Source organism: Oreochromis niloticus, linkage group LG12, assembly GCF_001858045.2.
Source record: "Oreochromis niloticus isolate F11D_XX linkage group LG12, O_niloticus_UMD_NMBU, whole genome shotgun sequence".
Classification (NCBI taxonomy): domain Eukaryota; kingdom Metazoa; phylum Chordata; class Actinopteri; order Cichliformes; family Cichlidae; genus Oreochromis; species Oreochromis niloticus.
In genome coordinates this window covers 10,505,214-10,764,551 of record NC_031977.2, presented here as the reverse complement: position 1 = coordinate 10,764,551, position 259,338 = coordinate 10,505,214, and the positions used below count along the sequence as shown (strand labels likewise).

At 41.2% G+C, this 259,338-nt stretch overlaps 7 protein-coding genes and 4 long non-coding RNA genes across 32 annotated transcripts in view; 7 read left to right on the top strand and 4 right to left on the bottom strand.

Annotated features, from left to right (window-relative positions):
- Positions 1-3,118, top strand: part of fzd10 (frizzled class receptor 10) — a 3,380-nt gene extending 262 nt beyond the window's left edge. The window contains exon 1 of the mRNA XM_003445635.5: positions 1-3,118. This exon is cut by the window's left edge and continues 262 nt beyond it. Within this exon, the coding sequence (XP_003445683.1) occupies positions 537-2,288 (1,752 nt within the window). The 5' untranslated portion in view covers positions 1-536 and the 3' untranslated portion in view covers positions 2,289-3,118.
- A 19,134-nt stretch (positions 3,119-22,252) lies between these two features.
- On the bottom strand, positions 22,253-23,093 carry LOC109204584 (uncharacterized). The gene is made up of 3 exons (XR_003213160.1): positions 22,891-23,093; positions 22,696-22,767; positions 22,253-22,495 (listed from the first exon to the last, which is right to left on the bottom strand). It is a non-coding gene; the product is annotated as an uncharacterized LOC109204584 (long non-coding RNA).
- Positions 23,094-23,258: 165 nt separating this feature from the next.
- piwil1 (piwi-like RNA-mediated gene silencing 1) lies at positions 23,259-33,302 on the top strand. Of its 2 annotated transcripts, none has more exons than XM_013271587.2 (21): positions 23,259-23,399; positions 23,838-23,949; positions 25,073-25,178; positions 25,478-25,606; positions 25,709-25,923; positions 26,245-26,366; positions 26,595-26,675; positions 27,208-27,405; positions 27,530-27,638; positions 27,892-28,018; positions 28,292-28,409; positions 28,758-28,872; positions 28,952-29,139; positions 29,295-29,367; positions 29,588-29,788; positions 30,149-30,252; positions 30,401-30,471; positions 30,558-30,711; positions 31,015-31,140; positions 31,273-31,420; positions 32,839-33,302. In XM_013271587.2, exons 2-21 carry the CDS (start codon positions 23,881-23,883, stop codon positions 32,953-32,955), a joined length of 2,571 nt encoding a protein of 856 aa, XP_013127041.1. In that variant the 5' UTR covers positions 23,259-23,399; positions 23,838-23,880; the 3' UTR covers positions 32,956-33,302. The 2 variants fall into 2 exon arrangements, with proteins under 2 accessions (XP_013127041.1, XP_003445594.1); XM_003445546.4 differs by having other exon boundaries at positions 23,267-23,399; positions 23,856-23,949.
- Positions 33,303-33,334: 32 nt separating this feature from the next.
- Positions 33,335-130,944, bottom strand: rimbp2b (RIMS binding protein 2b). 8 transcript variants are annotated; one of them, XM_025896882.1, is made up of 30 exons: positions 130,806-130,944; positions 129,564-129,653; positions 129,350-129,481; positions 110,895-111,014; positions 75,797-75,880; positions 69,478-69,567; positions 67,055-67,177; positions 65,602-65,706; positions 63,848-63,898; positions 63,421-63,441; positions 60,005-60,209; positions 58,010-58,158; positions 57,198-57,277; positions 56,517-56,626; positions 55,565-56,431; positions 53,036-53,187; positions 51,864-52,517; positions 51,481-51,630; positions 51,009-51,170; positions 48,813-49,589; positions 47,601-47,709; positions 46,923-47,048; positions 45,411-45,592; positions 43,898-44,066; positions 43,653-43,715; positions 43,217-43,320; positions 41,803-41,829; positions 41,196-41,267; positions 37,994-38,128; positions 33,335-35,666 (listed from the first exon to the last, which is right to left on the bottom strand). In XM_025896882.1, exons 2-30 carry the CDS (start codon positions 129,564-129,566, stop codon positions 35,469-35,471), a joined length of 5,220 nt encoding a protein of 1,739 aa, XP_025752667.1. In that variant the 5' UTR covers positions 129,567-129,653; positions 130,806-130,944; the 3' UTR covers positions 33,335-35,468. The 8 variants fall into 8 exon arrangements, with proteins under 8 accessions (XP_025752667.1, XP_025752671.1, XP_025752672.1 ...); XM_025896886.1 differs by lacking the exons at positions 129,350-129,481; positions 129,564-129,653; positions 130,806-130,944 and adding an exon at positions 123,961-123,984 and having other exon boundaries at positions 55,550-56,431; XM_025896887.1 differs by lacking the exons at positions 75,797-75,880; positions 129,350-129,481; positions 129,564-129,653; positions 130,806-130,944 and adding an exon at positions 123,961-123,984 and having other exon boundaries at positions 55,550-56,431.
- On the top strand, positions 130,873-140,351 carry LOC102077538 (uncharacterized). Of its 2 annotated transcripts, XR_003213158.1 has the most exons (4): positions 130,873-130,936; positions 132,572-132,662; positions 133,030-133,077; positions 140,198-140,351. It is a non-coding gene; the product is annotated as an uncharacterized LOC102077538 (long non-coding RNA). The 2 variants fall into 2 exon arrangements; XR_003213159.1 differs by lacking the exon at positions 133,030-133,077.
- stx2b (syntaxin 2b) lies at positions 133,836-141,436 on the bottom strand. 2 transcript variants are annotated; one of them, XM_005473087.4, is made up of 11 exons: positions 141,054-141,436; positions 140,880-140,954; positions 140,682-140,781; positions 140,027-140,101; positions 139,875-139,948; positions 139,165-139,273; positions 137,805-137,878; positions 137,515-137,652; positions 136,875-136,985; positions 136,619-136,727; positions 133,836-136,449 (listed from the first exon to the last, which is right to left on the bottom strand). In XM_005473087.4, exons 1-10 carry the CDS (start codon positions 141,081-141,083, stop codon positions 136,632-136,634), a joined length of 882 nt encoding a protein of 293 aa, XP_005473144.1. In that variant the 5' UTR covers positions 141,084-141,436; the 3' UTR covers positions 133,836-136,449; positions 136,619-136,631. The 2 variants fall into 2 exon arrangements, with proteins under 2 accessions (XP_005473144.1, XP_005473145.1); XM_005473088.4 differs by lacking the exon at positions 136,619-136,727 and having other exon boundaries at positions 141,054-141,435.
- A 1,121-nt stretch (positions 141,437-142,557) lies between these two features.
- adgrd1 (adhesion G protein-coupled receptor D1) lies at positions 142,558-174,841 on the top strand. 3 transcript variants are annotated; one of them, XM_025897125.1, is made up of 26 exons: positions 142,558-143,009; positions 143,127-143,163; positions 143,519-143,611; positions 144,100-144,198; positions 144,582-144,704; positions 144,808-144,984; positions 147,016-147,276; positions 148,666-148,733; positions 150,053-150,193; positions 150,316-150,366; positions 150,922-151,048; positions 151,355-151,462; positions 153,543-153,618; positions 155,230-155,371; positions 166,183-166,256; positions 166,882-167,005; positions 168,710-168,813; positions 169,007-169,118; positions 169,335-169,488; positions 170,742-170,808; positions 171,830-171,896; positions 172,001-172,092; positions 172,206-172,332; positions 172,415-172,456; positions 172,661-172,753; positions 172,841-174,841. In XM_025897125.1, the coding sequence occupies exons 1-26, from the start codon at positions 142,956-142,958 to the stop codon at positions 172,934-172,936; spliced, it is 2,709 nt and encodes a 902-aa protein (XP_025752910.1). In that variant the 5' UTR covers positions 142,558-142,955; the 3' UTR covers positions 172,937-174,841. The 3 variants fall into 3 exon arrangements, with proteins under 3 accessions (XP_025752910.1, XP_005473142.1, XP_013126994.1); XM_005473085.4 differs by lacking the exon at positions 144,100-144,198; XM_013271540.3 differs by lacking the exon at positions 144,100-144,198 and having other exon boundaries at positions 143,519-143,635.
- A 1,027-nt stretch (positions 174,842-175,868) lies between these two features.
- ulk1a (unc-51 like autophagy activating kinase 1a) lies at positions 175,869-189,406 on the top strand. Of its 3 annotated transcripts, none has more exons than XM_013271628.3 (27): positions 175,869-176,386; positions 176,493-176,585; positions 176,679-176,720; positions 178,017-178,049; positions 178,168-178,204; positions 179,351-179,524; positions 179,632-179,705; positions 179,800-179,901; positions 181,115-181,173; positions 182,463-182,545; positions 182,633-182,683; positions 182,779-182,867; positions 182,976-183,132; positions 183,243-183,303; positions 183,389-183,466; positions 183,691-183,804; positions 183,904-184,034; positions 184,544-184,638; positions 184,904-185,022; positions 185,267-185,382; positions 185,675-185,800; positions 186,174-186,313; positions 186,434-186,609; positions 186,714-186,832; positions 187,833-187,990; positions 188,114-188,249; positions 188,366-189,406. In XM_013271628.3, exons 1-27 carry the CDS (start codon positions 176,291-176,293, stop codon positions 188,419-188,421), a joined length of 2,715 nt encoding a protein of 904 aa, XP_013127082.1. In that variant the 5' UTR covers positions 175,869-176,290; the 3' UTR covers positions 188,422-189,406. The 3 variants fall into 3 exon arrangements, with proteins under 3 accessions (XP_013127082.1, XP_013127081.1, XP_005473140.1); XM_013271627.3 differs by having other exon boundaries at positions 184,901-185,022; XM_005473083.3 differs by having other exon boundaries at positions 175,870-176,386; positions 182,976-183,075; positions 184,901-185,022.
- A 6,542-nt stretch (positions 189,407-195,948) lies between these two features.
- Positions 195,949-201,396, bottom strand: LOC112848297 (uncharacterized). Its single transcript, XR_003222343.1, has 2 exons — positions 198,032-201,396; positions 195,949-196,719 (listed from the first exon to the last, which is right to left on the bottom strand). It is a non-coding gene; the product is annotated as an uncharacterized LOC112848297 (long non-coding RNA).
- A 1,491-nt stretch (positions 201,397-202,887) lies between these two features.
- Positions 202,888-203,492, top strand: LOC112841864 (uncharacterized). Its single transcript, XR_003213281.1, has 2 exons — positions 202,888-202,966; positions 203,145-203,492. It is a non-coding gene; the product is annotated as an uncharacterized LOC112841864 (long non-coding RNA).
- Positions 203,493-215,721: 12,229 nt separating this feature from the next.
- On the top strand, positions 215,722-242,232 carry ep400 (E1A binding protein p400). Of its 8 annotated transcripts, none has more exons than XM_025896841.1 (54): positions 215,722-215,918; positions 217,069-218,417; positions 218,519-218,626; positions 218,741-218,825; positions 219,076-219,195; positions 220,849-221,243; positions 221,337-221,636; positions 221,867-222,076; positions 222,197-222,337; positions 222,425-222,497; positions 222,658-222,695; positions 222,789-222,846; positions 222,932-223,021; positions 223,878-223,991; positions 224,117-224,304; positions 224,405-224,582; positions 224,684-224,820; positions 224,958-225,127; positions 225,327-225,501; positions 225,595-225,731; positions 226,052-226,238; positions 226,406-226,575; positions 226,702-226,889; positions 228,275-228,574; positions 230,581-230,754; positions 231,236-231,388; positions 231,580-231,650; positions 231,783-232,072; positions 232,283-232,482; positions 233,392-233,561; positions 233,964-234,160; positions 234,308-234,419; positions 234,547-234,840; positions 234,963-235,037; positions 235,134-235,268; positions 235,366-235,410; positions 235,572-235,725; positions 235,859-236,094; positions 236,198-236,371; positions 236,470-236,517; positions 236,609-236,745; positions 236,862-236,918; positions 237,010-237,088; positions 237,502-237,666; positions 237,758-237,803; positions 237,886-237,992; positions 238,154-238,337; positions 238,437-238,528; positions 238,773-238,952; positions 239,177-239,348; positions 239,524-239,660; positions 239,788-239,949; positions 240,050-240,124; positions 241,131-242,232. In XM_025896841.1, the coding sequence occupies exons 2-54, from the start codon at positions 217,101-217,103 to the stop codon at positions 241,449-241,451; spliced, it is 9,321 nt and encodes a 3,106-aa protein (XP_025752626.1). In that variant the 5' UTR covers positions 215,722-215,918; positions 217,069-217,100; the 3' UTR covers positions 241,452-242,232. The 8 variants fall into 8 exon arrangements, with proteins under 8 accessions (XP_025752626.1, XP_025752629.1, XP_025752627.1 ...); XM_025896844.1 differs by having other exon boundaries at positions 215,723-215,918; positions 221,891-222,076; positions 240,047-240,124; XM_025896842.1 differs by having other exon boundaries at positions 215,723-215,918; positions 222,938-223,021; positions 240,047-240,124.
- The last annotated feature ends 17,106 nt before the right edge of the window (positions 242,233-259,338 follow it).

Below are 259,338 nucleotides of genomic sequence, written 5' to 3'. Positions count from 1 at the left end.
TTGAGCGAGCAGCCATGACCGTCGGATAAAGAGCTGGAGGGGGATTGTTTGTTTTTGTTTTTTAAAGTTGTCACACAATGACTGAAATCTGCCACACAGAGAGAGACTCTCGGAAAGTGCCATGGAGCGTAAAGGCGAGCCGGTGAGACTTTTGGAAACAAGAGGGGAGCACATCGGGGCACAAAGCAATTCTCTTTTACGCACAGCAGACTGATATTTACAGCGCAGGAGACGGAACAAGTAGCTGCTGCACCGAAGCCGCAAACTGAAAGCATGGACCAGACGGCACACTTCCAGCGAGGAACCATGTTCGGACCGTCGCGGGATTTATCTTTTATCTTTTAAATCTGCAGTTTTTAAAGTGAGGAAGAGATGGTCCTGCTACGGAGAGCTGAGTAAGTTTCTCCACATTGATCCAATAACCGCCATCGCCAGCCTGGATTCATCGCTCACTTTTTTAATGAAAGAAACTTGTGTGTCTGAGGTTTTGGTGAACATTTAGCTGTTTTTTTTTTTGCCTCTATTAAAACAACACAATGTGTTCAGCTGTTAAAGTGAGCCTTATCTATGCGCTGGTGCTGCTGCTGTTGAGCAGTAGAGGCTCAGCCATAAGCTCAATAGATCCTGACTGGTCAGGAGAGGGGAGATGTCAGCACATCACCATCCCTCAGTGTAAAGACATTGGCTACAACATGACTCGCATGCCAAATCTGATGGGCCACGATGACCAAAAAGAGGCAGCGATAAAGCTGCAGGAGTTTGCCACCCTCATACAGTTTGGATGTCACAGCCACCTCAGATTTTTCCTCTGCTCACTCTATGCTCCCATGTGCACGGAGCAGGTGTCAAACCCCATTCCAGCGTGTAGAGTTATGTGTGAGCAGGTCAAGCTGAAATGTTCTCCCATCCTGGAACATTTTAACTTCCCCTGGCCGGAGTCTCTGGACTGCTCACGTCTGCCTACCAAAAATGACCCAAACAACCTCTGCATGGAGGCGCCCAACAATGGCTCGGACGAACCTCCCAAAGTCTCCCACACCCAGCCTCCGGATTTCAGGCTGCAGCGGCCTCTGAGTGGGCAGGACCTTCACCCTAAAGACAGTGGCAGCAAGCACATGTGCAGCAACCCAGGCAAGTTCCACTTTGTGGAGAAGAGTGAGTCCTGTGCCCCCAAATGCTACCCAAAAGTGGATGTGTACTGGAGTCAGGGAGACAAGCAGTTCTCTCTGGTGTGGATGGCCATCTGGTCCATCCTGTGCTTTGTCTCAAGCGCCTTCACAGTGCTCACTTTCCTCATTGACCCACAGCGTTTCAAATACCCCGAAAGACCAATCATCTTCCTCTCCATGTCCTACTGTGTTTACTCTGTGGGCTACCTCATTCGGCTCTTTGTGGGAGCTGACAGAATAGCCTGCGACAGAGACAACGGGGTCCAATATATTATCCAGGAGGGTCTGGAGAGCACAGGCTGCACTATTGTGTTCCTCATTCTGTATTATTTTGGCATGGCCAGCTCCCTCTGGTGGGTTATCCTGACCCTCACGTGGTTCTTGGCTGCTGGGAAGAAATGGGGTCACGAGGCCATCGAAGCAAACAGCAGCTACTTCCATCTGGCAGCGTGGGCCATCCCTGCCATAAAGACAATCATGATACTGGTGATGAGGAAGGTGGCCGGAGACGAGCTGACGGGCGTCTGCTACGTGGGCAGCATGGATGTCAAAGCTCTCACGGGTTTTGTGCTCATTCCTCTCTCCTGCTATCTCATTATCGGCACTTCATTTCTGCTGTCCGGCTTTGTCGCACTCTTCCACATCCGCAAGATTATGAAAACCGAGGGAGAGAACACAGACAAGCTTGAGAAGCTGATGGTTCGCATCGGCGTCTTCTCTGTCCTCTACACTGTCCCGGCCACCTGCGTCATCGCCTGCTATTTCTACGAGAGGCTCAACATGGACTACTGGCGCATCCTCGCAGGGGAGCAGAAATGCAGCAGCAGCGGGCTAGAGTCCGACGACTGCATCATGAAGGCTTCTATCCCCGCTGTCGAGATCTTCATGGTGAAGATCTTCATGCTGCTGGTGGTGGGCATCACCAGCGGCATGTGGATCTGGACCTCAAAGACACTGCAGTCATGGCAGAACGTGTTCAGCAGGAAGATAAAGAAGAGGACGAGGCGGAAGGCTGCCAGTGTGTTCACCAGCAGCAGGCCTTACATTAAACCTCACCCATCTCTCAAAGGCCACAACACTAAATACGAGCCCACGCGCCCCCCTCCAACATGTGTATGAGCTGACTCTCTTTGTGCGAACCCCCAAAATACGTTTAAAGCCCTAAACAAGACTTCTAATGATCAGTGCCATCAAATGAATCAAGCTTCATGTTTTATTTATGCAATATGCATCGAAGGTAATACAACATGGGGTTTTTGTTCAGTCTTGAGCCATGTCACACAACAAGAGCTGCCTTTGTTTGAGAAAAATCTGCTACTCCTGGATTCACTTATCCTAGAGGGAAAAAAAGTTATTGTTCCAGAGACAAAAAGAGTGGAATAAACCATTTGGATGTGCAGTGGGGTTACTTGAATAATGTGCAATAGATGTTTTTCATTACAGCCAAAACAACACTTGTACTGTTGTTGACAGATTACAGACAATGCATGATGAACCCCATAGACATTAATGGCAAATAGTCATAGAGATGACTGGTGTGTTTGGAGGCTTTTTTTTGTTAATGGAAATCAATGCAGTGCCATATATGTTTAAACTGGACTGAGAGCAGCTGCTGAAAGGCGCTCGAGACCTTCCGAACTGCCCCATTGTGAGGCAAATCCATGCCATAAATTAATCAAGCACTCAGTACTGAGAAAAGTTATTTGTACACGCTGTTTTTTTTCTTTGCTGTTTTATAGCACAAGGGAACATTTGTATATATTTCTGAAAAGTTGAGATTTTATAGAAAAGTAATAAAACGTTCTAGTTTTAAATGTTTGTAAAGCTGGAATTTTGTGTTGCTGCTGTGCTGTTTTTCCCTCTGTTGACGTGAGATGTGAGATTTGTTTTTTGTTTTTTTTACCCCCACTATCACATCACATACAGGGAGTAATTTTAATGCGTACTAAAAATTTAAATCATTAACCTTAATTTATATATGTGCTTAAGAGCTAGGTTTTGACTATTCTATCTGGAATGTTTATAAGAATATAAAATTAAGCAAAAATATATATCTATGGTTCTTTATTAGCAGGTTAGTAGCTTATGGGAGGTCCACATTAATTCATAAATCGTGCACATGCATTCGATCTTGCTTATGGAAAATATATATTTACACATCTAAAAAAAAGGTAAATTAATAAGTGTGGGAACAGGAGAAGTGGTGCACAAGTCGAGTGGAAATGAGTCGCTGTGTCCCGATTCTTGCTTTTAAACGTTCTTGAGGAAACAGTTGAAATGTGTTTGCTTCACTGTGGCTAAAGATGACTAACAGCAGAAAAAACCCCACAGTCAGTGTCATAAAAACATTACAGTTAGGCAGCACTGTCACTGATGGGCATATTTATTCAGTGTTTTCAATATTTTTGTCCCAGAGATATCATTAATATTGTGTCCTCAGAACTGATGTGGTGGCTTTAGATGTTGTCATTGGGATTGAAATTGTGTTTACATTTGTAACTGTTAGTGGGCATTATAGCTTTCTTTAAAGATGAAAAGTGAAAGCGGGTGCAGTCAAGCGGTTTAACCTCCGTGTTTATTGGACCAAATATCAGAGGTTTGTATCAGAGCTTTGATTGCAGTGTTAATGATTTTCTACACTCCTCACTGTCTTTATGCCGCGTGCTTACGTAAGCCCAGTTCTTCAGCCACAGCTGAAGTGAATATAGAACTTTATTTTAGTCTTCCTTCTTCATCTCTCTCTCTCTGTCTCACTTTCTCGCTGCGTGCATGTGTCGGTGCGCATCAATGAAAGGGTTATACAATAATCCAGCTCTCATTCAGGACAGGATTAGACTGTTTGAAGGGTTTGACTTTGAAAAGAGGACCGCTGCAAACCAAAATACAGAATATCTGTCATCTCTTCTCTTCTTATCAGCAGGGCACGGTGACGTTTCTAAAGACACATCTGGTCGGGATTTGAAGTAGTTACATATTGACTGAGGCGATTTTTTTTCTTTAAAGCGTGAGCAAACTGAATACATTGTCGTATACTGAGATGTTTAGTGTCCTTCCATTGTCAAAATATTAAGGTGCATGCACAAGTCTAGTCTTGAATCTCAGATTCATGTTTTCCCATTGCTACCACAGCAATGGGAAAACATGAATCTGAGAGATGATGGCAACAAATAAGGGTAAAGCTATAGTTATGAGTATAAAACCATTTCCACTTTTTTCAGTCCCACTTTCAACCCTTTTTTTTAGATTTTTTTTTTTTGTGTGACTGTACCATAGAAGAAAAAAATAGTTTAAAACCTATGGTAGAGGGCCCTCTCTGGTCTAATAAAGTTTTAGAAGTGTATTAATGCTTTATCCCTCAGGGCATTCAAGTTCCAGCGTCAACCCAACCCGTTTTAACAGTCAAAAGCACATGACTCACAAAGTCTATGTGGCTGAATCAAAGTCAGCCGGTGTCTATTGATACTCTGAGTTGCGAAAAAGGTGTGAGTGCTTCTGAGAGCTTCAACAGAGGCCACCTGGATAACAGCCCCGGAGGTGTCTGGGAAGGCTGTAAATAAAAATGACAGTTACCACCCCCCTCCGGGGCTTCTTCAGCCAAGCAGGCTTCGCTTCTCTTCTTTTGCTCTCTTCAAAGGGGAAAAAAAATCCTGCTCAGAGCAAGGGCATAGTAATGCTGGCAAGAAATTTCTTGAAATCACACTCAACTGTATTAATGTTTTTAAAAGTCTCATTCCATCACATCACAGGCAGTCTCTTGCCAAAGTGAAACAACTGATGTCTCATGGTGTGCTTTAGTGAATGCTTGCTTCTTGCAAGGATGCATTTTATTTGACCAAGCGGGGAATCCCGCCACAGCCACATGACTAAAGCTGATGAATCTCAGACCCGCGTATCTTAAAATTCCACCAGGATGAATCCCGTCACCCACAAACTCCATCCGTTTCCTGTTCCGTATTCTCTCTGCTGTGCTGTGCAGGCGATAGCAGCAGGCATGCGTTTATGATGTGTTGACAAAAAAAGGGGGGGAAAGGGGGGCTTTTGCTTGTGATCAGTGTTGTTGAAATGGCATCAAACCTTTGATAATTATTTGATTTAATTTAATCTGACTGGTTTGCCAGCAAGCCAGGATTTTCAGCTTTTCACACTCTGTAATTGAGCTGATGTTAGGTGTCTTTGCGGAACAGAGCGGTATTACGGAAATAAAGTCGAAATGACAGGACAATTAAGCGTCCTCTGCGTGTCAACGGCAGATTCAGCTTCAGAGGGAAAGTGGTAAGGAAACATCGCCAGTCAAAACCTGAAGCCTATGCTTTTGTTTCAATAAGTGGTGACGCCTTCTACTCTGTGCTGTAGCTGTATGAAAGGCCACAGAGGAACCTATGCGCTATTATCCGCTGTTTTTTCAAGCACTCATAAAGTACTCTGACACAGTGGCATAAATCAAGTTGCTGGGATGACTGGCGGCTCAGGCAACTTCTCTTTGATCAAGGCTTCATGGAGACGCCCCATGTCTTCATCCTCAGCTGCTCCGGCAGCACCTGTTTACTAGTTCAGGCCTGTCTATTTGGAAAGCAATGTTTAGCCTCTCAGTGTCCTAGACGCATACATGACGCACACGCGTGCAACATACACACAAAGGAATTCGGCTGCTTCTGAGAGGAGAATGGGTTTCCACCATCACGTCTGCTCCCAGTGCCCCAAACCCACGCTGACTCAAGGCCCTTGTTTCTCTTATTAGAAAGCCACTTTAGATGCAAATCTGTCTCTTTTTGGAGGGTTCTGACTCCTTTGGCTATACCAGAATATTTTTGAAAAAAGCTGACAAATGAAACAGCTTTGTTTCTTCTTGAAGAAGAAACTCAGAGGGTTACTGAATTAAACAAAACAAAAGGAAAAATGCACAGAGAAAGACAGACAGAGCTGCAAGTTTCAAAGACCAAAGCATTATCATAGCATGCAATGAAAGCTCTCTATCATCCCTCAAGTTCTTGTAGTACAAAAATCCAGAGTTCTAAGGGCTTTGGTTTGGAGGAAGTGTGGGTGAGCTTCATGTTCTGAGTTGATCTATACAGCAAAGAAACTAGGGCAATGTAGAGTACAGCATATAAGGCCAATCTGCAACAAAGAGCAGCACTAATAGCGCTCTCACACACACACATACATCCCAGTCTTATTTCCAGGCCGCGACTGAAGGTGAGAGTAATTACATAAAAACCTGGCAACAATGTGTTCTCTCCTTGTAAGGCGGGGGCAGGGCCCTTTTTCTTCAAATGCATAATGAACTGCCTCAAAAGCCCTCTGCTGATCAAACAAGTGCTTGATAACAGCTTTGGTTTGAAAGAGGACTGAATATGTTTATTTGCATGTGGAGAAGTGAGTGACTTTGAGGTGGAGATCAGGCAGATTAGTGTTAACTGACAGAGACCTGTGCAAACAGACACTCCCCCCACATGCAAGCAGGGCAGTGGCGAACTTCCTCTGAGGACCAGAGTGTGGCAACTCGGGGCTCTTTTTCAATTGTGCTGCTTTGTATGCCAGCTTCCTCCCTTAAGTTTGAGTCTATTTTTTTTTCCAGAGACTTTGGCTTGTTTGCTTGTTGCATGTGAAAGCATGCACAATGATATCTGGCAAACAATATAAGGGATGGGAAATCCAATAACTTGCAGCTATTCATCAAAAATTCCCTCAGAACCGCATTCACAGCGAGACTCACTTTTGTTTCACGAGAGCGAAAGCATTCATCTGGAACTATTATATACTAAAAGCAGTGTGAAAAATATGGAAATTGGATAACAGTTGCATAGGGATTTTTGATCGATATTGGCGGTGGCAATCGCCTCATTGAACTCTCAGCTAGAATTTGAAAAAGCCTAATGCGCAAATTGCTTTAACCGAGAAGTGACCAGTCATATCTTTGTGTTTTGGCAAGTTGAATAGATGCACTTGTTCTCTGCTATGGCAACAACGGATATGCAACATTCGACACAAAACAATCAGATGAAAGCGAGCTGCTTCACGAGTGCGGTGACACCCATGGGCTTGCAACGTGACTGAGAAGGCAAGAGTCTGGTGTCAGCTGGAAGCAAAGTTTTTGCCACGGTGTCTTAGCAGCAGACTCTAATCTGCCACCTTCGTAATCCACGCTGCTACCAGCTCAGATAACTCTTAAAACACAGCAAAACACCAGAACTGGGGCCGGCTCTCCTTCGTACGAGGTCACTGCTATATTTCTTTGCAACTATGTATATATAACCATGTGTGCATTCATCACATGTAGGGGCATTTTTCAGAGATGTTATGATGGCAGTGACAGGATTGATGGAGGAGTAGAGAGAGCAGGCACAACGGGAGGCTGCCGACATGTGTTTGTATTTACGTGCGCGCGAGTTTACAGACAGTATAGGAGCTATAGAGGGAGAGGCAGAGGGAGAGGGATGATGATGGATCTGGCAGGGCTCATGAACACCGCTGAGAGAAAATGCCTGTGGTTCAAAGACACTCTCAGCAAACTTAACAAAGAAAGATGGCACAGAGGGGGAGAACATGAAAGCAAACCACACAATCAACTGTCACATAAACTGGGAAATAATATCCCGGTCCTGTTGGCGGAATATTCTTCAGGCAGGCATGTGACTATTTTAACATTAACTCCATGCAAAAGATGGCAACAGGGCGAGATGTAGTTTGGTGTTTAATGCAGATCAAACAGCAGAGTAGCAATAGTTTGATTTGGCTTACTGATAAAGTTAAAGGCCATACTGCAAATTCCACAAGTACCTCAATATTATTGTACCCCGACCACTTGACAATAAGGGCTGCCTGTTTTAGCTGATGACTGAAAATGAATTATATGCTGTTTTTCACATTCATCTGTGTAAATCTCAGTGCCCTTAAATCATGTAAATGTCAACTGACATGCGGATTTGATCCATGTAGAAGTAGATGTTTTACTGGGGTAAAAGTAGTCTAAAAACACTATTGTAGAGCTACGATGGCAATCTTAAAGATAGAAATGTATACCAGAAAAATGTGTCAAAAAGCAGTTTATATGAGTGGTGCTGTTTATTGGGTTGTTGCTTTATTAAACATCCTTTTTGACGCTCTTCAAATATATTTCTATTAGCATAGCCTGACTAAATACATCAGAATTACACTGAACTGCATCAGTAATGCTACGCTAACTTAGTTACATTCCACCAGACAAGAAGCTGCTCTGGACTTCATAATCTATGAATGCATAACAACAACAGGAAGACATAAACAAAACATTTTTCATGGAATTTTGCACCCACTGATTTGCAATTCAAAGTATTAAACAGAACGCGGCTGTGCTGTTTGTTAGCTTGCTTGTGTTTTGTTTTTTGTTTTTTTCTGTTCAGGTTTTTGCCCAAGTTTTCTTTGCTCTGACCAAAAATCCCTTTTTCTTCTTGGGGCATCAAGTTAATATGAATGGGCATGCACAACGCATAACATGTGTTGGTCTACGGCTTTCCAAAGCAACGTCCCATTTTGCTCCCAGCTTGCTTTACGCAGTGACAGGACTGGAAGCAATTTGGGATAAGTACCGAGGAACAGTTGAGGAGATGATAAATGACCTTATTGTTGGTTATTGCAACTGTATCTGATACCGGTACATGCGTTCCTTTGAGCAATCAAGCCGTAGCATGGCAAAAGAATCTCGGGTTTCCTGGACACTGGTTGCGGGCCAGATTGTCTGGTCCTGATAATAGTAATGAGAGTGATGGCTGCAGCAGCTAATGTACCCAGAGAAGAGGTCAGGACCCACTTATCAGGCCTAAGTTGAAAATAATGACCCTCTTAAGAGGCTAATCTGTATGTTGCAACTTGTTTAAAACACTGCTGACCCCCTGCTGTCTTTGTTGATATCGTGACTTTATGACTTAAGATTTTTTTCATACCTAAAATGTATTTTCTGACCTTTTAAAGTTAGACTTGAGGATGCTCAAGCTTTGTTTATATCAATAAACTTGTCAACACTTGAATAAAATGTGCTTGTATTTTTAGGTACACTGGGATAGAAGGATTTCCAAAAAGGATCCATTCTTCATGTCAGAGTGTTTAAGAGCAGATGTGAGCAAAGCCAACATTTCCATGGCCAAATAAAAAACTGACTCTAGCCCATAAAACAGCTGTCAGGAGACAGGCTCCAGCCCAAACCATCTCACGCTGTGGTAAACTGGTTTGACAAATGCATGGAAACTATGTGTCTGCATATTTACTGCACGACACCTGCCCGGCCTGTTTACTATCGTTCACAACGCAGTGCACAAAGAAATGAAGAACTAAATTCAGTTCTCTGTTTGATCATTGCCTCACGTCACAAACGACATGGCTAGTACAAAAGACAAGCTTCTGTTCTTCTGTCCTTCAAGACAGAAAAGGGAGCAGTGTGGAAGACAACAATGTGTTCTGTTAAACAGAAAATGCACAACTAGCTGTAGATTGACACTATGGGTGCGGCTGCTGTAGTAACCCTGCTTTGAATTTGCCCATGTACTCTGAAAACTGCTTTTGTTTGCATAAGCTGTCCGCTGACAAAATGATTTCCTCTGGCTCTGCTGTGTCCGATGACTTCTGTCTGATCCGCCCACTCAATTCTATCCGATGAGCTCAAGCACCCGTATCCTATCCATCATGTCTTTTTTAATAATAACTGAACATGGATGTTAATGAATACAAGATAGAACCACATATTATGTATGTGTGTGTATATTTATGTTGGGGGATGGGGAGTGGTATGTGTGTGATCCTCAACCTCGGGTCCTATGCCAGTGCCCGGGGGCGGGGGTGGGGGCGGGTGGGGGGGCTTGAGGGTTCTGCACAGTATCTTAGCTGTTTCTGGGAATACACTCTTCTGGACAACGACCTCCAATGTTGTGTCTGGAATCTGCTGGAGTTACTCTTCCAGTTTGGCTTTTATAGCTCCTAATGCTCCTGTAACCACTGGGACCATTTTGGACTTTATCTTCCACATCTGTTCCAGTTGTTCCTTCAGCCCCTGGTACTTCTCATGCTCCTTGTTCCTGGTGTTGCTGTCTGCTGGGATTGCCACATCTATCACAGCTGCACTCTTCTGCTCCTTGTCAACCTCCATCATGTCTGGTTGGCTGGCCAACGGCTGCTTATCTGTCTGAAGCTCAAAGACCCACCGGATCTTTGCCCTGTTGTTCTCAACCACCTTTGGTCATGTTTCCCATTGGGACTTGATGACTTCTCGTCCATATGTGGCACAGATGTTCCTGTACACTGTCCCAACCACTTGGTTAGGGCTCTCAGTTAACACGGTTCCAGCTTGCATCTTACATATTGCTACTATGTGCTGGATCGTCTCTGGGGCACCTTTGCACAGTCTGCAACTTGGGTCCTGCCTGCTATGGTAGACTCCTGCCTCTATGGATCTGGTGCTTGGAGCTTGTTCTTGTGCTGCCATCTATAGAGCCTCTGTGCTGTCCTTTAAGCCAGCCTTTACTGTTGTGTAGGGCGCAATGATAAGCTTGGTGTCCAGCTTTTTAGCGACATAAGAGCCCCAGTTTCTCATGTGGCCATTTAGGAAAATTAATTTCCCACTCTTTTGTTTACGACTTCTAGATAGATTTTACACTATAGTTTTCATTTCAACCAAAATTCAGTTTTTCCTTACTTTTTTGGGCTTTTTCCGCTTTATTTGATAGACACGGTGAAGATAAGACAGGAAAGCAAGGGCAGAGAGAGAAGGAGGAAGACATGCAGCAAAGGGCCGCAGTTCAAACTCGAACGCAGGCTGGCCGTTCTCAGCCATATGGCACGTGTTCGCCTACTCAACGCACTGAGCTAACATTTTAAACCTACAGTACATAATTTTAGTCTTTTTCTTAAACTAATAGTAATCATACGCACACTTTTAATGGTGAGGTTTCTTTTGTTTTTCTTGGATGTTTGGCTTTTTCTGCCATAGTTTCATAGTTTAGCCGCTTCTATGGTTTTGGTTGTTAACCCCTAGCTCAGGTAACCCAGTCATTACTGGTTGATATGAAACATTGCCATCATGTCACTGACAATAACTTCACATAGATGGAACTTTAATGCTTTTTTATTGCAAAAACACAAAGTGATTTAGAGCCTAGCTGGTGCCTACAGAGTTCATCGACAACCTGACAACACCTTAGGCAACAAAGTAACAGATGTTCATAGATGTTCCTGTACGGTCATGTAGCAAAAGAAAAGCTTTCACAGAATCACATGCAGTCCTGTGAAAAACTAAGTACACTCCATGATTTAGTAGCTTATCGAACCACTTTCAGCATCAATCACTTTAATTAATCATTTTCTGTTTGTTTTTATCAGTGTGTCACATCTCAGTGATTCGGTTCACTCAGGTTTGCAGTCATTTGTTTATCCACAGCTCTTTTAAGTTTCTTTCACAGCATTTCAGTCTGGTTAAAGTCTGAACTTTGACTCGGGTGTGGCTGCTGTAAAACAAGCCTGAATCATCACCCCGCTACCACCATGCTTGGGTTTTTTCCAGTTTCTTTGATCACCTTGACGCTGGTGTGACTTTGCTGGCACGTTTACACCTGGGAAGATTAGCAGCTGTCTTGAATGTTTTTCCACTTTCTCACTGTAGAATGATGAACTTCAGGTTGTTTGGAAATTGTCTTATTTAACACTTCCCAGATTGATGGGTGGCAACAATTGCTTCTCTAAGGCTACGTCCACACTAGCCCTCATAAATTTGAAAACGGCGTATACGTCTGAAAACGCTCCGCGCTCACACTATCGTTTTCAGTCGTTTTCACGGAGTTGTGTGTCATCATTGAAAAGGCCGAAAACGCTTACGTTCCTGTACTGCGCATGCGTGAAACGCAAGAAGATTCGACCTGCCTCATTTCTGTCTGCTGTTTATTTACTTTCCGGCTCTTTGAAATGTTGCGGCAACATGTTGAGGAAAAGCACCGAGTTTTTTAAATGGACTAACAATGAGGTGGAGTTGTTGCTGCGAGTAACACAAAAGTAGAAAGTTGCAAAAGCCAGTGAGAATGAAAGAGTTTAGAAGATATCTGGAGCATGTACAAACTGATATTAACCTTTGATAGGGCTGTCAAAATTGAGCGCAAACAAAACAACTGCTGTGTAATGCCCTCCGCTACTTGAGTTTAATTGGTCATATGACTGCATCACATGACTAAAATGTGTCATCGTTTTCGAAAAAAGGCTGTCCACACTGCGACACAAAAACGGCGTTTTCAAATTTATCCACTTTGGAGAGCGTTTTCAAAATGCTGTGTTTTCAATGACTGAAAATGCCGTCTCAGTGTGGACGGGAGGCCAAAACGGAGACAAAAAGATGCATTTTCAAACGAAAACGTATCAGTGTGGATGTAGCCAAAGATCATTGCTGAATAATTCTGGTTGCTTTTAGTGAACCATTCGAACATTTCTTCACACTTACAATCTTCTACTGTGTAATCAGTGTTTATAAGCCAGAGTTAATTAATATAAATATAGTTTTAAATAAATATATTCACTGTTAATGCTGAAATTAGTTATTTTAGCACATATTTTCTATATAGCATTAAGCTACAGAGGTAATTTCATTGCCAGTTACTGGTTGGGAATCATTACTCTAGCAGACAAGAAATAAACTGGAAGCAGCAATGCACGTGTGTGTTGATTAAGTGTTGTTTAACCCTGTGGTGTAAGTGTGAATGCAGCAAGAGGCTGGAAGCAGGTCAGGAGAGGTCAGAGAGGACAGCGAGAGCTTCTTATGTGAACTGGACAGTTTTGAGGACCACTACAAGGGGCACGGAGTCAGTTCATTGATATTCAAGCATTTGACCCGCTGACAACAGGGATGTCACCGGGGTTAAGACAGCCGTGCCTCTCCGTATTGTACTGGCCCGAAAAGCCAGGGGTCCCCCGGCCCTCCGCCTCCACTCTGCATGGTTGTCATGGTGAGCAAATGAGTCCAGCAGCACTATGTCACACTCATGTGGGCACTTTCTCGCCTTCTTCCTCGCTTTCCTTTCTTTTCCTTGACTTTCTGTGCTGTTTCACCGAGGGGGCTGCCAAAGAGGGCTTTCTGTACGCTGACAACGCCCGGCATGTCATAGACATCCGCATACATATACAGTGCAAAGAAGAGCAGGCAGCGAAAATTCACGGGCGTCTTTTCCCATAACTCAACAGAAACAGCACATTTCCCTTTTGTGTGGGATCCAGTTCAGAGTTTTAGATGCAGTTTATCAGCTGCTGGAGTAAAGGATTGTAGTTCCACGACAAGCTAGATGATGCTATGTGCTTTATTTCCTCTATTATTGTATCTTTTGTTTAATTAACATCAATGGATCAATGAGAAGAGCAAAAACCAGTAACTAATCTGGCTTGCTGAATATGCTTTCTCTACATTCTGTCAGTGATTCGAGCCCACTTATGTTTGGCAGGAGGTCTGTGCAGTGTCTTGTTGTCACACAAATATGTTTCTAGAGCCAGCGTCAGGGAGATTAGGTTGAAGGGAAAATTGCAGCTGCAGAACTAGCAAGTTGCTGCTCTCAGGTGATGGGGCATGTCTGTGCCTCACCCCACCCGAACCTGACGGCTGCTGCGGTTTGCACTGTAATTAGACATAAATCACCGAGCAAGAGGTGGGGTGGGGGTGGGGTGGGGGGGGGGGGGGTTGGGAAGAGTGGGGTGAAGAGAAAGTGAAGAGAGAGATTGCTGGCCTCAGGGCCGGTGAAGGCCCTGACACTCAGAAGCACACTGTTCCCTCCTAAATGCTCCCCGCAGTCTCCTCTTTCTCTTTCTTTTATTTTTTTTTTCTTCCGGTGAAAAACACAAACACGCTGTTGCAGTTTGTCACTAAAGCTTCTCCTCCTAGCTGTGGTTGTGGTAGCTGGACTATACTGGGTGCTTTACTGGTCCTCTGGGTACACTTTAAAAGCAGTAAGCAACATACTTCCAGAAACAATGGTTGTTTCCACTGCTGATGTGGGCAGATGTCATTACTCTTGTTTCCATTTTCCTCAGAATTTAAGATTCTCTTCAAAATGTGCCACAACTATCATCACAGCACTATTAACAAGCCACTGTGTATGCTGCGGACTACTGTGGTGTTGTAAGTGGTCTCGAAGAGTAGTCGGCACATTTGTTTTATTGGTCAGATAATTTTATATAACTTAAAACTGCCACTTATGCCAATAGTCGTTATATCTAAATGCCTCATTACAATTCCCATTTCAGAAAAGTAGTCTGTGAGTCATTTTACCTTCATTTTGAATGTGGATAGCTGAAAGATGACAGGGAATGTATAACAAAGGGGGGGGGGTCTTGTGCATTAAAGAGCTCAGCAAGAGTCAAGTGGAACAGGGAGGATTGCAGTGTATAGTATCAAAGCATCAGTTCTCACCGTGATTCATCACTGTTATTATTTATGACACTTCATTAATTCAACTTAATTAAACAGTCTAACGCTCAGTTAAATTATTACAGTAGGATTATTAATCTTTACTAATTGGTTAATAATTGAAGTTTATCAGATTATTGTAGCAAGCTGAAACTGGTGTTTAAAAAACTCTGTAAAAGGTTAAGATGCATTTGGATGGCTGTCATAAAAATGAGTCTAATGTTTATAATACTTGCTTAAAAAAGTGTGCAAGTAAAAAAAAAAGTGGGCTAAAACGAACACAGTTTCTCAATGTTTAGGTTTTGGGTTATGCCATTACTACCCTAATCCTGCACATGGACAAATTATGTTATGAGTAGCCCGTGTGCTAAAATGTGACACCAGGGTCCTGTCCAAGCACCCATGTGTGAGGAGCAGGAGGAAAGGGTCTCTCTATCACTGCACTAATTTAACACCCTTAGAAAGAGCAGCAATTCAACTTTTATTATTAAATCGCTGCCACATTTAATCATCATTAACAAATACATAAAATAGCATTATATCTATCAGAAACTAATATCAAAATCAATAATCAATCAATGAACATAAAGATTGGTTTCAATTCTCTGTTTCTTGTTTAATAATGATGATTCTTTTAAATTGTTACTTTTTTAATCTAGTTGGAAAGTTTCAAATGACTGGTCAACATCACAGGCTCAGCAGCAGGTATGTCTTTTTAGTCCCTGTCCAAAAATCAAAATGCAAGCTCGTTCCTTCATTTTCCACAGTTTCCCATGGTGATCAGTCACTGAGGCCCTTCGTCGGGGTTTAGGTAACATCCCTTTAGGGCCACAAAAGACATTAGAGAACAGCTTTGAGTTCTTCTGCTCATGCAGCACGTGCAACGAGGTTAAAAAGAACCGACGTGTCAGCAGGAAGTGCCAAACAAACAGCACCACACTGCTTCTTCTTTTGCTCCCTGCAGAGAAAAATTACAATTTCTATGCCTGAGAGAAGGTTTTTGTGTCTTAAACATAAGCATATGTTATTCAGAGGCATTTACTGAAACAACTGATAAGCACCTCTTTCCTGGAATTCACAGTGAACGATGAAAAAATATTAGCTGCTGAGGGGAAAAATACAATGTATACATGTTTATATGTAGCAAGCGTAGCAGGCATGTGATTGTAAAGGGAAAGAGAAGAAGAGAATCCCATTAATGTAGCAAAAATTTTAAAAACAAATCTCACAAACTGCAAATATCACTGATTCTTGAATGTCACAAGTCCTGAACCATTTAAGTGACTACCTAAATGAGTAGTAACTGCAGCCTAATGTACAGTTTTGTTCAGAAGTTTAAACGCACTCATCACAAGCAGGAATGTCATGGTAATTTGAGGCTTTTAATGATTTCTTTGAACTGTTCATTTTGCAGGGCAGACTCATTGTATAGCATCTGTAATGACTTTCAAAAGCAAGAACTGGGTGCACAAGTTTGAATTCATTTAAGATTTTCTCTAATCTACACACACACACACACATATATATACATGCACGCACACTTATATTTGGTTAAATGTCCTTTAGCTGGTTGCACCTCAACCTGACACTTCTGGTAGCTTTTAGCATAATTCTCATAGCATAGTTCCTTGGACTTTCCCATAGTTCTGATTGTTCTGCCCATGATGAGTGAATGTAAACTTCTGACCACAGCCATAAATATTCAGCCTGAGTCACTGTCCTTTCTGCACCGAGGCTCGGTCCTTACCACAGCAGCTATGGTTTGATTCCACTCTAGGTTCCCTGCTGCACGTCCTCCCCCCTATCTCTCTGCCCTTCCTGTCTTTCTTCAGCTGTCCCCAAAATAAATCTATACAAACAAAATAAACAATATAGAGTAAAAAGTTAGCTGCCGAATAACAGAAAGTCCGCCAAGATTTCGGAGCAGTCAGCTGTGCACTTCCCCTAAATAATCAAATCATGCACCACCCGTCTGTTTAGCGAGACATGTGTTATGCGGGAAAATCTAAAGACTGTCACTGCAAAATCCACTGCATCTGAATAATTTCCTCCTTTGAACTGTGAAATAGAGTGAAATGTGGAGACTCCAGCAGCTGAATTAGGACATATGGAAATGAACACATCTTAGCTGATATGTGCTCCATCCATATCAGGCAAAGATGTAGGCACAGCACTCAAGGTCAGTGGGGGGGTTTTTTTCCATGTAAAGACAGTGTTACTAAAAAGACAATCAACACTTCTTATTGTGTTTTGAGCCAAAGACCATAATATGACTTCCACTGATCCATAAACTCATTACCAAGAAGCTTTTAACAGGTTCCAAGGACCACGGCTTACTTTTTAAATAAAATATAAACAAGGGAAAATATCAAACCCATTAATCTTTCATTAAGCTCGCCGGATAAAAAAGAATCGCTTAAAGTATCATTCGTTACCATCACTGCGAGTGCAAAAGCCCCCTGCTAACATCAAAGGCTTCTCAAAGAAACAGAGCGGGAGAGAGTCAGTTAGCTGAATTTGGCTGAGAACCAGCTTCTGGTTGGGTTTTAATTTTGACTGACTCATAATGGCGCTGAAGAGAAAATAGGGACCTGATCTATAATGGTTCTTGTGGCATGAAGGCCTTTTTTTTCTGCGCAAACACTCACATAAACAATGCACTGCGGTTAGTGAAAAAAGCAACGCATTCAGGGTGGATGTTGACAAAGGTTGGGAGCTCATCCTCCTCTTGCACAAGTCTTTGTGCCAGTAAAAGATCAGAGGCTTCCCATGGCCAAAGAATGGGGTGACTCCATTTCAAATACATACACTACACACATGCATGCATGCATACTTGTGCAGCAGAAGGAGGAGTGGCTGTCATGTTTGTGAGGGCTGTGTGACAGCACTCTGTAAGAACAGACTGGCCTGGCTTTATGTGTTTGGGTGGGGCTTCCTGCAAATATTTAGCAGCTCTTCAGAGGATCAGAGAATATATTCCAAACCTCATCTACAGCAATTTGAAATATCTTTGATAAACTACTCTGTGGTTAAAAACCCAAGGCAGTGTACACTATGTGTTTTGAGAACTGGCCACTGACAGACAGGCACTGCTTAGCTCAAAGAAACAATGCTTTTATTTACATCCCTGTCTCATCCGTTAGCTCTGTTGCATTTATCCTAATGCACTCAAACATCCTGGCAGTGATGCCAAGTAGGTTAATAATATGCAGTGGATTACGGTTTTAGCACAGCTCCGCATTGCTGCTATGCTATAGAACTGATTTAGCAGGGTATAAAATAAACCTATCGCGACATATTTCCTTGACTCGCAAGCCTGCGCTGTGCTGTGCTGAGGTACATTCATTTCTGTCTCCGGCACACAAAGCAAGTGAAGCAGCCTGCGATTGACTTCAGAGGCCCAGTATATTACATGAGTTAGTCATGGCTCATACTGAATTAAACATGGGAAGAAGAGTTTCTTTTTATCTACAGCCAAAGTGCTAAATCTGACCACTGCAACCGATACTCGCCCACTTCAAATCCTCCCTTTGATAGTGAAAGGGTAGGAGTTTCAAATGTATCAGTTTCTCCTCATTTTTTTTTTTTGATGTTTCCGTCGCAAACACTGGTTGATGTTTGCAGCTGAAAATAAAATCATACAAAAACAGAAAAAAACAAAACGGATTTTTTCGTTCCCCTGCAGAGGGAATGCATCACGCTACACTTTGGTTTCTCTTTCATATGTGCGTTTAGTTTTTGTTTGCTGCACAGGTAGATTTAATCAGCCAACAGCAGGGTGACAGTTTCCTGCCAAATTATCTCTGATTGGTGCACTAATAATTACGGTGGACATGAATAGACCGGCTTCTGTGATCTCCCGCAGTTCCTTTGGAGTTGGATGATAGTCAGATAATGCTCTGTTCAGCTCCGAGGATTTACGGACGTGTGTTTTGGTTTGTGGGACTCATCATTGCTGGTGCGGAGTTGTGATATTTATGGACAAGTAGGGATGAAAGCCTGGGGTCCTGTGGCTAATGAGATGCCGAGGCAGTGGGAATGATGGTTTTAATTACTGCCCAGGACTGGTCTAAAGGGGGCAATTGCTGAAGAGCATGCTGAGTGTCCTAGGTTGGGAGTTCAGACTGATGCCAGTCATGCTGTGCCTGGCTGCCTTTGATGCTCACTCCCCTCTGCTTTATTCCCACATTGTGCTTATTAGATTCTTTGCTGCTGATGCTTCACTGCACCTTTGTTCAAACCAATGCTCCGGACTACGGAGAAGCATAACCACTGAGATTTTAACTTGAAATCCTCAGAAAGTTTCAGTGATGCTGAAGGCGACTTAATCTTAGCTCGAAATTAAATCCACCGTGTGTCCATTGTGCAGTGGCTTTTGCCGCACACGGGGAGTTTGCTTGGAAAAGACGACGTGATGGAGTCCAGCATGCATGGAAACTAAAATGGGCGCTAAAACTGAATTGGGGAAGATTCCACCCTGCTGTCTGCTCACATTTCACGGAGGAAGAATACAGTAGATTCCCATGCAGGCCCCGAGTCCTCCCTTTGCTCGGCTGCTCTCAGTAGGAGGGTGTTGCTACGTGTCTGCTCTCTGTTCTCCTGCGGCCCAGCTGTGGACCAACCCTTGTTGACTTTTCAGAGATCACATGGGATCCTCACTGAGGCCAGCACCAAGGGAGGGGGGTTCAGCCTCTGCAGGAGTCTGCTATGGTCAGCAAAGGCCTCCTCCTGCCAACCCCCTGCCTCTCCCAAAAAAAAGGGAGAAAAAAGGTTGGGCTGGGTAGGGTTTGAACATGTCAGGTATATTCATAAACACAGTATTAAAAACAAGCTCACAGCTATCACTTCCTCATAGCAAACTCACAAAAAAGATTGACAGTTTTTCACCTTTACAGTATTCAGTGGATACATCAGGGCCTATTTCTTTTTCTCTACCCAGATGTCCCGTATCTATGTACACAAATAATCTCTAACAAGTCAAGGCCGCCACAAGCCAGAGGCTTTTTTTTTTTAATCAAATGAACAGGAAACAGTATTTGCCAAGTACTAAAGGAAAAAAAAGCTTGAATAGGGTATGTCCTTGGAGCTCATGCTTGCAGGAAGTGTGGATAAGGAGAAGGATCACTTATGAAAAAAGGGTTTTGTATATTCACGACAAGTAAATGTTTTGGTTTAAACAGTTCGACAATTCAGCCGTGCTTTGCGGTTTTTAAAGTATTATTTATATAGTTGTCGGCTTTGCTCGAAAGTGTGGCGCGGACAATGATTGTAAGTCAGATGTAAAATCCTCGACATCCGAAGCGCACACAATAAAATTAAGCCACTGTTAAGGCTCGCTTTGTCCAGTAAGATCCTGTCTCTCTCCCCCAGAGAAACAACTTCAACATTAAAAAAACAGGGAAGCTCAATTCAGTTCAGTTTTGTTTATATAGCGCCATATGACAATAACAGTCTCCTCAAGGCGCTTAATGTTATAAGACTCTGCAGTAATATGGAAAAACCCAACAATCGAGCGACCCCTGATGAGCAGGCACTTGACGACAGTGGGAAGGAAAAACCTCCCTTTTAACTGAGGGAAACGTTAGGCAGAAGGAGGCTCAGTGAGCGCAAGCAAGCAAGTACAATAAGCTACTTTAAAGTAATGTTAAGTTTCACAGTACATAGACAATTCATCCAGTCATCAACCAGTGTCTGGGTCTATTCACACAGCCAGTAACTTCACATGAGATGCAGGCACTGTAGGAACATGCACACTCCTGGTAACTACACCAGGGCTTCAAACTGCATGAATATCAACTACTAGACTCTGATTATGATAATTTAAACATTCCATTATCCAAGTTAAGGTTAAGGAGTACTGAGTGCATCTCAGCTGACATTGGGAAAAATGTGGTTTACACCCTGAACAGATCACTCTTCCCTCACAGAGCTAACGCAGAGCAGCACATTGAGTTTTCTCAGCCGTCTTCATTCTTCATTTCACTGTTAATACCAGTGTGTATTCAAAATATTCAACGTTATTCAGTTAAAACATCAAATAGGAGAATCTTGTGACTTAAATATTCGATACTGCTTGTTTATCTCAGTGTGCAGATCCGCACGGTTGGATATGAAACTGATAAAGGATGGCAGCGTTTTCACAGATTGCATGCTGGAATATGTGCAAAGCTATTACTCTGGTTTAATGTCTTTTCCAATAAGTGGATGTGCTTTATAATATTTTCTCCTCTTCTTTTTTTTCATATTGTGTTTAAGTTTGATAGAGTACAATTTATAGCTTATTAATGATTTAAGGTGGTACAGCGTAATCTAGAAATGTAGCAAAAGCTCAAATGTATTGATGAAGAAAAGCGTTCTCCCTTGGCATTTTTCGACTGCTTGGAAATTATCTTCTCCTTGTTCCGGAGGACTGCTTGTTGGTATTGAACCTCAGCGATTCTGACAACACCAGCTGTGCGGCATCACTAACAAAGCCGGAAACTGTTTTCCGTCTTCATTATAAATAGACCAACACAGTTTGTTTTAGATTTTACAAACTATATGTCTGCTTTGACTGCTTCTTCTGCATGGGCTTTGGATACCCGTGGTGAAAAATAACTCTTTTTTTTTACCACTGTGATGCAGTGCATGGCTGCATCATTTTAAGCAGCCATGCATCATGAAATGCAAAGTCGTTTTACTGCATCCCCCCCCGACCCCAATCTTTTTCTGTTTTGTTTCATGCCGTGAAGTACATCTCTATCCCCGACCTCAACCCCTAAGGCCACAAAAAAGCTTAAAATGCGTAGACATGACATGCAAAATATGCCTGTAGTGTCGTGCCGCTTGTATGAAATCTCATGATTGTTTTAAAGGGGAACACGCTGATGCGGAGCAGATTAGGTTCCATGGCAGGGAAGAGAATAATCTAATTTTCCTAACCCGCTTACTGACATTGTGGCACGGTAGATCCTTAATATGCAGAATCCCCTCTTGTTCTGGTTTGTGCAATCAGGGGTTCGAGCTTAATGGAGCCACTGCGATTTATGTTGAAGGAAAGCTTTGATGCTGTTTGGCTTTTTTTTTAAATGACAAAAGCAGGAAATTAGGTTGAAAACTATGAATATCAATATGAAGACACGTTGTTGACGGCGATGACGATGTTCTCGGCTGTGTTGATGATACATGGAGGAGTGTGTGTTTGTGACTGTGCAGCCAGTTTTGATAGCCTAACTGTGTTGCGTGTTTCCTTTCATCAGCTTCGGGGCCGTAGCATCTCGCAGAGCATGATTAGCGTAAGCGTGGAATCCGCACCGCTGGGGGCTGCAGGGCGAGCTTGAAGCCTGAAGCGCATTCATCAACGTCCCTGGCAGGGTGCACCTTTCTCAGCCTCACACCACTCAGCTTGCAGTCCTCTCTCTGGCCCCGTTTTCTTCTTTTTCTTTCATTTTTTCCACCGGTTTTTCTTTTTTCAGTGGCCTTTGTTGTTTTTTTAAGAGATAGGGTGGTTTTTGAAGATTTTTTTCTCCTCCTTTATCAAAGCTTTTACAGTACTGGAACGTTTTTGGAAGGTGCATGTTGTTTGGAAACCTAATATTGATGTGTGAGTAATGCTGAATTGCATCTGTTAATGAGCTTACAGAGACATACATCATAGTGGAGGTTTGCTTTTTGGGGGGGGGGGTTTAGATTGTTACATCCTTTCCTGTTTTTTACCAAACAATTTGACTTGATGACACTGATGTCTCTGCCTTTAGCTCCCTTCAGTCTCCTTCCAGCAGGTAAACAGGGACTAAAGCAGGTCCTCGCAGATTCATCCCTCAGGTCTGAATATGTAATCACTCTTAGATCTCAGACATGAAAGACTTGCGTATATCTTCCTAAAAAATGCCCTCTGAGGTGCCAAGTTGTGTTTTAAATGGTGGGATGTCGAGAAGAGAGGCAAAGTCTGTGAGGAAATAATGGCTCATGATTAGGTAGGTCTTGAAAGAAACTGCTGACTTTGTGTAAGCCATTTAACACATTTCTGGATTAACATTTCTGTCATCATGGTGATAAGTTTACATTTGCACAGAAACTGAATGACACAAAGCCTTCATTGCCTTGGAAAAATGCCTTTATCTATATAGTCATGAAAAGATCACTCACCGTTATCACTTGACTTTCATTCAGTGAGGTGTACAGCCCTCTTTTGTTCACCTTCATTCGGTTTAATATTAGCTAAAAGAACTGATAGGTTATTTTTAAGAAGATAGTCTTTTATAGATTATGTTATATAGTGTACACACTGCAAGTCATCCGTGTCAAGGTGAAATTTTAGGAAACATTCTTGCTCTTACTGACCTGTCGGGTGAAATCTCAGGCCAACAACCAGCAACCATATGTTTAAGGCCCGCATCTGAGGCTGGATGAACTGTGTTAGCCGCCATCCTGAGTCTGTAAATTTTATTCTACAGCTTTGCTGACATCTAGTGGCCAAAATTGAAATCACACTGTTTAAAAAAAAAAATGCACACACAACCACCGTATCAGGTTAAATCACTCCGCTTAAAAACATAGTTCTGGGGGGGGGGTTGTGCATTTTGTAATTCCAGGTATCCTGTCATGGTCGTGTCCATTTTGCCCGGATATAATTATAATATACTTATAATATATGGATGATATGTGGATTAAATACATCATTTAATCTCAAGACGTTTGTTGAGAAAGTCGATGGAACTCAGTAGCGTATTAATTTTTTCAGTGATGCGGCCTATAAGTAAATTGTGCACATTTCATTTTCCTCTTTGATCGGCACACCTGCTGTAAGGGAAAGTTAGGACGGTTCATAATAAGAAAAAAAATAATACAAAGTGAGTATTCTTAGTTAATATCATACAACATGTGTTGAAAACGACAGTAAATTTTGAGAGTGACTCTTAAAGTTGATATTGAAATCGATTAACGATAGCCTTACCATACCGTACATCAGCCCATTGGCTGATGTTAATTAACTAACGCTTTGGTCTGTATTTATTTGACAAAAAACGCTACAACTTAAAGTCAAAATCTTGGATAACGCATGTAATTAACGTGCTAACAAGAATGCCACGTTTTATTCTGTAAAACAAACGCACACTAAAATCAGATTTTTCGTTAGCATGTGGTCATTAGCTAGCATCAGGTTTAACGATGCTACTTGATCACAAAATGGCGGCGGGGTAAAAGTAGAGAGCTTTGATGTTTTTGCGAGGGTATATTTTGGTTGGCAAAAAATAAGTAGTTTTTTTTTTTTATCGCTGAAAATTTAGAGTGTCGCTTTTCATCAGCCGCAAAAATTGAGAGGAGGCTAAAATGACTGGCAGAGCACGAGCAAGATCGAGAGGAAGAGCGCGTGGGCAGGAGACTGCAGCACCTGGAGCGGTAAGGACACCTTTGAATTTACAGTTAAATAATCCTTTAAAAAGAATCATATTACCATTACATGCTGGATAACTACTTTGATTCAGCAGGGGTAGAAAGACAACAGGCTGAATTTTACTGTGCCAAACCTTATATTACCCAATGGTCTGTATCTGTAATGTCAACAAGTTATTATGGGCTTTTTGTTGTTGTTTTTTTTGTTTGTTTGTTTTTTTGTACCCCTCACCCGGAAAAGGCTGATAGGATGGCCTCGCACCGCTGGGCAGGCGTCCTGGACCAAGTTTGTGAATTCAATAACTCGAGAAGGAAATCATCTAAGCTTTTCAAATTGATACCATATGAGTATCTATTAAAAGGTTGAGGGATGGCAGTGCCGACTGCCAGTATTTTTCCCTCTATACTGAAATTTGCCTCAAACACTCAGCAGCAGGGTCGCTCCATTTGTTTTTGTGCTTGTATTATCAAGATCTACCTTACTATATAAAATGCCTTGAAATAATTTGTTGTTAACCCATGCTGTATACATAAAATAGAAGTGAATGTTATGAAATTAAGAAAAATTATGTGTCAGGAGTGCATTTCTGCATATGTTTGTCACAGTTCGAATTTGCAAATGTCTCCTCTCTATTATCCACAGGACTCACTGTTGTCATTGCCCATACTCCTTTGAAAAAGAAATGTACTGCATAGAACATGCTCAGCATTTCATTTACAGAACGTAATTGTTCTCCTCACCTGTTAAAAGTGAAATGGTACACATTGGCAGTCATTTCCACATTTCTAAAGTTGGACTTCTGAAAATATGAATTTTTCCAGATTAAAATGATTTTACATAATTTTGTCTCACTCTGTTGCATAAAATACAGAAACAAGCCAAGGTGTGGAAAACTTTCTTTTCCAAGCTTAATTCTTTATTTATTACAGGAAATACTGAGAACTTAGGGCATTAATATGCTGTGGAAAATGTAAAGGGAAAACATTCTCTCTGGTATATTTATCTCATTCTTGGATGCGCACATTAAAAGTAATTGTCAAAAATGTGTCTGCAAAGTTAAGTTCCTTCTTGTGAAAAGAATGAACATGCTTAAAGCTACTTCTCCAACTTTTTTTTTCTTTCTTCAAGAGTCAGGCCCAAGAGCCGGCACCAGCAGCTGCCCCTCCCCCAGAGGCAGGGGACCTGGGTGGTAGAGGGAGGCAGAAAGGTGCTCCAGGACCCTTCAGTGCAGAAGGTGCAGTCAAACAAAAAGTCAAGCTACATTTCTTTTGTTAAATATCTTTATTTTTCCTTTCTTTACTCCATTTATGAGTAAAGTTTAAAATGTAAACTGACGAGCACTGCACTGCAGAGGAAACAATCTCTTCTAATTGTGGAAAGAAATAAGGCACGCTGATTCGATAACACTTTCTGTGCATTGCTAGAAATGTAAAATGCAGATTATATATTTGTAGACCGACACTATTGCCTCCTTGTTTTTACATTCATGTTAGTGCATGTGGACTGCTAACAGTCTTCATTTGTTTTCATTAGCTCTTCTACAGATCTCAGCTGGATTTCAGCAGGTGAAGCTTGGAGAAAGAGGTGGACGCCGCCGGGATTTTCATGATGCAGGCGTTAACACGAGGCAGGCAATGGAGCATGTGAAGGAATCCAAATGCGGTCAGTAGTTTTAAATCGAAACGATGCCAAATGTAAATTTCTGTAATCTGTGTCGAGGTTTGAAAGTTACTACTAAAATTCTTTGTGTGTTCACTTCCACAGGAGTAACTGGTAATCCCATTCAGCTGACTGCAAACTTCTTTCGCATCCTGTCCCGCCCTCAGTGGGTTCTGTATCAGTACCATGTGGACTTCAAACCACAAATGGAGTCGCGACGCCTGAGATCTGCGCTCCTCTTCCAGCATGAGGAAACACTTGGCTCAGCACGGAGCTTCGATGGAGCTCTGCTTTTTCTGCCGAACAGATTGCACAGCAAGGTACTGTGATGCTCCAAACGTCGCGTGTTATGAAGAACGTGTTTGTGCACGCAGATGGAATTGCCTGTTCGTTATCATTGTAAAAAGTTGGTTTCCATAAAATCAGTCAGCCTGTATGATCAGTTAGTGTTAAACTCTTGAGAGACTGGAGTTATTATTTGATTGCAAAACACTGAATTCCTGTAATTCTGTCAAATTAGCAATTGTTAAATTATAAATGGCACAGGAGTTGACAAAGGTGTTGCTTGGTGGCTTGGAAAGTTGTGGTCCTTTGACAAACCGGGATTTTCCTCTTATCGAGTGTCTAACCCTCGTGTTTAGGAGACAGTGGTCCATAGCGAGACCAGAAATGGCGAGAAGGTTCAGATAACAATCACCCTGACGAATGAACTGCCACCCTCTTCACCAGTGTGCATTCAGTTTTACAATATCATATTCCGAAGGTAAGCTTTCCACCTTTCAGAGCTTCTTTTTAAAAAGTGATTTGCAGCAATATTTTTTTAATGCATCTGCCAATTTAATGAAGTGATTTGCAACTGATTCGTAGTTTATGATTGTTGATCGTTACAGTAAACAGTTGCATTTAATTGCAAACATTTTGACATCGGTACAACTCACCACAGTATTTTTGATGACTGGACGCTTTAATGTCTTGTGTTTAATTTCTACAGGATTTTGAGAATTCTCAACATGCAGCAGATTGGACGCAACTACTACAGCCCCAGTGATCCCCTTAACATCCCACAGCACAAGTATAGTTCTTTTGTTTTTTTCTTATACTAAAATTTAAGGCCTATCATGTATCAACATGAATGAACTTATAATTTTTCTCAGTACACAGTAACGTGGACCGTGTGCAGGCAAAGTCCACACAGTTTTTGCCCACTCATACATGATTGTGCCTGGCGTAGTAACCAGATGGAGGGGGCGGGGGTTGGTTTTATTTGCTTATCAGCAGGCATTTAGAAAAGACATTAGGAGCTAAAACTAACTACAATTTCCTCTAAAATCTGATGGTGTCAGTTAGGTTTTGAAATCTTTCAACTCCTCCTAAATTTCAAAAGTTTTAGAAATTATGTAATAAAAAAAAAATATATACCATTACACATTCTCAAGAAGTTCAAATTTTGCTGTTTTGTAGATATATTAAACTGAAATATCTTCTCTAGTGGTTTTTGATAAAATCAAAATTGGTTATTCACAAATTGGTTTCACATATGCAGCACACGTTTGGGGGGGGGGCATACTAATTATTATTTTTATTTATTTAAAATTTTATGCTAGGTTGACCATCTGGCCAGGGTACACCACCAACATCTTGCAATACGAGTCATCTATCATGATGTGCACTGACGTGAGCCACAAGGTGCTGCGCAGTGAGACAGTCCTCGACTTTATGGTCAGCTTGAGGCAGCAATGTGCAAGTCAACGCTTCACTGAGATCTGTGAGAAGGAGCTTATCGGGCTCATAGTCCTCACCAAGTAAGATTTGCATTTAGCGTCTTATTTTTGTATTTGTGATGTGTATCACTCTAATGCATTTGTTTCACGGTACTTATGTGTAATCATACGTGACTTAATACTTGTGCTTATTTCCAATGTTTAGGTACAACAACAAAACCTACAGGATTGATGGTATTGCTTGGGATCACACTCCCAGCAACACATTCAAGAGGGGAGATGCTGACATTTCCTTTAAGAACTACTACAAGAGTGTGAGTACTGCACACTCAACATTAAAGAAAACCCCTCAGGTTCTCATTACATGGACAACGACTGGCAAAAGCAAATATAAGAAATGCAGCATATTATAAGGGGCTAAAATTCAGATTGCGCAAAATTTAAGAAAGAATTTGCATTTAGTGTGACTGGTGCAAAGTTTTTTTTTAAAGTGCTACAAGTAGTAACTTCATGGTAAATTGCCTCACCTTCAGTCCACACTCAAATATTTATACTTCCTGTTCTTAGCAATATGGCCTGGACATCACTGATGAAAACCAGGTGCTGCTGATCAGCTATGTGAAGAAGATGGGTCCTGCTGGAGCGCCACCTCCTGGTCCAGCCATGCTTATCCCAGAACTGTGCTACCTAACAGGTTTAACCTTATTCTGTGCCTTTTGGCCCTTTTCGGATAAACATGCCTCTCTGTTCATCAGTTTTATTATAATTATAACTTTTTATAGGAATTGGATATTTTACATTTTGACTGCCACAGTCATCTGGTCACAAGACTATAGTCAAGAGTGTGGAATATGTATACAGGCTCTGAAATACTTAAGTGGCTATTGATAGCGAGGAGTTTTTAATCTGTTTGTTCAGAAAACATCTGTGGTAAGTCATTATTAATGTAACTGGTTGTGTTTAACAGGGTTGACTGATAAGATGCGGGCTGATTTCAGCATCATGAAGGACTTGAGTACCCACACCAGACTGACCCCAGAGCAGAGGGAGGGACGCCTCAACAGATTTATCACTAATATACAAAGGTAGGTGACAGTCACTAATGAAATAGAAATAAACAGATTGTTTTGCGTTATTGCCTAGGTGGTCTTTAATAGCAGGCAATAATATATAAAACATGAATGTAGTGTTAACACTGGACTTGTCACATCTATAGTCTGCTTACTTAAAAGGAGAGGTGATTTTTGAGGTATATATTTTCAATTGATCTTGACGATTAAAGCTCTGAATTTTTTTCCCTAGAAGTTGTCTTCATCTCAGACACACTTTGGGTGTTCTGATAATATACACACAAGTTGACTGCAAATTTTTTTGTCATTATGTTCTGTCTGTAAGATTCCTGGCTTTGATTTACAGCTTAAATTATTTCACAGGAACGCTGACGCACAGGCCGAGTTGGATAAGTGGGGACTCAGCTTTGATAAGCAACTTCTAAATCTGGCTGGCAGAGTCCTCCCTGTGGAGAGGATTTACCAGGGGTCAAGATCGGTATAATTTCTTCTTCTCAGTTAATTAAACAGATACATTTAAAGGCTCATTTAATATGTTTAATATAATTATCACATAGTATGACTACAACCCCTGGGCCGCTGACTGGGCCAAAGAGATGCGTGGATTAGCTGTGATCAGCGCTCCTCCGTTGAGCAACTGGCTCTTTTTTCACACCCGTCGTAACAGCAATGAAGCCAGTTCTCTTCTACAGACCCTCAGCAGAGTCTCAGGCCCACTGGGAATCCCCATGGGAAAACCTGTCATGTGAGTTTAGCATTTTTAAGTATTTCTGCAACACATTGTTTTATCACAATGCACTGTCATTTATGTAAAGTGAATTTTTGACTGTAACACTTCTTGTCTTTTTTTCTTGTCTTTTTAATTCACAAACGCTATCGTGCTTCCTCGTTTTTCTGTAGGATACAGTATGAAGATCATCAGGAGTCTCTCCTCGCAGCCCTGCGGCACAATGTTGGACCCCAGATAGAGATGGTTGGTGATGTGTGAAGTGCACATTTCAGTTTTCAGGTCTAAAATGGTTTTTATGAACCACATTTGCACTTAAATGCTCGAATTGTAGAAATTTTTGTAACTGACAGTAATTGCAGGTCAGTGTATTGTAGTTATGTCACAATGCATTTTTGTCATCAGGGATCTTAATTTTGACATTTACCAAAGTGGTATCAGACCTCAGGGTGTTTCTGTTTTTTAGGTGGTGGTAGTCCTCCCCAACAACAGGAAGGATAAGTATGACAGCATTAAGAAGTTCCTTTGTGTGGACTGCCCCACTCCCAGCCAGTGTGTGTTGGCCCGTACCCTCAGCCGACCTCAGGCACTCATGACTGTAGCTACCAAGATTGCGCTGCAGATGGCTTGCAAGATGGGAGGAGAACTCTGGAGTGTGGAAATCCCTGTAAGTCCCACATGAACTAAATAGTTTAAATGTCAGAGAATAAAATTTAAGGTGTTTTGGAAAGCAAAGAGTAGTAGCTTTAGTAGCTTTTGAATTGATTAAACTTTCTGGTGCTTTAGATAAGAATTTTTTTTTTTTTTTCTCCTTTGATCCAAAACTGGTTTGATTGGGTTCACAAGGCCTCTGACTGTCCCTGGGATGACTTCTTAAAAATAGATCCCCAGTTTGATCTCTGGAGGTGACATGGATCCATTTATGGTTCTGTGGCTGTCCAACATTAAGAAAAAGAAAATCTGCTAAGTCATACATCTGGAGCTACCTGCTGTGGCAGCCCCTTGTGATATTGTCATGTTTGTACAGCTCAAACAGCTGATGATCGTGGGCATCGACTGCTACCATGACACCGCTGCTGGGAAAAGGTCTATTGGTGCTCTAGTGGCCAGTCTCAACCAAAGCATGAGCAGGTGGGAATTCACACTGTGAGCAGTGCAATGCTCTCGGTTATGTTCAACATGTGCAAAACTGGACCTCACTTGGCTTTTTTTGTGTGTGTCTGTGGTTTCCCAGCCTTTGAATGCAATAGTACAGTTAATGATTCAAATGTTTTTCAAGGTGGTTCTCAAAGTGTGTGCTGCAGCACAAAGGTCAGGAGATCATGGACGGGCTGAAGAAGACTTTGACTGGCAAGTTTCTTTTGTCATTTCAAAAACTTTTATTTTGAAATACACAGAGCATCTCAGAGAAACTGTCTTAACACTTTGTTTTCCAGCTGCCCTGAAAGAGTATTTGAGGTTCAACGGCTGTCTGCCTTCACGCGTCATCGTTTACCGAGATGGAGTGGGGGATGGGCAGTTGCACAGTGTGGTGAACTATGAGGTTCAGCAGATCATGGACTCCATCACGTCAATGGGGCAAGACTACAAGTGAGTTTTTCCATCTCCAACGGTTATGTTTTTTGTTTTTTTTGTTTTTTTAAATCTCTCTAAAAACCGTTGCCCTCAGAGGCAGTTAAATTTGCACTGTGGGGTTATTGATAACACAAATGGTCATACATGATTCCTTCCTTTGATTTGAGAATTGTAAGGACAGTAAAGTGAAATGACTGTTTGGAACATGGACCTTTTTGTAGTGCTGTTAGCTTTTGTTCCTGAGCATCAAAAGAACAAAGTTGACACTATTCAGTAGAAGTGTCAGGCTTTCCCAGAGCCTCTGTCCTTTTGTTGTAGCCCAAAGCTGAGTGTGGTGGTGGTGAAGAAGCGCATAAGCAGCAGGTTTTTCGCCCACATAAATGGAAAGGTGTCCAATCCTCCTCCTGGCACCATCGTTGACTCAGAGGTCACCCGGCCAGAGTGGTACGTTTTGTTTTGGGTTCTTTTTTTTCTTTTTCTTTTTCACCTTTTCTTGGTTTTAGTTGTTAACTGTCTTTTGATATTTACATAGTAGCAGTTGTATTGTGACAGTACTGTTGCACCTTTGTTTTCTAGGTATGACTTCTATATTGTGAGCCAGGCTGTTCGCAGCGGGAGTGTCTCACCAACCCACTACAATGTCGTGTATGACACCAGTGGACTCAAGCCAGATCACATGCAGCGGCTCACCTACAAGCTGTGCCACATGTACTACAACTGGCAGGTAGGCTGGCATCAGAGTGACCTTTTTAAGTAGAAATTTTTTTTAAATTTTTGTACACTGAAAATGTTGTCTTCATCTAACCTGGTCATAACCCGGCTTCTTTCTCCTCAATGTTTTTAAGGAGTTTTTATTAAATTATGACATTTTTGAATAATCGACTCCAATTTAAAAATGTACAAAGCAATACAATTTCATTTTAATGGAGAGAGAATATAAGTCAAAAATCAATGAGTGATATAATTGATCCCCTACAACCCAGCCAGAATTCTGAATCAAATTGGCAGATTACAATCAATGAGTTCAAGAGTGTCTAATTATGTGTATAAAGCACACCTGTCTACAGAATCAATTTCTTCAATACCAACCTCTCCACCACCATAATTGAAAAAGAGCTGTCAAAGGACAACAGGGACAAGGCTGGAAAGGGATGTAAGAAGGTGTCAATTATTGGTGCAATTGTTTGGAAATACAAAATGGCCATCAGTTGCCCTCGGTTTGGAGCTCCACATACGATCTTGCCTCATGGGGTGCACAAGAAAAGTGGTCATCAGCACAAAACTACACGCCAGGAGCTTGTTAGAGATCTGAAGGCAGCTGGGACCACTGACACCAAGAAGGCACATGGCACACCCATCTTAAGTTTGCCAGTGAACAACTAAATGATTTAGAGAAGGCTTTGAAAGTGCTGTGGTCAGATGAAACCAAAATTGAGCTCTTTGGCAGCTCGACCCGCTGTGTTTGTAGGACAAGAAATGCAGAGTATGACCCAAAGAACATGATCTCTGCAGTCAAACATGAAGGTGGAAACTTTGTACTTTGGAGGTGTTTTTCTGATAAGAGCACAGAATACTGAAGGCGGGTCCGAATCAGTCTTCTAGCATGATGATGACCTAAAACATACCGGCCAGGCAACAGATAAGTGGCTAAAGAAGTTGTACATTAAGGTCATTGAGTGACCTAATCAGTTTCCAGACCTCAATTTTATAGAAAACCCTGTGGAGGGAGCTTAAGCTTTGAGTTCCCAAGTGGCAACTGAGAAACCTAAAGTATTTAGTTTCTGTAAAAAGGACAAAGCCCAAATCACTCCAGAGATGTGTGCAAACCTGGTGACAGACTATACGGCTGTACTTGCCAAGAGATCCTTCACCAAGTACTAACTTGTGTTTTACTTGTGTATTATATTATTTCACTCAGTGACATGTGAATCCATTCATAACTCTGTTATGTTTGTGTTTGTTTTTGTTTTTTTTCTGTATTCGTTAAAATGAAACTGCCATTAAAAATTACTGTTCATTTCTGTGTAAGTGAGCAAACGTATAAATTCAGCAGGGGATCAAATATTTTTCCCCGACTGTGTGAATGTCACTGACCTTTGACATTATGTTGGTCATGTCTGATTGTTTTTCTTTGTGCTTTAGGGGATCATCAGAGTGCCCGCTCCCTGCCAGTACGCCCACAAGTTGGCTTTCCTTGTGGGTCAGAGCATCCACAGAGAGCCCAGTATGAAACTGGATGACCAGCTTTTCTACCTTTAAGGATAAAAAGGCTTTGAAGTTTGCATAGAAAAGAATCTTATTTACTCATTTTTGTTGTTTGAGCTTAATTGTTTCGGATCAAATTGAATCCGATAGTTCAGTGTTAACCCTGTTTCACAGCAAACGGTTTGATCTGTTATAGTTTGAGGATCTGTTTGGGTCTAAGTGATGGCAAAAGTCTGTATTTGTTGGCAGATGAGAATCTATAATCTTTGGTTTTGTTATATTTGAGCCTTTTATTGATTTGTGAGTAAATCAATGCAGAAAGTTAAAGCAAATGAGACCGCATCTAGGTCTAAGTCTTGTTGTTGTGCTGCAAATGATGAAAATAAATCTTAAGTTTGTAATTCCTGGCATTTCAAAGCAAGTCAGTCCAATATTACATTACAAAATATCAAATTTATTTAATTTTTTTATATAAAAGATTGCACATGCACACCCACACAATAATTTGTAACCATCAATATAGGCTGATAATTCTTATCATAAAGCTAGCACACAGTTGCAGACTTTTAAACAATATGGTCTTCAAGACACCATGGGGAAAGCTTAAACTGTTTGATTATAAATTTAAATGTACAAAAAAGGCAGTCTGAAAATCAAGTATAAACATTTAAAAACAATTTTACAAATGGACAAAGTACAAAAAGAGCAACAGTCACTCAAAATGAAGAGAAGCAATGTCTGAGGAAGTGGTCCGTAAATAGGAAAACGGTGTTCATCAGTTTACTGTAGGTGAAGATGGCTGTTTGGCCGAGAATTGTACAGAAAGCATCAGAATGTTTTGCATACATTCTTGGGTTTTGTTTTTTTTTTTTCCTTTGTTTTTGGCAGTTTCAGTTCAACTCTTGTGTATAGAAAATAGTCTAGATTTAAACGGCGTGGGAGGATGAAATGGGGAAACTGAACGATAGGAGGTGGTGGACTGTTCAATTTCACACACGAGGATGGACATCTGCACAATCCCTTTGGGCAGCTTTGAAAATACATTGGCCTTCAATTCATTGTACATTCACTACTCTACATTAAGGTGTAGATATATATAGATATATATCGATATACAGTACTTGTATCCTGCACCAACATAAAGTGGGACACTGAACAGGCATCACTGACGGGTTGGCTTGAAGAAAAGTATTTCAGATCGAATATATTTTGGGTTAGGAGGACAGAAGGGGCAGCATAGAGGTAGCCTTGTGTCTCACTGTTTACTACTGTGAAGTCGTCAAACCTATAGCATTTAGTGAAGCTCAGAAGTGTTGCATGTTAGAAATGCACCGCAGTACGATGGCTGATTTGATCTGCTGATGCCATATCACACAGTAACAACTATTTCTTTAATGCAACAGTGAAGTCTGTTTCTACTGTAAAGTCATGTTTTAATTTGGGAGTATAGTGTGAACTTTAAAAAAAAAATCTCCATACATATAAATTTCGTATAAGGGGAGAATTTTCAAAAGTTTTTCTAGGATTACAAAAATGTTTATTTTTGAGAGGTTTAACGATGAGTGGACGACATCAACACTGGACACTTGAATAGTTCTACGTAAGCTCTGTCTGGTTGTATGGAAACACAACAGACACACAATACCCTGCATGTCAGAAGTTGGGATCGACATTTGCGAACAGCTTTTATGAAGTAACATAAATGAATAGTAGGCATGAAACTGCATGCTCTACTGGACAAAGTACTACCCATTGTGCAATTATAAGGCAAATACATGGAGGTTGGATATACTAGGCATTGTCATTTAGGCTGATTTGACTGCAAAGACCCTGTAGTAAATACAGTATGTGCTTGTTGCTGACACGTCTCTGGGGAGGGAAATATGCCTATATCACAGCTGTTGAAGTAGGGCAGAAGAGAAGGAGTTAATTCTGCTGATTTGTCAATGTTTACTGCACAGTATGTCAGCTATGCTGCATTAAAGTACTGCATGCGCTAGGTTCCACACTGACCCCGTTGCATTGTATGCGATCTGAAGGGGCCAGGAGGGAATGTGCTGAAGTAAAGCATGCAAACCTTGTGTACGGTTTATGACTGGCTGTTGGACTAGCTCAAGTAAAGACACTCAAATCCATCTTCACATCAAATTCAAACTGGACTCCAAGGTTTAAGTGAGCCCTCAGTATTTGAATGACATTCTGGGTTCTGTGTACAACACACTTGACTCATGATGTCTCTTAAGTGTCGCACTTGACCAAGTGGAAAATGGAAATTGCTGCAGGCCCCGTCTTTCCTTTCTACAGCAAAATCTCATCAGCCAGAGAGTTGGAGGTAAGATCACTACATCGTCCGACATTATGAGGTCTTGGGACCGTAATATGAAATGTGTTTTTGAAAATATGTAGTGGATACTGTTCGACAAAGTACAAATATTCTAGTGTACAACAGATGTAAAAGAATAAAGCATTTGCTAAGCTCACAAATGCCACCTGTCCACTGTATTTGGATTTTTTTTTTTTTAAACACTACAAGGATATGGCTGACACTCTCCAAGTATGTCAAGAAATTATTTTACAGCGCCAAGTCTTTGCAATAGTTTCTTCCCTTTGGAGAGCAGTCCCTTTTTCTTTTTGGAGGAGTACATGTCCATTGGGGCCCTGATGGGACTGCCGGGCCCCACGGTGGCGGGGCCAGAGCCAGGGATGTGTGGACGCACTGTGGAAGAGGCTGCTCTTCTGGGCGGACCCGATTTTTCCAATGGAACCTAATGGGAGACCCGTAAGGGACAGTTGAGGGTGTTAAAAAGCCAACCGTCTCTAACACCTCTGTCACTACTCCCCTCCTTCTCTTAAGTCCTTTCTGTCTCAGCTGGGCCAGCATAGCTCTGAAGTCTACTGCCCTCCCTGGATGTTGACCCCACCCCACCCACTCTGTCAGGTAGAAACAGTGTCTGTACATATAGCTTTTTTTTTTTAATGAAGCTGATATGAATAAACTACAGGAACATGGAATTTTAGACTTGACATTGACTAACTTCCACATCAGTTTAAGGTGACAACATTTCCCAACACTGACTGTCAAAGGCGGGGCAGTTCCTCTCACATAAAAAGATACATTTGCATTTTGGGACAGATCTACATCACATTCACCTTCCTCCCTCTTACATACACATATTTACTGATACAACTGGGTTACAGAGAAACTACCAGCCACTATTCCTTTTCTGTAATCATGAGCTAAAAGGCTCCTTTAAATTGCACTTTGGGAAGACACAGGACAAAAGATCACATTTGTACGAAGTTGCATTTATATATAGATGTGTCAACACGCAGTAATTTACACATGGGTAAAAATGAAGTGTGATTTTGAAAGCTAGACTACGTGACCTTTGAGAGAAAACTGTTTGTCCAATTACAAGTCAAAGCACAAAATAAAATGCACCACTGCGCATTTTAGCTAAAGGATAATGCAGCTGTTTTGCACGGCACCTTCAGTGCCGGTTGCAGTGGTCGTTGTGCAGCAAAAGTTGCATAGTCTCGCTTGAATTAAGAACCAGTTGTTGGTCGTCAACTAGCTAATCTTGGTTCACGGGATTAGGTTTGATTTGAAAACCAGATCACAAACAAGAAAGAAGAAAATAAAATAAAAAAACATCCTAAATTTAGCTACAGGAAGAAGAAAAAATGTGACAATTTGAAGTGTAAAACCAAACAAGCTTGTTTAAAATGTTCATTTTTTGTGAGTGTGGTTTTGCATAGAATTGCTTGATTTTCTGCTTTTCCTTTATTTTACTGTATATCTAATTTGAACTGTTATTTTCCAGATTTGAGGGTCGCTGTGCAACAATGGCCTTTTAGCTTACCATGACTTACAGCAGGAGACTTGCTTCAGGAGACGGACATTGTCATGTACAACACTCAGAGAAACAACTGAAGATACCACACCTTTTTTTTGTCTAATGCATTGGCTAGGGTTTCTATGTCCTACCAACAAACAGCATCAAGTTTTTTTGGTAACACAGAGAAGTTTCCTAAAACAACCTACAGGAATGTCATACAAAGTATACATGTTGCATACCAGAAACTAAGGGTACCCATGACATCTGCATTAGACGAGGGGAGCGTAATCTTGGTATCCTCAGTTGCTCACTTACGTGACGGAAACAGAGCCTTTAAGGTGTGAAATGAACACTCTTCTTCTGTTTTGCCAAGCAGGTGAGGAAAAGAAATAAAACAAAAAAATATGGTGATGGCATTTCAATAGTTTGCACTATGACAATGGCAAATTAGAACACGAGGAAGGAAATATCTAATGACACCTATTAATATATTCTTTTTTAACAATTGCATTATTTGTTAAAACACAAAAATAACATCACATATTTACATTTAGTAAAGAGTTACTTCTGAAATGATTCTCTGATGGCAACATAGGCTAAGTGACCTTTGCGTGCTACTTTACAAGAAAGCAATTTACAAAACAAGGTGTTCAGGAGCAGATACAAAAAGTTGAACTACACTAGACTCATCTTTATATAAAATGATCAAGAGTTCATGCATCTGGACTATATACCATGCTGAGCTACACACTACATAGTTCATCTTTCAGTACAACAAAACTATTTACTCTATTAGAAATGACTTAAGATCAAACACAGAATATATTCATAAAGCATCTGTCAGAATGCTAAATACACATGTGCAAAAAAAGGTGTTAACGGATCTTTTCCCAGACATGACATGACAAGTAAAAAGTCACAGGAGCTTCTTGCCCTTTAATTTTACTCTCATTGAGAATGCTTTATGAATACAATATATCCATGTATTATACAATGCACAACTCCCACTCCCACCCACAGCAGTGAACATGAAAAATAAAATACCTCTGTCAAGTATTAGTCTTAAAATTTCATTTTTTTTTCTTTTCATCGATTTCTTAGACATCTATTTATTTACAGTGTAATGCTATAAAGTCAGAAATCCCTTTTTGCTCAATGAGACACACACGCACAGACACAAAACTAAAGGAGATAGAGGGAACTGAAAACAGTAAATGGATGACAGAGGGCTAGTACTGCGAAGGAGCATGTACCCTTTTGGTCTTTATCCGTGCTGGAGTGTCCTGGGGGTACCGAGATGGTGAGTCAGTGAGAAAAACCTCTACATCATCAGGCACTTCTTCTAGAAAGTTGGAAGGAACAAGTCCCTTGTGTCCATTGAGCTCACCCTGTGGAGTACATGAGGACAGCGAGACTCACTGTGGTGTATTTAACTTTCAATTTTTACCTCATGCTTTAAACCTTTCTCCGCGACGGAGGGATGGAGAATTTCAGCGGCAGTAAAACTGAGAAACTTGAGGAACACTCGCCAGCCACTTTATTAGTTACACCTGTTCAGCTGCTCATCAGCAGCTGAAACAAATATCTAATATCCAATCATTTGACAGCAGCTCAATGCATTTAGGCATGTAGATGGGGTCAAGACGAGCTTCGGAGGTTGAGGACAAAAAGACATTTAAGTGATTTTGAACGTGCCATGGTTGTTGATACCAGAGGGGCTGGTCTGAGGATTTCAAACAATTGCTGATCTACTAGGATTTCTCCAACAACCATCTCTAGGGTTTAAAGAGAACGATCTGAAAAGGAGAAAATATCCAGTGGGCAGCAGTTCTCTGGGGGAAAATGCCCGTTGATGCCAGGAGTCAGAGGAAAATCACCAGACTGCTTTCGGCTGATGAGGAAAGCAACAGCTGGTTATGACCAGCAAATGCAGAAGAGCATCTCTGGATGCACAACATGTCCATCCTTGAACCAGATGGGCTTCAAAAACCCAAGACCACACTGGCTGCCAGGAAACTGAGACTATAATTCACACAGCCTCACCAAAATTGACCAACAGAAGATTATAAATATGTTGTCTGGTCTGATGAGTCTCAATGTCTGCTGCAACATTTGATGGTAGAGTTGGAATTTGGCAGAAACAACATGAAAGCATGGATCAAACCTGCCTTGTATCAACGCTTCAAATTGGTGGTGGTGTAATGGTGTCGCTTAGCATCAGGTCACCATCATTTAAACACCACAGTCTACCTGAGTAGTGTTGCAGACCATCCTAATCCCCTTATGAACACAGTGTACCCATCTTCTGATGGCTGCTTCCAGTGACATAATGCATCGTGTCAGAAAGCTCAAATCATCTCAAACTGGTTTCTTGAACACGACAATGAGTTCACTGAACCCAAATGACCTCCAGAGTCAGCAGACATCAATCCATCACAGCACCTTTGGGATGTGGTGCACGACATGGATGTACTGTAGCTCAGGGGGTAGAGCAGGTCACCTACTGATCGGAAGGTTGGTGGTTCGATCCCTGGCTCCTCCAGTCTGCATGTCAAGTATCCTTGGGCAAGATACTAACCCCAACTTGCTCTCCGATGCGTCCATCGGAGTATGAATGTGTGCGAATGTACTTAGTAAGCACTACGTATAGATAAAGTGCTTGTGAGAATGGGTGTGATTGGGTGAATGAGGCATGTTGTATACAGCGCTTTGAGTACTCCGTGAGAGTAGAAAAGCGCTATATAAGAATCAGTCCATTTACCATTTACCATTTACAGCCAACACATCTGCAGCAACTGTGCGATGCTGTCATGTCAATATGGACCAAAATCTCTAAGGAACATTTCCAGAATCGTCTTGAATCTGTGCCACAAAGAACTAAAGCAGTCCTAGAGGAAAAAGAGGGTCCAACATGATACAGGAAGGTGTACCTAATAAAGTGGTTGATGGTTGTTTTCCTCACTATTAATTTCCTTCTCTGCCAAGCCTGTTCTTGTGTTGCAGTTTTAGGCCAGTTAATCCTTCATTATATTTCTTCATTCTCACATAACCATCTTTAGATACGTATTATCATTTTCCTTTGACAGCAGGAGAACCGTCCTGTGTTTGGATCTTGGTATCATATGTTCTTTCACAAGACAACAATGTTATGATTGATTGATTTGATCATTTGCATAACTGTATCAGGGAGAAATCTGATCACTGACACCTAAAGAAGCATCTTCAGCTGTGAGAAATCTGGCCAAGATCTCAATGCCTGGCTTCAGTCTGGTTTACATGAAGACAGAACCTAAATCCGCCATGAAAAACTGTAATTGCAAATTGGTTCCTGTAGACAAAAGGTAGTCTGCTACAGTAAAGTATATTCTATACAGTATTTTTCAGACTATAAGGCGCACTTAAAATCCTTTAATTTTCTCAAAAATCGACAGCGCGCCTTATGTATGAATTTTGGTTGTGCTTACTGACCTCGAACCGATTTTATGTGGTGCATGGCGCTGTCAAAAAATGTTTTAGTACGACTTTGGTAAGCTACGAAGCCGCACCGCTTGATGGATTGTCGGAGCATTACAGCTACCGTAGTCAGGAGCCTCGCTGAGTAATCTGGGTCCAAAACTCCGTCCGCTTCAGGTCCCAAAGTCAAACGAACACTGCAGCATCACTGAGAGTGAAAAACTGTCTAAATTCTTTCATCTTTAATAAAATGATCAGAGTTGCTGCTTTACCAGGTGTAACAATTAAGTAACAATTAAATAACATCCAGGCATCCATGAAAACAGGATTTATTAAATTTAACGGAGTTAGAAGTTAGCAGGAAGTTAGCTCGCTAGTTTCCACCTAAACATGATATAGCATGTTCTGACTGAGAGACTTCTGAAACATTCAAACGTACAGCTCTGCTATCACTTCCAACATAAATGAAGACAGAAAACTAAACAGCAGTGACGTTTGTGGGGTTACTGAAGTTGGACTAGCTGGTATATAATGATGTGCTACGTGATCGCTAGCGACACAGCTATGTTAGCATAACATAAACAGTGAAGCTGGAAGATGAACGCTAACTTTTTTCCACTCGATAAAAGTCGCATAGCAGGATGCTGTAAACAGACCAAACTTCAGTCAGGAGAACAACTGACATAATTCATCCACAATACCAAGTTAGTCATTAATATACTGCAACAACATGGGAATAGAGCAGCTGCAAGAGAATTCAACATTAAGGAGTTAATGGTACGGAAGTGGAGGAAGCAAGAAGAATGAGTTGAGTAAAGTTTGACTTATCTGACTGTTTTGATTCGCTTAATGCGCCCTATAATCCAGTGCGCCTTATGGTCCGAAAAATACGGTAAATGAATTTATAAAGTGCCCCAAAACCTTTAGCTGAATCGCTTTTTTGTCCATAAACCTTGTATCGCTTTGTCCTCTGGTCAGCTCATGTGAATTCTGTGTACTTACATAGTAAAATCCATCTTCATCTATTTCACCAAAAACTGTGATGACATCACCGGCACAGAATGTCAGTTCAGTCTGTCAAAGAAGAAGAAGAAAACAAAACAGCATTACGACATGTTTAGCCCGTCTCTGTCCGTCACAGCAAGCGAGCACTCTCCAAAACATCCAGTTCTAGGGCAGTGTCATGAGTTTGAAATGCTTTTGCTTCCTTCTCCAAATCACTGTGATGCATCTTAAACACTAGTGTCAATTCAGTCTCAGCACTCAGGACTGTTGCAACTGTTAATGCATCAAATGTTGTAACTTTGAAGACAGGATTGCAGCACACTGGGCACATCTCTTTTATGGGATTCTGGAGAACACATAAACCAAACAGCGCATGTGCACAATATGTAGGAGAGCGGTCGACACAAAAGACCAAACCAAGGAGGGGAGATGCTGGCTCAGGCAATGCATGTGAGGGGCTTTAATTCATGATCATCGAGGAGAGGACAGAGGGCCGTGGCCTGGCATCCGAAGCCCACCTCCTCTTTTGCACTCCAACAAACGGGTGGGGGGGAAGAAACACACACAGAGCAGACAATACCGTACCCTCCTAACCCTCACTCACCTCCTCATTCAGTCTGTTGCCTTCATACTGTGTCGGTGGCAGTGCCAATAGAAAGGTGAGAGTAAGTGAAATGGGGGGAGGGGCCGAAAAAAAAAAAAGACAGCACAAGCTAACACAGCGCTAACCGTAACTCCTCAGTTAACCTCACCTGTGCACATATTATCCATGATCCAATGTAAAGGAATAATTCCACTTTGTCTTAAAGAGTTTAACAAGAAGATTAATACAACTTCATCTGTCTGTTAAATAAGACCAGGGCGCCAGGTGAGCAGTGGTCTCCAGGGCTGAAATATGAAGCCAATCCACAAATAGGTAGTTTCACATTTTTTAACGGAAGAACAGTGGTTGAAGACCACAGGATGAGCAAAATTATGGCGACTGAACACGATGAACTTGCAAACTTGTTTCCATTTAAATGGCTGCTTCGAATACAGGCACCAGGTTTCACTTGCAGTCAGCTGACATCTTGAAAAGCAACTCAGGCGCATCAATAAGGCAATAAAATGGCAATGAGACCGAGTCAGTCTGCTGTCAATTTCCCCCTGAATAGGGTGAAGCTGGCTAATGCATCCAATCTGTTTGTAATAATACGGTAATTAACTGTGATCTGCACCCAAAGAAACTCAATTAAACTGAAATACACATAAACTAGGCAGCTGCTTTACGACTGAAAGGGGTTGTTGTTGGTGGGCGACCAGTTGGTTGCCACCAACTACTTGTGATCGGTTTCCAGCAGCAAACAAATTAAATGCAATAACTAAACATATTAAGGGTTACAGTTCTGCATGATTAAGGGCTTATCTGCATCGACTGAACGCAGCCGTCTGTCAGGGATTACCTAAGCTAACTGAAGCCGAAGAAATGGACCTTTCATGCCTTTAACGCAATTATCTGACAAATAACAGCCTGCTACACAGTGAACTGGACATCCAAGGAATCTCTTCTTCATTTTTTTAGGAACCTGTTGAAAAGTTACCTCCGAAATTTAGCACCTCGCCCTCTCATTCAAGTGTGGTTGTGAAGCTCCTAAAAGCCAAGATGGTGGTAAACCTAAACTCATGAGCATACTTAACGTTACCTAACATAACGTAATAAAGGTCGACACGGATTTGTTTTTTAAACCAGAAATATTTGGATCCCTCCCTGCAGCCTCATGTCTGTTCATTTTTAACAGACAGACATGACGGTGGAATCAATCTTCTCATGCAACTCTTCAACACAGTGAGCGTCTCTCAAACGATCAAAATATTTCTTTAAATGCTAACCTTGGAAAAAAATACTAGCATTAATAGTAGAATATAATCTCTCATTGCCTGCACGACTCAAAATATTTGGTGCTTTTTCTGCTTTTACGCCTCTGTGACAAACAATGATTGAGACAAAGGGGAAAGCTGGAGCTGCGGGGGGACGGTACCTCGACGTCAACGTTAGGGGAGCTCTCTCGGGGGTCGTAGTCATACAGAGCCACCATTCTTCGCGTGGACATCGGATGCTGACGCCCGCTTCGCCTGTTTCTTTCTAAGAAGGAGAAAAGCAGAATACAGATAGAGAGACGAGAATAATCATTGGTAAGAATGTAAAAACGGAACTGGGTGTGATGACCAATGACCATACATAATGCTCGTGTAAGACCATGTGCTTTCAGTCTAAAGTGTGTCCATGTTAGAATGACAGAAAATATAATACATGTATTCAAAATCATTATCTCTGGAAAACCCCTTGAGACATACCATCTCATTTTCAAGAGGGGTACAAAAATTTAGCCCACAGATGAATAAAGATGGTGAGGAGTGAAAAACAAGCAGTAAAGATGAAGCGGAGAGCTTAAGAGCATCTCGCTGCACACAGACCTCTTTTGGACTTTCTGGACCTGCGATTTATTGAGCGGCCATCTTTGAAACGGTCACAGTTCACTTCACAGGAAAGCAGAAAAACATAATTAAGCGGGGAGAGTAGAGGAAAGGAGAAGCGAGTCAGTAAAAGACAGTCCAGTGTATCATTAAGTTGGCTAGATAGACACAAAGGTTATCAGGGCAAAAGGAAGAAGAAAAAAAGTCAGATGGTTGTTTAGGAGGAAAAGAAAAACATGTCTCACCTAACTTCTCCACAGGAGTGTTAAGTGGGAGGAAGCCCTGTTTAAGGAGCTGGTCCATCATTTCATCGTCTTCTGTTTGGATCTCGGAGACCATGTTACAGGGGATCAGACCCACTCGGTCTCGGATCTCTGCCCTGTAGAAACCATCCGTGTCTTTGTTCCCAAACACCTAAAAGAACAAGTATCAGAGTCAAAGGGCAGACACCATGAAACTGACAGAGTACGAGCGGACAGCTTATCCGGTCTTTAAGTCTGACGTCATTTGCCGTGTCTGGGCCCAAAACTCCGCTGCCGGTCCTTAAGTGAAACGATTACTGCGGCACCACAGAGTTAAAAACTGTCTAAATTCTTTCATCTCTAATAAAATGATCAGTGTTGCTGCTCTACCACGTGTAACAATTAAGTTTAATATCCAGGCATCCATGAAAACCGAAGTTATTAAATTTAACAGTTAGAAGTTAGCAGGAAGTTAGCTCGCTAGTTTCCAACTAAATACAATATAATATGTTAAGACTGAGAGATTTCTGAAACAAATTCAAACATACAGCTCTGCTATCACTTTCGACATAAATGAAGACAGAAAACTAAACAGCAGTGACTTTTGTAAGGTTACTGAAGTTGGACTAGCTGGTATATAATGATGTCCTACGTAATCGCTAGCAAAACAGCTACGTTAGCATTACATTAGCACAGTGAAGCTGAAAGATGAACGCTAACTTTTTTCCACTCGATAAAAGTTAATGTGAGGGTTCCCGATGGTTAGCGACAAAATGCAATTGCATGGCAGGATGCTATAAACGGACCAAACTTTAGTCAGGAGAACAAATGAGATAATCCATCCACAACACGAGGTTAGTCATTAATATACTGCTGCATTGCCTGGGCTGTAGTTACATCGTAAGGTTTTAAAAACTTAGCTTTAAATTCAATAGCAGTAATAAAAACCAAGAGAGGCCGACAGTGATCACTGACTGTTTTTAGGAGATTAAATAGAACAAGATACAAAGCCTTAAAATATGTTAAAAACACATCAGCCTTATTAAACGCAGAGTAGTTTGGACCCGGAAGCAGGATTAATCACATCATCACTTAAAGCCCGGATTACTATTTGAAGGCAACAACATTTAAAGATGGGTGAATTTAATAAGAAAAAATTGGGGGGTATGAAGCTAAAGGATGACCGATATAGGATTTTTTAAAGACGCATACCAATATTTGGTGATTTTAAAATCCAATATACTGATAGATGCTGATCCTTTTTTCTTTCAGACAGCCTTCCTTGGTTGTTGTGTTGCCAAAGGGGAGTGCCCTCTGGTGGAGAAACTATGCAACTTCATCACTCAACACATGGCTGAAGGGTGTTTCTCCCATTTCTTCATTGATTTTTTAATTTTCATTCATTAGCTGTTATAAATGCTGATATTGATAGATTAGCCATTAACTAATATCGGCCAATAATACTGCCCCACCATGTCTGTATGGTATGCAAGTATTTAAAGAGACAGTCTACCACCTTGATGATCTGGCCTTCCTTGAACGGCAGCTCCTCATCAGCAGCGTCGGGGTTAGGAGACATGGACAGGGGGTCATAGTCAAAGAGAGCCACAAACACACGGGTCATCTCCTCCGGCTCGGACTCCTCGTAGTAATCCGGGGAGCGCCGTCCCCGCCCGTGCCTGCGCCCACCAAAGCCGTCTGAAACATAGAGGAGGCCTCTGCTGCTACTACCAGCCTTATACAGCCACGTTGGCTGTAGAGGCAATGAGAGCAGAAGATGTCTCTTTGTTAGAGCTGACAGGGGAGCGGGCGATGAGATGCATGTGTGAAAAAGGAGCCAGGGGTTTAATGCGATAAATACAATTTTACCTCGGTTATAATATTAACTAGGAAAACAATCAGGCCCTTTTTTTTAACGAAACGATCGTAACACACCGGGGTTCTTTGTTCACACATCTCTGCTTGCTGGCGTGTCAGTTACCAAACGTCACACAACAACACAACACAGGCAGGAAACGCGTGTCAGGCAGTTTTGGGAGGGTGCAAGGGAAGCTGAACGACTGTACACACCAGGAGGACACAAGTAACACTGCACTGTTGCTCATTGCTGTTTCACTGCCTTATCTCGCAGAGGCTGATTAGCATGCATGCTTTCACGGGTTCACACACAATGAGGAGGGCGTTCCCACAACAACACAGGTTAGGTAATGTCATGCTCTGAGGCCAGATCTGGAAACAATGCGCAGAGGAAAAGGGCAAAGGAGGCACGTTCACATGGGTGATAACACATCAAATGCCCCAGCAGCTCCTGGCAGCATAGATATCAGGGACAGTGAGGGGGAAAGGATGAACCTGATATCAGTTCCTCATGCTTCTCATGGATCACCATGTTAAATGTTACAATGGCAGATTGTAAGTCTTTATAATGGCTTGGAGATATTGCAGCAACTTCCCCGCTAAGCAACTGAAATATGCCATTTGGGAGGTGTAAAATGTGCTTCAACAGTCGGAAGTAATGAATGTGCACCTGAGTGATACCGACAAAGCAGGAATGCATTAATTCATCCAGTAGTGTGTCTGTCTTTCTCACTGTACTGTAAACAGCTCATGCAAAAACGAACAAAAGGGGCTACAGTCTCATAAAGGCAGGGAGAGGGAAAAGAGGAGGTCGAGGAAAGAATAAGGTGGGAGGGGAAGGAAAAGAGGAAGGCAGCAGGTTGGAGAGTGGGCTGGACATGGAAGGTAGATGGGAAGACAGGGTAGGTGGGTTGGGGTTTCTTGGGGTTTAAGGCATTAGGAGTACATACAGGGAAGGGATTTTCATTCTCCAGCAACAGGAAAAAGTGGCCAGTCTTGTCTTCCCCCGTCAGCTTTTTTCAGCTAAGCTAAACTAAACCAAACAAAGCGGCTGTCCAGCACAGAACAAAGACCACCGTGACATCATTGCATGTGTTCAAACAACAGCGCTTGGGCTTTTCTTGCATGGTCAAGGTGAATTGTCATCTTGGAGAGAAGCTGCACCACATACCATATTGATCCTCTGAGGACATAGATCGCCATATCCTGCGCCGAGCTACACTGCCATAGTAAACATCCTCCTTGACGGGTGAGAGGTTCCCCTCACTCCCCTCACTGTTACTGTCCATGGTGATCTCTACAGAAGACACCAATCACAACGGTCAGAGATCCCCCCTCACACACACTCTGCTCTACCCCATGGCCCATTCACTCATGCTGAGACACTAGGATGATGAGGTTACCCTGAGGTGGGGGTGGGTGGGTGGGTGGGGTTAGGGGTGCACAAAGCAACAGGTTTTCACTCTGGAGTCACTGGATGTAAAACAGCAATGCTTGCACTGTTTGCGAGGAGGTCGGATTGGCTCAGTTATGGAAACATGTTAACCCACAGTAAACACAGGGACAGTGGGGGCGTGTCTGAGGTGAACTTTCCTGCAAAACTGCATGTGAACATTTGGCAAATCCAGCTCATGAGGATGGACAGCTACAGGGTGTGCAAACACCACCACCCCCCTCAAAAAAAACAAAAAAAAACAACAACAAAAAAACACGGGGGGTCTACATGGTTGTTTAAGCTCTATGGGAGAGATGTACAGCTCGGCTCATATGGGTAAGACATGGTATAAATCACAAGCACAAACATCAGTGGCCCTGCAGGTGGAGATCCTCATGTGGTGACCTCACTAACCAATGGATGGGATAGGTCGTCGCTGAGGGGGGGTGCCGATGTGAACCGGCCTCCTCCCTGAATGGTCCAGACGATCGGCGCTTCCATGTGACGGCGAGTTCCCAATGATCTTAGGAGTGAAAAACAACAGAGAAGAAGTTAGCCCTGCAAATCCACCTACAATCTGCAGGCAAGTAAACATTTAAAATAATATTTCAAAAAGAAATCCCACAATCCTGTTAAAAAAACTAAAAACAAAAACATAAGAGCAAATGATGTGGTTTCCATTTGTCCTTAGGAAGGCAAAATAATAGGAAAAATAATAAAAATGGTAAAGAAACCGAACGAACCATCAAAAGAAAAGTAAATCAAATCAACCCCCAACACAACAACATGGACAGGGGTTCAGGAAAGGTCAGATGTTAAGCTAAAGACCATTTGTTTGTTTTGTTTTGTTCTGTGCATGTCAGCACCTTGATGAGAAAAGGAAGCAAATGATGGCACAAAGAGACAGAAATCATGGTGAAAGAACAGAGAGAGCAAGAGTGGGAAGAGAACGAGTATGAGTTTGGAAAGCTGTGGTCAAATGAGCAAAAGATACTAACGCCTTTAGCCTGTGGCTTCGGATCACATCAGCTGAAACATTTAACGACGTGGAAAGTCGTGATGAAGAAGAATTTTAAGACAGAGATGAAGGCTTAAATGAATCCCAACAGGCTAAAAGTCTTGAATTGGCCTCCTTTTTTGTATGTGAAGTGATGGAAAGCAGGAGATGGTTGGAGCTCTAGAGGGTGAGACATGGAGAGCAACGTATGAAGTCTGCAGCTGGCAGAGAGAAGAAGGCACAGGCGGGGGGAGAGCAGAGGAGCAGCATGTCCCCATGCACTGCACAGAGACTTTCCTTTACATGGAGCCTTTCCCCTCAAAGACATGAGAAGTCAAAACTTTGTTAAATGGCCTTTAGGTAATTTGAAAGCTTTACTTTATAAAATCCACCTAACACTCGAAATACAAGCAAAGTAATTCACACAAAATAAAACATCAAATGAGACCAACCATGACCATGTGATAAACTGTCAAGAATGGAGGAAAACAGAAAGTCAAACGAAAGAAAGGGGGTTCTCTTAAAAAGAAAACAAAAAAAAAATCAAAAAAACAAACACACAACATTAAGAAAACAGAATGGCTGCAGCTTGCTGATGGAAAGTACATCAGAAAGTCTGAATCACACACCAGCGCCTGGTCCCGGTTGAGCCTGGACAAAGACTGGGCCCTAGCCTCCCTGTGGGGGCTGTAATAGACCCTGTCCAGCTCGTTCAGCCTGCCCTCGCTTAGGGCCCCTTCCCTGGAGTAGTTTCGCGGCCCAGCATCCCGACCGGGCCCAAAGTGCTCCCTGTTCCTAAAATCACCCGTGTGTACCGACTTGGCCGCGGTCACTGGGACATCGGAGAACTCCTCCTCCACGCTGCACTGCCGTGTGAGAGTCCTTTTACGGCCCATGGCCAGCGCCCGCCTCTCTACGGGGCCTTCACAGTGAATGATGCGCACAGGTCCTCGCATGGGGCTCCCGTGAGCGTAGTACCCTCGATGGCCTCGCCCTAGAGAGCCTTCTTCTTCGCTGCCGCAATCTAAACCGCTGTCAGGGCTCTTGGTGTTCTGGCGGTTGGGTCGTCCCAAGCTGCGGTCGTCGGCGCTGTAGCAGTACCGACTGTCGGTGAAGCGAGGGGAAGAGCGTTGGCGTTGAAGGCGGGTGCTCTTGCTGGGGGTGAGATGGTTGCGCACGTGAGAGTCTTGGGGGTACATCCTCCGCTGAGTGTGTGGCGTTCCCGGTCGCCCCCCGTCTTCGAAGGACAGACGCTGACCCATGCTGTCCACGCTGTCCGACTCTTCCTCGGCCACCTCGGGGATGCTGTGGAGACGCTTGCTGCGGAGCGACTTCTGCTTCACCACCTCCCTCTGGAGGTCCCAGCAGTCTCTTTCCTCAGCTAAGTCCTGACGCTTGTAATATGCCTTCAGTCACGACCGAGGTTGGGGGTAGGGGGGGTTCAACGTCCCACAATTTCAGTTCAGTTCGAGTCAGTTCAAGCAAACGGTTCAGTTTATATTTTTGCGAGGGAGGGGGGGTTTGTAAAGTTTTTCGAAGGTTTTAGAACAGGCAGGAAACAACACAGTGTGTGAATAGAACAAATGGGGGGGAAAGACAAAATAAAGACAGAATTAGTTATTTGTGGCTATGTGGTAAGACATGCAGTCTCATTCCGTGAGGAGGAAATGGCATGCTCTGAACAGGAATCTGTCAGCTTTAAGATGGAGCGGTAAATCGTAAAAAGTGGACACAGAGTTCAAACATGGAAAACATTTAAACGAAAGAAAGTATTGGACGCTGTGAGTGTTACAGGTGAGGGCGGTGGGAACATTTATGAGGATGAAATGAGTAGATGAAGTTTTTAAAAAGCCAAAAAAAAGAAGAAAACAAAAGAACAATGCCGAGCTGAGTGGACGCACTCCTCCTGCGTATTCACAGTCGCTTTACAACATCTAAACATTTAAAGAGAATGAAAAATGTGCAGCAGAGATTTACACATAGATGTGATGACAGAAAGGAGATGAAGAACTGGTGTACAGACACCAGTATATACCCCTCATTAACACCCCATTGATGTACGGGTTTTACTGGACAAAATCAGCGGTATGCTAACCAAAGATCAGCCAATACAGTACAGGTAGCTCTCGCTCTTATAATAATGCTTTTCTTTCATGATATCAAGTTCTCTTCCACACATCCCCACTGACAGACCAAATGAAGACGGGATCATGTGCCAACAATAACAATAACATTCAAATTAAACATTAGGACATGACAGACATAAACAAAAGTGGATATTTCCATTTAAGTACTCACTTAAATGAGATTCCCATGTGCACTTGATATGCCATGACCCTTTGATACAGTACAGTATATTAATAGTTGCATTTCAAGTTCACAGTCTTAACATTTTGACTTTCAATACTTGTAAAACTAGTCTGGTGCAGTAAATCGAGCATCCATATGCAATGCAAACCGTAAAAGAAAACACTGTTTTTTGGTGTTTTTTAAGTTTACACCCTTCCCTTCTCACATGCAACTTGTACAGGTTATGTATACACAGCCGTTCCCATATGATCAGCCTGGGAAGAATAAAGCAGAGCTGGAGGGGCAGGGGTGGAGGAGCAGGTTAGGGTGGGGAGGCTGATTCAGCTAACGCAGCTAACAGGCACGGGAGATTAGCCAGGCAAAGCCACGACGGGCCTGGTTGTAGAGCTTGTGAAAGATAGTGGGTATCTCCAGAGGTGGCAGAGCCCTTCTTCACTATATCTTTATTTCTCCCCACCTTCCTCTGTCCTCCCTCCAGGCCACTGTAGAGTGAAGGCGTGCAGGTAAATATGTACCTTGAGAGTGTTGTGAGAGTTGATGCTGCGTCTGCGGCCTTCCTCCAGCTGCATCTCAGAGTAAAGATCCTCCTCGTCCTCCTCCAGGATGTCAGACAGGTCAGATCCTCGGCTGCTCTCTGTGTAGTACTCCTCACTGTGGCTGTAGTGGTGATGATGGTGCTGAGGAAAATGAATGAGAGAAAGCAAGCTGATTGTTTGGTAAGTAATAAAAGCTCTGAATTCAGGTCTTTTATTTTCAGCAACTGTGTGAGGCTGTCAGCCTGAAACCTGCTGAATCTGTCCCTTTAGGAGTTAAGGAAGTTCTGAATGCAAGATGTATCTTATAAAGTGTCCAGATTATAAGCCTACAGTACAGATTATAATACACACATTAAGATGGGACTCAGTTTGATTTCAGACTGATTTGATTTGATCCAGCAAACCGATTCTCCTGACAGGCTGAGCACAGCTTGTGTTTTCTGTAAAGTACCTGTCTGCCTAACTCGGAGCCTCTAAGGAATTCATCCACCGAGGCGCCTCTCCTCCTGGCGTGAGGCGAGTCGTAGCCATCCTCCTCCTCATCAGAGTTGACAGGATGCAAAGCATTACCTCGCTCACTGAAGATATTCCTTTTCTCGACCTGACAGGGGAAAAGTCAAACTTTTAGATGGAAAAAGGAGAGAAGAATAACCGAGAGGATGAGAAAGACAAACAAGTTGCTTACTATCTTAGTATATTTTCACAAATCTAATGATTCCCTCCAAAGCACTGCTTGTTTACAAAGCAGCCTAAAAGATATTACCATTAGCTTTTTGGCTGAGAGCTCTCTCATCACATGCTGTGAAACGATTTAAGAGTGAAATCCTCACACACCCGGTTACCCTCAGCAAACACTCTCTGGGCAGCTTCCCTGGCCATGGCCTTGGCGATGGTGTTGGGGATGGGGACTCCCTGAGGCTGCGGCAGGATCCTCTGAGGAGAGGGAGATCGCTGTGGCTGGAAGGGCGGTGGCTCCAGGTTGGGACCTCGCATGGGAGGCAGCGGAGATGGGGAACGTTCCCAGGGCTGGGCTGGCCGCAGGCCCACCTCATGCTCTTTGGTTTCTGGCTCTCTGGCACTTACTAATGGTTTGGATTTGGGCATGGAGTTGCGGTGAAAATGAGGCTGCGGATAGGGAGGAGGGGGGCGGATGGGCTGCGAGTGAGGCTGTGCGTGGGGCAGCGTGTGGGGCTGGGGTCGAGGCAGAGGCTGCACCTGGGGCTGAGGGTGGTTCGGGGGGTACGTCGATGGGTAAGGAGGGTGGGTTTGTGAGTGAACCGGGTGGGGCGTGGGATGGGAAGGTGCGGTGGTTCTGTGGGAAAGGCGTGGAGAGCCCAAGAGATTGTGCGGTATGATGGCCACAGGCGAGTCCTGGGACTCTCCTTGTGTTGATAACGTCCTTACAATGACTTCCCTCGCCTCCAGACCCTGAATCCTGGTTAAGTCCACAGTCACATAGTCTGCTGTGGGGTACAAGACCTCTGCTATCTGCATTCACAAAGAAACCAGAGTCTTTACCAAAGGGCAAGTCAGAATGTCCTTATACACAAACATACACGTATCAACATGCATTTGTAGCTTTTACATCTTGGTTGTCGTAAAATATCAGTTCTACGAGACAGTTACCATAATTTAAAAACTCACTACAGGCAGATTTGAAGCCTTACAGCCACAGCACCATTTTTAAACTTCACACTCACTTCACACCTCTCAGGGAACAGTCAAATACTTAATAAATAAAGCATATATCTGGCATTTAGTTCAAAATAAGATAACGTAGTTATTGGATATATACGTGTGCATAACAAAAATAGCCTGTGGAAAAAGGGACCCAGAGCAAACCTGTTTATTTCTCATGCCTCAGGGCTGCATATGAACATTAAAGACTTCCTCCAGCAGATGGCAACAGAGTGCTACTGACAAGATACAACTCAGGAAGGCAGAGGCTACCCATTTTAAGATCTGCAGTGTAAGACTCAAAAAAAAAAAGATTTGTTGTTTGTTACCTTTTGTCCCTTTGTGCACACGGCGTAGCCTATCACACTGGCTCCGTTGGAGGTTCCTGAAGGCGTCAGGGGCGGCGGCTTCCATCTCACTTGCAGGACCCCGGGTGTTTGACCACACTGGACCTGCACCTCCTGGGGAGGGAGAGGGGGGCCTGCGGAGAACAGTGCACATTTATCAGACAAGGAGAGAGGAAATAAAGACAGACTGCCTGTTCCTGCCATCCCTGCCTGTTTGATCAAAAATGAATGAGCTGACCTTTGTACTGTGGACCGCTGGCGTTCAATATCCACTTCACTGTGGGATGGAATAAGTATGTTCTCGATCTGGAGGATTTGTAGCACACGTCTTGCATTTAAACCCTATTTCACTTAGATGAATAGCTGGTATATCGTGTGATAACATCAGTCGGGGACGGCTGAATAGCAATATGTACTCGTAGGATGATTTTTCTTTCTATCTATAAACAGGTTTATGTCGGGGCACTGGTTGAAAAATCCAAGTCTGCCAACATTGGCTATATGTATAGCAATATCATGCTCTTGCTGACAATATTCTTTAGAGCATCAAAAAAACCAAGTTTGCTATTTTCTCAATCTGTCCATCCTGCATGCATACTAAACAACATGCCCATCTGTGCACCGCCGCCGTTCACCTGCAGCCACACAGCGAGCAAGAAGGAGTCACAGTCAGTCAGCAGAATCTCCGAGCCGTGACGTGCAGCTGCGCGAGCGTCCGGGAATCTACATCAGAGCAATCTTAATCACATTTCTAAGACTGACTGTTGGGAGAAAACGCAGTCTCCGAATAGCAGCAGTAGCTGTTTGGAGATTTCATTTCCTCTTGTCATTTTTAAACGGCCCCCGTCACAAACAACGCGCTCTCCTCTGAGAGCCGAAACGAGTGTTTAAATGAATATCTCAGTGGAGCCACTTTCATTAGTAGTGGACACAAACAGCAGACGCTGATTTCCAGGGAGCGAACTGCTAGCCGCTCTGTGCGACTAATATTAAAAATGCATCACTAAGCACTAATGAAGCAACTTGTTTGAAGAACACACGCTGAGTGCAGAAGCCTAATATAGCACTTCCAGATACTGCCGTCGTCACTGACAGCGGCTGTCTGCCACCACTATTCAGACAATTTTAGACGCCTCTAATTAACATATTCAATAGATGGATCGTTTAATGAACTCTCAGCATGCGGGCTCGTCAGCTGCCAACACAAAATGTCAATTCAAACTTCAGCCTCAATCTCCGTCTTTCCCCCCTTTCCCTCTCTTTTTTTACTTCTTGACGTCATAACTCTCTGTCATCTCCCATTTGGCTCCACTCCTCTCAGTGACTGCCATAATAATTGGAAGTGTCTCCTTCCATGGTAAATGGAAGGTGTCACACATTAAACATCCCTCCGAGTGCATATAAAAAGCAATAATATGAACCATATTCAATCTATAGGCAACAACGGGCTGACTAGTTTTACCTGTCCTTGGCTTTTCTCGCTTGACAGCAGGGCCGTGAGACCCAAGTTAACACTGGCAACAGTCAAGCAACAAAGAGCCTCCTGGGAGAAGAAATCCCAAAGATGCATGCTTAATATTTACACCCTTGTTTTCAGAATACTTCTTAAGCGGTTTTTCACGTTACAGCTTTATCAGAACGTCTTTTTTCTTGTTTGTTCGTGTTTCTACCCTATACGTCTTATCACAAAAGCACACTCACAGATCCTCGAGGGCAGTATAGAGGTAGCTGGGGAGAAATCAAAATGACTAAAATGTTTGTAAGTGTAATGACCTTGATGTGTGTGCCTGATTAAACACGATGACTGGTACTTCAGATGGAAAATTTTCAGGCTTTTATTTATTGTGAAATCAAAGCTTTTTATGCAGAACAAAGTCTATAAGAGCACCGTTCAGACTGGGATAAAAAGAAGGCCGTGTTAGCCTTTTATCCAAAGCATTTTGTACCTGCCTTGGTGCATTTGCAAACAACAAGACTTTGCTTCACACCGAGTGTCTGATCAACCTTATTTTCGCATGCAGCAGGCAGCTGTTTGCAGTTTGTATCGGCACCAAACAGCAGATAAGGTTAAGGACTAAGTGAGATATAGGAAGGGAAGCATGTTGCTACATATTTTTCTCAGACGTTGCTGTGTCTGTTGGATGTGTAAACATTCAACATTCACCTCAACAACTTTATACTGCCCCCAAGTGGGCAAAAGAAAAAACAGATAGACAAGCCAAGGCAACATGTATTTTAAGCACAACACAAACCTTCAGCAGTAGTAACAGTATGATGTGTCTAAAGCCACACCACCAAGGCTTTTGTGAAGCTTTACTTCAGTAAGATGGACCGATCAACCAACCAACCAAGAGACTGACATTGATATCTCTTGTCATGCTAGCATGGCATCCCAGCATTTCTAGCCACGGCCATGCAACCATGCACCATGCAGAGGAAAATTCCTCCACTGCTGTGATTCACAAAACCAATTATTTCTGCACTGGGGTGACTTACGTTTTAAGGACTGACCTGCAGGCTGAGTGCAGAACTCCACAGAGATTTCCCTCTTTTCCCTTTGATCCACTGGAAGCTGCCAAGGCACCTGATGTGGCTGCGCGACAACCTTCACCTTGTAAACTGTCATCGGCTTCAAGTTGAAAAACTTGTACTTATAGCCCCCGGCCTTGACCATGTCATACTCTGCACCGTTGAGGAAGATGGTGTGACTGTAGTTGCTGTTGCTGGGCATCCAAGACAGCTCAGCAGAGACCTGCGTGATGCTGTCCACCCGCAGGTAGTAAGGTGCCACCACCACGTCCTTACCCACGAGAAGAGTGCACCGAAGTTCGTCTGACAGGCCCCTGTCAGTGATGCTCTGCACTGAGATGCGGTAGGTGTTTGTGGCCAGATTGAGCTTTTCAATAAGAGACTTTGTCCTGCCCCCGTAGGGGACACTCATACGAACCTCCTTATCCACCAAGACATTGTAGCCACTAATGGAGCCCCAGCCCGGTGGGAACACCGGAGGATCCCAGCCAATAATCACACTTTTGGCCAGTTGCTTAATCAGGTTGATGCGGCGGGGATAAGGCACAATGTCTTCACCGACCTCGTCAATGCTGACATCCAAGGTTCCCGTGCCATTGGTGGAGGAGCCCAGGAGGTCCATGCCCAAGCTGCTGGTGCTTAGACAGTCTAATTTACTGTCAGACAGCAGGCTGCTTATGCCTGTTCCTGTGCCGACCCCAGGTCTTTGAGGCCTCAGGCTACTGTGGTTGAGGTAGCCAGGTTCTTTAGTTAATATGTCCCTGTGCTGGACAGAGGGCGCCTCCTCATCTTGGACAAAATCTACAAAATTGGATGGGACGAGTCCTCTCTGTCCATCCAGCAGCTCTCCTGAGGAGACAAAAAGGATGCAGCTGGTACTTTGGTGACGTGGTAAAGTGCAAGATGTGATAATTTTTTAAAAAAAAGGTCTGACCTTCATAAAAGCCATCCTCGTCCATTGTTCCGTAAATGTAAAGGTACTTCCCAGCCACCAGGGGGAGCTCTGCCTCAGGATGCTCATTGGGTCCATCATAAGGATTGTAACTACAGTAAATTGAAAACAAATTAATTAGCTTCCAAAGTGCACACTTTTTTGTTGCAATTGTTCTCCATCCGGGTTTGTTTTATATCAAACACCACAAACATAATATGTACGTCAAGGAAAAACGATTTGCTGATCGCTGCTTTGAAAATACAAAGTTTGTTTTCTGTTCTATTATATTTGGCTGTTTGCAAATATGAGAGGGTTGAAGAGAGTGTGGGTTGAAAGCTTTGGCCCTGTTTCACAAATCTGTGTGCTTGAGGATTCCAATTATTTTCTGTGCTGACAGGTTATTTTCTTTAGCAACCGAAACACTGAGTCACATTTAAGACCACAGCGCTGCGAGAGAAAGCAAATAACAGAATAAGAGTTGTGCGAGAGATTTTCCACCGCCTCCGTTTTAAATGATCACAATGATTTCACTTTGGTTTAGGGGTAGTGGTGTAACGTAAGCACAAAGGCCTGTAGGTTTGAAATGATAACCTCATGAGGATCAAACTTTTTTTTTTCCATTTATTTATTTTACAAATACAGCAGTGGGTGAAATGGTAATTGTGTGTTTTGTGTGCGTACCTGTAGCGAGCAACACACAGACGGACCTTCCCTGTGAACCGTGGTTTGGATCTGGTGGTGGAGCTGAGATCTTTGTCCATCTGGAGAAGGAAGCATTCACAGATTTTCACAGTTTCAACACCGAATGCTTGTTAATGTTTGCACTTTTCGCCTGTACACAGTGGCAGGGCCTGCTCAGATGTTTTAATACAGTAAAGAGGGAGAAGCTCAGAGGTTTTCAAAGACAGCGAAAAAGAAAAATTCTGCTCCTCCTTTCGCAGCTCTTTCTTGAATTTTGAACATTTTTAAAGCTCATAAACATGTATGACATTCCCTTTGGTTCAATGTTTTAGCTTGTGTCAACTAAATATATTTGATCAATCCCAAATAATCTGCATGAGTAACACAGAGAAGCCTCCTGGATTCCCGCTGTGTGGATTTTCTCGTGTTCAGCCCAAAGACATTATTTAGATTAAAATGAATCAGCATTTTCCCAAATGTGCCGTCTACGTAAGGGATCACAGAGGTATGAGTGAGGGAATGGATCTAATACTGGTGAGTTCAGCTTAAAAAAATGATAATAAAAAGCTTTTTCACAGAAACTATTAGAGCTCCACTGACCTGAGTGACAACAGAAATGCTTTTGGGTCAAATATGTGGAGCAAACGATTGAAATTATTGGGAATTCTCCCACGCTGTATCTCAACGGTGTCGTTTGGGATTTTTAGACCGTCTTTCCGCAGTTTATTAGATTCCATTTGTTTGAGATGTATCGAATCGATCTGATTTCGGACGGGTAAAAAGATAGAGTACAAATGGACGCTATAATTTACCTCAGAGAGTAAAGCCCGCGCTGGACTGCTGGCTCGACCGCGAGTGAGGAATGTTGGCTTGACAGAGAGGAGCTCAGGCTTGTCTCCACTGACTTGGAGTGGTCGAATGAACTCCGATATCAAGGATCTGCTTGTTGGGGCCTCATTGCCTGTGGAACAAAAGCAACATAGCTCCACACATCACAATATCTAAATGAACTATCTAAAAACTAATATCAAAGTGCAAACCGTCATTTTAAAAAGACTCTCCAGAATTTTCATCTTGTATTTGATTGCATGCTGTCCTTTAAAAAGGTTGCGACTTAATTCAGTTTGATTTCATGATTTTTTTGTTAAGCAGGATGATTCATGTGGCTCTATCAGAGTACTTTTTTGCTTTGGTTTTATTTGTCCATCACTTCTTTGGTGAATCTCTTTCACCTTTTTTCATCATTTACTGAATTAGCTCTGTCTGTATTTATAGTCCTGTGCTTCTTGTTGTCTGTGTGATCATCTGCGTGTACTCTGTGTTCCCCGGCTGTTCCATCCTGGCTCTTAATTTTTTTGGATCATTTCATATCATTAATCTGTGGACTGTGTGCTTTTTTCTGCCTGAACTCTGCTGTTGCTGTCTTCTTCCTTTTGGTTTGATTTGACTTATTCTTAGTTCTTCAACCTAACAGCATCCATGTGCTCTGTGATCTCTGTGTGGGTAACCTGAATTTAGTACAAACTGAATAAAAGTGGCCCAATGGATACTGATCTTTAGGGGTGACGAAGGAAAGTGGCATCCAGAATGAGATTCAGTCAGCGCTGACATCATGCATCTCCACTGCTCGGCTCACTGTTACATCACAGGCACTGTTGCACAGTGTCCCTGCCAGTGTCTGTCCTTATCCTGGGTGAGGTCAAGCCAGGTCCTGAATCAACTGCTCCTGTTTCTCAGCCTGCTCCTGAGAGTGGGGTTGCTCCTTGAGTCACTCGCTAAAGTTTTGATTGTTTCTGTGTCAGGCAACTGTTCCTGAGTCTGAGTCAGCTGACACATAACCAATTACTAAGACTGTCTCAGAGTCGGCTGCAGTTTTCCAGCCAAAGTCGGCTAAAGTCTTAATGGCCAGTACAGAGACTTGATTGATACTCAGACAGTAACTTAAACTCCTGGCTCGACTAAAGTAAAAAGATATTTTTACTCCACCTCCGACTCCTGAGTCGACCTACGTCACACCTGCCCAAAAGCCTAAACAGCCCTCTCTCTGATGACCTACAACCAGTTCCTGAGTCATTCTACTTGCTGGCTCCCAGTGGCTACAGTGGGAGGATAGATGATATCTATTAACTCCCACCCTGAGGAAAACTCGTCTGCTGATACCCAGCTGGAGTACCAACATTCAGCCTCCCGCATCATTCCCTGAACTTATTCAGTTTCCCCACCTTTCATGGTGGCATCCTCCACCAGAGAGGGATTCTGTCCTCAACACTGTCCTTTCCCACAAATAGATCCCGCCTTCACCGGGACACTCCTTCCTGTCTGCTCAGCACCTGTGCTGCCCTCCTTAGTAACACAGCCACTTTGCTATTCCACCTGTTCTTCAGCCACCACGCGTTACCTTACTTTTGTCTTTGGATCCTTTAAAATTAATTTTTAAAACAGCACATAACTATAGTTTGTAAATGTGCAAAATTACATAGCAACAACAACCTAAACTACACGTTTTGCTGTAATTAGTGATTAATTTATGCATTGATTTAAAAAGTTTAACATACTAGAGGCCATTTAAACAGTTTACAGGTGACACAGCTCTCTTTGACTTAATATTTCTAAACGTTTAGTTAATTTTACTTCTTATGAGGGAAGTCCTGATAAATGGTCACGATGGGATTTACTAGTAATAGCTCCTGTAAGACTGGAATGATACATCTTAATTAACTTTACACTTGAATACAGGTGATCTACAGTAGCAGCGTAACATTTATCTGCTGAAAGCATGAGCTTTAATGCTAACAAATGGCCTTTACCTTTCTCTGTGGGGGCAGCCAGTCCATTAAGGAGCTGTGACAGGGATTTGTTCGGAGACCCAGGAGATTCACACACAGTTAAGGGTTCAGTGCTGAGGATATCAAACTTCCCAGCCTGGAGCCGAAACTTCTCCAGCTCTTTAGACAGGAGGTTGAACTGCTCACTCTGAGTCCGACATTTCTCCTCCAGCTCGCGGACTTTGGCCTGATGGCGGGGAGGGAGGAGACGCATTGAGACAGAAGCGAGCGACAGAGGAGGAGAGAAAAAAAAAAACCAGATAAGGATGGGAAAGGGAGAGAGACGGAATGGAGACAAAGAAGAAAAATAATGATAAAGACACACAAAGAGTTCACGCGTCTAAAACAGGTGACGCTTTGTTGAACTGTCTACACGTCAACAAGAAAACAGACATTTACTGTAGGACTAATAACACTGATCAGTCATTACAAAGAAAAGAAACCTTGAAATGACTTCTTGACCACTACTGACGGTACAATAAACAAATCGCATGCACAACCATCCTACAGTTCATAATAACACTACTCCAAATAAAAACATATAAAACTTATTTCAAAGCATACCCAAACCATCTTAAAGGATGAGGACGGTGATATTATATATTTTTGTTATTGTTGTCTAAGACCTTAAAAAGACCAAAAACAGGAAGCTTTAAGAGAATTAAGGCAAACAGTGTTGAAAGCAGACTGCAGCAGAGGGTAACGTGTTTCTGAAACTGTGATGAGCATGAGTAGTGCAGTTTATTTTAAGTCTATCCCACACACTGCACACCATCCATGGAGTATGCACTGGTGCTCCACTAACTGGGTCTGTATTTATCCGAAGCTGAGAATAGTCACCATAAAACGCACTATTTACTTCAGTTTGCGTAATCTCTGCTGGAAATGCAGAATAGCCCTTTTTTAAATTTGTCACACTTACATTTTTTCAGATCATCAAACAGATTTTAATATTAAATTAAATAATAAATATGACCCCAGTAAATACAAAATGCAGTTTTTAAATAATGATTTTGATTTATCAAGGGGAAAAAAGCTATCCAAACCTACCTGGCCCTGTGTGAACAAAGTAATTTCCCCTCTTGTTAAATCATGAATAAACTTTGATTAACCAAATTTATTTGGAACGCTGATTTTAGCTTAGTTCTGATTACTGCCAGACCTGTTGAATCAAGAAATCAGTTAAATAGAGCTTGTCTGAAAAAGTGAAGTAGGCTAAAAGAGCTCAAAACGTCAATCTGAAAAAACAGCCGAGAAACAAAGTCGTTGACATCTATCGGTCTGGAAATGGTTACAAAGACAGTGAACCACAGTGAGAGCTGTTATCTCCAAATGGAGCAGATGTGGCTGGAATAGTGGTGAATTTAACAAAATGACTCCAGAAGCGCATCGATGGCGGTCACAAAAAACCCAGAAGAACATCTAAAAGACTGCAAGCCTCACAGTTAAGGTCAGAGTTCATGAGTCAACAATAAGAAAGAGAGTGGGCAAAAATGGCATCAATTAGAGAGTCCAAGGAAAAATCCACTGCTGACACAAAGGCTCGCCTCACATTTGCTGAAAGACGTTTTTATGATCGCTTTTGGGAAATATTCTGTGGACTGATGACACAAAAAACACAAAAGCTGAACTTTTTGGAAGGTTTTTTTCTTTTTTTCCTGGTGTGAAAGTAACACAGCATTTCCACAAAAAGAGGATTGCACCAGCAGTCAAACATGGTGGTGGCAGAGTGATCGTCTGTGGCTGCTTTTAGAGAAAATCCTGAAGGAGAACGTCCATTCATGACCTGAAGCTCAAGAACATTTGGATTGTGCAACAGGACAGCGGTCCAAAAAGATCAGCAAGTCCAACTCTGAATGACTCAAAAAAACAAAACAAAAAGCAAAATGAGCCGAGTTAAGGTCCAGATTCAGATTGACTTGCTTTGGCGTGACCTTAAACACGCTGATTATGCTTCAAAACCCTCCAGTGTGTCTGAATTAAAACAATTATGAGAAGAAGAGTGGGTCAAAATTCCTCCACAGTGAAAGATTCACTGCCAGTTATCACAAAAACCTTGATTGCAGTTCACAACCAGTTATTAGATTTAGGGCACAATTACTTTTTTCACACAGGGGCCACTAAGTTTGGATAACTTTTTTCCCTTAATAAATTAAATCATAATTGAATCATCATGTATTTTGTGTTTACTGGGATTATCTTTGTGCTGGACATTTCAGATGAGAGCCACACACAAGGTATGGAGGTCTGCTTGCTGTTGGTACCGGTCTTTCTGTAAGATTTCAACAATAACAAAAATTTTGCATAACATCATCCGTACACGTTGAGAGCAGGAAACATTATCGCACAGACTAACACTGACAAACTGAACATGACCGCTTGGGCAGGTTCAATAGAAAATTCCAGGTGCTGCAGCATGGTTTCCCATGTAAAATGATGCAATGCATTAGCAATCACTTCTCGGTCCGAAACCGAGCGCAGTCCGAGAGGCTGTGGAAGATACTGAAGCGACCGTGGAATTATATAGCGCCGCCCAAAATCACAGCAATGCCCGCCGCATCAGTATTTCTGTTAAAACAGCGTTTCATGCAGGCAGGTTGCTGCTGGATATAACATGCTGCTGGCAGACTGACGACAAATATATTCCTGCATTTATGAAACAGAATTAGTAAATTAGGAGACACTAGTTTGAGCAGCATCATACAGTTAGTTGTATGGCAAGTAGACGGTTTTTAAAACACATGCTGCATAAACACACATGCAACGCTACAAAGGAAAAAGGATCACATTCATCACCGTCTGGTACTGTATCCTATACTAGAAATGCAGTTTGTTCTTTTTAAGCTGCTACATATTATAATGAAGAGAGAATATTATACTTTGGAAAAACTTAATTATTTTATCCTGAGAGTTTTGTTTGCTCACATGTAAATATACTTTTAACATATCTGATGCGAATACATGTCGATACAAGTGATTTATATTGAATTAAAGTGTATTTTGTTACTTGGTTTTCTGATTCTTTTCATCAATGTTTCTTTATGATCAGGCCAGAAAGACCTCCGTGTTATCTATTAGTCATGTTTCACCCTTTCAAAGAGTCCACTCCTGAGTCTTGCCTTGTGAAACGAGCTGAAAGGGCTGTATGAAGAGATCGATGTGAAAAATTGCTCTGAAAAGCCAAAAGGCATGACGGCACGTTAAATCAGCTCATAACTGCATTTTTTATGTTATCTCTTTAGCCAGATAAATGTTGATCTTAATTCACAATGTGGTGTTACTTGGCCCCATGGGACAAACTACATACCGGGCTGCTGTATATCCCGCTAATGGCAAAGGTGTAAAAATATATATACTTATATATATCAAGTAAATAAATAAAAGCAATTCTGAAATACCTGCATGCTGTCCAAGTGGTTCTGTATAAGCATAAACACACATCCATACAATGAAAAGAGATGTAGGAAAGAAATAAAGCACAATTACACACATGTGATCACTCATACACATCTCTAAAATCACAATCTTTTCAACACACACGCATACATATCGCTGTATTACAATGCCAATACAAAGACTAAATATAGATTTTTGCGTGCTTTATGATTCATTTACCTGAAAAGCAACTCTCTATACCAAAAGTCATTTTTAAAGATACTGTGGAAAAAAGCAGTATACTTTGACCAAGATTGTTTTAAAACAAGAAGACTTTAAAGAAACAAAAAAATTCAGGAAGTGAGGTCACGGAAAGCAGGAAACGGCTCGAGCAGCATACACAAAAACACACAGCAAAGCCCCCAAGACCCCCAGAGTCCAGACGCTCACCTCTAACAGATGGACAGCGCCCTCATGTTCCTTTTTAGCCTCAACCTGAGCCTGAGAAACACAAGGTGCAGTTCACTTACATTGCAGTTTATGCTGTGCTTTAGTTTCTGTTTAAAACACCGACGAGAGATCCTCACAAAGAGCATCTCTCAAAGGCATTCATTGGTGCGCGAGGTGAAAATGGTTGAAAAGACGGCACGCACTTCCGTCCGCATTCACGTTTGACAGCAGTCGCTTGATTCGATAAGATATCGTCGAATGCTTAAGGAATATCGCGTCTTTTCTCAAACCATTTTCGCCTCTCCTGTTTTATGTTTTGTTAAGCATGTTTGTCACTTATCATTCGGAGAGCTGTGCAACATGACAGCATTACGTGCATGCAAGAAACTGAATATAATCAAGCAACTGCAAGCTGAAGAACACCTGCACAAGAGTCTCCGACTACCAGCCCAGGGGTTAGATGCACACATGATTTTATTGCTTCTATTATGGTTTCCCTCAACACAGAAATCATAGTAAGGCTCCTCCTTCAGATATAACATCAGCTACAGAGGTGAAAGTGACATAAATGCTCACGCATTGTCAACAACACAGGAGCAAAGCAGAGTACACAGCTGTATATTTTTGCAACGCTAACAGGAACTGCTGATCGTGGTTGGAGCACAGCCATTTTTAAGAGAAGACGACTTCCTGCATCATCTATGGGCAAAAAACCTAAGTTTGAGCGTGCCCATGTGTCTATAGATAAAAAATACTGCAGCGTTTACTCTGGCTGTGGCTTTTTTTCTTTTCGTTACACGACATGTAAATGGCCGTTTCAGACAGTGAACATCTTGCCGGGGTGTTTGTTTAAATAGTTGTTTTTGGGCTACATCAAAAGGTGTAGATTTATGATCTGCTTTTTTACGCTAGCGCGCTCCAGAAAAATGGGGGTTTACATTCTAAAAGACTAGGAGTGTACGGAAACACGGCATCGTACGCGTCATTTTTCTTATGAAAACGAGAAACATCTGTTGAGAAAAAAAAAATAAAGCGTTCCACATAAATACGAGAGCATCTGCGAGGCTTTACGATTTCATAAATCTACTTTGCAGGCAATTAATTTAGAACACAGAGAGCAGTGAGTGTCTGCAGGAAGATAAGGCAGTAATGAGCTTCTGTTAATGAGAGAAAAAAGCTGAGAACGACTGCCTGTGAAGGGCTGACTGTGAAGTCAGAACACTGCAGCAACGGCAACACGAGGGCGCGCACAGTGTTGCCAGAGAAGGCATTGGTGACAATTCCTATCATGTTCACACTATCAGCAATCTCAGCCATTGCTTTCACATTACAGTCAGCTTCAGTGCACAGTGGAGGAAGGCCAACCATCAAATGGCCAGCGCGAGCCTCTTTTTTTTCCTTTATTAAAGCGTGCCTAAAAAGTGTCGTGTCTACTTTGGATTGTGAAAGTCTGATTTGCTCGCTTGTGACAAACAAGAGTGCTCCAGAAACGCTCTGGGTTTGATAAACAGCTGCAGGACGCGGATGCGACTGAGACGCTCGTGCGAAACTAGTGCCGGTGCTGAAAATGACGAGAAAAAGCATAGAGAAAATCAAGCACTCCTTAACTTCTGTTTCATTTCTGTTGACTTTCACCTTTGTTGCACTGTATGTTTCACACGGGTGTTCAACAAAAAGCTCTTTCACCCGTGACACAGGCCAAAAGCCGGGCAAACACAAAAGCCCATCCCCACTGGTGCTGGGAGTTCTCTTACCTTCTGGAGAATGTCAATCTCCTGCTGCTTTGCATTGAGTACAGCCAAGGCCTGCTCATGCTCCAACTCTAGCTGCTGCCTCCGCTCCGCAGCCTCTCGCATATGCTGTCCACAAGGGGTGTAGGGATGGAGAGCCGGAGGGGAAAATTGGGGATGGGGATGGGGTGGGGGGCATAGAGAGGGCTGCTGTTAGTGGTACTAATACCCAAAGGCACGGAGCCAACACAAAATGCATCTGCAGTCTTTAACTCCACATTCAGAAGTGTTACATGTGCACACATTACGCATACAGAGGCTGGTTAACAGTGTACTGACCTTTAAACCCTTAAAAAAAATGTGAAAAAAATCAAGAAAGACATAAACTATGCCACAGCACCACGTGAGGACATGTTTATGTCGAACGATCCGTGGGAAAGATCAGATCTCATCTTGCGCAAAGGTGCTTATGGATGAGGACTAGGGATGCTTTGGTGTGTGAACGAGAAACTTCCATCGATCGGCAGTGAGGTTTGCTGCCCCCTTTAGGTAACACGAGACCCGTTTCGTCTCGGTTACTTTGAAAAGCCGTCCTCTGATCTCGTCTTCGCGTGATCAATGCGAGGTTTCGTGTTACGTGAAAAGGGCGAGCAAACTCTCTGACGTGCTCACTCGTCTGTGGTCATCCATAACAACAAAACAAGCCATACAGTACGGGGGCGACTGAATGCTCGGCTCTTCCTAACACAGTGTGCCCGTGTCATCCAGTCACATCACTGCTCCCACTACATGTGAATATTTGCAGTGCTGTAAGGTGAAAGAAGCAAATGACATTTACATGCCAGTAAACATCTAAGATAGGTAATGTCATCGGACGTGTAGGTGACATTATCATCTAGTCTTCCTCCCCCTCCCGTCATCGTAAAGCCAAACTCTTTGTCCCGCCTCATGCATAAATCACATTAAGCAGTGCTGTGGTCGTATAGCCACGTGACCATTCGTATGTCTGGCAGCCCGCGGATAAAGGGAGGGATAAGCACAGCCACTGAGGTTGACAGAAAGCATTCAGAATGGGCTTCTCCCCAACAGATGGACATAGCAGTGATACCTTATAAATCTAGCAGGGGCAGAGGGGGCAGGGGGAAAGAAGGAAGGGACAGATCAAGTCGGGTAGGAAACGTGAAAAGGTGAAATAGGAAAGGGAAGAGGGCAGACTGTTCCGAGCTTCTACTCTTTCACAGCTCCTGGTCAGACCTCCCAACACGACACTGGAAGGCAACAGACATGTCGAGGCCATTAGACAGTATAGCGGAAAATAACCAGATGGAGGCAGTGTAGCACAGATAGGAGAAAGGGGTACTGGCAAAAGGGTTAGGCTCCATAAATGAAAAGGAATCCCAGGACAGATGAATTACTAGAAATGGAAATGCACACAGTATTGACACACGGCGTCTGTTCTAGGAGCCAGCTTCCTCACCTTGAGCACCTGCTCTAGGTTCTCCAGTTTGGCTTGGAGCTGGTTCCTCTCCCACAGGGCTAAGTCTCTCTCCTGTGTCACAGCACCAAGGGTCTCTTTGAGCTGGGCATACTCAGACTTCACCTGTGCACAAGGGAAAAGCAAGGTCCAGCGTTTTGATGAGTTGCATTACAGTATACAATCGTCACTCATTTTTAGCATTTTTGGAACACAAAAATTGATTCATGTCATTCTCATGTGATATGGGTGAATACCCTTTCAAGTTCCCTCACCTGCCCCTGTCCTCCTGCAGCCCTAAAGTTTAATGATGCAAACGATGGAGCATGATGGCTGTTTTAAAGTTGAAACTAGCGACCGAAAATTTGAATTGAGTTTGTACATGAGATAAGGAAGAGGATAACTTCCCATACACCTCTATATGGTGGCCTTAAGCCTGGACTTTTAGCACATCAGGCTTACGGCACTTGTCCAGTGGCTTCACTTTTCAGACGCAGAGGCTACATGAATCACAAGCCTGTGAGTCTATGAGAGAAAATATCTAACAATGAGTCAGCGACAGGGATGTTTTTGAACACTGCAACTCTTTCACAACTGATGCAACACAACGCTACATGTATTTGAATGATAACGGTACAAAGTGGCCTCTTCAGCAGCTGTGCTTAGCATTAAAAATGACTCTGGTTCCTTTATATAACAGACATGGTGCTGGTGCAGGGGTCTCCGGGTGCAGAAGAGCTTAAATAGTCCGTCACAGCCGTTTCCAAGAGTCTGCAGCATTAGTCCAAATTCTTTTTTTTTCTTTTTTGTGAAAGTGCACAGAAACTCTGTTCGGTAATCCAGTCCATTAAGACAGCAGCATCCCAACATCATTTGTATAAATACATATCAGTCAGTCAGTGACTGATACAACCCATATGGAAGAGATATATATAAATCTTATAAAGTTTGTATCTGTCTTGTGTGAAACTTGTATTAAAAGCATACAAGAGTGAAAACAGATATAAGATCCCTTGAAAAATAATATAAATGAAACTTGTATGTTTTGGATACTTACTAAAACAATACATGAAAGTAATAGGAAAGTGGCCACTTTCATGTGTAAATCATATAAGCCTTAAATGATTCACTATATGAAGTAGGCCACATCTTATGCAAGTCTTTTATAAGTTTTTACTATTTCTTTTCCATATGGGAATCTTTATGCAAGCTGAATATAACGTGCTACATGAAGGTTAGAGTTGCTGCTTTGGAATGAATGAAGCTGTACAGCTTTTGCCGTAGTATAAAATGTGATGCGGTTGAATGGCACGCAAAGCATATAAAACAGGCAGAAACTGGTCGGGTAAGAGAACTGCCTGGTTTCTCTGCTAAAACTATATAATTGTTATTAACACAAGAGTATAATTGACTCACTCCCATTGCTATGAACCACAATATAAATACATTATTCATGTTTCCTTGTTAGCCAAGCACCAAGCATCTGACTGAACCAAGCGTTGTGACTATTTCCAACACTACATATTCTTCATAATTTGTTTTCCACAGATCATTTGTATTGGTACTTAAGAGGCAGCTTTTTATAAAGGCTCCTAATTGAAAGTGAGATGACCGGCTCCTGTGGCTATAATGTGGCAAACTCCCTTCCTCAGGGCGACCGTGAATGACTAATGATTCCTCAAGGAGGGCGTTTCGAGCGACATCAGCAAAGCGAAACACACACCGAACCCAGCGAGTCTGTCTCCTCTGAACGGCCCACATCCACACATTACAAACTATCTGGAGGGGGGTGCCACGCCTAATGCAGACAAACTGAACAACTACACTGGATCCAGCAGAAGCAGGTCAATAGTCTATTAAGGGTAGAGGGAGGCTCTCTCAGTAGCCCCTCCTAGTTCATTCAGAGATAACAGGCATCAGAACACAGGGTTGCAAGCCAGGGCTAGTATCTGCGCTACCCTGCAGAGAGCTACTCTCATATCTGTCAGTCTGATAACAGCTGAGATCACTGCTGCAAGAGCCACCCATGTCCTGATAAGACACCAGTAACAAGCATCCCACCCTTCTTCAGCACCAACAGTAAATACCTGCCAGTCAGCTGCTTCACAAAATTGCTTTCCCATTCATAGAGAGGCCTGCGGCTCCTTGTTGGTCTACTTGGACGTTTTGTTATCAGCTCCAAATGCCTTTGAAGTCTTGGGACTAAAACTGAAGGGATAGTGTGTGTGTAGGATTGTAAGTCTTGTAGATTTCATTGATAATGGGCTCCACTGATCCAGTATAAAAGGACATATAATCTGTTTGTGTTATGGTTTGACCCAGAAACTCCTCAGATTGTGTCAAGATGGAGAGGCAGTGACAAGTTAGCAGCTATTAGTGTGTACTTATGTACAGCAGGCTTTCTACACGTAGCTTTCACCTCTTACCTCCTCATAGTCAGATGCCTTGTGGCTGTTGCTGAACAACTGTAGATTCAAGTGCTTGTTCTCGTGGAGAAAGTCTTGAAGCTCATTCTCCTAGGCAAAAGAGGCAGAAAGGAAACTGTTTAAAATCCACAAGTCACAAAGATTAGACCAGAGCACAGCACTCAAGCCCAGTATGTTGTTAGCAATAGCCCATGCATTATTCATCCGAGAAGACTGCTTGAGTTTCTCTTGTACGCTCTAGAAAGCATCGCTAAAAGAAGCTGCCACTTCAGCTGCTACAGCAGAACAATAAGAATGTCATAATAGCTTTCTGTGTTAGCATCTCAGATACAAAGCAATGAACAGAACAAGAAACTCAGAGAATGTTGTTTTTCACTGCTGCGAGCGTGTGGAAGCAAACATGTATTCAAATACCACACACACACACACACACACACACACACACACACACACACACACACAATGATCTTTCCTACCAAGTGCTTCAAGCTGGGAGTAAAAAAAATCCCTTCATTGCAGAGAAGGAAAACTTAATTACATTCAATCAACAGTCGCGTGCCGTGCCGTGAATGCAATTTGCAGTGCCAACTTGAGACTTCCCTGAGATGTGCAATTTATAGCAGCAGCAGCAGCATGTAGGCCAAGGGTTCTTCTTGTCTGGAGCTAAGACGCTAAATGGCTCATGCATGATGCATTTACTGTAAATACAGTGCATCCTAATGGCCTGTGATGGAGCGTCTGCTCCTTTATGTTTTACTTATGAAGGATGTTTCATAAAAATGACCCAAGAGGTAAACTTGGAAAACTAACATTAATGCACACTAATGCACAGCCTGCGTGACGTTTGTGTTACATGCACACCAAAACACAGAGAGACACATTTTCTTTCACGATCACATGGTTTTCTATTTATATCTTATATAGAAATGGCAAAAATAACAATAGCCAACACCAAAACTAATTTTTGTATTTGTTTATTCCCTTTTTTGTTATTAATGTCTTGACTTTGAGCCAAGGAAACAGGGAAGCTCTACAGTCTTTTAGCTTTTATGCTACAGCATAGTATTGCCATATTTTGTAGATTATATAATATCAATACAGGGAGAGCAAATATCTATATCTTACTATATAAAATAAAAACAAATGGAACTTTTTAGTGCTGGAATAATAAAATCAATTCTTTTTCAGTTCGCCACACAGTGTTGTTGATGTTTTTTTGTTTTAAATGACATCAGCATATTTGATATTTAGAGTGGAAGTTGTTAAAATTAAGATTAAGATATTGTAGAAAGTATCCAAAAAGCACAATGTGCATTTATATCAAACGTGTCTTGGATTTTTTTTCCGGAAGTATAGGACAAAGCAGACGGATATAGCACATGGGATTTGCAAGGATAGTCATCCATCCCTCTTCTTCAGGGTCATCTTAGCTGCCGCACAGACACCCTTTCACACTCACATTCACACCTATGGGCAATTTAGAATCACCAGTTAAGCTAATCCCACTAACCGCACCAACTGTGTTTGGAGTTTGGTGGGAGGAAGCCGGGGAGAACCTACGCAGACATGGGGAGAACATGCAAACTCCACACAGAAAGGCGCTTTCCAGATGATGAATTCAACCCAGGCCCGTCTCACGGTGAGGTAACCACCACGCCACCGTGCTGGCCCAATGAGTGCATATGAAAGTAAAATATTCTGGGACTACTACGAACATGAAGGCTCATCTCACGTGCCGCCATTCTGAAAACAGCGAATATTAAATCAGCTAAACTGAAAAAGCAGCCGACAGTGGGCGCATTTATCTTGACAAAGCTACCTCTCGATTCAAAGGGAGCTAAGAAAATGACACGATCCATCACCCAGTTTATTTACAAAGACCTGAATCCACATAGTTGTTGTAGAAAACAAGGGTTTGGAGTCCATGTGACAGCATTGTGATATCATAGGCGCCGCCATACCCAGGCTACAGAGAAGTTAAACATAAAGCTGGGGAAAGTTTGAGTACAGCAGAAAGGCGTGCATCAACTTGTGACACACTGAAAAAAGATACACCGCAATATATGCTACTGCAATACTCAGCATGTCACAAAATGTTTAAAAGTGCAAAAATATTGTATCATAGGTTAAGTATCACATCGTTGGACCCCTGCCTCTAACTGCTACTACTCTCTACACCTACTTATAACAATACTAGCGTGACATCTGATACACGGTATAAATTAAAATGAAATATCTAAGACCATAGCAGAGAAAACACTGTCAAGGACAAGCAGAGTAAACAACAGCCTGAAGACAGTACAAGAGTTGAGAGTGAGATTTGCTGCTTTTTCATTCATTTATGTCACAAAAGAAGAGAAAAAGATTCCACTTGCATCGATTGTGTCCAGTCAATTTTAATGCTTCCCGAACAAGCAGTAGATTGCATTGGCAATCCTATTCATATCCATTGATCCTTCAATTCGGTGCTAATATGGGCTGGCTGAGCCTCCAGGTGTTCCCGCTGAAGGACAAACAGCTACAGAAAAAAAAGCAAAAGCTGACATTTTGCCGTGCATACGCTGAAAGAACAATATACTGAAGTACTTGAGACATCCTGGTTTGTTGTTGATTTAAGCATTTCAATATGACTGCCATCCTCATTTAAAATCTTTTTTTTAGGATGGGGAATTTGGACGTGACAGCACACACGCATAACGATGCAAACCAAATTGTCTCAAACACAGAGAATCAGCTGTGACTTTGTCCTATATTGTTGACGTGTTAATGCTTTAAACAGATCAGCGCACGTCATAATCCCTTGGCAAGACACATTTTTACGGAGAGCCCATGAGCCAAGCCGTGGAAGCATTTCAATGCAGAAAACAGCGTGGCCTACACTGAGCCGTCCTCGGCGTTATTCAGCTGAAAACCTCAGATTTCTGCTGAGGTGAGATTTTCTTGCACACCAACACAGACACGCACACAAAGAACAGTAAGTTTAACTGAAAGGAGGTATTACAAAAAAACAGACAGAGAACAAAGAGACTGAATTATAGGAAAAGCGACTGCCACACCTGACCACAGCAATAAGAGGGGAAAAAATGAATGAATGCGTTCTACTTGATCTTGATAGGAGAGCTAGGACAGTTTCATGAATGATACGCAGTGGAAAAATATAATTAGGCCTTGGGGGCAGAGTACCCGGCTACTCCTACTCCAAATGTGCATTTGGTCCAGACATGCTCTGACTCAGCTTCGTGTGCCGCAGCAACGTGTTAAGTTTTGACAAGGCTGACAGATGAATCAACTCGGCCATTTAACTCGCAAGCAATGCAAACATTTCACCCGCTTACTCTGTATTCACCAGCCTCTGTTCAATGTGGATGAAAGCATCTTATTCCTCTTGTTCAGAATAGGTCATTGCCAGCTGTCTAGATGTGCAGGAAAAGGACAAAACATATACTGAAAACTGGTTCCTCATGACTTCTGTAATCTCTAATATTATTAGGAGGTGGCAGTAGGTATTGAGTTGTATACATAAACTCAATTATAGTGTCAGAAATGTGCCTAAAATATCATCTAACGGTGTAGAACTGTGAAGATGACCGACTTTAAACAGTTGGTCAGCTTCACAGTTAGACTTTTCCTTTTTTCCCCCCTTACACTTGAGTCTCTACAACACTTTAACACACCAGGATTCCACGGACACGACGCAAAAAGCAAAATGAGCCACTTTCTGCAATATATAAAAAAGAGAAGAAACATAGACCATCTTCAAATTCATTTTTGGCACCTAGAGTGCGCGCATGTGTCCAAGGCAACATGACATGCCAATCGCACCTTTAACAGAAGGTGTTTGTGTTTACAAACGGCTCCTTAATGATAACAAAGCCAACCACAAAGACGCCCTGGAGATAAATTTCGGCACTGCTATAAAGAGCCTGGACTTGTCGAGCCTTCCCGCCGTCTCCCTCAGTGCTGATCTTCGATGATCGCGGACGCATATTCGAGCAACGCTGATACAGCTAATGCTTGTCGCCATGGTAACAGGCTTTAAATGCTCGCGGAGGCACGCTCTGCTGATGGTCTGTAGCTGTACACCCGATACCCAGGAAAGTAGAGGTGCCAGATGGCTGTGACAGTGTTTACTGTCACTCACACACTCAGTCAGATGATGTGTTTATATACACGGCCGCTGAACTCACGATGAGGGGGGACATTAACGAAAATGTGCAATTTCAACACTGGGTCAAAAAAAAAAAAGAAAGAAGAAGAAGTATCAGTGTGTATTCCTATTGAGACTGTTAAAAATTCGCCAACAGCGCAGGTAATCCTGCACGTTTGCTCTTCTTTTTAACATGAGATGTAGAGGAAACAGAGGAGAGAGAGGGAGTTGGTTTAGACCAAACAGGAAGTGACATTACTGTCAACCCGCCATCCCCTCACAATAAAATTCCCTGGTCTTGTCTGTGTTTGCGTCGCTGTTCTCGAAGCTTGGTGGAGCAGGGGGAGACGAGAGCTGTACCGCCGTCTGTGGAGACCAGCCTGCCATTTCTGCTCGCCATTTGGGGACAGTTTGTCCTTTGGGTAGCTTCCCCTGGACTCAGCAGGCTAATAATGGGCGAGGAGGAAAGTGCTGCTGTGGGCAGGGACGGCAAGAGGAGGGCAGCAAAGAAAACTGTCCTAATGTAGGGTTTATTTAGGGCAGAAAGCCACACACAAAGACGGCTCGTCTAAAGAGGGGGGGCTCGGGGGTATGACGAAATGAATTCAAATGGTCCAGGACCAGACAGTGCCATTTAAATTACTGCAGAGTCCCTCGAGCTCCTACCTTTCATAGAGAAAAAAATTCAATTTCAGGCCATCTGCACTAGTCTTTTACTACTCTCTTTCAAACACGTATACTTTTATTGTGGTGCCAAACTTCAACTTTTTATAAAGAGACTTTGATGTCTACAGTTTTTTTTCCCCCAGCTCTCAAACTACAGAGCGGAAGAATAAGGCTTTATCTACTCTCACTATCACACATACTCTAAAATTCTTTAGCTGAGCGTTTTGCCTCAGAGTGCATGGGTAACCAGCTTTACCGAGCACCACTGGAACATCATAGCAGAAAAACTCAAACTCAACTTTAATGGACAGAAGCATCTCCAGCTTTGGCACACTGTGAAATAAACTGATTAGTCATTCTGGCTTGGAACCATCAACTCGTCTACACGTCCTTGCTGCGAGAAGCCGTGAGAACTCCTCCTGCCTCAGGTACAGAATGTTTCTCCAGTTAAATAAATAAAATATAGCAGGGTAATTATTGCCTTTGCTGGTCACTGGTTATTTTATCACATTTGGCATTTAGCCTCAATGGCAAATCCCACCACTCCCAACACACACCAACACACCATCAAACAGTAAAATTAAAAACGCTGTCTTGTGTGATCTGCCTCACCCTGCAACACTGCACACAGTCAGAGGAATTCGACTCACTTTTCTCAGACACAGTGGCTCTTAAGAGAAAAAAAAGAAAAATTTAACCTTCGAGACTTCATTTAAGACATCAGCACCACATTCGAATGCCAGCAAAGTAAAGGTACACTGTTTGTTTTAATAGAAAGCCTCTATATATAACTTCTACTAACCAACAAAGCTGACTTATTCTGTCATATCATGAGATTAAAATAAGATGAATCCAGTATAATAAGATTAAATGTGTGGCTTTTTCGTTTGTTTGGTTTTTTAATAATCAGCAGGGCCCTTCTGTTTCCCCTTTTCTTCTCTTTACCTTTTGTCCTGAGTCAAGGCCACTCCAGCGGGAAGCAGAGTGACATTTCTGGGGCATTATGAGAAAATGTCCTTAAAGAACCACCAAGTGAAAAAGAGTTGTGTAACATATCTCTGACCTTTCGCAGTTGTGACCACACACACACACAGCGCTGTGTACCTCTGTGCGTTTACATCACAGCTATGTTGTACCGAGCGACTGCGTGTACAAAAGAAGCCACAGCGTGAAGACACTACTGCACAAGTTGCGCAGCATTTCTTCGGTTTGTGCACGATCACTCACAACAAGTAATTACTACAGCAATGTGCATCGCTCATTCTCAAATGTGGTCCCCATGCCAACAAAACCCAACCCACAGATACTGCACCCTGCAATTAATTGTTCCAATTTTTTTTTCCTTTTTCATTTCAGTCACTGCCAGGGAACCATGCTATCACTGCCACTCGTTTTCTCAAGGGAGGCTTGTGTGTGATGATAGAAGGCAAAGCTCTCAGGGTACAAATCAATTTTAGCCTCCATCCTTTTCATTCAGAGGCCAAAGTATATTCTTGGGGCACTTACCAAAGTCTGACATGTTTGATTCTTTTTCTTCACCTCTGCATCAAGCGCTTCACACTCCTTCCTTCTGGTGCTGATCTCAGTCTCCTGGGGAGATGGGGAAAAAAAGCAGAGGACAGCTGCTTTGGTTTGTCAGGAACAGAAGCTTCCTGAGAGGACTCAGTGAAACTAAACAGGAAGAGACTGAGCTGAGGCTTTTCAGCATTTAGGTGTGCGAGTGCATGTGTCGGGGGTTTGTGTGTATATGAATTGTACATGGGTGAGATTTGCAGAGATTATCTGCTAGAGATTACAAATGTTTCAATGTCAGGGAAACGGGCTGAAATGCTTCGAAATGAGAGGTTCAAAAAATGTGGATAGAAGGAGTGTGGCCCCTAATGAATACTATCGTGAAAAAGATCAAACCAAAATCTGCTTAAAACTTCTGCAAATAAAAGCGGGGTTAGACCTTCCTACACCTATGAGAAGCTGCACACAGAGGTGCTTTAAACTAAATGTCAGCACAGTCTCAATGGCGATGCTTGGGTCGCCATTTGTATTTGATTTTACGTGTCATATTCAACACACATAAGTTAACGATCTGCGACGGGATTTTGTTCGCTAAATATGGAATGAAGATTTTGAAAACGTGTGGTGAAGTGTTTAATGTAAAGGCTTGAAGTGGTTTTATCTAATGGTGGAGTGAAATACCAAGAAAACAACTCCTAACAACTCCTATCAGCTTAAAAAGAAAGCGACTAAATTCACCGTCCATCCACGAGGCTTATTCAGGTCTAAAACATAAAGGTGAAGAGTCTGAGGTATTTTAACCCTATTGGGGGTTGTCCCTCAAACATGTGGTCATTGACCCACTGTGTTTATCGATATGCGCTTAAGTGTCAAAAGCCATCATTAATGGTACAGAAATGAGACCTGTCTTTGAGACAGGCAGGAGCTAAAGCAGACTGTGAATCTATAAGCCATTATATTTTTTCCTATTTTTTAAATATTGGTAATTGTTGAGTCTATTGACCAGCTTCACAGCAGAAGCTTCTGCGTACCACAGCAGAATCAGAACAGGTGTAACTAATAACTATAATGAGTGCTGTGTTGTGCTTCAGGGTCTCAGCGGACCCCTAAACACACCACAGCATGCACAGCACAGCCCGTCTGCAGAGCGGCGTTGCTGACCTTCCTTCGCAGGATAAACACAGGTGTAATTGGTAACATTACTTACGGCCATGTTCCGTTTAGACGGCCCTGCTATTGTGAGTGCTGGTTTAACTAAGACAAAACAGACGTGACAATATGTAGGAAATCCAGATTAACCTTTAAGGAGAGGGCAACCTTCTGTTCATGCAATATCCTTTTTTTCCCAATATGAATTTTATGACATACTCAGGTTTACTAAAGAAATAAGGAGACTTTGTTTGATCCGTTACTACAGCTTTTACACTGCTGAGACACGTCAAAGGGTTTGCTTGGGAAAAGGCACTGCTGTGATCTGGCACTGAGACTTGCACTGAAATTCAGCCCCAATTATTGTAATTAAACACTGTATACCTGTATGGTAGACTGCATCCCCTGTTTGATCGGGGAAATAAAAGGTTGAACATGTTTTCAACTAATGCCTAATATTTTCTCCAAATGACCCGAGTGCTTGTTGTGTTTCCATTAGGCTGAGAGCCGAACAGTGCATTAGCTAGAATTACAATGAAAAGAAATGCAACTTTCTTCACAATGTGCAATTTGAGCCAAAACATGACTAAAGTCTGGCGCAGTCAATTACTCAGACTAACAGTGTTGTTCAGAGAACTCCGCTCGCTTCTCAGTAGGGGCGCACAGAGAGAAACGGGATATCCCTAGCAAGGCTGCCGGTGTGTTTAGTCTCATTTGTGTGCCTTCATTCCAACACCATGGCGAGCTTAGCTGGGAAGCTTGGATGCCTTCTATAGTCACGAGAGTAACCACAGTATTTTTTAATGGATATCAGTGTAATGCATAGCTACTCTTACGGTCCAAAATGCACGCCAGCTTTACGTCTTTGAATGAGGAACGTCCCTGCTGTGGATGGATGTGTGCGACCACACCGAGGTCATTATTGTTAACTAAAATAAGGTAAACACCAAAATAAGAAAACATTTTAGTTACCTAAAAAATAAAAACTATACTTGTGAGAAAGAAAGAGAGAAAATAAAACAGCATCTGCTGTTTAAGTGGAAATTTTACCTTGAATAATGAGGCATTGGTGGGCGTGTTTGAGTCAACAGTTTTCAAAAAGTTCTGTGTTTTTATTGTAATACCTGTGCTTATTTTCCTAAATCTTGCCTCTCACATATCCTCGCCATAGATTAATAACCAGAAAGACCAAAGGTAACACCGAAACTAATGAAAAGTAAACTAAAACTAAACTGAATTAAAAACAAAAGGTCAGAATGAAATAAAATAAAAACTAATCAGAACATGCAAAATTATCATAGCTCTATATCACACACTCACGCATCACACGCCTCTGAGCGAGACTAAAATGTGAGAATGCACGAATGTTTGCTTCATCATAGCAAAGCTCACAGGCTGCTTTGAGCTTGAATATATCCATTGAAGGCATTTTTGTTACTGCTGCCCTCCTGACCTGCTGTCGTTTTGACTGTATTTAATAAGACAGTGAGCAACAGGGTCAGGGAACAAGATGAGGAGGAGGATGAACAAGCTCTGATCCTTTTGTAACCTATAACCTTGTGGCATTTCACCCCAGAAAAGCATCAGGTTACTGGTTAAATCTTAGACCACTTATCTGTGATGGTGGGTCCAATAGCTGAAGTCAGCAAGCAAGTGTGCACCCAGGATTTCAAACGATTCAGCAGTTGTGTGAATGGAAAGAAATGGAAGATGAACCCCATTTCAAGCATAGAGTTCATGATTAAGTCCTAAATAAGGAGAAGATAGGAGCTAAAATAAATGTATGGCTGTGGTTATGAGTCTGTTATCAGCTTGTTTTTAAGTTTGGCTAATGATTCGTGGCTGAGAATAAAAGGGGCAACAGTATGATTAGGTTGCCAACTCTTCACTAACAGCTACATTTTACTCAATCAAATGTGATGTGTATTGATTCCAGATAGGGGGAAATACTGCTGATCGTTAAAATAAAAACAACAGAAAGTAGTTTCATTCACTTGTTCAGGTGGGATTGATTATCTGGGACTTTAAGGCCCTAAAACTCCAGAGTTCTTCTACGCACTTCTTTTATACTCTAGAAATGATTCCCTGTGAGTGAATCACACACAGTTTCTACAGACAGCTCGCCATCTCCCATGTGGGCTGGTATCTAATGTGTACACTTTGCAGAACCAGACGGCTACGGCGTTGCGCAAACTTGCCCAATGAATATTTCACTCGCACGCATACAAACACACAGCTCGCAGGCTCGCTGAAGCCCATTTGTTTGGAGCACATTTGCCAGTGTTCAATTAAAAATCCCTCTGATAAAAGATTCAAATGGCTGCCACTGTGAGTAATGAGCTCCTGTATAAGTGAAGAGGCGTTTACTGCACAGCAGATGAAGATAGATGAGAAAGACCATTCCCTTAGGCTGTGTCTAGCATTTGTGCCTCAGTGGCACTAATGCAAATGCATGCACAAAAGAGGTGCATTCACTGCTCGACGTGTGTCGGATATACTACAATTCAAATTTTAAGCTTTTTGCATGCAAAATCAGGTAAATACAACCTCAGATGAATTATAAAACATGCAAAACAAACATTACGCCACAGTGCAGAAGCAGTGAGTAAAAAACTAAGTACACCCTTACTGCTTCCGTAGGAATTAAGAGGATAAGGAGCAGCCAGGTGCTGATAATCAAATACAGTTGAGTAACTGATGATCAGCAAGTGTGAGCACCTCTATAAAAGCATAAGTTTTGGCAGCTTGCTGGTCTGGAGCATTCAGGTGTGTGTAAACATAATGCCAAAGAGGAAAGAGGTCCACAAGTGTGGGAAGGATTATAAGGGAAAACGGTTTGAATGCCATCAGTCTACAGGAAGCAAGATTATTCACTGGTGTAAAACATTTAAGACACTTCCTGGTTTTCCTAGGAGCGGACATCCCCGCAAATTCACCCCAAGGTCAGATCGAGCAATCCCCAGAGGAACAGCAACAACCCAAGAGCTATATCTCTGACTCTACAGGCCTCAGTTAGCATGTTAAATGCCAAAGTTCATGACAGTACAATTAGATAAAGACTGACAATGTGTGGCTTGTTTGGAAAGGTTTCAGGAGAAAGCTTCTTCTCTCTAAAAACAACAACTTAGCTGTGCAAAGCTACAACTGAACAAACCAAAAGACCTCTGGAACAGCGTGTTTTGGATAGACAAGATCAAAGTGGAGACTTTTGGCACTACATTTGATATGTGCTAAGGTTGGGCGATATGTAATCAGTCCAATAATCAGCGATGGGCGATATATTCGCACACGCGTAGACTTTTGGATTGGCGGGGCAATGTAATCATGCACGGACTGATTTGCGTGTTTACAACACAGAAGTCCAAACATGGACGAACTAATTTCCCCCAAAATTAGGGCTTTCAGCGTTAACACGTTAATGCGGCGTTAACGTGGTTATCACGATTAACGCAATTAAAATTTTTAACACGCTCAACCCATCTGGAGCAGAGAATGAACAAACTTTGGACAAACTCCCGAAATGTGTTGACAGAGACATTTCAGGGATCCAGATGGGTTCATTGTTAATCACGTTAGTCGTGATGACGGCGCGTTAACGCTGACATCACTAAAAAATATAAAGTCGCCAATTTGGGATTTATACAATACAATATACAATTTTATTTATAGAGCACATTTAAAAACCAACGGTATACCAAAGTGCTTCACATAAAAGACAGAAAATAAGACAAATATTATAAATAATATATTATAGGACCATAACAAAGTACCAAGTATTCTAACAGGTCAGTGTCACTAATACACAGGAATAGCATAAAATGCATATCAAGTAAAACATGTTAAAAGCACAAAGCCATAAAAGATATGTATAAAAGGTAAAATAGAGTAAGTCTAGGGATCAGATACAGGCATTAACGAGCAGGAAAGGCAAGGTTAAATAAATAGGTTTTTAACCATGATTTAAATGATTGGACAGAATCAGAGACGTGGATAGCAATGGGAAGGTTATTCCATAAATCAGGTGCAGCCAAGGCAAACGCACGATCGCCTCTAGACTTCAGCCGAGATCTTGGCTGCACCAGGAGTAACTGAGTAGACGATCTTAGTGCTCTAGCGGGAATGTACGATCTAAGGAGTTCGATAAGGTAGCTCGCGGCTGTGTTGTTGATAATTTTAAAAGTAAGCAGCAGTATTTTAAATTGGATGCGGTATTTAATGGGTAGCCAGTGCAGGTCAGCTAGAACAGGGCCTCCCAGTTCCAGTCAGAAGGCGTGCCGCCGCATTATGAACAGTTTGCAGTCTATGAAGAAGGGCAGAATGAAGACCGAAATAAAGGGAGTTGCAGTAATCCAGCTTAAAGGTCACAGAGGCGTGAACAAGCTTTTCAAGGTCCTTATGCGGAACATAATGCCTAGCCTTAGAAATGAGACGCAGTTGGTAGAAACTAGATCTGACTACAGCGGACACTTGTTTATCAAATTTAAAAGAGCGATCCAGCAACACGCCCAAATTGCTAACAGTGTCAGAGAGGGAGCTGGCAAGGGAACCAAAGACATCACGAAGTTGTTCGTGAGGAATATTACTATCAAATACAACGATTTCAGTTTTCTTATCATTTAAGATAAGAGAGTTTCCTAAGAGCCATTCTTTGACGTCACACATGCACTCTTGAAAGTATTGCAGAGACAGAGCAGGATCATTAGCTAGTTCAAAGTAGATCTGTATATCGTCAGCATAACAGTGAAAAGCGATATTGTATTTGTCAAAGATTGCATCTAGAGGGAGCATATAAGTTTGGCTTTAAACCAGATAAAAAGAGGTAAGCCTAAGGATGTAACCAAAGCAGTGTGCAGCTTGTGCAGCTTGTGCAGACATATAGTGCGGGCAAAGTACTCAAACACGACTAACTTGCATGAGCATGTACGTGTCCACCAGTGAGTATGCTAGGCTATCACCAGCTTCTGCAGCTCCGCCAACAAGCATTTGGGCGCACTCAGAGGAGGGTGCATTTGCTTGCAGATGAAAGAGGGTGCTGTTAAAACAGCGCTATTTTTTGTTTTGGTTTTTTCTGTTGTCTGCTTCTATTAGCTCCATCATTATTAGCAAACTTACTCATGGGCACATAAATAAATGAATCGCCCTTGTAAAAATGATTGATAGTCGATGTATTTGTCCAATCGGCCAACCCTAATATTTGCTGATATGCTGTGTGTTTAAAAATTACACAGCATATCATCTAAAGTTTGGTTTAAACTGGGTCATGCAACACAACAATGATCATGAGCACAGCAGCAAATCTACAACAGAATGGCTGAAAAAGAAAAGGATGAAAGTGCAGACCTCAACCTCAATGTAAGGCAGCTGTGTATAAAGTGAACTTAAGTGTGACTGATAAAGCAAATCAATAGAAAATTAATCAGCCACAACTGTCCAGCTTCTCAGATGTGATCATCTTTTATTTCAGACTCTCCCCACTGAGTTTGACAAAGTCACACCCTTCCACTGTAGGTATGTGCAGCTTGTGTGCATTTGTTGTTAACTTCAACCAATTTAAAGGGAAAAACAAAAACAAATCAGCGGCACAGTAACCAGGACTGAAGTTAATCATTACACGCATATCTTGATTATATGAAATTACATTAGATTTACTTCTATGATACACTGCATGGCTTTTAGACACGTTGTACTGGATGGTTTCTGATCCCCAGAGAAAGAACAATATTGATCTTCTGTTTTTTTCCTCTACTCTCACCAACTTTAAGGTTAATCCATACAATTTTCAAGCATATATTATGGATTATCACAGAAATTTGTACAGTATTCAATCTTCCCGGCCAGCGAAGCCTTAAGTCTTCTGCGATCACAAGGTCTCAGTAACATTAAATGGACTGTGATGAAATGTGAAAAAGACCTTCATGTTTCCTTCCTTCATTTAAATTAGGTCTACTGACTGTGAATGCATCACGGCAGCGCCTGTTTCTATTATATCAGATTATAACAACATTATAACAATAGTAACAAAACTGCTATATTAATGCTAATTAGCAAATAGGACAGTAAACATTAGAAATGTTTCATTGTTGATATTAGAAATGTATATTAAGAGCACCTTCACATGCTCTCATTAGCATTTAGTACAGTCTCTACTGCCAGCCCTGAATACAGCAGTCTGTGCTCAGCACCATGAAGAGTTCCCCCCGGGCCGACACAACCGCAGCATGTGGCTTATATACTATAACTATTTCATTTCTTTTGCTGCTGACTCCACTCCACTGCACTGCACAGCAACATCTCCACAAAATAAGGCTCACATGCTACCGTATTATTCCTGAAATGACTAATTAACACAGGAGGCTTCCCCCATCCTGTTCTCTGTGTTTCGTCTTCTGATCTTCGGAGCTGGGAAAGCTCTGCGTATAATCTCTAGTGAGCAGAGGTAACCTCATTACTTTCTCTTTTTCCCTCTCTCGCTTTCCCTTTCATGCCTTGCCTTGTGTTGAATAACGATATGTAAAAGGGGTGAAAATCGACTTAAACTTATCCCTAACCGTGAGGTTTGCAGTGTACCCTTTGATTATGAAATGTCCTTGTTTGAGTACGCTCCAAAACACTTACTGTCAGAGGTCTGTCTGTGTGTACATTAACACGCTCCTGGGAACAGAAACCTTAGAGCACAAGCTCCACTTGCAGCATTTCGGTAGTGCACCTGGGAAATTGCATGCTTGAAGAGTTAGCCTTGAAATCTGAGCACAGTGTGCTGATTTAGTCAAATTTTATTAAGTAAATACAAGTCCCATGTGTCCCCAGGTCATGTATCTACCAAAGATTTTAGTGCACTCGCGTGAGGTGAAAAAAAGTGGAAAGATTTGGTTCCATCTTAGAAAATTCCCAGGGATGTCCCTGTGTCTGTGCAGCAACACATCTGCTTTGTATGTCCACATTGTGTCCACAGTCCATAGTCGGACACACAGACATCAAAAAACAACTTCCCGGTTTGAATCCAAGTCCACTGGTGCTCCCCAAGCTTGTTTCAGGAAGAGGCACGAGTGACAGAGGACGGCACAGCACATGCAGCTGACAGCTGGGCATCCAACATCCACAATGAGATAATCTTCTGCATGTAGTGATCACTTTAAATAAAGCTGAAATCACAGCAAAGCCATCATCTTTAACTTACGAGGTGGTGCACAGGCATTAAATCTCAGTCATCGTAGGTTCTTGTTATGACACGTTTTTTGTTTTTGTTTTTTCGCAGACAAACTGAGCTGCAGCCAAAAGTCAGGCCATCAAGGAAGCAGGAGGAATGCCGAGGTCTTTAAGAGAGGATTCCCCTCTGTTACCCGATACGCAAACACAACTTTTACTTAGCATCATTTAGTACACGACTATACTGCACTTACTCCTGGCCCAGAACACGGTAATCTAGTCCAGCACAGCAAGGACTTGTGATTTTAAATCATTTGAAATGACAGAGTAAGTTACATAACCCCTGCAGCTTAAGTCTGTGTGTGCAGGCACAGATGCTTGCATTCCACTAATACTGTACTCATCTGGCACCTGCAAGTGTGTATCGCTGTGTATGTTTGTTTGTGTGCAGTAAAATGCAGACAATGCTGAATCACAGATTTACAGGAAAAACAAGAGTAGCTCCCGGAGGTCAACAAGAACATGCCAACATGCACACACACTTGCAAAACACACACGTGGACGTGCACACATGCTCACAGGGCAAAAGAAATTGGACCCAGACCAGGGAGGTAGAGTGAAAAGTGAGATGAAAGGGAATCAGAATTCCTGCCTCACAGCGGTGAGTCTCTGCCATCAGGTCAAGTTTTAGTTTATGTCTGTCCAGACTTGACCTTTGGCCTTCTGGATATCATCATTTAATTCTTTATTGCTATTAGTCTGTGAAAGAAATGCTGCTGTTATTACCATATGAAAGTTAGTGAATGTCACATTAACAAAAACAAAAAAAAAGATGTACAGATGGACACGACTGTAAAGATTTAAGTGAAACATGGACATAAAATAGCAACACTCTAAACAACCACATGAATTTAGGTGGCAATGTGCAGAGTACAGGCAATGAGGCCTACATATAAATGTGAATGTGAGGGGAATATGGGCAAAATGAAAAATAGAATTGAGGCACCTCAGCTAGGCTACTGCTATCAGGCATATTAAACACCTATGCAGCAGCGTCGGGAGCAGTACGCTGGTCTAAATTCCACTTTCTTTCCTTCCCATTCTCTCTCTTTTTTCAACTCACCACCATGAAACACAAGCCTTGGGGTGCCGGAGAATCAGAAATGAAGCTGCCGCTTTCACCGGGGTCTGACCTCGCTGAGCCACCAATCGCTACCTCACCTGCCTGCTGATATCTAGCATGCAAACACAACGAGCAAAAAAACGGGGAAGACGGAGAGTTGAAGGTGAAATAACGCAAGCAAGGCAGGAGAATGAATCATAAGGAATGAAAAAAGCAAGAAGATGAATTGAGAGTGCAGATGAGAGCCGAGTGAGAGGAACAGAAAGGATAAACTAGGATCTGTTAAGGTGAGGTAACTGGCACACGAGGCTAATTTGACAAAAAACAGGCTCTGTGTGTATAAGAGGCTCCGAGAGAAGGCTGCAAAATCTGATAATCCCACAGCATGAACAAAAACATGTCAGATGAGACTTCTGTCTTAATGGAAACTAAACAATGACTCATGCATACACAACACACTCCTACGTAGATAATGGAGGGTCCTATCAGTTGCTCCGATATCTATTCATTTCCCATGTGACCATGCTGGATTTAATAATCCATTCTTTTTTTTTAAAACTACTGCATTATGGGAAAATAAACAGGTTTTATTTTTTAATGTTTTGGCAGCTGAGGCAGTCTCGATGACTTAAAGGCCACAGAGAACATCTGATGATCTGATGCGCACTGCTGCAACCAAACAAACGCTAGATGCCCATTGCTGTTGCCCACTCAGACACGGAGGCTTACTCATACCCAGCTGGATTTGCTGGACAATTTCTGCAGACTGTCATTCAGTTCACATGATAACCTTCATCACTCATGGCAGAGCTTTAAACTCCATATAACAAAAGACATTTATCTTAAATTGCATGGAGAAATTACACAGAGAAGACTGCGCTGACACATCATACAGAGTGATTTGTGAGCAGGAAGGTATTTTCTTTATATGGACTTGGGGACCCTGCACTACAAAGACAGAGCTGTGTGTTGTTATTCTATTCTCTTTTATTAGATTCCAGTAGACTTTGCAGAGATCCATGGGAATCAATGCAAATGCTTACAGCCGACTTAGTCACATAGATACACAGAGGCTAAATGCTCAAAAACAAGGACTCGACAAACAATGCTTGTATAGCTAGTTCTGGTTATTGCAAAGACTTACAAACATTTGCAGGTCAATATGTTGCTGCTAGAGGATGGAACAAAAAGTCATTGTGCAACTCCATAACTGTACCAACCCACTGCTCAAGATGAAGATGCAGGAAGATGCATAAATAAGCAAATGAACAACAGCGTCATGGCTGTCTCAGTCAAATTAGAGTAGCCAGTAACCGTGCAGGTAGATTTGCTGCTGTGATGATGGACTGTTGGCTGAGAGGTCCAGACAAGCATTAAAGCCTCGGGAGGCAGTGTCAACATCGAAAACTGAGCAGGGGAACAAACACAGGCTACAAATAAACCATGAATCAAGGCACACTAATACGTGCAACTGTGCACACGGGAACTCCAGGTATTATCGAGGCGCAGCTAACACATTATCCACAGCAGAGGGCTCTCTTCATTCATTTTAGCCATTATTATCTAAAACTAAAGAAAAAGGAAAAGGTCATTGGCTGCTGGAAAATCAAACAACAAAAAATACCTGTGTTCAAATAAAGTAGCAAACAAATTTCAACAGCTATAAAGTGGATCAAAAAGGCGAACGAGAGCAGCACCACCAAACATACCAAAAAACCTTATCTCTGTGTAAAAGAAAAAGAGGTAAAAAGAGGCTACTGCCCTTTCCTTCATGCTGTCATGACTATGTCAGAATCACTCACTCCCTTTCTAAGGGGAGCTGTGCTCTTACATCTGCGCCCCTCTCAGTCAGAAGCCGACAGAGAACGAGAATCTCGCAAAACCTGCCATGATCAAATTAATTCACATCGAACCAAGCTGCCTGTTTGTCTGCACACTTGGGCCCCGACCAGATAAGCTGATTATAACACAAAATATTACATGCTGTCCTATTTGTTCTGATCCACTGTTATCCTAGTGTCCCTGGTAATACAAAATCACTGACCTATGAAATGTCAAGGTACACTTAGATGGATAATTACAAGGTATGTGATCCTTCAGATCTAAAACCTGCGCACAAATAGGAGCGTTTATCATCAGTGGTGACAATTATGTCTAATAATTTTATGCGCTGAAATGACCGAGGAGTCACAGGGCCACAGGGCCTCCCTCTTCCACCCACTGGATTACGACATGTGCTCTGCGTTATCAGACTGCAGTAACACTGTGTGGATGCTGTTGTGATACTGTGAATCACAGCATTAGGGCAGCAGACTTTGAACAACACCCCGCGCTGACCAGCACGGGCTCGGATGGCGCATCCCCTTTTGTTTGGCTCAGTTTAAAGGTCACTTCAACAGAATGTAGTGATAAACTCTTAAATGATGCTTCTACACTGGTTTCCGCTAATTTAACTGTCTCCCTGCCCCGCAAAATTAGAGCTCACATAGTTATGGGCAAAAGGGCTGTCACCAGCTGAGGTGCCTTTGATCCTGTGCCAGAGACACAGACATATGCTGTTCCATCCTGCAGGGAGGAGCTGTACTGGATGCAGGGTACAGCTCTTCATTGCCTTTCCATTCATTAACCACATTTCAACAGCTGGCAACCAATTAGTTTGCTCTCCAAACTCCAAAACCAATATAATGAGTACAACTTCACTTTTGTATCCTTTGTTAAGGGGAAACAAACTTGTGTTTGTGTTGGCAAAATAAAGTTTATACAGTGCGCATGCATGCCTTCTAGTCATGAGAAGGCATGCATCCTCTAACACTTGTTTCCATTTGTCAGAGCGCTTTTTCTAACAGCAACAGGCTTTGACATATCTCATTCAGCTTACCGTCAAAGTTCATCAGTAGCTTGCGAACCCACAGTTGTTCATTAATGTGTCTTTAACGCTAAAAAAAAAAGAACAACATAGATTGAGAGGGACAAGGTCATCCAGGTTTGATGTAGAAAACCATCTCCTTTTGAACGCACGTATCAAAAAGAACTGACTTTCTGCTGAAGTGATTACTGTGAGGTGTCTGACTTGGCTTTTGGCCTCAGCATAACCGTGCTGACTCTCTGATGTGAGGAGTTTTTGCATTAGGTTGTGGCTGAGATCCTGTGTGCAGTAATAGGAGACAGGTGGTGCCCAGGAGGAGATAAAGAGTGAGGTTCTCACCCCACAGGATTCTGGCACAATCGCAGCAGAAACAGACGCTCTTGCCTCCCCATTTGGGGGACAATTTCTAACCATCACGCGCCAGAATACAGGGCACCCAATTACTCGTCAAACCTGAGTAGCAAACACGGGGACCTGCTGCCTACAGCGTTCAAGTGCCAAACACAGTGGTCAAATGCAGAAACTGGATAATGCATGCACTGGCCAGATACTATACTCAATTCAGTTCAGTTGCTAGTCGCTTTACTTTTGCAGACTAATTATGTAAGTTAAGCTTTAAGAAAGTGAGCAGGTGAGAAGTTAAAGAAAAAGACTAAAGAGATCAAGTAGATTAGTAAAAGTACTGTGTGTGTGTAAAAGCAACGTTAGCTGTGCTGTGAAGCTGTATCAACTTGTATCAAATATCGAATCAACTTTATTATCTGCGTGCGTTAGCACTCCTAACTGCTGCTTAGCACCAATTAGCAAGTACAAGTAAGGCTGGAAATGTCACTGAGAATGTGATTAGTGCTGTAGACGTGTGCTCTAAGAACTAAGATTTACATATATACATCATGGTCCTTTGATCTTTTGTTCTTTGTAATAAATGAATAAATCAAAACAGCAATAGTTAGCCAGCAATCTGAGTCATTTTTGAGAATACAAAAATTATCATGTCAGTGGTGCCTTTAATTAAGCAGCTCATTAAAAAAACAAAAAACAACCTCACGCTTGTATCCAGAGCACGAAGCAGACAAAATGTTACCCGCAGTAAGAAGATCGATAAATCAAGCTTTGTTCGCAGAGCGCAAGGAAAAATACTTCATCACAAATAAACAATGTGATAAATAAAAAAATGCAAGGCTCAACAAAAGTAAAGCGGGTTATCCAGCAGTGGCCTCTGAGGACACGCAGGGTTTTCTAAACCATTTCAGCTCGAGAACTGAGGTTAAAGATTTTGAGCGACTTATGATACACCAGCTTTTTACAGTGGATTATGGATAAAACTATCTAAACTACTGATAGACCTCAAAAGTTTGCAAAAACTACCTGAAGAGCAAAGTCACAGTGCTCAACGTCACTTGACCTCAATCCCTGTGAACATTAATCAGCATTTTTTTTATCTATGTATGTTTAGGCCTTTTTATTCTTGTTGATAGGAGAGTGTAGAGAAGACAGGAAAACTGGGAGAAAGACATGTAGTAAACCTTCTCAGGGCAGATTTGAACCCAGCCACTCTGCATTAGTCTTATGGCATAGAAGTGACCAGCTCTACTAAGTAAGCTATACTGGCACCGCCTCTGACATCACCAACAAATGAAAACAAACCATGATGTGTCAAATAGATATGCAAGTAATTTGTCAGTGTGGAGGGAAATTTGTTTTGCGTCATAGTAGCGTGACATTTTACCCACACTGCAGCCCTTTGATGATTACAATGGTCGTTCCTATTGCAATGGTGATCAAGCTAAGCTTTCATCAGAAACACAGGCTCCATATAGTAAGATGGAAGAGATTCTAAACTAATGCATAAAGGCTGGAAAAATAGCCTTCATCATTATATTGCTCTGCATTTTTTCCTTGGTATCGAAGTCAAAATCCATGTATCTGCATTTAATCTTCAGTTATTCATAATCTCTGGCTCTCTTCTACAGCTTATCTTTTGTCCCGTCTGTCTTCCTGATACTGGTTGGCTAATTCTGCAGCAGGTTTCTTCCTGTTAAAAGGAAGTTTTTCCTTCCCACTGTCTCCAATTGCTTGCTCAAAGGGTTTGATTATTGGGGTTTTCTTTGTATTGTTGTGGGATCTTTACCTTAAAATACAAAACCCCTTGAGGTGACGGTTATTGTGATTTGGCACTATATAAATAACATCAAATAGAAAATGCATTCACATACAGTACCAGTGTGATACACTTGAAAAATATATACATTTCTTTATCTTTAACTTTCTTGGTGCTTTTATTACAGGTACATCCCCACCTCCACCATCACCTCCCACCTTCCTGTTTTCAGCTCCATCTTTAACTTCACTCTTGTCCTCACATGTCCAAAACAACTCACCTCTCCTACTGTGTCCTATCTCGTCCATCCTCGTCACTTCCGATGCAGCTGTCAGTGTGTTTAAATCAGCTGCCTGCAGCTTCACTTCCTATATAGCAGAGCTCGTCTCACTACCATTCTGTAAAACCTTTGCTTTCACTGTTGCCCTTCTGTCGCATATCACTCCTGGCATCCTTTTTCACCCTGCCTGCACTCCCATCTACACCTCTCCGTCACACCTTTCTGTCATATTCACTACTAATTAAAACAGAGTATGGGTTTAGAGAACATGCATTAATAAAATCAGCGTAAGAAGGAATATTATTTTCATCAACACAAATTCAATATATTTCTTCCTCTTTACATATTACACAGTGATTTTTCTCTTAGATAAGGCATGTGTGTTAAATTAACCTTATATGGTAAATTATGTTTAATTTATTTATATGTGCACATTTTTGAAAATGCAAGAATTCTGAGGTGACATGTGTGTCCCTAACTTGTTTTCATTTTTACATTTTATAATGAGAAAAATCTTCTGGGATTTTTTTTTTTTTTTTTTAATGAACCAACAGAAACATGGGCGTATGTTAAAAAGAAGTAAACAACTTAATTCCTCCTACACTTGCAGACGCTGTGGTCACACAGTCATAGTAGCTTGGAACAAATGAGAAGGCGTCCCTGCTCAGGCTCAATTTAGGAAAAAATAGAAGAGAATAACTAAAGCAGGGAGCTCTGTAAATCCACCATTTATGGGGACTACACTTCCCAAACTAATTTTGTTGTTTGTTGTTGATGTCTTAGACAATAAAAAACAAACAAACAACGTCATCACAGTTGATGTTTCTGTCAAACTGAATAGTAGTGTAGAGTGATGTAAAGCCTGCTGTGCACAACCAACAGCTTAACAGAAAACAAGCCTCTTGTGTGAGTCCAGCATTAGCATATAAACAAGAGCCTGGAGTAGATGGCTGCTGCTGCTGCTGCACAAGGCTCAATTGTCAATATGTTCGCTGGGCCTCATCCAGGGATCAGAGGGGGGCTGTCAGGACTTTGATTCCTTCACACAGGGGACAGAATAAACAGCAGAAAAACAACACTCCAACCTGTCAATCACAAGACTCTCCATTTCTATCACAATAAACTCCAATTTGAGTATTCAGCTAAACAAAAAAGGCTCCAATGTAGGTATTTGTGTTGGGAAAGTTTTCTACACCGCTTAAGATGGTCCAAAATAGACAAGTGGGTAACGGCGCTAATCTAGTACCATTCTCCCTGAAAGGAGCTTCCCTTTTCTCCTTCACTCCATTGCAATGAAGTTTTAGTAGGAGTGAGGTTAATTCTGTCATCTATTACACACAGTTTAATAATGCTGCCAACATTAGTAAACATACATAACCTTCCATAACCTGCCATTGAGCTACATGAATGCCTTAAAAAGAAGCAGTTTTAACACATCTCTGTCTACATTTACTGCCTTAGAGTCAGCTAAAAGTCAAGGTTTTCACACGTTTGTACGATTGCTATGAATAGCTGGGAGCCCACAGTAACAATTAATACAGTGTGTGGTGTTTGATGGTTGCTTCCATCAAAGTGCAGTCCAGAACAATCAGTGAGTACACAAAATTACCCATACTGTATCCTTTGTATAACACAGGATATCTCTCCTCTGAGAACACTTGAGCAAATGTTAAACTGCTTTCAGCAGTTACCATGGCATTTGTGCTGCCAGGGCATTTTTTTTTGTTTGAAACTGGAGTGAAGCAGCTTTGCAAAAGCTGCTCACACATACAAGTTTATTCAGAACTTAGCTGTGTATCTTACTACTCCACAAATTTTCTGTGGAGTCTGAAATGGCACAGAAACGTCTCCATCTGATATTAAATTGAAGCAAGAGAAGGCGTATGAAAAGTGTGTGTGTGCCTGTGTGTGTATGAGGAGATAAAGGAGAGTCTGATAGGGTCAACAGTTCTCTGATATCTCTGTTCATTTAATTAATACTTTGAACTACTTCAAATATATTTCCAAGGCTCATTTACCACCTTAGTCTCAGCGAAATGTTGATATTTGAGGTTCAGAAGTCAAATCAGACACAGTCACTAACGCATTTTTAATTTGAGAAACACAACTTCTGTTCAAATCCCATGTTCTTACGATGTGCTCTAATTTTCAGGCAATTAAACAGAAAGTTTAGTTGGTATTTACTTACTGTTCTTACAACTTTAAGGGAAACTGGGACTGTTTGCAAATTAAGCTTACAATCTTTGCATTTGTGCTGAGGAAAAAATAGAGATACTCATGTCTGTTTATTAAATACAAAGTTGCAACCAGCAGCTTTGTATCTGTTTTTTTCATACCATTTTGATACACAAATATAAGCTAATGCTAATGCTAATGCATACTTGTCTGCACGCTAAATTTAAAGCTAGAACCATCTGCTGGTTAAGTATTTAGAAACTGTTGCTATAATGTTGAAATGGTAAAAGTTAAACCAATAACTTTACTTTGTGAACTAATGTAAATACATTTATGTAGCTAATTCAAACCCTGTCTCATTTAAAAGTAGCTTTGATTAGCACAAAAGTTGAAAACAGAGAAATACGGTTCTTTTTTTGTTTGGATTCAATGACAAAAATTAGCTTGAAGAGCTGCTAATACATTTGTAGTAGCAGTTTGTTTTTGCTCTTTTTTAAAAACAAATTTTGGACAAAACCAGTCGACTGTATATTTTCGGTTATTTTAACACTAGTCTTTTTGCTAAGCTAATCTCTCTTACACGCGTACAGGCTATATTTGAAGCAAGAAGTGTTAGCTGGCTAAGCATTTTAAAACTACAGGTGGACATGCGCCTTAACATTAATGAGGCCATAATTATTCTGGAAATACATAAAATTCTGAAATACAGACTCAATTACCTCCTTAGTTGAAGCTAAATGCGTATATCTGAGTAGCCCATTAGCTTTGATTAGCATAAACTAGGAGCTGCTGTAACTCCAGAAACTGTTACTGTTATGGTGTCTGTATGTATTAAATAAAAAATGTATAATTTGTGAGCTTTTAAGCTGCTGGTGTAGCAACAGCAGTAATGCTGTTTGGAGTTTTCTTTTCCCCATTGTGTCAGTCTTTGCAAAAGCTATTATCTGTCATTTTATATGAAAATAAACTATATTTTTAGTTAACTGCTGCTACGATGTTGCCAAGACTTTAATGTTACAATAATATATCTTTAGCAATAATATTCTTATCCACATACTCTTGATTTTTGCTTACTTACTTCTTTGACAACTGTGTTCGCCTTTGCAATATTCTTTTATATTGTATATGCAACACACCAATATTGCAATAGTAAACGTACAACATAGTTTTGTACTTAAAGAATCTTGTTTGTTTCACACAGGCATACCATGAAACAGGCCTTGTTAACAGTTAATTTCAAATTACAGTGCATCTTATATATGAACTAATTAATTACAGCCTTATACTACATACATTTTAGTAGACGGCATATTAAGAATTCAAGGCATATTCAAAGCTCTGTTAAACCTGCCAAGAGCACTGGGCAATATGGCATATTAAACAATAAGTGCAATGTTGCCAGCTGTCTCTATTCAGAAGTGGGATGCCTTTGTAAATACAGCCCTCTTGGAATGAAAATGAGGTAGAGCACACAGAAAACCCTCTGACAACAGAGGACAGATCATCCTTTCTTCTTCCGCTGGCCCTCGCTGACCTGCCCTCACCCTCCCGTAAACAAAGAGAGAGAGACAGAAAAAAAGCTGCACATTTACACCTTTAACCGACTCTTTAAAAGCTGCTCCGGTTTGGTATGCAGGAAGGCTGCTGCAATTTGGTGTGCAAACAAACCAGTGCACCATGCATTCTTGGAAATGCTTAGTGACTTGGAAAAGTCACTATCAATATGAATTAAGATTAAGAAAAAGGGGTCAAGGTAAAGGCAAAGAAAAGGGGAAAGGTAAGATGAGAGGGAGAGTGATTGGTAGCTGGCTGCCATTCTGGCCCGGAGGCCCTGCGGCTGATGCACGGGGTTGCGTAATGGTTCTGCATGCAATGTGAAACACAGTAAACAGGACTTCAGCGCATGAAGCTGAAGAGACCACTCAAGCCTTCTGGGGAAGGGAAGTTATTTCAGTGAACCCATACATACACAGGATGAGACAGCCATGTTTTGACACAGTGCACTAAAAATAGCACATTCTTAATAGAAAAAAACTGAGTGCCATGCAAATCTAGGCTCGCACATGAGGGGAGCGATAAAACGTTTCCTCCAAAGAGAGACCAACTAGGGGGCATGGTAAATAAGAGAAAGAGTGACCCGTTGCAGGGTAAACTACTCAGAATATAAAATCATTCATAACTCACCATGACAGTGATCCCACCTGACAACCACGCATCGCAGAACCACATTTACATACAATAAAAGAGCCGAAGCAATTAAGGATCAGAATGAGCAACTTTGCAGATCTGTTATGTAATTCCCAGCCTGTGGGACCATGTGTTAGAAAATGGCGGCAGGCAAGCATGTTTTGTGCTGCACATATATGGTTGTTAATCACGCTCGGTCTCTTTGCTCTCTTTCCATTTCCAGAGAAGTAGAAGCCTGGCGGCAGCCAACCTGCGGCGCCGCAGCACGTGCAGGCTGGACTTCAGCATCGCTGCGAATGTCACACAATGTTAACTTGCACACTGGAGGCCAGCCTACGGTTAGAGGATCACGAGGACAACCTATAAATGGCGCCTTTTCACGCAACTCTGGATGAAAAGTTTACAGCATTGATTGGATTTCATAGTTTTACATTTCATTTTATTTTTATAGATATCAAATGCATTGGGTGAATGTAAATGAAAGGTTGCAGATCAGAGAGTAAGCTGCTCAAATACATGTCAAATAGACTTAGAGGTGCAAAACGTGCAGGTCCTTTAGGAAACCAGTGGGAATACTGATGAGTACAGGTATTTTTCCGAGCACACAGACAGAGCAGGTAGCACACATGAAGAGATGAACAGGTACTCTGTTGGAGCCACATAAAGGAACACATCTCTCTCTTTTCTCTCTCTTGTTCTCTCTCTCTCGCTGTCGGTAGCATGAGAGAAGATTTCTGCAGGGCGTGTTGGAGTGTGAGTCATCATCATTGCAGAGAGAGAGAGAGAAAGAGGGGAGAGGCATTCTTTAAGTCGAAGACAGAGCTTATGGCAGCAATGCAGCATGGAAACACCAAACGCATCGGCCTTTATCAGGGTTAAAAACCTCTACACATACCAAACAACCGCATTTAAGTGAGTCCCACGACAGCATCCCAGCACAGGAAGGAAATGCCATCTTGTTGTTATACAACAACAGGCCAGAACTGAAGCTTCAGTGAAACCTACTGACTCACAACATAATCCAGTGAGTTAGTGTAAAAGCCTGAATAATTATGGCTATGTTCACACTGCAGGCGAAAGCGCATCAAATCCGATTTTTTTGACCCTATGCGGCCCATATCCGATCATGGTATGACAGTCTGAACGGCACAAATCCGATATTTTCAAATCCGATCTGGGTCACTTTCGTATGTGGTACTGAATCCGATACATATCCGATGTTTTAGAAAGCGACTGCTGTTTGAACGGTCATGTCGCATTAAATCCGTCTTTTACGTCACTGACACAAGACACACGCCAACTATCAGCGCCGGAGAAGACATCGCGAACGCTTCCTGGCCATCCAATGTAGATGTTAGTGAAACTGTTGGGAAGACAACGTGAACATTTTATTTGTACTGTATAATCTGCAGATTCTGACAGAAATCTGCAACTATCCTTTGAAGCACCGCTCCTCTAAAACAGCAATAAGGATCATTATTAGGTTATTTACATAATTATGTAAATAACAGAATAATTTAAAGCAAAAATTGGGAAACGTAAAGTCCGAAGTCTTTATATTAAGGAACATCAGTCAAACAATATTGTTTGCTCTGGGTCTAAACAGAACGCGTTGTGTGTGACATCTTCCTTTGCGCATGCGGGCCGCTTTGAGCGTTCACACTAGAGCGCGTTTGCTGTCACATTTTATTTGTAGTGTGAACAAGCAGACCAAAAAATCGGATTTGATCAAAAAATCGGAATTGAGCATTAAGACCTGCAGTGTGAACGTAGCCTATGAGTGAGTTTCCATTGTGGCCATGTTACTATAATAAACACAGACGTGGACACGCCACTGTAGTTCGATAAGCTGGAAATCAGAAAATCAGTCAAATAACTGCACAACAAGTATTTTAGGTTATTTAATAGAAAAAAAATAATGTACTCATATATATATATTGATTAGTGTTTAATTACTTCCAATAGATTGATGCAGGATGCTAAACTTAGAATTAATCCATTAAAAATACATAGGAGCAGGCACCGGTTTTTGGAAGCCACCATGTCGCCATCTTTAATACAGTGGCCATCGCCATTATGCCCAATCGTTTCATTCAATCTATGACCATTTTAACATTTTTAATCATCTCTTTCTCATCATGCCTTTCTCCTCTGCTCTGTCTCCTCCTTTATTTCCCCCTCATCCTTTTCTTCGTCACCTAAAGCTTCATTTTCTGAACTGAAGTCAACTAACACATGGAAATGTGCAAATGCATGTTTATTCATTCCCGATATTCAATATATTCACTCTACAATAACAAAAAAGAAAAAACCCCAACAATCAGATCACCTTATATGAGCAAGAACTTGGTGACAGTGGGAAGGAAAAAACTCAATTTTAACAGGAAGAAACCTCTGGCAGAACAAGATTTAGGGAGGGGCAGCCATCTGCCATGACCTGTTGGGGTTGGAGGGCACAATTACTCACAATTGTCACACTTAGTATTCTTAGCACATTAGACATGTGTCCTTCCTGTCCATGGACAGATGCCAACAAGCTAAAGAACAACAACAACAGTTGGCTATAAGCCAACACTGTGACAGCTAAGGTTAGACTCAAGTCCCCCAGAAATCACACTTTCCTTCAGATAAACAATAAGCTTACGTTCTCACATCACACAAGAGATTTTATTTGCTGTGAATCCAAGTCCAAGAATGTTAGATCCGAATCAAAGAAAGGTTCACTTACACCGGCTAACAGCAGCAAAAACAGCAGCAGTTGACTGCAATCTATCACTGGTGATATTATATGATATATAATGGTGATATTTTACATACTCTAGCTTTAAATTGTTATTTGCAGCCCAACAATCATTAGCAACAATTTTAATAAATCTTAAAGTTAAAACTCAAAATATTATCTGGTTGCAGCTTCTCCAATATAGGCATGTGTTTGTTTTCTTTATATTAAATAACTGGCAACAAGTTTATTAATAAATCTGACTGTTGCCAAATGAGGTATAATATAAAATAAAACACTTTAAATAGGAGTTAGTTATGGTTAATATTCATTGTACTTTAAAGACTAGATGATGACAATATTAAAAAGCCATTAGTAATAATTGCTATTACTTATAGCAATGGTTGTTTGGTTAAAATATAAAACATTTATGAAATATGATATAAGCCAGAAAGCGGTGTTATCTTATTCTGTGAAAGACAAACAAAATATTGCGAGTTTAGGAGAAAGCTGCCCGTCTGTGACATATTTTGTAACAAAGAGACGTTGACTATTTCTAGAAACTTCCAGCAATATTAGGAACCTTCCAGAAGGAGCTATCTGACACAGTGCAGGCAGAATTTCTCAAAAAGTTAAGACTGACAGTTAACACATGACTAGTTTCCCCATTAAATAGACAACTACATTACCCATAACCAAATCTGAAAAAAAAAGGACAATTAAGCACATGTTCCTGAAGTAAGTCAGACACATACAGGCTGATGCTCTCATTAAGACAGCATCAAAAAGAAAATTTCAATCATTGCCTGATATTTCCCTTGACCTCCCAGATATTCTCACCCACACTGTAATATTTCAATTCCCAAATCATGCTCTCTAGCCTGGCCTTACCTTCTCCCACACAGAGACAGTGCAAGCCTTGAAGACTAGTTCCCTCATATCCAGACTGCAATCAGGCAGGAACCTGTGGTACGTTTTCTTCTCCCCAAGTCTGCCTGGATTGTCATGAAGACGACGTGACAGACGGACCTCTAGTCACAGAACTCTAAAAGCTGCTGCATAAGTCTGCAACCTGATCCTGAAGTTCAGCTAAGTCCGTGCTGCTATTCAACCCGACAGATTAAATTACTGACTGTGGCCAGTGTTCCACCAGCCTGATATTACCCCGTCACAGACTCTAAATTAATATGAACCTAAGGCCACTGTATAAACTGCATCTGGTAAAAGACAGTGTGTTAACAGAGCAGCTGTAAAATTACAAATCCTTTAAAAAGTCAATAGTTGTTTAAATATAGTTATATATATTCTTGCAGGACTCGCTGGTATGCTTTCTAAATAAAAAATAAAAATATTAATCTATGCAACAACATGATGATGATGAAAGAAGTTGAAGCCTTAGCTTAGTTGGGCTCGATGAAATGCCCACTGTACCTGCAAGAAAACACTGAAATATGACTGAAATATTTCATAGCAGGCAGTATTATTTCTCAGCTAAAAAACAGCCTAAAAACAGGCTGCCTGACTTATTATTCCAACCAATCAATAAGCCAGCCGGGCATTATGTAGTTCAAATAAGTCACAGTTCAAAACCACTACATTACATGCAGTTATCTTTAAGCTCAAAAATATGCTCCTATTATTCTGTTGCTAATAACTAAGGACCTGGAAAAGTCAGTCTGGACTCCACCAATACACACTCAAACAGAGTGTGCACAAAAGATTGCCGTTTAAATTTGTTAACCTCCCCAAAAGAAGTCAAGCAACAAAAAAACAGTAATAATCTGCGAGGTCAAACAGGAACCCAGGGTAACGTTAGGTAACTAAAGGCCTCTCTCACTTTGTCCACAAACCAGGAGAACACTGAAGAACAATGAGCATGTGCACGGCATGGCTGCAAGGAGAAAGCAAACACTCTCTAAAAACAACAAAGCGGCCCATCTGCAGTTTGCTAAAGATCACAATGACAAGCCAGAAGCCCAGTTTGAGCAATATTAACTGTGTTATGTTTGGAGAAAGGGCAATACTGCATTCCAGCATAAGAAGATTATCCCATCAGTGGTGCCTGCAATGGTTTGGTCCTGTTTCACTACGTTACAGTCAGGATGGATTTCCATTTTTGATTAAACAATGAATTCTGAATTATCCTGGTAAAGTCTAAATGAAAATGTCAGGACATCTGTCCATGAACTGAATCTTAAGAAAAGGTTGGTCATGCAGGAAGACAATGCCCCTAAGCACACGAGACGCTCTACTGAAAGAAAGAAAATGGTAGAAGAAAAAGTTAATGTTGTGAAATGGCCAAGTCAAAGTCTTGACCTTAATCTAACAGAAATGTTGTGGAATGGCCTGAAGCAAATAGTTCATGTGAGGAAATCCACCAAGATTCCCACATAGGAAGCAGAGCAACGAGCTGAAATTCCTCCAAGCCAACATGCAGGATCGATTAACAGATAAACATTTAAAATGCGCCAGCATGGAATCATGTTTTTACTCAGTAAATAAATGACTTTTTATTCTTTTCTGTCTTTTCTACTTTTGCAGCTGATAATCTGTTGATATTTCAGCTTCATGTGTGGAAATACATAAAAGAAATTAGGATTCAGCCTAATCAAGTTCAACTGACATGTCCCTGTGATGCGTTGCTTTCTCTTCCAGTCCCAAAGAGTCCAAGTAAAACCATAAAAACAATGTTCAGCTTTAATTTTGAGAAATACGGTCACATGCAGCTTGTGGATTGCGGGATGCTGATAAAATACAAAACATAGTGAACATTTATTCACACCAATTCTGTCAAAGAACAACACTCGCAGGAGTTTCCTTAGCCGGCTCTTATTTCCCTGGCAAGCTGTGCGATACCCAAGACATCAACTGAAAAGGAGTAAAAGAGCAAGATGGAAAGGAAGAGAGGTGCAATCTAGGCAAATGACCCAGAAAAAAACCTTTTTCATGTGAACAAAAAGTCATGTCAGTAGTGTGAGTCACACCAAGTCAGCCTGTCAGTACCACTTGCTGCGTACACTTATCCCAAAGTACATAGCTACCAAGAACAAAACCTCAAAGAGGGCAGCATCTTAAATGCAGCAAGAGGCAGGAGTCTGAATGTAACAGATGATAACAAGGTCAGAGAAAAAAGCACCATAACAAGCATTCCCGTCTGAGGCAGACGAGCACTCGAGACACGGCTCATCGCAACTGTTCTGACACTGCGAGAGACCAGCTTATCAGTCAGCTCCACTATCTACACAAGAAATGCTGTTAACCATCACTGGCCTTTAGTTTTACCCGAGCACCAATTAAGAGGCAGTAGACTGAACACAAGCACCCATTTCTGATGTTGTACAACTGTAAATATGTAGTGAATAGGTAGTGAGAAACTTTTAAGAAGATTAAAGGGTAGGCAGCAAGTATCTGCCAAAATGTAAACTTCAGTGACAACTACAAATATCGACAGTATCAGTATCAGGTCAATACTAGCACAATAGGATCGATACTTGTGAAGTGAAAATTACAATATATACCTCACACATGCACTAGGTTTTGTTGTTTTAACTAATTATTTTGTATCATTAAAATGTGTTCAGAATTTGCAAATTGATGATGATTCATGTTATAAGTATTAGTATCGGTATTGGTATCTCAAGTAGTGGTGATTTACTTGGTATCAGATCGCAGTATAGCACAGCACTAATGATAACCTCCGCTTATGATTTCCAGTTACTGGTTATTTCTTATCTGAGTGAAGTTGAACTCTGTAAATACTGACAAAAGGTGCTTTTACAGTATAAGCTTCTTTAGTAGATGATACACTGGATCATCCTTTAGGAAAGGAGACTGCATAACTAAAAACTGCCGCCGATTGTTAAATGTTAATTATAAGTAAAATTTGTTGATATATTTTTAACAACTGGGTTTTGAAACTAGATCCTCCAAAATTCTCCTTCACACTTTTCCTTGACTGTCTTCTGTAATGTGCATAATAGTGTTTTTGTAGGACATTATGACGTCTCAGTAAAGCTGACCTTTGATCTTTCGATAGAAAATGTTATCCCTTGACTATTCTGTTCTAGCTGACACATCTTTTCCCACACAATTAGAGAGAAGGGGGGTGCATGGATTTGTGCAACCACACAAAAGGAAACTACCAGGAAGGATGGAAGCCAAAGAAGTTTTCTTAAATAAATCAATAAATGATACCATATTGAACAAGTGTATGTTGTGCTAATGCACTCACTCAAGTTGTGAAATATTCCTCAGTCGACTGTTAGTGGTATTGTAACAAAGTGATTGGGAACAATGGCAACTTGACCGCGCACCAGTGCACAAAGCAAGGTCCATAATGCCATGGACGAGTGGGTTTGGTGTGGGATAACTTGACTGGCCTGCACAGAGTCCTGACCTCAACCTGACAGACTTTCTCATCCAACATCAGTGTCTGAGCTCACAAATGCACCTCTGGAAGAATGCTCAAAAATTCCAATAAACTTATGTGTGAATACGTGTGAATGCAGACAAGAGAACAGTTTTGGCTAAATAGTATTGATACAGTATAGATACAGCACGTACCATCAAGCTACAATGGTTTGAATCTGGCAAAAAGAGTTTTCCACTGCAAACTTTTGTAATATAGGCAGGAAATAAACATAATTAGAATAAACAAATGAAAACACTTTGGAGAGAATACAGTATGCATTATTAGTAGTAGTTAGCACCCCACCCCCACTACCCTGATAAGGATAAATGGAAGAGAATGGATGGATGGAAGTAATAGAAGCAGCAGCAGCAGCAGCAGTAGTAGTAGTAGTATTGCTCTTATTAACTGCTGTAAGAAATTATTTTCCCAAATATCAGTTAAAATAATTTCTTATTCTTCATTTTATTTAATATAACCTTGCAGGTTAAAAAATTATACTTCTGAACTCCTGTTTTGAGGAATTGATTTGGCTCTTGGCCGTTGCCATGTTGGTATTTTAAGACTAAATACTGGGATGAATTCGACAGACAAACTGAGGAAACTGCACACTCAGAGAATGAACTTGCTAACACAAGGTGGCTATTCCACTTTCATCATGTAGTTTACTCAAAACAGGCCCATATTCAAACAAATGAAGATGATTCTGTATTATTGAAACAAGTGGTAAAGTGTTTTATTGAATTTACAAGTCTAAAAAGTGGCAGGCTCCTTTTCTCACTGACTGTTACATATGCTAAAAAAAACACAACAACGCAGGTTTAAAGTATTACCAAACTGAGTTTCACTTTTCAGAGATTACATGCATCCTTTATGTGCAGTCTCTGTGCTGGAGAATAAACCAGGGTGTTACCAAAGTCAGGAGTCAGGTTTCCTCCTCAGCAGGCTAACAACAGCTCGACCACGTCATCGGTGCCACTCACGTCCAACTGTGGTTGGAAAGTTACAAAAAACCAAAAAAACCAACATAGATCGACTAATCAACTGAAAAAAAACCAATCAACATAAATATGAATGAAGGGGTAAACACTATTTTGGGTTTATGAAGTGTCCCTTTAAACTGTTCTTTCACTTGACAGTGCAGCTTGGGGATTTCAGTAACAGGCATTGTAATTAGCCACCACATAATAGGAATGACCTTATTAAGCTGCTGCTGGGTCACGAGCAGATTTAGGTTATCAAAACACACACTCTACAAAGTATTCTTTTATTTAAAGTACTATCATTTTATTATTATTCTTTTTAAACCCAGCTGGCACTCGACTGCACAAACACACACAATGCCTGATCTTTCTTTAGGAGTATCAATATTTATGCAGTGGATGAGTCCATATATACCAGCGGTGAGTCCAAAAATCAATGCATGCCTGCTACATATTTTAATCTCCCTATGAAGGTCACATTATCCACCAATGCCTGAGAGGACAAACACACACACACAGAGAAAGCAGCTAGCAGTGTTTGCATTCACGCCACCCTGACCCTTTTACTAGTACAACTAATGTCACTGAAGCACACACAGTTTTAAAGACTAGAAAAAGAGACGGCGCTCATCAGCCCCAAAAAGATTTATGTAAACCATGACGTTGAAGGCGCTTCATCTGAAAAGGCTGCGTTTTCATGGTTTAGCTCTGTGTAACTCATGTACATTATAGATGAGGCACAAGAGAATAGGAGTGTTCAGTGGAGCCCTATCGCTTACCAAAAGGCCAATCTAAATCTCCTATATCATGACTAACCACTACTTCAGAGCCATGGGGGTAACACAGAAACAACCTCAGCCTTCCCTGAAGGCTGCCGTAAACTTCAGCACAACAATCCAAGCCAACAAGGAGCTGCAGCGAAAAAAAATAAAAATAAAATAGATTTTCACAGCGCTTCAAAGCTAAAACTGAGGAACTGCCAAAGAGATTCCTGCCATCATATGAATATGTCACTTTGCTAACAGAGCTTATGAAAATTAGATGAACATTTTACGATCTTGTTAAAACCGGTTACATTATTAAAAGGGCACATTCATCCTGCGAGGTGAGGAAAGAGAGCCCGTAGCAGATTGAAAATTTAATAAGCTCAATGCAGTGGCGAGAGATTGAGAAACTTGGCAGAGGTTTAACTTTAAAATCCTGAACATGGGCGTGCGATGATTTAACCTCATTGTAGAGTATCATGCATGCACTCAGGCGGGTCAGAAGACAGGGGATTCTGCAAACCTGTCATAAACCCATTAAACGGCTTAGCTTCAGACACTTCCACCAGCATTTAATCTCTCACATTAAGCATTGTTTCTGTCATCTCTGTTGTTTTTAAATGTGGTCACATGCTGTTATCTCATATGTTTCGCAGCAAATGGTGTTTTTTTTTTTTGTCTTCATGGTACCACACCTTCACTGAATAAATAAAGAGAGTAGTGTGATGCTAATGCCCACGGCTATCATAAGAGGCCAGGCTGTAGAAGTAGGTGGCTGTTGTCAGCAGGCTGCGAATCATCTCTTCTCTCTGCTGATGAGGCTGTGATTAACGTTGTCTGTGCATCAGAGGTGTAGTATTATCTGGTCGGGCAAAAACCAAACCACTGACTACATGAAGTGCAGCATATGTATGTCTGTGTATGTGTACCCTTGTCTCCGTGCATGCTGGCAACAGACACCCTGTGTGCTAAATCCCACCGTACATCATGCCAGGTCCTTGCAGACCCGTTACAGCACAGAGGCAATGGGCCCAGTTCCAACAGCAACACTGTCTAACAGTTTACATTCAAAGGTTTGCTTTTCAGTCAGGAAATAACAGAGAAGAAACAACCATTCCTCTTTGGAATGACAGCAAATTTCAATTACAGTCTGAAGCAATTTATTGCTGTTTTTTCTCTTTTGGTGACCAATTGCAAGTAAATGCGGCAACCAACTGATTGGTTCAACAATTTATCACAGTTAATTGTTGTATTGTTACAAAACAGACTGCTAAAATTATCAACTCGACCCAATTCAATTGCAAAGTGATATCAGAATTACTCAGACTTATTGCTGTTTTGACACACCAAAGCCTTTATGAGTGTAGCAACAGACTGTTGGTGGTCACAGACTCGGTCCCCGTCACTGCACACGATAATTTTGGCCATGCCATGGTCTCCAACCCTTGTTTTCGCTAGCATGACTTCAATATATATCAACAAAATCATTCAACATCAGTTTTACCAGTACTTTGAATGTTAATATTTTAGTCTAGTTTCTGTTAGGTTATACAATTGATTACTTATTGGTTCATTTAAGGCATAAACTGCAAATATGCTACGTGTCTTAATCAAAAAATGAAACATAATGCACCAGGGTGGATGCATGTGCATGCATATATGAAAGTTATCGTTACAAAACAAAAAGCTGTAAAATAGGTCTAAATAAAACCTGTGTAATGGTCCTTTAAAAATTGCAGTTTAGTTTTGAATGTAATGCAGGAGGAGACAGATGCTGAATGCTAATTTGTTAATCCATAATAGCACATAGGACATAATTCCATAGGATATCAGATAATCTATTTTGAAAGAGGAGATTGTACATGTGTTGGCTCATTTTTTTTCCTTTTTCATACAGTCTGTTGTTATGATCTGTGGATCATAACGGAGAAAAAACACCAGTCAAGAACAGTATTTATCTGAATATCTCAGCATTTGATAGTTTTTTGTCTCTTAACATTATCTTTGAAAAACAATCACAGTATCCAGATGTTTACTGGAGATCCGGTAAGAACCGATGTAATACTCAGGATTGGTCAGTGCTCCACATGTAAACTCGGCTGCTACAACCATAAAAAAATATATACTGGTGTCAGGATGACCCTAACCAGTTATTCCACTGGAGAAGCAAAAAGAGCTGCAGAGTGAATGGTGTGTAGCAAAAACAGCGTGCGGTCCAGGGTCAGCCAGCAGCATCTGAGCGTTAATAAGGGGAGTAATTGAATTAGAGGATCAGTGGACGCCTGTAGTGTGGGCGCCACGCGGCTCTAATTTCATTACAAGTGATGTAAACATGAGGTTGGCCCCCAGCGCAAGGGCCTCCAACATCAATACATGCACAAATGATTAAAAAAAAAAAATCACATAACTACATATCCACACCTGTTTGTCTCATATAACATTCTGTCCCCAAGCACATGGATATTTTTTGTGGGTGTTGGGAGCTAATAAACACTCATCATAAGGGGAAAATCAGGGTCATGCAGTCCAAAAACAAACAGAAAAACAGGGCCCGAGTAGCATCGTCTACTCACGATGAGGTATTTAAAGTGTCATTCAATCTGGGCCAGAACAGTTGCTCCGTGATTAGCGCTGTCATATCGTGGCAAGAGAGGGACAGATTCTCAGCACTTTCTGTGAGATGTTCTGAATATCAATGTGCATGAATAAATGATAAATCTCACATCGATGGTGGAGTGCATAAGACGTTAAGTTGACGCGACAGAATATTTTTAGTTAGGTTTGTTTAGAAGTGATGCTCTAGTACATCTACGCTGCAAAGTCACTGCAATTTATCCAATCTATCTGATCTGATCAGCAGTCTAATATCCCTTGGCCCCGATGAGTCACTTGACCATTAAACCAAGCATAGCTGAAATAAACCTGAAAGTCTGACTGTAGGCCTTCTGACAGTCATGAATAAAGGCAGTTAACCAAGAGGGAAATGTTCACATGCCAATACGTCTTGCCCCTTTTCATCTCAGATGTGACAATGAGACACTACCAGAGGCAGATCACTTATCAATATAGCTGCAAGCGGCATTAAGGGGGGCCACGCAGATCAGCGGGGCACAGTTGCCATGGCAACTTGATCCGATCTGATGTTAAACATTCGATTGTGACAAAGCCCTTCTAGAATTAAGACCTTCCACTTCAAAGCTATCTCGGCAACATGTTTGGGCAGTTAGAATGGACCAGGTGAGAGCATCAACATCAGCCTGTATGGACACGGTGACATAAAAACTGCACAAAATCAACAGTAAAATATGAAAATCTACTGAAAAGGTTTTGTTACGTTTTTTTCCCAAAAATAAGAGAAAAAGTTTTTGGGTCCATGATCCGTGTATCAGCACTGAAGACAGAAACACTATAGGTATTAAATATGCCATCGATATATTCCAGACCACAGATTAAAAACAACTGATATGGAGACATAAATAGCTCTTTTTTTGGTTGTTGTGCTGAAGGAATTGTATTGCCTAAGTCCCTGCCAAAAGGATTACACATCAAATTACTTCATCGGGCAGCAAACCAGTAAATTTTCTCCATTTCAAAGAGCAAATCTGTTCATGTAACCCACATCTATCACATGCTCGGTGCTAAAAATGCTTGCTTGGACCAATCCTTGATGAACACTTTATCATTTTCTTTTGTTTTATGACACCTTTGAAAACAATTTCATTACCTTAAAGCTTTGCAAATGAGAAAAGCATAGGTGAGCACACACTTATATAGAAGACAGACTTCCCTCCTCTAAGGTCAATCCAGAAGGTTTGAGCAATACATGAGCAACCGAATTCGCAATTCGTATGAGTTGCTCTGGCAAAGAAAAAAATGTTTTTTCATGTCAACTTTTGCAGAATGACAATCGCAACCCAAAGATTTCTCCTTCAGCACAAATCTGCAAGCCTAAAAGGACGACACGGAACAAAGTTTGATCAAATTCAATGAGGTTTGCCAACAAGCAAAAGCATAACCCACAGATAGAAACGTCTAACGGCTGAAGACAGCCGCTCAACCAGGAAGACACCTTTGCTAGAGTGCACTTGCAGTCTTGTTGATTACATCTCCGTCAGAGATGATAACAGAGCTCCGGGCTAATGAAGCTCACTGCAGAAGTGCCTCGCGTCGTGTCAGTTTTTCATTGCATCACTCGGTCTTACGTAGAGCCGTGCAGTATTAGTAATTACTGACGCTACTTCAATCTTTCAAGATTCATAATCAGCTCTTTTTCCGCTTGAGGAAACCAGCAACACTGCTTCAAACCCACCCACCCTTTTACCAATACGCCTGTCACTCCCAGTCCATTTCTCTGTTGACTGAGCAGTGGAAAACACCATCTAATGACAAGATAGGATGTGTGTTAACTTTAAAAGCATTTGTTTCCCAGCAACCACCGTGGAAAAGATTTTGTGTGACCGTATCTCACTCAAGGATGTTGTCAAGGTTGTAATTAGTACTAAAAGAAGGCCACCTGCCAAGTAATCGCATAAACTCAGCACTCCACATTAAGCATTTTGTCTGCTACGAGTTAAACGCAGGCATGGGAAGATGCACTAATAACTGTCCTTCACACTGATTTGCAGGAATACCTCCAGGCACAAATTAATAATTCATTTATATCACTTTTCTTTAAAAAGAATTCATGTTTGGTTGCTTCGCAAATAATACTGTGTGTGACTGAAATGGCAGATCAGCACTTAAGAAATGTTGTTAATTAACAAGCAGTCCTGTCACAAGCAGGCAGATAGGTTAAAAAAAATAAAGTTCACACTATCCTCATTTTGGATAAAGTTTTGATACATTTTGGATACAGTCAGCAGTGCTAACCTCGCACCCCTATAGACTAGAAGTATGGACTTTAACACCAGAATGCCGCACTCTCAGTATGTGAGACGAGAAGGTGTTTCTGTATTTTTGGAGATTGTCTCCTCACAAAACCAACAAAATATGGCAGGAGAAATTAAATAGAGACAACACCTTCGCTAGTTCCTTATGTTACCGTTAGTGCCAGCGTTATTCTTATCGCTAGGAAAATCAGGACATCAGTTAGATTGTTCATCAACGCGCAACAGAAAAGCTGTTAATAACAAAGCTTCAGTTTATGGTTCAACCAAAAGATGTCACCCATAACATCACCCTCTGTGAAAACAACAGTCTGGTAAGTGCTGAGGAGACACAGAAGAGAAAGCCAGCAGTCCCATGCACGCACATAGACACGTACATATACGCACGCACACGCGCATTCCCTTTGCACAGGCACCACACTGAGATCTAATCGATGGAGCTCATTCATATTGAACCACAGACGTCAGGGGAAGCCGGGGGAATTACAAGCAGCCTCCGCTGTGAGATCGCAGCCTGGAGGAAGCCGGAGGAAGACAGCTCTGCTCTGGTAACCTCCAGTTTACCGTCCACTGGATTTTCAGCAACATGGTTATGGGGTGTCCTAACGCCCCGAGAAAGTACAGTCAGCAGGTTCACTGCACTTAAATTGTACTGTTAAATAGAAGTATGTGTGTATGTATATAAAACGTTACTTTAAGTCCAAAAAAATTACCTTAACCAATTTCCACCACCTTGTAGTAGCACTAATATACAACCTCAATGTCATAGTAGCTCACAGTTCACCAGTTATTGCCTGTAAATGTGACCTTGACCTTAAGGCTGATTTGAATGATGACCCATTAGGTAATCATTGCATGCAGGTTTGAGTAAATGCTGACTTGGGAATCGTAGACAAATACTTCACCACGGCAAAACTTCATCACTAATTTAGCCGCATTAGCTAAAAAAAAATAAATAAATAAATCACAAGGCTCTCTCAAATGTCAGTAAAAACAGGATCAAATGATTAGATTTATTACAGCTGTACAAACACGACAGATCAAATGCTAAAACTAAAAGTTTTTTTAATAATCTTTTTTTTAATTTCATAAAAATAGTCTAATATAGTTGACTTCCAGCTGTGTTTTCCAGCTGTGCTGCATCATCTCTTCTTTTAACACTCATAAGCATTTGGGAGGTGATGGGACAAACTGCCATTAAAGTGCTCACCAGTTCAGGACCTTTTTCAGAAATACCTTTCATAGTGTAACAAATGGGTGACAGGTCTAGAATAGATTGCTTGTGGTTCCAAAACATGTATATATTGTTCACCATTAATATGGCCTTCAGAAATATTATTGTGTGGGCCATGTGCCCCAATGGCCCACACAATAACATCTTGGATGCTGGCTTTTGAACAGAGCTCTGATGACAAGCCGAACGGTCCTACTTCTCTTAAACCCAGAAGATGTGGCATTCATGGCTTCCAAAGACTGCTTCAAATTTTCAGTCCAACTTAAATGAAGCCCAGAGAAAACCTGTGAGATCTTGTTTTCTCTTTGGATCATAGAGATTTCACTTCAGTTTTCTGATGCAGTGACAAACTCTGTTGACTGACAGTGTTTTTCAGGAGTTCTTAAACCCATCCTGAGATTTCTACCATAGACTTGTGTCTGTTTTTACTGCAGTGCCATAAGAGCTTGGCTTTTGTCCTTGAATGACGAGCCCCTCTCATCTTTACATCTAAAACATTCAGGCTCTCTGGGATGCTCTTTTTATATGTAATGCTGGTACTAATTAACCTCATTAGTTGTGAGATGTTCCACCAGGTGTTTTTTCATGACGCAACCTTTAAATTGTTTTAATATCCCTGACCCAATCAATAAATCAACATTTCTCAGCTTCGGCATCTGAAACAGATAGGTAATCTACAATAAACAATATATAAACCAAGCAATTAAAATAAAAGTGTCACAAGTGCCTGGAAAAGGCCTTATACTATGAGGTAGTGCTGGAATTTAGAGGTGAAGGCCTAAGTTTATTCACATGGTCAATAAAGAAACTGCCACTTTGACCCCAATTAGGCTCGACGATGGCTCTAAATGAACACAAACAGATGTGTTTTCACAGCTCATTTAAAATTAAACCAACAACTGGGAGGAAAAGCATGGTTCACAACTTGACAGTCGAAAGCAGGGAGAAGGACATGAAAGCCAAAAAGCGCCGAAAGCAAACGCCCTGACAGCGGTCTTCAGCCGGCCTTAATGGCCCATGAAAAGTTCAGCATTAACGAGACTTTATCTCCCTCACACACAGAGAACTCACCAGTAACTTCTGCTGTAGCCTTTGGTGGCTCAGGGTCTCTGGGTTAAGTCGCCGAGCTCGGCTGTAGTCCTCTAGAAGACAAAGCTCGTCCAAAAGGTGGAGGGGAAAAGCTTCATTTCTCTGCAGTGGGGGACAGGGAAGGTGGGGGAGTTATTTGTCACAATAGCAATGGGAGGTTTATGTGCAGCTTTTATGTTGGGATTTGCTGTATTCCAAATAACCTTTCACTACTGTTGCTGAGTCCCACTGGTGATGAAATCGGTTACCACTCGATCTGTAAGTGTAGGTGACTGGCTGCTCACAGCCAGCAGGAGTTCTGAGTGGGAAAGCAGCTCTAACAGCTCTAACAGATACACTAACACAGTGCAAGCAGAATGTGTGTTCTCTCTTTATTGATCATCACGGATTCAGTCTGACAGCAAAGCATGCTCAACTACCTGCCCACCTGCTGCTTTTAGCAAACTCCAACAACTGCATTTAACTAAACATTCAACATATGGGGAATCGACACGGGTGTGAAATTCAGATCTTTTTTTAAAGATCACATATCACAAACACATCACAAAAACCTTAAAAAAAAAAAAATATATATATATATATATATATATATATTCCCATAATAGTATATAATAACCCCCCCCACCAAGAGATATACCGTATATATAAGAGCTATACTTCTTATACTTGTTAAATTATATTCAATATATATCAAAGTATTTCAAAGCAGCTCATTTTACATAGTCTCTCAAATCTGCAAACAAACAAGCAACATGCTAATGTCATGTATCATTGAAAAATATCTCTTAAGCATTAACAAACCCACATAAGTATAAGATGTCACACTCAAAAAAGTCAACTAAGGCACTTGTTTTATTATTTAGATATAAAAATGCTTGATTACTTTAAATATATTATGTATATAGTTATTAAATGATTCCTTCTTGTTGGTGTAAACTAGATCTATATGTCTTCACCCAATGAGAAGAACAGTGACTCTTTCATTGCTAACGATTGCCCGTGCTCCATACCACGGAAAAAGTTCAAATCAACACAAGCGGGAACAAATGTTGGGAGGTTGTTAAGCTAACACATCTTCAGAGCTACCAGTTACAGAACTACTTTTATAAGTTTGTAGTTAACAAAGCTAGCTCATCCTATACTGCCTTGTTTTGTTTCCTAGTATACTCCAGGCACATTTTGCTGTCTCAAAGTGATCATAGACACAGAGACTGACTTTGTGTGGAAATCTGTTTGTGCTCTATTGTTAGCCAGGCTACTGTTAGCTCTGTGCTATAACTGAGACTTGGTAGGGAGTGTTACAGTCTAGCTTCATTTAGCAGAAGTTAGCCTGTCCTCAGTGCCCAAAGACAACTGTTAGCAGGTTAAATTCATCCAAGAGACAGCGTCTTTCCATCATCACAATATAGCTCATTTCAGAAGCTGGAAATTAGCTATATTGATAAAAGATGGCTGCAGCTTCTGGGTCTGTAAAATGAAGTCTCTTACGTGTGTTGTAAAAATACTTCTGGTCCTGTAGAAGTCTACTTTGCTATTGCATTTATGGTCTCAGTCACTCATTTCAGGTCATACTGAATAAAAATTGAAATCCATTTTACAAATGTTGATCATATTATGTTTCAGCAAGGAGAATCATCTGGGATATCATTGGCTAAGTATAGCAAAGAAAAATAAAATTAGTGTCTGGTACAATACAGTATACAGGTTTAATGAGACACTGAGTCAAAGATTGATTTCACCTGGTTGTATCAACAGAGCTTTCCAAATGGAGTTAGTGAAATCTGACTTTGACAAACGTAACATTTTTCCACAGTTTTTGTTTGCTCACAAACTGTGAAATTTCATGTTTAAATCCAATTCACCCCTTCTAGCACTTAAATTCACCCCTCCACAGAACAATGGAAACAACCAGGTGTTTTGCTTTACCAACATGTATCGTCTGCACAAACCTACGACAGTACTAAACATCCTCAACACAAAATGACCCTTAATTAATTCTGCGGTTCATGAGAATCTACACAGCAGCTGAAGAAAGTTTAGAATAAAAAATAAGGAAATGGCTTGAAAGAGGTGTTAGAGGAAGAACTAGCTATAACGATAATGTTGGATCCTGTTAACAGCAGCCAATTATAGAATATAATGTCAACAACAAGACTGATATTTGTAATATTTTCTAATCATGTATTAGTTCATTCAACTATGGAAATGTGGTGGCATGATGAAATTACATCCATTCAACAGATTTTGTTTTTTTTTTGAGTGCAACAGGCTAAAATAACATCCTTTCTCCATGTTCTCCACTTAGCCAGCAACAGTGATAGCACTACCTAAACTTCTTGTTATTGCCAGGCTAGTGGAGCTGGCTGGAATAATAATGCCCCCTGTTAAATTATTCATGGCTCCAGTCAGGTGGAACCAGATGCTACTGTTGTGTCATAAAGGAAGAGCTGTAACTCAACTCAAGCATGGAAGGCTGTTGCTGCACGGAGGGAAAGACTTCATGGAACCAGCATGGATGCTGCTGGGCTACAAACAAAAACACGAGATGTCATGACACTCGCTCGGCTCTTTCCAAGTGACATTTTCCTGCGAGTGTTCAAACAGAGGACAATGGTTCAGTAGGTTGATCCATACGGGGGTAAAGCCTAAGGTGCTGTTTGCTGCTCACCACCCTGTGTTGGTGTTGCTGTATACCTCACCCTGACATTTGTGGCCATGCCCAGAAGATGACCTTTTTTGTCCATGCCATGTTTTAGTGCTGAATACTAATGCTATGGTGCTGTGTGCCCGCCACTCATGGGAACAAGCAGTGCTATTTTTAGCCACATGTCCCCAGCTGCACATCTCCAACCCGGGGCCAATGGGCAATTAGTGTTTGTCTCTCATGGAAGGAGGCAGTGCTAGAAACTCCATAACACAAACAGACATCTGGACACAGGCTGTCTCTGTCCTGCCCCGCACCCATGCCACAGGGCACAACTCTTAAAGCCATGCACTCCCTCCCTCCATCCGTCTCACCGCCCATAAGTGCTCAGTCACTCGGAAGCTCCTCTCTCTAATCTAATTCACACACATTTGTGTGTCTTCACTTCATAGACCTTTGTGAAAAAATTACAATTTGTGTTTACATCCGGCACTTTGTTGAGTCCACGCAAATGCTTGTTCCTTAAAGGGGCCATATACTACAGTAGCCATAGAGAGAAAATATACCGTATTTTTTGGACTACAAGGCGCACTTAAAATCCTTTAATTTTCTCAAAAATGAGAAAATTAAATGCGCTTTATAATTCAGTGCGCCTTATGTATGAATTCTAGATGTGCTTACTGACCTCGAACCGATTTTATGTGATACATGGTGCTCAAAAATCTGTCAAAAAATGCTTTACTACGACTTTGGTAAGCTCAGGTCCCAAAGTCAAACGAACACTGCGGCATCACTGAGAGTTAAAAACTGTCTAAATTCTTTCATCTTTAATAAAATGATCAGTTTTGCTGCTTTACCAGGTAAAGCAGCAAAACTGATCATCCATGAAAACAGAATTTATTAAATTTAACGGAGTTAGAAGTTAGCAGGAAGTTAGCTCGCAAGTTTCTATCTAAACATGATATACCATGCTCTGACTGAGAGAAAAAATTCAAACGTACAGCTCTGCTATCTCTTCCGACAGAAATGAAGACAGAAAACTAAACAGCAATGACGTTTGTAGGGTTACTGAAGTTGGGCTAGCTGGTATATAATGATGTGCTTCGCTAGCGACACAGCTATTTAAGCAAAGCTGGAGGATGAACGCTAACTTTTTTCCACTCAATAAAAATTAACGTGAGGGTTCCAGATGGTTAGGGACTAATGCAATCGCATGGCAGGATGCTGTAAACGGACCAAACTTCAAGTAAAGTTTGACTTATCTGACTGTTTGTTTCACTTAATGCACCTTACAATCCGGTGCCCCTTATGGTCCGAAAAGTACAGTATATATAGAAGCCAACCGCCACACAAAATGGTTTCACATCAACTTGTCAGATGTCACTGGCAACTCCGGGATGTGCTCAGGGTGGGCTTTGGTGCAGTTGGCACCAGCCATAACATCATCAGACACACGAGATTACGGTTCGCTTTTGAAGCACAAAGTCCTCAACAGGAGGCTGAAGAGCTGGTGATAGAGCTAGTGAGCCCGCAACCATAGTTCCAGTCTTATATTTTGTTTTGGTTTTTATGTGATGAAATGTTTCCTTAACAACTGCTTTTTACTTTTTCTTATGTGGTTAGGCACCAAAACTAAATGGTTAGCGAAGCTTACAGTTCCCTGACATAGTCTGGAATTCTGGCATGAGGAGTTTTCTATTGGTAAAGTAGACTCATTTTATTAATTGCATTTTATTAAACTGCAAAGAATAGGCTGTTTGCTTTGTCTTAATATTGGTGTGATCTTTTCGACTAAACTTGGCAATCGTGAATCAACATCTGCTGTTTAAAGTCAAATGTAGAATCAGGTGTTTAAAGGTGGAAAGAGTATCAGTTGCCCTTCACATCTTTTAAAGTTTAGCACAAACTGCAGTTTCTAGCTCAGGAAACTGAATAATGCATTTTCTTGCCTTCTGGATCAAACTTTCACATTAACTTGTAGAATCATGAAATGGATCACAATTGGACACCATAATGTTCACCCATTTGGCTTGTAGCCTACTCACTATACTATATTTTTAGCATTGTACCACCAAAGTAGGACATGTAGGGAATGTCTCTCCCTTACTATATGAACACACAGATGCAGCAATGCTTTTGAGATAAAAACAGAGGGACGTTTATCTTATAGTCTTTATTTTTACTTTGAAAATTGGATTGTAATTATAAGCTCATGCAGCTACTCAATTGCTGAAATTGTAATTATCCTCACCACACACATACAGTATTGTGATTTCAGTATTCGGTGGCCTCACGGCATCTCCTCCACTCAATACTGACTTTGTGAAAGTTGAGAAACATTTGACTCAACATGACAGAGATCTGGTTAGCAGGTTAGTTAGAAGATTCCTGGGCCAGGCCTTTTCTGTCTGGAGTTTCCATGATCTCCCTGTGCCTGCTAGGTACTCTGGCTTTCTTCCACAATGCAATGCTTGTTAGGTTAACTGGTGATTCTAAATTGGCCTTAGGTGTAAAGATAAAAGACTGTGGTTGTTTGTCTCTGTGTTTGCACTGAGCCAGACTGCTAAACTGCCTTTTACTGTATGTCAGATGTATGAGTTGGATAAGTGGATGGGGAAATAAATAGATGGCATAAAATCCTCACACAATAAGAAACTGGGACTTCTTGTTTAAGTGATTTCCTCAAAAAAGCTGACAGATAATTTTCTGACAATATGATCATATAATTTTTGTAGCCATAAATAGAAGCCTGACTACATTTAGTAACATTAACAAGCCAAACATTATTATCAGTGCGCAAATGTCAAGTCTGGCAAAGCGGAAAGAAAAATCAACATTTCTTTACCATCAAGATTGCCACTGAACTTTGTTTTCATCTTTCTGTTATGAATGTTGCTTTCAAACATTGCTAATTAAACTAATTGAATCCTGACAATTATTCCAGCGTACAGGCATTTGGGTCGTAATCCTAGATTCCCAGTGTCTCTAAGTTAACACAGCATATTATGATATATTTGGTTGAGCAGGTGTAATGAGTCTGTTAAGGAGTCTGCATGTCATGATGACCTCTTTAATTCATTTTAGTCAGGGCAAAGCTAATTCAATCCACCTTATTACAGCTTCTTTATGCAATTATCCCATGCCCCCGTTCACTGATGGGCCAGCATAGAGGCAGTGGATTGGACAGCAAGCTTACTAACCCGCAGAGACCTATAACATAAAACAATGCAGAGTAACTTCTCATAAAGTTAGCAAACTGGAATGGCAAAAAGGAAATGACTGTGTGGCAAAACATACTCCAGAGACAAGCTTTTTTTCCCCCCCTCAAGTAATCTGCTGTGAAATTTCACTTGATCAGGACATCAGAATCAATTACATCCTCATATAAACAACAGCATTAACTCTGGAGCACATTAGCATCCCATTAATCACTCTCAACTTTAAAAGTGGTCGAGAAACAGCTAGTGTACCTTGAAGTGACTGGCACAGCGTATCCATGGTGCTGCCTGCCAATAATATGTTATCAAAGAGCGCGCAATTAACCTCCAGCATGGTGGACAATACACAGAGTAGAATATGTCCACATAAAGGACACACTGGACTCGATCTCTTTAAAAGCCACTTCAGACATTACAAAATCCTGCTTTTGTCGCCTGCTGTTTTAACTATAAAGCAAATATATCACATGAAGCAGGCCTTGAATAGCTCCCAGCGGAAAAAAATCTGATTGTGTAAGTTTGGATAAATTAACCTGTAACATCTGAGTGCAGTGTGGGCGAAGCAGACGCAGTAAGCACAAAGGTAGAGACAGAGATAAAGACTGAGATGAACCTGTGGAGATAAGCTTTTTTATTACAAAGCAAATCCCAACGAATAATCATCACTGCCTGTGGATTTTGGCAAGATCCGAATAATCATTCCCAACCCCCAACCTCAGGCACGATCATCTACCTTTGAGAACAGCTCCAAATAGCCCTCGCTCTCACCGAGCTGACCACCAGCACAGACTTGCTGAAAGGTCAGAGAGGGACACAAACATCTCTTTAAACTCTTTCTCACCTTATGCACTTTTCTGTAATACGCAAGTAATTTCCCACTTCACCAGCACCAAAGCCCGCCGATAATGAATGATTTCAATCATCTGTAAAACTTCTAATAGTATTCTTATGATGGTATTAACAAGTGCTTTAAGACCACATTGCACTTTGTAACTAGTCATGTAGAAGTCTCTAGAATTTGCCATAAGGCCAAACTGAGCAATAAGATAATTGATCAGGTGTGAGACTAGGAACCCACCTGTCACTCCAAAACTGCTTCTGAAGTCCTCTGCAGAGAAGCGAGCCAAAGGAAAGACTATCCAAGAAGCACTATGTCAATCAGCGCTGTGTCTTTGAGTGCATAGATTGGAACCGCTCAAAGTAAAAGCCACATAGCAATCTGATTGGTGTTTGTAAAAGACTCTGAAAGATGGTGGTGGCAGCACTGTGTATGTGATGAAGGGACAAGGAGACAGAAGGATATTTCCCTGTATTTAATTCTTGGGCAGATTTGTCCAAGAATGGAGCAACACAAGATTAAGGCAATGGTTCACCAAACCCTATAGAACATCTGTGAATACAACTGAAGATGTCAAGCAATGACAGTTGCCTCAAAGTGCTGTATATTGTAAGGTAAAGACTTTATTTACTTTTATAGATACAGAGAAAACCCCAACAATCGGATGACGGCCTATGAGCAAGCACTTAAATGTTAAAGAAATCTGAAGACATGTTTTCAGTTTGTCATTATCATTGGTTGAAATTGAATATACAATGCTATATGTGCGCAATAAGAGAAAAGATCTGGATACTGGTTACATCCCAGTAACTCGGATCTAGAGATCAGTTAATGATCCACACTTGGGAAAACTCTGTATTCCTCGACTGGTTAGCGAGTGGCTGCTAGAGGTTGCTTACTGTTGCTTGGTGAAAATGGTAAAACTGGTTGAAAGCAGTACACAGTAATGCACCGAAAACATCCGTGTGATTGCTTTGGTCACAGATTGCCTATAATTTGTATGGAAGGCGCCAACTTGTCTAAAAACACTCGCCAAGTATTCACTAAGTGGTAGCTGAACTGTGAAGAGTGTGACACAAACTGGAAACTGAGAATGAGTACAAGTCAGGATCTTCTATTGGCAACTACAAGCTTGTGTAGACAACTACAGCCAGCCAGCAGGGGAATAGATATTTTTCTGTAATGGCTGGAGGTTCGCTGGTGTTTCACGACGAACCTCTAGGCCTCTGTTACTGAAACCTAAGTAATCCTGCTTGGTGTGCTACCCCCAGCTGGACTTGATGTCCGACTGATAGAAACTACATACAAAAATAAAGCAAACATTCTGGTACGCAGTGGGGTGTTTTATATAACCTTTAATGAAGTATGCACATTTCACGTACATTGCAAAAGTGGCATTTTATATTGGTGTTTTTTTAAATAAAGCTTTTTTCTAATTCAATAGTTTGTTCCGTACTTGCAAAATACTTGAATTGCTTTTTAAGTTGCATCAGTTAAGCAAACTAGATTTTACCCCTAGAGTGGCTTTGTTATAGGTCAGCTTCTCCAGGGTAAAGCAGCTGGTAGTTTGCAAAGCTCTCAGATTGGTTTTGCCAACACTGTTTGTTTGGACTATGCATGATTTCACCAGTAATTGTTTTTGCGATTTATATAATTGATGTAATTTCTATGTATGTTTGAGAAAGTTCTACATAGATTCATAATCTATGTCATCAGCTTAAGCTTTGTTTAGGCCCTACAGGTTTGTCAGTCCTCTGTCAAACATGTAAATTAGAGGCAAAAAAAAATAGCATCGCCCTAACAGCCAATCAGTAGAGCTAACTTCTGTGGGATCTACTCTCATGGTGTTTACACTACAGCAGTGTTGTTCAACTGAGTGAGTGGACTGCCCTGATCAGCTGCAGAAACAATCAATTATGAATGCAGGCAGATTCCTCAGATAATTGCATGTGGCTCCCTTTTGACCTCCAGCGATGTCAGCAGCCAGTCCCCACCACAGCAAACTGCCTCCGTGATGACAGCTGGCACAATCTACTTACATTACATTTGAGCTGCAGGAGCCATGGCGTGACACAATCGTGTTCACTATGTAAGCATAAACATAGATATATGTAAAACCTCACATGTAAAGGCATACGTAAGTCGATACATACATTTAGAGACAAGCTCGTGAACACAAATACACTGAGCATGTGCACACGGTGGATCTGTCCCGAGGCTTATAAAGCTAAAAAAAAAAAAGCAGCATAGATGTGAAATGAAATACCCCGAGGACACATGTTTGCTTTGTCATGCACGGGACAATCAGAGCAAGCGATGTAGTTGTAGACAATGATGATGCACTTTCACTCTGCTGTCAGAGTCTCCCGGAGCCATCTTTACAGAGATTTCCCAGTGAAGATAGTGTTATGTAACAGCGGCCGTGGACCCTGCTGTTCATATTACTAATGCCTCACACTGTGGCGGGGTCACGTGCCTTATCCAGGCCACATCCAGACGCCAACAGCAGCCGTGTTCCAGCTGTTACTATAGCCTATAGCTTTAGTCACTCAGGACCATGCTGAACCATGCTCCTCTCACAATCCTACATCCCAAGCGTTAAGCACGTTAAGCACCTTAAGCACCTTAGACCATTTCTATCTATGTTTTTCTCCAATACCACCACCGGAGACAATTCTTCATATTAATAATGCTATTGGGCTTATCCACAAAACACCAGTTGTAAAATGATACACAAAATTCACAAATTTCACAGTTTACATGGTTTCAAACACTCAGTTTTAGCTCCTGTGTCCTTAAGTTCCCTCTTCTGCAAAGAGGCTGCCATTGGTCAGTTGGATCAACAGAAATGCTGGTTATGTACTACAACTCCAGTGCTAAGAGGTGCAAGATTATTGGGTTAGTGAGTTATCTCAAGCTTAAAGTCAGAGTATTCAGTGTCACAAATACTCTTTTTACCTGACTAAATCACAGTGGTAACATATGCTGAGCATAATGTCCTCAGGAGCAGGTTATGTTCAGAGCTTTGGTTTGAAATCAGCCGGAAATGCCACATCACTGATTCTTTTATTTACAGCACGTTTTTAAGGGTGACATATGTTCTCGGCTGAATGAATACATATGCAACTTGTTAAGCCATACCTTACCAGCCCAAACTGGGTCTCTCTGGAATGTATTTAATAGGTGATGCAGAAAAATACAGAAATGTTTTTAGATTTAAAAGTCAAAATTTATGCAGTCCATCATATTATTCAAAGCTGCTCATTGGGCTTGGAATCTTTGGTAGGTGGATTCTGGCCCCCGGGCCTTATGTTTGAGACCACTGAACTAGAAGTTAGGTAATAGCATACCTTTTGTTAAAGAAAAAAAAACACAGACCAAACCATTTGAATATGACTCCAGCCACACACACCTCACCCTATCATTCCAAAGTATTGGTTAGTAATGTTCTGCGATGCTTTTAAACACTAGCTACAAACCACAAGCTAGCTTTTATATGTTATTAGCCTACTTTTGTTAACATAAACAGCCACAGAGTTAGCAAAACAGAAGGAAATTTAAAACCAGACATATGTCATGACTTAACATTGTTTTATTCCATCACTCAGCCAATATCCCACCACTTGTGTTCCATAATTACAGTAAACTAAATCATTCAATGCTCTCTTTCTACACAACCAGCAGTGAAGGCGTGCTTCGTCCAAAGCGGTGACAGTTGAACCTAGATGGTATCAAACGTGGATAAACCGTCCAGAAAAATTAAGCCTGTGCAGAAATGCCTTAAACGTGCATTCTGTTTGAAGGCCACCAGATGGCGATAATTGTGGTTGCAAAAGCATTCTGGTCCAGTTTATATGGAAAATATGTTCCAGACTTGACGTCTGTAAACATCTGCTTAATGAGTTCATGGGCTCAGTCACTCATTTTGGGTGATATTCAATACAAAACTGATGTCTTTCACACATTTCAAAAAGTAGGATTATCTGTGCTCACTGGCTAACAGGTGTCAAACACGTCATTAGCCAGTGAGCTAACAGCTGACAGTCAGTCCTCCAGTTGTTTGAAACCAAGATGCAGATGCTGAAAACTTTCATTTCAAGTGGTTGACATTACAACAGCTATGTCCGCTTCTTATACTGACTATGAGTCTATGTCAAACAGCTGTCCTTACTTTGGCACACAGTATGCGGCACTGTGGGTGGACAGTGCTGTGTTACCCTCTGGCACCACAGGGAACAACAACTTTTCTGGTGGAAATAAAGTTTTGCATTTTTTAATCCTTCACAAACAGACAGCTGATAATGTTGATTCTCTTCCCCCCTAAGCAGTTATTAATTTTACATTTGACTTGCTACAGTTGAATTTTATTGTATTTTTTTTGTATTTGATTATATAATTAATGTTAGTTTAATTGTTAGCCTTACAAAGTGTACAAATGTGTTACCTGGTAAGATAAAGAAAAAAAAGTAGAATTCAATCAGGCAGCAATATTTTCTTAAGAAGAGAATAAATCTCTTTGCCATGAGCTTTTTAACTTTGCAGACCTTTTGCATGCAATAAAATGCTTTCAAACACCCTAAAGGAAAGAGAAAATCCCACACAGCTTAATCTGTGTACTTTAATGGATCGAAAGTGCATTTGTATGCAAAACCCACAACTCAGAACTTTATTGTTTTCATTTATTCTCTGTCCTCTCACCAAAAGACTCTTTATATGTATGTAGCAGATTGAATACAGATTCGCTTATGAGGATCTTGACACATTAGTAAAGCAGCAAAGCAAGTAAATATTGTCCCCGGTATAATTAAAATATAATTTTAATGAATTACTGTTTAGTAATTCATTAAAATTATATTTAGTACTTGAAGTGTTTTCATTTAAAAAACAGTCATTACATCACTACTAAACTCATTAAACTGCTCTTCGGTTTTATTCATGTGCCATTAAGGCAAGCACCAAATTAATTTTTCTAATTCAAATTCAGTATTCTCTCTGAGCCAAAATAAATAAAAATGTCTGAACCCCTAGCATGTTACACCACACCCATTTGCTGCGTATGCAAATATTATCTGACCCTGGGGCTAGGTTTAAAGAAAAAAAAAAAAGTACACTTCCTCCCACCACCAGCAGCACCCTACCGCCGCTCCTCTAGGAATCTGCTCCGTGGACAGCACGCAAATTTTTGGTTTGAAATATGAAAACTTGCCTCCGGTGCATAGTGAGGATAAAAGTCCCTCTGCTGCCAGCGAAAGGATCGCCAGCGAAATGATGAATGGCCATGTCTGCTTGTCGAGGTGGACAGGAGGAGCTACGGTACGGATGGGAGTTTGGCGTCAGAGTACTCTCTCATATCCAAGGTGTGAATCGAGACTGACAGTTCTAATTCTGGAAACACTGCAAATGAGTGACCTTGGGAGGCACTCGTGCATTCATGCACAGACACACATAAAATATTTTCTCCCAATAAAAATCACAATACATCCCTGTGTGTCCGCTGCCAATGCTGCGATCTGCTACAACCAATGCAATATGCAGAAACAGTTTTACCCCTTACATATTTACACTGTACCCATTTATAATGGACAAACATACACATCGTATCATCTTTCAGCTATGAAACACACACACGCAGCCACACAGACAGTATACACTGTTATCATAACGAAAACAATGGATAATCTGAGCAAATATTTGGTAAAACCCATTCAAGCAAATGCATCCATTTCAGTTGAGTGCTTTTTCCAATTAGTATTCCTATCTCCACTTCACTGACATAAGTTCAGCAATCCTACTAGTTTCCTTAACCTAAAGCTAAACACATCTCCTCTGCATATACAGTCTACAGAAACATCTCCTGACAGGCATGGCAGTGACAGCCGGAACCAACGTCAAGCCCAAAAACCATGTTATATCACACACACTGACCATAAACACACTGCTCCAGCTATGCTAAGGTAAGTGTACCCTTTAAACATGTTTCCCCATCAGGACACAAACAACACAGAAAAAAATAAGCATGAATCCTCAATGCATGCAAATGATGCTTAATGTCCTCTGGCTCTTCACCGTGCTGTCAAACCTACACTCCTGTGCAGAGCAGCTCAAAACATGCTGATCCATCTCCAAGACATGCATAAGGAGGTAGACGGTTATGAGTGTGTAAGAGATAGTGGGTTGCATTTCAATTATGTTTGCCACTAAGGGATATTATGATCATCCTTATCCTTCCACCACCAGCAGCAGCAGCAGCAGCAGCAGCATAGGAAGCCTGCAGCAGAGTCAGTGCAACAATCCGCGGCTTGGAAAAACATACACAGCTTGACAGCCAACAGTAGATTGGTACACTACCTTAGCAGAAAGGACCGACGAGGAAATGGCAGGTGTCTCCTACTGTGTCGAAAGGAAAGAGAAGCAGCCGGCAGCAAGACCAGGACGATGTAGCATAAAATGGTTCATCAATGCTCGGCAGAAAGAGGCACAGCCAGCCAGCGCAGGCAGAGAGAGAGAGAGAGAGGGACAGCCAGCGAGCATCATTCAGTTCACACTACCGTGGCTGTGCAGCAGAGCACACACATCAACACGCCCCCTTCCTCTCTCTCCCTCTCTCGCTCTCTCTCACTTTCTCTCACACACACACGCACGCTTAGTCACACAGACACACGCACGCAGGGGCGCAGAGGCAGTGCAGTGTGCAGTGGCACCGAGCAGTGCACCTTCTCCAGGATGTCTTTGGTCCTCTTTAATCAGGACCGTCTCTGTCCTGTTCTCTGCAGTCACAGACAATTCTATCAATAAACGCTGCCAGCGGCGTGCTGTATCCTACTGCCCGCTCACCTAACCAGCCACTGATGAGTAGCCATGATTGAAGCTGGCAAGGTCACGCAAGGTTCTCTGACATCCCCAGCTCCAGTGCTCCCAGCTTTGTGGCACTACCTCCCAGCTACTGTATTTCTTTTGCAAGCTAATACAGGAGCACCGCCTTCCCTCATCATGGGTCATCATGCCACAGAGGCTGCCCGGCGGCTCGACAAACCCTCACTCGCTGTCAAGTTGGGCAAGACCAATCAGCTGTCACAAACAGCAGCAATACCGCGGCCGTCCAATCGCAGATCGGGAAATCAAGTGCACGGGGGTATTAAAGGGGATTATTTGGGTCATCCTGGGTTTTTTCACTACAGGGAGATGTGGAGGATAGCAGCACAGCATGTGTGGTGTGGCTGCCCTCTGTGGCTGACAGTGGTGCTGCACTCTGTTATGGGAAAAGGAGAAGCGGGAAGAGCAGGGCCCAAAACGACTTCCCTCAACATTGATGCTTAGCAACTAAACAGGTTCTTACCTCCTGTCTTGGGGCCTCCCTCCCCCTACGGCGGGACCCTCGCTGCAATCCCAATCGACAGACTATCACAGCATCTGTTTAAGACTCAAGGCAACCAGGACACAAGCAACTGTCAACCGCTCCCCGCACGTGTCCTCTACCTGTGTGTAAACACTAAATGGGGAGGTGCTTAGTTCTGATAATAAGCAGGAAGTACTGTTCAGTATAGCACACCTTTATAGGTAACTGTAGATCTCGCCAAAGTAGAACTTCTAAGTGTGATTTTACCCTGGTTTTCCACAGATGTAAATGCTACAAATACATTTAAAATGTCTGTCTCCATCACACCGAAGCTCTACAGGTAGACACAGCATTTAAATAAAACCATTAACTGTTACGGACTAGAGGTAAACTGTGTCTATTAAACTATTTGGAATCACAGTATTTTCTCAGCCCCGGGGAGGGCAAAGCTGTACAGGGTACATCATCTTGTTCGCTTATTTTATTCTTGAAATAATGATTCAGTGGATGCCTGCCTACCTTAGAATGTTAAAGAGAACCAAACCTGGGCAGACAGCTGTCAAAAGCTGTCAGAAGGCAGAACAGCAGCTCCAGGCCTGCCTGCGCCCAGCTTACTGAGACACGTTCGGAGGTGTGAACAACTGTTTTGACATTCCCTTTGTGAAGAGTTCGGAATATTATTCAAAAACTGTGCAACAAATAGAACACCGAGAGCTCAGCTTTTGCACGGAGATGATCTGGATACGCCGATGGAATCAGACAATATTTACCAGAAAATAACTCATAACGTGCATATGACACAGAGGTAGAGGTCAGATTGCAGTTATTTCTTCGGCATTTCAAAGGGGGAGGATAAATACAGGTTTCAGTTGCTACAGGCTACTACACTGACTTCAGTCATATTAAAGTGCTCCAGGTCCTGCCCTGCCTCCTGCCGTTTGCCTGTAGCACGAACCACCCTGATGCTATCTACGTCACCCTCCTCTGAACACTTGCATTGCTCTTGTTATCATGTCAGACCCTTATGTAAACATTTTAGACATTTTCAAAAGAACTGTCCATGTATGGATTGTGGGTTTCCTTTTGAGGCTTGTAGACAATGGCTGTGAATACAAACCCCTACAAGGTCCTCTGCAGGTGCCTGAATGAGCTTGCCATTCTCATCTCTTATTACCTCTATAAGTAAATTACTGCACCTGCAGGGTGCAGTTAGGCTATTTGCTTTAATCAAGCAAATAGCCTAACTTTGTGAACACCAGTCATGTTACACGCTGAGGAGATCGTGTGCTGACGATAGAAGTGTCACAACACAGTTCTCATCAGATGTTACCACTTTGCTTTTTTAAGCTATGTGATCTGCCTGTTAATTTACATCATTCACCTGCCACAGGTTCCAGCAGCTGGAAGTAGAAGATGGTGTGAGTATATCGCTATCACTAACAGTTACCACCACAATAGTTTCTTTCCAAGTGTGTCGCTTTTGCTTATTCCAGCAAGACCGATACAGAAGCACAAACACAGGCAGGAGTTTCAGAGGTTTTCCTGGTTTAGAGTGAGCTTTTCTGGGTAACAATAAGCACAGGAGAACAGGTGATGTAAGCTAAACTTTTTTTAACACAAGCCTCAGTATTTCATATATTTCTGAGCATTTAATGATCACAAACTATTGAAATTGGCATGCTTTTACCAGGAGCCAAAGGAAAATCATTCTAGTAAAATATTTTTTTAAATAGACTTTTACTAGAATGATTTTCCTTTGGCTCCTGGTAAAAGCTTTGAGGGCCCATAAAATTCCTCTATACAGGAAAAATCTGCCATGTGATAACACAGAGTTTAGTGTGATTAGGGTCAAAGTACAAAACACAAAAAATAACTTTTCTGTCTCTGCGTTTAACTTGTGCTAGACTAATAATATGTCCCACGTCTGCTGCGCTTCAGCCTAATCTCATCATCACACTCCTGTCCCTCTGCTGGGTGATGGCTTATAGTGACACTAGAGTAAAAACAGGACAGCAACCTCTTTTGAGATTTGGAAAAGCGGTGGTAATTGTATTCAGTGTTTTCATTCAGCAGCCTATTGCAAGTATTTGAGTATGAAACGTCCTCAACTACTGGGCAACCAATCGCAAGGGGACTGCAGAGGTCACCTGGTTCGAGGCAACCAATAATAGTTTTTGATATGCTGCAAACCTCCCTAGCACGACTGTAACATAAAGCTCCAGTGTAGATGGCCCCTGGTAACCACGGGTCAATAAGGAAAAATTGTATTACTAATCGAATGGCAAGTGTTTGCTAGAGGTAGCTTACTTTTGCTAGCTGACCAGTTTGACCTAGCGACAGTTTCTGCTGCACCAAAGATCTTGTGATTGCTTTGGTTACGAGCAGATTGCTGCAGTCACCTGTAGTTTGAATGGAAGATGCCAACTTGTTTGCAAATACTCACCAACTACTTGCTAAGGAGCAGTGAAACTGAACCAGGTTGGTTGTCACTGTAAAGCACGAGTTTTCTTTTAACTTTTCTTTAAAGGTGAACCATGCAAATACGGGCAACTAGTGACGACCAACAACCTCCAGCAGTCACTCACCAACCACGCAAGGAATACATATTATTCTGCAAACTACCTCTAGGCCTGTGTGACAGAAGCCTAAATGTTGGAAAATTACTTTAGCCTTCATTTCGTATCATCTAATTTAAAGCGTCTATGAATCTATATGCTTAACTGATTATCTAATTCAGGGCAGCAGGAGTGCTGCAACCTATCCCAATTTATCTGGGCAAGAGGGAAGGCACACTCTGGATTGTCAGTTTATCGCAGCAAAAGCAACTGACTACCCAACACTGAAAATGTTGAAAGTGACAATATGTACTTTTTAAAAAATATATATGTTTATTTTGAATTGAATGTCAGCAATTATAGCACAAACAGTTGAAAAGACTGTAAATATCTTGTATTGGGATTTGTCCTCAGAAGTAAAGATGGGAAGACATTCTGCAGACAGTCCAGGTGCTAAACTGATTTGCCAGCAGTCCAGACTTTTCACTATTCAAAACATGTGGTGCATTTTGAAAAGAAAATTAAAAGGGAGCCTGAAACAGACAGAAAAATCAGAAAACATTTTACTTTTCCCAACTGAACCCATCAGAGAGACACTAAAAACTTTAGGAGTGGCCAAATCAACAATCCATAGATTCTTAAAGAGAATGAACTCACTGGCCAACCATAAAGAAAGAGCACCAAAGAAAACTAAAGTACGTGATGCTGTTTAGAAAAATCCTTCACAACAACTAACAGCGTCAAGAACACTCTCTCAAAAACATAGTCATGCCACTGTCAAAGTCCAGAGGGCCTACAACAAGGTGAAAACCAACGGTTCCACTCAAGAACAGGACGGACACATTAGACTTTGTAAAAACAACAAAAAAAAAAACAACACAGCTGTACAGTTGTGGAAAAAAATCTTCAGACAGAAGAATCTAAGATGAACTTGTACCAAAATGGTGGGAAGAGAAAAGTATGGAGAAGGACAGAAACAGCTCATATTATCTGCCGAACATGGTGGAGGCAGCGTTATGATATGGGTACATGTGGCTGCCAGTGGAACTGGCTCAGTAGTGTTTACTGACGATGTGACTGCTGACAGAAGAAACAGGATGACTTCTGAAGCGTACATGGCTTCAAAATCAGTGTTTCAAAATCAAATGGATAATGAGCCAGAGCATACTGGAAAGAAACCCGAGAGTTTCTCAAGCCAAAGAAATGGGATATAGTGCTAGTTCACCTGACTGCAGAGCAATAAAGGGTGATTTAAAAAACAACAACGTATAAGCAGCAACTTAAGATGGCTTCACTAAAAACATGACAGAGCATCTCAAGTAAGGAAAACAGCGTTTGTGATGTCCATGGGTTCTAGACTTCAGGCAATCACTGGCTGAAAAACATATACAAAATAAATAAAAATGGTTTTAATTCTAAAGTAGTCAATGTAATACTTTTGTTAAATCCCCTGAATTAAAGCTGAAAGTCTGCAATTCAATTCCATTCACATAACATTGAGTTAAAAGCTATGTGGTGGTGTACAAAACAAATGTGTCCAAATATTAACTGTAGCTATCCGTTTTAAGTCTATTTAATGAGCAGCAATGACTACTTACGCTGTTATGTTAATAATTTAATAGCTAACTAGATGAGGCAAAACAATTATTAAGAGGTGCATGTGGCTGAGTTTGTTAATAATAACCTCAGTGGCAGTCAAGAATCTTGTTTGAGGAGCGCGGGATGAGGTCAGATTATGGCTGCAGGCATCAACAAATTCTGATCCACCCAGTGTCCAGACACTGTTAAATCTTATTCACTGAAAGCTTAGCAACCAGCACACACTCAAACAGCACGCCACACTCACTTTATCCGTGCCTCTCATCCAGCTGTTCTTCTTTGCTGTGGCTAGCGTTTGTCTCTGGCTCCACACTACTTCCCGTTGAGACTGTCTCAGGAGTTTCTCCACCTTGCAAGTCTTATGGCAACCCATCGTCCCCTGGCACATGGAAAAATAGATGTCAAGTAAAGCCTTGCATCAGTCACATTTCATCTCTTGCTTGGTGCAAGCAATAACCTACCATGACAGAACAGTTTGCATGCTTCCCCAAGTGCTTGTCATGGTCAGCAGCGACGGATGATGATCTCCAGCATGTTCAGATTATAAATATCTGTATTCAACGGAGTTACATAATAATGGATTTGGATTATTGTTAGTACACACAGACAGAAAAGATGACACAGCTGCCACAGGAAATGCAAAATGCATAAAACTACACCTCTGTAATTGAAAACAGTCATGAGTCAATATATTTATATGTATTTCTTCTTATTATATGCACATAGAAAGTGTTAAAGGCTTTAAATATCAACTGTGGAAATCATAAAATATATTAAGCTCAGTTTTATTTTATAGTGTATGCTGCATTAGGCTACAGTTTAAAATTCATGCTTTTCTCAAACTAAAATTGTGATTTACAGCAGCTGTGAGCCTTAATGCGACTCCAGACTAAGTACACCCTGAAGTCTAATGGTCATGAGTTACAGCACAGTTTCCACTGTGTCATCTAGACCAGCGTGTTCCAAACCCAGAGTAGACTTATTAGCCGAGGACTTTTTCTTCCCTGACAGCTCCAATTCCAGTTAGACTCTAATATACTGAACTACAGCGCTGTGCAAAAGACTTGAGCCACCTTTGATTTCTTTATTTTTTTCCAGGAAAATGGGAAATAGGTGCAGTGATTTATTCAAACATGTGCGAACATACATGGAAATACAATATATAAGACAAAAACAGAATTTCCATAATTCTAATGAGCTTGAAAAATCAATATTTGGTATGAACACCTTTATTCTTCAGCACAGCCTGAACTCAGGCAGGTTTTGCAGTACATTCAAAGCTCTTCTTTGGGTGTTTCTGCCTTTTTTTTGTTCTTTGTCAAGATGATCCCACACTGCTTTAATAATGTTGAAGTGCAGGCTCTGGGGAGGCCAATCCATGGCTGATAGTGTTACATTGTGTGTTTGTCTATCCAGGTATGCTTTTACCGCACTGGCAGAGTGTTTGGGGCATATTGTATGGTCCATTTAAATCTGACCGTACTGTTATATCTTCATAATTCCATTACTTTTGACTACATCCCCAACACCACTGGCTGAAACGCAGTCCTAATTGATGACAGCACCTCCACCCTGGCTGTAGACACTCACTGTCACTCACCTCTCGCCTGATCTCCTCTGTACATTTTGATGATTTGAACTAAAATTTGGATGAATCACTCCATAAGACCTCTTGCCACTGACTTTGGTTCTTGTGTACTTACCGCTGACTTTTCTCCCTGTTTCTTTTCCTTAATAACGGCTTCTTGACAGCAACCCTTCCACTGAGATCATTTCTGATGAGGCTTCACTGAGCAGCATATGAATCAACTGAAGGGTCAGACACATCGCTCAGGTCCTGTGTCAAATTCTTCCTGCATTTTTAACGCTTTCTTAAAGACATGAATTAGAGAAACTGCTCAACTGCAGTGGATAACTTTTTAGCCTTGCTACTTTATATTTCTGTCTTGCACATGTCCAGCTTCCTCAAATATTTTAAGAACACACTGCATCCAGTGCTGAGACATGCCAAGCTGATTGCTCTTTGGGAATCATGTCGCACTCTTTCTAAGTTTGACCTCAGACCACCGCACAGAGCTGGAATTTTCTGGCCACTCTTGCTTAAGCCAAAGGCTTTATGAAAAGGATTTATGGTCAGCTCACGAATCCGATAATTTTACCTTTCGAAAAACTTTATGTAACTTCTCGCTCGCTTGCTCACAAAACCTTAAATACGTGTGAACGAATCGCTCGATACGAACAGATCAAGTTTGAGACTAGGCTACGTTCACACTGCAGGAGAAAGCGCATCAAATCCGATTTTTTTGACCCTATGCGGCCCATATCCGATCATGGTATGACAGTGTGAACGACACGAATCCGATATTTTCAAATCCGATCTGGGTCACTTTCATATGTGGTACTGAATCCGATACATATCCGATGTTTTAGAAAGCGACTGCTGTTTGAACGGTCATGTCGCATTAAATCCGTCTTTTACGTCACTGACACAAGACAGACGCCAACTATCAGCGCCGGAGAAGCGCCCGAGAAGCCATCGCGAACGCTTCCTGGCCATCCAGTGTAGATGTTAGTGAAACTGTTGGGAAGATAACGTGAACATTTTATTTGTACTGTATAATCTGCAGATTCTGACAGAAATCTGCAACTATCCTTTGAAGCACCGCTCCTCTCTAAAACTGCAATAAGGATCATTATTAGGTTATTTACATTATTATGTAAATGTAATGTATTTACATTATTATGTAAATAACAGAATAATTTAAAGCAAAAATTTGGAAACGTAAAGTCCGAAGTCTTTATATTAAGGGCCATCAGTCAAACAATATTGTTTGCTCTGGGTCTAAACAGAGCGCGTTGTGTGTGACGTCTTCCTTTGCGCATGCGGGCCGCTTTGAGCGTTCACACTAGAGCGCGTTTGCTGTCACATTTTATTTGTAGTGTGAACAAGCACACAAAAAAATCGGATTTGATCAAAAAATCGGAATTGAGCATTAAGACCTGCAGTGTGAACGTAGCCTAACGGGGCCTACCTCGCACAGATCCACAAATGTGAGCTGCTTTCAGGTCCCAGTGTAAAACTGGGACATTTGAACTTCAAACACTGTACTTTCTCTCCATGCTGATTAGCAAACACAAAGCTAACTGCACTACTAGCAAGGGAGGTTGGTGAAAGAAAATGAACCAGTGTTCCAGCCCTGTTGCATTTGACTAGTAGCATTAAGCTAAGTTGTTCTCCATTTGGCATATTGATTTCTATTTTGACTGATAATTCCAGCTTTCACTCACGACGGAGGTCAAATGTCACTGCTGTTGTTTTCTTTAATCCCCCTGCACTTTCATCACATCCAGTGGCGAGTGAGCTAACACTATAAATAACACTGAAATTAAATGAATTTCAATTGAATTATAACTCTGAATTATTCTGGCTTGCTTATAATCCACTCTTACAAAATGTTGATCTCAACAGGCCCCTCAAGCTTCACCTTCATCGAAGTCAAGAAAAGTTGGTCTGGTAGTTGAGGATACCTGTTCCAGCCAATCGCTACTCATCGTTACAGGTCAGTAGGGACTATGATGTAAGTAATGCAAGGACTTAAAAGAAATTTTTTTATGTGTAAAGTATTACATTTAGCACAGTTGAGGAGACTTGTAAGTATTGCTGTGCCATACTGCAAATTTAGTACAGATACCAAGTAAATACAGGGCCAGTATTACTGATACCAATACTTTTGAACTGAGAAACAAAGTATCGAGCCTATCGCGCTAGTATCAATCTGATACCAATACCAGGAGTGGTATCAATACTATCGATATTTTGATCAAACTCTGCTGGTGAGTAACACTGAGCACAGCAGAGTAAGAACAGAGTATTACCTTTATTGACGGAAAACTGCAGTAACAGGACAGTTTAATATATTTCTTTAGCACTGCTGACCCGTGGTAGAAGATGACCACCACATCATGATTGCTGTGGTGAGTCACTAAGAAGTTTAAATATCTCTTATTTATGGTTCATAAAATGTTCATATTTGTATAATTCCCCTTTCAAACTGACAGATGGCTGCTTACAATTCTCAATCTATTCTGTGGATTGTGGGAGATTTCCCACTAATGACTAACAGTAAACTATTATTCAAAATTTGAAAAGGCACTAATCCAAATAATTAGTCAATGCTCAAAATACACTTTGTTATCACTCACCATGCTTTAACATTGACATATTTCCACAGAAATTACTCATCCAAACCAACCAAGTTAAATCACAGTTCTTAATGTCCCCTGATTTGACATGTAGGATGAATACTTGGGGAAAAAAAATGTCCCAGAGTTCATATTTAAGGACATTCTGTGATATTTCACTCAAAGTGCACCTCTGAAAGAGCCTTTGATCGAAGTCAAAGGAGAGAAAAAGAGAAGAAAGGGAAAAAAGATCTTACCCTCCAGGGACTCACTTCCACTCTCCTAACTAATCTTGTTTGGTTGATTACACAGAAGACAAGTGCTTTGTGCAAAGTACTCATTAGGCCCGAAGTAAACAGCAGCCTCTGTTTCTTTCCGCTTCTTTTAAACAAACTGAACGTCCAAATGTTTGAAGTGTTATTAGAGCAGGCAAAATACCCCTAATTTTGTCTTAGTCAGAGATTTTATTTTATTTTATTATTTTAAATATCTGGATAGCCCCCCTGTATATTTAACTAAGAAGTTTTTAAGAAAATAAACAAAGACAGGACTTTTCATTCTGGATTTTTTATTTATTGCATTAGTTAATATCTGTCTTTTCAGTATAAAATACAAAAATCAAGCGAAAAACAAAAAAGTATCAAAATAAAAATGTGTGTTCTTGAAATATTCTTCCAAGAGTCTCACATTACTGCATGACTCTTTTCACAGCAGTATTTCAGTCATCACACTCAGTAGCTGTGACAAATGCACTTGAATAAGTTAAGGTTTCATATTAAAATGTCAAGAAGGCACATTTACAGTATAACAGTGGATTGTATGTGACTACATGAAATTCCTAAAGGTCTCCTGAGCTGTAGTAGTTTAACATTCACATCACACAAATAAGAGTATATATATACACAACAGGTAAAAAGGATAAAGCATCTACTTGAACATGTAAACACAAAGTATGCCATCAGTGTACAGAGAAGTGAGCTGGTCACATGTTTTGACACTAAAGCAGCAGTTTGATAAAACTGTGACATCCATCAGCTTACACAATTCAGGGTACACCTGGGACAGGGTGCCGAACTAGCACTTGGGGAAAGACGATCATTCATCTACAGTCAGTTAAACAAACCCCATGTGTGTCTGTGGGAGTACCTAGAGATAACATGTGAACTCCACACAGAAAGGCCCCAGCTAGCTGGTAGACCTGAACCCTGCTGCAGGCAACAGTGCTAACCAGTGTGCCACTCTCTGGGCAGTTGTTGTAGTTTTATTAAATAATGATAAAAGACTGATATGCTCTCATGTCTGTGTTTAATATGAAGCAGCAGCCAGCACCTATCCTAGCCTGGGTAAAAAAAAAAAGTGTCTGTGGCATGTTTATTACTTCAAACATGCAAGTTACACTTAATCCTTTAATCGAACCCTCAACAATCACCCAAATCATTTCCCAAAATGTCAAACTGTTTCTTAAGCACAAAAAAATCTATTTAACATGGGGGGGGGAAATGGCAGCAATATAGAACATCAGTAATCTGTATTGCACAGACGTGCACAGCATAACACAGGGGCCGATGGCGCTCTTGTCTGTTGTAACTGGTTCTGTGTGTTGACTGTTGCGTTTTTGTTCAGGGCTGATAGCAATTATGATGTTTTACAATTAAGAGAGAAAGAACTGATATTTGGAATTGATATATTTTTGCAGTGAAAATATAAACCTTGGTGTGAAACTTTAGAACCACACAAAACAGACTACTGCTGGACCACTACTCTGTGACCTAGAGCAATGTCCCAGTCACATCCGATTAGTTACATGCATATAGCAAACAATCAAAACTAAAGGCTATTCTGGCACAGTAAAGTACACACAGACTGGAGCTGACCAGTAGCTAGATGAGCTGTGTTTTGAAGGTAGAATAGCAGATATTCTTGAAGTGGTACATCCCACAATCTTACAACCTACTTCTGTTATGACAAGTATGCCCACCTCTTTTCCAGTTTTATTCAATAAAACTCATCAAAAATAGGAACAAATTTCAGAGTATCGTTGATGTGTGCAGCAAAGTTGCCGGCACAACCTTGAATGAATTTTCCCAAGTTATGAGATTAAAGATGACCTGGTCACTCCTGACTGATCCAAGGCATCCCTGACCCAGGAGTATAGTATTTTTTACTGATTCTCTCATCAGTACATACAAAACTCCAATTCTATAAATTCGCAGTAAACATATCAGATTTTTCAACTTAAACATTTTACAACTTCATGAAAAGATGAGAAGAGGCTCACCAATTTGCAAGACCAATTATGGAACAATTTCAGAATAAATAATGCTTTATTCTTTCATAAATTTTTTCAGTTTAAACATTTGATATGTTTTCTGTGTCCTATAGTGAATGAAATATGAGGATTTGCTTTTGCGAATCATTACATTCTGCTTTTATTTTTACATTTTATCCCAACTTTATTTTGTAAATTGGAGTTGTGTAGGTACTGCTGGCTAAAATATATTTTGTAAGCACCATGTTTTCATTAAGGCATGAAACTGGCAACTGAGGCCATTAACTCCAAAGGAAAGTGTTCAGGAGCCGAGGAATATTTTCCCCACCAAAATCTGTTGCACTGGACTCTGCTGACCACGAGAAGGAATGCATGCTTCTAATTGGACAGGCAAAAATGAAATTTAAAAAAAGCATTCAAGAATAGCAGGGGTACCGGGAAGATGAAACAAACAGATCTATATCTATATACGCATCTGCTGCTAAGGTTTAAGCTTTGATTATTTTTTCTTTTAATTAAGAAAAGGTATTAATTAACACCAACATTTGTGTCCATCATGTAAATATGCTAGATCTGCTTTTTTCATATGTAGTGAAGTGATGTAAACAATAAAACTTTCTTTTACCGTAAAAATGTATCGATTCCAAATATCAGCTGTCGGTTGCCGTGTTATCAGGAGTCATTGTTTTAAAAAAAATAACAATAATGGGGAAAAAAGACATCCGTCCTGCACCTCTGCTGGATGGAGGCTGACAGTCTTCTTATGAAGCTTGTAAAAGTTTCATCACTTCTGACTGCTGTGGAACTGCACACCATGAAATTCATTACTCAAAGACTCCGACTATTATGATGAGTAAAAGTATGAAACCTCCACACATGGCAAGATAGAGAAGTTTCTGTCAAAAACAGGAGAAAGGAGTAGTCAGAGGAACTGGCTACATAAGAGAAACCGCAGATCCAGTGAAGCATTCGGCAGATAAACATAATGTATAATATAGATTCATAAATTAAGAGATGGATGTTTGGTTCAAGAAAAGGAAGTTGTGGGTGTGGAAGTGTTGTTACCTCACAGGAGGTCTCATGCAGGGGGTTTGGTTAGTCCGACAGACAGGCCGACAATTAGTGCAATAACAGCAAGCAGGATCAACAGAGCAAAGGCAAGAATAATGTATTTCTGGCAAGTGAAGAAGAAGACTGTGTTATTTAAAGTTCATGAATGAAAAGAAATGCTGCTTAGACCAGAATATTATATCAAATTTACCTTTACAAATATTTGTATTTTTAACAATGCATCAAGAAAGAACCAGAAAGGAGCACATACCCTCCGGGATTTCTTCTGGTACCTGACTGCTTTTTTGGTCTCTTCCTTTGCGCGACAAATGTATTCAGCTGCATTAGAGACATTTTTCTCGATGTTGTTAACCATATCCCCCTGTAAATGAATACAGATGCTTTTATTTATGGCAGGGATGTCAAACCTATTTCACACCGTGGGCCACATACAGGCCACTTTGATGTTAAGCAGGCTGGACCACTGAAACTACACGAAGGTTTCGTTAATTCATGAAAAATCAAAACAAACAAAAAAAACAGTAATTTCTATAGTAGAGGAAAAACAGGAACTTTATGTCCTTTAATTTTGTATCTATTACTTATTTGGCATAAATGGTGAATGACAATTTGGGGGGGTGTTGTTAAGAAAAAGCCGAAAAATTATAGCTAAAGTTCAAAATCTATGCACCCCTTCACATTTTCCAAAGCTGTCCAGTGGGCCAGATTAGAGTCCTTGCTGGACAAGTCTTAGTGCCCACAGGCCTTATGTTTCACACCTCTGACTTGATACTGGTATTTGTGCTATGAGCTCCATTCTGATATACCAATTAGACAATATTAGAAACAAGTTTTAAAAGAAAAACCAACAGATCTGCCTGTGAAAGTTTCCACTCACATGAGGCTCTTACCTGAGTTTCTACCAGCATCGCCATGTCCATGAACATCGCATGGAGCTCTCTGATGCTCGTCTCCAAGCGCATGATGTCCTGGTGTCGTGACTCTATCTCGTTCACGGCTTGCCGTGTGATTTGGGAATCAGAAATGATCTGAGGGAGAAAGATTTAATACCTTCAAAAATCCATCCAAAATCACCCCATCGGCACACAACCCCAACTGCAAAAAAGATTTACTCATCAGCCACTAGATGGCAGTCGTGGCATTTTACCAAGCAAGCACATTAATGCTTGAGAAACCGTACATCAGAGGTGAAGATGGATGGATTTCCACTTTCTAACATGTCTTCCAGTTCTTCATTGGTGGTCACTCTTCCAGCTAGAATTAAACAAATAAACAAAGAATTAAAAATTGTCTGGCAGTTTTATTTGATTCATAAGTTTTGGCATTCCTAACAAAAGTGACTTTTTTGGACCATGTATATTTGCTCCCACCCATGAAAGTAATATCCCTTCATTTGATGTTAAATCTCATTATGGAACGAGGAAGAATCCCTCTGAATATATTTTATTTCTTTTGCCCCATCTCTGCCTGCTGCAGCTGTCAGTGGATTCATGCCAAAGGGTTGCATAAGAACTATCTAAGGTACAAAGGAAATCCACACAACCCCCCCAAAGCTCCTGAAACAATCTCTCCAAACAGAGGGCTTTCTTTTACTGCAACCATGCCTCCTGTTGTAAAGTACTCTCCCTGGAGAGAGAGACCGCTGTGCAGGTGCTTACTGTATATCGCACACCTTTACCGGTGGCTGTTCCTCAGAGAGACACTCAAAGCAAAACACACCACGCGCTCAGCTCATCGCTACACATCAAGGCTTTTACTTGTGAACGGTGTCAGTTATTGGTGTTCTGCGACAGCACAAACTGAGTCTGGTCAAAGACAGGTGAACTACTGTTGCACAGGCCGCTGAGTGCTCTGCTCGTATCCCAGGCAACGCAAACACAGAGAGGCGTCTCCAGTATCAGGCTCGCCCGTCTGCAGAACTAGAGCCTCTCATTAATGCCGGCCGCAGGGACTGGCTCTGGGAGTCAACCCTATTTTTTTTGCTTTTCACTATTGTTACTCACATTGTTACTCATTGTATTAATACAATGGATCTGCCTGTTTGTTACAGGGATACTGAACAGCGAGGACTTAACAGAATAAGCAGAAAGCATATTACAAATCTGGAGTTATAACAAATATGAATCTTAATGTACCTAAACAATCATTTCTATTTGATATAGAATATTTGTTAATGAGACTACATTATATGTTGCTAATGCGGGAACCATTATCAGTACATTTCTTTCCAAAACACTGGAAATTTAGTGTCTGGGTGTTGCAGAAACCCTACGCTGTTGCTCTTCTCTGTTTATCAGCACTAAGGCTGGTGTCCAGAGAAGCAAAGAGGAAGCTGGTGTGGTCTGTTTCCTGGATCCTGCCCTAACACAGATGGGGGTTTTACTTCTTTTGTCGCCTTTTTAGCACTACTTTTGTAAGTTTGTCAAAAGAATTGAAAGTGTCATTAAATTCAAGTCCTGTATGGTGATCCATTGGTGGTTAATGTAGCCCATTATTCGTGGGCTTATTCAGATACAGGAGTACAATTATTTGTCACTCACTTATCTCCAGCTGTCTCTGGATTCTTCCTTTGCTTCTTTCCCTGAAGGATACTTGAGTCTCGTTGTACTGGGTCATGACCTCCACAAACTTCCTGGAGAGCACAGTGTGCTGAGGACAAGTCAAAACACAGGGACACAAAGTGATCATGTGCTGCAGGCATTCCAGACTTCTGCTTATCCAGCTCAGGGTTGCCTATCCCAGCTGTTTTAAGGGGAGAAGCAGAGTAATCTGCCACAGAGGTAACACATATAGAGAAAACCATTCACTCTTATGTTCACACCTGCAGCCCATTTAGAATCAGTTCATCTAACCCAGTGCATTTCTTTGGACTGTGGGAGGCCAGAGTACCCAGACCGGATTTAAATCCAGCTCCCTCTTGCTGTGAGCCAACAGGGTTAACAACTGTACCATCATGTCACCCCCTGCAAAGTTTTAACACTTAATACCTTCAGAAGTACAAGATACAAAGTACATGTTGGAAGGTTAATCATACAGTTTTTGCTCTTAAACTAGAGAAATATACCATCAACAAAATATAGAAGTAAAGCTGAGAGCTGGATAGTCAGAAGTTATAATGTCTGGATTTATTTATAATAAAAACAAAACAGCTTTTATGTGTATGAAGTTCTGCATACAGCTGAGAGAGTAGCGCTTGGGTCCTCGTGTGATCAGGTATGTGATAAGTGTGCGTGTGTGAGGAGATCCTGACCTGTGTTTTCTGGATCCTGAAGTCTACGGAGGCCCTGTTAGCAGCATCGTCTTTGGGCATGCTCAGCTCAATGGCTGTGACAAAAAAGTAAAAATGACATCGTTACACAATTTGAAACACATGAAAGAAATGTGGACGACAGCTGAACTCACATTTTAGTTTGGTTCGCACCACATTGGCATTCCCTTTGATATCATTGGTCAGTGCAGCCAGCTGATCCTTTGTTCCTTCGCACACAAACAGGAAACGTGTTAGATTTGAGTTTGTTTAGAAGAAAAGTCGTCATCCAGGTAATCCAAATATTTGATCTGCTCTGATTTCAGCTGGTCACTTGGCAACGACCCCGAGGCAATAATGGAGAGGTTACAAAATAAAGGACAATTTCCACGTCATGGACACTGTGATGAACTACATTAACTGATTCCATGGCAAAGTAAACTGAGTTATCCTGTGGCCAGATTTTCCACTCACACAATAAAGAAGGCAAGACACTGATTCGGATCTTGTGTTCCGGTCATAATTTTAAACCATTTGGAATTTGTAGAAATTATTTTTTAGTAAAACAGCATGTTTAAATCCCTGATTGGGTCCTGAATCTCACAGTAGTTTGTCAGGTTTGATACAAATTTGAGTGCTATTTCCTTCACAGGTTTCCGGTCGGCCGGCCATTCATCGCAACTAAGGAAGGAAGACATCTGAAGCACGTTGACTCTGTGCCCAAAAAGACAACTTCCATCCATGCATTTCTAAAAATAAAGCAATAAAAAAACCTAAGGGATGTTAACGTCCTAAACGACCCAAACTTACTGTCATCTGTGTTGGGTGCTGACAGGACCATGCTGTGGATCTTCCTCACTTCTTCCACTTGTATGGAGATCTTATCGATGAGTCCTCTGACTTCTTCCACCTACACCAACCGATAAAGAAGTCAAGAACTCATCAGTGTCTTCAATTATTATTATTTTTAGTCTTAATGCACATCCTGGAAGTCACAGTAGTACACACCCTTCTGAAAAAGCTATCCATGAATCCATCTTGGTTAACTGTAACTGCAACATCCTCTTCTGTTTGTGGAGCGCCCTACGAGGATGAAAATGTGTTTGAGTGACTTTTTTTTAATGCAGCTATGATATTTCATGTCACGGTCCACGAAGTTGAAGCTAAAACAAAAACACTTACAGCGGTCAGTTCAGCCAGTCGATCCTTCATCACACCGGTCAGCTCGTCTCCCGCTCACCTAGTTGTAAACCATAGGCTGGCTCATCCTGTACATTTCCATGTGGAGAGGAACATTGCCGCGCAGTCAGGTCCAGGTGGCTGAAAAAATAGATTTAGTTTAATCTCTGAGATCCAGGCCCACGAGGTTGTGAGATGACAGTCGCAGAAATAGGAAGTCAGTGCCACAGGTCGAACATTTGTTTTATCAAAACTGGGTCCAAGACACAAGTCAGAAATAAACCCAGAGAGGTTGTTTTTCCTGTTTCAACCCTGCCGATATTCCCCGCTCAACAAGTGCATCGGATCCGTAATAGATCCACAGTAATATCCCTTTCCCCGGGATACGCCTCTCTCTCTCTCTCTGTGTCTCCCTCTCTCTCTCTCAGATGACGTCGATGGATGATCGGGGCCTCCCTTAATCAAATTTGAACTTTATGATAAATAAACTAAATGACTGCAATCATATTTCTAAAGGGCTGAACTTTGTAGAACTATTACACAAATCTGAAACTATTTGAGGTACCAATCTCAGACTTTAATCTTTTGTGGCATTTGTGAGTTTGTTATAAAGCGATATTTATTTAATTAATTATTTTTTTTAGACAGCAACAACAGTTTGTGGTTACATGAGAAGGTTTTTATAAATAATATATGAGCGCTGCTGGATGGCCGCTAAGCTATTATTCACCTGGCCACACAGTGGCGCTGTTTACCCGCGTAAATTGACTTTTGGAGCCTTCGACGGGACTCCTGATGACTTCCCCATATGTGGATATCATCCAAACTCTAAATGCCCAACTCTCATTAAGCATTTCACAAACTGAAATTACCGAGCCAAAAGTCAAACAAGGGCCCACTTCTCATCTGACAACAACATATGTCTTGTTTTATGTTTCCACTTGGAGTGCTGTAAGTTCTTATTTAATACTGATCTTATTTACAGAACTTTCATTCTTTAGTGTGTGTGTGTGTGTGTGTGTGAGAGAGAGAGTGTGTGTGTGTGTGTGTTGTTTAACTGTAACTCAATTTGTTTTTAAAAAAGGTTTCCGCTCCTTTCCCACATATCTAGGCATATCTGTGCAACTTCGCAGATTTACACACTGTTAAAAAGGAAGGAGCACTCAGCGTATTCCTATTATTCCTAGAAAGGTTTTGCATGCTGCTTGTGTAGCTACTTAGTCATCCAGGTTATTGCAGTCTTCAGAGCTTGAAAAGAAAGCAGCTAGACAACTGCTAGACGACTCTCCACCAGTTGTCGGAAGAAGCTTGCTCGAAACGTCTTTAAAATCGTATGCTATTTACAAATATTTTGAATACAAACTCAGATGTGCATCTGTGGATCACACGGTGCACACCCTGATCTCACTCCCCGTGCAATCTCCAATTACGCACAAGTAACGCCTTTTACGCACAAACTTTAACGCCCCTCCTTAGAAGATCCAAAAAAAATGACATCACATTTTGCAGTTCCCACGTTCAGTCCAGCAGCAGCCCAGCACAGCTCAGCGGAGCTCCTGTACTCCTTGAGGCTCCCAGATGCAGGCAGAGAAATTCTAAGAAAACTGCTTTTTAAATTTTCGGATAAATATTAAGGATTACAATTTTCTGGAGTTGGGCTTCAGTTTTTATCATGAAAAGACAACTTCTGAAGTTTTTCGGCCTCACGCCACAACTCTAAATTGAATGCTTTATTGAGTCAGTGCTTCTATTTATTTTTCTTTGGGTATTTCTAACCTTGGACAAATGGACTGATCCGAAGTTTTATCTTTTTTCTATTGGAACAATGAGCGGCGCTTATTGGATTCATCTTCATCCGTGGAATTAAGTTGTTTCAGAGAATTGGTGTTATATTTTGCAGAGACTATGGCATTTTGTTTGCGGATTCGCATTTTTACAGCTTTTGTCTCCTTTATTAAGGTAAACTTAAGAAAAGCACATCATGCGGAAAATGACTAGCAATTCCTCCCATATAGCAGAACGAACTGTGCACTGCAGACTTTATAAGTGATAATAAACCTGTTCATTTCTTAACAGGTTTATGCTCAAGTGGCGCAAGCTCAGAAGCATCCAGGTAGTAAGAAATTTCTAGACTGACAATTTTCCTGTGTTTTCAGTTGCTAGATTAAAACAATTATTGGATAAAAAAAAAGAAAAGAAATAATTTGTGAGATCCTGTTTTACCATCCTCTAATTTCCATGCCAGAGGATGTTATTGCTTTGTTTACTTCTTCTGCTTAATCAAAATAGTCTGCTGCATAAACAACTTTTTCCAGTTGTTTGCATCATTATTACCATCACTGTTTTTTTAATCCACCCCAAAACCCAAAATGTGGTTCTTGGAATGTAAATTCTGATTAATGAGGCAGTGCTTGATTGGATGAAAAGCCCTTTCTGGATGCCTGTCTATGCTTGACTTGTCCATCCAGGCCTGGAGGTGTTGGACACGGCCTCGCATTACTGGCCGCTGGATGCAGTGGAAGGAATCCATGAACTGTGGGATCACAATGGAAACAGATCAGGTTATATTAACGGAAGCAACATAAGTATGTGAATATGAAAACACCTGTTCCATTTAAATGTGTTTTTACCACTCATCTTCCAGCCAAAGCCATCGTGATTTTAATTTTAATGCCAGATTTATAAGTGAAATTACAATTTAAAAAATCTAGGATTTAAGAACGCTGCAGTACATCATGTACAAAAATCTATATTTGGAGATGACATTTGCCTAATTTTTAATTAAATATCATTTGTAGCAGTGTTATAAATTGATCATTCAGTGAAAGATTAAAGTTAAAGAGGGATCGGGTATAGACTTGGGCATGATGTGTGAAGTCACACTGAGTTTCTTTGACCGCTGCCACCGCGCACGCTGGTCACCATCACTCTGTCTCATACCTGTGCATCACGTCCCTCCCATCGCTTTCCTTTCACCGTTCTGTCTTCTGTTTTTTTTTTGTCCGTATTAGTGTGAATCACTTTTTTTGTCTCTGTTGTCTTTGTCCAGCTATCAGAATCCACAACCACACTGTGCTCCCTTCTTCCCATAATTCTTCCTATGTGTATACCAATGACTCTGCCTACACTAACATTTCTGCAACACTAGGTGAGGATCCATCACTTTTCCTCTCACTGAAATCATTTGTGCATCACCCACTGCCCTCTGTTGTTCCCTCTGTATTGCCACACGGTTGTGCTGAGCCCTCCACACTTTTCTCCCCGTTCAGTCTTCGGTTCTTGCAGACTGAAATGAGGACTTCTTGGTATGTTGATGATAAGGGATCGTTCTTTAACATTAATTAAACCTGAAGTCAAGTAGGAGACTTATTGACTGGCTTCTGAGATGAGATGCAAGGAAAGCTGCAAAATCTTTATGTTTATCAGATGCAAAACAACATGTGGTTACATGACTATAAAGTCACATAAAATGGTTACAACACCTTCCTGTTTTTAAAAGAAAATTTTCCTCTAAATTGTGCTTTGTCCCAGACATTGTTGAAGGAATGGTCAACAAGGGCATCTTTCTGAATGGAGATAACGGTGGCACCTTTCTTCACTTTGGAAACTACCAGAACACGTGCATTAGTGACCCTAATTTATGTGGTCCTGAGGGTGAGTGCACTGTACTTAGTCTATAATTGAACAAGTTATCGTTTAGCTTGTAAAACCGTTCTGTTCCTGTACTGACGGCTGCTGGGTTTTCATCATCCCCTAGGCATTACCTTCTCCTTTTTTTGGAAAAACCACGAGTCAGCCTCCCGCTTTGCTGTCGCTTCTGGAGGAAAAGTTATCTCCAATGGCTTCTCAGTCTACACAAACCCTTTAGGAGGATATGTGGAGTTTTACACTCGTAGCAACAAGCACAGATGGCGGGCCAACATCAAGGTTCCAGGTACTCTGAATACATTTCCTTTCACATAGTTACATTTCCCACAAGGAATCTATTTTGGTCTTGAACACACCATAAACTAATGGTTATATAATTTTATTCATGACTTGGTTAACTGAGACCAGATGTAACTACGGACAGTTGATTTGGCAAAGGCGAGGGTATATTTCTCAATCTTTTGCCGTAGCACTAAACATACAATTTGTTGGAGATGGCAGACAACATGTGCAAAATAATGTTCGGTGTTTAGTTTTGATGTCAAGTTAGAAGAGATATGAAACACAATAAAAGTCAGAGTGTGACCAATATTTTGAATTCATTTCTGAAAATGAAATTACTTTCTTTTCTTTTTTTTTCATGAGATGGGCTGATACTGTAAACAGTTGACAAAATGGAATAAACCATATGAGATTCAACATTACGTGAAACTTTTACCGATCGCTATTCTCTTCTCAAATGACTTGTGTCATCCTTGTTTTTCCTGCAGTTACTCAAGGTCTTGGTCGTAACTCAATTTTGATGCTAGTGTTCGGTTATAAAGATCCAAACGTCATCTGGTTCTCATACAATGACATGTTGAGCCTTGGGGACATAATGTCAAAATATGTCACATCTCTTTCTTCTGATTTATGAGAAAAGGTTTTTGTGGGTGAATGAGTAAGACTCGAGGGCCTGTGTGACCCAGCGTGTGATTGTAAGGCGAAAGTTAACAATATAAAAATGTACATATAGAAGTGAATGAGAGACTTGAAAGCTGAGCTTGGTCTTTGGTGCGTCCAGTACTGCTTATATTGTAACCACAAATGATGTGTTTTGGTGGTTTTGGCTGTCTGGCATGTGTGACGGGGAAGGCATTGTCTTTTGGGACTTCTCTATTGTTCATTAATTTCTCTGTTCTTGTGATACACAATTCATTGTAAATACTGGCTGGAGTTTTTGGTTTGTGCAAACCATAAAATCTAGTATCTGGAACTGAAGGAGTTATAAATTACTCTATCAGTCAAAAGATTAAGCTGGATCAATTAATGGAAAAATCAAGCATTTTAGTTGACAAAGTTAATTCAATTCAGTTCTGTTTTATTTATAAAGTGCCAAATCATAACAAGAGTCGCCTCAAGGCGCTTAATGTCAGTTGAGTTTTGGTTCTTTGCTTAAGACGGCGCCATCAGCTGGTCAAAATGTAAAATTGTGTAGTGTTCTTGCTATTCTAACTATTCTTGCTAAACTAACCTAGCATCATTCTGAACTTAATAGGCTATCTCACAAAAGCCATGTATCTCTGTTCAGCCTCACATAGCTGTTGGCGCGGCTAGGAACTAGTGCTTAAGACACACAAAAATTCTGTTCAGTTCAAGCCAATATTGTTTATATAGGCTCAGGTAGTAGGACAGGTCACCTACAAACTGGAAGGCTTGTGGGTTGATCCATGGCTGCCCTCCGATGCATCCATCAGAGTCCAAATTTGCAAAGCACTTGGTGACAGCGGGAATGAAAAACTCCCTTTTAACAGGAAGAAAGCTCGAGCAGAACCAGGCTCAGTGAGGGACAGCTATCTGCCGTGACCGGTTTGGGATGAGGGGAGGGAGACGGGCAAAAAAGACACAATTTAAAAAACAAATATTAAATTTAAAAAGCTAGAACCAGCAAATATCAGTGTGAGTTTTCTTTGATAAAAGCTACTGTGTATTGAGTACACGTCATCATTTACTTTCTGGGTTAACCCAAGCATGAAACATGGTGTCTGCAATATCAGTCGCTTCAAAAAGGCGACCAATGACTGAGAACATTTGCAACACCACACTTCCTGCTAAACTTATTCACACTTATTCACACATGAAAAGCTACAATACCTAAAATATTATAAAGAAATCCCAACAATCAGGTAACCCCCTGTGAGCAAGCACTTGGCAACAATGGGAAAGAAAAAACTTCCTTTAAACAGGAAGGAAGCTCTGGCAGAATCAGACTCAGGGAGGGGTGGATTCAATTCTTCAACAATTGAGCGTTTCTTTCATTTTATGTTTACCTTATTAGGGCCATACTGGACGCACATCCTCTTTACATGGACTAAGAAAGATGGCCTGAAGGTCTACATCAATGCGACCCTAACAGCTGAGAACAAAAATGGAAGCATTTCAGAGGAAACCTATGGAGACCCCTACCCTGACCTCGTCATTGGAACTGCCAACAATAAGAGATATAGTCACTATGTAACAGGAGCCTTTGATGAATTCGTCATCTGGGAAAAGGCCCTTTCACCTGAGAACATCTCACTCTACTACAATGCAACTATAGGTAGGACCTGTCTACTATTAGAAAAAACCTCCTGACATTCTTGGAGATGCCGTATTTATGAAAATGCTTCCTCTCTTTTGACTTTGCTCTGAGGAAATCATGGGTTAAAAAGCAATTTCCGTCCTTATCCATGCTACATTCCATCCACAGAATTCATGCTTAACAGAAGGACATCAAACCATGCAAATAAAACCTGCCTCACTGTCAAATGGCTCTTCTTGCAGAAACCATTTTCATGACCTTCAAGTGCCATGGCTTACAGTTTTTCCTTATAAGTATTTGTAAGAGTGCAAAGACCTGAGTTGAGTTGCAGGGGGCAAATCATTTTAATGTAATGTGACAAGTTACAACACGCTAGGACAAAACACCCAGAATCCTGTCTGTTTTTGTTCTCTTTACCTCTGTTGCTCAGTAGAGTGCCATAAAAGGACACAAAATGGCATTTATGAGAATGTAGAAAAAAATTAACATTCTGTTTTGTGGCGCTTTATATTGTAAGGTAAAAACTTAAAAACAATATTAAAACAGAGAAAACCACAACAATGAGCTTTGGCAACACTGGGAAGGAAAACCTCCCTTTTAACGGGAAGAAACCTCCAGCAGAACCAGCTGGGGGTGAGGGGAGGAAGACAGGATAGACTTTCTGTGGAAAAGAGCAAGAGATTAATAATAACTATATTACAATATATAGTTATGGTTATATTTTCTAATATAAGATATTAGAAAATTTCCTTTTAATCTGAAAAATATTCTAAGCGTAATGAAATGTAGCTTTTTAGCTGAGAGGTTAAAGCATTTTTGGTTTGGTTTTACCGATCAGTAAAGTTGAACTCCTCTTGTGTTGACATATAAAGACTGCTACTGAGAATTATTTATGTGGTCACGATAAAGCCAGAGAGTCTTGATTTCTTTATTACCTGACAAGAAGAGCCTGACTGTTGTGGTTACAGAGAAATATTTTTACCTCTCCAGAACATGCATATAAAATGTTGTATTGAACCGAAGAAGAGCTGACTAACATGTCTAATGTACATCCATATATGGTGTTTTTCTGGTAGCTGCTTAGAGCTGTTTTCATTAAATGACAGCAAAGATATAAAATGTGTCTGAGCCCAGTACAGAAATTAGTGGCAGAGTATTATGTGGTGGAGTATCCCACTTTTGCGGAGGCTGTAAAACACCTCCTCTCATGACCGGGCATTACACTCACACTGTAAGCTTGAAGGTGATAAAATCCAGCCACACTACTGCAGCCTAACCCAGCTGCACTCAACAAAGGACCTAAAAAAAGTCGCAAAAAGGCAAGGTTAGACTAAACCATGACTAAAGACAGGAGTGATGCTAAGCTATTCCCTGTCCTGTTTTAACCCTTTGTATTGTCTTTTCTAGCTTGGGACATGGTTTCTGAAACAACACCTAGAATCTCCAAGGAAGTGATCTCAACTACGCCGATGGCCGTAAGTGTCTCAGGGTGTCTTTGAACAATAAAGCCCAGTAGAGGGGACAGTAGAGGAGGGTCTTGCCACAGAACACAAGTGAGAACTGAGGCCCTAAAAAATTGGTTTTATATCATTAAACATATTAGATTATTTTTGTAACAGAGAATGACTGAGCACTCAGTGTCTTGTTAGCTGTACAGAAGGTAATCTTAGCTCCTTGTTAGCAAATTACATTTGTTAGCTAAGACACATTACTCACAGTTTGAAACTCCAAGAGCTATAAATCCATGGGCTTCAGTTAGCATGCTAAATGTTAAAGTTCATGATAGTACAATTAGAAAAATGCTGTATGTCTTTTTTGGAAGGACTGCCAGAAGAAAAGCCTCTTCTCTTAAAAAAAAATCATGGCGGCTTAGCTTTGGTTTGCAAAGCTGCATCTGAAGTAATCATAAGCCTTCTGGAACAGTGTCCTTTAGATAGATAAGATAAAAGCGGAGTTGTTTGGGCAACACGCCCAGCGAGATGTTCGGCGAAAAACCAAAGCATATCAGCGCAAACACCTCATACCAACTGGCAAGCACAGTGTTGGAGGGGTGATGATTTGTGCTTGTTTTGCAGCCAAAGGACCGGAGTGCCTCGCAATTTTTTAGTCGACCATGAACTTCTCTGTATACCAAAGTGTTCTAGAGTCATATGTGAGGCTATCTGTCCGACAGAAGCTTTACCCAAAATGGATCGTGCAACAGGATTACAAGCACACCAGCAAATCTACGACAGAATGGCTGAAAAGAAAAGATTGACAAATACTGTACAACGGTAATTTGTCAGTTTTGGTACAGATTAGGAATAACCTATTGGATGTTAAAAATATAGTACTCTTACAATGTGTGGGTGATGACACCACATCTCTGTACCTCAACATCATTAGGACTATTACCAGAGGGTCTTTAAGCTAAAACACATATGAAAGTCGATAAAGAAGTAACAATGAAGGACTTTTGGTTGAATCCACACTAAGAGTTTATTTCCTGTTGAGGCATTGTTTCCTTTTAAAGACAAATGGAAAAAAGCAAATAGATAACACATGTAAATAGAAGCAACCTTTTTATCGAAAGGCTTTGTTTGCAGGAAACTAATAAAGAAATAGAAGATAGTAGGCAGAGCCAGTCAACAGTGCACACTACAGCGCACTCCTTGTTGGGCACTAATCTGAAAAAGACCAATGCCGAAACTCTCGTCTAAATTCAAGCTATCAGTCACTAAACATCCTGTGTATGCTGGAACTCGCTGCTCCTGGCAGTAAACTTCATTTGATGCCTGATGTGCTGTCTCCCCAGAGAGCCGCTGATATGAGTCCCCCTGTCATCAGCAGTCTCCAGGAGGAGCTCCGACCCACAGACTTCTTGCCAGTGCAGAGTTTCCTGAAGACGCTGCCCAATGGAACCATTTCTCGTAATACTGCGAACAACCTCACGCAGGTCTCGGAGCGCAGTCCAAAACACATGTTGCTGTTGCAAAACCAATTCATACACACAGATACAATGCCCACCCATGCGCCTATGATGCAACAGTTCTGTGATGTCCATTTTCTTCCACCCAGGGTTTGCTCAGAAGTGTGGAAGAAATGCTGTCTTTTCCTGGACTGACAGAGGTAAATGGGTTCACTCTGTAGTTGTGCAGTGTCCAAACATGACGCAATGTAACGTATGCAATGTGGCGATTACGTTAATGTAACGCACCGAGGATATCTGGATGTTTAAAACTGCGTAACTGACTATAAAGATCTCTGCTTCCTCCACTGTGCAATCGTTATGGCCAAATCACAAACACAAGAGAGCGGTTTCAGTACACTGGGTGTTCAGAACAACCTTGCTTGTTTTTGTAAGAGCAAGCTGAAACAGATGTTCACATCAAACTTGGACAGTAGATACAGTGTAGAGTGAGTTTGAGCCAACCGAATTATCAAGTTTTTGTCAGGTTTGCAGTGTAACTCTAGACGGTGACACTATCACCTGTTTTTATACTCTGAGCAGTACTCTCCGTGACAAATAACCTGGTGTTTTATGTTTGTATAAGACATCTGCGAAAGCTCAAAAGAAAAACGTGAGACCATTTTAATAGGTCAACATGAGTCAATGCTAGATGCCGAAAATCAGAAACAGTGAATCAGTTGTCAACTTTTTCACGTTGGGTCATTGTTCTCTAGCAGCAGTCCACCCCTGTGGTCAACGGTCTGGTCAAGACAGTGGACAGAGTGATGGAACATGTAGTGACTAACCTGGAGGACAGCCCGAACTCTCTCATCTCCCTGGATGGAACATCTTTTGTTGCAGGTCAGTAAAGTGTCAGGTTCTCCATAAAGTAAGTCATTGTTTGTAGCTTTTGCGGACTCCAAGCCTCAAGTTGACATCATTAGTTTTGTAATCACGTCAGCCAACTGTTGTTCAGATAAGCACAAGTTAAGCTTCTCCACTTTTCCTCTCCTGGGTTTTTTTCCTCATATTTTATTACTGTCTCTCTCCCAAGGGGTCGTTTGATGTTTGTGATTCCCCCCCGACAAAGCAAATCGATCTTGTTACTTGCTTGTCACTTTGTTTTTCTCAACAGTTCTCCCTTTTCTTAACCTTTGACCTCCGCAGATTACTCTCTGATGAAACTCCCACAGAATTTTGAGCTGTCACATTACCGCTTCCCCACAGAAGGCAAGAGCTACATCTCTGTGCCTGGAGAGGCGTTCGCAATGGAGTGTAAGTACTAGCATTACAGCCTCTCCGTGTTCGCTGACAGGTGCTCATCGACGTGCAAGGAGGAACTTTCGGAGGATTCTTTGCGTAGACAAACTAGTAGCTGGGTTTGAGTTTGAATACCTCACATTAGCCGTGCACTGATTCTGCCAAGAGAAAATTGTCCAGCTGGGAGACTCTTGTTACCGAACGGTAATTTATTATCGTAAGATTTAGGACTACTAACATGGCATACAGTTAAGGACAGGAGTGCCATGAGAGCTTTTGTGTGGCTTTATGGTGTACTGTAGAAATCCAGCTATGACTTTAATGTTGGCAGTTACCCTTTTATTCAGAACAGAAAGAATGAGAGAGAGCGCACTTTTTCTCCACTTTCCTCCACCGTTAAAAGGAATGGATCCACGTAGTGGAGCAAGGGAGAGCAGTAATTACAGTGGGCATTAAAACTCTGTTTGTTTGACTTTGTGTTCAGGTCAGATTCCCTTGGCTCCACCTGGCTCTCGCATGCACTGAGGACCGAGCTCTTAATAATTCGTTAAAGGGCTATTATCAGAAGTGGAATACATGTTATTGCTTGACACATTAGAGCCAGGACCAAATTAACTCTGAATACCTGGCTGCCCAAAGTGCTCCAAGGGCAGATTTTATATTCTAATTAAGAACAGAAAATGCTGCATATTTTGCATTTTGTTTTTTCTTGTTCTCTCTCTCTCTTCTGTAGGAGAGTTGTACAAGCATGCTGGCCCAGTCTCTGCTGAGGCTCACTGGGAGGCATTCTGCTGAAATATACATAATACATAGTACATAAATGTACTATTGCTGTGTGATTTATTACTATTACTGAAGGCTACTTGCCACCAAGCTAACATTGTTAGCTAGTGTTAGCTGAGTTCATAGAGCGCAGACTGTAGACTTGATGGATAGCATTAACAACCTGCTAGCTGCAAATGATCACATGCAGTTCTGAAAGCAATACCAGCTAGATTCTTAAATCTTAATATAAAATGAGTAACAGTTGGGCGGACTTTAGGTAAGGCTGCACTTTTTGCAGTGATCTCACATAGAAAACTATTTCTGTATCAGTACTATGTTTTCTTTTTGTCTGCTAAACTGCACATGATTATTTGCAGCTAGCGGGTTGTAATGCAGCTTTCAGTAATAGTAATACATCACACAGCAATAGTACATCGAAGATACTGAAGTGGCACATAACCCAGGTAGCTACTACAACTAAAACAAGGCAGTTGCAGTAGGCTAACGTTAGTTCTTAAAAAAGAACTTACTCCCAGATGTTTCCTTAGGTTGGAGTCTTTTGATGCTGAGAGCAGCTTGGTTGCTGACAAACAGTTTGCATTGCACAGTCAGCTTTCTGGTCAGAGCCTCTTATTGCGTTTTGTTTGGGTTTCCACTGGCGTGAAATTACCAAAATTAGAGAGGAGATAGAGAGGGGATAGCCTAACATTTGAAACAGGAAAAGACCACCGTGTAATTCACTGATTTCAACAACGTAACTGTATTCCAATTATCACCTATTTAAGCAGTAACTGTAACCGAATACAGTTACTCATATTTTGTATTTTAAATACGTAACGCCGGTACATGTATTCCCCAACACTGCATGTATTATATATTTATTACCAGTCTTCTGTTGTGTATCCATATTGTTTGTTATCTGCTTTTGTTGCTCTAGAGCAGTTCCCAAGTGAAAGGCCTTTGAAAGGAGGAACAGGGCCATTAAGCATTTCCTCCAATTTCATTGTTTATCTTAAAGTATTAAGGTGGGACCGAGCTGAACGATAGGTCAAGCCAGGGGTGGGGGAGTAGACCCCCAGCTCTCCTGGTGAAGTCATTTAGACATTTCACAAGCTTTCCAGCATCCACATGGGTTTGTGGCAGTCTTGCTTTTCACCCCTGTGCGAGTATAGGACTGTCCCATTAGCCCGCCGGTGCCACCACACGGTAGCGAGCCGATGTTAATTAACTTGCCTTCTTTGTGAGTGTTTTAGCAGCACTGCTTTACATTCCCGGCCCTCGGCTCATTTTTTTCACATTCAGTCTGCGCGTGTTGTCTTCTTCTCCTCAGCTCAAACTACCATTGTTGGCCTCTTTTACCACAACATGCACAGCTACTACAAAGAGATCAGCCCTGTGAAGACCAGGTAAGATGACACAACATGCCACCAAACGTGAAAAGTAAAATCTTGAAAGGTCTAACTAATAATAAACAGCAACAAGAACAAAAGCGCCAAGTCAGGGACGCTGTCTTTGTACGTCCTGTGTGGGAAATGGGTAAGCTGGCACCAAAGGCGCCCCTGCTTCCTGAATTGCAGAACAGCTGATGCCCCAGGCCAAGGCCTTATCTGTTTTTTTCTCTCCTATCTCTCATCACACCACTCAGCTCCCGCTGACTGATACACCCTGCTATTAGCTCTTTCACTTACTGTTCCAACACTGGATCAGCTTGTTCCAGCTTTTAACCCAATTTGACATAACAGTGATTAAGCATCTTGTTGTTCCCCACTTTTGCATCCATCTAAATTAAGTCAGAAATGTTTACGCCAGTACATTTGGAGGCTGCTAGGCCTCCCTTTGTATCGTAAGAGGGAGACGATGTTCGTGTGACCGCAATGTCAAATTGGGGTCACATGATCATCTCGAAAAACTTGTCATGGAATAATTCTGGCACTAAGTGTGATTCATTAAACAGACAGATGGTTAAAGTCTCATCTAAATGTCACTGCTCTGGTCCTGTGTTTAACACGTATGTGGGAATGCCAGTTGCAGATAACAGTGGTTATAGATGCTATTGTGAAACAAGAGATCTGGAGTACTTCTCCTTTTAACCAAATATCAACTTTGATCCCCTGCTGAATTTGTAAGTTTGCTCACTTACCAAGAAATGAACAGTCTCTCATTTTTATGCAATCCTCTTTTAATGAAGAGACAGGAAATATTACCAAATATCCAGAAAACAAAAACACATTATATAAAGGTTATAAATTGATTTGCATGTCATTTCCCGAAATAAGTATTTGATCCCTACAACCCAGCCAGGATCAGTGCTTAAACAGACAGTCAAGCACGGAGGAGGAAACATTAGGTAATGGATGAGGCCATGTAATGTAAAATCAGCCAGAACACTGAGGATGGGTCATGGATGGGTCTTCCAGCATAACAATGACTCAAACATACTGCTAACTAGATACTCAAAGGAGTAGCTAAAGAAGAAGCATGTAAAGGTCAGCTGCCTAGACAGTCTTCAGACTTCAGTCCTATAGAAAATTTGTAGAGGAGCTGAAGCTTCAAGTTGGCAAACGACAGCCAAGAAACCTAAAGGATTTAGAAAGTTTCTGTAGAGAGGAGTGTAACAAAATCCCTCCTGAGATGTGTGCAAGTCTGGTGACCACCTACAAGAAGCATCTTACTGCTGTGCTTGCCAACAAGAGTTTCTCCAACAAGTGCTAAGTCATGTTTTGCCTCTGGATCAAATACTTTTTTCACTCAATGATGCAATATCTTTTTTTCTATATTTTTGGTTGTTATTCTGTCTTTCTCCATTAAATTGAAGCTACTATAAAATTGGAGATGTTTCATTTCTTTGTAAGTGAGCAAACTTACAAAGAGTTGGGATCTGCAGGGGATCAAATAAATCTCCCCCACTGTATGTCTGCCATTTCTTTCCGTCTCTTTCTTTTGTATGTTTGTCTGGATTTCTGCTTCAGTTTCTTTCTTAGATTATCTAAGCCTGTTCTCCCCTTTTTATCTCTTAGGATTAATGAAGCAGCTGATTACAAGGATCACAAAATCCATGTAGCAAGCTGTCTGATTTCTTTGAAAGTGGAGCCTCTGCCAGCCCTGTCGGTCAACCTTTCTGGAGCGCCACTCATAAAGATCGTGCTCACCCATGTTTTGGTAAGACTGTAATTTGCGTGTCCCATTTCTTCCTCTCTGACTCATTTATTTATCAGTCTTTTTTTCCATCTTGGTGAGTAATACTGGGAAAACTAAGAGAGTTTCTGCTTGGCACAATTGTTGGGTGTGGGATGTTATCAGAGGGGAGAGGTCTGCCTATGGTTACGGTAGCGGTCTGATCTCGTCACATGAAAACTATCGGCTCTATTTTTGGTATGTGCTTATGTAAGATGATGACTGTCCGTCACTGACTGACTGAGGTTTGCGCAGCTGGGCATTTACCAGCACAAAGAGCGAAGCCTGGTTTGGTTTTCATTAGGCTGCCTAGCTTTTCCCTTGCGGAGCATTTGGCTTCTAGAAAGCGAGCTGATTATGTGCATTTGAACTGCAAGCTTAGGGCACTTTAAAAGAAACAATAACTTTATTTTATGAACAACATATTTTTCTTTGGTACTTTATGGCAGGGACAGTGCCAGCTTTCCATGGGAAATTCAGTCAAAACTGGAAATTAATTGACCAATGTCTATTGCATTAGCTTGTGTTCCTGCGAAGTCATAAATATGGTGGTGTGCTTCACAATCTTGTATTTGTTTTATCTTAATTAGTTGTGTTGATAAGCTGTTAGATTATCATGCAATGGTATTAATGAGGCTGTTGACTTAACCACACTGTAATGTATTTCTGTTTCTTTTATAAGTCCTGCATGAATGATCGACTTTCTGTAGAAGTGAATCAACCCCCCTCCCCACCCCCCAACCCCAACTCATAAAAGCAAAAAAGAAACTCATGCAGCTTTATGAAACCATGGTAATATTGCTTTGTTTGCCTTCATCTTCCCTGGTGAAATAAATGTTTATGCTGTAATTATCTGGCCTGGTTTCTGTGACAATGATTGCTGTGTTTGTTTTAGCGGACACCATGGGAGAGGAGTTAAAATTTCCTTTGTTATGGTAGTGCTGGAGATGCTCAGCAGTTCTCCGTTCTGTTTCTGTTTTAAGGTGTTTCTATTTTAGTTGGATTGCCCTTACGACTGATGTAAGGATAAATCAGGTTACTTGCATTCTTTCCTCTCCATCCCATTACAAATAGGCTGTTATACTTATTACTAATGCATGCTGATTGGAACGCACCGAGCCAGCGCGTTTCTGTTGCACATAGCTCAGGCTGTGATTTATTATGAGGAGCCACATCGTAATTTGGCATGCAGAACTTTTGGCTCTGGTCGCATCCAGAACAGGTTGTTTTTGCTAAAACTGCACAGACCTGTTGTTGGATTTAGTCAAAAAGAAACTATTTTGGTTGTTTTACTGTTTTTGGCGGGGTGTCGATACTTATCACCTCCCTAGCTTGAAGGCAGGGTGGGCTGCTCACACAGTATGTGGCAGACATTACCCGTCATTGTTTATGCTGGTCTTTACTGTCCGTACTAAACCTCAAACATGTCTGCTCATGGCACCGGTTCACTGGGCTGGAGCAAGTGATTTGCCGCTGACCTCTCTGTTTACCCCCTGAGAATAGGTAAGTGCACAGTGACTTCATTAAAACCCAGTGGGAGTGCTGAATGTGTCTAGCACAGAAATATGTCAGCTCCCTCATCCGTCTTTTCGTGCTGTCGTGGCTACGACAAGCTCTGTGTTTCGTCTCTGGTACTGTACAGTCAACTACTATCCTGGCTCAGACACAAAGTCTCATCCATTTTCTCTATCTGACACTTGGAATGCTAAAACAAATGATATCATGGAGTGATGGAGTCACCAGCCTGTAAATAAACTTTTGTTATAGCAGGTACTACTCATTCAAGTCAAGGTCTAAATCATGTGGTTGCCATCTGAGTGACCTTGCATCCTTGATTGATGCTCCGAGCTCAGTGAAACGACACTGTGTTCATGCCGTTCCTACCCGACTCAATCGCTTCTGCAACCACGCTTTGTGGCATGGAGCTGGTTTGATAACCTGACTAGGTGTTATCATCAGAGGCCCACAGGCTTTCTCATGCCATTCAGCTGCGGTGGTGATTGGACCCTGGCTCTTTTGGTGATTTATTACGGCTGTCTGACTCTGGTTTACTTTGAGAGGGGTGAAGGCGGCGAAGAGGGGAAAAAAAGGTGTGAAGCACTGAGGTCTGTAGTTAAACATTAATATATACATAAAAAAAGAGGCTGGCACCTTCTTCTTATCCTCTACTGGCATCAAAGCATCACACTGATGGTATGAAGTGAACAAATGGAAAGATTGACTTCATGGGTGAGGTCTATTTATAGAATTAAAACTATGAGGATTAAAAAAATGATTTTGACGAGGGCGCCTGACTTTAGAGGCATATAAAGAAGTGTATTCGCTCAGAAGGTTTATAAGAAGATCCAGAGTCACGAGTGGAATGGCACGGCAGTATTTTGCTGCTAGTCTCTCAATTCACTTGAATGATTTTTATGGTGATGTTTAGCTTTTAATGACTTCTTTGAACTGTTGTTTTTCCCGACTGGAATGACTGTACACAGCATACATCTTTAATGACTTAAGAAAAGAATTGGGTGCACAAGTTTAAATGTATTTGTGTGACAGTGACTTCTGTCGGTAGCCTTAAGCAGATGTAGGTTATAAACTCACAGCTTTAGTAACTTTATACATCTGTTCAACTGCTTAATAATACAAATACCTAATCAGCCAGTCAGATGGCAGCAATTCAGTTCATTTGGGCATGTAGACATGGTGAAGACAGCGTGCTGAAAACTTGAAAACTGAGTATCAAAATTGCAAAGAGGGGTATTTTATGTGGCTTTGAGTGTGGCCTGGTTGTTGGTGCCAGACAAGCTGGCCTGAATATTTCAGAAACTGCTGATCTGTTGGAATTTTCCTGCACAACCATTTCTAGGGTTTATAGATAATAGTCTGAAAAGCGAAGCTATGCAGATCTGATTGGAAGGCAGTAATAATTCCAACAACCTCTTGTTACAACCAGTATGTGCAGAAGAGCATCTCTGAAAACACAACATGACCAGCCTTGAAGCAGATGGTGCTACAGCAACAGAAGTCTGCACCACTGCTGTCACCTAAGAAAGGAAACAATTTTCACAGGTTTACCAAAATTGGACAACAAGAGATTATAAAACACATTGCCTGGTCCAATGAGTCTAGATTTTTGCTCCGACAGTCAGACAGTGCAGTCAGAATACGGCATAAATGAAAGTATGGATCCAACCTGTCTTTTATCAGTGGGTCAGGCTGCTGCTGCTGGTCTAATGGTTTTCTTGGCACCCTTTCAGCCCCACAGTACCACCTATTGTTTAAACACTGTTGCTGAGCACACTGTACGCCTCTTCTGATGGCTGCTTCCAGCAGGATAGTGCGCCATGTCACAAAACTCAGATCACTTCAAACTGGTTTCAGTGGGATCACTGTACTCAGGTGGCATCCACAGTCACTGCATATCAGTCCAATATAACATCTTAGGGATTTGGTGATTCTCATCTTGGACGTGCAGCTGACAAATCTGAATTTATGTGATGTTGTCGCGTCATTATGGCCCGAAATCTCGGAGGAATGTTTCAAGCTTCTTGACGGAACTGATCCAGAAAGCATTACAGCATTTTTGAAAGCAAAATGAGGTCCAACCTAGCACCTGAGAGGTGTACCTAATAAAGTGTCCAGTGAGTGTGTTATGCTTCTACTCTTAAAGACCTCAAATATTTACCAGGTAGCCATACAAAACTTTTTGATTTATTTTCACCCACTGGTTCCCGCTTATAACAAAGAAAATGAGAGTTCAGCAGGAAGTAATTCTTGTAATAAGGTCAGGAGAGAAGAAGGAAAAATGCTTACTTGTGCATGAAAACATGTCAAGGCTTGTTAGAGCTTTCTATATGTGTGGAAAATAATGGGCTAATTGTTCAGTACCATTGAAAATAAACCCGCAAAGGTTATTCAAAACATACTGATACCCACGCTCTTATTCGTTTAATCACGCAAGCCATGCTGATCCTGATCAGACCTTTCTGCCACAATAGCATATCTGCTCTTTTTTGCCAGTCTTTTTATAACTCCAGCACACGCCCAGCTTAAACCTTATGGGCAAAACCTATCACTCTGTTTTTCTCTCTCTCTCCCTCTCTCTCCAGATTTCCCAGCCACCCACACCCACCCGTGCACTTGCGCACACAAACACAAGACGTGTGAGCCAACTCACTGATCAATCACAGATGGAGGTCTGGCTATTGCAATTCCCACTGCAATAGACAGCTCCTCCCATTTAGCGCCCCCTTTCTGTCACCGCTCCAACTTCGCGACCACCACCTCTCGCTACGTGATAAAAAGCAGATCTTTTTTTTTAAGCAAGGCCCCCATCTGTGCCCACAGATACAGGCAGTTTTCTTAAAAGAACGGTGAAAAAAAAGGATTTGGTGCTTGTGAAGTAATGTTCAAAAAGAATTTCATTGCCTAGTAGAAGCAGTTTCATGTCCGCTCTTTTAAACTCGCGGCAAAACGATGAAATAGCAATTCAAGATTGTGAATGTGCAGAACAGATTTATAGCCGTAGATAAAAAAAAATCGCGCCAAGATAAAGACAAAACAAAAAAAGCTGCTTTTATGGAATAAGTTAGTCTTTAAAAAGTCAAAGTGAATTTATTTCCCTCAAACAAGCTCTTCAGTTTAATAAATGGCTGAAATATTTTCCCTCCCCTGCTGCAGGCAGTAATGTTAGTCATGCAGTGTCAGGGAAACTAAGACCTAAACTAAGACTGGGATCTTTGTAATGAGGGATATTGCTGCACAATATAGCAGATTTTTTGATATCGATACCATACCAAGTACATACAGTCAGTGGGCTAAACAAAGTATTGATCTCATGCTAGCATCGATGCAATACCAATATCACCATTGATACTGTTGATTTGGAGCAATCTACCCACCTCTAACAGTTGATCGTGCACACAGGAAGCTCAGTCATTTTGGAGAGCACTATCAGTGTCACACTAGCTGGCAAGGAGGCTCATCATCTCATAGTGACAGTGCTTATTTTTCATTTAAAGAATTTATTTAGTTAAGTGCATCTATTTCTGTTGTTTATCCACACTCGGGATGCATTGATCTGGTGCTTATATAATAAGGAGTTATTGCCGTACTCTAATCGAATGGAAGGGGCAAACAAATGTATCCAATCAGCTGATTAACAGGTGTCGTCGTCATCATCTGAATCTTGGAATTTTTTCATGATAAGCACAAAATTAAAAACTGGCGATTTGAAGACGCTGATAATGCTTTTCTGTCAGCACCTGAGAAAAACTGTCATTCCTGACTGTTTCGATATTTGCACATTAAATAAATAATCAGTTTATGTATTGATAAAGATGTATGATTGCTTAAAATCTTCATGAGTTACAGTTAGCGTGAGTCGTCCCAAATAAAAGCTCTTTCTTTCTTGGCGTATCCTCAGCGTCGATATGTTTATGTACCAATAGAAGTGCAAGCTTTATCGGGGAACATCATCACCTAAAAATCGTATGTATTGTTAAACTTCACTACAAAGAGTCTAAATATGCAGCCCTTTGACTTTTTTTTTTAATGTGAATGTGTCATTGCTCTGAAGCAGACCAGAAAACAGAGAAACATTGCAGTGGTTCCATGTGAAACCCCTTTGGATTTAAACTTATGAATTCATGCGTGTGAGGCTGGTGATAAAAAGGGGGGAGGGGATCACTTTCTCTTTTCTTCTTTTCTTTTGAGTCGACTTGATATCAGCGATACAGTATATCTGCAAATCAAAACCATCTCCCTGACTTTTAGAGCTGTTTAATTGTTCCTGGTTTTCCTCACACCCAGCGTCACTATCAACACTCGTCTCGTTGTTTTCGATGTCTACCTCCGAGGCTGAGCTGGGACCACAGCTGCATGTCTTTTTACATTTCCCCTGACAGCATGATCTCACTCATGGCCAGTTGTGTTATGCTGCATGGATTTTTGTTGTTGCTCCTCGTGCTGTGTGTGCGGATCAACCTAAGTACGGACTCTGATTGAAAAGCTGTGTTACAGCAACGGCGCGACCTGCGCCTCATCACAGTCACAGGATGTGTAATGCTATAGTTTATACTGAGTAGAGGATTTTTTTCTCAGGCTCCGTGTGTGTTTGTGTGACTGAGGAATGTTCCACCATACCTCGTTGTGCGTTGCCCAGACATAGTGCAATAAAATATTTCCTTCCCTTACTAAATTTAACAGCAGTCAGTTCAGCTTTCTAAGCTTATACGTGTATGGCCTCATTGTTCTTATGCAGAGCAGTTAAGCCATTGTCAAACCCTGTGCACCTCACAGGCCTACTCTAAAAAGTGAAGGTGATTTTAAATTATGCCTTCCACTTTTGCAAAAGCAAGATTGATCATTGTTTTTATGGCGCTCGCTGCAAAATAAATACGTGTACCAAATCCAGAAATTGCAGCCCAAATTACACCTCAGCTCTCTGCATTTCAAAACGATTTGGAACATTTCAGGGAACGGGAGACGGACGCTCCTTTTCTCTTCTCACGCTCACACCGCTTTGTAATTTCTCTCTGGTTTTTAAATTTAGCACAACTGAAACTGTCCGATTACTCTTGCGGCCGCATATTGTTGTATCAGTGCTGGATGGATGGAATGAGTGGGTGATGCAGGACTGACCTCAAGCTCTAGAGGATAGTAGTAGATATTAAAAAAAAAGAAAAAAAAAAGAATGTTTTAAGACTGAGGTCAAGATTGATGTTACGTTAGCTCAGACTCGATTTGTTTAATTGTTGTCAAGGTTCCACGATTTTGTGCTGTTTCTGAGTTTTGAATCCTTAGTTAATATTACCTTCGTTGAGTTTCTGTTCCTGTTTTTTTTTCTGTGTGAAGGAGTTTTCTCTGGTTCGCTTTCTAGTTTTACTTCTTTTTACTTCTTCGGCTTCTAGCTCTGCTACACGTGGAAAGCCTAAAAGACTCCACAAAGGACAGACAGGCTGGCACTTCTGTATAAATTGCCGGGTTGTGTATGATGTTAAGATTTTGTGCTGTGTGTTATTTTTATCCTTCATTATCTCACCCAAAAACCACGGATGGATGGATGGATGGATGGATGGATGGATGGATGATGGATGGATGGATGGTGATCAAAACCATAAAGACAAAGAACTGATTTGGTTTAGAGGGATATGTGCGTCAGACAGCAGCCAGTGATTATCACTTTTATTCCGAAGGTGGTGTGTATGCCTGGTAGAGATGTGCTGCCATGAGCAAGACAGGAATGGGTTGTCCTAACTTCCTCCCCTCCGGTCACGGCGGATCGCATTTCCTCCCTGAGCCTGCTGCAGGTTTCTTCCTGTAAAAAGGGAGTTTTTCCTTCCCACTGTCGCCAAGTGCTTACTGATAGGTGGTCATTTGTTTGTTGGAGTTTTCTCTGTATTACTGTAGGGTCTTTACCTTACAATATAAAATGCCTTGAGGCAACTGTGAGTGATATATTAAGCTATATTAATGAATGAAATTGAATTGAATTTCAAAATACAAAACAATCTGTCTCACATTGGCTGGTTGTTAGTCAGTCCAGGATGTACAACAGCCTCTAATATCAGCTTATACAGGCTCCATTGCATCTAGTACATGAATGAAAAGATGGAAGTTACAGGTGCATGCATTGATCCAACACCAACAGCTCTAAAGCTGGAGTTTTTCCATTCAAGCCCTCGATGAATGGTTTCATGCAGTGTTGATTAAGCCTTTCAGCACTTAGTAAATGTCTCTTTACTCCTTAGAATACCTGAGTTTAAGCGTGAAGCGAAGCACTGGTAGGCCAATGTGATGCATCACCTTAACAATTTAACGTAGCTGAAAAGAGTCCAAATAAACTTTTTAGAGGAAAGATTAAAGTCTGACAAAGTGAGCTATTGACCGCAAAGACATTTTCTTGTTAGAACTGAGTTCCCTAATGTTTGTGGAAATGCTCCCACAGCCAGAAGGTGGAGACAAAATTTCCACTCTGCTGATTTGATGCTTAATTCAGAGTTTACCCACTTTACTGTTGAAAAAAGAAACAAATGTTTATTTGTTTGTTTGGTTATTTGCTTTTAAGTATTTTAACAGTGCGTTATGCAGTATAAAAATGAATGTGAAATGAGTCTGTTTTGAGTAATTTAATAATGGTTTCCCTCGATCATGCCTCAGTTTATACAACTATTCACTGTGGCAGTGAAGAAAATCCCACCTGAACCCTGAACAAAGTAACAGGATGTGTGATTAAGCCAAATAATACCTCACTGTTTTTTTCTTACAAATTCAGTGACAGTAGCTAATCTCCTGACAAAAATGTTATCAGAGTCTTTTGGGGAAAAATATTTAAAATATCTAATCTTGCAACAGTTTATTACATAATCTTCTCAAAGGAAGAAGATAGGAAAGCTATCGACTGCAAAAAAAACAATCTGCAAATCAAAGACTTGGATTTATGGGAGCAGCTAAAACTGCTTTGAATATATTATTATTATCATTATCATTATTATTATTATTATCAAAATAAGCTGTACAACTCCCCTCTATCTGTTCTATTCTGTTCTATACCCCCCCCCCCCCAAAAAAAAGCCAGAAGCAAGCACGCGCCAGCATATGCTTCATATCCCAAAAGTTATATCAGTGTCGCAATAGCTTCAAACAGGACCGAGCCCCTGCTCCCAAGTGATAATCCTCCGCTTAACCCGTTGCACCGTCACATCCTATTCTACTCACGCAATCGGGTCTGAAAAGACCTCTGATTGGCTCCTTTGCAGACTCCGTGTGCCTGGAGTCTGGTTCTCTCCTGAAATTCGTGAATGGCAATATGCTGAAAGGTTGTTTTTGATTTCTTGTCCAGTGACAGCAAAACTGTGTTGCCTTCTCCAGCTGTTAGATTTTTAAAGGTTTTACTAAGAAACTTATGATAAATTGCTAAGTATGAATCACGCCTGCCTGCCTTTTGTTGTGCTTTAAGTCATTTGTCCACTTTGATGCATCAATAATTGTTATTAAATAATATTATATTGGATGTATTATATGCAAGTATTTGTACCTGCATTAATTACATTTAATTGATAAGTCTACTGCATGCTTAAATAACTAAGAATTTTAAATAGTTTTTACTCGTACTGGCATATCTGATATGTTTGAAACCACAGGCAGCTACAACAGACACTGTAGTGGGACATTGTAACAAAGAGGCACCAGAAACATCTTGTCTATCTATGATTTATCAGCCTCTCTCTCCCAGGCTCTTCTCCTTTATCAGCCTGTCACTCTGCATCACTCTCCTGTCACTAGTTTTTCCTCTCCCTTACTCCTCCCTGTTCTGCTCGCCTTACAAGGCTCAAAGTGACTTCCAGGGCGGTGTTTCCTGGCCCTCTGTTGTTAATAAAGACTTGGAGCGCCAGCTGCAGTCTTGGCTGGTAGATGCTGAGGCCCCGGGGCACTGGGGAAACAACAGCGTGCTCTCAAAGCTCGACCAGATCTCCAAGTACATTTTAAACGCTCACCAGTGACTTTCGGAGTCCTGCATCTCTCCTCAGATATCAGCCGGAAAATGCAAACTGGATACACCGCAAAACAGTTGTTAGAGCAGGAACATGGCCAAGAAGCGTGCTCATACTGTATGCGTGATGGTCTGTTAGTTAATGTATGTTTCTGCTTGTGTCTGGTACGCATCAGGGTTTGATGATTAGCGTTTGAAGCTGAGTTTACATTGTATTGTTAACAAGAATAATTAGTCTTCCTTTGCTCTACAAACCCCCAGTTAGAGCAGATTTGGCCCTTTACTGATGGACTTCCAGTGGGCAAGTTGCAGTTTTTCTTATTTCCATCTGCTTTCATTTACACCCAGCAAGAAAAAAAAGAACATATTAGAGCCCACAGGAGACCAGTAAATTCATCCACGGGGTTGCTTGCAGATCACCAAAGCTGGCCAGCTGCTGGTGATGACGGGGTACTTTCTAAGCACTCTCATGGCTCTTGCCCTGCCTGCTGTAATGGGCCACATAAATAGCTAATTGTTAAATCCATCTCGGGGGTCGCAATACACGGTGAGTAAGGAGGTGCATCTGCGAAACAGACAGAATGAGAGCACGCAGTGAAATCTAGGTAATGTGTTATGCTTTTGTAATATGAATCTCGGAGCCTATGGGCCAGTCAGACAGCCTGACTGTCAGTTTCACTCTCACTCTCACTTTTTCCAGAAGGAAATAGTGCAGACACACTCCATCTAATCATATAGTCGTTGAGTCTGAGAGGAAAGGCAACAGTGCCTATGAAGAGGTGTGCAACACTTAGTGTTGTTTTCCTCAGTTGACAGATTGAGGAGGGTAGTGGTTTGACCCGTAATCAGGGCCAAGTCCCAATTACTGCAGTCTTGCACTGTAGCCATTAGCTCACTGTCTCTGGAGACTCCAAATCTCATTTTAAGGGAATGACACGGAAAAAGTGATTTATAATCGAATAAGATTCTCGAAGACAGCAGGGATTTTCGCTCAGCGTGCTAATCACCTTAGCCGAGTGACGATCTGCACTTTGTCTTTCCCAGCGAATGATCTCAGATCTCCTTAGCTGTCATGTTTTACGCTGGTCATTTAAGCAGCAATGAAGAATTTATTGTTACTTTAATATTGCTTAATGTGTGCATTGAACACAGAGATAAAAAGATGGAAAAGTCAAGCAGCCTGTAAGAAATAATGATGCTGACTGCTGTCTAAAATATTCAAGGTTTATACACGCAAGCAGTCCACAAGCAAGCACGTCCTCGTCTCACGCACTTCTCTTACTCTCTGCCTTTTTGACTTCTTTATTTTCAGACTAAAGAGCAACAGGACCAAGTACAGAATCAGAGCAATAAAGTCTTCCTCTACTGTGCCTACTTGGACTACAGGTGGGTCTGTGTTCATGATTTTGACAGAGAACTTCTGAGTTATCCATTCAGATCCAGCGCCAAAGGGATTTTTATCTTGATTGTTCACTCGTTGCATGCATTTCTTTCTTGAGTCTTTAAATCATAAGAAATCACTGGTGATTGGGAGAAGGTGGGGTATTTTTTTTCTTTTACTCTTTCAAATCAGAAACATCCAGTTTTACATGTGTTGCTGTTTCGGCTTCTTGAGCCACAGCCCTCAATGTAAAACAAAGAAAAAAAAAAGCTGAAGCTCTGATACGCGGAGCCAAAACACTTTTTGGTAAGCTTAACTCATTTTTTTTAAAAGGGAGTGCGGTTACGTTGGATTCAAACACATCCTTCTCCTACTCCACTTTGCCCTGAAGCTTAAGCAAAATGTGAATAATTGGGTCGCCCTGTCAGATTGCCCTAATAAAGTCAACTTAATCTCTTTGTGCCTCCCACGGGGGGATATTGGATTATACTGAGTGCACCCTCTCACAGCGTTCCAGTGAAAACGTGCCCCGTCTGTTTCTCTGCATCCTGTTTGTTCTAGTTTTTCATGTTTGATCTCGCATTAAATACATTTTCTCTGCTAACAGCACCTAATTGTCATTCATTTCAGTTCTAAAGAGGGAGTATGGTCCAACGAAGGCTGCGTGCGCGCAGATGGAAACATGACGTACTCCGTGTGTTTGTGCAACCACCTTACCAACTTCGCCATCCTCATGCAAGTTGTGCCCTTAAAGGTATGAATGTTCTGGCTGCTCTTCAAAAGTCTGAATATTAGGCAGCATTTGCAACAGATCTCATTTTCGTTTTGTTGTTTTGAAGGAGTTCAACACAGTTTGATGTTTATAGTCTTCAGCTTTGTATGTTTCTCCTATTTGTACTGAAACTTCTAATCTCACCAGACCCCAGACTTTTATCAGCATGGCGCCTGGTAGCTAGTAACTCATTCTATTTTTCTTGTTCAGTGGTGGTTTGCAAACAGTTTTTAGTGGAATAACTGCAAGTAGTAGTGTTTTACATACTATCAGACTCCTGCAACAACAAAGGAAGATGTATATTTTAAGAAAAGATTAAAAAAAATGTAAAATCATTTAAAATTATTACAGTTTAATTGAAGAGTAAGAAGTGAAAATAGAATCTCTGTAAAATATAATATTCAAGTGCAGACAGAGCCCGTGGCAGATACTCGGGTCAGGTGATGTGGCAGCCAGGCAGCTTGGTCAGTGCACTCTGCAAGAAACTTTATAAGTGAATGTGCAGCATCAGTGAGTGAAAGGATGGAGCCACTATATTAGGAACACTTGCAAAGCTAACTGATTTGTTGGATGGCGTTCCTTCAGTTCAGCCGTGTTCAAAAGTGTCTCCCTCTCGCCAAGATACAAAATACGCTGGTTAGCTTGTAGGAGAGTAAGTAAACAGGAAGCAGTGGTTTACCAGTGCCTTCTTTACCACCAGTGGTGGTTTCTCTATCAAACCACCAGAGAAGTGCTTTGTGCAGCCATGATTAAGTGTGGTTGTTTTAGGTCACTGAACGGGTCAGTGGAGCATTCCTCAGAGTTATGGGCTCTCAAGGGGCCAAAAAAAATCTCTTTCAATCATCCTTCATTTATTCTTTTCTGTTTTCTCTTTTTCACGTTTACATCATCATCTTAAAAGCACAAAACCTGTGCATGATTTTTGCTTCTTGTCTAACTCTGCATCCAAGAATATGCACCCATGGGAGTATGGTTAGCATCCTCAATGGCTTCTTAAAATAGAAAAAGCAGACTCTCATTGCAGCTTAAGTGCGCCAGTGCTGTATTTAAGGCGCACGAGTCTATTTGATGCTATGCTTTCCCTTAGCAAGTCTCTAATTAGTGGGGTGCCTCATCCCTCAGTTGCAAGGGAACATCTCACGTATCCCAGCTCTGGATGGCTGAGACTCCTCTACCCTTATAATGACAAGGCACATGAGTAGACAGTTAATGGAAAATTAAACCCAAACACTCAAAATAGCCTGAAATCCAAAACAACATCAACACACTGGGCTGGACGCACACTGCGTGGATTATAAACATTTTTGCTTTTGCTCAAAATATAAATATTAGTGTTTTTTTAACTTTTGCAATGGCTGTAAGACGACATTACCTCAAAAACTTGCGAACAAAACATGTAAACAAAAGCAAAAAATATAGTTTTGTGATCAAGAATCATTTTAATTGCAACATCTGTGCTATCCTATTTCACATGAGAGGTTATAAGTAACTTTTTGAGGCTATGAGATTGTGTCCACTTGCAGAAGTGCTAATGGTATTTGGTAGTCTTGTGTTCACTGTACTAAACTCTACAGACTCCCTTTGATGAAAAAGGATGCACTACATTTGGATGTATGTGGGAGGCCACATGTACCAACACTCCATGTGCTGTGTTGTCAGATCTGATGATGATGCCTCTCTCCACAGATTTCTACTGGCCACAAGGTGGCACTATCAACCATTGGTTACGTTGGCTGCTCTATTTCCATCTTCTGCCTTGCCATCACTCTGGTCACCTTTGCAGTCTTATCGTAAGTATTACTTTTAACATTAAGTAGATTTACAAGAATTCAGTGTAATTAACCTTTTATTATTTTCACTTCATACCTGGTCAAAGACATGTAGTGTGATGAGTCTGACGTCAGAATATGCAATGTTTTTATTACCATAGTAGTCTATGAAGTTATACTGTAGTTAAGTATTTTTCCTTTTGCTTCTTTTCAGGTCAGTGAGTACCATCCGTAACCAGCGCTACCACATCCACGCCAACCTCTCCTTCGCCATCCTGGTGGCAGAGATCTTACTGCTGATCAGCGCTCGCTTTGACCCTGGCACGGTACGTACACGGCACAGTGACTGCTTGATGATTGCAGTGACAATGATTAGCGGCATAATGATGACAGGAGTGGTTTTAATGGTTTTACAGCTGTTACTATGATGAGGATAGAAATACGTCATGTAGAAAATGATGAGAAGTATAGAAAGCAGTGTAAAAAATGAGGGTTTAAGAAAAAAATACACATTGAAAGAGACTGTTTTGATCTTTTCGCAGCTGCCATGTAAGGTTATGGCTGTCCTGCTACATTTCTTCTTTCTGAGTGCTTTTGCCTGGATGCTGGTGGAGGGCCTTCACCTGTACAGTATGGTGATCAAGGTGTTCGGCTCTGAAGACAGCAAACACTTCTACTACTATGGCATTGGCTGGGGTGGGTCTGTCTTGCTTCTCTCTTCTTTTTTGAAAATATGTATTTAAAAAAGATAACTATTCAGTAATATTTTCCTCATTTCTGTCCTTACGTCATCTTATTTTATTGTCGCAAATCTGATCCAAAGCCCTGCCTCTACCCTGGGCGACCTCATCTAAAGATGATTTCTTTAAAATTGATCTTTCTTTGTCAAATATAATAAAAACAGCTGTGGCAGTGTTGAATAAATCAACTTTAAGGTGCACTACATTCCAGTCCATCTTTTAGGTCTCTTGATCTTTGTGAACTGGAGTGTGATGGACAGATAAAACAAATCTGGAACATACGTGTACCATCTTTGGCTGCTGGGGAACGCCTCTCTTACATGTTGAACCCATTTGTGGAAAAACATTGGCTTTTTTTTAATGACTTCCTTTCTTCTGGCCAGAGTTTTTTTTCATTTTGTGTGTTTTTTTTTACTGCACATTACTCACTGGAGACTTCATCCCTGTCAGCTTCAAGTACAGTTGTTATCAAAAGAAAGTAAATACATGCTTTTATAATGAATTATTTCTCTGTTACGTTGTGATAAAGGCTTTCAACTGCTTTATCCTTCATTTCCTCACTCTAAGTAACAAATTCCTCCCAGCATAGTGTCCTCAAAACCTTTGGGCCTCGGAGGCCAAGAGATCAAAGCAGTGAAATCTAAGGACTTGTTTTCAAGGAAACAAGCAATTAGCAGCACCGCGGAGAAATAAAAACCACTACAGGGAGTTTATACAGGCCCGGGCCCTGCACGGTGCACAGTTCCAAAGTGTTTGCAATGAAGTTTATCCTGTGGCGCTTTGACAACAAGGCAAAGAAAGGAAATGGGAAGGGAAAAAACTCTGCGAGCAAGCGCCCATGGATTTAAAACAAAACATTTGTATTTGTAGGCATTTCTATGGCATTTATCTAACATAACGTACAGTAAGGCACAGTGAGAACTTGTAAACTAGACACAGAAAGGCCTCAGCTGGGGGTAACCAGGAGCCTTCCTGCTGTGAGGTGACAGTGCTAACCACTGCATGAAATGTATCGTAATATAACAGATATGTATTTTATATACTATAATTACCACAAACTAAAATATACATCATACTATAATGAAGCTGCCATGCTATTCTATGTGTGTAGGTACTGTACACAATCCCCATTTGAGGAGTGTATGGAGGAAATGGGTGGCCATCGTGCTGCTATTACTGAATATGTGTTTGTTTGTTTCTTTGGACCAGGTTCTCCGTTCTTGATCTGTGTCGTGTCCATGACATCAGCTCTTGACAGTTATGGTAAAGTTGATAAGTAAGTATAAAAAAAAAGAAATCTTTGGGGAAATTTACTTTTTTCCATTAAAGCTCTTTGCAGTTGCATAAGAGTGACATCACCTGTGTGCAAGAAATTGCAAACAGAAATTGTTATTTAAAAGCATTTGGTTACCAGTGTGTTGCTCCATGTTTGCATTGCAACATTATTTCCTTTTTGTTGTGAGGGAAAATAATCCGAAGTCTAAATGAAGGAGGTATCCTCGGCTCGGATGCGTAATTTACTGTGGGTGGAGAATACTGATGTTTTCTGGTGGCTTTTCTATGAAACACATTCCAAAAACAGAGAAATTCCAGTGCATGTTAAAATGCCTACTACACTAAAATACTTACTTAATTTGATTAAATTGTTGAAACTTTATATTAAGGTCAGATAAAGTTTTACACGTTTTTGTTTTTTTGTGTAATTAAACAGCAAGTCACAGAGAACGGTATAAAGAATTTATTTATGTTTATTTTATTATTTATTTATATTGTTTCAAAATTATTGCAAGTTTGTAATCAAAATTCTGATATACCAAACTTAAAATTTTGAGACATTGTGGATGGCAAAAAGTTTGTCATTTTTAATGGTGACAAAAAGCATCATGGGCATGTTAAAATAGAGCCAACCTTTTATTTGTGAACTGTGGATTCCTCTTTAGTAAGGATTACTGTGAGAGACCATGAGTTGTTTACTTATTTACAGCAAAATGGCTGTAAAGTCATATTACAGATACATTTTGGCCTACATGTTGTGTATAAATAGCTCCTCTGTTTTTATATGATATACAGTAGTGTTGGTTTCTTGTTGAGGTATTTGTCGTCATCCTGTATCTACTAGAAAACATTGTTATACGGTTATACATGCATAGACTACATAAACACTGACTAAAAATCTTTTGGGGTTGGAATGTGATTATCAAATAATCGTCAGTAAAAGCCTTTCAACATTTCTTCCAGAGGATAATCTTGTTTTTGTCTTCTATCTTTTTGAACACTGTCTCATCTGTTTATTTCAGCTGCTGGCTGTCACTGCAGAACGGAGCCATCTGGGCATTTGTGGCACCGGCTCTTTTCGTGATTGTGGTGAGAAATTTGCAAAAGTTTCCTTTTGTTGTTTTACACGAGTCACAATTTGTCACCTAATTTACAAAAAGTCTGTATTCTGTTCAAACACGACTTTGTTTCAGGTAAACATAGGCATTCTGATATCCGTGACCAGGATCATATCTCGAATCAGCGGAGAGAATTACAAGGTTCATGGAGACGCCAATGCAGTCAAGTGAGGGTTTTTTGTTTATTGTTTTTTTTTTACATAATCAGGCTTATTATCAAATGCTGATATTTGAATAAAAATTCATAACATAACCATGTTATCTCTTGGATTGTCTCCAGGCTGACCATAAAGGCAGTAGCTGTGCTTCTGCCTATACTTGGCATTTCCTGGATCTTTGGTGTTCTCGTGGTCAACACACAGTCTTTGCCATTCCTTTATATATTTGCAGTTTTCAACTCATTACAAGTAGGTTCTTTACAATATGATCAATTTTAGATTTTTTAACGCTATTTCTAAAACTATTTATTAATTCTTTTCTCTCGTTTAGGGGTTCTTTGTCTTCTTATTTCACTGTCTTCTCAACTCTGAGGTATAGTGCTGAATATGTTTTCACTTCCCCACACACACAAACAACTATAATTTCATATTATCTATATGATATTAGATATTTAGTCTAATTAGCGAGAAGGGGGACAAAGTTCTCTGCTATAACAACTTCTAACTTGTGGTGAATGCACAGCATACTTTGCCTCATATTTCTCAGTGTTTGTGATGGATTTACTTCTTTCTTTAGGTCAGAGCTGCTTTCAAACACAAAACCAAGGTGTGGTCTCTTACCAGCAGCTCCATTCGAAATATTAATGTGAAGCCCTTCAACTCTGACATAGTGAGTCCTGATCATGAAAAAAAAGCACTGGTAAAGCAAAAATGGCTGCTTGAGTCTGACTTTCTCTCTGTTTTTGCTGTTTTAAAGATGAATGGACACAAGGAGGGTGTAACTCCCACCAAGATGAACACATGGGACAAGAGCACCAACTCAGCCAACCGCATTGACCTCTCTGCCGTGTAGAACCCCACATCACTATTTCCGCCTGTGGTGGGAGAGCAGTCTGAAGCCCCCAGAGTGTCCTCCCACGTTATTATGTAATGAATTGGACAGTGGTCTGCTTAAGTTAAAAATGTCACCAAAAGAGGTGTTTTGTAGCTACGTGATAGCTTCATTTTTAAAGACAAACAGATTCTTAGGACTGTGCCTTACTATCCACTCAAAATAACATGCCGTGTTCCCAAAAAGAAAAGCAGAAGGAGAAAGAAGGATCTGTGAAGTTATTGGAAAGATCCACGAGCGTAGCTCGAGGCCTGATGATGAAACTCTGTAGTGTAGCATGTCAGCTTGTCTGCCTGCATACTGTACTGTAGATAGGGGAGCTAGGGTTAGATGACACAGCTTTTATGTATGTTTAGTACATATGTAGAATGAAAAAAGGAAGTTATTTTTGGTGCCAAGGGTGTACTTACTGTTCGCACTCAAAGAGTAACATTTATTAATATTTTTTATGACAAGAAAGAAAGAAATAATTGAAAATATTAACTTTATCTCTGGGCATCAAATGTCTTTTTCAAAAATTTCAGAATCTCTGTTGGTTGTACTTATTTTTTCCACAACTCCACAAAGTTAGCTCCAGCTACTTGCTAGCATAGCTTAGCACAAAAATGGGAAGCTAGCTAGCTTGCTTGAACAAAGGAGACGAAATTCACCTACCAGACACCACTAATGAGGCTCATTTGTTAAATATGTACAAAAACAGATGTAAAAATAACAAGCTGTAGCTTTACAGTCATGTGCCAGAGTAGCGGTATCCATCTTTTTGACGAATCTGTGCTCTGCCAAACTAGTTTGCTGCTGTTTAGCTGCAGACTCAATAGCGGTGGTGTCTAATCTTTTTATGTAACTCTTGGCAAGAAAGCAAACAAGCTTATCTTCCAAAATGTCAACCTGTTTATTTGAATCACAGGGACGTGCTTATCATAGCCCAAGCTGTCTCACATGATAAAATAGTGCAATTACATCCAATTTCGAAAATGAAACGCAGTAATAGGCTAACTATTTTCAAGATATAGCTGAGTAAAAAACAAACCCATGCCCTCAGATAGAAAAAGACCAAGGAAAGTTTCTGTTTTCCTTTAACATAGTGTTATATTTATGTTTTAAAAACTATGACAAAGTGGTTTGACCAACAGGCAACAGAATTCCTCATCATAAGGGACACAGTGTAAATTTTATCTGGGTGAAACCTTTTTTATATTCACATGATAAACACAGCTTTAATTCAGTTCTAGTGATGGCACAACACAATAACGGCATAATAACCATGGATGATGTAATAGTGGATTAGAATCTTATAACGTATTTATTTATTTTGTGAATCTGAATTTATCTTTATCTTGTCTTCTGCAAAGTGTCACAGCTCAACAATCAGTATGTTCTTATGTTAAATTGTGTGTTTGTTTCTGTTTAAAGTGAATAAAATGAATTGACTGGCATAGTTGCAGTACCTCACATCTTAGTAAGCTGCCATATATTATTCTTTTCATGGAATAATGAAGACTAGTTGTGTATCGAACACAGTTCTGTGAAGTTTTGATTTCGTGTTTAGCCTCATCTGTTGCTATTTCTTCAGAGGGACTTGATAAGGTTGTTGCTTTTTTTTTCTTACTATACTGTGAGAATTAGGGGAGATTACATTATTTAAAACATCATCAATCTTACACTGAGACATCAATAAGTTTCCTAGAATAGGATTTACTGTAAGTCACAGATTAAAATTAAATATTTCAGTATTCCCAAGCATGTATGATGTTTGTTGTCTTACGGTACTATGGTTTGAACTTTCGGTTATCTTTATTAAAAACCTTTTAGTATAAGAAATCAGTGTGTGCTTAAATAAATGATTTTCAGCATTATAAAAACATATTTAAATGACTTATGGGACAGTTTTTGTGGATACTTGTGTGCGCACCTGTTATTTACATTGTTATGAAATCCATTTTTGGCAAGAATGATTTTGAAGAATAACAACACCATACATTTTCTGTCAGACAAAAACTGCATTTCACAAAAGCTACAAGAAAAACTGCTAAACACTATTGCTTTTTTTAAATGTATTAAAGAGTGACTGAAGATACATACTTGATTTGATCAAATCACATTGCTGAAACCTTATTTTAAGTTCAGGTAAAGATACATGTTGATTTAAATTTCACTGAAATAACACTGAACCTTGCAATGACCAAATCCTATTTAAATCCAGGAAATTGTTTTGGGTTTTTTGCTATTGCTTTGTGTTGGCATAGAGAAAATATTAGCAGAGAAGCTCTTCATTTGAATGCGTGATGGCCTTTTACCCTTTGTTAACAACTGAACTGCTAATTACAGAGCTTAAAGAGCTTAACCCCCTGTAGGCACTGGGCCGTGGGGTTGGGTTTAATCGCGGGAGGCCAAGAGCCTTTGTGATAATGAATGCATATTAGTTGGGGGAGGAAAGATTGAGTTTATCTCACTAAGTGAGGTTAAATGCAGTGGATTTTATTGTAATAGAATGCAATTCATGTCTCTACTCTAGTAGTCCTCCACAGCGTAACACTAGTATTTGATTTTTTTTTTTCCTGTAATTAAAATTACAGCAAGTCCTGAAGAACTGCGTCGAAACTTGTTTCTTCAATTGAAAAAAAAAAGTTTGTCAGAGTTAAGTTGACATGTTATTATTCAACCTAATTTTAACGTTTTTAATGTTTAAGTATCTGCGTGAATTTTTAAAAGTTATTCCCCCAGACGTTTTAGCCAGTAAGTAGAAAGTATGAGATACCAAACTTTTACATTTTAAGATAATACGGTAACCCCAAACCCCGAAACAAGCTACCAATGCGAAGTGGACGAGTTTACAAGTTGTCCCTGAAGGCGACACCATGAAGCAGCTGCCTGCCTGTTTGCGCATGCTCACCAAAAGACATGAATAACCCCTGGGTAGATGGGTAGAAAGGTGAGGAGGAATACAATAAAGTTTAAACATAGTCGTGTGGACACTAACTGTGTTGACGAGCGGTCATTTTAACTTTTACCGGTTCTAGCAAAGCGACATGGACTAGTTAACCTCGTTAAATAAGCACAGTGTGCCGCTAATATTTTGTTTACATACTGTTTACGACGAGGTTATTTCAACTTTTTGTGCTTGCGGAAACTTTGTTATGTTTTTTATCGACATTTGCTATGAACACAAAGCTTGCTTCGTGCCATGACGGTGTTTTTCATCAGTGGCATGGGATTTGCTAGCAGGAGAAAAGTGCCGTGGGACCGCGCGTTTGTTTCATTTGGAAAATCAACCACTTAAACACTGTCGGATATTTTAACACATTTATTTTTGTAATGTCCATGGAGTCTATTGGGAAGTTTGAGTTCAGCAGGAAAGACCTGATTGGTCATGGCGCATTTGCAGTTGTGTTCAAAGGCAGACATAAAGAGGTAACTTTCATATCTGATGTTAATTTTGAATTATGTGGATCTCTGGAGATGAATAGGTTGTGTTGTTGTTGTTGTGTTCATGTACTCCCTTTGTTTACCTTCCAAGAAACGTGATTGGGAAGTTGCCGTGAAGTGCATAAACAAGAAAAACCTTGGCAAGTCTCAGTGTTTGCTCGCCAAAGAAATCAAAATATTAAAGGTATGTATTTTTTTTTTTTTAAATGGTGCTGTGTCATGTCTCCAAGAATACCTTTGACAAATATGTTTTGTTTTCCCCCCACACCTCTGCTAGGAACTGAAACATGAGAACATTGTTAGACTACTTGACTATCAGGTAAGGTTGCTCCCCCCATCCTCATCCTCATCTTCACAGCACATGCACAACAAAACACAAGGACATGCTGTACTGTTGACTTTGCTGCCACATGATGCAAATGTTGCTGAAACACTGGCAACCAGTTACACAGCCAAGGCCAGAGCTTGATCTGAAAGGTTTAAGGGTCCTCCATCACAAATAAATTATTATATAAAATGCATAAAAGTAACCGTGTGGTTGATGTTCACTTTTGATGTATAGCACTAAATTTTGGATTTGCTTCTCGGGCTAACTGCTAAAACCTAAAAGGCTTTTAGCTTAGCAGATGACTCTATCACAGAACATTAATTTACCTGAGTATGCGCTTTCCTCTTCTCAACTTACTGACACTCAGATAGCCAGGCAGCCAGACATGGGTGAGGTGATCTATTTCTGACAGATGGCAGACTGCACCCAGAGACAATGGCTTATAAAACACACAACCTGAGAAACACTGGAGAAACACCCACACACAAGAAAAATGAGTGCAGGTGACACGGAGAGATTTCAGGTCTGATGGCAGAAGCTTATGCAGGCATTAATGTGTGTAATTTACCTGGCATCTGTGCAATCTAAACCCTCTGGTATCTGTTATAGCCAGACATATTACACCACCACTGGCTTTATTATGGCTCTTCTCTATGGTTGTTGTTGGTAATGGTGGTTATACATATATATATATATATATTTGAATCATTTTAATCCTGTATTTTTCCTGTACTGTAATGAGGTTTTAAAACTGAAAACCTCATTACACCATAATAGCCTTGAGGTGTTTTGTGCAATAGTGCGAGTGGTAAACAGTTCTAAGGTTTCAGTCCTGCACACAGAGAGCTCATCGGCTTTAACCTGGTGTAATAAAAGCAAGACGCAACTTGATTTCCCACTTGTTACTTTCCATTAGAGTCAAGTGGACCTGGCTCACTGAACATCTCTCGCTCCACTTCATATTACCTCGTTAGCTTTTTCAGTGGTATTGACAGGATCGAGTTTCCCTGCGTCAAAGATGGATTTCTAGAAGCTGCTGCCGATGGGCCAAAAGAGTCTTACAAATCAGCTGATGTAACTCGTTGTGGCTATTGCAACACTGAATAGCCTGAACATCTAATCCAGTGTTTACAATGCCAGTGTTGTATTTAAGCAGTTTAAATATTTGTGACTTTACTGACTCAAACTTCAACTCTGTTTTTTTTAGCTATCATGTAGCCAGTGCTTAATAATACTACATGTAGCTTCATTGTGAATGATTTGCATATTATCTGCTTTTATTAACAGGAGACTGGGGGATGTGTGTATCTTGTTATGGAGGTGAGTTGTGTTTGAAATGCTAATGGTTGGTCTTGTTTTCATGGGAAAATGCAAATCTCATCCTCTACTCGGGCAGCATTGTCAGCCGATCTGATGCTTGTCTTTCTTGTCTTTTCAGTATTGCAATGGAGGTGACCTGGCAGAGTACCTTCATTGTAAGTTTGCTGCAAAACAAGTGGCTTAAAGCTCAGAATGTGTACGGTTTTTGCAAAAGCACAAAAGAAAAACAGGACATTCACGCCTTATCTTTCCATTGCATTCGAGTGCTTGTTAACATGTCGTACTGGTGTGGCTTTTAAGAGGCTTAGCTAAGCTTTTTTGTAGTGTTTTGGGCGAATAATAGGATTCTACCAGGGCAGTGCGACCTAAGAAGTCAGGTTTAAAGTTCATTCTGTGAATTATCATTAATACTACCAAGTACTTAACGTAGATAAAAACCTGTTGACCTAAAGTTTCTCTCCAGTGTTTGCCTACAGCGTGAAAAACACGCAGCCTAAAAATAAACCCCCACCTTTTTTCTTTTTTTTACAGTACAACATTAAATAAAACTCCTCTCACTTGAAAATTCCCCTGCTTCAAGTTTCAAGCTGTGTTTCAAATAATGATGACACATGGAGTTAATTTTTCCTGGGGCTAGGCTTGCCCCGCTGGTGCGGCGCGTCGGTCTAATACGGCCCCAGTGCCAGCGGTCCTTAAAGACTAGAGCTGCCAATTCTGCCTCTCTGCCAAGGAGACACATACAGCTATTTGCAGCGCAGCACTCGGGCACATTTGGCAAGGTTCTCGCTGCACCCACATGACCTCACCCATCTGTCACTCCCTTATGCTCTGTCCTCTGGTGGAAAACAAGACGGCTACGGGGTGCTGATGCACTGGGAGGGAGGGGGTGTTGAGTGCAGCAGTAGGTGGCGGTGGTGGAATTTGTGGGGGGTGCTAGTGTGTCAGACAGCCTTGACCTTAATTTCTAATTGAGGCATTATGAATAAAATCTTCCTCCGTGAGGCATAGCAGCATTGACGCTGACACTTTACACCAGAAATAAGTTACGGTGAACATGTGATAGCAAACAAAGTATATATTTATATCGCAATCCTTACAGCATGTACGTCAGATATTCTTCCAGATATCTGCTGGTAGCTGCATCATTTCTATGCTTGGCTTTGCTTTCCTGGTGTGTTTTCATATTTTGAGCTTTTTTTAAAAAAAAAGTCTCACATAAGTAAGCTAATGCATTTTCTTTTTATCCAGTATAATAAATCTTCTATCAGGCTGACTTTCTTTTTCTCTTTCTGTATCGACAGCTAAAGGCACTCTGAGTGAAGACACCATCCGTGTATTCCTGCAGCAGATATCACGGGCCATGAAGGTCCTACATAGCAAAGGCATCGTCCACAGAGACCTCAAACCCCAGAACATTTTACTCTGCCATCCAGAGGGGCGCAGGTCCAGTTCCATCAATACCACCTTTAAGTTAGGTAATGACTTACACCAGCATTAGATGGTCTAAAATGTAAAATAAATACAAATGTGTTAATATAGATTTAAAAGGAAAACACTGTCACCTGTTTCTCTCACCCTCCAGCTGACTTTGGGTTTGCGCGTCATCTCCAGACAAACACTATGGCAGCCACGCTGTGTGGCTCTCCCATGTATATGGTAAGCATTAAAGTAGCTCACTCTGGTATCCTGTGCCAAGCAGGTGTGATGGCATCGTGCCTCTAAGCTGTTTTGGGGTTTTTCTCGGCCACAGGCTCCCGAGGTCATCATGTCCAGGAACTATAATGCCAAGGCTGATCTGTGGAGCATCGGTACCATCGTGTACCAGTCTCTGACTGGAAAAGCACCATTTTATGTGAGTAGCACTTTAAAAAAACCAAAAAAAAAACCATGTGAACAAATACTAACAAAGACTTGCTAAGGTCCCTTGCATAATCACAAGCAGTCATGAAATTGTTTTGCCTCAGTTCACACAAACGACAAACTAACTGATGTCAAAGTGTAACATGATGCATCTTGTTCATAACATTAAAACGGAAAAACATGATTCGCGACATTGCCTGCTGGGTGATACTTTTCCACATCTCCTGTGTTGTTAGCTGGAAAACGTTGGGGCATCTTGTTAGAAATGAGCCTTGTTTACCTAAGATGGGATGATGAGAGAGGCAGCTGGAAATTACTGTGAGCCATTTCTGTGAACCCAGAGTAAATGCTGTTTCACAACCCCAGCTATTACTTTCCCCTGTTCACGTGTCTGCTCAGATGCCACTGTTGCACTGTTATTTGCAAGCTGCCTCAGCTGTGATTCACACATATATAGACACGTGCCAATAGTTTTACCTCCTCGTTGGTTGTGTATTTTGTGCTAAAGTTGCCCCTTCTGTCCCCGTGTAGACAGAGAAACATTGTGTTTGGCCCTTTCTGCCGTTACGTCTCTTGAGGTTATTTATATTGCAGTTTATTTTCTCTGACAATGGTTGGTTGCCTTTTATTTCTGCCTGGCAGGTCAGTGAGTTAAGTCCAAAGGTTAGCGAGAGGTGAGGCGCTGCTGCTGATGCCTCTGAGAATGATGTTTATTTGGTTTAGCTGGCAAGCATTCATTACACTTTGGCCTTTCTGAAAACCTGATTGTGTTTATGCTTGGGCTATATGGACCTTTACACAACCGTCCATTCAGTTCAAATGCTTTTATATAGTGACAAATAACGACAACAGTCACCTGAAGGTGCTTTATTTTACAAGACAAAGACCTCAGAGTATTAGAAAGAAAAACCACAACAATCAGACAATCCTTTATTAGCAACTGCTTGGTGACAGTGGGAAGGAAGAACTCCCTTATGATGTCGAGAGACCTACAGCAGAGCTAGGCTCGGGTTATGGGGTGAGGGGATGGAGAAGAGAGAAAAGCAGTGGAGAGAGATCAAAATTTACATTTGTAAAGCTTTAGGCCAGAAGATCGGTTATTCAGATGCTTGTTTGTAAAGTCCAGACTCATTCATTTGCATTGTTATAGTCTGTGGGTGGTCATCTCCAAGTCTTACTCTTGTCTTTGTGTCTTTTGTATACAGGCCAGCACACCACATGAGCTTCGTCTCTTCTATGAAAGTAACAGGAACCTGTTCCCCAAGTGAGTACAAACAGCTTTCACTTAAGCACTCCAGCCCCAAACATTTTTAGACATTACCCTGCAGGTATATATTTCTGGCACCAATGTAAAACATCACAAAACTTAATTTTTTCCCCAAATGGAAAAAAAGACTGAGTTGAAAACTTTTAAAGATGAGCCTGGAACAAAGCAATATGCATAATAAACAGAGGAAGACGGTAGAAATGGCATTACTAAGAAATCTACCCTGGATGCTGATAATGTTTGTCTATAAATACACACTTCTGTCTACATGAATGATGTTTGATGTATATTTGGACACATGCACACACATATATAATTAGCTCTGAGTAAATAAGTCGCACAACTCTTCTAAGAATAGTGCTGTTGTGGAAGAAACTCATCCGGACACCTGACGGGACCGATCATTGACAACATTCTCCATCAGCAACTCTCACACAATTCATATTTTAGAGTTACAAACAACAGTGTGGAAATATAGAGAAATCCTTCTTCCTGTGAAGGATTTAATTCTCTATAAACGATTCTGCCTCGGCTTTGTTATCAGTGCATACAGAGGCCTTTGCAGCGAGGCCTCGTGGCTATTTGCAGTCGTTTTGAACGCAGCTTCTCTGATGTTCAGAATTTGGACTTGGAAAGTGTTCAGAGGGATTTATGGATTGTTTGCCCACTGCTTTCATAGTGTACTTTGCCAGCCTGTGTGTGGCTTGGAGCCATGCTTATCTTTTTCAGTGATTAAGCTGGGAGATAAGAAAGGCTCTGCCTGCCTCTGTGTGTGTGTGTGTGTGTGTGTGTGTGTGTGTGTGTGTGTGTGAGGGAATAGTTTGTTGTTTTCCTTTGGCTCTATATATAACCTGCCCTGAAGTGCTAGCTACTGGTCTGTATGGCTGTTGCTTTCCATATGACCCACATGCTGTAGGTCAGCACTTAAATAAACACATACACTATGGCTGACTGCCTGGAGTGTGATGACATCTCAAGGTCTTGTACTGAAGCCATAAATTAGATTAAGATTTCATATTTTAGAGTTCACAGTATGGAACTGAAGCAGTCTATCCACAAAATAACTCAGTGAACAAACTTGAACATGAAGTCAAAATATTAGCATGATCTAAATAAAGGCTATAATACACTGGGCTGTAAAAAGCTACAGAATAATCGTCCCATACTTTCTCCTCTCCCTACATCTTATTTTGTAATTAAAATGATTAGAATGATTGAATAGTGATAACCTTTAACAATTTGTTTTCCTGGGATTTGTATTATTAGCTGTGTTCTTATTTTGCCAGCATCCCAAAGGAGACCTCTGATAACCTAAAGCACCTGCTGCTGGGGCTTCTACGAAGAAACCATAAAGATCGGATCAGCTTTGGTAAGTCTGCCCCTTTTTATTAGTAAAAAACATAATTTAATAATTTAATTTAAAATATTTTTCTTATGTCTTTATCTTTTTTTTCAGAGGAATTTTTTAACCATCCCTTTTTGGAAACAAGCTCATCAACAAAGAAATGTAAGTGTCGCGTTGTTGTGAGGAGAGCTTAGTATCAGTGATGCTGTTATAGCTGAGGTCGTAACACAAGTGCTTTACTCTATTTTCTGTCGCAGGCTCATCAGTCCCCGTGCTCTCCTACCCCAGTTCTGGCTCCGGCAGCTCCTCCAGCAGCTCCTCCACATCTCAGCTAGCCTCGCCTCAAGTATGTTTGCTCGTGAAGTGAAGTGACCTGAAACCAGTTGGTCATCCTGTGAAATCCATAATTAATATTAGTTTTAGTTAAATCTGTGTTTTTTCTTCACTCTGTCAGCATTCCGATGGAGAGATGCACCAACCTCAGGCCAAGCTGCCTTACACCCCCGTGCAGGACAAACCTGGCTTCCTGCAGAAAGAAACAGCTAATCAAGATGGTAGATATATCCAATCTTTCACAGAAGATTATGTCTTGGTGCCTGCCCAGTTTCCCAGTAAGACTTCTGAGCATCAGGAGATATCAGATTCATCAGGATGTTTTTAGTGCATTATTTTTTGACATTAGCACAAAAAGACTGACTGCTCCTGTTATGCTGCTTTACAGGTGAGCATATATGCGAAGTAAACGTTGGGTCACCCCCAGAAAGTTCCCTTAAAGACCGTGGGTGAGTGTTCCCTTCTTGGCCTGAACACTATATGGGTTCAGTTAAGTATTACTCATTTATGTAATTTATAAATGTGTTTGTATAGGAGCTCACCACTGGCCGAAAGAGGTGGAAAGACACCCCCACGCTCTCCTATGCTGCGCTCTCCCCCCAAGCCTGTTAGGTAAGAGAAAGACTGTCAGAAAGCCAATTTTAGAGTTCAGCTGGTGGAAAATAAAAGAGGTCCGATATGGATAATTAAATTGAACGTGAAGCTAGATCCAACAGTATTTATATTCACGGTATACAGAAAGTGCGATTTCATAACATGTTTGTTCCACTGCTGTTTATAACTGCTTTATAAAATCAGCTGCCCACTCTTCTGTGTTTCCCCTTTTAACCACGCAGCAAGCCAGCTGAAACACTTGGCAGTAACTTCAGCCCGTCTGTTCCCATTCCCGTCCCAACTCAGATCCAAAACTACCAGCGTATGCAGTGTGTCGGCTCTCATGGCTCCACCAGGCATGTCCATCCATCTTATCTGTGCACCAACCCCACCTCAGAGTCTGACTCTTATGCGTTCTCTGTTTCCTTTGTCTAACAATGTCTCATCTCATTCAGGGTCACGTTATACTGTCCCAGCAGTCCCAGCAGCAGTGAAAGCCCACCACAGTATGAAGAATGTGGATCTCCCAGTCCAGTCTTTACCTTCAACTCTGGAGGGAGCCAACCTCAACATTCTTCCCCACCGGGTAACTATATCAGTTGGCTTCTGTATTACCTATGGAGGCATTCATCTGTATGTGTCATACACAAATACATCACTTTTAAATTGATCCCAGTCAACTTTTATGTACACAGTTGACTGGACATTGGAAATGCACACAGAGACTGCAGCTCAGATGATTATTGTTATAAGAAGGTTAAAAAAATAGTTAATTATTATCAGAGACCGATGTTTATGTGGCCTTTTTTTAATGTCTGAAAGGGGCTTTTGTTAAGCAGACCTATTCCACTGTAGCTTTCCAACAGAAATACACACACTCTCAATTTCACCATCTCACACAAACATTATTTTTTTGTGGATTTCTAAATTTGTTTTGAGGTAAACTGTCGGTATTTGATTTTCTCTGTAGCTTCTTTTGCTCTCACTCATCTATTTTTTTTTTTATTCTAAACTCCTAGAGTCAAAGAATGCATTTACAAATATCATGTGCTCTTTAAAACAGCGGTTTTATATGTATAATGTTCTGTTCTCCAGTGGGAACAAGCCCAAAGACGTCAGAGCAGACTCTCCCACTCAGCACAAGAACTGGGCTCCTCGCTGCTTCTCCCGACATGCAGGACAGGCCCAAGGTCAGCTTCAACATGCCATACAGAAACAGTGTATCTAATTTAATAGTATCTAAGTTAATATTAAGTCATCCACTCTACTCTGCCATTCTGTCTGTGACATTGGAAATTGTTTTGCAATGCACACACCACAAAAACTGGGGCGATTTCCTTCCACATCTCTTTAAAACAGCACATTTTTACACTTCCTATGGTGTCAGCGGATAATAGAAGATAAAATGGGGACAGAGGGAAAGATGTTTCAACATTTCCATTTCTGTTTCAGCAGCAGGTTCAGCCAAGAATGCCAAACAGAACCAGGACAGTCCCAAACCTGCAATCCCTTGACCCCGCTTCCCAGGCCAACCTCAGCCGTAAAGCAGCCATTAAAAAGGGCTCTTTTAAAAGGTATGAGCAGTGTAATACTCCCACACTGTTGTTATAAATGGTTGGAAAAATAAATAAATGGTTAAATCATTATGAATTGTTTGACAATATTTTAGCATTCTGGAAAATTACAAGCTAATATCGCAAGTCTAATTAAGACTTCATATGAGAGCCTGCTACTAAGAGATAACACACAGTCAAACATATGCTGGTTGATTAATTATTAATGCTCACGAGGGTGTCTGTGGATATATTACATGTGCAGATCAGTGAGCACGGGAAGATTATCTGACATGCTACTGAAGGCGGCCCTCGGAGCTCAGCTCTTTGAAGAAGGAAGAGACGAGAGCCTCAGCAGTGAGAAAAGCATGGAGATAACAGGTATCAGTGCAACGTGCTAAAAGTAAAACCAGTCAAATGACTTCTAAAGGGGCAGCGTCTGTTTTCTGTACGAACGAGTCCATTCATCATGACTTTAAGTGAAGAAGGTTTTACAATCGCCGCACATGTAGGGAAATGTGACACATGTTTGGAACATGTAGTAGGCACAAAGCGCCCTTTGTGAAGTATCTAATTCAGTCACCATGACCACTGCATTACTTTACTTCAGTTCATCCAGGCTACCTTACCAGTGGGGTAGCAGCCATCTGACTCTTCTTACTTGTTCCTACAGCACCCCCTGCTGGCTGTCATGGAGTTTTCCGGTGCTCAGACAGCCCAGTTCCTGTGATTTTCACTATGGGCTCTCCATCCAGTGGAAACTCACCTCCTGATACCATGTCAATGAGGAGGTTCTCAGGTAGGTGTCCTGGCTTCCCTCACTACTAACCTTCTACTGAGGGCTTTTATTTTGAACCGTCATTTTAGTTTTGCTTATAGGAAGGTTTAAATAAGTCTCTTAATTTCAGCACGCTTACGATATAACCGCTTAATCTGATTGTAATATGCTGCTTTTTGAGTTTGGACATCACTGAGACTCTTAACATAAAAGAAAATTGTTGTGATTAACCAAGGAAAACTATTATTACAGGCCATTTTCCATTTTTTAAGTCTTTATATTTTCCATCATTTTTTTAAAGCTAAAACGTGTTATCAGTTAACTATTTACATATTCATGAATTATGTATCAGCTGTATGTGGTAAAGCTAACTTTGCCTTTTTTTTAAATACAGACACTCCCAGCTACTTAAACTCAGGCTGGCGTCTTCAACGAAGAAACCGTAGGCACAGTGACACTGAAGCCATGAATGTTATTCCACGCAGCGGCCTGATTTTTCATCCTCCAGAGCTCCCTGAAGACACATTAATGGAGGTACAGTCAAATGCCGATAGTGGTCCACAGTGAACACTCCAGGATCGTCAGTAATGTACATTTGCGGGTTCCACATGAAAGTTTTCCATATTGAGAGTATTTTATGCGCTCTTTTCACAGGAGGCTCACACAGATGCTCTGACTGACTTGCGGTTCACTTTGGCTTTCGTCCAGTGTGTCATGGAACTGGCTTCCTCTAAGGACCCGGGGCTCGAGCCCATCAGCAGTCCCGACGTTTCCTTCCTAGATCAGAGCTTGGTGGCTGATCAGATCAGCCTTCTAAGTAGAGAATGGAGGTAAGAGGCATTACAGTTTCTCCACATGTGGAGTAGCTCCATTTGTTTAATAAAAAAAGAAAATCTTAAAAGTAACTTCTTATGTTTCCCATGTAATGTTCCAGCTATGCAGAGCAGTTGGTGCTGTACATGAAGGCTGAAGAGTTTCTGTCATCAGCTCTGCACAGCGCTAAAGAAAATATCAAGAAAGGCGAGCTGTTTCCATCTGCTACAGTCAAACAAGGTGAGAACAACAGTCACTTCTGTAGATTTGTAAGGTAAATGTTAAACGTGTGAATTTCTCCAGAATCTCCCATAATTTAAATCACATGACCATGTAGGTCAAATTGTTTCAACATTATTTGACATATTTGGCTCAAAGCTCCAAACTGTGACTGTGTTTGTTACACAGTTAAAACCGCTTCTCTGCTTGCAGACTGCGCAAACTTAGGTGATTACCATAAACAGTATGTAAGATGGACTTATCTTTCAAGTCTGGCATGCTGTTTAAGGCCACCAGGGCGTCCGCTTCTATAGACATCGGCAAGCAAACTGCCTTCTTCTCTGACATCTGTAAACACTTTAATCATGAGTTTATACCCACAGTCACTTCTCACGGGTCGTCCCGAATAAAACATTAAGTCCTGTTTGTGAATTTTTATCATTCTAAGTTTCAGAAATGATTGTTATGCAGGGTACGTAGAGAAGATGCCGGCCTATGACTCTGCAGATTCGCATTCAGTTCCACCCCTCATTTGTCACATCCAGTAACAAAAACCAACATGTGACATTGAAAACGCCCATTCTGACCCTTTAAAATTACATTTCACAAAATAGTGGGCGACGTCATGGAGGCTACATCAATCTTTTATATTGTCTATGGTGTTTATTCAAGATGCCCTATATTTGTGGCTACCACTGAAAAAGTAAACCTGACTGAATATTCCTGCCTCACTGTCATTTTCTCTGCTCCTATGGGTCTCTATATTTACTGCTGCCACACATACATACAAGCTAAAAAGGAGAATGGAAACAGTGACTAAAACTGAGATGAAAGAATGCACGTTGGCCACAAAGTGCACCAAAATCTGTCAGTCAGGAAGACAATATAAGAAACTGAAGTCATTCTTTAAACTCCTGTTGTATGAGCACAACCACTTAGGCACAAATATTGTGTGTATCTGTGTGTATATATTAACAGTTAATGAAAGTAAAATGTTCCTGTATTAATTCTGTTTTTGCAGTGATCAGGAAGCTGAATGAATTGTACAAGAACTGTGTGGCCTACTGTCGCTCCCTCAGCGATCAGCTGCAGACCTTCTTGCTTAACAAGCAGAAACTTATGGACAACTTCAATGCACTCACAGCAGAGAAGCTCATCTACAACCACACTGTGCACATGGTGAGCTCATTTCACAGGAGGATATTGATATTCACTCCAAGATGGACTCTGTCCATGCTATGAATTGTTATCTTAGCTCTTTAAATATGTGCATGTGTGTCTTGTTTTTTTCCCTCCATTCAGGTAAAGTCTGCTGCTTTAGATGAGATGTTCCACCATGGCACCACATCAGTGCAGCGCTACCATAAAGCGCTTGTGCTCATGGAGGGTCTGTCCCGAACCCTCACAGAGCAAGAGGACATTGACGGCATAGAAAAATGTACGTGGAAGCTCTGTGACGCAGAAACCATTAAAGAGAAATTTTAAATGCTAACATTAGTCATTGTATTCATGCATTTGTCATGTGGTCACTGAGTTTTCCCCTTATCTCTTTAGGTAAGCAATGCATTGAGCGACGGCTCTCAACTCTGCACACAAAGCAGTATTTATGAGCGCCACGGCTGCATCAATAGCAACTGCATTATCTTGCCTCATCCATCTGCCATCACTGTCTGCACTTTGATCTCTCCTAAGGGAAACGACCACTGGAGCGTCTGCTCCTCTCATTTCTCCACCCAATCTGTAATTGAAAGATAAAGGTTCGAAAAGGCTGGAAGTTCTTGAACACAGGTTGGGTTATGAATGTTTAACAGCTATGATCAGGTAAATCGTTTTCAGTATTTGTTTTGTTACAAACCGTACGTGTTAGTGTGTTTTGGTGTTTTCCACATAGAATGACGAGCTAAATTAAGAAATGATTGCAAGTGTTTTATACTTGAAGCAAAGATTACTTTGTGGTTTTCTGTGTTCGAAACATTTGTGTTATGTGTCTGGTGAATCATCACCAGCCTGCGGGACTCTGAAGAGTTTGAATGAGATGACCAAATATTGCCAATGTGTAGCAACACTTGTACACCTGTGCCTGTATTTTTCTGTCTTTGCATTATAACAGAAGAGTGAATATGAATGTAATGAAAGTATGCTCTAACCTGATACACAATAATTGCCTTACGACTGCCAGTCTTATGGCCATATAGTGTGGAGTGCAATAAGTATTTGACATTTGAATGAGATTTTAGTTTTACACATGATCCAAAAATCCCTCCCTTGGGTGGGTGATATACTCAGCTATGAGGTACTTCAAGTGACTTTTTCTTCTTGCCGCATTGCTACTGCTGTTCGTGTGTATCTATGCATATTTCTTTTTTTCTTGTGTGTGTTGTACATTTGGAGATTTGCTGATTTTGAATTTAGATATGTATGTTTGCATTCAATCCATGTGCAAATTAACTGTGCATGACATTAGGTGATTTTAAGTAATTGTTTGAAGTCTGTTTACCAAATGCCTTTTGTATTGTTTTAAGACTGTCTGTCAAATGTTGCCAAGATAAGTTGTTATACTGTGTTTGATCAAAATAAATATTTATTATAAAGTCACTTACAGTTTGCAGTAGAAGTCAATTTCAGTCTTCTTACTCAAATGGTAAATGGCCTGCATTTGTATAGCGCTTTACTCAGTCCCTAAGGGCCCCAAAGCGCTTTACACTACATTCAGTCATTCACCCATTCACACACAGGCGATGGCAAGCTACATTGTAGCCACTGACAGAGGGAGGCTGCCGGACACTGGCGCCACCGGGCCCTCTGACCACCACCAGTAGGCAAACATGGGGTTAGTATCTTGCCCAAGGATATTTGGCATGCAGTCAGGAGGCAGCCTGGGATCGAACCACCGACCTTCTGATTGGTGGCGGACCTGCTCTACCACCTGAGCTACAGCCACCCAAAAGTCAAATGTTGACTTTTGTCATAGCTTCTGTTTAATTCAAAGCCATAAGTAATTATAGTTATTACAAGCTTTATAATCAGGATTTAGCTGAAAGTATACCATTTTACTACATAATATCCTTGTTAACTAATAAGCTGTGAATGTATGAATCATCCAGGCTTTATTCAGTGTCATAATGAGCAAACATATAAGACACACAAGAGTAAAGAGAAAAAAACCCAACAACTATTCAAGCACTCTCCTCGTTAGCATTCTCAGGCGCTATCTTAGACTTGGAACTTTCCAGTCCCCTTTTCGCTCCTGTCTGATTCGGCATTCTGCTGCTTCTTGCCCTATGATTGCTGTATCCTCTCTTATTTAGTGAATTGTTAATGTTAGCAGCATAAAGTTGAGGTTTTACCGTTGTTCACGAACTTTCTGTGCAGACCTCGGTAGAGAGCGTCTACTCACTCCGCCATCTTCGCACGCCCCCCCATCTTTTATACAGTCATTGGTGAGACGTGAAACCTGTCATTTATCTTGTGCCTTTTGCAGCGGATTCTTCAGCTACTGTAGTAAATCTTGTCCTGTTCAGATTGTGGGTAATCTCCCCCTCTTGCCCCAGCGTATGGTTTTACCGTCGCTGTTGCTAACGACAACGCATAAAAGCAGTCGCTTGTCCATCCGTAGTGTGGTTATATTAAATATAAGCGAAAGAGAGAACTTTAAGAAATTAATACTACAGTGACCATAAAAACCATGAAAAAATATTGCCGTAATATGAATGAATAAAAATAAAAATGAATAAATAAATATCCCGTTCATTTCAATACGCATGATCTGAGCATGCGCGGAATGATACGGAGCGCTTCTTTGATCTTCTCAAAGGAGAGTGTGACGTGATGTCACCGTCACAGTTTCGACGTCACCATCTCTGCCACAGGAGTGCATAAATAGAGGTGCTATAACACAATTTGGTACGTCTTCAGAAACAGCGAGTTGTTTTTGCAAAGCGAGTTGTCTTTGACAAAGATAATACTTTCATACAATTCATACAAAGTTTTTTTTTCTTTTGACACTGTGCTTTTATACTATTAAAGAAATGTCGGAGGAAACATTAAATAATTCACCGAAGGACAGAGATAATACAAAGGAATTACATTTTACGCGACAGATAGCGTTTCTCACTGTGGATCTGGCCAAGGCTACAATTAAGTCCCGTCAATTACAGAAAGAGAACAGGACTCTCAGGAAAACTATACATGATCTTGAGACTAGTAGCTTTGAGCCTCTGCAGCAGTTGCAAAGAGAGAATGAGAGATTAGCTCAGCGTGCAAAGCTTCTCCAGGAGCAAAATAGAATGAATATTACTAGGATCAACAACCTTGAAAGGAAGTTGAATGAACGAAATACTCCTGTCACAAAACCACCTACTGACAAGTCTCAGACTAGTGGTTGGTGTAGTGCTGGTGTCCAACTCGCACTTCTAGTAGGTGAATGTCTTGTCACACCAGAAATTGTTCTTCCTCTAGCTCAGGACATCTTAACTATTTTCTTCATGTAGAATGAATATTACTAGGATCGACAACCTTGAAAGGGAGTTGAATGAACGAAATACTCCTGTCACAGAACCACCTACTGACAAGTCTCAGACTAGTGGTTGGTGGAGTGCTGGTGTCCAACTCGCACTTCTAGTAGGTGAATGTCTTGTCACACCAGAAATGGTTCTTCCTCTAACTCGGGCCATCTTAACTATTTTCTGCTGAAGTGAGTGTCCGTCCTCTGTGGGATTATCCTTATTATCCATTCCAGCCCTACTGTAGTTGTGGATGTGGACCGGGTGCCTTTTGAAAACAGTAATAATCTTTTCCAGCCACGGTCCACAATCTGTGCTCTCCTTTATGTTCAATTTTATTTTGCCCTCACCTCCCAACCAGTCATGACAGAAGACTGCCCCTCCCTGAGCCTGGTTCTGTCACAGGTTTCTTCCTGTTAAAAGGGAGTTTTTCCTGTCCACTGTTGCTCATAGAGGATCACTTGATTGTTGGGATTGAATTTTTGGATTGAATTTAATTGCCTTAAACTGAAATTCAAAAATTCAAGTGAGGGGTTGACCAGGGCTCGCAAAATCGCTAGCCCGACGTCCCGGGGCTAGCGATTTCTCCAGTCGGGCTACCAAAATCCATCTCAGCCCAGCCCATCGGCCCGTCGGGCAGGGCTGAGATACAATTTGGTGGGTTCTGATAGTAGAGAGCACAAAATTGGTTAGCTGGATTGTTTTTTTTTATTTGTAGTTTTTGTGGTGCTCCATACTTCAAAAACTACAAATATAAACAATGCGGTTGGTGGCTAATCAAAATAAAGAAAAATAATATTTTAAAAAAACATCGACTACTGCTCTGTGTGTTTACTTCAATGAAGACTTGTATTTATTGTGATAGAAAAATATAAATTGTCCAAAATATTTGAGAGTTTTTAAATTAGCACTGCATGAGTTTAACTGTGGCACAGACGGCTGTCGGCCTGGTGAGTGAGAGTTCAACCTCCAAACTGAACCCAGTGTGTTACTCGCAGAATCACAGATTTACTCACATTTACTGATTGTTCTGTAGGGTCTTTACAATTTTCAGCCCCTTCAGGTGACTGTTGTCTTCTGACTCCGTCTTTAGGGTTTAGTTAGATTAAATATTTAACCAGTTAATTTAAGAACATTTATCACAAAGGCACTCTTATAATGTAGATTAAATGTGTGTTGACATAACATCTAGATGTATGATTAGAAAGAGAGAAATGTTGTAATGACATGAACAAAGTGCAGTATTCCAAGATGGCATCAGAGTTGTAACACCTTTTATACTCATGTTTTTATAATTATGTTAAGTGTAAAAGCTCAAAGATAATGACATAGATGCATCTGTTTCTGTTATTATCACAATAATCACAACATAAAATGATTATTGTGACATTTTTTCTGTGCTGTATTAAGGTTACCAGAGTCAGCTGGGGATTCATGAACATCATCAGTGATGTTTCTCCACAGCGGGCTCATCAGTACCTGGTGACAGAAGGTCAATCCAGCTCTGACTTGAGGCTGTTCAAGAATCAGCTCCACTTGATCTGGTTCCACCTCTACCACAGGCAGAGAAACACAGGGTGAGATCGCCTCCTGCCAGTCATCACGCTGTAACTGTTTCTAGAATCGATTCGATTCAGATTCACGAGGTCCCGAATCAATCGATTTGATCAGGGAGAGGATGGACAGACTGATTTCACTTCTTGAAAGATCAGTTCCAAAATCAGTTATGCATTAAGAAATGTATTTATTTGAATATTTTGTGACATTGTTATATGTGTTGCATTAGTTTAAAAGTGTTTTGTTATTAATAAATTGATTACAACAAACACTAACTGTCACTGAACTCATCTTATTTTCAGGTATTTTTAACATCTATGAACATAATGGTCACTTTGAACAATTTTACATGGATATTTATTTGATGGTAAATGGCCTGTATTTGTATAGCGCTTTACACATCCAGTCATCCAACCATTCACACACACACACACACACACACACACTGGTGATGGTAAGCTACATTGTAGCCACAGCCACCCTGGGGCGCACTGACAGAGACGAGGCTGCCGACACTGGTGGCACCGGGCCCTCTGACCACCACCAGTAGGCAACGGGTGAAGTGTTTTGCCCAAGGACACAACGACCGAGACTGTTCAAGCCGGGGCTCGAATCGGCAACCTTCCGATTACAAGGCAACCTCCCAACTCTTGAGCCACGATCGCCCCAATATGGCAATAAAGTAAATAACAACAACAATTCAGTGGGCCAGTTTCAGTCATTATGCAAATGTACTGTTTATGAGATTGGGGGAACCTGCAGTCAGCTGAGACCGAAGAAGTCACTTGGATGAGTGACGAAACGTTTCTCCCACAAAACGCTACGTCCAGATGAACAGAATCAACTTTTTGGAGAACAACAATTAAACAAGAATATTTCTAATAAGCCAACAATATTTAAAGAAGGAAAAACAATATTTACAGTTGTTTATACAGGATTAACCTGAGTGACCTGTTCCTGGACCGTTTTTTTAACAACTGTAATAGATTACAGGAAGTCTCTGGCTGTGTTGCTGAATCTGCCGATGCAAGATCAGACATGGATGGATGAGGTGCTGCAACTGAGACCTGCCGTTTGTCTTTTCTGGTCGGCGAGTGGAGAATCACACAGGCTGGTCTGCAAAGAGAGCTTTAGGATGCTTCCTCCCACTGTCCACTGCATCGTCCATCCACAGGGTTTGCAGGGCTGGCTCAACCCATGGCTGCCACACCACTAAGATGTTTTCAGAAATATGCAAGCAGGAGATGGTGGATGCTATATTACTACTAGTACAATACTTTTAACTCTGTAGCAGACAACAGTTTGATAAAATGCTATGAAAAAAAAAGAAACCAAAAGATTAGATTCTATAAGTTTCAAAGAGATTTAATTTATATATTTTATATAATAAAGTAAATGTACGAATGACCGGCAATAATTCAGTCACTGAAATTATCTGAAATTTTTATTAATTAAAGTAATTCCTAAAAGTGTGTAGATTGACTTTTACAACAAGGAAGCAGGTTTTCTCATTAGCAGAAATGCTCAATAGACAGAAAAACAGAAACCCTAAAAGAAAGTTACCACGAGATTAAGAGAAACGGCCTTGTTTTACACACACCACGGAATAATTTTTGTGTGTGTGTGTATATTTGTGTGTATTTATCCCACTTTTCGAGTTTCATCGCTAAATTGGTGTACTTAGGTGCACAAGATTGAAAACAATTTGTTCTGAAAAAATGCAGATGAAGAGTTGTTTGTTGACAGTATAGATGGTTTGTTTTTAAACCTCTTACCACTCACAGAGTCCCCGGTGACGGTCTAGCTATGTCAGATGCCAGTCATTTAAGAGACTAATCATTTTTTGGAATTTAAATTGTGCTAACTCACTTTGTTCAACACAGCCCAGAGTAAGATTAAAAATAAAACATATTAGAACTAATTTTGTTGGACGCAAGAAAAACTGGAGCATCTTTGTAGGGAGCTGAACTAGGGCTTACAAGTTTTGCAGTGCCTTTGCAGTGACTTTGCTATCTGCACAGAGCGTTTCTGGTGTGGCTTATGCAAAAGAGAATTGCAACAATACAGCGTGTTTCTCTGCTCCCTTTCACACAGTAAGTATGTCTGTTGTAGACTGTGCTTTATAAATGTTTCTTTGATTATTCAAACAGTGTTTGAAAACTTTATCGTCATCGCCGGCATGCTTTGTACCTCAGGCTCATCAGAGACAATCGTATCCAGGTAAAATAATTTTCTTTAATCTACACACTTTTAGGAATTACTTAGCTAATTTCATGGATAATTTCAGTGACTGAATTATTGCCGGTCATTCGTACATTTACTTTATTATATAAAATATATAAATTAAATCTCTTTGAAACTTATAGAATCTAATCTTTTGGTTTCTTTTTTTTTCATAGCATTTTATCAAACTGTTGTCTGCTACAGAGTTAAAAGTATTGTACTAGTAGTAATATAGCATCCACCATCTCCTGCTTGCATATTTCTGAAAACATCTTAGTGGTGTGGCAGCCATGGGTTGAGCCAGCCCTGCAAACCCTGTGGATGGACGATGCAGTGGACAGTGGGAGGAAGCATCCTAAAGCTCTCTTTGCAGACCAGCCTGTGTGATTCTCCACTCGCCGACCAGAAAAGACAAACGGCAGGTCTCAGTTGCAGCACCTCATCCATCCATGTCTGATCTTGCATCGGCAGATTCAGCAACACAGCCAGAGACTTCCTGTAATCTATTACAGTTGTTAAAAAAACGGTCCAGTAACAGGTCACTCAGGTTAATCCTGTATAAACAACTGTAAATATTGTTTTTCCTTCTTTAAATATTGTTGGCTTATTAGAAATATTCTTGTTTAATTGTTGTTCTCCAAAAAGTTGATTCTGTTCATCTGGACGTAGCGTTTTGTGGGAGAAACGTTTCGTCACTCATCCAAGTGACTTCTTCGGTCTCAGCTGACTGCAGGCTCCCCCAATCTCATAAACAGTACATTTGCATAATGACTGAAACTGGCCCACTGAATTGTTGTTGTTATTTACTTTATTGCCATATTGGGGCGATCGTGGCTCAAGAGTTGGGAGGTTGCCTTGTAATCGGAAGGTTGCCGATTCGAGCCCCGGCTTGAACAGTCTCGGTCGTTGTGTCCTTGGGCAAAACACTTCACCCGTTGCCTACTGGTGGTGGTCAGAGGGCCCGGTGCCACCAGTGTCGGCAGCCTCGTCTCTGTCAGCGCGCCCCAGGGTGGCTGTGACTACAATGTAGCTTACCATCACCAGTGTGTGAGTGTGTGTGAATGGTTGGATGACTGGATGTGTAAAGCGCTATACAAATACAGGCCATTTACCATCAAATAAATATCCATGTAAAATTGTTCAAAGTGACCATTATGTTCATAGATGTTAAAAATACCTGAAAATAAGATGAGTTCAGTGACAGTTAGTGTTTGTTGTAATCAATTTATTAATAACAAAACACTTTTAAACTAATGCAACACATATAACAATGTCACAAAATATTCAAATAAATACATTTCTTAATGCATAACTGATTTTGGAACTGATCTTTCAAGAAGTGAAATCAGTCTGTCCATCCTCTCCCTGATCAAATCGATCGATTCGGGACCTCGTGAATCTGAATCGAATCGATTCTAGAAACAGTTACAGCGTGATGACTGGCAGGAGGCAATCTCACCCTGTGTTTCTCTGCCTGTGGTAGAGGTGGAACCAGATCAAGTGGAGCTGATTCTTGAACAGCCTCAAGTCAGAGCTGGATTGACCTTCTGTCACCAGGTACTGATGAGCCCGCTGTGGAGAAACATCACTGATGATGTTCATGAATCCCCAGCTGACTCTGGTAACCTTAATACAGCACAGAAAAAATGTCACAATAATCATTTTATGTTGTGATTATTGTGATAATAACAGAAACAGATGCATCTATGTCATTATCTTTGAGCTTTTACACTTAACATAATTATAAAAACATGAGTATAAAAGGTGTTACAACTCTGATGCCATCTTGGAATACTGCACTTTGTTCATGTCATTACAACATTTCTCTCTTTCTAATCATACATCTAGATGTTATGTCAACACACATTTAATCTACATTATAAGAGTGCCTTTGTGATAAATGTTCTTAAATTAACTGGTTAAATATTTAATCTAACTAAACCCTAAAGACGGAGTCAGAAGACAACAGTCACCTGAAGGGGCTGAAAATTGTAAAGACCCTACAGAACAATCAGTAAATGTGAGTAAATCTGTGATTCTGCGAGTAACACACTGGGTTCAGTTTGGAGGTTGAACTCTCACTCACCAGGCCGACAGCCGTCTGTGCCACAGTTAAACTCATGCAGTGCTAATTTAAAAACTCTCAAATATTTTGGACAATTTATATTTTTCTATCACAATAAATACAAGTCTTCATTGAAGTAAACACACAGAGCAGTAGTCGATGTTTTTTTTAAAATATTATTTTTCTTTATTTTGATTAGCCACCAGCCGCATTGTTTATATTTGTAGTTTTTGAAGTATGGAGCACCACAAAAACTACAAATAAAAAAAACAACAGTCCAGCTAACCCATTTTGTGCTCTCTACTATCAGAACCTACCAAATTGTATCTCAGCCCAGCCCGACGGGCCGATGGGCTGGGCTGAGATGGATTTTGGTAGCCCGACTGGAGAAATCGCTAGCCCCGGGACGTCGGGCTAGCGATTTTGCGAGCCCTGGTCAACCCCTCACTTGAATTTTTGAATTTCAGTTTAAGGGCAATTAAATTCAATCCAAAAATTCAATCCCAACAATCAAGCCATAAGTAATTATAGTTATTACAAGCTTTATAATCAGGATTTAGCTGAAAGTATACCATTTTACTACATAATATCCTTGTTAACTAATAAGCTGTGAATGTATGAATCATCCAGGCTTTATTCAGTGTCATAATGAGCAAACATATAAGACACACAAGAGTAAAGAGAAAAAAACCCAACAACTATTCAAGCACTCTCCTCGTTAGCATTCTCAGGCGCTATCTTAGACTTGGAACTTTCCAGTCCCCTTTTCGCTCCTGTCTGATTCGGCATTCTGCTGCTTCTTGCCCTATGATTGCTGTATCCTCTCTTATTTAGTGAATTGTTAATGTTAGCAGCATAAAGTTGAGGTTTTACCGTTGTTCACGAACTTTCTGTGCAGACCTCGGTAGAGAGCGTCTACTCACTCCGCCATCTTCGCACGCCCCCCCATCTTTTATACAGTCATTGGTGAGACGTGAAACCTGTCATTTATCTTGTGCCTTTTGCAGCGGATTCTTCAGCTACTGTAGTAAATCTTGTCCTGTTCAGTTTGTGGGTAATCTCCCCCTCTTTCCCCAGCGTATGGTTTTACCGTCGCTGTTGCTAACGACAACGCATAAAAGCAGTCGCTTGTCCATCCGTAGTGTGGTTATATTAAATATAAGCGAAAGAGAGAACTTTAAGAAATTAATACTACAGTGACCATAAAAACCATGAAAAAATATTGCCGTAATATGAATGAATAAAAATAAAAATGAATAAATAAATATCCCGTTCATTTCAATACGCATGATCTGAGCATGCGCGGAATGATACGGAGCGCTTCTTTGATCTTCTCAAAGGAGAGTGTGACGTGATGTCACCGTCACAGTTTCGACGTCACCATCTCTGCCACAGGAGTGCATAAATAGAGGTGCTATAACACAGTTTGGTACGTCTTCAGAAACAGCGAGTTGTTTTTGCAAAGCGAGTTGTCTTTGACAAAGATAATACTTTCATACAATTCATACAAAGTTTTTTTTTCTTTTGACACTGTGCTTTTATACTATTAAAGAAATGTCGGAGGAAACATTAAATAATTCACCGAAGGACAGAGATAATACAAAGGAATTACATTTTACGCGACAGATAGCGTTTCTCACTGTGGATCTGGCCAAGGCTACAATTAAGTCCCGTCAATTACAGAAAGAGAACAGGACTCTCAGGAAAACTATACATGATCTTGAGACTAGTAGCTTTGAGCCTCTGCAGCAGTTGCAAAGAGAGAATGAGAGATTAGCTCAGCGTGCAAAGCTTCTCCAGGAGCAAAATAGAATGAATATTACTAGGATCAACAACCTTGAAAGGAAGTTGAATGAACGAAATACTCCTGTCACAAAACCACCTACTGACAAGTCTCAGACTAGTGGTTGGTGTAGTGCTGGTGTCCAACTCGCACTTCTAGTAGGTGAATGTCTTGTCACACCAGAAGTTGTTCTTCCTCTAGCTCGGGCCATCTTAACTACTTTCTTCATGTAGAATGAATATTACTAGGATCGACAACCTTGAAAGGGAGTTGAATGAACGAAATACTCCTGTCACAGAACCACCTACTGACAAGTCTCAGACTAGTGGTTGGTGGAGTGCTGGTGTCCAACTCGCACTTCTAGTAGGTGAATGTCTTGTCACACCAGAAATGGTTCTTCCTCTAACTCGGGCCATCTTAACTATTTTCTGCTGAAGTGAGTGTCCGTCCTCTGTGGGATTATCCTTATTATCCATTCCAGCCCTACTGTAGTTGTGGATGTGGACCGGGTGCCTTTTGAAAACAGTAATAATCTTTTCCAGCCACGGTCCACAATCTGTGCTCTCCTTTATGTTCAATTTTATTTTGCCCTCACCTCCCAACCAGTCATGACAGAAGACTGCCCCTCCCTGAGCCTGGTTCTGTCACAGGTTTCTTCCTGTTAAAAGGGAGTTTTTCCTGTCCACTGTTGCTCATAGAGGATCACTTGATTGTTGGGATTGAATTTTTGGATTGAATTTAATTGCCTTAAACTGAAATTCAAAAATTCAAGTGAGGGGTTGACCAGGGCTCGCAAAATCGCTAGCCCGACGTCCCGGGGCTAGCGATTTCTCCAGTCGGGCTACCAAAATCCATCTCAGCCCAGCCCATCGGCCCGTCGGGCAGGGCTGAGATACAATTTGGTAGGTTCTGATAGTAGAGAGCACAAAATTGGTTAGCTGGATTGTTTTTTTTTATTTGTAGTTTTTGTGGTGCTCCATACTTCAAAAACTACAAATATAAACAATGCGGTTGGTGGCTAATCAAAATAAAGAAAAATAATATTTTAAAAAAACATCGACTACTGCTCTGTGTGTTTACTTCAATGAAGACTTGTATTTATTGTGATAGAAAAATATAAATTGTCCAAAATATTTGAGAGTTTTTAAATTAGCACTGCATGAGTTTAACTGTGGCACAGACGGCTGTCGGCCTGGTGAGTGAGAGTTCAACCTCCAAACTGAACCCAGTGTGTTACTCGCAGAATCACAGATTTACTCACATTTACTGATTGTTCTGTAGGGTCTTTACAATTTTCAGCCCCTTCAGGTGACTGTTGTCTTCTGACTCCGTCTTTAGGGTTTAGTTAGATTAAATATTTAACCAGTTAATTTAAGAACATTTATCACAAAGGCACTCTTATAATGTAGATTAAATGTGTGTTGACATAACATCTAGATGTATGATTAGAAAGAGAGAAATGTTGTAATGACATGAACAAAGTGCAGTATTCCAAGATGGCATCAGAGTTGTAACACCTTTTATACTCATGTTTTTATAATTATGTTAAGTGTAAAAGCTCAAAGATAATGACATAGATGCATCTGTTTCTGTTATTATCACAATAATCACAACATAAAATGATTATTGTGACATTTTTTCTGTGCTGTATTAAGGTTACCAGAGTCAGCTGGGGATTTATGAACATCATCAGTGATGTTTCTCCACAGCGGGCTCATCAGTACCTGGTGACAGAAGGTCAATCCAGCTCTGACTTGAGGCTGTTCAAGAATCAGCTCCACTTGATCTGGTTCCACCTCTACCACAGGCAGAGAAACACAGGGTGAGATCGCCTCCTGCCAGTCATCACGCTGTAACTGTTTCTAGAATCGATTCGATTCAGATTCACGAGGTCCCGAATCGATCGATTTGATCAGGGAGAGGATGGACAGACTGATTTCACTTCTTGAAAGATCAGTTCCAAAATCAGTTATGCATTAAGAAATGTATTTATTTGAATATTTTGTGACATTGTTATATGTGTTGCATTAGTTTAAAAGTGTTTTGTTATTAATAAATTGATTACAACAAACACTAACTGTCACTGAACTCATCTTATTTTCAGGTATTTTTAACATCTATGAACATAATGGTCACTTTGAACAATTTTACATGGATATTTATTTGATGGTAAATGGCCTGTATTTGTATAGCGCTTTACACATCCAGTCATCCAACCATTCACACACACACACACACACACACACACACACTGGTGATGGTAAGCTACATTGTAGCCACAGCCACCCTGGGGCGCACTGACAGAGACGAGGCTGCCGACACTGGTGGCACCGGGCCCTCTGACCACCACCAGTAGGCAACGGGTGAAGTGTTTTGCCCAAGGACACAACGACCGAGACTGTTCAAGCCGGGGCTCGAATCGGCAACCTTCCGATTACAAGGCAACCTCCCAACTCTTGAGCCACGATCGCCCCAATATGGCAATAAAGTAAATAACAACAACAATTCAGTGGGCCAGTTTCAGTCATTATGCAAATGTACTGTTTATGAGATTGGGGGAACCTGCAGTCAGCTGAGACCGAAGAAGTCACTTGGATGAGTGACGAAACGTTTCTCCCACAAAACGCTACGTCCAGATGAACAGAATCAACTTTTTGGAGAACAACAATTAAACAAGAATATTTCTAATAAGCCAACAATATTTAAAGAAGGAAAAACAATATTTACAGTTGTTTATACAGGATTAACCTGAGTGACCTGTTCCTGGACCGTTTTTTTAACAACTGTAATAGATTACAGGAAGTCTCTGGCTGTGTTGCTGAATCTGCCGATGCAAGATCAGACATGGATGGATGAGGTGCTGCAACTGAGACCTGCCGTTTGTCTTTTCTGGTCGGCGAGTGGAGAATCACACAGGCTGGTCTGCAAAGAGAGCTTTAGGATGCTTCCTCCCACTGTCCACTGCATCGTCCATCCACAGGGTTTGCAGGGCTGGCTCAACCCATGGCTGCCACACCACTAAGATGTTTTCAGAAATATGCAAGCAGGAGATGGTGGATGCTATATTACTACTAGTACAATACTTTTAACTCTGTAGCAGACAACAGTTTGATAAAATGCTATGAAAAAAAAAGAAACCAAAAGATTAGATTCTATAAGTTTCAAAGAGATTTAATTTATATATTTTATATAATAAAGTAAATGTACGAATGACCGGCAATAATTCAGTCACTGAAATTATCTGAAATTTTTATTAATTAAAGTAATTCCTAAAAGTGTGTAGATTGACTTTTACAACAAGGAAGCAGGTTTTCTCATTAGCAGAAATGCTCAATAGACAGAAAAACAGAAACCCTAAAAGAAAGTTACCACGAGATTAAGAGAAACGGCCTTGTTTTACACACACCACGGAATAATTTTGTGTGTGTGTGTATATTTGTGTGTATTTATCCCACTTTTCGAGTTTCATCGCTAAATTGGTGTACTTAGGTGCACAAGATTGAAAACAATTTGTTCTGAAAAAATGCAGATGAAGAGTTGTTTGTTGACAGTATAGATGGTTTGTTTTTAAACCTCTTACCACTCACAGAGTCCCCGGTGACGGTCTAGCTATGTCAGATGCCAGTCATTTAAGAGACTAATCATTTTTTGGAATTTAAATTGTGCTAACTCACTTTGTTCAACACAGCCCAGAGTAAGATTAAAAATAAAACATATTAGAACTAATTTTGTTGGACGCAAGAAAAACTGGAGCATCTTTGTAGGGAGCTGAACTAGGGCTTACAAGTTTTGCAGTGCCTTTGCAGTGACTTTGCTATCTGCACAGAGCGTTTCTGGTGTGGCTTATGCAAAAGAGAATTGCAACAATACAGCGTGTTTCTCTGCTCCCTTTCACACAGTAAGTATGTCTGTTGTAGACTGTGCTTTATAAATGTTTCTTTGATTATTCAAACAGTGTTTGAAAACTTTATCGTCATCGCCGGCATGCTTTGTACCTCAGGCTCATCAGAGACAATCGTATCCAGGTAAAATAATTTTCTTTAATCTACACACTTTTAGGAATTACTTAGCTAATTTCATGGATAATTTCAGTGACTGAATTATTGCCGGTCATTCGTACATTTACTTTATTATATAAAATATATAAATTAAATCTCTTTGAAACTTATAGAATCTAATCTTTTGGTTTCTTTTTTTTCATAGCATTTTATCAAACTGTTGTCTGCTACAGAGTTAAAAGTATTGTACTAGTAGTAATATAGCATCCACCATCTCCTGCTTGCATATTTCTGAAAACATCTTAGTGGTGTGGCAGCCATGGGTTGAGCCAGCCCTGCAAACCCTGTGGATGGACGATGCAGTGGACAGTGGGAGGAAGCATCCTAAAGCTCTCTTTGCAGACCAGCCTGTGTGATTCTCCACTCGCCGACCAGAAAAGACAAACGGCAGGTCTCAGTTGCAGCACCTCATCCATCCATGTCTGATCTTACATCGGCAGATTCAGCAACACAGCCAGAGACTTCCTGTAATCTATTACAGTTGTTAAAAAAACGGTCCAGTAACAGGTCACTCAGGTTAATCCTGTATAAACAACTGTAAATATTGTTTTTCCTTCTTTAAATATTGTTGGCTTATTAGAAATATTCTTGTTTAATTGTTGTTCTCCAAAAAGTTGATTCTGTTCATCTGGACGTAGCGTTTTGTGGGAGAAACGTTTCGTCACTCATCCAAGTGACTTCTTCGGTCTCAGCTGACTGCAGGCTCCCCCAATCTCATAAACAGTACATTTGCATAATGACTGAAACTGGCCCACTGAATTGTTGTTGTTATTTACTTTATTGCCATATTGGGGCGATCGTGGCTCAAGAGTTGGGAGGTTGCCTTGTAATCGGAAGGTTGCCGATTCGAGCCCCGGCTTGAACAGTCTCGGTCGTTGTGTCCTTGGGCAAAACACTTCACCCGTTGCCTACTGGTGGTGGTCAGAGGGCCCGGTGCCACCAGTGTCGGCAGCCTCGTCTCTGTCAGCGCGCCCCAGGGTGGCTGTGACTACAATGTAGCTTACCATCACCAGTGTGTGAGTGTGTGTGAATGGTTGGATGACTGGATGTGTAAAGCGCTATACAAATACAGGCCATTTACCATCAAATAAATATCCATGTAAAATTGTTCAAAGTGACCATTATGTTCATAGATGTTAAAATACCTGAAAATAAGATGAGTTCAGTGACAGTTAGTGTTTGTTGTAATCAATTTATTAATAACAAAACACTTTTAAACTAATGCAACACATATAACAATGTCACAAAATATTCAAATAAATACATTTCTTAATGCATAACTGATTTTGGAACTGATCTTTCAAGAAGTGAAATCAGTCTGTCCATCCTCTCCCTGATCAAATCGATCGATTCGGGACCTCGTGAATCTGAATCGAATCGATTCTAGAAACAGTTACAGCGTGATGACTGGCAGGAGGCGATCTCACCCTGTGTTTCTCTGCCTGTGGTAGAGGTGGAACCAGATCAAGTGGAGCTGATTCTTGAACAGCCTCAAGTCAGAGCTGGATTGACCTTCTGTCACCAGGTACTGATGAGCCCGCTGTGGAGAAACATCACTGATGATGTTCATGAATCCCCAGCTGACTCTGGTAACCTTAATACAGCACAGAAAAAATGTCACAATAATCATTTTATGTTGTGATTATTGTGATAATAACAGAAACAGATGCATCTATGTCATTATCTTTGAGCTTTTACACTTAACATAATTATAAAAACATGAGTATAAAAGGTGTTACAACTCTGATGCCATCTTGGAATACTGCACTTTGTTCATGTCATTACAACATTTCTCTCTTTCTAATCATACATCTAGATGTTATGTCAACACACATTTAATCTACATTATAAGAGTGCCTTTGTGATAAATGTTCTTAAATTAACTGGTTAAATATTTAATCTAACTAAACCCTAAAGATGGAGTCAGAAGACAACAGTCACCTGAAGGGGCTGAAAATTGTAAAGACCCTACAGAACAATCAGTAAATGTGAGTAAATCTGTGATTCTGTGAGTAACACACTGGGTTCAGTTTGGAGGTTGAACTCTCACTCACCAGGCCGACAGCCATCTGTGCCACAGTTAAACTCATGCAGTGCTAATTTAAAAACTCTCAAATATTTTGGACAATTTATATTTTTCTATCACAATAAATACAAGTCTTCATTGAAGTAAACACACAGAGCAGTAGTCGATGTTTTTTTAAAATATTATTTTTCTTTATTTTGATTAGCCACCAACCGCATTGTTTATATTTGTAGTTTTTGAAGTATGGAGCACCACAAAAACTACAAATAAAAAAAAACAATCCAGCTAACCAATTTTGTGCTCTCTACTATCAGAACCTACCAAATTGTATCTCAGCCCTGCCCGACGGGCCGATGGGCTGGGCTGAGATGGATTTTGGTAGCCCGACTGGAGAAATCGCTAGCCCCAGGACGTCGGGCTAGCGATTTTGCGAGCCCTGGTCAACCCCTCACTTGAATTTTTGAATTTCAGTTTAAGGCAATTAAATTCAATCCAAAAATTCAATCCCAACAATCAAGTGATCCTCTATGAGCAACAGTGGACAGGAAAAACTCCCTTTTAACAGGAAGAAACCTGTGACAGAACCAGGCTCAGGGAGGGGCAGTCTTCTGTCATGACTGGTTGGGAGGTGAGGGCAAAATAAAATTGAACATAAAGGAGAGCACAGATTGTGGACCGTGGCTGGAAAAGATTATTACTGTTTTCAAAAGGCACCCGGTCCACATCCACAACTACAGTAGGGCTGGAATGGATAATAAGGATAATCCCACAGAGGACGGACACTCACTTCAGCAGAAAATAGTTAAGATGGCCCGAGTTAGAGGAAGAACCATTTCTGGTGTGACAAGACATTCACCTACTAGAAGTGCGAGTTGGACACCAGCACTCCACCAACCACTAGTCTGAGACTTGTCAGTAGGTGGTTCTGTGACAGGAGTATTTCGTTCATTCAACTCCCTTTCAAGGTTGTCGATCCTAGTAATATTCATTCTACATGAAGAAAATAGTTAAGATGTCCTGAGCTAGAGGAAGAACAATTTCTGGTGTGACAAGACATTCACCTACTAGAAGTGCGAGTTGGACACCAGCACTACACCAACCACTAGTCTGAGACTTGTCAGTAGGTGGTTTTGTGACAGGAGTATTTCGTTCATTCAACTTCCTTTCAAGGTTGTTGATCCTAGTAATATTCATTCTATTTTGCTCCTGGAGAAGCTTTGCACGCTGAGCTAATCTCTCATTCTCTCTTTGCAACTGCTGCAGAGGCTCAAAGCTACTAGTCTCAAGATCATGTATAGTTTTCCTGAGAGTCCTGTTCTCTTTCTGTAATTGACGGGACTTAATTGTAGCCTTGGCCAGATCCACAGTGAGAAACGCTATCTGTCGCGTAAAATGTAATTCCTTTGTATTATCTCTGTCCTTAGGTGAATTATTTAATGTTTCCTCCGACATTTCTTTAATAGTATAAAAGCACAGTGTCAAAAGAAAAAAAAACTTTGTATGAATTGTATGAAAGTATTATCTTTGTCAAAGACAACTCGCTTTGCAAAAACAACTCGCTGTTTCTGAAGACGTACCAAACTGTGTTATAGCACCTCTATTTATGCACTCCTGTGGCATAGATGGTGACGTCGAAACTGTGACGGTGACATCACGTCACACTCTCCTTTGAGAAGATCAAAGAAGCGCTCCGTATCATTCCGCGCATGCTCAGATCATGCGTATTGAAATGAACGGGATATTTATTTATTCATTTTTATTTTTATTCATTCATATTACGGCAATATTTTTTCATGGTTTTTATGGTCACTGTAGTATTAATTTCTTAAAGTTCTCTCTTTCGCTTATATTTAATATAACCACACTACGGATGGACAAGCGACTGCTTTTATGCGTTGTCGTTAGCAACAGCGACGGTAAAACCATACGCTGGGGCAAGAGGGGGAGATTACCCACAAACTGAACAGGACAAGATTTACTACAGTAGCTGAAGAATCCGCTGCAAACGGCACAAGATAAATGACAGGTTTCACGTCTCACCAATGACTGTATAAAAGATGGGGGGGCGTGCGAAGATGGCGGAGTGAGTAGACGCTCTCTACCGAGGTCTGCACAGAAAGTTCGTGAACAACGGTAAAACCAGAAGCAGCAGAATGCCGAATCAGACAGGAGCGAAAAGGGGACTGGAAAGTTCCAAGTCTAAGATAGCGCCTGAGAATGCTAACGAGGAGAGTACTACGCCCAGCAACATGCTAATGGATAGCTTCCATAACTACGCAGCTACTACGGTGGCACTCACGTTAGCCGAAGAAGAAATGGATGAGTTCCCACCTCTCCCTGTCACACCTCTTAAATCGCCAGCTCTGAAGAAAGTGATGTACGAACGCAGCAGCTCTGACCCAGTTGATGTAAACCAGATAATTTCCAGTTTGTCGGCATTAATTAACTCCAGGTCTGATAACATTGAGAGCATGGTGAGAGAAAACTCGAACATGGTGAAAGAGAATACGCTCTAGATTGAGGGTCTCAAAAAGACGATTGATTTTGTGTGCGCGGAAATGAAAGATATGAAGGGGAAAGTTTGCGACCTGGAAAAAAAGTAACTAACGAGGAAGGTCGAGTGGACAACTGCCAACAGAGAATATCTGAGTTGGAAAGATATTCCAGGAGGTGGAATCTCAGACTACATGGAGTCAAGGAGGCTGAGAAAGAAGACGTAAGGGGAAAGGTGATCGAGATATGCCAGTCTGTCTGCCAGAGCAAAATCATAGGCTGCCTGACGTCATCGACACCGTACACCGACTCGGAGCCAAGCGACAAGGTAGCACCAGACCTAGAGGCATCATCGTGCAGTTCACCTCCCGAATCTACAGAGATGCTGTATGGAAAGCAGCCAAAACATCCTCCTACCTGCAGGACAATCATTTGAGGTTCGCTGAAGATCTGTCCAGGGAGGACAGAGAACGTCGTGACAAACTGTGGCCGATGATAGACAAAGCCCGTAAGGAGGGTAAGTCGGCTTATTTCGTGGGAGGCCGAGGATTCATCAGTGGATCAGAAGTTTTCCCTCCTTCATAGAGACGCTTTTTCAGTCTCCAAAATGACATTTCTGTAAGCTTGTTTACATGGTGAACTTGATATTTTCACCCTCAGGTTAAAGTTTTATTTTGTGTTGAAGAGTGTGTTTTTCTATAAAAAGCTAGATTTGAACCATAGCAGATAGTTAAATACTATATTTTTATAAGCTTAGTCACTCAGGGTTTTTACTGTTCTATTACCTAAATTGTGCAGCACCCGGTCCCCTTATTCTATAGATCTATTCTTAGCTGTAGAAGTTTAGAACTTACTTTTTCTCTTTCTTTTTTCTAATAACTTTGTCTTTTTCATTTGTTTCTCTTAATACCAGGGGTTTAAGACAAACATGTAAACGCAAAGCTTTGTTTTTGTTTGCCAAACAATTTAAAACAGATTTTTGCTTTTTCCGAGAGAGTCATTCCACACCTGCTGATACAAATTTTTGGAAATCTCAATGGGGTAATGAAGTCTGGTTGTCCCATGGCTCTGAGCGTTCTGCTGGAGTTGCCACGCTTAAAAATTCTTTTTCTGGGGATGTGTTACATTCTGACTGTGACACCTTAGGACACTACCTCTGCTCAATAATCAGACACAATAACAGTACTTTCATTGCAGTAAATATATATGGTTACAATAATAAAACTGAAAATGATAAATTACTTGACTCCTTAGAAGAAAGAATTACTTTCTGGCTCTCCAAATACCCAAATTCAGTCCTCTTAATTGGTGGAGACTTTAACATTGCTTTAGATAATATGGTTGATAGGTGGCCTCCAGGGCAGCAGTCTTCATACAGTGCAAACTTAAAAAATTTTATGGGAAAATTTAATGTTGTGGATATTTGGAGAGAAAAATTTCCAGACGATAGACTCTTTACTTGGAGCAATAAGACAGGATCCAGGCAATCACGTATTGACTTTTGGCTTGTTTCTGACTGTACTGATAAAGATAATATTACTGTTAATATACTTGCCACCCCCCTCACTGATCATAGAGCAATTCACATTAGCGTCCAAATGTTTACACTAGATAATATACCTCATAAATTCTCTTATTGGAAGTTAAATAATTCTTTACTAAAAGATAAGATGGTTAACATGCAGATTAATAAATTAATTGTTTATTATTGGAATAAAGCTAACAGAGAGAAGTCCTTTTGTACCAATTGGGAACTTTTTAAATTTGAAGCATGCAAATTCTTGAGAAGATATGGGAGTCAAATTACTAAATTAAGGAAAGCTGAAGAACAAGAAGTGATAAGCAGAATTGCCTCTTATTACCAGAAGTCCCCAGAAGAAATCTCAGAGGACGATAAATTAACTTTACTAGAACTTCAAAATAAATTGAACGGTTTATATCGACGCAAGGCTGAGGGTGCTTTTGTAAGATCCAGGAAGAGGTGGCTGGAGGAGGGTGAACAAAATTCTGCTTACTTTTTCAGGTTTGAAAAATACAGATCAAAAACAAACTCTATTCATCAACTAAATATTAATGGCATTGTCTCCGACAATCCTAGAGAAATTTCATATTTCTGTGCCGAATTTTATTCTAAACTATATAACTCAAAATATAATGATGTTGTCTCAACGCGATTTTTCAATAATATTAAAAACCTAAAAACTATTGTTGTGGAAGATAGGAGTTATTGTGACAGCCCTCTGACTGTGGAGGAAGTCTGTACTTCCATTTCTGCACTTAAGGCCAATAAATCTCCTGGCACAGATGGTTTGACTGCAGAGTTTTATAAATCATTTTCTAATCTCCTGGCTCCGTTTTTACTGCAGGTTTTCACAGAAAGTATAGAGAAGAACACCCTCCCTCCTACTCTTACTCAAGGCCTCATAACACTTATTCCAAAACCAAACAAAGACTTACTTTTTATTGATAATTGGAGACCCATCTCCTTGCTCAATAATGACTATAAGATTATGGCTTTAATACTTGCTAACAGAATTAAAGAGGTCTTGGACACAATTATCGATGAGACACAATCAGGCTTTATGAGAAATAGACACATTTCTAATAACATTAGACTGGTTCTGGATTTACTTGATTACTCTGATTTGGTACCTGACAATAGCTTTATTCTCTTCCTGGATTTTTATAAGGCTTTTGATACAATTGAACATCAATTTATTTTCTACTCTTTGGAAAAATTTGGCTTTGGTGAATTTTTCTGTAAAGCTGTCAAAACCTTATACACGAATGGCAATAGTTCTATTAAAATGATTAACGGCTCCACCCCGAGATTTGACCTGAAACGTGGTATTCGCCAAGGATGTCCTATTTCACCATATTTATTTTTACTTTGTACACAAATTCTTGCAACTAATATCTCAAACAGTGTTGTACAGGGAATCACCATAGCTGATAAGGAGCTCGTCATCAGCCAGTTAGCCGATGACGCCACACTCTTCTTGAAGAATGCAAACCAAATCCCTCCAGCCCTTAGTGTGATTAATGATTTCTCTGAGGCCTCTGGTTTATCCCTAAATCTAAGAAAGTGTGAGTTACTAGCAATTAAAGACTGCCCTGCAAATACTATCTGTAATATTTCTGTTAAACAAGAAGTCACATACTTGGGACTGTTGATATCCAAAGGCCAAAAATCAAGATGCTCCTCAAACTTCACTCCAATTATACAGAAAACCCTAAAAAAGTTCAACCAGTGGCTGCAAAGGGACTTGTCGTTGAAAGGTAGAGTGTTAATTACTAAAGCTGAAGGGATATCCCGATTAACATATGCTGCTCTCTCCTTACATCTGGATAAGAAAATTAGTAAAGATATTGACCGTATGCTCTTTAATTTTATATGGAAAAACCGTACGCATTATATTAGAAAAACTGTTGTGATGAATAAGTACGAGTCAGGTGGGCTTAACATCTTAGACTTTTCTACTTTAAATAACACTTTCAAAATTAATTGGGCTAAACATTTTCTTAAAAACCCTACCTCTATCTGGAACTTTATACCATATCATATTTTCTCTCGTTTTGGTGGCTTTAATTTTATTTTAAGTTGTAATTACAATGTTGAGAAACTCCCTGTAAAACTTTCATCCTTCCATAAGCAAGTCCTCTTAGCGTGGACCCTCATTTATAAACACAACTTCTCACCTCACAAATACCTTATCTGGAACAACAGAGACATTTTATTTAAAAATAAATCACTTTTCCTGGAAACTTGGGTCCAAAATGGGATCCTATTGGTGGCTCAGCTGGTTAATAAAGAGGGACAACTACTTACTTACGACTTCATTGCACTATATAATTTTCCAATCAGTGTTCAGGAATTCTCAATGGTGCTTGGTGCCATACCCTCAGGGACTCTAATGTTATATAAAAACACTGACAGCTCAATATCTACCTCAGTCACTCTCCCTGATCCAGCTGAGTCACCAATAGGAAAAATTTGCTTTTCACAGGAACTTGGTAACAGCAATAAGAGAATACGTAGTTTATTCCAAGAAGATGTCGTCTCTCTCCCATATGTAATATCTTACTGGAACCGATATGTTCCAGATATCAAGTGGAAGACAGTCTGGATGATCCCCCATAAATATTTGATTGTAAATAAGGTGAAGGAAGTCTCATTTAAAATTCTACATAAATGTTATCCAGCCAGTCACTACATGGTAAAATTTAAAAGAGACATAAATACTAATTGTACTTTCTGTGGGGATCATCCAGAAACTGTGACACATCTTTTTTGGTACTGTTCTTTTACACAGAGATTCTGGAAGGAATTTAGCAGTTTTGTTATTGTCCATATTTTAAGGGAATTTTCTTTACGATGGGAAAATGTTTTGTTCTGTTTCTTTAAGTTCCCCAAGAGGAATGATAAATGTTTTTTTATGATAAATTTGTTAATACTTTTAGCTAAATTTTTTATCCATAAATGTAAGTTTACTAACAAAACACCATATTTCTGTCATTTTTTTAAGGATGTGGAAATGTATATACAATCAATATCAGACTCTACCAACAAAAAGACTCTCAAAACAATATATATCTGTAAATTTTTGCGTGTATTCTTGTAACTTTTTACCCCTGGCTTTGTGTGTTCATGTTCTGTTGTTTTGTATACTTCATCTGTTCGTATGTTGTATACTCATTGTTTGTTAAATAAAGTTTAACAAAAAAAAAAAAAAAATGGCGACCGCGGTAACCTGCTGTGTAACCCGGATGCCGTTCTGAATTCGAGGAAGCAAAAATATGACGTAATCTAAAATGGTGGATTGCGTGAGTGATTATGATTCTAGATGAAAATGCGGTTGATTTGAACATACGTTCATATTAAAAACTCTGCAGTCTTTTGGTTTTGGAGAGGAATTTATCGATGTCATAGAGATGCTTTATAATGACATTAATAGCTCTGTTTTGCTAGAACATGGTACATGCTCAAGGTTTGAGGTTAATAGAGGGATAAGGCAGGGATGTAGCAGCTCACCACTTCTGTTCATCATGGTTGCTGAGCTGTTGTCTATTCTGATTTAAAAACAGTCACATTGAGGGGTGAACGGATAATAATCAGTCAGCTGGCAGATGATACCACCCTGTTTTTAAAAAATGAGGACCAGATTCCTTTAGCCTTACAGGTGATCAACCACTTCTCCAAAGCTTCTGGCCTACAGCTGAATATTAATAAATGTGAAATTCTAGCTCTGCATGAGTGTCCCCTTCAAGCGATAAATAATATACAGATCAAAAAAGAGGTGAAGTATCTGGGCATTGTAATTTGTAAGGATAAGACATCAACAGAAAATAAGAATATCTGTACCAATATAGAAAAGTGTAAGTCAATTTTGAACAGGTGGCTGCAAAGGGACATAACTCTGTTTGGGAGAATCTTGCTAACCAAAATGGACAGTCTATCCAGACTAATCTATCCAGCCTTTTCTCTGCCCATATCTCCAAAACTGATTAAATCTATAAATAATCTTAATTTTAGATTCATATGGAGGAACAAATGTCATTATATAAAGAAAAATGATATGATTAAGAATTATGAAGAGGGTGGGGCTAATGCCATTGACTTTGATGTTATGAATGGTGTACTAAAATTGAAATGGTTAAGATCTTTCATTAGGAACAAAAATTCCTTTTGGAACATTATTCCCAATTTGATTTTTGGCAAAATGGGTGGAATAGACTTTTTGTTACTTTGTGACTTTGATTGCAGTTCGTTACCTGTTAAACTCTCAGCTTTCCATCAGCAGGCCCTTCTGTACTGGAAATTAATCTATAAACATAACTTTACTCCTCACAATACCCCTATATGGAACAACAGGTATATCTGTTTGTGTAGGAAATCTGTGTACATGGATGAATGGGGTCTTATTAAAACATGAGACGTTTTGTGAGAAATTTGATGTAAGATGTACTGCTAAGAGATATAAATCCTTAATAAAAGCCATCCCAGTCCCTTTGAGATCAATGATAAAAGAAGATATTGTGCACTCTAAAATTTCTCCTGGACTGAGGCAGCTCTGCATAGATGGAGTTGAATTTGATGACAGCAGGTTTAAAAACAAGGTGATCAGGAATATTTTGATAAATGAAATTTGCCCTAATCCGGTTAAAAGAAATTATATCCTTAAAGAATTTGAGTCCATGGAGGTTAAGGTGATAAGAAAAAAGTATATTTCACTTCCTCTTTCCCCTAAAGTAAAAGAGGTTCACTTTAAAATCATTAATGAGGTTTATCCAACCAATGAATTCTTAAGACGGAAATTTAACTTAGATGTGAACGCCTGCACATTTTGTGAAAATGATATTGAAAGTCTGGATCACTTGTTTTTCTACTGTGAGTCAGTGCACTCCTTCTGGACTGACATGTGGACCTGGCTACAGTCCAGGAGAATTCAGTTACCACATTTAACGGTGACAGCACTAAAATTTGGAATACTTGCTGAGAATGCAGATTTTGACTTGTTGTTTAGGATGTTTTTGTTAATGGGAAAATTTTTTATTCATAAATGTAGATATTTTAAAGCTAAACCATGTATAAACAGATGGCTGAATGACTTTAAACTCTGGGCTAAATCGCTGAAACTTGTGAATAATAAGAAAGCTCATAAGCTTGTTGTTTTATTTAACGAGTTTGATCTATGTTAAAAAAAACAAAAAACCTCCCTATGTTATAATCATGACTGCCCTTTTTTGCTCATGGTATTTTTTTTCCTTTGGTTCAAATCCTTCATTGATTGTTCACTCTTTTTGTAGCTTTGTTTATTGTTTTTTTTTGTTTTTTGTTTTTCTTGCTATATTGCTCAACCGAGGATGTTACATATTGAGATTAATGATTGTGGCTTGTATGTTATACTATCTGTAAATAAAGTTCTTAAAAAAAAAAAAAAAAATTCACACACAGGCGATGGCAAGCTACATTGTAGCCACTGACAGAGGGAGGCTGCCGGACACTGGCGCCACCGGGCCCTCTGACCACCACCAGTAGGCAAACATGGGGTTAGTATCTTGCCCAAGGATATTTGGCATGCAGTCAGGAGGCAGCCTGGGATCGAACCACCGACCTTCTGGTTAGTGGCGGACCTGCTCTACCACCTGAGCTACACCCAAAAGTCAAATGTTGACTTTTGTCATAGCTTCTGTTTAATTCAAAGCCATAAGTAATTATAGTTATTACAAACTTTATAATCAGGATTTAGCTGAAAGTATACCATTTTACTACATAATATCCTTGTTAACTAATAAGCTGTGAATGTATGAATCATCCAGGCTTTATTCAGTGTCATAATGAGCAAACATGCACATAAGACACACAAGAGTAAAGAGAAAAAAACAAACAAACTATTCAACTAACTTAATTACATTTTATAATGCCGGGATGTCATTTAGGTTGCGTATCATATGCATTCAACAAACCTAGGTCTTATTGTCTTGACTTGTAAAATATTCCTTCTATGTATGGAAAAGGAGACGAGACATGCTTTCATTTTCCAGTTCACAGTAGTCACATTTATACTGCAAATACATTTTGAATGTTTTCAGTTCTTTTGTCACTGGGTAGATCCTATGCAGTGGTTTCCTTAAACTTGTTTTTGATACAATATTTATCATAAGTTTTCAGTGCTTTCTCTCACTGTGTATCACTAAATAAATAAAACTTTGTAGACAGATAGTAACAAAATTAAATTGCTAATATTCTTATAAGAGCATCGTTCTTCTTATTATATTATTATTTCAATATTCAGGGCTACCAATATAAAGCTGTCATAAAATCTTCAGAATTAAAGCTTAGATGAGGAACATCAGTTTTGTAACATTATAGGGAATTTTTTTCTGGTATAGCATCAAAACTGTAGTATATTATTTTGGTTTAATATATATTTTGAATTTATAAAGAAATTACCTGCATGATAAAAACAGATGAAAGATTAAACACCTCAAAGTCAGAATTCCATTATCAAACCATATCGGATGTCCTCATTCTTTAATATTCAGTACCTTTGTGGGGAGGAGTTATATTTAAACACCAAGCTGTCAGTGCTTGCTTTTAAAAACCTTAAAAGGATTTTATCAACCGCATTTTCATCTAGAATCATAATCACTCACGCAATCCACCATTTTAGATTACGTCATATTTTTGCTTCCTCGAATTCAGAACGGCATCCGGGTTACACAGCAGGTTACCGCGGTCGCCATGTTGCTGAATGAAATTAACTTAGCTTCAAAACAGTGAATAGCAGCTAACAATATCAAGATTTTATTTTTCGCAGAATAGTCCTTGTTGCAGCACGTGACCTATTGTAAATATGACTTAGGATTTATGAAACTACTACAGAAGCCCCATTCCCTGTAAGTAACGCCGCTGAAGTAATAACTGTGTTTATTCATTGGTAGCTGGCCTGTTAGCAAAAACAAGCTAATCAATAGCATCGGCTAGCACGCGTCATGTAGCACGGGTTATTGTAATAACTTAAAAGCCATACACAGTGTTATTGTAAATGTTACGGGTTAATTTTTACATTCCATATTACTCTGTTAATATATATTTGGATCTACCATTCACCTAGACATGATTGTTCCGATACCTGCATTTATTATTTTTCATCGCAGCTAACCTAAGCTAACGTTACGCCCCGGAGAAATTGTAGGCGGGTGAAGCTAATATGTTAACAAGCGCTGTAAATATAAGACAGTACCAAGAAACGACTGCTCTACGGCTGTCGACTGGAAATCTTGGTTGTAAATGTAATGTTCTTCTTACGGTGTTGCAACGACTGGGTTTCACTAACTCATAAATTTCGCAGCGCTGTTATCAAGGCGTCGTTGTCAACACCTCGGTACCGTTAAGGTACATCACCTTTGTTTTAAATGATCGTTGGCTTTGGCTGAATCAGTATCAAACCAAATAAGCCATATCGTTTTTACCACAGGACAATGTGTATATGGTACCTGGCGTTCACCTGCAGGTGCAAACAGATGTAAAAATAAACAAAAGCTGTACGTCGGTGAAGATGCTCTGATAAGACCTCCACCTGAATAATTAAGGGGTGTATGTAGGTAACAGTCCCTGTCTTTCTTGCACACGATATCAAACTTTAATGACATTTGAGATAAGATTTACTGATGGCTGATTTTTGTCTGTGTCATTACTTCAGTGTGTGCTTGTTAAATGTTCAAAAATAGTGTATGGAGAAGCCAAAAGCCTGATTATTTATAACTAGACACAGTGAAACAAAAGAAAAAAGGCAACCCTGGAAGAGATTACTTGGTTTTAGCTACCAGGGTCTCCATTTTATCACAGGAAATGGGTATTACAGAGACAATCTTTGGTCCTGATTTATGTCATTTCACATGAAGTTGTTGATATGTTGACATGTTATGGTTCATTTTCAAATATTTTCCTCCCAGATGACAAGCAAACTTTATTTCTGCATCACATATAGTCATTAAAAAAGTAAAAAATAAATAAAAATCATTTTTACCTTTGTCCTTTTCACAGATTGTGTTTAAACATTGTAACCATATCACGCAATGCACCATGGAAGTGGATCACAGAATATGCAACGACCTCTTCAGAGACCCAAGTCTGTCAGCGGGTCAGAAACAGAGGAGCAGCAGTCGCAGCCGACCATGGCAACTACACAGCAGCAAGCTACAGTTAACCATCCTCAATCACCTGTGACCCCTTTTTCCTCCGCTGCCAGTCCTTCAGCTCCCCAGTCACCCAATTATCAGATAATCATGAGTCGTAGTCCAGCCGCTGGCCCGAACATGAACATAACATTACAAAATGTGGGACAGATGGTTACTGCTAACCAACAAATAACCCTAACCACACTTCCCATCCAGAACCCCGCATCCCCAGGATTCCAGCATACGACACCTCAGTGGAGGTTTGAGCATACTCCACCCTCCTACATCCAGGTCACCTCACCTGTGCCCCAGCCCATTCAACCTCAAAGTCCTACCCAGCATAGTCCAGTCTCTCTGCAAGGTGTGACGAGGCCAGCAGCTCCTGCAGCAGCATTGGGTGTGCACGGACAGAGTCCAACGCGTTTTGTTGACGCTGGCATGTTAGTGAGGCAAATCAGTTTAGGGAGTCCATCAGGCAGTGGTCACTTTGTTTATCAAGAGGGAACAGGACTGGCCCAGATTGCCCCAGCCACACCTGGCCAGGTACAGCTGGCCTCTCCAGGAGCGCCAGGGTCTGTGAGGGAACGACGACTTTCTCAGCCTCATTCACAGACTGGCGGCACCATCCACCACCATGCACCTCAAAGTCCAGTGGCCACCACTCTCTCAACTCTGGGCAGCCCTGGTCACATCACCACCTCAAACCTACCTCCCCAGATCAGATCAGCCATTCAAGAACAACTTAGAAGCCCTTTGATATTTGAGAAGACTCAACAAGGTGTGGTCTCTGGAGTAGGAACCACAGCCACGTCATTCAGTATACCTTCCTCTATCCCACCCTCTAGCCCATCCCTCACCAGTCCATCTCAAGGGATCCCCAGCAATTCTCTTGCACCCACCAGCATGACTGTGGGCACTGTAAAGAAGCAAGCTGCCAAGAAATTAGAAGAAATTGCTCCTTCTACACCAGAGATTGCTCAGCTGAGAAAACAGTGCTTGGAGCACCACACCAAGAAGATGGAGAATCTGAAAGAAGTGTTCAAAGAATATCTGATTGAACTTTTTTTCCTGCAGCACCTCCAAGGGAACATGATGGACTATCTAGCTTTTAAGAAGAAGCCTTGTGTTCCCTTGTATACTTACTTGAGACAGAGTGACTTGGACCTTGAAGACGAAGAGGAGGAGGAAGAACAGTCTGAGGTTATTAATGATGAGGTATTACATCAGCTGGCTCTTGGTGTGAGATCAAATATGTATTTTCTTTCCTGTTATTCCATTGAATTTTGTGCCTATATCAATTGGGTGTCTTTTTTCAGGTAAAGGTTGTTACTGGAAAGGATGGCCAGGCAGTGACACCAGTTGCCATAGCAACACAGCTTCCTCCCAATGTTTCTGCAGCTTTCTCTACCCAACAGCAGTTTCAGGTGATAGAGGAGGCACTTATTTTAAACATTTATTTTAATGAAATCATCTATAATGCACTTAGTTAAAGTCTGTTGAAAATATCTCACTAATTTCATGAGAGGCTGTTTTTGCAGGGACATCAAGGAGCTACTTCTGGCACAATTACAAACCCTGGAGACATTGATGCATTTAAAAGGCAACAGGCTATGGTGCAGGCAGGTAGGGCAAAGATCGTAGACTCCTGTTTTATGTTGCTTTGTTTTCTCCCCGTTTGCTTTGTTTTCTGTTTGTTTTCTTTTCTCCCTCTAATTGCTTCTGCTTTTAGATATTTGGCATCCTCTACTAGCGCTCTGTGTTGAAGTCTTAAACCGAGGAAGGAGAGGTGACCTGTACGGTCTTCAGAAGGTCATTGCTGTGTGCCGAGTGCTTTTTTTTGCGTTATGAGGGTATTGTGTGTTTTAAATCCCAGATCAGGCTAAGAGGCCCCGGATTGACGTTGGTCGCCATGGGCTGATTTTCCAGCATCCTGGTGTAGCTCCTTTAGGATCACCTGGCGTTCCACTCCAGCAGCTTATGCCAACTGCGCAAGGTAGGAGTGCTTCTACCAGGCCGTTCTGTGTTCTGTTCGATGCTGCTGGACCTATGCCCTTTCCTCATACTAAGGAGATGTTAAAAAGGGAATCACAACATTCATCTTCTACAAACAAACTCCAAGCAGCATCAACAAACAGATCTTCCATCTGCTGGATTTCTCAGCAGTCCTCAGGAAGTTCAGGCTTAAGCTCTCTCTGTCAGGATAAATGGGGAAGAAGACAATCCAAGTCTGAAGAATGAGTAGCCACTCAATGGGAAGATGCCATGTCTTATGATTTTCTTTATTTGTTTTAACTATTGATCACCTGTCGTCATCCATCTCTTCTTTTCTGAAGTTTGTTCCTGTTTGTCGTCTTTATTTGGAAAGACCTTCCCGTGCTGATGGATTTTCATCTTATCTGGCGGTGGATCACAGAAAGTGGGAAGCCTGTGGGAATGAATTCACTTTCCAATGGGTTTTGCTTGATCTCCCATTTTATGAATCCACATGTCATGCTTCCCTTTGGTTTCCCATCGTCATTCCCTCACACGCCCCTCTTCAATTGTCCGTCTTTGCGTGAGCCATCAACAGGAACTCAAAATCATCAGTCTTCAAGACTTTTTATTTATCTCATGTCCACTTTTAGTTTATTTCCTTCCATGTTTTTTCATGACATTTTGTTCTGACTTGGCTTCTTTCCCTCAGTCTAAGTAGGAGGGGAATCATTTGGAGGAGTTGTGTTCACGGCACAGGTTTTTGCGATTGTGGTGGTGTGGGTGTGTCAGGGCCAGGTGTTGATGGCGTCTAGGCAAGGTGGTGTGACGTGCAGGGAGGTAAGGCAGGTGATGCTTTAGTGTGCACAGCTCCGCTCAGGCCTGCTATCTGCAAGACCCCATGTCTGTCCTTTTGCTCACCTCTGTGCTTTGTCGCTATGTGAGGCATCCAGATGCCTTGGTTACGGCTAGAATGACATTGCTTCATGCATGCCAAACATACAGTGTTTTTGTGAGTGTCTGCTTTAGTTCTTTCCCCTTACTTCTCCCTGTCTCTTTGTTTTCTGAAATTCTTTTTTTCATGTTTCTTTGTTACATTTCTTTTTCTTTCTAAAACCTTTCTTCTTGCATGAGTAATTTTGAATGTTTTTTAACCACATTCTCTCAACATTTGAAATGCAATGTTTTAGTTTTGCATTAATCAAAGTAGTATTTTATTTGAGAGACATGTAGATTTTCATATTGATTTCATTTCCTCTGTAATCATTTTGCTGTATGAGTTTCATTAGTTTCTGCTCTGATCATCAGGTAGTCGTAGACTACTGTTAAGTACAGTACATGTAGTTCATTAAGAGAAGGTTCTGAGGAGCTCTTATAGCTGAAACTCAAACAAATGTTTAATAGTTAAAAGTTAAATTTTATATTTTACCTTTTAGACTCAAAATATATAACTTCTATAAGGGGGTCTCTCAAATGAATATTAAGGGAAGGCTGCCGAACACTTAACGACATCTATTAATCTGTATTGTAGGAACACAAAAGCATTTATTTAAAAAAAAAAAAAAAAACTCTGCACATTTGGCAATAACGTTAACAACTCATTTTTTTACCATTTGTCTCTGTGTCACTTTCTATACTACCCTTTTATCCTATACTTTGGTTACCATGTATACAGGCGGGATGCCGCCTACTCCTCAAGCAGTCCAGATCGCAGGACAGAAACAGAACCAGCAACAGTACGACCCATCCAAAGGACCTCCAGTGCAGAATGCAGCCAGCCTGCACACTCCGCCTCCTCAGCTGCCTGGCAGGTTGCCACAAGGTGCCCCTCCTATGACAGGCTTGCCCATGGCACTCTCCCAGCAGGCTCAGTTAGTAGAGAATCCAACTCAGCCAGGGGGTCAGCTGCAGGCACAGGTGAAGGTGCAGACAGGTGCCGCGGTCCTGACCACAGTGAACCCCCACACGCAGCTCCAGGCCCAGCTGCAGCATCAGATGCAGTCAGGTCTTCATCTCCAGTTGCAGCCCCAGCAGCAACAATCCCAGGCCATTCTGCAGTCCGGACAAGCGGTCAGTTTGTGTGAAGTGGTCAGCCTCCATGCAAATGACTAAAAGACGATGCTGTAAACTTTATATTACCAATGTTTTTTCTTTGCTCTACAGACTGTGGCACTTGCTCGCCCCGGAACAGAGTCAAACCAGACAATTCAGAGGATTATGACCAACTCAGTATCAATCACATCTGTGTCTCCTGCTCCGCTCTCTGCTCCCAACTCTGTTCCAACCCCACATACTGCAAGCCCTCTTCGTCCTGTTGGTTCTAACGTCAACCCAAGCACCCAGTCAAAAATGACTGGAACCAATGGCATATCAGCGGTCAAAATAGGCGGCTTTGGTCAAAGCACAGCCGTGCAGCCTTCACAGGAGGGTTCTCAAGATAAGCAAGTGGAACAGGCCAAACTGGTGAGTACCTTAGTTTGGATACAGATGTCAGCAGGTGGTTAAAAGCCTTGCCTGGAAAAGATTTGGTGCCTTTTAATGTCGTCATTACATGTTTTTTGTTCTTTTCAAGTTTGTAATATTCCATATTAACACTTCCTGTTGATGTCCATTATTTTAATTTTTTTGATGTTCCATTGTTGTGCATTGTCATAAATGTATTTAGTAAGTTTTAATCTTATCAACATATAAAGTCTAATGGACCAAATGATTGCCAGGAGAGTCAAGTGCATCAGCGCATATCTGAGCTAAGGAAGGAGGGCCAGTGGTCTGCCAGTAGGCTCCCTAAGCTTGTGGAAGCCTCACGTCCAAAGTCCCACTGGGACTATCTCCTGGAGGAGATGCAGTGGATGGCAGCTGACTTTGCACAGGAAAGGAGGTGGAAGGAAGCTGCTGCTAAGAAGGTATGAAAAACGTATAATAATTAACTGAAGAAAAGAAGGGTAAATCACAAATTGACACAAAAACAAAGAGGAGGAAACCCTCAGAAAGACAAACTCGTGTCTTCTGTGTCTCTGCCACAGCTCGTTCGCACATGTGCCCGTTATCATCAAGAGCAGAAGAAAAGTGAAGAGCGATCAAAGAAAGAAAGGGAAATTCATCTTCGTCACATTGCCAGCACAATTGCCCGAGAGGTGGAATTCTTCTGGTCAAACATTGAACAGGTTTGTTTGTTTATTCTTATGCATAATAGTTTCAGGACTTATAAAGATGACAAATATCTGTTTTGAATGAAACCCTTTCCCCATCAGGTCGTGGAAATCAAACTCCAGTTTGAAATTTATGAGAAGAGGCTCAAAGCACTTGGTTTACAAAAAGCCAAAGGTACGTCCCATCGAGCAGGTACTGAACACGAGAGACAGAACATTTGCTCTGTATCATCACCTTTTACTTTATGTTGCTCCTTGTTCCAGGCTAACACATGCCAGGTTATCTGACCTCGGACAGTTCTTTTTGTATTAATCTTGCTTTACTTGCTTTACAGTATCTGGTCAGTCAGCAGCTGAGAAGGCTGATAAAGAGGTAGGTACTGCACTGGCATACCAATTAATAATGATATAGAAGCACATATTGTGTCTAAGATAGAGTTTTACAATTATACATTTCATTTTGTAGCAGGTGACCACTTCAGTTAGAAAAAGAAAAGCAAGTTTGTCCTTGGTTGATGAAAACGGTAAGTGTCAAATAATCAAGGTATATATGATTAAAAACAGAGAAAATAAAAAACAAGGATTTATAAAGACTGATTTTCCTTTTAGTTACAGATGAAGAGAGCACCATCGAGGAACAGGAGGGCATGGAAGGGGAAACGGACCACAAAGCAGAGTTGGTTGACCTTGCCAAAGATGGTACTTACTTTAATCTTTCTCTGTAACTACGCTCTATTTGCAGATTCAGGATAAAGGAAGAGAAATTTATTAGTGTGATACTGTCTTGCTACTGCTGTGTTTATTCAGTTAAATTAGATTTTGGTGTAATCTAATGGTGCTTAAAGGGACGAGCCTGTATGGAGACTAGATGATTTCATAAACTCCACTGTGAGCTTTGAGACACAACACCACACACACGTCATGTGCAGGCTGTGCCTCAATGAAGAATGTTCGTTAGAAGAACTCGAAAACATAATAAACCACCCACAACTGCATACCTACCTCTTAAAATACAACTGACTGTTTTGTTTTATTGACCTCACACTACAGTGCAGAGAGTCGATCAATGAATTTAAAGTTTGACCCACCATGGCAATAAACTGTTACAGAAATTTTGAAACAGCTTAGGTAGTATACAGGCTAAGAGATAGTTATGTCAGGTGATTGTATACGAAATGTGATTAGATTATTAATTTAATATTCCACTTTTCACAAATTATGCATCCAGTTCTACAGACAACCATCGCCTCTTGCTGAAGCTCCATAGTAATAGTATTGAATTTTCATCATTTTTCCACCTCCTGCATGAGTTGAATTGATTTCAGAGGATGAAACGATAAATGGTGGATCTTGATTGGCCACAGGATGGTGCTAAAATACATTGGCAGTTATATAGATGATTGAAATCGATTAAATTACTAATGTGCAGAATTATACATTTTTGAGTTTTTTGCTACTTAGTTCATTAAAACCAGCAACTATAAAGATTATTTATCTTTGTTTCATTTTTTTTTTTTTTTTTTTAAATAAAATGTTTTTTGTGTTCGTCTTGCAGCTGAGATGCCCCTGGATGCTTTGATGAAGCAATATGCCGGTGCTTATGCTGACACCTTTGATTGGCCACAGCCTGGTTCTCACAGTGATGAGGATGAAATGGAAGAGACTGAAGGTAAGTTTGTCATTATAAAGTTAAACTGTGCAGATAAGTTGATTTTATTTTATTTTTATTTTTTTTTCCGGCCATTTGTGAATGATGAGATTCCAAAATACCTCCACTTAATTTTTATTTTCTAGAAATAGAATGTGCTATCAGTCCACCGGAGGCTGTACTGATTGACTCCCTTCTGAGTGTGGACCAGTACCGCGGTGCTGACAAAGCCGCTTCCTCTGACTCTGATGGGAAACCCTGCAAAGACATAGCCGAAGTAGCTGCAGCCACAGAGCTCATCCTGCCCAAGGGCAGCTTCAGAACTACTTCATCTGTGAGACACATTCAGATACTCTCACGCATTTAAACAAAAGAACATGTATGTTTTTGTTTTTCTCAAACTAATTTTTTTATTGTCATTATTTTTTTACTAGACCCGCAGCCCAGCTCCTTTTCTATTGCATGGGTTTCTGCGTGAGTATCAGCAGATTGGTGTGGACTGGCTTGTAAACCTTTACAAGAAGCACCTCAATGGCATCTTAGCTGATGAGACGGGCCTTGGCAAGACTGTACAGACAGTTGCTTACATGGCCCACTTGGCTGGGCAAGAGGGTATGTTTGTTTTTGGTGTTCTTTTTGTTTTACAATAGTGAACCTTTTTCCTGTATTTATAAATTTTGACTGGGATAAAGACAACCCTTTTTTGACCACAGGCATCTGGGGTCCCCATCTCGTTGTGGTAAGAACATGCAAGTTGTTAAGTTGGGAGGTGGAGTTCAAACGTTGGTGTCCTGGCCTTAAGATCCTCTTGTACCTTGGCAACAGAAGGGAACGGCGGTCTAAAAGAAGGGTAATTTCTTGTGTATTTAAATACAATAATATCATTAATATGATATTAAAAAGTGCTTTGAGGTGACTGTTGTTGTGATTCAGTGCTATATAAATAAAATTGAAGTGAACTGAAGAAAAAGTGTTTTTGATCTGCAGTGGTGGGGGGAAGCCAACAGCTTCCATGTATGTGTTACATCCTACAAGCTGCTGATGAAAGACCAGAGTCATTTTCTAAAGAGAAGGTGGAGGCACCTAGTCCTGGATGAGGTGCAGCTCATCAAAAACATGACGGAGAAACATTGGGAAACAGTTTTTGCTCTCAGAAGGTAAGCTATATGATAATGTTATTATTTCTAGTCAATAATGTGCATGTTGTTTTGGGTGAATCGCTTCCCTGATGAGATCAATTCAATGTGAGAAACGTTAAGACTGTCTCTATGAAATTGCCCTAATTTTTTACTGGATCGTTAAAAAATTGCTCAGCTGACTGAATGAATGACAGAGATATTTCTGTGCATTTTCCAGTGAGCAACGGATTCTCCTCATCAACACTCCTCTACAGAACACTCTTAAGGAGCTGTGGACCATGATCCACTTCCTTTTGCCAGGAATCACCAGGCCTTACTCTGATTTTCCTGTTAAGGCGGGCACAGACCAGAACCAGGACTACTGCCACAAGCTGGTCATCCGCCTACACAGGGTGGGTATACCACCAGCACTCTTCTATAAATCTGTGTTACTGTGGTGTTTTCCTTTAAATTAAATATGAAAACCCTGTTACTCTTAACTGTAGATGATTCAACCTTTCATCCTGAGGCGCTCAAAAAGGGATGTGGAGAAACAGCTTCCCAAGAAGTATGAGCACATCCTAAAATGCCGACTGTCAAACAGGCAGAAGAGCCTTTATGAGGATATCCTCACTCAACCAGGGTAAAATATTTACTCCTCTCTCACAGTTTCTTTTGACACACAGCCCAGTTTATGGTATAATAAAGTTTTGGAAAAATATTAAAAGTACATCGTGAACTGTAATTCCATAGTTCTTTTCATTTCTATTACTGTGTATTATGCGTCCACGAGACATCATATTTATTTTGACCTGATCTTTCTTGTCAGAAAAGATACTTTATAATTGGAAATACCTTTTATTGTGTCTGTTCTTTGGAGAAAACTGTCAAGGGACACATGTTTTGCACATATGTTGTCAGTCTTCTATAATCATTTCTTCTATGTGGCTGTGTTTCCCCTAGAGCTCAGGAGGCACTGAAAACAGGTCATTTTGTCAGCGTGCTGCAGGTTTTGATGCAGTTACAAAGAGTTTGTAACCATCCTGAGCTGGTGGTACCCAGAGTGACCAGTAGCTCCTATTTCTTCTCCTCTCTCGAATATAACGTGCCATCACTAGTGCTGGGAGCAATTCAGACTGATTCGAGTAAGGTAAGTGTTTTAGTAGTGTAATTAACGTTGTTAATGGTAACAAGATCAGTCAGTAAGTACCATAATAGAAAGTCAATCCGTGATAAATTTGCATAATGAGTAATCTTAAAGAGACTCTACACTGTTCCACTAATGTTTTATCTATTCCTAATTTATTATCTCCATAGATTGCCAACCTGTCCATATTTGATCTGATCAATAATGAGAACAGACTGACCCGGTATCAGACTGAAGAGGCAGTACCCAAACTAAAGGTCACTCAGCAGCTCATAGAAGAGATCTACAACAATCCAGATCCACCACCAAGGCCCAAACCATGTCCAATAAAACCCATGAGGTCTGCAACATAATCTTCAAATGTCCAGATAGAACATTTCATTCTATGTGAAGATCTTAAGAAGTTTTAAAATAAAATGTAACCTCAGTATTATGGAATATTCAAATCCTGTTTTTCTCTGATTAGATTGTTCCAGCCAGTGCAGTATGGCACAAAACCAGAGGGCCGCCTTGCCGCCTTTGCAAATGCAGCAGGTCAGCGTCCTCCAACGAGCTCTCCTGCTACTGGCACCTCTCCTTCCACCACCAGTCAGGCAGGCCAGACCAGGGGCAAGTCCCCAGTCACCACTTCATCGACTGCAGCCACTGCTCCTGGTAAGATCATTTCAGGGGCCCTATCCAGTATAAGACAGGAAATTACATTCTCAAATTATCTAAAGGATTCCTGGTGGTGTCCAGTTCAGACTTAAATAGTACCTTTCACCTCTCATATTGTTTTTTTGTTTTTTCTTCACCTGTACATAATGTGTCTTAACTAGTTTTAAGCTTGTGATGTGTGCAGTGTTATTTTGCATGATTTGGAATACAAGTGAGCCTAATGTACTGCTTAACAACTATTAATAGGTAGCCTTAGAGGCATACATTAGAGTTTGAAGCTCATTAAGAACTGTACTGCCTGCACATATTTTATGCACAGTGCTGCTATTTGAAAAAGTCAGATGCTTGTTGTTCAACTTTTTTGGAGAGGTTTGGTATACTTTGACTGAAAAGTTTTACTTTAAGGTTTCATATATTTAAATTTATACTTCCATGCAGCAGTGGTGGGTTGGCAATATTGTTTTCCCCTGATAGCAGCACAACCTTTATGGCAAGGCTGAATATAACACTCACTACTGGTTTCTGTCCTCAGTGACGACTGCGGATTAAGGAAAAGTCATTATATTTTAACAGAGGATACAATGACAGTAATGGTAGACGAGTCCAATAAAGAGATGGAGGCAAAAGTCAAACATTGCAGCCTTGGCTGTTACTGAATACACTTTCACAGATTGAGCTGACAGTTTAAACACACACATTTCCCATCATACCAGCTTTTACCATAGTGGTACACAAAATTCACAGTTTTTCAGTTGTTTCAGACCAATGAACAGATGCAATGATACATTGACATATTTTTCATTCATATTAAAAAAACAAATTTCAGGTTCACATTCAGGTTTCTCTATTTTAACTATAATTTCTAATTTAATAACTAATTACCTTAGATACTGTCATACTGTCAACAACACTGCCAAAAATAAAATATTAGATAAATAAAAATGTCCATTAAGAGAAGTACACCATATGTATAATTGCAAATACATAAAGAGTGCAAATACATATGTTTAACAACATTCATTAACATTGCACACCATCTTCCATCTTTCAGTGCAAACCCTGACAAGAGCTTGTGAAGTGTCAAATAGTTGCAGATGGAAGTTATGCCCGACTGTTCCCATTTCTGCCTTCTGTATCACTGGACATACCCAAGTGTATCCATTCTTCCCGTACTGAGTAGTTGGGACCAATGCACATATTTTAAGTAAAAGTGTTTGCAGTTATTATCATTGACATCAGTAACAGCCCTAATAATCGTTGCTGAGTTGGCTCACCACTGCTGAATGAAGTTATGGAGAAACTGTTTGATCACACTGATTTGACTAAATATTGGGTTACCCCCTAACATGGAGTCCCATACCCCATTGCCTTGTATTTCACAGTGGTTGGAGCAGCAGCTCAGAGAGCCCAGGCTACAACTCCTGTCAGCAGCAGCAACAGCACTGCAGCCTCCACTGTAGCCTCCTCTGGGAATAGTGGCATTGGACAGCATGTGTTGGGGGCTGCCCCTGTGGCCTTAGGCCAGAGCTTAGCGGGCACAGTTGTGGGATCTGTTGCTCCCAATAGCCAGCCTGGATTAACACAGGTCCCCAGGTCGACTTTAGCCCCCAGCCATGCCATCCAGCCCAGCTTAGTATCCCAGAGGCTGGTTCTTACGTCCCAGGCCCAGGCACGGTTGCCTAGTAAGTGGCCTGCCCTCCCCCTCTGTCTCAGCATTTTCCCTCCACCTCTGGCACTACAGTACTGGCTGCTCTTCACTGAAGCCTTTACTTGAGGCACTGCTGATATGTGTTCACTCAGGAATTCTGGTTAAATATCTTGTATTGATTGTGGTGGGGTGGGTGGGTGGGGGGGGGAGTCCTCTAAATTTAGATCTGCAGCCATATCAGCAGCATCTCCACAGCCACAGCATTCCCCAGTTTCTTTCTTAAAACCTGCATGTACACTATGAATGTACACCACTGCACTATTTAACTTATGTTATATCCTCGCACTTCCTTATAATATTTTTTTCTCCCACTTACTAATATTCTTTTGTCTCTTGCATCAGCCCAGCTGCAGGAAGAACTTCCAAAGCTTTGTTTCTGTTTTTGCTGTCTTTTTTATTGTTATTATTTTAGTCTGAGCTTCAGCATGAATACTAAGCATGTGAAAATGGCCCCACAGTCATGAACTGACAAACTGCAGTATTTGAATTTATAAAAAAAAAAGAAAAAAAGAAAAATTTAATAAAACTAACTTATTTGTATAAGTTTTAAATGGTTTCAGAAAACTTTTCAGAGTTTTCTGAAACCATTTGAATTTGGTTATTTTCAAGTAAATTGTTTAGGTATGATTTTAGCCTAGAATGTGTAAAAATCCTAATGATGTGTGCAGATGTTGGATAAACTTGACTTACGGATTCATGCCCCCCATCAACACCATAGCAAACGAGGCCCTTAATCACAAGGGCATCATTGGAGCTGCTTGATGGTCAAGACAGCAGACTGTACTGGTTATACTGGTCAGATTACAGAGGGTTTCATTCTCAGTGAATCTACTTTGAATTTGTAGTACTTTGTGTGTTTGGGGTAGACAAACATCCAAACACAACAACAAAGAAGAGGCTGAGCTGGGGGCTGTAAATCCATTTATCTCTTCTTAGAATTTGTTAAAATTGGCAGAGAAAATATATACATGCAGCTGAGTATCTAAGACATGCTTTTAAGCCCCTTTTCCATTAGTACCTCCTTGGATTGACTCGGATCGACTCTACTCGGATTGACTGGTTTACAGTTTAGTACCTCCTAATGTGCCTGGTGTGTGTGTCAGAGCATCCCGCGACGTAAGTAACATGCAACACAAACGCTACAACAAAGGTGGACATTGAGGCAAGAATATGCCTGCCGCTCAGTCTGTGGCTTTTCGTCAGACTCGGGGACCAGGGCTTTGTTGTTTGTAGCCATTTCCCCCATTGCCGGGTTTCAAAAATGGCAGTTTTGATTTTCGTGAACAAACTCTCTCATTACTCGTCGAGTGACACTACTGACCAGCCAGTCGATCGCATTCAGTCTGACGATGTCACATTTTAGTACCTGCTTGGATCGCTTGGAACCCTGGACAAGCAGGTAATAAAAACGTACCTGGTCCCAGGTACTTGGACCTAATGAAAAACCCTGAAAACCGTGGCGAACCGTGCTGAGTTGCTTCGAGTAGGTACTAGTAATAGTAAAGGAAAAGAGGCTTTAGTAATCCAGTCTTGCAGTTTAACAACATCAAACGGATGTGCTATGGCTTTTGAGAGCACTCTCCATCACCATCATCAGATAATGAAATCTCATTTTTGGCGAATGCTGTTCCATTCATGAGCAGATATTCAATATCAAGTTCAACAAAACTGTTCTGAAGACACATGGTGGCCCAGTGTAACCCTAACCCTAAGACACCTTGTGTGTCCCTCCCTCACCCCTCCTCTTAATTTGTCACTTTTGAGTTTCAGGCTCCCTGTCTCACCTGAGGACTGTCCTTAGGCATTTTCTTCCCCTTCTGTTGCAGAGAGGAGCTGTGCTCGTTCCACTGATTAATCCACCCTGGTTCTGCATGTCTTTTCTTTTTTTTCACCCTTTAACTAACTCAGTATATTGCTTTGGAACCATAAAAATACTTTTTAGTGCTCTCTGTGTTAAAGTTTTTGTTTTTTCTATTAAAGGTGGAGATGTGGTGAAGATTGCCCAGCTGGCTAACATAGCAGGCAGTCAGAATCGAATCTCCCAGCCGGAGACCCCTGTTACTCTGCAGTTTCAGGGCAACAAGTTCACTTTGTCCCCAAGTCAGCTCCGTCAGCTCACCACTGGACAGCCCTTGCAGCTCCAAGGTACACTTGGTAATGTATATCCCATCGTCACACTTTCTTTCCTCTCCACATATTTTTCTTCATTCCTTGTTTTGTGTCCTACCGACTCATCCATGTAATTCTGTTGCTTTTATTTATAGTCAGCAAAAAGTTTTTGTCAATTTTAAGACATTATTATAAAATTCTGCATGTTTCTATGTGTAAAACTCTTACCATATATTTACAACGTCCTTGGTCTGGTTCTGGTGTCAGACCTATGCCTCGACCTGTCAGACTCAACTAGGTGTCAAAGAAAGTCAGTTAGCAATTTAATATGTCTTGAATACAACTATATTGAAATTTATGTTTATTAGCCTTTTGCTTTAATTCGCTTTTATTCCTGTTTATTTCCGTCATTAAAATCCTTCAATACCATGACAGTTCTTTTAATTTTAGATTTTCACATTTCATGCCTGTGTTATTTTCTGAGTAAGCGTCATTTAATTGGCTGCTTAATGTCTCATGCATTCAGGCAACATCCTGCAGATTGTGTCAGCTCCAGGGCAGCAGATTATTAGGCCCCAGGCATCCATGGTAATGCAGACAATGCCTCAAGCTGTTCCTGCCTCCAGTGCCTCAGCTACTCCTGGCACACCTCATCCTGCAGTGTCAACAGCTCAGCAAGGTGACTTGGAAACAGTGAAGATTCTGCACTATTGTCTCTGCCTCTTAATCAGTTATTTTGAAAACAGCTGCCATTATAATTACATCTGTCATGATAATTCTGACAGTTGTGTGACATAATCTGCCAGATTGGGCATATAATTGCACCTCTTGTCCTCTTTTCCTTCTGTTGACACTGTGTTTCTTTTTAAGCGGTGAGTACGACCGCAAATGCCACGTCAGCCCCCATCAAGCCGCCTCCTGCAACTCACGCTAGCTCTCAGGTCAGCACATCACTTTGCAGAAAAATCCTGTTTATAATTTCAGTTTTGTGTTTCATCAAATAATTTTAGTCTAGTCACATTACAAGAATAGCAGTTCTGATTGTATGTACCATCTGTCACTGTGATACTCAGGAGTCGTCTGAAGAAAAGACTCAACTGATGAAGGCGCGATTGAGCCGTCTCTTCGAAGCAAATGAGCAGCGCTGCAGCCGCAGAGTGTTGTATGGGTCAGACCTGCTACAGGCATGCACTTTAGGCTCAGAGCCCGGTCACTCTGCCCTGACTGCTGGAGGCTGGAGCTGGGTGGGCAGAGAGAGCTGTATCAGAGCCCAGAGAACCTGCGTGGCTACTACCTCTGCACTGAAGTCCTCTCTGCTCTCTGTGGAGGACCGCCTGGAGGCTGCCAGCAGCCTTGTCAAAAGGTACTTGAGATTTGTTTGTTCTGTGCTGCTCGTGTTGTTATAAATCCATTCCATGAATATTTTACAGTGTGTCCTAATATTTTCTGAAATTGTATTATAGCTACAAAGGTAAAAGAAATGACCAGCTAAGATTTCATTGTTGTATTCCAAATCAGTTTTGAATTTTTCCTCTTTTAATCCAAATATCTAATTATATGTGCTACCTTTTAGACTGGTGTGCGTGGTGCCTCCAGCTGTGGCTTCAGCTCCTCACCTGTATGCAGCCAATCCCCCAGTTCCCTACAGACTTGAGCAGAAGTCCCATCGCCGTCAGCTTCAGGAGGCCTCTGTCCCTCACAGTGCAGACATCCACTTAGCATCCAGACATCTCTTCTGTTGTCCTGACTTGCAGTTAATGCAAATGGACTCAGGTTAGTCCATGTAACACACCATTACGCCTGGCTAAAACAAACCACTTTGACCTCTGATTTTGTTCATCAAAGGTGAAGAAGCACCTTGTTTTAGCCTTAACTCAAGAACTGATGCTAGTTTTTACAAGACTTCACAAGTTATTAGTATTCAACAAAACAAAAGTGCTAAATTTTACAAATAAACAAAAAACAAAGCAATAGTTATTTATATTCAATAATTGTGACTTTCACCATTATCATTTAAAATCAGAAAAAGATGAAACCTTCAGCTCTCTCTCCGTCTTTCATTGACTGTATGTTCACTTCCCTGTTGTTTCTCTTCAGTCTGTGGATTGCTTCATTGAGGGGAAAATGTAATTGGGGCCAGAAGTTTGATATATAACCACAAAAACATACAAAAGCTGAGAAACCAACATGACAATTAAGAGAAATGTATTCTGTCTTTCTGTTCCTCACCCTCCAATCACATCTCTGCACCTACAAACGCATTACTGTGTGACCTGAGTTATTGATGTTGACCAGAAGTAAAATATCTCAAGAGTAGACAAACAAGAAATCCAGTAACTTCAGTGATAAACCTGAGAACAAAAGAATGGATACCTAGAATACTAAACATGGGGCATTAACACATTTGATTGTAAAAAGAGGTACCAGAGCCATATAACTAGGTGTCAGTGACCCAGGACTCGACTTGTGATGACTGTCAGCCATCAGTGACACACAAGCCACAGGAAGCTTGAACTGTCAAACCTATTCTTTTAAAGCTCTGTACGGTGTTCTTACTAAAAACATCACAGAAAAAAGGTTCCAGGTAAGGACAAAAACCTGCTTACACAGGCTGAGTGACTCATCTCATGTTTTGCCTTGGATCTGCCTTGGATAATAACATGATCATTTTCTTTCCCAAAGGTAAACTGGAAGCTCTTGCTATCCTGCTGCAGAAGCTGAAGTCAGAGAGTCGCCGTGTCCTCATCTTTACACAGATGTTGAAGATGCTAGACATCCTGGAGGCCTTCCTAGATTACAGGCAGCTCACTTACGTGCGCATTGATGAGAGCTTCAGTTGTGATGAAAGACAGGTAAAATCATACCACATTTAATTTGTTCCTTATAAACATTTTTGCTGAAATCAAGTTTAAAGAAATGAATGTTGACAGAGGGTCTTGTCATTTTAAATATTTTCATGTGAATTAAACTATTTTTCCCCCTTATCTGTCTTTTTTTATTAGTTCATCTTTGAGTTAATTTGTTTCCAGTTACAAATAATCTAAAGATGCAGGCAACTAACTGACAACAGCAGTCTCAAAAATAAACAATGAAAATAAAAATATCTAAAACATCTGTTTCATATTAGAAAGGATAGTTTGTTTATTTACATGGCAAAGCAAATGCATCAATACAATTATTAGTATACAATAATTAAAACTAAACTGCGCCGTCAACTTCTTCTCCAACTCTGTTCATGTGTTTTGTGCCTGCAGGAAAATATGAAGAAGTTCAACAGGAACAGGCAGGTGTTCTGCAGCATCCTCACCAACCGCTGCTGTTCTGCAGTTGGGACTGTGTTTGACGCAGACACCATCATCTTCTACGACACAGACCTCAATCCCAGCATGGACGCACGCACCCAGGAGTGGTGTGACAAAATAGGGCGTTCCAAGGATATTCACATATACAGGTGATATTATAAAAACAGGGCATTCTGATTTTGTTTCATATTTTTGTGCTCCTTATTCTGCCCCCAGATAAAACAGTTTTATCTGTTTTATCAAGTCTTTACTGAAGGACTCGACTTGCGCTTTTATTTCCTTTTGCATGTCCCAAGGTTGGAGAGTGGGAATTCTATTGAGGAGAAGCTCCTGAAGAATGGTACCAAGGACCTGATAAGAGAGGTGGCTGCTCAGGGTACTGACTACACCTTGGCTTTCCTCACTCAAGTAAGATAAACTCACTGAAGCTTCTACAAATATTCAAACTATAAATATATGGAAAAAAGTTTAGATCCCGCATTATTTAGTTCTACCCAAGACATGAAATAACTGGCCTGATATTGTGTTTGTGTAGCGGACAATCCAGGATTTGTTTGAAGTGGAGGCAGGCTCGGGAGAGAAGGTGGAGGAGTTTGTCGTCCTTCACCAGGAGCCTTCAGCCTCTGAGGCCATCTCTCCCAGAGTAGCTAGACCATACATCCAGGCTCTCCAAAGCATAAACTTGGATGCCCTGACAGAGGATGAAGAGCAGCAAAAGCAGGAGGACAAGTTGCCAGACCAGGAGTCAACAGAACGGGACCAGGAGTCAGAAATCCACGCTAAAGAAGAGCCTGCTCAGATAGAGGAGCTTAATGCAGTCATGGAACAGGTGGGTTTGCTTATTTTTTTAATTTATATATGCAGCTTGAAAACTGGTTCAAGCAAAAATAAATTGCCATAATATTAAACGCTGGTTTGTTTTGTTTTTTCATTTACTTGTCATTGAAACAGCTTACACCTATTGAAAGATATGCCCTGCATTATTTGGAGTACCTCCACGTCAGCGATGATGAAAAAGCTCTAAGGGTAAGATTTAAGGCACATCTTTACAGATTTATTGCAGCGAAAATGTGGGAATCTGTTCACGAACAGGTTTTTTATTTTTGTTGTTTTGTTCCTCAGGAGAAGTTGGAGTGTTCAAAGAGAAGCTGGGAGCTGCAGCAGTTGCAAAGGTTGAAGGAGGAGGAGCAGCAGCAGCACATGATGGAGGGAGATGAAGATCTCTTCACCTACACCAGAGAGGATGCCTACAACATGGTGGGTGGGACAGTTTGATCTCTGCTAATCAAGCAAGAAGTGGTGCGTGGATTATTGTGCTGTAGTTGACCTGAACATTTTCTCTGTACTTCAACAGGAGTATGTGTTTGATGTGGAGGATGGCCACACAGAAATTATGCCGGTAAGATGCCAAATGTGACCTCATCTGTAAATGTTTACACAGATTCTTGAATGATGTAGACGCCTGTATCTCTTCCTCGTTCGATGTATTTGTATTGAGCCACAACATGAAATCCTATTTTGCCTTTGGACGGTTTTTGACGTGTGATTTTTCCACCATAGCTTTGGACTCCACCCACACCACCACAGGATGACAACGACATCTACATTGATTCTGTAATGATGCTGATGTATGACACCACACCCATGCCAGAGTCCAAGTTGCCTCCTGTCTACATTCGCAAGGAGCATAAGAGACTGAAAATGGATCCCTCAGGTAAGAAAAATATCTCTCCTTTTAGAGAAGTTGTTGTAAATCTTGGGTTAAAGACCAGAAGAATGAACAAAATGCAAAAGTATCATTGCAAATTTGTTTGGTTTTCTCCTCTAACTTGAGTGTGTTTCTTCAGCAGCAGCCAGAAAGAAGAAGAAGGGCCACGGGGAGACGGTCATTCCTCCACGTTCGCTTTTTGAAAAAGCCAGTATGCTCAAAGTTCGCCGCGAGGTTAAAGACCAGAAAAAGAATTTCTCCCTCAAGCAGCAGGCACCCTTTGCCAAGCCCCTCCCCTCGCTGGCTAAACCTGCTATGGAGGCAGGGCAGGACAATCCAGAGTGGCTCATCAGTGAAGACTGGGCCCTGCTTCAGGTACTGGCTTTATTTACTCCTGCCGCCATGATGGTTTAAGCATCGTTAATACATCCTGTGTTGCATTTCAGTTAACAAGTTATCTTTGCTGTGTGTCCGTTAGGCTGTGAAGCAGCTGTTGGAGTTGCCGCTCAACCTGACAATCGTGTCTCCTGCGCACACTCCTAACTGGGATCTGGTGAGTGATGTGGTGAACTCCTGCAGCCGCATCTACCGCTCACCCAAACAGTGCCGCAATCGCTACGAGAACGTCATTATTCCCAGGGAAGAGGGCAAGGTAATGAAAACAGGGTCACTGTACTTTACTGTCTTGCACACATTTTGCTTGTTTTTCTCAACAATCACTCTTTTTTCCTTTTCTTTTTTTTTTTTAAGTTGGTGTATGAGGCAAACCCCAAAAAGAAAACCAAGAGTATATACAAGGTACTCTGTCTTGCTTGGTCTTTGCGTTCAGCTGTTATTTCTTCTTGAATTCTGGGCCTCATTTTTATTCTTTTTGTGTGTCCACGTTTAGTCTAAGAACAGCCGTCCTCTGAGGACCTGTCAGATCTACACACAGGATGACAATGCCACTCACATCCAGCTCTACAACAGCCGCTTTGAACTCATGAAGATCATTGCCAGCAAGAGAAGCCCACCAATCAAACCACTGTAAGTACTGAGAATATGGAAAAAAACTACATTTACAAAATAAAATAAAAAACTGCACTACATTATGTTCAGATAAGATATTTCCATTTAAATGTATTCATCTATACTGCTTACAGACTCGGCATGAATCCATTTCAGAAGAACCCCAAGCATGCGTCTGTCTTGGCAGAAAGGTGCGACTTAAGTTTGTAATCACTGGGAATCAAAACCTAAACTCGTTAAGCAAACAAAGAAGTGTAAGGTTTTATTTTTTCTCATCTTCAGTGGGATCAGCTACGACAAGCCGCTACCTCCCATCCAGGTGGCATCTCAACGGGCTGAAAGGATTGCCAAAGAGAAAAAGGTGCTTATCAGCAGTGTGCCGCCGCTTGTGTTTTTATTTATCCAGGTGCTATGCCATGCTAGGAGAATGTAAGACTTATTACAGCAAATGTCTGTGAATAATTCTTTAGGTGTTGAGAGAAATCTGGTTAATGTTAGTTTCCACCTGTCAGGACAGTTTTCATGCATGCGATGCACAAAGGTAGTAGTGTGCACGCTGTAGCTGTTGGATTTAAAAGCAATTATGCTATTATCTAGATATAAATCAGTGATCACTTCAAATGTTTTAATAGTATAAAAATTGAAAAAAACAAGAGTGAACTACTAAAAACAGACGTCCATGCATCATCTTCAGTCTGGTTTTTGTTCATCTTTACAAATATATTTGCTTTTGTGTTGCCTCCATGCATTGTTTGTGGATGTGTGTGTTTGCAGGCACTTGCAGAGCAACAGAAGGCTCAGCAGTTGGCCCAGCAGCAGGCTGGAGCCCCCCAGACTCAGGCCGCACCTGGCCAAGCCCAGGCTCCTGCTTCTGGCCAGGCCCAGGTCCCTCAGGCTGCAGCAGTTGCCGGCGCTCCTGCTGTGCCTAATGCCGTACTGGTGAGACTCAGTAGTTGAGCTACTTGTTTTTACATAGTCAGGTTCAAAACAAGCTAATGAAAGCTTTAAACATGCTTCTCATGTTTCACAGGCTGGGGGCATAAAAAATGCCACTGTGGGCACTACCATTCAGGCTGGTACGTACACACACACGTATGGTTTAGATTACAGTGCAGCTTCTGTCCCAGTAGTTAATTCCTTTCACTTTGTTTCTTCTAGCCACTGTTGGAGGGAATGTGATTGTCAACACGATAGCTGGAGTTCCTCAAAGCCCTTTCCAGCCCAACAAACGCCTGGCGTCTTCGGTCATGTCAGGAACGCTGTCTGTGAGTCATGCTTTCTTGCCACTGGTGACCTGGCACTATTAACGTACAATGATATAAATAGTATTTGGATTGGAATAAAGCAGCAAACTCAGTGCAGAGAAAGATCTTCACAAGCATCAAAACCTTTATTCATACTGTTGCTGTTATTTTGATTAATGTAGCCTGCAGGTACAGCTGGAGCACAGGTGGTCCATGCACAACAGAGGCCTGTTACAGCTGCTGGCCCGGCTGAGGTGGTTGCCATAGCTACAGGTCAGGCTGTTAGAGCGGTTACCCCAGTGACAGCATCTGCAGTCGTTTCTACCACTGTGAGCCCAGTGCGCTCACTGGTCACTCAGGTCACAGGTAATGAGCTTATCATTGGCTTTCTTCAGGTGCACATTTTGTTTTACAGCCCTGACCTGTCCTCTGTCCTTTTTCATGCATCGACTGTGCTGTCTCAAGGAAAGCCAATCAGCGCAGCCCAGCTCCATGTGCTCAGACAGCATCTGCCACAGGCTACATCCCCTCAGATGAAAGCTGTTAGCAAAGCCCAGGTAGGCCACTACCACCTTTACAGAATAACTACCCCAAATGCAACAGTAACAGTCGCTTATAGAAAAAGTCATTTCATCTCTTGGATAAGGTGGACATGTGGTTATGGTTACACAGATGACAATATTTCAGCTTTACCCACTAAAAAATGCAGTGCACTATTGTGTCAATGTGTGTAACTTATCTGTATGACCTCTAAGTTAACTTGCATGGAAATATCTGGTGACTTTTTTTCTTTTTTTTAAGGTGCACAAGCAAAAGTTGCAGCAACAGGCAACAGCAACTCAGGGCCAGCAGGCTACAGGGGCCCAGCAGGCCGCACAGGTGCCAGCTGCACAGACTGTACAAGCTAATCCTCAGCTAGCAGCTGTGACAACACAAAGACCCGGAGCTGTGCTGGCCACCAACCTGCCGATGGGCAGATTGGTAAGATTAGGGAAATAGTGATTAGATATTGATGCAGTTGTGCATGTCCACAACAAGATAAATGCTATTTTCAGTATATATTATCAACACAGATCAAAAAGGTATAACATTAATGAGAGAGACTATTACAATTCACTGGTGGATCCTCAGAAACACTGTCCTCTGCTTATGTTAGTGATTGAGCTTGTGCCACCTTTCTTACTCTTCTTTTTTTCACCCCACAGACTGCTCGAGTACCCAATCAGAGCGGGATTCAGGCCCAGGCAGGACAGACGGCTCAGGTGACTCTGACCAAGCCTCCTGTAGTTTCTATGCCAGCTGTGGTCTCATCAGCCGGAGTGATGCCAGTGACTGTAGCAGGCATTAGTGTGGCTATCAGTCAGCCCCAGAAAACAGGTGTGTTGAAATTCTTGAATTGCATACATAACAAGATGCAACAGTATTTGCTGCTGATTATATCTGCATCATTTGGATTGGAAACCCTTTTATGGTAGCAAAATGTATGTTCTCATCATCACAATCTTCTAAATATGTCTTTTAATCTGACGCACTTTCTCCGCTCTGTCAACAGTCGGACCCTTCCCACAGATGCAGGTCCAGCAGCTGATTCAGATGAAGAAACAGCAGCAGCAGACAGTTCAGGTGGCAGCTGCACCCCAGCAGAAGGCAGGGCAGCCACAGCCAGGACAGGCCACTGTACAGCAAAAGGTAATGTCTTTGTTTGCATATAGAGATTTGTGTTTATTGAGAGTATCGGGAAGTAATAGTTCACTAGTAATATTACTGTATTCGATAGCGCCAATCACAGTATTTAATGTATTTTCATTTCCCTTAGATTGGCACACAGCAGGTGACAGTGCAGACCGCCCAGCAAGGTCAGCAGCCACAGCAAAAGTTGACCTATACCACCACCCAACTCCAATCGGGAATCAAGACCCAGTTCTTCGCTACATCGCTCCCCCAGGGCCAAAAAGCAGCTGGAGCACAGCAAATCCAGGTGCATCATCAGTGGCAACCCATACAACAGAATAGTTTCAGTGAAATGGCGAGTTTGTGTGTGTGTGTGTTAACATTTTCTTGTTTACTGCTTGTAGCAGCTGCCTAAGATCCCGCAAATAGTGCAGCAGCAACCAACTGTGGCCAATATTCAACAACTTGTGTCTTCTCCTCAGGTAAGAGTTTTAGGCTTTTTACTTGATTGATTCTACAGACATTGGAGTAACCATCACTGCAGGCTTTCAGGTGTGCTACCATTGACAAAATGCTTATATTTGATCTGGTATTATGTCCTCACTGGTGACAGCTGCAACTGAATGTTTTGTGTTTTCAAGTTGTCCATCCCATTTACCCTCTCACGAACATAAATAATCTATTTTATTACATCTGGCATAATTGTTATCTTACATGTGAATGAACTGATAAAGTATGAATGTAAGATGTCAAGGTGGGACCTTGCAAAACATCTTTGGCCATAACTCAAGGATTTGGACACTAATTAAAGGGCTTAAAATTCTCCAGCACTGTGCCAGAATTCCAGCTCGAGGCCAGTTTGACGTTAATAAATTGTTAATATTGTTTGAAAGGGTTTTTTGTTCTGTTTTGTTTTTTCACACTGTCACTCAAGCAAGAATCTAGTTTCCTATGTTTACAGCAATAAACAGGCTGTTCATTTGTTGCACACAGTTAAGAGCTCAGAGGAGGAGGGAGCATTAAAAGTTTGAAAGATGGGCATGTTTTGTCCTTTGAGGCTTGTATTTAGAACCAATTATAGACTACAGCTTTCAGCTAAAACCAAGGGTGACTGTTTGGATCGTGTGAAGAGAGGATTCACGTTTAGCAACAAATAGATGTGCTCCTGTCTTTGTGAAAGGGGTCATGCTATCATCCATCATGCTTACAGAACTGTGCTGTGTTTTAATTCATCATTGATGTGAAGTTATGCACAATTTGGTGCAGCTGCCCAGAGTGTGGAAAGTAAAATATCAGATGAGATTTCTGTGGGGTTACTTTGTTTTGCTGTCTCGGTCACACTGAACCTTTGACAGTTCATTTTCATTTCTGATTTTGATTCATCACCGATTTTGTTAGCATTCTGTTTGCTTTGACATGCAGGAGAAAGGCTCATATGAAATCTTTGAGACAGGATGGAAATGCTCAGTTTGTGTTGTTTCTCTTCAGATCCAGGCTCAGCCTCAGACTGTGACTCTGACCCAGGCTGCCACGTCAGCTACCGCTCAGGTGCAGATGATTCCTGCTGGAACGGCGACAGCCCAGGTGGTCCAGCAGAAGATCATCCAGCAACAGGTGGTGACCACAGCCGCCTCACCCCAGATCCAGACACCACCTCCACACAGCCCAGCCCAGCAGCCCGCTGCAACCACTACTGCCGAGTCCCCGGTGCAGCAGTCCGCTCAGTCACAGCAGGCCTCCAAGGGTCAGGCTCGCCAGGGGGGCATCAGAGCCAAAACCCCTGCCAAGCCCAGTGGGGGGAGCAGTTAGGAGATACACACTAATGAGACTGTATGTACCAAGCGTTTTCCCGCAGTACAACGACAAGGGTTGTGCTTTCTTGTGGATCCTGCAACAACAACAAACCTTTACTTTACTCCAACCTCTCTAATCTTGTGTTCAACATAATTTCAGTGCTTGTATCTAAATCATTCTGGAAGATCAATCATGATGCTTCTGCCCATAATTCTGCTGGGATCCATAACTATCTCTCACTTGATCAATAACATTCTGCTCTTCATTTGTTTGTTGTAGAGCGTTTCTCAAAATTTCCCCCACACCTACCACATAATCCCACCGTATGACAGCCACAGCAGTCATGCCTTCTGCACAGTGGTTATATGACTCAACAGATGTATGAGGCTGAGGATTATGGGTGATTTTTGTTTGTTTGGTTGGTTTTTTTTGCATTGGGAAATGAGCTCTCTATTAGAGTAAGTGTATTCATAAATAGTCTTGTTTTATGTCCGATTCTCTTGTTGTCTATAGATACTGAATGGAGAATAATGCACGTTCCTTTAGTCATTTTTTTTATTATTATTTCAGCAAATACACTGTAAACATGTACTTTAGTGTTTTGTTTCCTCATAAATTCTCCTTTTTTTATTGATGTGAAAGGAAAAAAAAACATGTAAATATCAACAGCGGACATTTGTACTTGTAAAGTAGTTGTGTTTTCATTGGATTTTTCAGCCCAATTGTAATAAAGTGTTTTGTTTTTATACACAAATTCATCTTTTCCTTTCATTAAATCGTTGTAAGTACTTTGAAATCTTGTGACTTCTTACATCTTATTTCAGCACACATCCTCTTTTGTTTTTACAGCCTTGTATACTGTGGAAATAAACACTTGATTCGAAGAGTTAAGACTAGAAAAGAAATCAGTTTGTCTGCAAGACCTGTAAGATTATTACACTTGGTAAGATTTCTTCAGATGAAGGCCAGAAAATAAAAAAGAAATTGAAAGACCCTTCACCCTAAGCCTAAATTGAGCTTGAGCTGCAGAGCCACATAATCTGGTCTGCACTTACTGAGCACCTTTAAACCTACAGAGCCCTAAATTTTGTTCAGTTTCACCCGTTTACACACACATGGCGGAGCAGCAAACCCAAGAACGCTTTAGGATGCAGAGGAGTCTGACATCAAGCCGCTGAAACCACAGCCGACCCACTCTGATGTGTGCATCAGCTTCAAGTTAAACCACCGTTACACCGCCTCATTTTGGTCCGTATTGACATGATGGCATCACACAGTTGCTGCAGATTTCCCAGCTGCACACCCATGATGTGAATCACCTGTGTCACCACATCCCAATGTGCTCTATTGAGCTGAGATAAGGTGACTGGAAGCCATTCAAGTACAAAGAAGTTATTGTCATGTTCAAGAAACCAGTATGAGATGATCTGATGAGCTTTGTGACCAGCATTATCCCGCTGGAACCAGTCAACAGACGATGAGTACACTGTGGTCATAAAGGGATGGACACTCGGGTAGGCTGTGACATTGTAGTGTGCAAAACAAAATATACTCTACACCATTACACGACCAGCAGCTTGAACTGTTGATCCATGCTTTCATGCTGTTCATGCCAAATTCTGACCCTGCCATCCAAATCTTAGCAGACCAGGCAACATTTTTCCAATCTTCTTTTGTACAATTTTAAATGGTAGCTTCAGTTTCTTGTTCTTAGCTGACAGGTGTGGCACCGGGGGTGGTCTTCTGCTGCTCCAGCTCTGCTGCTTCAAGGTTTGATGTGCTCTTCTGCACGTCTCAGTTGTAACATGTGTGACTTCCTGTTGCCTTTCTCTTAGTTTGAAGCGGTCTGAACTCTGAGATCAACAAAGCATTTTCACCCAGAGAACAGCTGCGCACTGTGGAGTGCTCCCAGCAGATGAGCAGTGTGTGAAATACTCACAGCATTCTCCCCCTTCCTGATGCTCAGTTTAAACTTCAGCAGGTCATCTTAACCTTGTGTACATGCACTGACTGAACTGGGCTGAACTTTAAGTTGAAATGGTTACTGTAACAAACTCTTTTGTCACGCATCTATTAACACCCCCCCCCCCCCGAGTACAAAAAGAAAGATAAAAGTTTTGCTTCCTGGCATGAAGTTGTGAGCAATCAGTGTTGGACTTCCTGCCTGTTTGCACGCTGACTTTCTGAATTAAGAAAATTGGAGGGTTCAAATTCAAATTTTTTATTTGTCACATACTCAGTCATACACAGTCATACACAGTACGATATGCAGTGAAATGCTTAGACAACTGCTCGTGACCTAAAATAAAAGACTATGAATAGGATAGGAAATAAATATGAAAATTAAAATGAAGGGTAAATTTAACTAGGAAAGAATAAAGTAAAATATAAAAATTAAAGTTAAAAATAAAATAACTGTACAACAAAATACAAAATACACAAAATACACAATATAGAAAATATATAAGAATATATGAAGAAATATAGAACAAATTTCATACAAATTTGATTCCAAAAGTGGTGCAAATGGAGATTTGTGATTGTCCAGAAGGGGTCGCTGGTGTATCAGTATCGCCTTGTCTGCTTTCCGAGGGAGGCCCCAACACTACTCCAGATTTTCCAGCTCAGTGATATTTCCCATCTGCTCCTCAGTGCACGCCCTGCCTCTTCCACTGGCACTCGGTGGCCGGCCCGCATTCACCGCTAAACGAGTGAGACAAGAGAGGTGAGGTGGAAGAGAGGACTCAGAGATGACCAGATGGACAGAGCTGGTTTCTTTTGGCCAGGACATCATTCCATCCCTGAGCCCAACCTCTGTCATTGATACTAGTAAAATGCGTCCTTTTTCTCGTATATCTGCGGTGTTTAAAGAGATAAATGCAGAAAAAGATCTGCTCGCCTCTTATTTAAATGGAAGTTTACAGCAGACAGAGGCAGGATGAAGTGAAACCTTTTCTCCTGTGATTTTAAACCAAAGAAACAACAGGCGCTTTGTGATCCGGGCACTGAGAGTGACACATTTCCAGCAGCAGGCTCTGTTTGCAGAGATCCCTCACAGCAGCAGGTTGTTATTTTGATATTTTCATTCCCAATGAGAAAGTCATGCATTTAGGAGGAGGAGGGTGCGGGATAAGCAGTGTGGCGTAAAGGCTGCTGAGTGCTGTCAGTCGCTTTTATCTTCCTGCTCAGACACTAGCCGCCCACCAAGTGAGTGTTTACCTCAGCCGGGTCTTTAAAGCCTCTGAAGAGTGTCAAATACACGAGGGAGAAATGAAGGCTGCTCTTTCACTATTGTGTGCAGCTCTTTTGCCCCCCCTGCATTTGCACAGAGCCGTGAACAAATGCCCCTGAAGCATGTGGAAAAGCAGAGGAGCCCATTTGAGTGACAGCCTCTGGAAAACCGGGATGATACAATGATTACATGTGTTGACACAGCTCCAGTGAAGAGATCAACATGGCAAACGGCTTTGTTGTTGCCTAAGAAACAAGCAGAGCTGAAGGCAATGCGTGCACAAGCAAGCTCAGCAGGCCCGTACGGAGGGCCAAGACTGCCTAAATAAATGGCCAAACGCTTAAAAATAAAAGGAGACATTACAAAGCCGCGTGAGCGTGAAACAACCCATCTTCAAATTATATTCTTGTTTGCTTTTGCCTACGATTGTGTTACTTTCACATTTACTTTCCGATGTTATCCGTTTGATGAGTTGGTGTATTTATTTATATACTAGTTTCCCTTCCCCTCTCTCTCTCTCACATACGCACACAGACACACACTCGTATTCTTTTTACAGTTCTTCCGGTACGCAGCTGAGGGCTGTCAGTCAAACTGGGTCATGGGTTCAGCTTTGCACCTGTTGGTTGATCAAAACAGGATCACAACACAAGTGGTTGCCTCATTGCGGGAAGTTGCTAAAGAAGCGAGGTTAAACAGCCCAACTGAAAATAACGCCGTCAATCAGTACAGTGGAACGGAAATGTAAGCGAATAGGGGAATTTCCACAAAAGCCATTAAATATACAAGAAAATGAAGACAGAGCCGACTCGTTTATTCTTTGTGAGTGCACAGAGTGACAGATAAATAGAGAGAGTATGGCAGTTTCTGTCCTCTGTGAGTGAGTGTGGGGATAAAAAAGAAGGAGATCAGGTATTAGGGAGCGAGCTCTGCCTCACCCTGCAGATGATAAAGTCCAAATCCTCCCTCTCTCTCTCTCTCTCTCTAATGTTCTGGCCAGACGCTGATCACACAGCCCCGGGGGCTCGGCGCTAATGATGCTCCTTCAATGATGCTGATGATCACCGCCGCTGGAAAAGAAGCAGGCCATCTATACTGAAAGGTTGCCATGGCAACCAACTGTGACCCCCTTTAGTGCAAATCACAGGGCTGGTGGAACAATGGTTTATGTAGCACACACTGGCAACACAGCCCTCTAAGCTTCTCAGACACGTCACGCTTCGGGCTTTTATTTTATTTATGCTTTTCCTTTAAATAGATGCATCACATTAGGAACATGTCAGACCGTGCTGTCCAAATGCTGCTCATGTGCCCTTGAGCATGGTATTTGACCTTTTGTTGCTGCTGCTGTGGAGCTTTTCGACAAACGGTGGAACGTCGACGCTTCCCAGGTTTAAAAAAAGAAAGCCTTTTAGCGTCTCGTGAATAGCATTGAAAGCCAGCCTTTTCGATCCGTACTAATAAACATTAAAGCTGATATCAGAGGTGATTTCTGTGAAGTCCTCCCGTCTGTAACGAGACAGCTTCACTCAGTTTAGTTAGCTCCCCGTGCTCCTTAAACCTCCTACAACCTGTGAGACTCCTGAGGCCAAAGCAGGACAGGCCTATTACTCTAACTGATGAGTCACAGGTCTGCTGGCTGATTTCACTGAATTGCAGCGAGGCGGTGAGGTGGGGAGGTGGAGGTGGGGGTGTGGGGGGGGTTTATGTGCCGGTGGTAATTGCTCTGCATGTAAGATGCAGCGAGAGAGAGCTCACCGGAGCTGACACGCTCCACTTCCTTCACCACAGTGATAGGAAGTGTCATTCAGCACTTTGAAAACATACCACGTAGATCCACAATATAAGTCTGCCACTCTCTGCTCCCACCTCCCACTCATTTCCTCTGAATCTCTCCCTCTCCGTCTCTCTGGGCTTCTCTTTCTTACCTCCGTGCCTCTCGCCTCTTTCTCTCTGTCTGCTCCTGTCAGCTCACTACGCTCGGCTGCTCTCATCTTCCACGCAAATGTCTTGTGGCATGACAGTCATGTAAGCGAGTGGCTGTGAACCACAAAGAGGATCTCTGTCTTCTCTCCCAGCCTTGGCGATAACCTTGGCTGAAGTGTGGCCCCTGCCCTTCCTTTCCAGCTCCGGCCTTTAACGCGCGAGCCACTCTCCAGTCTGTCGACATGCCTGTCGTCTGCCTGCCGCTCCTGTGCGTGAGCGTACATGCGGTTTGTGTGCCACACCTAGGTCCATACACTTCGAACGCTGATACGATTATTGTTGTTTTATTTTTCAAGTAGACCCGAGACACATAGCATTTGCAAGTGACAGTTAAAGTACAGACTCTCGGCTTTAATTTGAGGTTATTCGCACCCAAATTGCAGGAAGGGTTTTGGAATTACAACTCTTTAATATGTGGCCCCGTCTTTTTCAAGGGCTCGAACGTAATTGAGCAATTTACTGAAAAGCTTTTTCCTGGAGTGGGGCTCTTTCTTTTAGAAATTCGCTCAGGAGCAGGACTCTTTGGACAGATAAAACTAAAATCAAGATGTACCAGACAAAAAAAAAAAATAGTAGGAAGGAGGACCATGTGTAAAAAACATTAGAGGCGATGTGATGCATGAGCATGTGGAGTGACACCGGGTCACTGGTGTTTATAGATGATGTGACAGAAGACGGCAGCAGCTGGATCAATTCTGCAGTTTATAGATATAATCTGTGAGTCCAGATTCATCCACATTTAGTAAAAGCTTATGAGTCAATCAGCTGATCTCAGTCCAGGTGATTTACACTTCAGCTGCTGAAGGCAAAACTAAATGCAGAAAGGCCCACGATCTGAAAGGTGGAAACCCATTCTCTGCTGATGTGCTGACCAAGTTTTATAAAACACCTCATTTCTGACTGTACAACTGCATTTGGGCTTCTAAAAATAAGAGGAAAGTCTTCCAGTCTCATTTGCACTTTTACTTTGGAGTTTCTCATTTCCAGGCACGCTGGCAATAACCACCTCCTCGATCAGAGCACAAAACATAATGTCCCCTGTCAGTATTCATGTGCAGAACCTTAAGCTGTCAGTTCTTCCATATCGTGATATAGTTTCTGAATTTTACGAGCAATGTGGAGGATCGAGCCTACAGCCACTCATACTGAGAAATAAAGTGTGTCATATTGGCCCATTTTTGATCACAGATTGTAACAGATTGTACCCCAGCTATTAAGAATTTTATATTTAGAAGAAAGACAGGTTGAGTATTTTTAGTTTGAGCCTTGGCGTGCTTAAAATAATGTTTAAAAGACTATTTCCGCTAACATGTGAGTGAAACTGGCGAATGCTCGTACGACAGCTGCGATGCCAGAAATGTAACTGGCTTCGAGGGGAACGGGGAGGACCGTATCCAGTCTGAGGGGAGACGACGAGCTCCTTCTCTTCTTCCCGGCCTCTGTGGAGCGCAGCCCAAAGCGGCTAATGTTTAAACCACCCAACTGTCTTAGTGGAACCACAGCGCAGAGCCTCGTGGTGGTCTGGGATAGGGAGAGAGATAGAGCAGTGTTTGGGAGGGGGATGGGTGCATTGGAAAGGGAGATGATGTGAAGAACATCCACCCCACACACACCCTTCCATCACTCCATCCTTGCGTCTGCACCCCCTCTCGTCCGCTCTGCATGAACCCCCTAAACAAACTCACACACATGCTGAAAGATGAATGTCCAACAAATGGAGGCAAGAGGTGAGTGAGGGCCGTATGAGAGGCGTATTGTGCAGCCCTCCCCCCACCCCGTATGAGAGGCCAGTAATCAAGGGGGCCCAGTCGGCGGGGCCAAAGGGGTTATGGGTGGAACGGGGTGATTGCTGCTGAGGTGGGGGCAGTCGCTGTCTCACTAGGATGTTATTTATTGGCTTACTTTGAATCTCCTGCTGCCGCCTGCATTCTCTGTCACACCCACTGATCTTGTTCCCCCCCCCCATGGATGGTCCTGTAGGCCGTTCTCCACCTCTCTTCCCCACATGAAGTATATTGTTCGAAAGCCTTCTGCTGAATACCAAGGAATCAAGAGTTATCTACCTTATGTGAACATAATTCCACCTCCACGGCAGCTGGGATCGAGTACCAGCCACCAGCAATGAAGATGGATGTATAAAGAGCATCACCTCTTACCGTGTAATATCCTCGGGTGAAAGTTTAGATACTTTTCAGCAACTGACAGAAACCTATCATCCGGAGAAATGCCATTAAAGATGGCATTTTGAAATAAACTGTCAAAACCACAGAGAAATGTAGAACACAATGCACCCGCCTTAAGCTCAGACCTACAGGGAGATTTCTCCCAGGAAAAAAACACTTTAAGGTTTGTCGTAACTCCAAAGACAGAGTAATATGCACTGCTGGGAAGAACTAAGTACCTCCCATGATTTAGTGGCTTATTGGTTCAGTTCATTGACGTTTGCAGGCATTTGTTTATGCACAGCTCTCTTAAGATCCCGCTACAGCATTTCAGTCCGGCTGACGTCTGGGCTTTGCCTGGGTCAGTGAAACATTTTGACGCTGTAGACTTGCTGCTGTGCTTGGGATCATTGTCCTGTTGCGTGACCCAATTTGGGCCAAGCTTTATCTGTGAGACAGCCGGCCTCACATTTGACCCTACATTACTTTTGTATACAGAGGAGTCGACTCAATGACTGCACGGTGCTCCGGCAAAACGAGCCCAAATCCTCACCCGTCCACCGCCGTGCTGACAGCTGGTATGAGGTGTTTGTGCTGCTTTGTTGTTTGTTCCTAGCTGAGCTGCAACGTTCCTTTTAGAAAGAAGAAGCTTCCTCCTGGCGACCCTTCCAAACAAGCCACACTTGTTCAGCCTCTTTCTAATTGCACTGTCATGAACTTTAACATTTAACATGCTAACCGAGGCCTGTGGAGTCTGAGATATAGCTCTTAGGGGTTTTTTTGCATTTTCTGCGAGCATTGCACTGTCTGACCTCGGGGTCAGTTTGCTGGGACCTGCATTCCTGGAAAGATTGCGACACTGTCGTAGCACAAACCGTTTATTTATTTACATATTCTTTTTCTGTGGAAGAAGAAACAGATTCAGATCTGTGAATGCGTAATCTAGCTACAAATGTGAGTCACAGGGACTTTTTGAATATAAAGGACAAAAAAAAGATTCAGTAATTTAATCTTTTCCTTTACTTTTTGTGAAACCTTATGTGTTTCATTCTACCACCGATGGCTCAGTTTGTGTTTGTATGATTTATTTGTTCCATTTTTTCCTGAAGAACTCTGGCAATTCTCCAGAATGACTGGGCAAAGTGCTCTGAACTCCAGCTGTGTTTACACACCTTGTACGACCCCTCCATTTGATCTGTACTTTGAGGAAAATACGAGACCACGTGAAAGGAAATAATCATCAAGATCTTCTTATTTCTGCGTTTAGTTTTTTTTGCACCCATGTTAAAAAACGAGTAAAATTAAGTTTCAGCTAAAACTTAAAAATGAGGTGCTCTGCAGAGGTTAGGGCTCTGATCATGAACCACACTCTCCGTTAAATGCATAAAACGCCCCTATATACACCCATGTGTATATTTGACCTGTTATCTGAACAACCAAAGTGCAAAGTACCACAAGTCACAAACAAGAGATCAGACATGGCAGCTTTTGTTTTAGAAAAAATGACCCTAACTGTGCTTTAGCTTGTCGTTCTGCCTCTCTGTTGGAGGCAGTGAATGTATATTAGAGGGATCCCAGAAGCTACAAAAATAATCTTCTCCCACACAGACGTGCCCAAGTTGCTGGCACAGGAAACTGCAATGTGGCAGAAACGATCCCACGCAATTTGTTTGCCTCCCGTGGCTCTTCATCGCGGGAGGTGACTGTTAGCGCTTCACAGCACAGAAGGTTCAAACCTCCTGGTCAGCTTTCTCCTTACTGTGTGGATCTGCGTGTTCTGCTTTCAGCCTGTGTGGGTTTCCTCCAGCTACTCTGGCTTCCTCCCATCATCCAAAGACACGCTCTCCAGGTCAACTGGTGATTCTAAATTGACTTTAGGTGTGCATAAAGAGTCTGTGCTTGTCTGTCTCTCTGTGTTGGATGGGGGTAGTATTAGGGATGGGCAGGTGGTCACTGCGTTACCTTTGCTGATGTTTTCCGCTACAATCCTGCCGCACATTTTCTACGTCTGCACAAAATCTTGCACTATCAGACGTATGAGGGAAAACCTGTAGACCGACTGATGGTGCACGATCAAAAACAGGAAATCACAATGAGTGTCTGTGCAAAAATGTGGTAATCAATCTGCACTCAACAGAGCAACAGACCAACTGATCAATACACCCCCTGAAAAAAGCCACGTGACCAGTTTTATTTATTAGGGTTGCTATTTCAGCCCGGTAAAGCCCTGAGCGTCACTCCTGGTTTCTTCATAGACTGCTCTTTCATATAACCTATACTACCTGTATTTGTTTCTACATTAATTAAGCTGAACAAATAAAATTAGCCATTCTTTTCAAGTTCCTGTGCTCGGTACATGACAGATCTTTTCTTTCAGTGGAATTTTTTCGTGGAATGTTTGGAATGCCCCCAGCATGATAGGAAACATGTGCGTTAGATGAAGCAGTTGGTTGATTTGGTTGTTGGGAGATAATGAGATAATGGGATTCACAGTCACGTGGAGCGTACAGTACAGTGGATTACAGACGCATGATCCAAAAACACACATTCCAGCCGCAAACACTTGTGAAACTTAACACAGCGAGTTTGAGCAATGCAGAGGAACAGGAGCCATTAATCCGAGGATTGTTATTCTGGTCTGGCAGGATCCACAATCCCCCCTTCCACCGCCCCCACCCTCACCCTCCTGGACAGTTACCATACTGAGGATTCGGGCATTCAGACAAACTATATCTTATAACATTCCTGTTTCAAAATAGCTGTAAGCCTTGCACATGCAGCCAAAGTGCTTCAGGCTAGGTGGGGTTTGGCTTTAAGCTGCAACAGATTAACAACCAGCAGCATTTTTTTTAAGCCACACAGATGCAGGGACTCTAGTGATGGCAATTCCAGTCAGCTTTGGTCCAGACTGAAATATCTCAGCGAGTCTCAGATAGAATACCACACTTTCTTTCTTCCCTGTTTCTGTTTATATCATTTCTCTTCCGCTGAGAATAAATTCCCTGGTGATCCCTGGATTTTTTTTTTCCTGTGACACCATTAGCAGATCCAGCTCAAGATCAATGAAATATCTCAAAGTACCAGATGGATGTGTTCTAAATCCATTCATGGTTATCAGATGGTGCATCCTGGTGATTTCGGTGCTAATAATCACTGATGAGAATTCATTAAAAGCAATAATGGCCATCACATCCTCACTTCTCCAGCTGCACGCACTCTGCTTGAATCACTGCACATCACCTCACTGCAGAGGTCCTTTTTGAGTTTAAACGTGCTGCTGTGTTCCAGTATTATAGCTGATCCATAATGCACTCGATCATCGCCCATTGCTGTTGTTGTGAGGCAGAGGCTGCACTGCTTCAGCAGGAACCGCTGCGGCGCCCGCAACTTCCAGCCTGCGAGCACGTCGATAACGAGCGGCGTGCCTCGCTGACAGAATCGTTTACTGCCCGGAGGGGTTGGAGACGAAAGTGGAGTGTGCATGCCTGCCTCTAACCTACTTAAAGCCTCTCGCTGCACAAATGGAAGTGTTGATATGCAACATGAGATCTCCTGGTGAATTCCTCCCTGCAAGTAGACTGACCAGAATAAATGTGTGAGATTAATGCCAGAGGAAGCACTGATGCGGTTGCTGTGCATGGCTGTGTGTGTGTGTGTTTGCCTTTTTCTTTGCTTGTGTCAGCATGTAAGTGTACAAGGATAATATTTAGCAAGTGTATCATATTTCAGGGGGATTCAGTGCACAGTGCTGGCCAAAAGCTGTGCGCAGTTCCTCTCCACATATACAGATGGCTGTTATGTAAAACAAAAAAGTGTGCAGGTATGAGAAAGAAATAGAAACAGGGAGAGGGAGTGCTGTCTGTCCTGGGCGTGTACTCTTGCTGTCAGCTGAGGAGCTATAGCATAGTTTCAGCTCCTTAATTCTATTTGCCTCTCAGGGGAGCCTCCCCCCAAACCTCTGACACACATTTTTAAAGAGCTTTGTTGGGCAATTGGAGGAGGGAGAATGGAGGTGGTGTTGGTGGTGGTGGTGGGTGGGGGAGGGGGGCAGTGTACTTCCAGCTCTTACTGAGCTGAGTCTGGAGAAGACACATAAATCACACACGCGCAGACACGCGTACGTGCACGAGTCCCGCTGCTTCATGAGGCGATGGAGTCCAATATCTTGGTCAGGGGCCTCGCTCCTTGCCTGAAATGTTGGAACGGGGCGGGAAAAAAAGGAAAAAGAAGAAGAAGAAAAGGGAACGGAGAGAAGAGCAAGACATCTTGTCATCTTCTGGGTGCTGTTACTGGGTGTTGTGGTTTCCAGGACTGGGTTACAGTTTTTCCTGTGTGTATAATTACAAGGACACAGTGATTACTATGCTTATGTATTTATCTCAATCATGCAGAGAGGGGGGTATATTTTGGTCGCTCCTTTTCTTCTTCTTTTTTTAAACCTTAACTTTAACTTGGTTTTCTCATGACTTTTATTCAGTTAGCTGTTTCCCAACATCCACCCTGCTTTGATTCCCTGCCTATAGATTTTAGTCAGGAATCTCAGATGTTTATTTAGTACAGTTCAAGCTTTGTTTTTTTTTAATTTATCAAAGCTTTAATTTACACAGCTGAAGACAGCAGCTCTGTGGAGGACCCGTGACCTATACCAGCAGCAAAGCAAAACCAACACTAATCGGGTAATTGGCAGCCTTTTATGCCCTGCTGCTGCTGATGAGCCACACTTTGCTCATAACCTGCCAGAGTTGTTCCCACACTCTACAAAAGGACAATAGAGCCATGTAAGCATGGTATAATTCTTCATAATTAAAACTATTACCCAAAAGTATCTATAAACTCTGTATTTACATTAAAAACATGTAATGCTACAAATCTCAAAGGATACCTAAAAACCCCAATCATCTTTGCCACCCAGCCCCCCAGGGACACATTTGCCTGAACACCCTGGAGAAGACAAGGGAGAAAACAGGTGAGCGGTTGTGACACCACAAACCCACTTGCAATAAATCAGCACCCATTTTTGAAATCATTGCACAAATAAATTGCCCTCATTTTTCCAAACTACGTGCTAATCAGTTATAGTTGTGGCTAATACTGTGTCGTTGTATTACAGCATCTGCTCACCATGCACTAAGCAGAGATAGAATCACACAAATTGTTAAAACTTTACCGCAAATAAGCAATAAATATTTAAGAGTTTCTAAATGTGCAAATGTATTTCCAAACGTGCAAAGATCTCATCATACCCGAGACAAAAATACAAATTGCTCTAAATGAGTGATGAAGCGTCTTCATTACACCTATCTGAGAATAAGAGGGTCATGTTTTGGTCCTATAGAATTATATGCATGCAGCACTAAACCCATAACCTAAATCAGGTGTAGAACTGACTGTATTAGCTCTGACTTTAACCTAGCAGATGCTTTTAGAGTGTTTACCCTTTAGCGAGATAGTTGAGCTTCTTCTCCAGCAGACACAGAAGCTATTTACATACACACCGCCTATTTCTCTCCCACAGCCATTTCTGCGCTGTGCAGCGCCCCTCTTGTCTCGACACTCTGTCATAACTGTCAGCCTTGCATTACTAAGTGCACCTACACAACCACCGTGCGGGCGTCTCAGCATCACTTTGCTGAGAAATACTGATTATTACGAGCAGGGTATCCCAAAGTTTCAATGATTTAAGTGCCGGGGAGCTAGCACAGGACTGCGGGCCAGACAGGAAAAATGCACACACAGACACCTGTCATTAGTGTTTGTAATGTGTCCGTTCAGGACATTATGTCAGTAAGGGTGATAATTGTGCTGATTTAGTAATATATGTCTCGACGCCAGCTTTGTTTGGCAGTGTTAGGGAGGCTTATTATGCGGTGATGGCTTTAACAGGTGAGAAATACTCCTGTAGACATGAATGATAAATTATTCTTTCTGTGTCATGCTTGAAGGCTTCATTTTTTTTTTAAAAAGAGACGCTACTGCTCCTTAAACTATTTAAGGGGTGAACTAAGTTTATATCTTAAAAATCCTGCTACTGTGGATGACTGCTGTGTAATCTGGTGTTGTTTGCATGCACTGCATTATAGCGCTAAATTGAACTTTGTTCCCTTTATAGAGGCACAGCTACATTTTTCATTGAAAGGACTAGAAGTGAGGACCTGTGTCCAAACGTCCAAATCTTAAAAAGCTTAAAAAGGACAAACAGTGATGGAGTAAATAATATGCCTCTTGAAGTACACAACAGTAGTTAAATACCTCAAGGCCACACAAGCATGTAGGTTCATTATTTTTTTTAAAAAAGGATATTTGAGGGTGATATCTAATTCCACTGTGATACTGAGAACAAGCTTGAGGTAAGCTGTTTTTCAAAACGTCTAGAAGGCAATAGGGGCCAACTTGGCCTCTCCTCGTTGTTTAAACTGCTAGTATCTGCTCCAATATTCATATTTAAATCTTAACCGGGCCTCATGATGTTTTATCGGTTTGGCACGCTGTGGAAAAAGCTGCTCGTTCTCAGTTAACACGGCACACCCACAGTCCTACTTTTCATAATAGGGCGCTCATCGCTGGAGGAGTTCCTTTTACTTTCACTTTTCTTTAGTGGAGCAAAAAATGTAACCAGACTCTAACGTCTGTGACGAGGGGGGGTCTTAGAGACATTCAGTCACTCGCCCATATAGTTTGAATTATCCTCCTCTTCGCTTTCCCTTTGCCCACAGGTTTGATCTTCCTTGCATGCTCGCTGCGTAGCCCGGGGGAATCCTTTATGCGTCCTTGAGCTCCATGTTATAATAGATGTGGCTGCTCAGAGTTAGTGGTTTGGCCTAATATTGAACTTTTCTTGCGCTTCCCCCACGTGTGGGAAAGAAACCTTGGCCATCACACTGGTGTAATGGATTGGTTTAATATCAGAGAAAACTAATTTCTTCTTTCTTTTTTTAATACAGACACTGCATTTCACTCCTGGAAGATGTCGCCTCGAGAGACTCGCACCTATTCAGATGAGAAAAAGAAACCATATGTGGTAAATATTTATTTGATGTTGTTGATCCAATCACAGCTGCGGAAAAGTGCTTTTCACGCTGTATTTTTCAAAAATTGATCGAATTGAGTCAGTCCCTTTTTAGTCATTTTTGGCAAAAGTGACTTTTATATTTCCTTTATTTATCTGGGTAAAAAGTGTCACTGACATTAAAAATTAATTTTTCAAGAGCGATGCGGCCAAGATGGCAGCAGAAATTGCAACAATAGTAACATCAGTGTTCTATAAAGATATTTTTTAATGGGCCAGAAAAGACTGATTTGATTCTAAAGTAGGTACAATGACACAGAGTCATAAAGATGCTGCAAAACAAGTCTTTTTTTTAAATTTTATATCTAATCACTTCATAAATTCTGTTGACTATAGCCTAGTTCTTATTATAAGGAAAATATTGCACACATAAAAACACATAGAAACATCAGAAATCCCTCTTTGGCAGTTGATAGCTTTTTGGCACAACACTGGCCCACTTGTCAACCAATCAGCATTCAACCAACGCACGGCGTCATCCACATCGAGCAATGTGCAGTTGGGACTTTGGAGAACTGCATGGCAGTTGGCTGAAAACCGCTTTCTGTAAGCTGTCCGGAGGCAAATACCTCTGCAGACACACACAATAACAGTACCATAAGTGAAGCATCAGCCACAAGCCAACAGACCAGCCCTCTGAAACCGCTGAGAAGAAACACTGGAGGGGAAAAGTGAAGCGACTATTTTGGGGGAGGTGAAGTGAGGAGGAGAAAGAGCATATTTGGTCTTAGCTGCAGTAGCTGATTCTAGACGGGTATAAATCACTGGTGTTTATATGTTAAGCTTTGATCTGTTTATTCGATCTTTTTTTCATAACTTATTCAGATTTATTCTCGGCGAATGGGGGATTTATTCTGATTGGGCTGGTGTCTTCCTGCCTCTAGTATTCTCATAGCAGTCCACCCTTCACATTTATTACTAATATCACTCTGCAGTTGCCGAAACAGGATGTTAGTTATTCCATTATTCGGTTTACTGGATTAAATATCACATGAAATAACTTCACAGGGTGAAGTAAACACAATCCAAATGATTTCATCAATTGCCGCTCAGTGTTTGCACACCAGCGGACTCATTTGTAACTGCGTAACCAAAACATTCATCTGCTCACTTCCAGCCCGGTTTATCACACTTACACAATTGTTAATTGTTGTTTGCTCACAGTGCTGGAGCCTCAGCTGAATCGTTAGCTTCTTTCAGCGCTGTGCTGAACAGATACTTCGGCTCGTTTCAGCATTTAAACTTAAACTGATACTTTTCAGAGCTTTGCCATATGTGGCACAGGCATCCAGTGGTGTCCAGAGGAGTAATCCCGCCGGTGAATTTACTCTTTTGAATGTTTTTTCTCTTTCTTTCAACAACTGTTGGATGGATTAATACCAATCTATTGACAGCAAACTTCAAGTTTTACAAACAAAAACACTAGATACTAGATTTTCTAAAAGGCTCAGAACTGGGGAATGGAAGCAATGGCTCAGTTCATAAGGTCTGACCAAATCTATAATGTAGATAGGAGCCCATGTAAGACTTTAAAAGTAATATGTTTTTAAGAGTATTTTAGCTTTTATTAGAACAGTGGAGAGCAGCGTGAAGGATGAAGAGGAAGGAGACATGCAGCAGGGAGCCACAGGTCAGACTTGAACCCAGGCTGCTGTTATAAGGCATAGGAGCAGATGCTCAACCACTGAGCTAAACTGAGGTAGACCCTACAATAATACATACAGAGAAAAAACCCAACAATCATATGATCACTATGAGCAAGCACTTGGGCGACAGTAGGAAGGAAAAACTCCCTTTTAACAGGAAGAAACCTCCAACAGAACCAGGCTCAGGGAGGGGCGGCCATCGCAACCAGTTGGGGTGAGAGAAGGAAGACAGGATAAAAGACATGCTGTGAAAGAGAGCCAGAGATTAAAAACAATATGATTCAGTGCAGAGAGGTCTATTAACACATAGTAAGTGAGAAAGGTGACTAAAGAAGAAACACTCATCATGGGAATCATGGCAATCCCCCAGCAGCCTACACCTATTGCAGCATAACTAAGGGAGGATTCAGGGTCACCTGATCCAGCCTTAATTATATGCTTTAGCAAAAAGGAAAGTTTTAAGCCTAATCTGTCTCCCAAATCCAAACTGGAAGCTGGTTCCATAGAAGAGGGGCCTCAAAACTGAAGGCTCTGCCTCCCATTCTACTTTTAAATACTCTAGGAACAACAAGTAGGCCTGCAGTTTGAAAGCGAATTGCTCTAATGGGGTGATATGGTACTATAAGGTCATTAAGATAAGATGGGGCCTGATTATTCAAGACCTTGTATGTGAGGAGCAGGATTTTGAATCAAATTCTGGATTTAACAGGAAGCCAATGAAGGGAAGCCAATATCGGAGAAATCTGCTCTCAGTACTCTTGCTGCAGCATTTTGGATTAACTGAAGGTTTTTCAGGGAGTTTTTAGGACATCCCGATAATATTGAATTACAGTAGTCCAGCCTAGAAGTATGCAAAAATGGATGTATTTCCTTCTGATGATGCTGCCTAGGGGAAGCATGTATAATGTAAGCAGAACTGGTCCTAGCAGGGAACCCTGTGGAACTCCATAATTAACCTTAGTGCGTGAAGACGAATCTCCATTCATATGGGGATTCATATCGGTTGTCATAACTCCCAAGGAGGCAAGAAAAACTTCAAATCAACCATTTTCCACACCTCAGTTTGTTTGCAGCCTTTAAACCTTCGGCATGGACTAAGAAAAATTTTAAAACATTTCGCTCCTTTACAGAGGCATTGTATAAATGATACCAAAATGTCAGAGACAAGACACCGCCCGAGACAAAATGATCACCCCAGCACTCCTCAGTGTGATGATTTTGAAGCCCTCAAAAGAGCATTTAAGCATTTTATCAAGGAAAAACAACATCTGGAGAACATGGTTGAACAAAAGCAAGCGGAGGAAACTCAAGTGACAGAGAAGCCCAGAGAAATGCAGTGCAAACTCCAAAACATTGAAGAAATACATCAAGAGACGCAGTGCAAGCTCCTCAACATGGAGAAGAAAAACAAAGGGCTGCAAGTTATGTTTAATGAAGCGCTCCCAAGAAATACACAACTGCAAAAAGAAAAGGAACAACAGGAGGCAACAAACAGAACTGTAGTGAAAGCTTAAGGAAAAACACCAAGAGATGCAGTGCAAGCTCATCACATGGAGAAGAAAAATGAAGGCCTGCGAGGGATTTTTGATGACGTGCTCCAAAGAAATGCATCACTGCTGAAAGACAACTAACAACTGGAAACATGTTCTCCAAGACTTTGAGAAGAAAAATACAGAATTATGAGTATTTTACAACAAAGCAAAAGACAAAAACACTGAAATTGAGGACGAACAACAAGAATATATCAACAAAAATGCAGAGCAAACTCCAAGCAATGGTGAGCAAAAGACTTTGCAAAGACTATATAACC

Bases quoted from the DNA above. Each gene is read 5' to 3' on its own strand.
- stx2b (XM_005473087.4), bottom strand. From the start codon at position 141,083: ATGAAGGATCGACTGGCTGAACTGACCGCT. The intron at 140,955-141,053 runs GTAAGTGTTTTT...TCATCCTCGTAG, and splicing joins GACTGGCTGAACTGACCGCT to GGCGCTCCACAAACAGAAGA. The intron at 140,102-140,681 runs GTAAGTTTGGGT...TTGTGTGCGAAG, and splicing joins AGCACCCAACACAGATGACA to GAACAAAGGATCAGCTGGCT.
- ep400 (XM_025896839.1), top strand. From the start codon at position 217,101: ATGCACCATGGAAGTGGATCACAGAATATGCAACGACCTCTTCAGAGA. The intron at 218,826-219,075 runs GTAGGGCAAAGA...TTTAAATCCCAG, and splicing joins ACAGGCTATGGTGCAGGCAG to ATCAGGCTAAGAGGCCCCGG. The intron at 226,576-226,701 runs GTCTGCAACATA...TTCTCTGATTAG, and splicing joins TGTCCAATAAAACCCATGAG to ATTGTTCCAGCCAGTGCAGT.
- piwil1 (XM_013271587.2), top strand. From the start codon at position 23,881: ATGACTGGCAGAGCACGAGCAAGATCGAGAGGAAGAGCGCGTGGGCAG. The intron at 27,639-27,891 runs GTGAGTACTGCA...TCCTGTTCTTAG, and splicing joins TTAAGAACTACTACAAGAGT to CAATATGGCCTGGACATCAC. The intron at 30,253-30,400 runs GTGGGAATTCAC...ATGTTTTTCAAG, and splicing joins CTCAACCAAAGCATGAGCAG to GTGGTTCTCAAAGTGTGTGC.
- ulk1a (XM_013271627.3), top strand. From the start codon at position 176,291: ATGTCCATGGAGTCTATTGGGAAGTTTGAGTTCAGCAGGAAAGACCTG. The intron at 179,525-179,631 runs GTAATGACTTAC...CTCACCCTCCAG, and splicing joins CAATACCACCTTTAAGTTAG to CTGACTTTGGGTTTGCGCGT. The intron at 182,684-182,778 runs GTAAGTGTCGCG...TTTCTGTCGCAG, and splicing joins AAGCTCATCAACAAAGAAAT to GCTCATCAGTCCCCGTGCTC.
- adgrd1 (XM_025897125.1), top strand. From the start codon at position 142,956: ATGGCATTTTGTTTGCGGATTCGCATTTTTACAGCTTTTGTCTCCTTT. The intron at 151,463-153,542 runs GTAAGTACTAGC...TCTTCTCCTCAG, and splicing joins AGAGGCGTTCGCAATGGAGT to CTCAAACTACCATTGTTGGC. The intron at 172,754-172,840 runs GTGAGTCCTGAT...GCTGTTTTAAAG, and splicing joins AGCCCTTCAACTCTGACATA to ATGAATGGACACAAGGAGGG.
- rimbp2b (XM_025896882.1), bottom strand. The intron at 69,568-75,796 runs GTAAGTGCCCCA...TCTTTTGCCTAG, and splicing joins ATCAAACATGTCAGACTTTG to GAGAATGAGCTTCAAGACTT. The intron at 63,442-63,847 runs GTGAGCGTCTGG...ATGCTTATACAG, and splicing joins GCGCTGTCCATCTGTTAGAG to AACCACTTGGACAGCATGCA.